Source organism: Ahaetulla prasina, chromosome 2 (genome assembly GCF_028640845.1).
Source record: "Ahaetulla prasina isolate Xishuangbanna chromosome 2, ASM2864084v1, whole genome shotgun sequence".
Classification (NCBI taxonomy): domain Eukaryota; kingdom Metazoa; phylum Chordata; class Lepidosauria; order Squamata; family Colubridae; genus Ahaetulla; species Ahaetulla prasina.
In genome coordinates, this window is record NC_080540.1 from 227,803,216 (window position 1) to 228,030,584 (window position 227,369).

At 39.3% G+C, this 227,369-nt stretch overlaps 1 protein-coding gene and 1 long non-coding RNA gene across 5 annotated transcripts; one reads left to right on the forward strand and one right to left on the reverse strand.

Moving 5' to 3' along the window:
• Window positions 1-5,402: 5,402 nt before the first annotated feature.
• On the reverse strand, window positions 5,403-12,987 carry LOC131193366 (uncharacterized). The gene is made up of 3 exons (XR_009153901.1): window positions 11,133-12,987; window positions 8,471-8,601; window positions 5,403-6,120 (listed from the first exon to the last, which is right to left on the reverse strand). It is a non-coding gene; the product is annotated as an uncharacterized LOC131193366 (long non-coding RNA).
• Window positions 12,988-17,945: 4,958 nt separating this feature from the next.
• On the forward strand, window positions 17,946-212,027 carry RFX3 (regulatory factor X3). 4 transcript variants are annotated; one of them, XM_058171261.1, is made up of 17 exons: window positions 17,946-18,522; window positions 127,432-127,556; window positions 139,977-140,074; window positions 143,684-143,942; window positions 154,574-154,648; window positions 172,196-172,383; window positions 176,259-176,378; window positions 184,118-184,239; window positions 187,128-187,240; window positions 188,681-188,796; window positions 189,225-189,379; window positions 202,024-202,121; window positions 203,371-203,520; window positions 205,115-205,323; window positions 206,567-206,720; window positions 208,611-208,653; window positions 210,097-212,027. In XM_058171261.1, exons 2-17 carry the CDS (start codon window positions 127,440-127,442, stop codon window positions 210,366-210,368), a joined length of 2,289 nt encoding a protein of 762 aa, XP_058027244.1. In that variant the 5' UTR covers window positions 17,946-18,522; window positions 127,432-127,439; the 3' UTR covers window positions 210,369-212,027. The 4 variants fall into 4 exon arrangements, with proteins under 4 accessions (XP_058027244.1, XP_058027246.1, XP_058027245.1 ...); XM_058171263.1 differs by having other exon boundaries at window positions 17,948-18,522; window positions 210,130-212,026; XM_058171262.1 differs by having other exon boundaries at window positions 17,948-18,522; window positions 172,196-172,377; window positions 210,097-212,026.
• Window positions 212,028-227,369: the final 15,342 nt, after the last annotated feature.

A 227,369-nucleotide genomic window follows, 5' to 3' on the forward strand; every position in this document is an offset into this window, starting at 1 on the left:
GGGACAAAGAGATGAAAATGTCTTGAGAATACAACAAGACATTTCTCAAGACATTTTCATCTCTTTGTCCCTTCATAGTAAGGTATATATAAGAAATGAGGTGCTTGACAGGGAACTTTGAAGACTAAATTTAATTTGAAGTCAGAACAACTTCAAAAAACAATAATTACACATTAATTAGTTTAAAGTTATAATTCTGGCTTCCACCCAAACTTTCCAATAAGACATAGTACCACCTGTTTTCAAAGTACAATTTTTCTAAAGAGCTAAATGTTCATGAGACTCGTTATCTTTTTTAGAACTTATACGTAAGAGCTTTTGTATAATATAAGACAAGGAGAGGAGGAAAAGAAAGAAAAAATGCAAGGAAATAAAAAGAGAAGTAAAGTTAGGAAATATGTAAATGATTTCTGATTTTCCTTTCAACAGATAATCATTAACTTATTGTTCCTCCTTCCTCTAAAATATTTTGCCAATCCCTCCACCCATTTATTAACTCAATATTTTTCTTAATCTTTAGATTCATAAACCATCTCTTCATTTTTTTCTTCTTTCAGCAAAAAGTCCATGTAATATTTCCAGTCTATCAAAAAACCCTACATACCGTCTGCCCTCAACAAAATATCTCTCAGGAAGATGGTGACTGAGAGTAGATGATGGATAAGATGGATATGGAAGTATTTCTCCGGAAATATAGCCTTGTCAAAAAATTTGCTCATTCTACATTAGCCCAATGTGGCCATCAAAGAGAGGAGAGACACATTGTATTGTTGCGTTTCCAAGGCCCCTTTCCAAATTTGGATATAATATAATTATATTATACCCCCATTTTCTTCTCTATAATATGTTCACTATCAGAATGCCCATTTATCTTTTTGTACGTCTGTATGTACAAACCCATGAATGTACATAATACATACATATATGTATATCATACATAAATAGCTGTATGTACAGCTATTTCATCATCTTACCTATCGCTGAATCCTACAAACCCATTTGGTTTAATTTGACTCAATATGATTATTGATACTTCACTTCTCTTAGCCCTCAGAAAACAATAGGCCACTGGCAAAACTTTCCCTGTCTCTTAAATATTCAAAAGATCAATGTTCACTCAAGCTATATCTGCTAGGGTCTGAAAGCTGGCAATCCAATATTATCTCATTATTTCTTCCACTCTAAAATGTTAATTGGAATCAAATGCTGAAGGTGTTATCTTTCCTATCGGAGGCCAGCATCCAAACAATAAGTAGAGATGGCAGATTGATATTTCTTACTGGGGGGTTTTCGTACTAAGAAAAGACAGGAAAAATTAAGGTGTTTTTTCCCAGAACAACAAGCCGCAAACAGGGATTTCAAACATTATATGGGTACATTGAGGTGAAAAAGAAAATGTATGAGACCTATAGAACTGATTAAGGCACAAACTAAAGATCTGTATCATTTATTATAATGAAAAAAAAATCAAGCTAATTTTTAGTTGGAAGATACAAAACTATTTCTATGTGTAAAATTGGAGTAGGCATTTTTTTTTTTGAAGAAAGTCCTGTGTCAGAGAGATTGGTTTTTTCCAAACTTTCAAATTACAATATGTGATTGCTCAGAAAATGAGATTATTTTCAGATACGATTATTTGTTTTTCATGTACATGGACGGGCAAATAACATAGGAGAACTGATAACATATCCACTTCATCCTAACCTGAGGCTGCATCCCCTGCCTGTTCAATGCATTTGAGTTCGATATCACATTATCTCTTTAAAAGAAGGTCTTGCTGGACAATTCAGTTATGTAAGTGGGGGGGGGAGGGAAAGCATTATACGGCCTCATTCTGAACTGATCACCTGGATAACAACAAAATCCTTTGGCATTTTAACAAGAATACCTTCGGTATGTTAAGCAGCATCTAAATGGCCAGCCACAAAATATTTACAGAAGTGTGCCTGACATTTCAAAATTCCTATTTTTAAGCAGGCATTTCTCAGGGTTTATACGTTTTGCTTTAATAAAAGGAGTCCTCGGAGAACCAAACAAGAACTTAAGTAGGTTCTAATTGTTCACTCTGTTCTGGCACAGTCATAAGGCATGGATTGTGCTGATCTTGAATTTTCAACAGGGTCAGGCTAAGGAAATCAACGGCTTCTGTCCGGCTTCTTTTTCCCTCTATCCAGGCATGTCTTACTAGCAGGGGAAAACAATTGCTTACCCTGTCCTGTCATGAGGTAGTGCAGGCCGCTACTTGAGATGGTATGTTTAGCCACTCAGTCAAGTTTCCGGACTAGTAGGTCCCAAGGTCAAAAATCCTCTCTGTCTTGTCAAGAGGACTATTTCCTTAAAAATAAGTGATAGGCCTATATCCAAAATAGCCAGGCTGGCAGATCCCAAGTAAAGAGAAAGGCCGTGGGAGCTAGAGGGCCCTGGAAGGAAATGGCAGTGCTGATAGTAAATATAGTTCTTTTGTTGCTGTTGTTGGGCTTTTAATCAATGAAAGCAGGGGGGAAAAACCATACTTGGTGGAAGTAGCAGAAAACCTGTAATGCATCCAGAGCCAGCAACGGGCAGCAGGCAGATCTTGGCTCTTCCTTCCAGTTTAACTCCACCTCCTGGGCAGCACTGGATTGGTGCTTGGGAGCCTTGCTTTTTTTGATACAAAATTCTAGAGCTATTTCAAAAATGCACTCTAACCATGTTTAAAGAATGCATCTGATGCCTTTTCAAATGTTCATTAAACTCATGTTTATAAGAAGCCTCTATGCGGCTGCAAAGTACTTGAGATGCTTCTGCAGAGGCCAGGTGCCCAGCAGCTCAGGCTAAAACGACTATGGAGAACAGTTACTGTCAACCAGAAGAGAGGGAACTCTCAAACTGTGATATCTCTCTTGGACAATTCCGCAGATACCTCCTTAGATGAGGAGGATGAGCCAATTCCTGGCACGTTAGGAACTGAGTTGATTGTTGGTTCTGAACAGCTGTCCAGAAGGGATTTGGCTGAGGCTCCAGCTGGGGAAAGTTTGCAGTGGTAGACAACCAGAGAAAAGGAGGAGGAATTGCCTTCTGCACCTGATCCAGGGCAGAGAAAAGGCATGAGCAGAGAAGGTCAGCCAGACTATTCGAGAGGAGACAGCCCCATCTATCTTGATGGGCTGCACCAGAAGCTGGCTATTTATCACAGCCGACGGATGGAGGTGTTTCTGGGAACATGTTTGTTTTCTAGCTGTGTGTCCGGTCGTCATGATTCCTGCTTCACTCTGGATTGACCCTTTGTTTGGAATTGAATTGTGCCTTGGGGACCTTGAACTTTTCTTGCCTTATGAGCACTCTTGGGTATGGATTTAAGATTTGCCTGGTGGATTTAAGTTTGTCTGGTAGAGTTATTTTGTTTAAGCAATTTTCTTGTGCAGTATTTGGCCATTGCTCTTGATCTATTTATGGCTGGACTTAATTGGGACATTTCTGAGTTTTGGTGAAGAAAATTGCTGGAAAATATTAATAAACTCACTAAATCAGAGTTACGTATGTGAACGAGTGAGTGGGGTAGCACACAAATATTCTTAAGTATCCAATGAAAGCTATGTAAATCCCTACCCTGATGGGGATCACACGAGTGGCCTAGATCACATGCACAGCTGAAATAGGGACATTCAAGTTCTTTAAAAATATTTATTCCTTTTGGGGATTTTATGAACTCTTGCATGTTTTTGTCTGGATGCTATTGATTCTAAGCAAGTATTCATATCCAGCCAGCAGCATCGTGCCTTTCATTAGTGACATCTTTTTTTATATGCATGTTTCATGAACAAATTACATACATTTCTATGAACAACTTTTGAGCCCAGAACTTCATTGCAAAATTTAGAAGTACACAATTGAAAGGGTAACTGTAATGCTTAAAAGTAGTTTTCTGGGAACAATTTAAGATGTTGGGTCTAACATTTCAAAGTTGGTGGACCCTTTACACAACGGCTGATCCTTTGGTTATGAATCTATCAAAAGCTCTGCAGAAAAGAGCTCTCTACAAGATGTTTTCCAAAGAGGTTTGCTAAATATGTGGAAGTCTTCGGCACTGCTTTAAGATATGAAATCTATTGTCTTGGGAAATGTATTTGGCTGGTGTTTCCTCCATATTTAGAAAAGCAATTAAGATGGATTTCTTCAATCTAGCCTTTGATTTAAGACAACTTCAGCATTTGTGTATGTATTTTAATTATGTTGATGTAAATGTAATGGTTTTCATGTTATTTTTGTTAGCCACTTTAGTCATTTTGCTTGCAAAAAGGCAGAATTGAAAACAGAAAAAAAAAAATCTCCCAACTATTATATTTTTTATAATAGTTAATCAGCATTATCCTTGGGTTAATACATTATCATCTATATTTGTTATTTTGGCTTTGATTGTTCCAAAGTCTAAACAGTTACCTTAACATTGTGACACTTTGTTATCTGACTAGCCTATATTGCTGTATTCATACATTTCTAATTTTTCATTGCCTAGCACGATACAAATGAAATTACTACTGCAAAGTTGCAGTATCAAGGTACCATTTCACTTTCAGTCTATAATCACACTTTAATTATTTGGTCTGAGATGAAAATTTATTTGGCATACAGTGAAAAGATAATAATAAGCTGGAATTAACTGTTTCGCTAAGTAAACTAATATCATTGTAGTTTTCTTAAGAAATGAAGTCTACAGATTTAATCAAATAGGCCAACATTAGATATTAAAATCTTTTGATTAAACCTTTTGCATTTTATCATAGAATATTACAATATCTGTCAGAAAAGGTTTTCTAATGTTGATTTTTATTATTACTATATTAAACATGAAAAAGAACGGTGTGTTTGCTTCAGCAAAACAGAGTAAAGCTAAGATAGCTCATGATGCTCAAAAATCCAGAGAAATGGACTAAAAAGTCAGAGGAGAGTCTGAAGCCGTTAACTTTCTGCAAATACTGTCTTAAACTCAATTTTTTTCCAGAATGAAAATGGGAGTTTCTCTTCCATCAGGCATTGCAGAGATATAGAATGGCTATCTTTAGAAAAAAGACAATACTGATGACCGGAGAAAAAACTGTAATCAAGATCAGAGATCAGTCATCTTCTTTTTACATTCTCTCAGTGATTTCTTCCATCAGGCACAAAAGTATTCTAGGTTTTAACAAAGTTTTCACTTATTTTTGCTTGAGTGCAGAAAATTGTTGCCTGTCCTGAAAGCAGAGAGATTATTTCAGTCTTGCCCCCGTTATCCTTGAATTCTATGTATTCAGCTTGAAGATCTATTGGTTTAATTAAGAAGAATATAGCTTTTTTTGAACAAACCAGGACAGAGAGCTGTACAGTTGTTCCAGCAGATGTGAGAATGTTTCCCTGCCAGACAAAACTGGAAGGTTGAGAAAAGATGAGGAAGGGATGGCATTATTCTGTTCTTCATCCCATTTGGTGAATGCCTCAAACAGGCATTCTGAGAAGACTAGTAGAATTCTTTATTGGCCATGTATAATTGGATACACAAGGAATTTGTCTTTGGTGTATATGCTCTCAATGGACAAATGAGAATAAAATACGTTCATCAAGAATAAAAAGATACAACACTTAGTGATAGTCAAGGTTACTAATAAGCTATCAAATCGTGCTAGGAAACAAATAAAAACAATATAAATTGAAAGATACAAGCAACATGGTTATAGTAATAAATGGGAAGAGATAGATACTAGTAAGGAAGAGAAGAATAATAGTAATACAGTCTTAATAAATTATTTGACAGTATTGTGGGAGTTAGTTGTTAAGCAGAGTGATGGCATTTGGGGAAAAACTGTCCTTGTGTCTAGTTGTTCTGATGTGCGTCGTTTTGAGGGTAGAAGTTGAAACAATTTACGTCCAGGATGTGAGGGGTCTGTAGATATTTTCACAGCCCCTTTTGACTTGCGCAGTATATAGGTCCTCAATGGAAGGCAGGTTGGTAGCAATTGTTTTTTCTGCAGTTCTAATGATCCTCTGAAGTCTGTGTCTGTTGTGTTGGGTTGCAGAACCAACTAAACAGTTATAGAGGTGCAGATGACAGACTCAGAAATTCGTCTGTAGAACTGGATCAGCAGCTCCCAGGGCAGTTTGAGCTTTCTGAGGTGGCACAGAAAGAACATTCTTTGTTGAGCTTTTTTGATGACATTTTTGATGTTAGGTGTCCATTTCAAGTCTAAAAACTTGAAGGACTCTACTGTTGATACCTTCTTCTGAATTCTATAAGTTAACTAATTATGTGAGTCTACATTCTATGTAAATATAACCCTTATCTAGAAACTCATGTCATTAAGTACTTTTTCTAATGCAGAAAATGGAAGCTCTTTCTGTTTCCTAATAGTGCCTTGGCAGATTCTGCAACTCTATGCAGCAGGAACTGGTCAACTAGCATCAACGATAAAGATACAGACAGTATGGTCTTGCATTAGTTGCTAGTAATAAATGATCTGTAGAAGACCGGAAGCCAAAGTGCATAGAGAAGTGTTGTAAAAATTTAAAATCATTGTACACAAGTTTATCTGTATACAAAACCTTCATAAAGGCCCAAGGCTCACTTTTGATTCAAGTGTTTACTCTAAATTGCCAAACTCAATATGGGAGATTTATTTAATTTTTTATTCTGCCTCTGTTAGTAAATCAAGATGGCACAAATATATACCACTTTTTCTTTCTCCCATTTTCCCCTCAACAGTAACCTTGTAAGGTGAGCTGGGCTGAGAGTGAGTGACTGGCCAAAAGTCGGTTTTCATGCCTAAGCCAGGACTAGAACTCACAGTCTCCTGATTTCTAGGCCAGCACCTTTAACTTCTAACCAGATTGGCTCCCATGCATGTCATGGAATCGCAAACCTGGAAGTGATCTCAGAGGTAATTGATTTATTACAGTTATTAATTGCATGTATTTTTGTGGATGCCGGCATCCCGGTACAGTCAGCTGAGTCCTCGGCTGACTGTTGGGGGCGAGTCATTGGCCCCGATGGAAGGGGTGCGCAACTTGGGCGTCCTCCTGGATGAACGGCTGTCTTTTGAAGATCATTTGACGGCCGTCTCCAGGAGAGCTTTCTACCAGGTTCGCCTGGTGCGCCAGTTGCGCCCCTTTCTAGACCGGGATGCCCTATGCACGGTCACTCACGCCCTCGTGACGTCTCGCCTGGATTACTGCAATGCTCTCTACATGGGGCTCCCCTTGAAGGGCATCCGGAGGCTGCAGTTAGTTCAGAATGCGGCTGCGCGGGTTATAGAGGGAGCCCCTCGTGGCTCCCGTATGACACCAATCCTGCGCAGACTGCACTGGCTACCTGTGGCCTTCCGGGTGCGCTTCAAGGTTTTGGTAACCACCTTCAAAGCGCTCCATGGCATCGGGCCGGGTTATTTACGGGACCGCCTACTGCTACCGAATACCTCTCACCGACCCGTGCGCTCTCACAGAGAGGGACTCCTCAGGGTGCCGTCAGCTAGGCAGTGTCGTCTGGCGACGCCCAGGGGAAGGGCCTTCTCTGTGGGGGCTCCCACCCTCTGGAACGAACTCCCCCCAGGACTTCGTCAAGTTCCGGACCTCCGAACCTTCCGTCGCGAGCTCAAGACACATTTATTCATCTGTGCAGGACTGGCTTAGATTTTAAATTTATAGGGGTTTTTAAATTGGTTTCTTAATATTCATATTTAGATCTTTTAATATTGGGCATTAGAATAAGTTTTTTAATGATTATCTTAATTTGTATATAAACATTTTTTATGTGCCTGTGAACCGCCCTGAGTCCTTCGGGAGATAGGGCGGTATACAAATTTGAATAATAAATAAATAAATAAATAAATAAATAAATAAATAAATAAATAAATAAATATCCTAGTACAATCCAACAGCAGTTCACATGATATAAAATACCGTACAGTAAAAAAGTAAAACATTCGGAGCATGGTTTTAAAAATACCAATACAATAACAATTAAAATTCCAAACCAACAGACACAATAGAATCAAAATAAAAATATGAAAAAAAGCTTATAGAAAGGAATGTTGCTGTGCATGACTTCAAAGTTCAAATGCTTTCTGAAATAGTTCCTTTTGTAACATCTTCCTGAAAACCAGTAAGGGAAGGAAAGGCTTGCTGGATATCCACTAAGAATTTTTTCCAGAGCTCTGGCACTACCATAGGAAAGCAACGCCGTCTGGCTTTAGCTCCCTTTACCTATGAGAAGAATGGAATTTCTCCTTAGGACAGGGGTCCCCAACCCTTGGTCTGTGGCAGCTGCATGCCAGAAACCGAGCTGAACAAACAAGCAAAGCCCAATCCACGGGATGCTGACAGCATGTGAAACCATGACTCCTCTAGTCCATGGAAAAACCTCTCTTCATGGAACCGGTTCCTGGTGCTCCAAAGATTGGGGGCCGCTGGCTTAGGAGACTTAGTTCAACTCCCCGCTGCATTTAATTAATGTAGCTGTACTTACGATTAATTTTTTCGGGTAGACGCATCCATTTTGGGGGATATATGCCTGGTGATCTCCCCACCTTCAAATGCTGTGCATGATTATTCCAGATGGAGATGTTGACTGGGATTGATGGGAATGGTGGTTCAATTCTGTAATGGTAACCAAGTGGGACAAAGTTGTTTCAACTCACCTGTTCCAATTTTATTATGATGCTTTATTGATATTGTTTTTTGTATTCAGTTTCGATCTTTTGACTGAATCTTAGGCTGCAGTATCACCACATTCCTGACAGAATATTTTTCCCCAGCTATGATAGACATGTTTAATAATTAACCTCAGTTAAATCTTTTGTCAGGAATGACTATTTTATATATAATCTTTTTCTCTCACATTAATTCCACTTGCCTTCAAATTCATAATCTTTTAAAGTGGTATTTCTTATGGGTGAAGGATGATATCATGTTTTAATGTACTGTATAGTCTATAATTGTGGTATCATATAATATAGCTATAAATACTGTAGGCATTCCAGCATTGCAAATCAATTATCTTGAGTGGAAACGTGTTATCTCACAGTTTCAGTAGCTAGTGTCTTTAATATTAATACTTCTGAGTAACATTTACTTCTGACATATTATTATTATTACTACTACTACTACTACTACTACTACTATTACTACTACTATTATAAATCAATAGTCCAATAGTCCTTTCCGTTGGTAAGGAAAATTACATTTCAAATTACAACCAATTCTGCAAAAATAACATATATTGCAGACTTTAGAACTTTTTGTGAAGTTCTTTTGATACTGCTAAAAATGGAATGTGCAAATTTAATTTGATTCATGCATCAGAGCTAAATATCTGCCATGGCATAACGTATTCCAAAAGTGTTTCCAGCATGAGGTCCCAAAATCTGATTATATCAGCAGCCTATTCAATCACAATTTTTCATTGTCAATTAACGGAACTGTGAATGTTAGGTTACTAATCTCAGTCTAATCTCAATACTAAATACTATTTTTTTTACTTATAGAGTATATCCTCACCAATCCCATGGGAAAATTTCCCCTTTAATGTAATTTACCATTATGTGACTCTGATCTGGTTACTTAATTCTTCTGTAGTCAAAGATTTCTAATTCATTACCTTTTCAAAAATAGTAGCTACTGTATATTATTCAAACCTGTGGTAGTCCAGAACTGAAGTTTTATTTAAGAATAAACCAAACATATTTAATATTTTCCACAATATATGACTTACCTTTATATAAACCAGTTCTTATAGGCGAGTCAAACCTGAAATCAACATTAGTACATAAATACTAATGTAGAACAAATTTATCTGTTGCAGATCTCTAAAGGCACAATGGCTCCTTTGTGCAATTTTTTTCCTAAATAATAATGTGATTTTTAATTCTAAAATGTTTGCAGATGTTTTCTTCAACTATTGTTGATTTTGTGCCTTCTCTCCTCTGTGCAGCCACACCCTAGCTCTGTGATGGCAAACTTATGCCATGCATGTCAAAACACCATGATGTTTTGAGTGACATGCCAGCATTCATCAACACCCAACAACTATTGTTAAAAGCATGCCCCGTTCTCTCGTGAATCACAGAGGCTGCGTTAGAATGGGACGTGCTCTCACGAGGCCTCCAGAGCCTCCAAAAATTGTGTGAAAACAGGACGTAATGTTTTCAGAGGCTGCCAAGGCCGCAGAAGAACATTCTGCAAGCTTCAACAATGGAGGTCTTGGGTGATCAGAAGCAGCCTCAGGTGGTCTGCAGAATCTGTCTACAGAAAGCGAACACTGCTTGAAGGTAAAAGGCACATGTCAGATTCTGGGGAGTGCTGAGCAGTGGAGAGCAATCAGCCCATTGCCCAAGATCTGGGCCTCTATTTCAGGCCTACCTTAGCACTGCTGCCAAGTGCTGTTGTTCAGGGTAGGCTAGATGTGTGCACGGGGGAGATAGAGAGAATTGTTTTTGTTTTGTCCAAGGAGTGTGTGATGTGATATGCCAGAAAAGTCATTAGGCATTTTCTGAATTTTTCAAGCAAAAAGGTTTGCCATCACTGCACTAGCTCCTCTGATCATTCACTTTTTGTCCTTCTCTTGGTCTGCTGACGGAACTAAAGCCCTAACTGACAAAGATTTCATCCAGGGTTTTCATGTACGCATTGAATACAAGAGCTCTTCGGCAATCTACAAAGGAGAGGCCTAGGGAGTGGCCTCTCGCTTCCAACAATCCTAAAAAGAGAAGGTTCGAGATAGGATAATGTAAACCTCATTTAATGAATATATCAAATTCTTAATTAATTGAAAACATTTTCTTCACATATTTTGTATATCTTTATCACAGTATTAATTAATTGTAAGTCACTGATTTTGCTTTAAGAATTGCAAATAATACTTAATGTCAAGTGCAAAATACAATGCTATTTGCAATTCTTACCAAAGCAAAATCAGTGTAGATTGTCTGGATCACGCTGGCCCATGGATTTATTTATTGAACAGTTTATACATGTTTACATTGATTTGTATTCATTTATTTAATGAATAGATTATACACATCTCCCTTTAGTGTGTTAACATTACCAGAACAGCTTAAATATTAGAAATTACACAATCATATTCAGATTAAATATACAGTAAAGTTAAATCATTACATAATAATAATAACCTTAAAATCTTCCAAAAGGTGATTGGAATTACGAAGTCTTTAACTGTTTCTAAAGAATCAATAGAACAAAAATAGTGATATGATAACAGAAAGGTTCTTAGCTTTCATATGCATTAGCCTAATAATTTTGACTAAGAGACATACTTGTATCAAAATGAGACACAAAGCTGCCCCCCCCGATTTAGCTGTAGTTCCTAGAGCCTTGCCACTGTTGTAAATATGACAAATATATGAAAAATGTTATATTATATGGAGAATTAACAGTATTAAGTAAAATTTAACTATGTTTAAAATACACAGTTTTGCATTTTGCCCATCTACTTCATGGTTCAGCTTACATTTTAGAGTGAGGTTATTGGAAGCAAAGGGAAAATTTAGATCTCAACCTGAGAAAAAGACCAGATTTGTGAAGAAAGGATGTTAGAACGATTTTTTAAAAAGGTGACAAAGGTGTTATTTTGGATTAAATGGGAAATAAATTCTATTTAAAGAAATTTGAAAATTATTTCTTCTAAAGTATTCCCCTGAAATATATTGCTGAAACAACATATCACTGATATGTAGCCATATTATAAAAGATGAAATGAAGTACATGATCAATCTAAAACTCTTTTGTATTATGCATTACAGGCTGTAAACTCAGCGTAGCATTTTTAGAAACAGAATATTTCAGTCTCTGATGGTTTATAGGAAATACTATGTTTAAAAGAGCATCAATTTCACTGGATTATGATAAGCAAAGCAAAATAAGCAAAGTCTTGTTTATTTATGTGTGTGTACATATGGGTTGGACACATCTAATTTCAAAAATTATACAAATTATTCCTTCTGACACCATTTAGTTCATATTCTTAGGAAGCTGTGCTCTCCTCTATTCCTCTACACCATCTCTCATGCTTTTAAATGAAGGCTTTAGTTAGATGGGATATTATTGGATAAAACCGTTGGTTTGGAGTTAATTATACAGGAAAACACAATTTGTGAACTGGGTGTAGATATTATAAAATCCAATATTTTGTTTCTGAACCTGATGGCACTTCACAAGAATTTAGATATATTTCGAAACAAATCACAATGGCTAAGTTCAAATATTATATTAAGCCAATAAATGTGTTTTTAGTGTGATGAACCATGTCTGTTCTACAATTTAAGATCTGATGTAAACATTGTATTTCTGATTTTTAATGTTCTATCTTTGCTGATATATTGATATGTTGACTCAACTACTTTACAGGATTCCATTTTAATTCTAAAAAATTCTAACATTTAAATTAAAAAGGATAAATGTCCTTATCTGCAATGGTAATGATATATTTAGAGGGGATATTAATCTGAAGAAATATATTTATCAGTATAATTTCTGGGGCATTCAAACCATTTTCCATTTTTGATTGTATTTGTGTATTTGTGAAATAAGGTACAAAGGGAAGGAGTGAGTTGGTACTTTATAAAAAGCAGAAAATTTAAAATTGACTGAGATATACTATAACTTCCAATCTCAGTATAACGGTACAGTTGATAGAATATATTTTAAACAATAGCAGAATATAAAATAATACTGATAGAAAATGCATCCACCGCAAACAATATATGGAAAACTTTCAGCTCTACTAAGCATGTTCAATGACAAGGTAGCAATTGTGGTCATATAGTCCAAACATTTTTGCAAATCCTCATTTCATGGACCTTGCTATGTTTGATCAAAATTATAGTCAACTTGTATGCACGTCTTGTATGTTTATATAAATTTTAAACCTATATTTTTTCAATTAATCTAATCTATTTAAAATAACATTAGCATTTCTGAGGTTTTCTATCTATGCTTTCAAAAGAATGAAAATATTTATAATTCACAACTAAGAATACTAGTGTTAAACTGGGATCTTGGCCTTAGACTACATTATTTGTATGCAAGACAGAGAGAAATCTATGCTTGTGACATCTGGATGTTAATCAGATTATGCAATTTCCTCCAAATTAAACATCTTTTATTTGACAAAACGTAAGTTTAAGTCTGTTTTATCTAAGAAAATGTTTGGGTTTTAACTATAGCTAGTAAATAATTATGAAATCATTAACCACATCTTTTATTTCACGTTAACTGAAACTCCCTGTTAAGAATTCATTATTGATTTCACATTTAAATTTAGAACCTTGTTTTATTTTTGTATGCTCTATTCAAACCCAAAAGTTCTCTATTATTAAAAGTTCTCTATAATTATTTCTAATCCAAGGAAATCACAAACATTTGCAGTTATGTTTTTGCTATGATAAACCATGCCATCTGGTTGAATTCCTAGTAACAATGTCAAGAAAAAAGTCTTATGTTAAAAGTCTGTACATATTTTGGGGGAAGGGGTATGGGCTGATGGACATTATCAGGAATGGTGAAGGAAGGGCTGTGGTTGACACATATGAATAAAAAGTTCAATTCCTAGTATCTACAAGTAATATTGGTACAGATTCCCATCTAAAATAGCAAAAGCACAATAATTAAGCTAGACATTCTGAGACAGATGAATAAATGAGCTGATGTCATAAGACAGTTTTTTGGCAATGTGAAACATAAGTTATTGGTTTTAAACATAGGCATTATTCAAACATGAAATGACTGTTCCAACAAAAATAGGGTATGCATTTAATTTTATATAATTTTGGCAGCTCAAGGTCATAGTCAGATGAATTCTGGATCTGATAAAGCAAAGAGGTTTTATCAGTTATGCTTCAACGATACAATAGAATATTATTTATTTATTTATTTATTTATTATTTACATTTCTATACCGCCCTTCTCTGAAGACTCAGGGTGGTTTACAGCCAAGTTAAAAAGACATATACAAAAATTAAAACACAATATTTGAAATTTAAAAATCTGAAACCGTAAGGCCGAATATTAAAATAACAAGAAATAAAACCACTCAATTAAAAATTACTCTTAGGCCAACCCTGCTCGTTGAAACAAAAAAGTCTTGAGCTCGCGCTTAAAGGCCCAGAGGTCGGAAAGAAGGCGTAGCCCCAGAGGCAGTTCGTTCCATAGGGTAGGTGCCCCAACAGAGAAGGCTCTTCCCCTTCATATACAATGAAGACAACCGTAATTCAGTTGGAAAGGAGCAGATAAATTAATGATAAGAGTTTGAGAATGTTTTAAAGTCTTTAGATCCTAATACGAGATAAAATATTAGCAAAAGTGATTACAGTTTCCTGAAGGGAACATCTGTGAGCCATGTAGAGTGCTGTCCCTATGCAGCTGGTGCTGATCTTCCTAGGCAGAAGTTCAGATTAGTTCCATTTAAGCTCTACTTCATGCAATACAGGCTGACTGATATTAATGCAGTTTTGGCAGAAAAAAGGGTCATTTTTTATTTTCTGCTGTAGGATTCTGCCTGTTATAACTAAAGGATCTCACTGTTGCCATCTGACTGTACAACCTATGTGGCATAACCTATGTATGCAATATATTGTCAGTGAAAGATTTTCAGATGGGGAAAAAAAACCATAGCTTTCCTCTCACTACATTGGTTTAAGATCTAATTATGATGAGAAATGCTGCATAATGTAATATTGAGATTGTTCCTACTAAATCCAAGATTGCATATTTTCAATAGAAGTGATTCTATGTGCTCTAGTGGGCTTATCTCTTCCATGTGAACAATAAAAAGGTAAAGGTAAAAGTGACCCCGGTCCAGTCATGTCCAACTCTAGGGGGTGGTGCTCATCTCCATTTCTTAGCTGAGGGAGCCAGCGTTTTCTGAGGATACTTTCGTTACCTTCCCACTAAAGTGGTACCTATTTATCTGCTTGCTTTTGCATGCTTTCAAATTGCTAGGTAGACAGGGACTGGGGCAAGTAACAGGAACTCACCCTGTCATGAGGCGCTTGCGTCTTGACATGCTCAGCGTCTTTAACTGCTGCACCACACCACAGTATTGTGAACAATACTGGATTTTATTCTAGAATGGAAAACAAAACTAAAAGCTACCACTATATTTATATCTCTCCACTTAGCTAAATTGAGGGTCTCAGGAGATTATTTTGATTTTTGCCTCAGACACCTATAAACATTGATACACCTGTTCCCTAACTTATTTTGCCAACCTTGTACAGCATTGTAAGTACTAGTTTTCCCAGTGCATGGCATAAAAATATTCTGTAAGTTTGTGCTCTGATAAGGTAGCAGTAGTCAACTTCCCAAACATTGGAACTGTAGTTCATTCCTCTGGCTATCTCAAAGGCAGCACAAAAAAGAAAGTTGTTGACATTACAGAAAGGTAGGAACTAATTTAAGACCCTTTTTCTTTTCTTTGCAGTTTTTAGTGGTGGCTACTAAGGAAAAGCTGATTATGAAAAATGCTCTAGCAGAGTTTTGCAAGGTTAGGGTTGGTAAAATTGGTGAAGAAGTACACTTAAAACATTTATTTTCTGAAGGTACTGTGGTACTGATTCCCTCCTGAATATTAACAGGGAGGGAGTCATCCTGATTTTTAGGACATGGAATAATTTCAGAGTATTGTAGGCTTGGAGCAGACCTTCTGTTTTGAATGAGATTAATTTTACATGGAGTAAATGTACTTAACATCTAGTCAAGCTCATGATAGACACAAAATAAATAAACAAATATCAAGCTAAGTTTACTAAAAAAGACAATGCTGGAAGTAAATGTAAGACATAGCCAGCTCCTCTGTCCCAAGAACTAACTGTGCCATCAGAAATCAGCTATTTCTAAAATCTGCTCTTTAAAAATGCTATTAATGCAGCAAAAGATCCAGACAGTTTGCATCCAAAGCTCAACAAAAAAGCAACACTCTGTGAAGTTCTACTGAATTTTTATTTGGCTGATCTGAAAACCTCTTATGCCCTAGAAAGAACAGCTTGTTCCCATCCTTAAGGCAACACCACAGGTCTTTGAACACTTAGTAAGTTCCCTTCCTTTCTTTACAAAATAATACAAAACCAATTCTTCCTAACATTTCACCACCACAGTATGACAACGTGCAGAGTTGTTCTTTGTTGGATTCTTTTTAATGTCTTCTGAAGTCAGATAACAAGAGCCAAATCCAGTCCAAATAACAGCATCCAAGCCAGGCAAAGGAGAGAAGATCCTCCTACAGCTATGCAAAAATTCACTTCATTTTTTGAATATCTATTTATACCATCATTTATGCTCAACCCTAACTTATTGTTATGCATACATACATAGCTCACACTTCTACTGTAAACATTCCTGGGAAAACAAAAAGAGAGTCAATACTATATTGGTTGTATTCTTTTATTTATTCTCCTCATCCGATCTACATCTTGCCTTTCACAGCATTCCCGTCTCCAAATCCAGCAATATGGATAAAATAGGATCGTCATTTGTATTTGTGATTCAAGTTGAGCGATAGGAGATAATAATTTTTTTAATTTCACACTAATGAACAGACGTCAAAACTGTGATTTTTGAAAAATAGCCTGAGGGGCAGTAGGTTTCTATATAATAAGCCAGAACCCCTTTCTTTCAGGGGAAGCTGAAGAGATCACTTTTTTTTTTGGCCTTCTCTTTGAAACACGGGCAAAGACAGCAACTGCCGAGATGGCAGGTGAATGCCAAATACCAGAAACTACAGGTATTCCTCAACCTACAACAGTTAATTTAGTGACTGTTCGAAGTTACAACACTGAAAAAAGTGACTTATGACCATTTTTCAGTCACCTCCATTGTAGCATCCCATGATCATGTAATCAAAATTCAGACACTTGGCAGCTGGTTCATACTTATGACTGTTGCTGTGTTCCAAGGTCATGTGATCGCCTTTTGCAAGGTGCCAGATTCACTTAACAACCGAGTTACTAACTTATCAACCGTGGCTAGGACAGTTGTAAAATGCGGCAAAACTCACTTAACAACTGAAATTTTTGTGCTCAATTGTGGTCGTAAGTCAAGGTCTACCTATACTGCCCTCTTTCTGGGCTGCTTTCCCGGGAAAGAGCTGCGCAGAAAACTATCAAGAAAAAGGGGGAGAGCAAGAAGAAAGCAGAAAGAAACAGTTCCTGCCTCCCACTGTGGGGGCCCAGCAAACCAAAGCTGGGCTACCGGCGTCGCCGAGAAATAGGGATCCCCCGCCTTATCCTGGTGCCTTTGCCTCATTAGTACCGGCGGAAGCTCGGGCGGCCTCCTCGCCGCGCATCTCACGGGGGGCATCTTCGCCCTGCAGCCACCCTGAGGGGAGGGCGCTGAGGGAGGGAAGGGCTGGCCGAGTGGTAACCCCTCCTCCTCGCCGCGAGCGCGGAGGCCCCGCCTCTTCCCTCAAGCACCCCCTCCCTCGCCTGGAAAAGGGCGGTTTGGCTTCTTCCCATCCCCCGCATTTCAGAACCGTACAGGAGACCTCCAGCCTCCTGGTTGCCGCACTTTCCCCGCGTAAGATGGCGGCGGCGGTGGCACTAGTCAACCCGAGCCATTTTAACGCCCCTAAAAGGGCGGAGGGGGGTGGAAGAGAGAGAACAGGGAGAAATCAGGCCCTGGGGCGTGAACGCTCTCCCCACGCGCCTTCTTCCAAGCGGCTCCGAAGTGCGAAAGCGGGCAAAGAAAGACCTTTTCCCTCCTCAAGTTAACCACCAGCTACACCTTTCAGCTCAAGCCGCTCTCCGCAGGCGGGATATTCGATTATCAGCGCGGCTTCGGTTCTCCCCCACCTCCCCGCCCGGAAATAATAAAAGGAACGTTGCCAGGCCTCCCCACCCCCACCCCCCTCCCTCCCAACACCACCACGCCGGAGCCGGGAATCGTAGCCCCGCCCCTTGGATGTCCTCCCGTTGAAAGGGAGTTGATTGCAGCGCGCGCTGAGGCGGCTGTGCCGAGCGAGCGTGTTGCTCTCGAAGCCGCGTGCAGTCCAACTGTTCCTCGGGAACACACGCGCTCCTCCTCCTCCTCCGCACGCAGATGTACTGAAGAAAACCCACATTAATTCCCCCCTCCCTTCTCTTTCTTTCTCTCTCCCCCCCCCATCCGCCGTGTAAGATTCATCCCCCAATTCCCTTCTTCAGCCCGCCGGGAGGGAGGGGGGAAGAGGACTTATCATTCATACTGAAAAGCCCCGCCTCTTCCGGGCCTGTGAGGCTGGGCCACCGCCTCCTCTCCTCCTCTCGCTCTCCCGTTCGCTCTCTCCCTTTTGTGAGTTATAGCAACCGTTGCCTTGTGAATCAAGCGCCATAGTCACCGTAGTCCTGGCGACTGTTACCCATCAACAACAACGGCTCCTTTCCTCCTTCACCACCATCACCACCTCCTCCTGCTGCTGCTGCTGCTCCTCCTCACCCCCAGCCTCACCCCCATCCTCATCATCACCCACAACAACAACCTCCAGCAGCAAGAGCAACACCATCACCACTACCACAGCCCTCCACAGCCCAGGTGAATATGATTGTAATGTGCAAACCCCCCCCCCTTTCCTTTTTTTTTTCCCCATCGAGAAACCGGCCTGGAGTTGCTCCATTGAGCTGAATCACTGAATGTGTGCAAAGCGGGGAAAACTGTAATGTGTCTTATGTGTGAGACTGTATGTGTGTGTGATTCCTCCCCCGGCCTGTTTTGTGCTTTCTTTATATATCCCCTCTTCCCCCTCCTTTCTTCTCTGATAGTGGCTGTAGTGAATTGGTGGAGTTGAAATGGGAAAGTGGGTATGGTTTGCACTGGGAGGGGGGCTAAGAATGGAAAGGAAATTGGATGCAAAGGGGGGGGGGAGCTCCCTATTGATCCCTATAAAGTGTCTGGAGAGGAGTGGGGGGTATTTTTTGTTTGTTTTAATGTGCCACATATTCTTATTTTTAGGGAGTTAATGGATGAAGGGGAAATAAGGTGGCTGTCCACGCTCTGGGTAGTCCCATGCTTTAACTTGGAATTGGGAATTTGATATATAAGATTTTGGGGTTTGGAACTTGTGTGTGGGCCTTGGACTCCCAACTGGGGATTGGGTAGACTTACCGTGCTTGTGAACTTTTCTTCTTCTTCTTTTGCTTCTTATCATCCTCACCCTACTTGCTTTTTAACCTTTTCAGTACTTTATTATGAGCAGGTTGTTTCCTACATATTGACATTAGCTTGATCATTCATGGGCAATTATCTTTGTGGTGCAGATCTTTCTCTTGTTCATTAAACACTGCAATACCACACAATGTTGATTTGAAAGACGTAAGAGAAATATGTGAGAAATTCATGAGATGTGATTTAATTCAAATTTAATGCATGTGTATAATTTCAATTTATTATGATTCTCCCTGGATTAAGTTTAGGGTAAAAGCTGCAAGTAACCTTTCTCATTTGAAAATTATGTTTATTTAGGATGTTTTGTATTGAAATGAAAAGATACAAGAAAGTGGTAGGAAAAATGTATCCAGATACCTTCTTAATTATTGTAGCTTTTACATATATTAATTACCCTTATATCTTTTTATTTTTCTTGAATGCTGAAATGGAAATTAAGTCGATCATAAAGAATTACAAATCTTGTGAATTGGAATATGTAAATGCTTAATCATCACTGTAGTTGCTAATTATGACTTGTAGGTTTGTACCAGGAGCATATGGTAATTGTTTGCTCTTCCTGGACAAAAGGTAATATTTCTTATACACCTCAGTGGGACAGGTTGTTGACATTCAGTTACTTTGCACCTGACCCCCTCTGCTCCAGGTTTTTAACATGGTATTGAAACATTTCTCAATTACTAATGCTGGTCATTGGAGTTCATATTATTTAGAATGCAACCCAAATGTCTTGCAGCTTACTTTTTTAAATTATTGTGATTTTGGAAGAGATTCTAGATTTCCTAATTACATTCTATTGATTTGACTACTACTTATAAAAGAAACTATTTTAACTGTAATTTTTTTTCACAGTTGTGAAATCTGTATTGAATAGAACGTTACTTGTAACAATGCCAACAAAAATATATTGATTTATCTGATAAAACAACCCCTGAAGAGTCTATCAGGGTATATTATTTCTTAAACTGTCGGTTGCAAAGGTGATTATTAAGATTTTGGGCTGTTTTCTGAAAGACATGTATTGTGTCATTTTAGTTCATGAACTTATTACGGTGTATATGTGTACCTATGTGCATTTACACACAAACACACATATATGAAAGGTATATTATGACATTTTGAAAACTACTGTAAAAACAGAAATGGATAGATTATTCTTTTATTAGGTATTAATATGTACATTGCAAATTATTTTATATACAAAGTACAAATTGATTGTTGCTTCTATTTATATTCTTATTACAGTAGTGGCAATTTTCTGCTTCCTTTTGTTGGCTGCATCCACCTGTTGTCTTACTTTAAACTAAAATTTGTAATTTATAAACTTAGAAAAAATAGTGTTTTTCTAGCTGTATAGTTTCTAATAGCTAAGATTACAATGCACCATAGACCCGAAGCCAGAATATGTCATTTAATATATTAATAAAGTATGACCATTGCGATATGGTGCAGACTTACAGAGCAAATAGTGAACCTTTTTCTGATCAACAACAGTTTGATCAACAACAAACTAATCAGTTTGTTATGGTTTTTTCTTTTGTATCTTAAAATGATAGATTCTTTTTCTTAGATACCATTTCTTTTTAAGCTTTCACAGAGCTACTTTGGTTAATATTAGTGTACATATTAAATTTCTTTGTAGAAAAGCTAACTTTAAAGGTATAACAATGAGCTATTTCCCTGGGTAAGAAAACAGATTATGCTCCGATACTAACCTTTGGTTCTTTGGGTAGTTCAGAAGGTAAATTTGTAAGTTTGTTGAGACAGGAATTCCATATCTTTTCTTATTTGACTTATTAAATAATATAAGAAAAGTATATTTCCTTTGTTGACATATCTCACTGAACCACAGAAGGATGTCAACTTAAAAATCACAAATGCTAATTAATCTAATATTTTCATGTTACATAAATGGACCCTTTTTCATATATATTTTATACATGGACCTCAGTCTTTGTTTATCATATTTCAACACCCAACTGGTATCTTTATTTAGCACTCTACCAGACAACTTGTGTTTGTGGTAGACAGCATCATTTCCACTAGCATCCATCATATCTGGAGAAGATGAAAAAGATTTGAATAGTTTACTCAATTGCTTTTCATTGCTATGCTGAAGATCAAGTGGATACAGTGGCTCATTTTATTTCAAGTCAATCAATCAACCCATCAGAATAGAGCTGGAAGAGACCTTGGAGTTTTTGAGTCCAGCCCCCTGCTCAAGCAGGAGACCCTATACTATTTCAGACAAGTGACTGTCCAGTCTTTCTTAAAACCCTACAGTGATGAAGCACCACAATTTCTGAAGGCAAACTGTTCCACTGGTTAATTGTCTTCACTGTTAAGAAGTTTCTTCTTAATTCCAGGATGCTGCCATGCCCTTAGTCCATGCTCTTGAGTTGGTAACTAGGTCTTACTTATTTGGAGATTTCTTGCTCTTTTTTATAAGTAACATATAATTTTTTTAAAAAATGATTATAACTGATGGCTAAGGGCTTAGTGGAGTAGGATACATATCCTTAATGCAAGGCATTGAAATTTAGGTATGCTATCTACGTAAGCCACATGTTCTTCTGGAAAAATATGGAAAATGTTTAAAAAGCAGAAAAAACTCTATGAGAGTTACCATACATCTCCAAATGGACCTTGAACTTAAGATAAAACTCAAAAACAATAGAAAAAATTCAATCCCAAAGAAACATTAAACATAAAAATATTATAAGAATTCCCCAAATGTCCAGCTTCCATACCTAATCAACTATCACTTTGATAACTTTGGTTGAGACTAATCCTGGAGATTTCTTTTTCCACCCCATCAATGTGTGCACATTCATGTGGATATGTTCATTGATCAGAGCTATTCCAAAAGGAGTACTAAAAATTAAAGTATTAATTGAAAGTATCCTTGCTAATTAAAAGTGATTATGTGTGAAATAATTGAAAAAGTAATGTAGGTATCATTCAAACCTGTTCCAGCAGAAACAGCAAAAAAGGGAGAAAGAAAAGAGAATGGAAATGAGGTAAATGGAAGCAATGCTGGAAAAAGAAAAAAGGGGAAAAGTACAGAAAGGGGATAAAATGTAACAGAAGTAGGATGGAGAAAAGAAGGATGGAAAAAGAAACTTTGGAAAGTTCAAAAGGTTAATGTATTGGGCTTAGCAAGTATAAAGCTTTGAATGCTTATTCTGAAATAAGTTACATTGAGTTTAATGGTGTGGTCTCTTATTCTGGAGCATAATGAAGGATTTCTGAGCCCCTAAATTTTGCTCTTTTGTTCAATCTTGCAGTGCTCTTTTGCATTTTTTCCAAACTGCAAACTTTTCCTCCCTGGATTTGAACTAAAGTAACTGTTATATTTGTCAGCCAGAAGAACAGAAATGTCTTCCAAAAAGTTTAGCAGTAGAACAGCACACTTCCAACATGTGAAAGTACAACTCATAGAAGAGACCTGCTCTTATTCTAGAAAGGACACGGAATAATAATAGATTGAGACTATACTGAATGTTAGGAAGTTTTTTTTCCTAACAATAAGAGCCATTTCATAGTAGAATAAATGATTTGGAGATGTGGTTTTCTCCTCTTCACTGAATGTGTAAGGCTCAACTCCATGACTTTGTTTTTGTTTTTTTAAATATACTGGGCATTGTTGGTTTGGGGATCTGGGTTTTTCTGGTGTCGTTCGTTGTTTTTATTATTTTCTAATATTCTTAATTACTGTTGCTGTGAGAGTTGTGGCTCATCAGATGGGAAGTGATCTTAAATAAATAAGCAAGCAAGCAAGCTTAGGTTTCTCATTCCTGTCAAATCATGAAGTCTTACAATATTCCCATTCATGGGAGGAGGAGGAGAAGAGAACATTGAACACTCCCTGCTTCTTGCTCTCTAGTGTAGTGTGAGTTGTTGTGGTTAAATTGTAGAGGAAAAGAAACAGCTGCTTTTGTTTTTGCTTCACTAAATGGAGGACTCTAGAAGAATATATACACCCTGTGTATAAAAGAGGCTCTCCACTGATTCTACATGTTATTCTACAATGCTTGCTGTCAATGGGCAAAAGCAATAGTGGTGGCTTCTCCCATTCTCCTGCCTCCATTACGGTCACTTGTATATGTTGCAGCTTAATGTTTCCATGTCCTGTTAATCCTCTCATTTTGGTTAATATAGGTTCCCATTCGACAAATGTAAGCTAACTTTCCCATTCAAAGCTTAATTAATGGGAGGGGAGGGATTCAACATTCTTGTAGCTAACACCAAATATATATGATCTGGATGTAAATTATGAACTGACAGCATGTTTCCAAGGAGGGCATTGCTCATAGAAATAGAAAATACTCCTGGGAAACTCATGCTGCTTTCACTTGAAACTGCTGTAAGAGTTCTCTGAATTGCATACCTACAATTGGCTGTGGAAATTGTGGAAAATAAAGAATTAAAATAGATGGTGTAAGAAGAATGCAGGATAAGGGATATGTGCGAGCGCGTTCATGTGTGTGTTAAAGGACTCCTCATTTACTTTAGATTACTTTGCATGAACTAATGTTGTTATTTAAGAACTCTAGCAAGGCATAACTTTTCAGGTTGCATTATTATTGATAAAAGGATATTTTAAATTGTGCTTGGATCATTTTCAAAAGGCAGTTAATCCATTTCTTAAATATCACAAAGAAAAAAAAATCTAGTTCCTAGGTATCTTCCTTCATTACTGAACTGTTTTCCTGGTATAAATCTAAGTCCAATCTTTCCCTTGTCATTTTTGTTGAACTCCCAAACTTGCAGCAAGCTAAAGATACTTTTGTGCACTTATATAAGGGAAGAACTTGATGGCATTAATGTAGAGTTCCTTATGTGTTTTCAATTCTTAGAATTCTCTGTTAAGAAAAGGACAATGACCATGACTGTAAACAAAAAAAATCTGTATAGTTAAAGAACAACAATCTTTAGCGGCACTGTCTGGGGTATAATGGCTATAGTGTTTATACTGAACTCTATACAGGTAGTTCTTGTTTAGCATCTGCCTTGTTTAGTGACTGCTCACAATTATAAAATTGATGAAAAGGTAACTTTATGACCAGTCCTTACATTTACAACCTTCTCAAGTTTGTAAAGCAAAAAAAAAAAGTAAGTAAGATCATAAGCATAGTTGTGGTTTTACTTAGTGACCACTTTGCTAAGTGACTGAGTTGCTGGTCCCCATTGTGGTAATTAAATGAGGACCACCCGTGGTAGATATTTGAATGCTTTTTAAGGGGTGAAGAATGTTTTGAATGGCATGGTATGTTGGTATGTAGTGTTTTGTCTTTATAGAAGGGAATCAGTATCATGCGCTGTATTGTACTACAACACTTTATTCTGTTTTCATAAATTCTGGGTTGCTTTTAAGGAGGTACACAGCAGAAATTTATTTGTAGGCAGAGTGGACTTTGGTGACAAAGACTATATTAGATTAAATTTGAGTATGTTATGAAATTTCTTCTGAGATATATTCTTTTTTCTTAAAGAATACTTTGCTTTGGTATCTTTTTAAATGTTCTTGTTTCTATATTTTGTATATTACCAATTATCAATCAGTCAATCATTTGTCAATACAATTGCCAGGTGTTGGGTGTGACTCAATTGCACGTAACTGTTCTTACACACTAACATTAGGCAGGCTACCCATTTTTAAAATATGTGTGAATTATGCAACTACAAAAAGTATGTCGAAGATTTTTCTTAAATTCATCTGGTTCACCTTATTAAAATTATGGATTTTTTTTTTTTTATTTATTTATTTATTTATTATTCAAATTTTTATACCACCCTATCTCCCGAAGGACTCAGGGCGGTTTACAGCCTTATAAAACATAGAAAACATAAGAATAAATACAAGTTAAAACAACATTTAAAAAACTTATTACATTAGGCCAAATTTAAAACTATTGTTAAAATAATACAAAACCCCATTTAAAACTAATTTTAAAACTAAACTCTAGGCCAGCCCCGCACAAATAAATAGATGTGTCTTAAGCTCGCGGCGGAAGGTTTGAAGGTCAGGAAGTTGGCACAGTCCTGGGGGGAGCTCGTTCCAGAGAAAGCCCTTCTCCTGGGTGTCGCCAGTTGGCACTGCCTGGCGGACGGCACCCTAAGGAGTCCCTCTCTGTGGGAGCGTACGGGTCGGTGGGAGGTAGTCAATGGCAGCAGGCGGTCCCGTAAATAACCCGGCCCTATGCCATGGAGCGCTTTAAAGATGGTAACCAAAACCTTGAAGCGCACCCGAGAGGCCACAGGTAGCCAGTGCAGTCTGCGCAGGAGAGGTGTCACATGGGAGCCACGAGGAGCTCCCTCTATTACCCACGCAGCTGCATTCTGAACCAACTGTTTGGTGTTGGAAGTGCTTCCAACTGAAGTGCTTCCATGACAAAAGGATTTGCCAGTGATATCACTGTTGCCCATGAGATGCCCACTTGGGGGCTCTTTTCATGTCCCCATGATGTTGCCTACTGAAGTGGTACCATTAATCTACTTGTGGTAGCCTGCTTTCAAATGGCTGGTTGGCAGGAGCTGGAACATGTGATGGGAGCTTACCCTACTCCATGACATTGATGGGTCTTGAATGTAAGCCTGACAATTGACAGCCCAGCACTCCAACCTTGTGACTGACAGAGCTCCTCAAAATTATGGATTGTAGGTATTGATACTGTTTTGATTAGATTTAAATAGATTTTTTGTACTAAAACGGATAAATAAAATTTAAATGAATTATTTTTGTAATAAAAATTAGAAAGAAATTCTTTAAAATTTAAAGAATCTAATCCTAAAAATGTATCACAGTAGTTAAATAGGATAGAAAATGCATATTGTTCCAGTGTAGCCTAATGTCAGTGATGTATTACAGACATTTTTAGAAATGCTGCTAAACTTGCTTTGTTTACATGCTCTATTTTATTTGGCCACTGTTAAGATTTTCTTCTTCTCCAGCATGTATTTAAATGCACACCTCTGTTTTGTCTAGAACTATCTTATACAACCTGTCACTTCTAAATGTATTGAAGCTAAAATTTCTGAACTATATGATCTCTATTTGATGGGTTAATTTGTTTTGTGTGGATTGAAAATTAAATGTTTTAAACCTGGGGATATTTTATGTAATGGTTTTTTTGTTTTAATTTTTATGCAGTGCCTAGAGCAACATTTATGAATGGGTGGCTATAGTAAATTGTTTAAATAAATACATTAAAGAAATAAACTTTGAAATTTGTACTGCAACACATCTAAAGGTTGCCAGGTTAGGGAAGATTGATGGACACAGAAAAATATGCTACGTTTCAGTTGTATGTAAATATATTCATACATGAATATGGAAGGAGATTTCTTATTTTTGTATCCTAAGTTAAAACACCTCATATGCTTTAAATTGCAAAACATCATTGTCTCAACAGTTTATATTAAACTTCAGATTATAAATCCTATGACTATTTAAGAGCAATTGTTTCTGCTATAATTACAAATTCCAAAATTTTAATTCTTTTGTTCAGTCACATGGGGAAAATAATATTATAATCTGTCAGAGTTCAACTTTGTGTATCGTCACTTGAATATAAAATGAACAACCCCCTCATCAGAAATGTAAATTCTAAACATTTTAGTCTTGAAAGAAAAGACAACTGACCTCTCACTAAGTTCAGTTCTAGTGTTTTCATTGTTAAATTAAAAAACAAAACTATATATGTATACCTTATTGCCCCTGAAGAATCTTGATGACAATGATTTTGACCTTTTCTCTAGTTTTGTAGTCAATCTAGTGGTCTTGATAATTTCTTTAATAATGAGAGAAATAAACATACAGTTTGCAAAACATTTTAAACTGACCAATTTTGAATTCAGAGCATCTCACTTTTAGGGCAAATGCCCAATTTCAATTGTGTTTTGAGTTTTAAAAGAACTCTTTCAGCCCTTTTTACAGTATTTACATCCAGTTTGTTAATTGAAACAGCTGAATTGGATGCTTCAGATTCAAAATGGATTGTTTCCAGTTCACTTTGCATATATCAAAAGCTGTGCATCAAAAGCAAAAGTATTTTGAGATTTGTGATATTGTTCATCTTTTAAATAATCTGACTTCGATAAATTTTAACTTTGCATCTTGTGCTTAAGTTGTAAACTGAGCCTGCTAAAAGCTATTAAACTTTACAAGTCAATTGCACACATATCCAGTGCCAGTTTACAAAATTTTAAATCTGATTGTCACAGCAGTTTAGTGAAGTTTAGTGAAAAAAAGCAAGCCACAATGAATAAATAAAGACCTCCCTGCCCAAAATATATGATGTGCCCTGATTAATTTAATTGTTTTTTCTAACTACATATTAAGAGGGCCAGTAATTAGAATCTGCAGAAAACTCTTCATGTAGTCAATGCAAAAGTACCACCCTTAGTACTAAAGAATTATAAAAATACAACATTGAGTTCTCTATATGCTTGAAAGAACAGAACAGCAATATTAATGTGTGGATTAGAACAAATGAAGAATCAGGGTATCTTTGTAAAAATGTAAAGAAGATTATCATTAATAAAAATCACATATTCCAATTTTAATTTTCTATTCCCAGTAAATAAAACTATTTCAGCAGTATATTTAAGAATAAATTTAGGATTGGAGAGAAGCTTTTACAGCAATCTATATTGGTATGAAACAAAACAGCACATTTCCCTCAAAAGGCCTTAAAAATGATGATTTAGAAGAAATTGTTCAGCATTTAAGTTGACAGATTGTGAGTGAATGTTGATACCACAGTGAACTAAAGCAAACTTTCATTTAAATGTCAGTGTATGTTTTTTAAAATTCAAGTTCCATGTCAAAGGAATTGAAGCTTATATTAAGAACCCCAAATGCATTTTTCAATTATCAATAGAACAATTAGTCTTGTTTAAACATAATGGGAGAAACTTACTGAAAACTGCATGTTTGCATTTAAGATGCATATTTTTCCAGCGTATACAGTCATTGATAGATGGCTTTATTTATAGCATTTAAGCAACAGAGTTATGAACAGTATTTGTACAAGTGTTCCCAGGTGCAGTTTAGCTCTATAGTTTGAAAATCAGGATTATGTGGAAAGACTCTAGTTTTCTTCAGCCTGTGAGGACAGATGGCTGCTTTAAACAGGTGTTACTTTTATTTCTTGTGTTGGGATTTCCAGTGGCTCACAAAAGGGCCATCCAAAGCATATGGCTTCTTCTATATTTTTCAGCAGCAAAACATAAGTTTATGTTTTGCTTTTCTTTATGTTCTTCTTTCCTCAGAACATTTTACTCCAAATTGAATATTTTACTAATCTGAAACCTCCTGGTACATTTTTATATATCTCTTCCTAATCCTTTTAGGAGGATTTTTTTTAATGAAAAGGATTGCTTTTTTTGGAGTGGGGATAGGGGAGAAGTTGTTTAACAGAGTTTCAATTTGTATAAATAAAAGTAATTAAAATAATCTGCTTTTAAAGTAACAGTTGCATCTCCCATTAACATTCATTTTTATATAAAATAATTATATTAAAGGCATGTTGCTCTAGGATTGGATTAATGTTAAAAAACTTTTAATATTCTAGATTTTACATAATTATTTTGGAATAAGAACATTATTTTTTTAAAAGTTTCTAAGATAGTAGTTAACGTTGGTTTTGTCACTACTGCTTTTTCAGTGATTAAAGTCCCATTATATTAGATATACTTCTGCATAACAGATAGCCAACTTGACACAGTTGTGAATCTGCAGGACTTATTTTTAGAATCAGCTGTTTCAATTTATTTTAAAAAATCTTGTAGTTTATAGTAATTTAGATGAGGCTGAAGAAAAATGACTAAATACATATTAAAGGAGTAAATTGTATTGGCTCCATATACCAGTATAACAAGCAGCTGGAAAATTGTAGCCTGTTTTTAAGTTGTCATTGATACTGCAGACTTTGCTTAGAGAAGACAGGCTAACATGAATGTGATAATATAATAACTAACTCTAGTTTGTAATAAGTACATGATTTCTTTGTCCTATAGTTTATATAACTCAGAAAACAAATAACTTTTGGACCTTTCTATATATATTTCTTATATTAAAATGTATTTCTTCAGGAAGATATTGAGTGGTTTGTTTAAATATTTTTATGGGAGAATTTCAGTTCACTTCTATATGAATTTATGCAATTTGTCTCATTTAAATGGGATATACTTCTAAGTACAGATATTCCTTGACTTATATTCACAATGTAGCATAGAATTTCAGTCAGAGGTTGTTGTGGTCATAAGTTGAGACGCCATGTGACCAGACTTGATTTCATGATCATTTTAAGTCACTGGTTGCTAAGCAAATCACATAATTGTTAAGTGAGCAATGTGATTGTTAAGCAAATCCAGCATATTCAAAGGTTTTTTTTGCCATTTTCTGTTGGAAAATTGTACAATTGCAAATTGTGGTCAGTTGGTTTTAGGATATTGTAATTAGTCATAAATGTGAGCCAGGTGCCAAGCACCTGCTAGCATCATATGATCTGCTGTGTGTATAGCAGCCATAGCTTTGAGGACTGGCTGTAAGTAGCTTTTTTGAGGTCCATAGTAACTTTGAACAGTTGCTAAGCTCCTGGTTATTAAGCAAGGTCTACCAGTAAAAATTGTGTAAGGTTGTAGCATTTATATTAGTTATAATTGTTTTATTATTTTAATTTATGCTTTAATTTTGATTGAGTGGTGGCATATTAGAATTGGTTCTTACATGAACCTTCATCTCTACTGCAATGTAATAATTGTGCTTTTGATTTCCCTATGAATTTATACATGACTATGCATTATATAATTCCCATGAAAGAGCTGATCGGATGCAAATTTTGCTTTTTTTCCTTTTCCAAAATTGATCAAATAGGTGATTATCTGGATTTTAAATCTCTGCCTAGAAATATGTCTCAGTAATTCTTCAATATTATAAATGTGCTTGAAATTATAGCAAAGTAGTCAGATCGTATTCTTCAGTCATGTCAGCTCTTGCATGGGGAATTATTTCACTGTACATCGTCATTTATAGGCAAAATCAAAAGCACGATTATTGTATTGTAATAGGAATGAAGGTTCATGTAAGAACCAATTTTAATATACTACCACTCATTAATCAAAATTAAACTTTCGTTACCTTCCCTTAATCATGATTATAAGCCAAGGCATAAATCAAAATGTAAGATGGAAATGCTATTATGATATAACTGAAATCCATTGTGCACTCATTCCATATACAATCAGCAAATGAGCAGCCAAGAAAATACCATAGCAATAGCAATAGCACTTACACTTATATACAGCTCCACAGTGCCTTATCGCACTCTGAGCGGTTTATAAATGTCAGCATAGTGCCCCCATCAATCTGGGTGCTCATTTTACTGACCTCAGAAAGATGGGAGGCTGAGTCAACCTTGAGCCCATCAGGATCGCACACCAGCAGGCTGTGGGCAGAGTTAGCCTGCAATATAGCATTTCTAACCAGCGTGCCACCGGGCCGCCATACTTTTCTCATATGAGTAATTCATTTTGGAAGACAAACAGCAGAGAATTGCAGGTTTTTAATTTCTCAGCAGCCCAACAAAATCATAATCTGCCTATTTTGACAGGAAAAAAGAAATGCTGGATTTCCATTCTAGTTATAATAGTCATTAGTTTGCTTATAAGACCAGCATAAAGTACCTATAAATGGTAGGTTAAAAAAAACTAAAAGATTCAAAACTTGCTATGGTAATGAAAAATTCCTCCAGAATCTAGAACAGAATGGAGCAGCCTGTGGGCTGAATTTAGCTTTGAATCCTGCTTAATTCATGCCACTGAATTTTTATGGTGCAGTTATGAAAAATTAATGGTATAGTTTCTTGCTTTTTTGAAGCAGAACAAAATAAACTATGATGTGGATCCTACAACAGACTTAATACTTGATTTAATCAACTGGAAGGAGGGCAGAAAATCCTGCCCCCAATCACTGTACATATTTATTCTCTTCTATTATTACAGAATTTCTAACCAGTCATTTAGAATAACAATTATACCAATGTATACAGTTTAAAAATACTAGGATTTCCCCCACAAAACAGTTAGTGGTAACTGCTCAGAAACAGGAAGCAAGATTCCAGCCAAGTAAATTTCAGGAATGGATTTTCTAGCTTTCTTATACTTTCTTCTTCAGAATTTTTTGGGGAAATACAGTCTGGCTGAACAGGCTCCTATGTCACTTCTATCTTCCAAGAATCCTTCTTTCAAGACAGTTAATAATTCTGTGATGGGTCTGTGGGGATTGGAAAGAGTCTCCTGAAGTACCGGTAATTTTATGATATGGGCTTCTCTAAGTAAGCTTCCTTCCTTTTCCTGGCCTCACCTACAAATGTCTTCCCCAATGAAATGTGACCTCCAGTTAGGAAAAACTGGTCTAAGTTGACTACGTAGCACATAAAATATTTGTATCCCTGTCCATGTGAAGGAGATAAAGAATGTCCCAAGATATATGATCCTATGTTCAATGTTTCTCTGTGTGGATCAGTTCCTTAATAAAAAAAAAGGGGGGGGGTGTTTCACAGCAAAACTAAGTTCTTTCCTCTGGTTTTGATGTATCAGGAAAATGGGCTGGAAAATATAGCAAATGCGCACACACATAAAAGCAGAATGTGATGGCAAATCAATATATATTTAAGTGATGGAGGATTGAGAGTATTTATTTACAGTGCTTATAATCTTCCCCTGAAGGATTCAGCAAACAACAACCCAGAACATAAAAATAATCAGAAAACCACTAATCAAAATGTCTAAGAAAAAGAAAAGGCCTTAAAAAAATGGCTTCAGTCAGATCATTTGGGGCCGAAGTTTCACTGAAAAAAAGAGTAGATTTTACTTGTCTGCATGTGGGGGTGACAAGTTTTTCAAGGGCAGGTGTGATCCTAGTATGGGAGTTTTGATGGAAAGGGCCTTTAGATACTTAAATAAGTAAAAATGAAGGAAGTTTACAGTAACAATCTAACTCAAGACTCCATTCCCAGGGGCTGGAAAGACACTTGAGGAAAGAGGTGCCCAGTCTACTCTACATATACCAGACCAAATATCCTGAGGAGATGTGCATTTTTGTCCTCCTGCTTGCAGAAGCTGCAGGGCTTCCTCTTTACATTGCCTGATGAAGATACTGACCAAGGGGATTTTGTACCTTAGGGATAAGCAGCATCAAGAAGGTCATTTAAACCATCATCTGTGCGCTAGTATGCCTTATCACTTAATTTTGTTAACCCCCTCTCCTGCCAAGAGCTGTTTATGCATTGTAGCAGCAGCTTGGCCTGCTTCGGGAATCTTACAGTACTATTAGGTAGCGACATAGTTTGCCTGGTGCTGCCAATAATCATAAGGACTATTGCACTATGCCTACAGAAATGTTCCCAGTATTGATTTGGAGCAGAGAATTTAAACTTTTTTCATCTCATGGCACAAATTTCATAAGTTGGACCCTCTGGGTTATGAAACTGAAATTCTGTGATATCACTGGTTACACGAGAAAGGTAGTCCATTCCTGGTGATGTCACAAGAGGTAGGTTTCTGATTGATGCAGTACACCTGTGGACATTTCACAGCACAGCAATACACTGCAGCACAGAGGTTGAAAGCTGCTGATTTACAGTTTCTTCCCCTGTTAACCCATGTCTTGCAATGGCTACAGCGGAAAACAAATATTCAAGATAAACCTGGAGGGCATATTTGCTAGGGTGTTCTCACTTCATAAGAGGGGTGTGGCCTGTTGATTTTTTCAATACTACCATTACCAGCTATGGAATGATATTTAGGAAGTGGCAATGTCTTCTAGTTTAAAGGTTGCTAACATAGGCAATTAGGTTGTCTGGGTTAGCAGTCAGCAATGATGGCAATCAAATTGTTTATAACCTGCCTGTATTTTATACAACTCAAAGAATATAGTGTACATCTGCCTCCTATTTTCTCCACAACAACCTGGGTGGAGCTAAAAATCACTCATAGTTCATTTCATGGGCCAGGGATAGGGGTTACTCCTCTGCCCTGGTCCTATTAGACCTCTCAGCGGCTTTTGATACCATCGACCATGGTATCCTGCTGCGCCGGTTGGAGGGGTTGGGAGTGAGAGGCACCGTTTATCGGTGGTTCTCCTCCTACCTCTCTGATCGGACGCAGACGGTGTTGACAGGGGGGCAGAGATCGACTCCAAGGTGCCTCATGTGTGGGGTGCCGCAGGGGTCGATTCTCTCACCCCTCCTGTTCAACATCTATATGAAGCCGCTGGGTGAGATCATCAGTGGCTTTGGGGTGAGATACCAACTGTACGCTGATGACACCCAGCTGTACTTTTCCACCCCGGGCCACCCCAGTGAAGCTGTCGAAGTGCTGTCCCGGTGTCTGGAAGCCGTACGGGTCTGGATGGGGAGGAACAGGCTCAAACTTAATCCCTCCAAGACGGAGTGGCTGTGGATGCCGGCACCTCGGTACAGTCAGCTGCAGATGCGGCTGTCTGTCGGGGGTGAATCATTGGCCCCGATGGAGAAGGTACGCAACTTGGGCGTGCTCCTGGATGGTCGGTTGTCCTTTGAAGACCATTTGGCGACCGTCTCCAGGAGAGCATTTTATCAGGTTCGCCTGATCCGCCAGTTGCGTCCCTTCCTGGACCGGGATGCCTTATGCACAGTCATTCATGCTCTCGTTACCTCTCGCCTGGACTACTGCAATGCTCTCTACATGGGGCTCCCCTTGAAGAGCACCCGGAGACTTCAGCTAGTTCAGAACGCTGCGCTGGTTATTGAGGGAGCGCCTCGAGCTCCCACATAACACCTATCCTGCGCAGACTGCACTGGCTACCTGTTGTTTTCTGGTGCGCTTCAAGGTATTGGTTACCACCTTTAAAGCGCCCATGGCTTAGGACCGGCTATCTACGGGACCGCCTACTGCCGGCTTCTATCTCCCATCGTCCGGTACGCTCCCACAGAGAGGGACTCCTCAGGGTGCCGTCAGCCAAACAGTGTCGACTGGCGGCCCCCAGGGGGAGGGCCTTCTCTGTGGGAGCTCGGACCCTGTGGAACGAACTTCCCCTCGGACTTCGACAATTACCTGACCTTAGGACCTTTCGCCGCGAACTTAAAACTTATTTATTTCGTATGGCTGGACTAGCCTGATTTTTATTTTTATTGGATGGGTTTTTAAAATTTTGTTATTTTACGGAGGAGTACGTTTTTTAACATTTTGGGCATTTAAATTAGTTTTTTAAGGGATGTTTTTAATTATTGTGTGTATTTATATTTTATCTGCCTGTTCACCGCCCTGAGTCCTTCGGGAGAATTAAAATATTATTATTATTATTATTATTATTATTATTATTATTATTATTATTATTATTATTATTATTATTATTATTATTTCAATTCACAGTCTCTTAGTTTCTAGTACAGTACCTTAATTATTACACTAGATTGCCTCTCACCATCTCCTTTTCTTCTACTGGGATAATTGGTCCCGAGCACCTAGTTTTGCTTTATCCATGAGGAACCTGATGGCACCATTGTTGTTTTAGGAAGAGGAGCAACATAGAAAAAAAACACTATCTCATTTTCTTGATTAGGAGATCTTGCCTGGACTCTGATGGAATCTCTCTTCCCATTAAATTAAGAATCTGATTTTAAAACTAAAACAGGAGTAAGGATAGTTCCTTGATGCAGGCAACCAGATATTCATCAGCAAAGCTTGAGGAGCATTAGGCACTCAAGTCACAATTGATCAATCACAGCACTCCTGGTCTTCTCTTCCAGCTTCAGGCCAGACTCTGAAAGGTCTTTCCAGGCCCTGAGCCATATGCTGCTTTTCCCTAGGACTGACTTCTTTCCTCTTCTAAATCTGTTATAAACTAATAGCAGCAAGGATGTAACTGTTCTCTGCTGTTCTATTGACACGGAAGAAAACATAATCATAAGATGCAAAAGAATAGGCTGATTGATCGTAGCACATAGAAGAACAGAACTTTAGAAACACTGAAAAACTCAAAACCACTGTGAGATATTGCGAGTCCTAAAACAATAATTCTAATTTTTTTCCTATTTTTTCTAATTTTTTTTCTATTTTTTTTTCAAGGTCAGAGGAGCCATTTCGAGCTTACATGTTTTGTACATCTCTTGAATCTGTCAGCAATAGCCAAGACTATTTATCAAGACACAAGCTCCACTGTTTTTATATGTGTGTAATAATGTCACATCTAGAATTGACAATGAAGATATTACATTGATACTTAGTTTCTGTCTTTTAAGATTGACTATTTATTTATTTAATTTATATGCCGTCCTTCTCACTACTAAAATGACTCTGTGCAGCTTACAACACAATAACAGTATGAACAACAAAGTTACCAGGAGGCAAGAATGCACAACAGACTAGCACCTTGATAGAGCAGCTATAAAGGCCTTGGAAAAGATAATCTAATGCTGTAATGTACAGTATCTGTACTATAAATATTAGAATCATATTGGCAATAGTTTTCCCTGTGATAGTCTCCAGGTAGTCCTCAATCGTACATTCGTTTAGTGACTGTTCAGAATTACAGCAGCACCAACATGACTTTTTTTCACACTTATGATCATTGTATTTTCCCTGTGGTCACATGATCAAACTTTGGATGCTTGGCAATTCGTATGTATTTATGATGGCTGCAGTGTGTCCTGGAGTCTTATGATCACCTTTTGTGACCTTCAGACCAAGTCAGTGGGGAAGCCAAGTTTTAAAACTATTACTAATTTAACAACTGCAATTATTCACTTAATAACTGTGGCAAGAAAGATTGTGAAATGGGGCAAAATTCATTAACAACTGTCTTGCTGAGCAACAGATATTTGGTGCTCAATTATGGCCATAGGTTGAGGACTACATCTATAGGAGTACTATGCAAAAAAAAAAGCAGGAAAAAATGTATTGACATTGTGAATGAGAGGTCCTTGGTGCCTTGGATCTTGATTGTTTTCTTGAAGAAGTTTCATTTTAAACTAGGTAACATCATCAGTGCTACTAGCTTGGTATTTGGTAATGAAATGTCTGCCGGAAAACACTGAAACTCAGAGAGCACCAAGGATCTCTCATTTCAACCCTGGGTTACAAATATTCTCTTCCATCAACATTTTTGAATATTGGTATTGTGGTAGACTTTTAAGAATACCTTGATAGCCAAGAAAATTAACAGATGGATAATCAAGCAAATCAACCCAGAATTTTTATTTAGGTACAAATGACCAGGCTCAAATTATTTGACTGTACTTTGGACATATTATACAAAGCTTTCTAGACAAGACTATAAGGCTGGAAAAGATGGAAGAAAAAGATAGAAAAGGACAACCAGCAGCAAAGTGGATGGACTCAGTTATAACGGCGATGAATAGATCAAGTTAGGGACCGATCATCATGGAGAAAATCTGTTTAAGTGATCTCTAAGAGTCAAGCCTGACTTGATGATAATCAGCAAGCAAGCAAGCAATTGTGATATCACATGCACAAAGAAAAAGACTGGTCCTTGTTGTGTAATCATTTCAATTTCAATAGTAATGAAAGCAACGAATTAGTGCAGAAGGTAGTGACAATTTTGACTTGTCTGGAATAACAGGTAGGCCTTTGCTTACTAGCTTGAATTATGACATAGTGACTGAAGTTACAACAAACCACCCAGGATCTACTTAAACCCAATTTTGAAATTCCAATGGTTCTCTCCCCCACCCATGGTCTATGTGATAGCATTTTGGGTCCTCTACTTACAGCTGTCTGCAGTGTCCCAGAGTCATTATGACTATAATTTTCAGCATTTTTTGCTGAAAATCAGCATTTACGTCTGGTTTCTGACAAAACAAAAAACAAAACATCCATGGTGACCCACTTAATGACTACCATGACCTAGGACTGGACTGTTGGGATCAATTACAGTCGTAAGAAGTAGAAGAAAAGACTTAGGCTTTCTTTCATCCATCAACAAAATAAGAATGTTTTTCCAGCATGAGAAACATGGGTGAGACCTATGTCTCTCTTTATAGCTTTTAATGAATTATTGAACACAAATATTTATTCAGGAAATTGAATAAAACACAATACAAAACTAATATTGTATTATATTAGTACTTATCTAATTATCTATTACATGTTAGCTAATTTATTAGAAAGAATTACTTAAAGCGATTGGATATACTATTATCAGTTGGATTTATTAATTTATGTCACATGTTTATTATTTTTATAAATAACTCAGTTCAAAATTTAATCATGCTTCCTTTGTGAGAAGGAAAGTTACTCTCAAAACTCCTGTAGTTATAGGGCTTAGCACATGCAAAAATACTATAAGAATAAAATTATATCCTTATCCTATCTCACAGATATAGTTTTGAAGATGGGCTTGATAGTTATAGGTTGATTAAGTAAGTTAAAAGCATCTTAAATTAAGTTTCATTATGGAAATGCAGATCTTGGATATATTTGAATTATTTTTTTCAAAAATACGTTTCTGTAGAATTTTATTATTCTCTTAGATATGCAGTACAATATGCTTTAGTTCAATATGGCAAATTGTAACCTGTTATACCCACTACACACTGCTCAATTAATTGATTCAGAATTGTGAACTGATAACTTTTGCCAAGTATTTTAGGAAACTGTACTTAAATTACTACTTAAAATATTAGTTTATTGTTTGTTTCATGTAAGTGGTTTTGAAACTGTTTTATATACTGCTATTACCTTGCTTTATTTCTGTTTTAATTTTCATTAAAAGCATAGCTGTTACTTGAGCCTTTTATTCCAAGATGAAACTATATACTGGCATGCATAGTGACTTAATTGAAATGTATATTTTATTTGTTTTTGATTCTAGCATTACATGCCAAGAAATTAATTACAGTAATTTTTAAGTTCCTATTGATTACAGTTTTTTTCCTTTTATATTCTTCTAATACAATTAATCTTTTAGTAAACCTGACTATTAAACCTTAATTAGTCATCCAACTAACTCAAATCTGGTTTGAGTATAACTCTGTAACAACTGCTTTACTTTTAAATTCTGGGAAATGTAGTCTTACTATTTGGAGGAGTTTAAAGTTTGGAAGGCTAGTTTAGCACACAGGTTTTCATTAAAATATTCATGAATCAGATATAGGTGCAACCTCAATGGCTTTCATTGTTAAATTAGGCACATAAATTGCCTATTTCTTTGTGTAATGTTTTGCTAGTTTCCTTATGCACCCATTCTTTCTGATGATTATTACTTTCCACATGTGGTTTTTAAATTGGGAGTCACACTCTTCACACCAAGAAACAATATTGTCCTGGATATTTTAGATATTATGTATGATTTTATGGTAGGAACTTAAATCTGACAAGACCTTTCAATAGTATGGCAACATTAATTTTTAATGTATGTTAATCAACTTGAGAGTTGATATTTAAGCCAGAAGGCTTTAAAAGGGAATAGTTTAGGTGTCAGTGTCTAATTGACACCATAGATGTCTAGATTAATCTGTCCAATACAGACATTCTAGGTGCCAGTTACAAATTAAAATTTTAATTGACTTATCAGTCCTCATTTCATTAAATTTGGTACGTCTTCCATTTTCTTTCCATTTTCATTGAAAATCTTACAGAGCTTTTTTATGCAAATGGGTTTACAGCAATGTTGTTAATGTATTAGTATCTATAATACCTAGACTGCATTTTAACTGCTTTCCTCTTTTTTCATGGAGGACTTTATTTAACTTAGTAATATTTTGAACCTCATTTTTTTTACTTTTGCTTGAATCAGCTTTAATCTTGACTGATTGCCTGTATTAAGTATTCTGCAGATTTCTTATATTGTGCCTTTTAAAAGGTGGAGTTGGAAAGACAGGCAGTTGCTGCCAGTGCTGTATGCCGCTTTCTTAATAGAAATAGTAGTGGGGGCAAAGAAATGGAAATAGATAGAACTGGAACTGTGAGAAAAGTTGTATATCTTAAGTATAGATCCTGCTTTCATTCTAGTGCTCAAAGCATTTTACAATAAAATGTAAAATATAAAATTCAAACATACTTCAACAAATAGCTGATTTAAATAAAAACTTCTTTGCCTAGTGGCAAAAAGACCAAAGAGCAGGAAGTAGCCTGGTTTCATTAGACGGAGAATTCCTGCTTCTGGATATAGCCATTGTGAAGACCATGTTCCTATTAAAAGCGAGAGTTTTATTGTGTTGTTGGGTTTGTTGCAAAATATTGTGTGATTGTGTGACTGTGGGATGCTGCAACCACTTATAAATGTGAGTTAATTGCCAAGCACACAAAATACACTCAAGTGACTGTGTGGGTGATGCGTCCGTCATAATTCCGAGAGTGGGTTATAAGTAATTTTTTAATAAGGCCATCGTAAAAATTAAGAACTACCTGTATTACTGTCCAACTTATGTTATGGCAGTTAGTATGTGATTTTTTCAGAATGTAGCAATTCATCTTGTCTGGACTAATAATAGGATGGAAAGTCAGTTTGTGTAGTGTGTAGCAGGGATGGGTTCCGATTTTTTTTACTAATGGTTCTGTGGGTGTGGCTTATTTGGTGGGCATGGCTTGGTGGGACTGCACTTTGCTGTGAGTGACATCAAGTTGGCCACGCCCACTCAGTCACATGACCAATGCTGCAGAGACAGGGCGATTTCTCCCGGGGGACAGCCAGATCTTTGCCGCTTCCTCTTTTCCTCAGAGGAGCTGCCTCCAAGTCCTTGCAAAGGGACACACACACACACACACACACAACACAACACAACAGACTCACACACAATGTAAAAGCAGCTGCACTTCACCCAAAATGGCCCCTGCAACAGTAGGAACCTCACACAGCCACAAAAAGCTCAAAAACCAACTTTCACACTTTACACACACACATTACAACTGACTTAAACACACACAAAATGCCACATACAGCTTTGTGATTTTGTGTGTTTGTGTAGTTGGAGTGAAACACTACAGAAACACACCAAATCTCAGAAAGCTGCACAAATATTTTATTTTATTATTTTATTTTATTTATATTTTTTAGATCAGGGGTCTCCAACCTTAGTAACTTTAAGGTTTGTGGACTTCAACTCCCAGAGTTCCTCAGCCAGCAAAGGCAGATTGAGTTGCTCACTGGGACATGGATTACAGGCAGGCAGATTCAGTTGCTATCTGATGCAACTGATTGCAGAAGCCGAAGGAAAGCGAGCCCGAAAGGAGCAGTAAATAATTAGGTAAGTGAGGAGGGGGGATTGGGTGGGCCAGAGGAAAAAAAGATTTTAAAAGGCTCCTCTGATGATCCCAGCTGAAGTTGCTTGATCGCAGCCCAGAATCTCTTAACTCAGCTGGGATTGCCAGAGGAGCCTTTTGTTTTAACCTTTTGTTTTAACAATCTCTTCGGCCGAAGAGGTTGTTAAAAAAAACTTTTAAAGGGTTCTGATGATCCCTGCTCAGCTGCGCGATCATCAGAGGTTTTTTTTTTACTTTTAAAAGGCTTTTTTTTGGCTGAATAAAAAATGCTTTTAAAAGTAAAAAAAACAAACCTCTGATGATCGGGGAACCGGTTCGGGGGTGTGGCCAGCCAGCCATTACTACTGGTTCTCCGAATGCCTGCAGATTTTTACTACTGGCTCTCCAGAATCGGAGTGAACCGGAGCGAACTGGGAACAACCCACCACTGGTATGTAGTGTAGTTATTAAGGTATGGGGCTTCAAACCAGGAGACTGAGTTCTACTTTTTCCTTAGGCACAAAGCCAATTGTGTGACCTTGGGACAGTCACTCTCTCACCCCTAAGAAGTAGGCAATGACAAACCACTTCTGAAAGACCTTGCCAATAAAACTGCAGCAACTAGTTCAAGCAGTCACCAGGAGTTAAAAATTAACTTGAAGGCACCAAAATGTAGGATGGAAGACTTCTGAAGAATTCCTGTATTGTAGGTTAGGCTGGGAAATAAAAAAAAAAAGAAATTCCAAGAGGATGTATTTCCATATTCTTGCCAAGAAAAGTATGAAGAGCTTGGCCACTCACAAGGATTCAACCCTGAATTGAAATATATTTTATTCTTTCAAATATCTTGCAGCAACACTTAGAAAAAACCAAACTATAGAACTGAATAAAGTTGAAGGCTAATCTGGCATTCCGAATTTAAAAGGAATTAATATTAGTAACTACTGTTAGTGCTTCATTTTTCAGCTTCAGGTGTTATATAATTGGAAAATCAGGTTCCTTCTTGTGGTGAACCAAACCTTAGAAAAGAAAAGAGACTTTGATGTAAAGATTGAAGAACTATTTGCAAAAAGCTTAATTAAGAGAAGATATAAGAAGTTTTGAAACAGATAAGGGGACAACTTTTTTCTTACTCTTTTTTAAAAATCATTTTTACTTTTGATGAAAATGTAGTTTTTTTTACCAATTCAGTTAAAGAGACCAGTTTGACATGGGAATGCTTGTTTCCTCTTGAAAAGTATATTTAGTTGGTGGAACATAACATAACAAAAGATAAGGTAAAGAACTAGAGTGTTTTAGTTGCCATGGAGATTTGATGCCTGTTTGGCTGAAGTTATTGAGTGCTATTAAAATGAACTGACACAAACAAGAAGATAATTTTTAAAAAGTCCCTTTTCCTCTTCAAGCCCTCATACTGTGCAGTAGGAATGGCACATATGCAATTTGGGGAAAGAAAGTTTTGAAGAGAACAAGGCTTGTGCTGTTCTCCAAGCTGGATGTCCCTTTCTGGTGAGACCTGGGCAAGACCAGATGATTTCCACTGGGATGTGGCTTGCAGAAGGAATGGGATGCCTGGATGCCCAGCTGGTAAGGGAAGCCATGTTGCAGAGGAAAAGAGAAAGATTCAAGGTAGTGAAGGTCATCAGGGCCATGGGCAGCTACAGCTGCTGCTGAGTGGTGCTGTGCAGAGTGATCTAGATGGGGAAGATAAGTGGGGGGAGCTGTAGTGTCACTGCAGTTATAAGAATAGGTGTACTGTCAAGTGCTTGGATTTTTAATCATATGATCAATGGGGCGCTTCAACAGCTGTAACTTTGGGCAGAACTAATATCTTCCTTTGTTCAACACAGCTGTAATTTTGAATGGATGCTGAACAAACGGTTTTCTGTCAAAAATTATCTGTATAACATTAATACCTAAAAAGATATAAGATTTGACTTCAAAAAGAAATTATACACCATTATCATTATTGAAGAATGACCACAAGTTATTTACAACAATTTTAGCGGAAAGAATGATTTTGCAAGAATTTATTCATGAGGATTGACATGGGTTTTTTTCCCCTAAAAGATATTTAAAGGATAATGTTAGAGCTGTCATGGATATTTTGAAATATTTGAAACAACATAATGAAAAGCAAGCTTTGATTTTTTTAGATGCAGAGAAGGTAATTTGAACTGATAATAATTTAACTTAATTTAATAATTTAACTTAATTTAATTTAATTATCAAACTTGATAATTTGAACTGGACTCTCTTATTTAAGATTTTGGAAGACGTGATCTATACATAAAACAACATGAGAGGATTGTAAGCATAAAGAATAAAATGAAGACATAGAAGTTAAGAGCTTTTGCAGCTGACTTGGTTCTGATTTTGGCAGGCCTTTTAAAGGGAATTGAACTTTTGATGAGTATATTAAAAGAATTTGGGGCAAGATTAATGAACAGAACACAAAGATATTATATAAAAAAACATGAAGATACAAGTTGAAAGAAGTAAGGAGTAAAATGAATTTTAAGATTGAGAAAAAGATAAAAAAATACTTGGGTATAATTATCATAAATATGAATCATTTTTCAAAATGACTATCTTAAAATATAGAATGAAGTTAAAGAAGATATGTCAGGACAGGATAAAATACAATTATCACTGTTGGATAGAATTTCTGTGATTAAGATGAATACAGTATCTAGAATGTTATTTTTGTTTCAGAGAATATCTATTTTGACAATTGATGTTATATATATGTGTGTGTCTATGTATGTATGTATGTGCGTATATATATGTGTGTGTGTGTGTGTATAAATATAAAATTTGGTGGGGGAAAAGCACAAGTAAATTATAAGGTATTATAAATTGTAAAAGAAGGAGGAGGATTGGGTCTGTCCGAATTGAAATTATACTTTGCTGCCTGCTGTATGGAAAGAGAGATTGTGTTAAGAAATAGATGACTCTTGGAATTAGAAGAACATAAGATTTGGGTGGCATGGACATCTCTGGTATGATGAAGCTAAGGTTAATGTAGATGTCCAAAATCATTATGTCAGGCAGTGTCATGCCGCTGTCGGAGCCTAAATCTGTGGAGGAAGATGGGCAGAAACTGGAGCCAACGGAGATTGAGGGGGCGGCTTTGTTGGCTTCGGAGGAAAATGGGGAGGAGCAGGTCCAGTCAGGCCAGGGTCCCACAGGATTGGGACGGCTTGTAGGTATGGAGGAAGAGGATCAGGATGACCAAGAGAGGCTAATCAGTGAACATGAGAGGTTGAGCTCAGGCGATGAGCATGGACCATCCCCTCCTGATCTTCAAGCACGGAGAGTGGAGAGAAGGTGAGAACAGTGCAGGCTGACCCTACTTGGGAAAGCGCCTTGCCCCTCTTCACAAGGCACACCTGGGGACTGAGACTTAAGGAGATGCTGTGGGGAGGGGCATTTGTTGGGAACAAACGCTGAATTCATGGAGTGTTGAATGCCAACGTTTAAACCTTCCTGGATTCCTTGCATTCTTTCTGGCTTTCTAGATTAATTGCCTTGCTCCTTTGCTTCCAGGACTCCTCAACTTGTCCTGCTGGATTGCTTGCTTTGCAGCCGTTGTACTCACCGCGTTGGGCTGAATTATTTGCAGCCAGGCTGCTGGAGGTATTTGTGTGTGTGTTTCATCACTTTGCTCTGGGACTTGCCAGAAATGTGGGAGCGTTTGGAGAAATTTGGAGCAATAAAGGGGCGATTTGAATTGCCAGCTGCCTGTGTTACCTTTGTGCCATGCCTGGGTCATTACAGCAGGCTATTCCTAGACTATGAAATAATTATAAATTTAGTTTATGCTTGAAAACATCTTTGTGATCTTCAGCACAAAAAGCATTTTTATAGATGAGAAACGTTAAGTACACATAAATGGTTAAATAATGTGAGGTACTAATATTTTCTCAAGGAGACTTGAGAAGATTTTGTCAATAGCTTTCTTATGTAGAACTACCACAAGGTAACAAATGGATAAAATAATTTATGGTTATAAACAATGTAAGAGTGAGTTTAAACAGAATTATGTACTAACGGTGAACATGTTATTGCTAAAATGTACCGTATGAATTTTTGTTGAAATGTAAGATAAAAGAAGAACAAGTGAGAAGAATGTATGATAAAATTGACCAATTTTTTTTGTTACAATATAGAAATGGATCAATGGGAAAATAAGTATTTGAAAGGTTTGAAATTTCTATTAAGTTCTAACCTGAAAGGAAATTTTTATGAAATGACGTATTGTTGGAGAAATTGTCTAGAATGTATAAAGACACTTCTGATCTTTGCTGGAAATGTGAACAGCATAAATTATCATAATTGGTGGAGGTGTAAAAAAACCAAAGAAATCTGGATATAAATACATTAATTCAGAAGATTTTAAAACTAAATTACAATTGAAACCAGAGGCTTTACTTTTGAGAATAATGGACTGGCACCTAGAAAAAAGTCATGGAACTTCATTTTTATATATGACAACTGCAACAGAGATCTTTGATTAGAAAAAACACAACATCTATATTATTGGCTGATTGAAATCTCCTTATAGACTTTATTCATGAAACAGAAAAAAATGCACTTAAGACTTGTTTTGATAATAAAAAAATGAATAGAAAAAAATGAGCGTTTTTAAAAAAATCATAGAATAAGAGATAACTTTGTAATCATACTTGTACTGTATTTCCCCGAAAATAAGACCCTGTCTGATATTTTTTTGAACCCTGAAATAAGCGCTTGGCCTTATTGCCATGCACTCAAAAGCCTGATTGGGCTTATTATCAGGGGATGTCTTATTTGGGGAGAAACGGTATTTGCTGCAAAGGAAATTGGAAGCTTCTATTTCTTTTAATCCTTTCTTTCTGCACTTTAGTTTTTCTTTTCTTTTCCTTCCTCTGTTCTCTTTACTTTGTATTAGTTTGAGTTCGGGTTTATGTTCTCATATATATTTATCTCAGGTTTCTGAATGTAAAGCTAACGTAAGCAATATGGCTTCCCTGCTCAGAATTAGGTCCAAGTGAAATGTGATGCTGGGCATGCTAAGATTGCTTACCTGTGCAGCGTTCCATGTGGCTGGTTTCTGTGGTTCAATCAGGCCCTCAACTGCTTTGCTTTTAGAGGTAAATTGCCAAGGGATGCTTTCATTGCATAAACGTACTAAAAGAAATAAGTAGATTAATGAACACTAAGGGCAATAGAGCTATGTATTAGAAATGAATGCTACATGCTAGAGATCTCAACAAGTTCATCTCTTAACACCTGAAAAATATTCTTCTCACAGATAAAATTTTATCTGCTGCAATGATGGAATCCTCCAGCATGTATATAATTTCCACAGGAAGAAGCACTTCTGGTTACTTTGTTAGAAAAGAAGGCAAGGCATCATATAAATGGATTTTTAGGTTTCTCCTGTATTTAAGATTTTAAAACTCTACAGCTAACATAATAGTTTTATTCCTGTGACAAACTAAACACGTAGGCCTAAGTTTCAGTCCTACTACATCCCTGGAATTTAAGCAAGAATATCTAGGACTGCAGTTGTGCATGTAACATAGTTGTTAATATTTATCCTCAATGCATTTCGTCCCATTTCCAAGGATATAAATTTGATTGGATTTTTATATGATATTATTGTTAATGTTATATGTTCAACACCTAAACTTGAATCTATATATTTCACTCGTATTCTGTCTTACTTTATTTATTCTTTATTTATTTATTCTTTATTTTATTATTAAATATTATTATTTATTTATTTATTATTTATTCTGTCTTTCTTTATGTTTCCATGGGGTTATTTCATTTTGCATGTACATATACAAATTCCTTCATTTACTCTAACACCTGCAATTGGAGCAATGTTTGCAGAAAAGAGGGACTGAAAAGTACCATGAAAGATCGGGGTCCACAACTCCCAGTCTGCAGCCTGTTGGGAACCAGGCAGTACAAGTGGCAGATGAGTGTGCGAGCCTGCAAAGCTCCATTTGTGCAAGCAATAGGCACACACACGAAACCATCCCCTCTTCCTTCCCGTCCGCAGAGCCGGAAAGATTGGGGACCACTGAGCTAGGTAACTGTTTGACATACCAAACTTTGAGTATGTTTGTAAAATTAGATTTGAGAAGTTCATTGTTTACCAAATAGTGAGATGTCATGGTAGGAGTATAAATGAAATAGATAACTTAATTTGTTTCAAACTTGGAACCAAGCACTGCAGTTGAACCATTATGTCAGAAACTGAGTTGATTGTACTTTTGGTAGGTGGAACAAAACTGATTAAATGTCCTATTTTCTGGGAATTTTAAATATTTTAAAATTTAAATATTTCTGAGTATTGGAAAATACTTAGGAGTGGTTGTGCTGACTGCAGAAAACAAGGGCTTCATTAAGATGTAACAGTAGAACAAAAGAATAAAGCAAAATATTATTTTGTCAGCTGTGTCATCAATATCAGCAGTTAAGTGCAATAGCGGCTGATCAGGAAAGCAAAATCAAAAACCAAAAAAGAGCTAGTGCTATACATACAAACCACCAGATAAAACGACTAGACTAAAAATATTTTTATGCTTTTTTCCATGTATCCTTAGCTCAACATCAACAGAACATGAACAAAATAAATATATAACTCACTAATAAACTTCATTATATAGCTTTAAAGTTAAATGCAAAACACAAAAACCGAAAGCTTGGAATGGGTCTGTGTTGTTGTCTGAAAGATGGGCAGTCAAACCTATGCAGATAGTTTTGCTTTGACTATCTAAATTGGGAACAGCAGTTCTTTTTCTAAGCAGCACAGTTGTTAAATGAGAGGTTGTATGTCCACGACTTGAGATTTTACTGCTGGTTTCTCCATTGACTGCTTGTTCGAAGCTGGCTGTGAGGTCATTGTGTGACTGTGGATGCTGCGATGGTCATAAATGCCTACTGATTGAAATGTGCCATGCTGAAGTGGTCATAAGTGCAAGGACTAGTTGCAAAGTTACTTTTTAAATTGCTTTTGTAACTTCAAACAATTGCTAATGAAGGCAATTGTTAAGTAAGGACTCCCTGTACTCATCAGTACTGCAGCAAGAATCCAGTCTATTCACAAGTCCCTCATAGCACATTTCATCCTATCTCAGCATCTAGCCAACTGCAGTCTAAAATCCAGTATGGCTTCTCAATCATTTATATACCCTACTACAGTTGCCCAGTCCTATCCCAGCAGATAACTCAGCAGTAGCCAATAGCTGAATAGGATTTTTTATTTAAAAAAAAATCCAGTGTTGAGTTGGAAGACAACGTTCCAATAAAATCACCTGGAAAAGCATTGGAATAGCTCTGCTCAAAATAATGCTGTTTTACTCCATTTTGAAATTGTACATTTGCCCTATGGGTGTTGTGCTTCAAAAAAGAAAGACTGACAATGATTGTCATGAGCTCCTAAAGCTTTGTACTTGAACTCTTTTGCACGCTGCTTCATTTTCTCAATTTTAATGGTTTTTTAAAATCAAAATAAATTTAAATGTCCTTGTATCAAAAAAAGGAGGAGGATTTAACGCTAAGGATTATGTTATGAAAGGAATTGTAAATTGCAATACAGCTAATTTTCACAATTTTTTATGGAGCAAAATTCTGAGCTGTAAACATGAATAAAATTGCTTTTGGGGAGGACAAAATATGTGAAATGGATGTTGCTTGAGAAAATACCTCAAGCAAACAAAATATCTCAATAAAATACAAATAAATTGTGTATTTGCCTTACCATTTTACTTAATTCTATCACTGCTGGGACATCGAGAACATTCCTATTAAATATTTTTGGAATGAAAAACACATTCTGCATTTAGCTGTTAGTGCAATTTAGTTAACTTTCTGACACCCAGGACAATTAGTACCTAACTGTCGCTTCTACTACATATAGCTTCAAAAGCTGAGTCTGCTTGTCATCTAGAAGAAGGCATGTTTTAGGACATTCAGTTCTTCTGGACATCTATTATAATAACACCAAGTAAGTAACAATGGGACAAATGAATTGCACCATTTCTACTTTGATGCCTGGATAGGCAGGAGGCTATGTCCCTTTCTATCCATTAATGATAGAAGAGTTGTATATGCCTAGTTTAGTATGGATTTTTCTCATACTGGGTAAGCAAATGTGTGATGGAGTGTTCCTTTCATTTTTAGTAGTCCCCCACAAATTGAAAGTATATGACTAAAATGTTTGCAGACTAAGCTAACAAAATGCAGTTTTGTATCTGGGTATTGTTCTCACAGGAAATACTTCAGCTACTCCATGTTTTTTATGGTTAGTTAATAGGTTATAAGTGTTATTTTCCTTTTTGATTATCAATCGGTAAACAATATTTAGTTTTTAATCCTTATTACTATAGCTTGAAGTGTTTTTTAAATGCTCCATTGCTTTCTTAAACTGAACTGAAACATCATGATAAACCATGGTTTAACGTACAATAATAAGAATATTATGTAGTAAATCTTGGGCTCTCTATTCATGCAATGAGAGAGTACACTCTTTCTCCAGAAAGTAGGGCCCGCAGTCAGGCATGGGTTAACTTCCTCTGATCCAATTGGACTGAGTCTGCAAGTTGAAAGGCTCCTCCTCTTGCTGTTGCCTCCCAGCTTTCAGACTGAGTTGGACAGACGTGCCTTTTTGAGCTGTCACAATTTCCTTACCTATCTCAGGATATTTTTATTCTGTCAGGTTTTGCTTTTACCAGGCTCCCTTGTAATCGGTTGAGCCATTTCTTCTATCAGTATGAAGGGCTTTGCCCGATACCTCTGAGGGCTGACTTGCAGCATTACATCTGGGGAGCTCCCAACTCTGTTGATTGAGCCTCCCCCTTTTCCTGTGTGGCGGGCGAGCAGTCCCAATTCCGCTGAAGACCCTGGCATGGGTGAGCATCGCAGAGGGCACCAGGATCCCAGTCAGTCCCTCTCGGCTCCCAGCAAGAACGGCGCCACTAGCCGGAGACCAAGAAAGACCGCCTCGCAGTGAATTCTCTGCCGGCACAGAGCAGGAGCAGCACTTTCAGGCTTACCTGATCACCAGCCTGACATGAGCATTTGGAGGCTTCTGACCCCACACCGCGAAGACGCAGTCTGCTGCTGCGCTCACGACCTAGCCTCCGCAGCGTCAGTCAGGAAGGAATGTCATGATCCTGCATTTTTCAGGCTGGTAAGACTGTTTTTTTGGGAGGCTGCGAGCATTTAATTTCATTGGAGTGGCAAATAGGCCCGTTAGATCACCTGCAGATCCCCTCTGTCCCAACTGGGTCATGGACTGTTTTCTGGGGTTGGCGTTCTACAGACCTTTAAGTCCAGGCCTGCCTTGTTTATTGCACCACCACGTGCATATTAGAGGCCTAACAAACTCTACTCCAGCACTCCCAAGATGGCCGCCTCTCCAGCCAAACCAGGCCGCAAGCGGTCAACACCAGCCTGGCCTCTGAACCCCAATGCTCCCATGTGGGGACAGGGGAACCCAGTGCATTACCCTTGATTAGGGGCACAGTAACCACCCATTCCCCTCAGGTTCCCACTAAATATCCCTCTAAGGCTGCTGAGAGAGAGGCCAGGAAAAGGCACCTGGCCATGAAAAGGGCCATTGAGAGGGCAGTTAGAGAACTTAGCAAGCACTCTAAGGTGGTATCAGAGGGGGCACAGCCTATTCCACCACCGCCCCTACCTCTACCCATGAGGCCTTGCAGGGTATCCAACAGCCTGTGCCCACTTAAGGCCTGTCTCCTGACATAGCTGTTTCTCGGCCTTCCCCAGGCTCCTGCAATGTTCTATTTACCCCTTTATCTGAGACTGGTCCATCCATGTCAGGGGGCTCACAGGCTGGACAGAGGCCCTCTTCAGCTACGGCAACATTTACTCCCACTGCAGCTGGCCTCAGGCAGCCTCATTCTGAGGAAATACTGGTTCCAGCCAACATGGAGGCTTTCATCGCTCAAGCTATCTAGCATAGTGTGACAGCATGCATGCCCCTGCAGGCTTCATCTTGGCCTTTGGGTCCTTCCCCCACCTGGGACTATCACGGGGAGCCCCAGCCTATAAGGAAAGCTGTTCCTTCTGAGGAGCTTGATTACTCATCTGCATCTTCTGACCATGATTCCCTGGTCAACAAAGATTCCCTGAGGGATCCTGACCTCTCTGAGGATGAGAACCTCCTTCCGGACCAGCCTTATGTAGCAAGGATCTAAATAATTTCAGGCCCCAATTATTTAGATCCTTGCTACATAAGGCCATAACTATTATTCGCCTGGGCACTGCCCAGCCAGTTCGTGAATCTCAGGTGGAAGGGGCTGACCTGGCTGTTCCTTTATTCTCGGAACCAGCCATTGAGGCAGAGGAAGTACCAGCCCCCAAGCTGTTCACGGATGTCATGCAGCGCCAGTGGGCTTCTCCAATATCGGGTCCCAACCCAAATTCCTTAGACAGATGTCTTTATAATTTGGGCCCTGACTTCACCAAATTACTGCAGGTTCCCCTTGTGGACCCTTCTGTAGTTGCTCTTTCGGCTCCTCTGGTTTTAACTGGACCACTGGAAGAGGTGCTTTGCCCCGAGGATAAGAAGGCGGAGCAATCACTGCTCGAAGTTCACTAGTCTGCAGCCTGGGCAGTTAAGGCCTCTACGGATGCTTCATTCTTTAATTGGGCAACACTCCTCTGGCTTAAACAGCTCCAAGAATGCTTGCCCTCATCTGACACCAGGTCGCAGCAAGACTTAAACAAGATGCTGCACGGGAATATTCAATGGATGCCACTTTAAACACCTCATGCTTTGGCGCCAAGGCTATTGGTTCCACCGTTTCCACCCACAGACTACTTTGGCTTCACCATTGGAACACAGATGCACACAACAAGGGGAGCTTTTCATCAGCCCCATATTCTGGAGGTAGTCTATTTGGTCAGTCCTTGGACCCCCTTCTTGTGGAAACCAGGGACAAAAGGAAAGTCCTCCCCAACTTGTCCCGTAGGCCTGAGGCTAGACCGCAACTTTACTTTTGGCCCTTTTGTGGGAATGACAGCATGTCGTGTCCCACTCCTCCTCTGACGGCCGGGTCGGGGAAGTCTGTATCAAGCGTGGCTACAAAGCCTCTGCAGCTTTGCCAAAGTTCTGTCAGAGTTCTCAGGGCAGGCAGGAGTCCAAGATGTGACTTCAACAATCCAAATTAGACTTTGCCTGACTCAAAGAATGCCAGAAAGCAGATCCTTTATATAGGCCATGGGGTGTGGCTCCATGAATCAGCACTTATCCAGGCCTGCCCCTCCCTTCGTTTTGCTGACGTCGCCTCTCCATTCTCCGGAAGCATGGATCCCTCCACCCTCCGGCTGCCGGCAATCCCAGCTCGTGACTGGCCTCATATTCCTCATGTTCAAATGCTGTGGGGGAAGGGTTTATCTGCTCGGTTTGTCCGGGCATGGTGCCAGGACTGGGGGCTGAAGGCATGCCAGGCCATTCGTCTTGCTTGATCTGTCCGGGCATGGTGCCAGGACTGGGGGCTGGAGGCATGTCAGGCTGTTCATCTTCATTATCCGTTTCTGGCTGAGGTAACAGGAGATTAGAGGGGCCCGGCTGCGGCGAGGGGGGCGAGCGAAGCACAACACAGCACCTTTTCAACTCAATGGTTTTACAAGCACTTCCCTTCCAGACAGAGTAGACCCCCAGATAGACAGGGGAACCAGGGACAGAGGGGACTTCCTAGAGATCCTTTCAGGGTGGCAGAGGCCACTCCTTTAGATGCCCCCATTGATTCCACCTCCTGTCCTCCCATTGGGGGTCATCTGGCATTCTTCGCCAGCCAATGGGAGGCTTCCACCTTGGATGCATGGGTCAGAGAGATAGTTTGGTTGGGCCTCTCCCTAGAATTCCTCTCCAAACCCCTGGACTTATTCATTCGCTGCCCCATATCAACTGACAGGTCCAGGCAATTCTTGATGGAACCAGCCATAAGGCACCTCCTTGAGATCCAGGCCATTCAGTCTGTTCCTCAAGAACAACAAGGTCACGGATTTTACTCACGCCTGTTTCTAGTTCAGAAGTCCTTGGGGAGGTTGGAGAGCAATTCTCTACCTCAAAGCCTTGAATCACCGTATCAGATACTAATTGTTCAAAATGCAATCTCTCCAGACCATCTTGGAGAGCATAAGGGAGGGGGACTTCCTCACGTCAGTAGATCTGATGGAAGCCTACCTCCATGTTTCCATCCATCCGGGTCACAGGAGGTATCTCAGATTCCGTCACTGGCAATCACATTATCAATATTGCGCCCTGCCGTTTGGTCTCTCTTCCGCCCCAGGATATTTACCAAACTGATGGCAGCCATTGCCAGTCACCTCAGGGAGCTACCAGTATGAATTCAGTTTTACTTGGATGATCTTCTCATCCAATCTGGCTTGGCAGATCTGGCAAGGCAAGATCTGAACATGACCCTTCAGGTTCTGGGAGATCATGGCTTCTTAATCAATACATCCAAGAGTCATCTTACACTCCCGACTCACATACAACATCTAGGGGCCATTATAAATACAGTCGAGGGCAGGATTTACCTATCCCAGGAATGCCGCTCCAGCCTCAAGGCCTTGGCACAGCAGGTAACAGCACAGGGCTCGGCCTCGTTGTTCCTACTTTCCCAACTCTTGGGAAAAATGGTCTCCTGCATAGGCATTGTGCCCTGGGTGCGCCTCCACTGCAGGGCTCTGCAGTGGTTCCTTCTTCCGTATCAACGCAAGGTCCAGAGCACTTCATCCGAAGGGTCACGATCCCAAGGTCCTTCACTTCCTGGAGTGGTGGCACTTGCAGGCTCTAACCCAGGGCAGGGAATTCTGGGAACCAGATTACCTCACTTTGACCAGATTACCTCACTTTGGGTGGAGAGCCCACATCGGCTGTCAGGTAGCTCAAGGCCAATGGACTCAATAGGACTTGAGTCACCCCATCAGTTGGTTGGAGCTTCGGACCATCCATCTGGCCCTCCAGGTGTTTCAGGACTTGGTCAGGGGTCGGGACATTCTGGTCCTCACCAACAACATAGCCAAGGCCCATGTAAACTGTCTTGGAGGAATTCACTCTTGGCACCACATGGAGGAGGCCGAGCTTCTGGGCCTCTGGGTGGAGACCCACCTGCGGTCCATAAGAGCCACACACATTTCAGGGGTGGCAAACACGCAGGTGGACTGGCTCAGCTGAGTCCCGATCGACCACGCAGAGTGGCGCCTGCATCCAGACCTATTCCAGGAGATTTTAGACCGCCTTGGACCACTGATGTGATTTGACCACCTTTTTGCCACCCAGACCAATCGACAGAATTCTTTGCCAGATATCCAGTTCCAGGGGCAGGGGTGGTCGATGCCCTATGCAGCCCCTGGCCGTCGGGCCTTCTCTATGCCTTCTCCCCCTTACCCTATTCCCAGGGTCATACAGAAACTCTTAGCGGAACGAGTGGAGCTCCTGCTATTGGCCCCCCAGTGGCCCATGCGGCCCTGGTTCGCGGACTTGCTGGCCCTGTCGGTGGCTCACCCGTGGTTGCTCTGTCAGATCAGGATTGCCCTCAGCCAGGCAGCGTTGGTCCACCCGGCTCCAACTAACCACCTGGCGCTTGAGCATCGCCTGCTGAGAGGGAACAACCTGTCCGCCAGAGTCATCACCATACAGGCATCACACCCGAATTCCACCTGCCGCATTTACGATGCCACTTGGCGATCCTTTGACGCCTGGTACTCCAGGCAGAACAAGAATCCCACAGAGGCATCCCCACTGCTGATCTTGGAGTTCCTGCAGGATGGCCTCGAGAGGGGATTAGTACCAGAACTCTTCGGAGACAGGTAAACGCTCTTTCTGCTGTCTTATTTTGTGGGTCCTTGGGTTCCCTCTCCAGACGTCCTCTTATTAGACAATTTCTCAAAGGGGCTTCTAAACTTTCCCTGCCCATGGTACATTGTTTTCCTACATGGGACCTCACTAAGGTGCTTAACGTCCTTACCCGGGGTCCCTTTGAGCCCCTGCGGGAGGTAAGCTTACGCTTCCTCTCCTATAAGGTGGCGTACCTGGTCGCTATAACTTTGGCATGCCATCAAGCCCAAGAGTTGGTCCTTCCCATCTTCTGCCCCAATCCTTCCCACCAGTTGGAACGTACGTGGCATACCCTGGACGTCCAGAGGGTGCTCCATATATACTTAAAGAGAACCTCCTCTCTCCGGAGGACAGAGGCTCTCTTCATGTCCTTCCAGCTGTCCACCCTGGGTCACCGGGTTCCATCGGACACACTGGGTTGTTGGCTTCTCGCTACAATCGCCAAAGCCTATGAGTCTCAAGCATTGTCTGTCCCTAGACACATCACGGCCCATTCGACCAGGAGCATAGCCACTTTGGTGGGTTTACATGGGGTTGGCTACACCGGACCAGTCAGGTCCCTTCCAATAGGACACATTGTTTTGGTATGTCCCATGCCTGACTGTAGATCCCTACTTTCTGGAGAATGGACATTGCCTTAATTGAACGTCTTTTCTCATAAAGGTAGGGACCCACAGTCAGCCCCGCCCTGGTTCCCCCCGGTTCCAGTCTTGGGGGAGGGGACTAAACTTGTCGTTACAACTCAGCACGTTGGTCTGCCGCTCATCCTCACCAGAAAGCTGGGAGGCAACAGCAAGAGGAGGAGACTTTCAACTTGCAGACTCAGTCCAATTGGATCAGAGGAGCTAACCCATGCCTGACTATGGGTCCCTACCTTTATGAGAAAAGACGTTCAGGTAAGAAAATGTCCATTCTGATCTATTTTTTTGTGATATTTCAAGTCCAATTTGTGAAATTATACTTGTTCAGATCTGGTTTCAGGAGTCTTAATTGTAAGTAATCTCCATCCTTTTGATTGTATAGTCTAGGTAGTCTGATTCTGCCTTCATGATTGATGTTTTTTTCTGAGCACCATAGTAGTAATATCTAAAATCAATTATACAAATCAGGATTTTGAAGCTGTTTTCACAAGCCATACTAAAATAGTTTAGACCCAGTAAAACTCAGAAATAATGAAAACAATAAAATGCAATTAGTAAATAGTATTAGAAAGGTACAAAACATAATGTGTTCACTATTTCAGTGCAGAGTAGATACATAGAAAAAAAGTATGGTTTACTTGTTAACTCCCCCCCAAAGATGACCTAGCCAGACTATGACATTGCACATAACGTTTATTCTTTTAGACTACTTTCTACTCATTTTCTCTATCTGCAGTGTGAGTTAAATGATAATTGTGAATCTAAATTAATGTAAATCCTTTTTGACAATTCCTGTTAAAATACTATTCAATGTATATTTCAAAATTTAAATGGTTTGTTAGTAATACAGTAGTGCAACTGTTTAAAGATCTGGGGTATAACTAAGTGAAATTTAAGGAAGATGGTAAAGGGTGTTTTTTATCCCATATCTTTGATGTATTTGTTCTAGAAATATGACTACATTTAAGATGATATTCTGATATATAATTATTAAGATTTAACTGAGCTTAATAGCGATACCTCTGAGTGAAGTTCCAATACCTGCAACAACACCTTCACAAGCAAAGAAATTAAGAATATAAGAATCAAGTTTTTTAAATATTTACTTGCTTTTATATTTGTGTTTTTATGTATTACAAAAACATTTGTTTATTTCAGAAGTAATTGGTACATGGATTAATTTTCCAAACCATGCTGCTGTCAAGTTCAAAAAATCAGTTGACATGACCAGAAAATTGTTAATGCATGAAATATATGCCAGAGCTAGCAGATAAAGGTTTAAGAGTATATCTGAGTAAAATTGGCTCTGATTTGAGAAACCAGGCAGTCATATGAATATTTCAATCTGTCAACAGTTTGAAAGAGTTATTAGGACTAATTGTACTGCTAACATACTTAGGGACTTTATGTGTTCATTTAATCACATGTGTATAGCTGCCTATCTTCCATAATGACTTTTGGCAGCATACATAATAAAACAATCAGAGTACATTAAAATAATTAAAGCAACCAAGTTTAATTAAAAGAGAGAAACAAAATGGCAGCAAAACATAGAAAGATTGTATTCCGTTGTCATATAGCCAGCTATAGGCTTCACTCTGTCACGGGATCCCCAAGCTGGTTGACAGATCCATGTTTTAAAGGCCCTATGGAAGGCCAATGGGGCTTGGGGCTAGCCTCACCGTGGGGAAATGTCCCACAAGGCAGAGGCCATGGCAGAAAAGACTTTCCTCTTAGGTACCACCTGATAAAACACCCTGGCCGATGGGACCTGCCACATGCCTCTCCTGCCAGACCTGATGGGGTAGAAATAACCAGGGAGAGGAGTGGTGGTCCCTGAAATACCTTGATCCCATGCCGTGTAGGACTTTAAATCAGCACCTTGAATTAGACACAAAGCAAATGGGCAACTATTGCAGCTGGTGCAGCAGAGGTGTAATATTATGCAGTTCTTGGATCACACATGAACTGCTCACACCCTGGCATTTTGCAACAGCTGATACCTCCTGATACTTTTCAAGGGTAGCTCCATGTAAAGCACATTACAGTAAACCATTTGGAACATAAGTAGGACATCCTGATCTGGGCCTCGGCACAACTGGCACATAAAATGAATTAGGGCTACCAAAGACTAATTTAAGTGGATTTCCCCATTTCTTTTCTAATTTGTTCTGCCTTGCATTTGAGAATTTTTTCTTCTCCTGACTTAATTTTATATCTTTTATTCCGTGTCCTTAACTGTGATCTTAGCTAAGCATTCGTATGTAGTAAAGTATTAATTTAAATATCTGCAGAGTCCAAGAGCTGAACATCCCAATAGTAGTAATCTGTGCAGTTGCTTGGGTTTTTTTTAGGGCTGTACATGAGGTTCCAGTTTTCAGACACCTGGCTAGCCTAATTAGTTTCAGTGATAGACATAAGCTCTGGTCACAGAAGGCATCACGTTCTAGTCTTGGTCTCAGTGATAAGATTTGCTTTAATGAGTTGCCAGTAAGTGCTATATGAGCATCCCTATTCACTGCAAAGCACGTTTTTCAGTTTGAATCCAGAACATTGCACAGCACTATTAAAAAGGTATCTGGAAAGCTGTGGTCCTGATATAGGCAATATTAAACTAATAAACCAGTGGCCTAGCTCAGTATAAAAATTTTAAAAACCCAGTACAGATGTTCCTTTATTATTTAACTATATTATATCAGACACAAATAACCAGAAGTAAATAACCAGGAACTCATTGAGTTCAAAGTATAGAAGAATTTATTATTGCCACACATGAATCTAGTCAACTAATGGTCAAAGCTAAATTGGTGCTAGATAAGGGTCAGCGGAGTTCAAGGAGGGCTGCACTTGGGTCTCTTGTGGGAACACAAGGACTCCAAACTGATGTCATGTTTAACCCTGCCTTCTAGCTTAGCTTGCTCTTCTACAATCGTTCTTTTTATTGAGAATTATTAAAACTGCTTTTGCCCAATTCAAGAGTAGCCTGGAAGATGCCATGTGGCTTGTAAAGTACTTCAAAATAAAGTTTGTGTGATACAAATACTAACCGAGTTGAATAGTTTAAATGAAATGATGTCTTAAATTTCAATCTTATCTTTATCAGAAATTCATTTTTCCCTTTTCTCTTTATTAGTGAAATAGAATATACTATAGGATATAAAATAGTAGCAATATAATTAAACTACTGAAAGTAGTATGTATTTTAGGTTAGTAAGTTGAACTGATGACTAGTAATAGACATTCATCAATAGTTTAAAGGAAGTGTCTTAATATACCAACAGGGAAGTAAATAGATAACAATTGAAAAATGCATAATGTTCTCTTGCTGTAAATGCTGAAAAGAATCTACAGTTCTCATTATGTGTTTGCATTTCTAAGGAGGGTAATGGAAAGAAACGTACAACAGAAGGATGTTTGTAATTAAGGACATGTAATAAAGAGAAATAGAAATAATTGTTGAAAGCGGTTGTAGTTGTACCTCAGTTGAAAGACCTTGGCACTTTGCAGCAAACAGGGCAAGTTGAGACTTGCATATGTCAATTGCCTTTAAATGTGTTACTGATGTTCAAGGAAGTCAAGTAGTAGAACATATGCTTAAAGAAAGGTTAAACAAAAATTAATGGTATAAAAACAGATGGGAAATATCGAGCTTGTGTTTTTGTGAAAAATATGGCAATTGATCCTAGTTGGAACTATTGATTCTTAAGCATAATTTATTGATCTATGATACATGTTTGTACTGTTTCTGAGCTTGATGAATGAACAATCTTTATTTGATTTGGATATAAGGCTGTTATGTTTTTTTCATTTCCATGAAATGAAGATGAATTCTAGAATTTGTGCTGTCTTTTAAAATCATTACTTTTGAATAGAGATTGTTTGGGTTCAGCCTGTCTACCCATAATAATAACAATGCCTGTCCAGGTCCTTGGGGAGGACTTGATAGGTGGATAAAAATGCCAGATCTAACCTAAACATCTGACTGTGTGTCCAACCATAATAAAAAAAGAAGAAGCTAAAATGTTCTGGTGCTCTAGAATTCAAATAGGTAAGCACTTGCCACAAAACACCTCAGACTTAATTGTTAAGAATGGCAAAAAAGTCTAGATAGGGACATTGCAATATTTGGAGATAGCAGAAGAAAAGAGAAAGAACTGGAGAAAATTGCAAAATATAAAAATAAGCTAATAGAAATAGAAGGGCTATGGCAAAACAAATCAAATAGTAATTGGCACCTTGAGTGTAATTCCTAAACATCTGGAGTACCACTTGAACAACATCGGCATTGACAAAATTTCTATCAGTCAACTGCAAAAGGCAGCTTTATTTGGAACAGCTTACATCCTGCAACAGTATCTTTAATGTTAATCATCAAACAACATTGTCAATTCTAGGTCCTTGGGAAGGACACGATAAGTGGATTTTATTTTATTTTATTTATTTATTTATTTGATTTTTATACCGCCCTTCTCCCGAAGGACTCAGGGCGGTGTACAGGCAAGATAAAACCAACAATACAAATATACAGGTTAAAATACCATTTAAAAAACTTATTTAAAATTAGCCTGAAATTAAAATTACCGTAAACTAAAAACCCCGTTTAAAAATTAATAAAATTTCACATTAAAAATCCAATTTAAGCCAGCCCCGCGCGAATAAAGAGATGTGTCTTCAGTTCGCGACGGAATGTCCGAAGGTCAGGTATTTGACGTAAACCCGGGGGAAGCTCGTTCCAGAGTGTGGGAGCCCCCACAGAGAAGGCCCTTCCCCTGGGGGCCGCCAGCCGACATTGTTTGGCGGACGGCACCCTGAGAAGTCCCTCTCTATGGGAGCGTACGGGTCGGTGGGAGGCATGTGGTAACAGCAGGCGGTCCCGTAAGTACCCAGGTCCTAAGCCATGGGCGCTTTAAAGGTCGTAACCAACACCTTAAAGTGCACTCGAAGGCCACAGGCAGCCAGTGCAGTCTGCGCGGGAGGCGGTGTTACATGGGAGCTACGTAGCTCCTCTATCACCAGCGCAGCTGCATTCTGGACTAACTGAAGCCTCCGAGTGCACTTCAAGGAGCCCCATGTAGAGAGCATTACAGTAATCCAAGCGAGAGGTAGCAGGCGCATGAGTGACTGTGCATAAGGCATCCCGATCAAGGAAGGCGCAACTGCGAACCAGGCGAACCTGGTGGAAGGCCCTCCTGGAGCGGCCGTCAAATGATCTTCAAGCGACAGCCGATCTCCCAGGAGGACACCTAAGTTGCGCACCCTATCCTTTGGGGCCAATAACTCGCCTCCGACAGCCAGCTGCGGCTGCAGCTGGCTGAATCGGGGTGCCGGCCTCCACAGCCACCCCGTCTTGGAGGATTAAGCTTGAGCCTGTTTCTCCCCATCCAGACCCGTCGGCTTCCAAACACGGGACAGCACTTCAACAACTTCATTGGGGTGGCCGGGGTGGAAAAATACAGCTGGGTGTCATCAGCGTACTGCTGGTATCTCACCCGAAACCACTGATGATCTCACCCACCGGCTTCATGTAGATGTTGAACGGCAGGGGCGAGAGAATCGACCCCGGAGGGACCCCACAAGTGAGGCACCCCGCGGTCGACCTCTGCCCCCCTGTCAACACCGTCTGCGTCCGGTCGGAGAGATAGGAGGAGAACCACCGATATACGGTGCCTCCCACTCCCAATCCCCCCAACCGGCGCAGCAAGATACCATGGTCGATGGTATCGAACGCCGCTGAGAGGTCTAATAGGACCAGGGCAGAGGAATAACCCCTGTCCCTGGCCCTCCAGAGATCATCCACCAATGCGACCAAAGCTGTCTCCGTGCTGTATCCGGGTCGGAAGCCGGACTGGAACGGGTCTAGATAGACATCTTCATCCAGGTATTGGGGTAGCTGTCGCGCCATGGCACTCTCTACAACCTTCGCAACAAAGCGAAGGTTGGAGACTGGACGATAATTACCCAAAATAGCTGGATCCAGGGAGGGCTTCTTAAGGAGGGGTCTCACCACCGCCTCTTTCAAGGCGGCAGGGAAAACCCCTTCCAACAAAGAAGCGTTGATAATGCTCTCGAGCCAGCCTCGTGTCACCGCCTGAGTGGCCAGAACCAGCCAGGAAGGACACGGTCCAGTAAACATGTCGTGCCGTGCAGCCTCCCCAACAACCTGTCGGCGTCCTCGGGAGCCACAGGGTCAAACTCATCCCAAATGGGCTCAACAAGGCGTGCCCCCTCTGCCTCGCTGGGATCATCCCAAATTCGGTCCAGACCGTCCCTCAGCTGAGCGATTTTATCGTATAGATAACCACTAAACTCCTCGGCTCGTCCCTGCAAAGGGTCATCCCGCACCTCCTGATGTAGGAGAGAGCGGGTCACCCAAAACAGGGCGGCCGGGCGGTTATCTGCCCGCGCAATGAGGGTGGGCGTAGCGCCTCGCTTCCTCATTGCCACTAGGTAGGTCCTAGAATAGGACCTAACTAGTGTCCGATCAGCTTCGGAGCGACTGGACCTCCAGGTGCTCTCCAGGCGTCTTCTCCGGCGTTTCATCTCCCTCAGCCCCTCGGAGAACCAAGGGGCCGGACGAGACCTCGGCCGGGTCAGAGGCCGCAAAGGCGCGACACGGTCCAAGGCCCCGGCCGCGGCCTGTTCCCAGGCCACGACCAGTTCCTCAGTCGTGCCGTGGGCCAGTTCCTCAGGGAATGGCCCAAGCTCCGTCAGGAACCTCTCGGGGTCCATCAGGCGCCTGGGACGGAACCACCGTATAGGTTCCGTCTCCCTGCGGTGGTGAATGGCGGTTCGGAAGTCTAGGCGAAGGAGAAAATGATCCGACCATGACATTGGTTCTGTTACTAAATCATCTAACACCAGATCATTTAACCACTGTCCAGAGATATAAATCAGATCCAGCGTGCCTCCCCCCGTGTGCGTAGGGCCATCATTTACTCGAATCAGGTCCAAGGCCGTCATGGAAGCCTGGAACTCCCGAGCTGCCGTCGATGACAAGCCAACTGATGGCAGGTTAAAATCCCCCATGACTATAAGTCTGGGGGTCTCAACCGCCACAGCAGCGAGTACCTCCAACAGCTCAGGCAGGGCTGTGGTCACGCAGCAAGGAGCCAGGTACGCGATCACCAAGCCCAACTGATTCCTATAGCCCCACCGCACATAGAGGGATTCACAGCCGGCAATCTGAGGAACAGTGGTCTCCCTCGGCTCTAGATCCTCCTTAATAACAACCCCCACCCCCCCACCCCTACCTTGGGCCTCGGCTGATGAAATGCTCGAAACCTGGAGGCACATCTCAACAAGGGGACCCCCTCTGGGCCCAACCAGGTTTCCGTAATGCCCATAAGGTCCGCGGACTCCCCTGAATAAGATCGCAGATCAGGGGCCTTATTAACCACGGACCGAGCATTACATAACATCAGCCGAAGATCCAAGCTCTGAGGATCATGGCCACCGAGGCAGGTAGGGACTGAGGGGCCGGAGCACGCGATCGCTCTCAAACATCGAACGCGTGCTCCCTCAACACGTCAGCCCCTCCCCGCCATATCTGCCTCTCCCACTTACCGTACAGATCGAACAACCTCTAAACCTGGGCGTCCTCCCTCTCTGCCTTCAGACAAGATGGAATAGTGTCGCGAACTAGCACAGGGCTGGATCCCTCCCCGACGGGTTCTCACCCCCACCCGTCAAATCCCTCCCCCCCTTAAAAAACCCTTATTTAAAAAACTATTTAAAAAACCCCACAACTTCTTCTTGGCCGCATGCCACCTCTCTGGGTCCCAAGACCCTTCGTTAAGGTAAGCCCTCGATAATTTGGAGGGCCATTCCTGCGAGGCGGGGGAACCTCGCAGTCGTAGTAGTTCGGCAAACGAGTATCTCATGGGGAATAGTCAATATACAGCGAAAGGATGTCCATCCCTGACCGGCGGAGATGTTCCGGTCGTACCAATAGATCGTCAGACCCGATATTAGTCATATTACTGGCCACTCAGGCGGTGATATTAGTCATAGTCCGTAGAAAATCCAAAGGGTCCAGAAACAACCAAGGGGCCGAAAATCCGGTCCCGATCTAATGACCTCCCTCTCGGAGGTTGGCATAATAGCCTTCCCTTGGTTGTTTCCTCGGCTACGAAGATGGAAAAAGTCAATAGCCGGGATAAAAAGTCTCCCTCGGGTTCCCGGCAACGTACCAATCACGGGACAAAAACCCGTGTGGTACGATAATCGGGACGACATTATGCCGCCAGTGCCGTCAGTGCCGTCCATACCGCCGTCCATACCACCACCAACCAGCCGCCAGATTTTACCGCTGGGCCCAATATGGCTCCAGCGCGCCTCTGTGCCGCTGTTGTAAGTGTCCAGGCCAAGCCACCTCTCAGTCGCCGATGGAAAAACAACCCAAAAAGATGTCGGCATTTATTGGCAGGCCTTGGCAGAAAGTCAGCAGTGGGGGGGAAGAACGATGTTCCGGGCCATGAAGGGAGGAAGGAAGGAAGGGGGAGGGGCAATAATCATGCCCGTGCAGGCCCCACTCCAGCCACCGATGTTACCTGCGGTCCAACACCCAGAACCCAGCATACCGCCGTCGATGTCGATGTCCTCCATCCTCCATCTATGTTTGGCACGCTCCCCAGCCGTTGATGACATCCGCGGCCGAAAACGGCCGCCAAACAGCTGAGTCAGGCCGGGCGTCTCCTCGCGCCCCCCCCAACATGGCCGCCGCCATCCGCTGCTGTTTAAGGACTTCGGCTCCGTACTCAGCAGCCGAGAGCTCAATGAGGTCCAAAGACCTCGCTCTCGGCTGCCGGGAAGATCACATAACCAGAGCCGGGGACCAAGCAGCCAGGCGGCCGGCAGAACGGCATTGCGGCCTGAGGACTCTCAGCCGCCGTCTCCACGAAGCTCAGAACGCCGCCATAACGCGCATGCGCAGAAGAAGAAGAAAGATAAGAATGACAAAACCAATTTAAGTATCTGGCTGACTGAGATCAACAATAACATATTAAACTTGTATGCTGCCTGACTTAATGTCTTGGACATCTTACAACAATTACAGAAATCACCATAAAATCAATAAAACATAAACATAAAGATGGCAGGTGTGATGAAATGAAAGATTTCCCTCTCCCTTGCTCAAGACCTCAAAGAAAAACCAGATCTTCACAGCTTTTCTAAATAACAGCATAGTGAAGGCCATCCAAATCTCAGGGGGACCTCAGAAAAAGAAGTCAGTTGAAAATAGATAAGAATATTTGAAAGTAGATGTGGTGAAACAATCATATAGTATATATTTGGACATGAAAAATTGCACTGAATTGCTAACCGTTCAGCATATATAGCTAACATATTCATGGCTCTTCCTTAGGGATATGTTTGCATTGTTAAACTGATCCCTTTGGATTAGTCTTTACTCTGAAATTTAAAAAAGTAATATGATAAACAATGGCATGATGAAATGCTAGTTGACTATTGCACCTTATTTGAGGTGAGCCTTTCTGCATGTACATAGGACACCTACTTTTTTAAAATATTGGACTTTCATATGAATGAATTTGATCTATTGAATAATTGCTTACAAAACTCTTAAGTTATGCACCATTTATTTATCATAATGAATTATACATTTTGTGGCAGAAATTGTTTGTTAAAATGAAATTTGGAAAGTATAGCATGTTGGCATTTTGGTTGCTAATAAGTTTAAATAGCTTAATTGAGTTGCCAGATTCCAAACTTGAAATCATCCTGCTGGCTTTTATGATCATAAGTCAATTATCTGGAGTTTTCGAGTAGCACTGCAACTCAGTGATGGGAATAATTTATTATCAAAATAATTCACTATCTAGAGGTATTATTATGTTTAGCTAACTGGAAAGAAAACAAGATGCCAAAAAAAAGAGAGAAGAAAATGGAGAAGAGGCTAGCCTAGTAAATGTGTTAGATGGGGAAAGGAAGATTTATTTTAAAGTGTTTCTTAAATAGATCAAATGTTTGAATTCCATAGATGACAGAAACTGCAAAGGATCTACACATCTTAAAAAAGATAAAATAGTTTTGACTGTTTCTCTCAGCAATCTTTGGAAGAGCCTCAGCACTAATTCCATATCTAGGAAGTCACAATTTGCTGATCTAGAGCAGTGGTCACCAACCGGTGGTCCACGGACCACTGGTGGTCTGTGAGAAAATTTTGGTGGTCCGCAGAGAAATCTTTCCATTGCTCTCGAGGAGCCCAGCTAAGGTTTCTTGTGCTGCTCGCGCTTCAGCACTTTGACTCCCAGAGACAGAATGGGGTCCTTCAGGCAATTAGCTTGGCCACCTGTTAGCAGAGAGAAGCAGCCGGAGTCATCCCCGGCTTTGCTGTCCATTGCAGATGCTAGATCGGCTCCCTGCAAACTCTCATCTTTCAAGGAGCACTCGTTGAAGCGGCATGGGAAACTTTGGCCGGGCTCCTCGAGAGGTGAGAGTTTGCAAGGGGCTGATCTAGCATCTGCAATGGACAGCAAAGCCAGGGTTGACTCCGCTTTCTTCTTTCTGCTGTAGTGCTTCCTGAACGCGGTTTACTGCTCTGAGCCCCAAGTGCCCCCTCATCAGTCCCCCGCAGCAGCTCCCCTCCAGCTGACAGGTCGATCCCAGCACCAGCTCTTATATGCCAAGCCGAGCCCTTTGTTTACTTCAAGCCATCCCCTATCAGGGGGACCCCCACAAAGCCCTTGCGCCCCTTCCCTTCTTCTGCCCCCAGCCACCTAGATGAGGTAAAAAAAAAAAACCACTGAGGGAAGGAGCGTCCCTGAAGCTGCCGGCATTGCTGCCACCCCCCTCCCTGCAGCTTAGAGCTCCAAGCAGAAGAGGTCCTCGGCTGTTACAAAGAAGTGGCAGCTCCAGGTATGCCACCCCCGCTTCGTTCTCTTTGAGAGCAGCTTTGCAAAGCTGCTCTCAAAGAGAATGAAGCAGGTGTGGTGCACTTGGAGCTGCCGCTTCTCGCAACAGCCGAGGACGGAAGAATTCACTCAGGAGCAACGCCGGCGAGGAAGGCGGTCAGATCCTGTTGTGACTCGTCCTCCTTCCTCTCCTCAGCTGGGCCCCTCCCATCTCCAACCGGGCCTTTTATCAGACTCCGAGTCTGATAATGAAGATGAACGGCCTGTCATGACTCCAGCCCCCGGCCCTGGCCCCGTGCCCAGAGAGGATTCAAGGAGTGAAAGGACAAGCCCGATAAACCTCACTCATACAGCGTGTGTTCCTTTGGCTCAGCCTTCAGAGCAGGAAGCCAGCCAGGTGGTGGAATTAACCAGGCCTACTCCCTCTGACTCCTCCCTTTCCCAGACGGTGACAACAGATCCAGCAAAAAACAATTTAGAGTGGGTGGACCCTCGCTTCTGGAGATCTGAGAGGCGACGCCAGCAGAAGGAAGGGTGGGGCAGGCCTGGATAAATGCTGAGTCATGGAGCCACACCCCACAGCCTATATAAAGGACCTGCTTTTGGCATTCCAACCTTGAGTCAAGCAAAGTCTTATCTAGTTTGCTGATATCAGACTCTTATCGCTGAAGTCACAACTTGGACTCCTGCCTGCCTTGATAAACCTCGAAGGAACTTGGCAAGCTGCAAAGGTTTCGTTGCCAAGTTTGTTACAGACTTCCTTGACTCGTTCGTCGGAGTGGGACACGACAGATCCTCTGCAAAGCTTGAGCTCTCTGGGATGGGTAAACAAGTGTGGGCAAGCGAAGGGGAGCAGACTCAGCCCCCCCTACGTGTTGCACCCCCCTCCCAGCCTTCGCCTGCGCCTCTGTGTCACCAGCATCTTCCAAAGTTGCCACCGCTGGAGCTGTGACAGGGTCTGGGGCAGCCCAGTAAGCTGGGCGCCTGAAAACGGCGCGGAGGTTTCCCGCAGTTCCTCAGCTCGTCTGGGCTGCAGCTGAGTCCTCTGCTCTGAGTCGGCGGATGGAGGCACCCCTCTCCAGTCAGATCTTTCCAGATTTGACTTGGAGGAAAGCGCAGCTCATGGCTGCTACATTTCGCTGTGCTGCATGAGCGAAGGGGAAGAAACAGCCAGTGGAGAGCACAGACCTGCTCCAGTCCACGTGTTCCCAAGGTCAGCGGCTGTTTCTCTACTTTGTTGCTTTTTATGGGAAACATTTGGCGCAGCACAGCGAAATTTTAACAGGCATGAGCTGTGCTTTCCTCTAAGCGCTGTGGGTGGCAGAGGGAAACAGGAGCTTTTCTCTGCACAGAGCTTTTCGGATGAGACTTTGAGGAAAACACGGCTCATGGCTGTTAAATTTCACTGTGCTGCACCAAACGCTTTCCCATAAAGAGCAACAAAGGAGAGAAACAGCCGCTGACCTGGAGAACACGTGGATTGGAGCAGGTCTGTGCTCTCCACTGGCTGTTTCTTCCTCTTTGCTCGTCCAGCACAGCGAAATGTAGCAGCCATGAGCTGCACTTTCCTCCAAGTCAAATCCAGAAAGATCTGGCTAAGGAAGGGTGCCTCTGTCCGCCAGCTCAGGGCAGAGAACTCAGCTGCAGCCCAGATGAGCCGAGGAACTGCAGGGAGCCTCACGTATGTTGCACCCCCCCCCAGCTTTTGCCCGTGCCTCCATGCTGCCAGCGTCTCCTGAAGTTGCCGCTGTTGGAGCGCAACAGAGACGGGGCAGCCCAGTAAGCTGGGTGCCCGAAAATGTTGCAGAGGCGCGGGCGAAGGCTGGGGAGGGTGCAACACACAGGAGGCTCCCCACAGTTCCTTGGCTTATCTGGGCTGCAGCTGAGCTGGCGGAGGCCATGCAGGGTATGGCTGGGAGCGTGCTAACTTTGCCCTCCCCAAGTGCCGGACTCTGTTGTTGCCATCACCCTTGGCCTGCCCGCTCCGGCTGCAACCATGGGGAAGGCCCATCAGAGGCAAAAAGTGGTGGGTTTTGGCCAGGAAGGGCAATGGAGGGAAAGCTGAGATGACCACTGCCACCTCCCTGCGTCCCGCCCTGGATATGGGGCCAGAGTGTCAAAAAAAATAGTGTTAAAAAGTCCCAATTGTGTTAGTGACGTCAAGTTGGCCACTCCCACTCAGTCATTCCCCCCCCCCGCCACACCCACAGAACTGGTAATAAAAAATTTTTAGAACCCACTCCTGGTTGGGTGGCTACGGCCGGGAAGAAATGGAAGAAGAGCAGCAGCAGTTCCAGGAGGAGGAGGAGGAGGAGGAAGATAGTAGGGTATCTTTGCCTGACTTTTCCGCACAAAGGCTTGTCTCCTGCCTGGATCTTCCCCCTTCTTTCCCTGCAGCTCTTTCTGGGGAAAAAAAAAGACCCTTCCTCTTTTTGTACCCAGCTGGCACTTTCCAAAGTTCACTTTTCCAGCATTAGCTGCTCAAATCCCCTTTGATTGTGATTTTTTAAAAATGTTATTTACATTGGCCATCCCTTTCTGACATCTCCCATTTTCTCATTGATTTCCCCCCCACCCAACCATTACTTTCTCAAGTCCTCCATTTGCTTCCAATCTGCTTTTTTTTTGCCTGTGTGATTAAAAAAAAAAGATTTAGAAACACCAGGCTTTAAAGACTTCTCTTTGTATTGGATTGATGGATAAATCCCAGGTACGAATATGCCTATGCATTTAATATGGGAATGAGTATAAATTCTTAAAAGAAACTTAGCATGAAGTGGGAGAACTGAGATTTGTTAGCTTTGCTTTCTTTGCTGCATTGCCTTGGTTATGTTGTGCAAAAAATAATAATGGTGCACCGGTTAAAGGGGGCTGAGCCTCCCCCCCCAGTGGTCCACAGGTTTTAAAATTATGAACTTGGTGGTCCCTGAGGTCCAAAAGGTTGGGGACCCCTGATCTAGAGAACTTCCTTTATCTTAATAATGTAATCAGTTACAGACTTGATCATCAATCACATTTTCTAGCCCCCACATTTTTGTTTGTTTTATCCCACACTTATTATTTTTATAAATAACTCAAGACAATGAACATACCTAGTATTCCTCCATCCTCCTATTCTCCCTTGTAGTGGAAGCAGCATCTAGGAATGGGTTGTTCTTGTCTGCTAGCCAATAGGACTGAGACTGTCAAAGCTGCGAGGACACACCTACAGCAACGGTCCCCAGCTTTTGTCTCAGTCCTAGCTGCAGACAGACGTGTTTTTGGATAGGTCAACCTATTTCTGGATACCTTTGTTATTTTCCTTTAATTGTATTTTCCTTGTGGCAGCTATATCACCACCGTGCAGCTGTGCCACCACCTGTTCCAGTGTGAAGTGCTTTTAGCACGAGCCTGCTGAAGGCCGCGTTGTGGCAAGTCAGGCCACTGTATGGTGGTCTCTGACTGGGCAGCCAGTTCGAGCTTGCTCGCAGAGCTGACCCTGAGCCTTTGCAACAGGCTCCATCGGATTCCGGCTCAGCGGAAAGCTTCATGCTCTGCTTCGTGCTGAAGGACGGGCAGGCTGTCAGATAAGCCTGAGCTGTCCAAACTACACCTGCCGCTGGACTTGCTGCAGAGTCCCTGTCCGATTGCAGGCACACTCATTTCGCCCCACCAGTGACCACCGCAGACCAAGGGGCACGATTCCCAAGCCACGGTACCCAAGCTTCCAACCGTGCTCGCTTGCGGACACGCTTGGAAGCTGCCAAAGCCACACAAGGCTACCTTTGGTGCTTTGTGGCTAATTTAAAAATGGCGGACACAGCTCCTGGCTTCAGTGGAGAAGCCGTTTTTCAAAAAACTACCTCTGGCTGTTAGGAGATGAGAGAGGCACCCAGGAAGGGAGCTGGCACAGTGGAGACCTCGGGATTGAGGTCTGCTAGCAGGAGGGCAGCGGCTAAGCTTTCTAACAGGTCTAGGAAAGCCGCAAAGCCCTCAAAAGCGGCTGAGAAAGATGCAGTAAGACGCCAGAGGGCGATTGAGTGGGAGATGGCCAAGACATTGGTGGGTGCAGGAACAGGTCTCTCTCAGAGCCACGCAGCACCCTCTTCCCACCATAATCCAGAGAGGATGTTGATTCTGCCTGAGGATTCTGACAGCTGGCACATTCAGTCCCTGTCACCAGATGGCGCTGCTGAGCAGTCTTTGGCAGGCAATGTGCCTAGCAACAGGGAAGCTCTGTATGGCTCCCTCCCAGATCCTTTTTCTGCCCTACAGCATGGCAACAGCCTCTTAGGCATAGATCCTTACCTGCAGAGGCGACCTTTACCCTGACTGCTGCTGGGATCCACTCTGGGGAGAGGCAGGATAGCCATATTCCGCCTGGAATAGAAACCTTAATTTCTTAAGCCATTGAGAGGAGCATAACAGCTAGATTGCAACGCAGCTACAGCCACAGGGCGGCTTCTCTCCGATCTGACTATTCGATGTCTGTTGATGTGCCCAGTAAGGGACAGGCTTCAGGGCAACTTTTGGACCCTCAGGAGTCTTATTCGCCAGTTTCACTCTAATTCCCAGGAGGACATGGATAGGGAGCTGGAGCTCTCAGAGGACGAGAGCTTATCCCCTGACCAGCCACCCTTTGTTGGCCTTTTCCATCCTCAATTGTTTTAAGTCCTTATTGTATAAAGCCTCCAGTACAGCACGCTTGGCAGGGCATCTGCCAGCTATAGACCTACCTCCTGACTCAGCGCAACCCAGGGGTTCCTTGTTCCCTGAACCCAAGGCTGAAGCTGAGGTGGTTCCTTCTCCACAGTTATTTGTGGATATTGTACATAGGCAGTGGGCTACCCCAGGGGCAGGAGCAAATCCTAGCTCCCTGAATAAGAGATTTTTCAACATGGCCCCGGACTTGTCACAGGCCCTTCAGGTGCTAGTGGTGGATGGGCCAATAGTGTCATTAATGACTCCTTCTGTCATAACAGACGCCCTAGAGGAGAACCTCTGGCTGGAGGACAGACACACTGAACAATCCCTAAAAAAGGCTCATCAGTCAGCAGCTTGGGCTGTGAAGGCCTCCACTGCAGGGTCCTTTTTCAACTGGGCCTTATTAATGTGGCTTAGGCAGTTACAGGACAAGATCCCCGTGACAAAAGTAAGGCCCATCAGGACTTGAATAAGTTGTCTGTCGCCCTTGAATTCTCAGCGGACGTGACCTTTGGAGCAGCAGTGTTTGCCTCAAAAGCTATCGCCTCAACTGTGGCTTCCAGGCATCTCCTATGGCTCCGCCAATGGCAGGTGGATGCCAAGCAAAAGTGGTGGGTGGCCTCTGCCCCATTCTTGGGGAAACAATTGTTTGGAAAATCGCTGGAGCCACTGCTCGTGGAGACGAAGAAAAAATGTAAGGTCCTTCCATCTCTTTCCTGACATGCAGATCCACGTCCTTCCCCATACTTCAGGCGCCAGTCTTTCCAGGGGCCTGACGAGGGGGTTGGTTCAGCTAGGTCTCAGCGCCCATTCCAGCCTAGGCAGGACCAACAACAGGATAGGGCAGGGAAATACAAGCAATTCCCACCCAGATGGCCGTTTTGAGGAGGAGGGAGCCGTCCTTTCTGGCGCCAATGATAATTGTCTCACGGACCCTCCCATTGGGGGAACACCTGACCAGTTTTGCCAGGAAATGGGAGGGCGTTACTACAGATGCATGGGTTCTGGAGACGGTCCATTCAGGCCTCTCCTTAGAATTCCTTTCTACACCCCAAGGTTTTTCATCTGTTGCAAAACTGAGGGTCTAGTGGGTGTGTCAGCAACCTGCAAGTCTGGAGTGCATGCGGCTCTTTGGGCCCTTTGTTGTAGCTCCCTGCCAAACCGGATCCCACCACTGGTTGGCCCCGTCCCTTGCCCTCCCCTTCCAGTCACTCCTCACCTGAGAAATTAAGGGTGACGGCGGCGGATGGATACTCGCACCATATCCCAGAGCGGGAATGAAGCGGCCCTATACTTGCCTCTTCTTCTGGCCCTTGGTGCTGCATGCACCTCGGTCGTTCGGGGAGATGTGCTACTTCCTCTCCGCCCGGAGACACTGGCCCAGCCTGGCTGCAGCTGACACCGGTGCTCTCGCCAGGGCTGGGCCAGTGTCTAGGGGCAGAGAGAAAGTCACGCGTCTCTCTGAGTGACCAAGGTGCGTGCAGCACCAACATGGCTGGAAGAAGAGACAAGTACAGGGCCTCTTCACTCCCACTCTGGATTATGGAGCAAGTCTCCATCTGCCGCCGTCGCCCTTAGCTTCTCAGGCAAGGAGTGCCTGGGAGGGTGAGGGTGAGGGGGACAGCCAGTGGTGGGTTCAGCTGGCAGGAAGCCACAGCAGGGGGATGAAAGAGTTTCATTTATCTGGAAACCTGAAATGACTCTTGATTTAAATCATATGGTAAAAAACACCCAAGGAAGAAGAACAGCATCAGCAAAAAAAAAACACCAAAAAAAAACCAGCCCAAAAACCCAACCCTTGCCTGTTTTTGGAAATGGTTCAAGAGGGAACACACACACACACACACGAAAGAGAGACAGAGGGAGAAAAAGATGAGAGAGAGAGAGAGAGAGAGAGAGAGAGAGAGAGAGAGAGAGAGAGAGAGAGAGAGAGAGAGAGAGAGAGAGAGAGAGAGAGAGAGAGAGAGAGAGAGAGAGAGAGAGAGAGAGAGAAAGAGAGAGAGAGAGAGAGAGAGAGAGAGAGAGAGAGAGAGAGAGAGAGAGAGAGAGAGAGAGAGAGAGAGAGAGAGAGAGAGAGAGAGAGAGAGAGAGAGAGAGAGAGAGAGAGAGAGAGAGAGAGAGAGAGAGAGAGAGAGAGAGAGAGAGAGAGAGAGAGAGAGACTTGATATTTTAATTCTAAATTTACGGGCTTCTTAGAATCAGTTTTTACTTGTTTTATATTGTATTTATATGTTTTTAATGCCTCTGAGTCCTTCGGGAGATAGGGCGGTATATAAATTTGAATAAATAAATCACATTTTCTAGCCCCCACATTTTTGTTTGTTTTATCCCACACTTATTATTTTTATAAATAACTCAAGACAATGAACATATCTAGTATTCCTCCATCCTCCTATTCTCCCTTGTAGTGGAAGCAGCATCTAGGAATGGGTTGTTCTTGTCTGCTAGCCAATAGGACTGAGACTGTCAAAGCTGCGAGGACACACCTACAGCAACGGTCCCCAGCTTTTGTCTCAGTCCTAGCTGCAGACAGACGTGTTTTTGGATAGGTCAACCTATTTCTGGATACCTTTGTTATTTTCCTTAATTGTATTTTCCTTGTGGCAGCTATATCACCACCGTGCAGCTGTGCCACCACCTGTTCCAGTGTGAAGTGCTTTTAGCACGAGCCTGCTGAAGGCCGCGTTGCGGCAAGTCAGGCCACTGTATGGTGGTCTCTGACTGGGCAGCCAGTTCGAGCTTGCTCGCAGAGCTGACCCTGAGCCTTTGCAACAGGCTCCATCGGATTCCGGCTTAGCGGGAAGCTTCATGCTCTGCTTCGTGCTGAAGGACGGGCAGGCTGTCAGATAAGCCTGAGCTGTCCAAACTACACCTGCCGCTGGACTTGCTGCAGAGTCCCTGTCTGATTGCAGGCACACTCATTTCGCCCCACCAGTGACCACCGCAGACCAAGGGGCACGATTCCCAAGCCACGGTACCCAAGCTTCCAACCGTGCTCGCTTGCGGACACGCTTGGAAGCTGCCAAAGCCACAGCAAGGCTACCTTTGGTGCTTTGTGGCTAATTTAAAAATGGCGGACACAGCTCCTGGCTTCAGTGGAGAAGCCGTTTTTCAAAAAACTACCTCTGGCTGTTAGGAGATGAGAGAGAGAGAGGAGAAAGAGATGAGAGAGAGAGGAAAGGGGAGAGAGAGAGATGAGAGAGAGATGAGAGAAAGAGGGAGAAAATGAAGATGAGAAAGAGATGGAGAAAGAGAGGATAAGAGAGATGAGAGGGAGGGAGAGAGATGAGAGAGAGAGACCTGTTTCCACAGAAAAGAAAACACCGGGAGCCACAAAACCTGAATAGGCGTCACTGGGGGCCGTCAAATGATCTTCTAGAGACAGCCGCTCATCCAGGAGGACACCTAAGTTGCGACCCTCTCCATCGGGGCCAATGACTCGCCACCGATGGTCAGCCAGATTTAGCTGACTGTACCGGGATGCCGCATCCACAGCCACTCTGTCTTGGCGGGATTGAGCTTGAGCCTGTTTCTCCCCATCCAGACCCGACGGCCTCCAGACACCGGGACAGCACTTGATAGCCGTTGGGGTGGTCCGTGTAGAAAAGTACAGCTGGGTGTCATCCGCATACAGCTGGTACTTCACACGAAACCACTGATGATCTCACCCAGCGGCTTCATGTAGATGTTAAACAGAAGGCGAGAGATCGACCCCGCGGCACCCCACAAGTGAGGCGCCCGGGCCGACCTCTGCCCCCTGTCAACACCGACTGCGACGGTCGGAGAGATAGGAGGAGAACCACCGATAAACGGTGCCTCCCACTCCCAATCCTCCAACCGCGCAGCAGGATACCATGGTCGATGGTATCGAAAGCCGCTGAGAGGTCTAATAGGACCAGGGCAGAGGAACAACCCTCATCCCTGGCCCTCCAGAGATCATCCACCAACGCGACCAAAGCCGTCTCCGTGCTGTAACCGGGTCGGAAACCGGACTGGAACGGGTCTAGATAGACAGTTTCATCCAGGTGCAAGGAAACTGATATGCCACCATATTTCTACAACCTTCGCCGCGAAGGTTGGAGACCGGACGATAATTACCTAAAACAGCCGGGTCCAGGAAGGCTTCTTGAGGAGGGCCTCACCACCGCCTCTTTCAAGGCGGCCGGAAGACACCTCCACCAAAGAAGCGATCGTAATCGCCTGAGCCAGCCTCGTTTCACCTCCTGAGTGGCCAGCACCAGCCAGGAGGGGCACGGGTCCAGCAAACACGTGGTGGCATTCAACCTACCCAACAACCTGTCCATGTCCTCGGGAGCCACAGGGTCAAACTCATCCCAAACAATGTCGCCAAGACCACCCTCGAGCATCTCACCCGCATCACCGCAATCTTGGTCCAAACCATCCCGGTTGAACGATTTTATCGTATAGATAACCGTTAAACTCCTCAGCACGTCCCTGCAATGGGTCATCCCGCTCCCCCTGATGTAGGAGGGAGCGAGTCACCCGAAACAGGGCGGCTGGGCGGTTATCTGCCGATGCAATGAGGGAGGAGGCGCCTCGCTTCCTCAATGCCACTAGGTAAGTCCTAGTATAGGACTTCACTAGTGTCCGATCAGCTTCGAACGGCTAGACCTCCAGGAACTCTCTAGGCGTCTTCTCCGGCGCTTCATCCCCTCAGCTCCTCGGAGAACCAAGGAGCCGGTTGGGACCTGCGCCGGGTCAGAGGCCGCAAAGGCACGACACGGTCTAAGGCCCCGCGCGGCCCGTTCCCAGGCCGCAACAAGTTCCTCAGCCGAGCCGTGAGCCAGACCCTCAGGAATGGCCCAAGCTCCGTCCGAACCCATCCGGGTCCATCAGGCGCCTGGGACGGAACCAAGCGTGTCGGCTCCGTCTCCCTGCGGTGGTGAATGGCGGTCAGAAAGTCCAGGCGAAGAGAGTGATCTGACCATGACAAAGGTTCAGTGACTATTTCCTTTAAGTCCAGATCTCTCAACCACTGACCAGAGAGAAAAATCAGGTCCAGAGTGCCTCCCCCAATGTGAGTAGGGCCATCAACTACTTGAGTCAGGTCCAAGGCCGTCATGGAAACCATGAACTCCCGAGCTGCTGTCGATGACGAGCCGGAAGATGGCAAGTTAAAATCCCCCATGACTAAAAGTCTGGGGGTCTCAACTGCCACTCCGGCAAGCACCTCCAGGAGCTCGGGCAGGGCAGCTGTCATGCAGCAAGGAGCCAGGTACGCGACCAGCAAGCCCATCTGACATCTATGGCCCCACTTCACAAAGAGGGATTCACACCCGGCAATCTGAGGTACAGTGGTCTCCCTCCTTCCATCTCTTTCCTGACATGTAGATCCACGTCCTTCCTCATACTTCAGGCGCCAGTCTTTCCAGGGGCCTGACGAGGAGGTTGGTTCAGCTAGGTCTCAGCGCCCATTCCAGCCTAGGCAGGACCAACAACAGGATAGGGCAGGGAAATACAAGCAATTCCCACCCAGATGGCCGTTTTGAGGAGGAGGGAGCCGTCCTTTCTGGCGCCAATGATAATTGTCTCACGGACCCTCCCATTGGGGGAACACCTGACCAGTTTTGCCAGGAAATGGGAGGGCGTTACTACAGATGCATGGGTTCTGGAGACAGTCCATTCAGGCCTCTCCTTAGAATTCCTTTCTACACCCCAAGGTTTTTCATCTGTTGCAAAACTGAGGGTCTAGTGGGTGTGTCAGCAACCTGCAGGTCTGGAGCGCATGCGGCTCTTTGGGCCCCTTGTTGTAGCTCCCTGCCAAACCGGATCCCACCACTGGTTGGCCCCGTCCCTTGCCCTCCCCTTCCAGTCACTCCTCACCTGAGAAATTAAGGGTGACGGCGGCGGATGGATACTCGCACCATATCCCAGAGCGGGAATGAAGCGGCCCTATACTTGCCTCTTCTTCTGGCCCTTGGTGCTGCATGCACCTCGGTCGTTTGGGGAGATGTGCTACTTCCTCTCTGCCCGGAGACACTGGCCCAGCCTGGCTGCAGCTGACACCGGTGCTCTCGCCAGGGCTGGGCCAGTGTCTAGGAGCAGAGAGAAAGTCACGCGTCTCTCTGAGTGACCAAGGTGCGTGCAGCACCAACATGGCTGGAAGAAGAGACAAGTACAGGGCCTCTTCACTCCCACTCTGGATTATGGAGCAAGTCTCCATCTGCCACTGTCGCCCTTAGCTTCTCAGGCAAGGAGTGCCTGGGAGGGTGAGGGTGAGGGGGACAGCCAGTGGTGGGTTCAGCTGGCAGGAAGCCACAGCAGGGGGATGAAAGAGTTTCATTTATCTGGAAACCTGAAATGACTCTTGATTTAAATCATATGGTAAAAAACACCCAAGGAAGAAGAACAGCATCAGCAAAAAAAAAACAGCCCAAAAACCCAACCCTTGCCTGTTTTTGGAAATGGTTCAAGAGGGAACACACATACACACACACGAAAGAGAGACAGAGACAGAGAGACAGAGGGAGAAAGAGAGAGATGAGAGATGAGAGAGAGAGATGAGAGAGACAGAGACAGGAGAAAGGGATGAGAGAGAAAGAGATGAGCGGGAGAGAGAGATGAGAGAAAGACAGATGAGAGGGAGAGAGGAATGAGAGAGAGAGAGGGAGAAAGAGATGAGAGAGAGAGGGAAAAGGGGGAGAGAGAGAGAGATGAGAGGGAGAGATGAGAGAGAAAGAGGGAGAAAAATGAAAGATGAGAAAGAGATGGAGAAAGAGAGGGATAAGAGAGATGAGAGGGAGTGGGAGAGAGATGAGAGAGAGAGAGACCTGTTTCCCACAGAAAAGAAAACACCGGGAGCCACAAAACCTGAATAGGCGTCACTGGGGGGTTGTCATGTGACTGGTTGGGAGTGATTGACATCGAGGTGGCCACACCCACTCAGGTTTTGTGGCTCCCGGTGTTTTCTGTGGGAAATTGGTCCAAATGGCTCGTTGAGTGTTTATGGTTGCAGATCCCTGGTCTGGTGAATCCTAGGCAGCAGCAGGAGAAGGTGAAAAAGGAAATTGCAAGGAGGAGGAAAAGGGACAACTTTTGGTGCACTGCATATTTATGTGACATGTCAGAAATCAACCCCCCACTGGACCACTGTTCATGCAGGGCAAAATCTGTACAGCATGTATTTTGTTCGAGTTGCAAATAAAACAGATTTACAAATAGCCTCTTGGAACATGATCTGTTTGTAAGTAAGGTAATGTCTGTATGTTTTTGAAGCTAATTCAAGGTTCTGGTTATTAGTTATGTAGCCCTTTTCAGATTCATTACCTTTAGTACTCTCTGGCTGAATCTGAATCTGTCTGTTGAACTTGCACCTACCAAGAAAGGAGAAACCAAGGGGAAAGAATCAGAAAATAGGTCCTCTCAGTGCAGGTTCCTTGCTGCAGAATATTTATTGATTTTTAATGCTTAGTATAGCATTAAATACATAAGATAGAAGAAAGTAATTGAATCTGGAAACTGGATAGATCAAGGGGGGAAAAGTGTATTTCAACAGAAAAATTTACAGATTAGAAGTTGGAAGAAAATCTTTAGGTTCAATAGATTTAAAATTAGTAAAAAAACCGCCAAAGGTTAATTGATGTTGCACATAATGAGCAAAAAAGGAATCTCCGTAATAACTCCATATGCCTGAAAGGCATAGGTCAAATGAGAGCCATAGAAGGAGATGATGTAAAAGATAATCAAGACTCAGTATGCTGGAGATGTGTATATTAATTTGTGAATATATTCAAGGTGTATTATTGTTCTGTATGTGCAGAAGACTTCATTCTCAGGCATATTCATCCTGGGATAACAAAGTGAGATCTTGAGAGTCTTGAACAATGGGGTTAGGTTTCAGAGTCCTGGAAAATGAGTAAAAATAATAAAAAATGCATGAGAGATATATGGAAATATAGCAGAGAATTGAGATTGCAGAGAAATTTGGTGGCTGGTAGTCACTTTATTGCCTGGTGTAGGAGTGAAATGACAGACTGCTTTAGAACAACATTTCCGAAACTAAGTATCTAGAAAATGGACTACTATGGCTAATGAAGTCAGTTCTGTGTTTATCACCCATGAATCTATGAATCTAAAATTGCAGATAATAAAGCCCTTTTGGGTATCATATTTTTTTTTAAAATTTGCATTTATATCCTGCCCTTCTCCGAAGACTCAGGGCGGCTTACATTGTGTTAAGCAATAGTCTTCATCCATTTGTATATTATATACAAAGTCAACTTTTATTGCCCCCAACAATCTGGGTCCTCATTTTACCTACCTTATAAAGGATGGAAGGCTGAGTCAACCTTGGGCCTGGTGGGACTTGAACCTGCAGTAATTGCAAGCAGCTGTGTAACAGACTGTCTTACCAGCCTGAGCCACCAGAGGCTATATATAAATACAGGGCTTTATTTTTGTTTTAGGGGTTCAAAAATTATTCTTTTAAATTGAAGATTTATAAAGTTTTTAAAATCAGTGAAATAAATTTTTTATAGGATCCTGTTAAGCCCCACATTACTGGGCAACATCATGGAAAAGAATGACAGATTTTTGTTAGATGTTCTTAATAAGCCCAGTATTAATGATAAAATCGGAATCTTCGAAACTGCATTAGGAGTTGTCAATCTTCATTTATTGGTGACTTTATTGAGGTGGAAATCTTGGATGGTTTGAATTGTTTTTTCCCAGGTTTCTTGTCAGTGGGACCTGCTTCTTGTTTTTGAGATTAGCAACCAATGGGCCTGGTTTCTGACTTTTGATAGTTTATGATTAATATTCTATTGCTATCCCAGCCTCTGCACAATGTCTCACAAATATTGCAATATTGCGCCGCGATGGCAGAGTGGTTAGAATGCAATACTGCAGGCTACTTCTGCTGACTGCCGGCTGACTGCAATTTGGCAGTTTGAATCTCACCAGGCTCATAGTTGACTCAGCCTTCCATCCTTCTGAGGTGGGTAAAATGAGGACCCAGATTGTTGGGGCAATATGCTGACTCTGTAAATGCTTAGAGAGGGCTGTAAAACACTGTAAAGTGGTATATAAATCGAAGTGCTATTGCTATTGTTATTCTGCCTACTTTGTGACATCAGGGATATTTTCTCCCTTTCTTGGAGTACAAGGTCACTTAAAGATCAAATGTTACCCTAAGTCCACAGCCCTCGGGAGAACACCTGATTAATGTACAAATGCACCTGTGGTTATTTTGTTGTGTGCTTGGTCACCATTTTACATTTTATGCTTATATATTGTCTGTTTATCATGTCTATGGTTTTCTTTGTTTTTTCTTCATTGTCATTTATTGTATTTTAATGCTGTACGCAGCCTAGAGTCGCACTGGTTTGAGTCGAATGGCCTTAGAAATCTCAAAATAAATTTTTTTTTTTAAAATTAAAAATGTTATATAATATCACATCTTGCTTGGTAGAGGGATTTTAGATAAACTGTGTTTTTTCAACATTGATTCTCCTTTCACTGTCCATTGGCTAAATAAACTAATATTTATTTCAATGTTTCCTCAAACTTTTTCATATTCATTGAGCATTTTCAAATTTCTGGTAAATGGCATGAAGAATAAGTACTACAGGTAATCCTTAGTTAATGACCACTCATTTAGTGTCCATTCAAAGTTCTGAGAGTGCCGAAAGAGTGATACTTATAACTGGTCTTTGAAGTTCGGGCCATCGCAGCACACCTGTAGTCCTGTGCTTGCAATCCGAAGACTTGGCAATTGGGTCACACTTTTAGTGGTTGCAGCTAGCCATGGTCACATGATCCCCACTTGCAACCTTCCCTGCTGACTTCCCACAAGCAAGGTCAATGAGGAAGCTGATAGGGAAGGTTGCAAGTCATTCCAGCAAGTTAGTTTTGCTCTGTTTTCTCCTGAAGACCCCTCTACTCATACTCGGGGATTTGTACTCTATAGTGTGTGTCTACCCCTTCTCCACACCTAGACTTCATAGCGCATATATGCAAACACTGTGCAACTGCAATTGCAAGGTGCTATAGGATCCCCTGCTCCACTCAGACACACTGCATAGAATTTATCTACCGACTAACCTACATACAAGCTGCCCTAAATTTGCAACTTCCTGCTGGGTTTCCCACTGACATTGTTGGAAGTCAGCAGGAAGTCGCAAATTGCAGTCATGTGAGGGTTTCATGTAATGACAGCAACGGATTTTGGGATTGCTGTCACTAAGCAATATGGTCCTGTGACAACATGTTTTACCACTGGATCACTTAGTAATAGAAATTCTAGTCCCAATCACTGTTTTTAAGCGAGGACTGCCTACAGTTACTAAATGTAAAATGTAATACCGTACACACACTACTAAAACTTATTTTAGAAACTACTATGCAGTAGTATAAAGCTTAAGTTTTATTAATCCTGTTTTGATCCATTTTAAAGGAAAAATGCCCAAATGTAATATATAAAAGAAAATAATTCCTGCTCCCTTTATTTTGGGGAAACAGTGAACACTGTTTAGAGCAGTGTTTTTCCAACTTGGCAACTTTAAGATTTGTGGACTTTAACTCCCAGAATTCCTCAGTCAGCATGCAGCAGGAAATTGTGGGAGTTGAAGTCCCAACATCTTAAAGTTGCCAGGTTAGAAAAACACTGGTCTAGAGTGAGTGACAAAAACTATTATTGCCTGAAATGAGGGGAAAATATGGATGCAGCTGATTTTGTCTGGCAAACCTGAGATCTACTAAACCAGGATCCATTTATTTTACTGCAACATGGATAAAAATGTACACCATCATTGTGGGATACTTTTTATCAGTTGAAACCCCATTTGCATTGGAACCCCATTCACCAGACAATATTTTGCTATAATTTGAATTGTAGATAAATTGAAATCTGAAAAAGTAAGGTCGTATAAAGGTTTTTTGGTCTTTGGAACTAACAAAAATATTGCAAAGGCCTCTATAGATACTGTAGTAACACAAATGGAACCATTTTGTTATTTCCAGTGCAAAGGACATTTCTTATATGACATCTCAGAATATATTTCCTGAAATAATTCTGAAGGCAAAGCACTATACCTAGTCATCTTTTATTGGGTAATATAAGAATAACGACGAGATAGTTAGCCAAAATATTTTATGACCCAGGTTCTGCTTCCATGGGCCAAGCTACTTCTCTCTGGAACACAATATCATTTAATTTTTCAGAAATGTATGTTTGTCATGATTGTTCCTCAAGATTCAAATGGACCTTTAACCAATAGTTTAACATCAGTTTCCATGTTCTAATTTCAATTCATCCTTGACCCTAATCTGAGAAGAGTTTCCTTCAGTCATGCATGCATTCATTTATTCATTTGCTTTAAATAGCACCTCTGGGTGCAGCAAATGTAGACTTCAGAAATCACCTCTAGAGAGTTTGTTCTTGCATAGAGATCTACCTGGCTCCCTATAATGCTTGGCAAAGTTTTTAGCATAGAAAATGTCAAGGCTGCCAATTCACGTCCTTACATTAAAAACAAGTCGCTTGAGGGCTGTTGCAGATCTTAATGTCATCTGGGAGACATTATGACAATGAATCCTCCAGCTTCCTTTGGGATGGAAAAACACTCCCAAGTATTTAAAGGTGTGGACTTATTCTCTTGGGTTCTCCTTTATACACCATATTTGTACTTTGGCCCGTTTTGCAAAAGCTTGACTTAACCCATCATTTATACTTCAAACAAATAAGAATTGCATGTGATGCTTCCCCCCGTCCCCGATACGAACATTGTAGTTCAGGCGGAAATCTGTATCCAGTTGGATGCATAGTTCTTGATTCAGCAAAATAATTGACATTCAAACCTACTTTTTCATAGTAGACTATAGTTGTTTGATTGAATTGATTACTCCAAAGTACTTATTTCCTTCATAGTTATCTAATCACTCAGTGATTAACAACATGTTGGTATGACATTTTGCATAGGACGTTTCTGGAAATCATCTGAAATAGATTTTTTAAAAAAATGTTTGCACAGGGTTTTTTTATATTTAAGAAGTTAATATAATCTTTAAACTAAACAATTTTTATAATAATAGGAGACCTTTTAATAAATATCAGAATGAGCAATTCGTAAGTGAGACGTTACCACGGCTCTTCTGCTATCAAATTAAATCTCTTTTGAGCAATAGAAGTATTAGAGATTCAACAAGGCCATATATCAATTTCAAGAATTTAATACTTCATTATTTAGTACAACCAAAAGGAACAATTTCCAAAATATTTAAGATACTACTGCAATCAGAAATAGGGGATCCACCCTATGGTTTAAAGTAGGGGTGTCAAACTCAATTTCATTGAGGGATGCATCAAGGAAGTGTTTGACCTCTGAAGAGGGAGGCAGGGGGGCATGGACAGCTCTACGTCACTCATCGAGACTCCATTTTCAGCTGCGATGGCCGCCTGCAGCCTGTGGGCCTTGAGTTTGGTATCCCTGGTTTAAAGGAAACTGATCTTAGTAATTCCATAAAGAAGATTAATTGGCAGACGTTATGGAATCTGGGCAGATTTATTTCAGCTTCAGAGCAAGAAATGCAATAGAAGATTATACATATTTTGGTATTTGATTCCAGTTAGGCTGGTATGTGTGTGGCAGGATCAGGGGTGAAATGCTCCCGGTTCGGACCGGATTGGCCAATCCAGTAGCGATGGCAGTGAGTGGGTCGGAGAACCGGTGGCAAAAATCCCTGGGCTCCCTGCCCATGCCCACCCAATGCCTGATCGCCCGCTTCCCCACTTGCCTCTTCTTAATTAAACAAAAAGGCTCTGATGATCCCAGCTGAGGCGTGTGATCGTCAGAGTCTTTTTTTAACTTTTAAAAGCATTTTTTACAATCTATTTGGTCGAATAGGTTGTAAAAAAATGCTTTTAAAAGTAAAAAAAAAACCCACACCACAGCTGATCACTTCCCTGCGCATTCTACTTACCCCTTGCCTCCTTTTGGTGTGCACTGTGCATGCGCAGCCAGCAAATCATTAGTAAACCAGATCAGATTTCACCACTGGGCAGGCTCCAATCTTGGTCGGTCACTGGAATCAGCGGTTTTGTTTTCCAAGCTTTCGGACTTGTGCTGGAGCCCATCTTCAGAGAATTGCTCTCCAGTGCTAGAGAGAAGTTCACTGAGAATGGGCTCCAACACGAGTTCAAAAACTTGAAAGATAAAACTTCTGGTCCCGATGACCGACCCTGATTGGATATTGCAAAATGATCCTGGTACACGTATAAACTTTATTCGTGTGGTGTGTGTGTGTGTGTGTGTGTGTGTGTGTGTGTGTGTGTGTGTGTGTAAATTATTCTTTCAAATGGTAGCGAGATTGACCAAAAGGATCTTTTTTTATTTATTGTGGTTATGGATAAAGTTACATTCTTCTAGCATAATATTTTGGGGAAGATAAGTGCCATCACTAATCAAGGAATTGAATACTCCCCACAGCTAGGCTTACTGCATTTATTTAAAGAACAAACCAAAAGCTGAAAAATAACTTGTTATATATTTATTAATGTTAACTGTCAAAATATTAATTGTGCAACAATGGAAAACTCAAGATAACATAACAACTGAGTTGTGGATTAATAAGGATTCTTCAATGGTTGCATTAAAAAAATTACAAAGTTAAATTAATAAGACGTTAGAATTAGCACAATTTTATTAAACTTGGTTAGATTTTATGATTTATTTCAATAGCAAAACACTATAATTCTTGTATATTTTATATATATGTCCAATTTCCATATGTGTTGTAGCAGTTGTGTCTTTAGTTCAGTAGATCTCTATTCTTTTAATGTTTTTCTCTATATGTATTTATGAAAATGTAGTTACTTGATTAAAACTAATACAAAATAACTAAAAAACAACAACAGAATATCAACTCGCAAAGCATCCCTGGCCTGGTCTCGAGTTGCCATAGGCAGGGGGGATGGGAAAACAAGTTTTGCAGCTGCAGCAAGGCAGCACGTCAGTCAAAACAGAAGTACATTCCAGCCATATCTCTGTCAAGGCCGTCTCCGTGGTTACCCACAGTGGCCGGAGGGGAGTGATCTCTACAACCCGCAAAATTGCTTCGTTGGAGAATGTGACTGATGACACACCTTGGCGGGAGGGGGGAAACAGGATCAGAGCTGGAAAGTAAATTAAGTGGGGTCAGAGTTGGCTTCACTTGGAACATGTCTACATGAGGCTCCTAATAAATAACTAGATTTCTTTTGAAGCTTGGCTCGAGGCTCATGATTTAATTAGGGCATCGGTCGGAACCCTGACACAGTACTTTTTTTGGATACTCAAATATTGTCATTATTTCTTCATGTCGTATTTATAGGTTCTTTTTAATGTCCAGTATTTAACATACTTTAGTTTCAGTTTGTCATTCATAGCCCAGGGCTCTAATCTGATCAGATCTGTTTATGAATTACCATCCTTGCAGTGTCTGCGATTTTTCCTATTTCTGAGTCTCCTGAAATTTTAATAAGTATTCTCCAAATCTTTATCTGAGTAATTAATGGAGATGTTGAACAGCATTGGACCTAAGACAGATCCCTGTGAACTGAAGCATTACTTTTTACTTCCTCCCAGCTTGACAGTGATCCTTTAATTAGCCCTCTTGGGCACTACAGCTTCTTAGCCAGCTGTGTGCCCATCTTATGATAACATTTTTAATTACTTTTCTCCAATGTACTTGTGGTACAATCATGTGGAATGATCAGAAGCTCTGATGAAATCAAAATGTATTTTAAATCTACCGTATTTCTGATTTCTTTCAAAGCCACCATTCTGAATTAGGTGAGAAATTGGTCTGAAATTTATTCTCCATAAATCCATGTGGAAAGCTTCTAATCAATATGTATGCTGTCAGTTTATTTTCTTTGATCTGATGGAATCTTTTCTTCTAGGCATTTTAAAAGACGATTTCTAATAAAGGGATATTATTGGAACTGGAGCCTTCTTCAGTCTAGGGTGGGTTTTTTTTGCCATTTGTTGATTTGTTTTCATGAAGAAGTAGTCCGATATTAATATATTTTTATGTTCCTGTTTTACTCTCTTCTGGTACTCTTTTTATTATATATTGAACAATATTTTTTTGCTCATTATTCTAAAAAGAAAGGCACTGAATCAGTTAGTTTAAGGTATTTTTATCTGCTGTCAGAATTGGCAAACCTGAATTAATAGATATTATTTTAGCTCAGTTATGGGCAATCTGACATCCACCCTTCCATTGTTTTGGATTTCATCTATTGAAATTCTTTGTTATTGGTCATTCTGGGTGAAGTAGTTCAGAACATTTGGAGGCACAACCCATTTGTCTTTGCTTCATACCTGGAGACTGGAAAATAGTGAAAAATAAAACACAAGTAGTTATAAACATGGAAAGAATAATACTATGAAATGGGAAAACCTGGGTAAGAAAACCCCAGAAAAATATTTAAACCTGCTTTTTTCCTCCTTTCCTCCCAATCCCTGTACTGAAAAAATCCCAAGATTTTTCCAATACAGGTGGTTGATTTACAATGGTAATTGGAACTGACAACTCTGCTGCTAAGTGGTGTGGTTGTAGAGCACGAGTCACATGACTGCATTAAGGTACAATGGCAGTTGCAGCAGTTCCAGTGGCTGTTGTTAAGTGAACCCCGAGTGCTTATTAGCCACAATGTCACATGATCATTATATGCGACCTCCTGCCAGCTTCCCCACTGACTTTGCTTGCCAGAAGCTGGACTAAAGGTTATCAATGACGATCACATGACTACAAGATACTGCAGTCAATATAAGTGCGAGCTACTGGTAGTTGCCAAGCACTGAAATCACAGTCACATGACCATAGGGCTGCTCTGATGGCCAGTATAAGGACTGGTCATACATCCTCTCATTTAATACTGTTGGAACCTCACATGGTCACTGATTCAGTGATTATTAAACAAGGACTACCTATTGGGTTTTTTTCCAATTGAACATTTGGAAGTGCTAACAGTAGTTGAAAATGACTTCAGTTAAATATTTTTTCCTTGGAAAAAGTAACACATTTTTGAAGACAATATTTTACTTATTCTGAAGGAGGATTAAGCAGAAAAAAAACCCAGTGACTCTATTAGGATATACTCAAGAAATCTAGGACACCCTTTCTCTTTAAAATTAAATTATTTGAGAAAAAACCTGGTCTTCCATTTTGGTAAATACAACTGAATGAAGATTTTTATAACACAATTTGTAGCATTAAAATCTAATGTATACTGTGTACATATGCAGTCTTGAGATATTTATACTTTAGTAATCAAAGATATTGCTACTTAATGTAGTGGCTATTTCCATTTTCTGTACAAATAATATAGAAAATTTGTTTTGTATAAAATTTGAAATTTAGTTTTGATTCCCCCCACCCTCTATTTCTTACATGGCAAAAATTACACTGACTTTTTCTGAGACTGTTCACTTTTACTTATACAGGTAGTCCCTCCAACTTATGACCACAATTGAGACAGGAACTTCCATTGCTAAAAGATGAACTGATTTTGTCCTTCATAGGAGAAACAGGATTATTTATGCATTAGGGGCCGCGGTGTGGCTCAGGCTGTAAGATAGCCTGTTATTAAACACAACTGCCTGCAATTACTGCAGGTTCTAGTCCCACCAGGCCCAAGGTTGACTCAGCCTTCCATCCTTTATAAGGTAGGTAAAATGAGGACCCAGATTGTTGGGGGGCAATAAGTTGACTTTGTATATAAATATACAAATAGAATGAGACTATATTGCCTTACACAATGTAAGCTGCCCTGAGTCTTCGGAGAAGGGCGGGATATAAATGTAAAAAAAAAAAATTGACCTTGGATTGGGAATGCTCTCCTCTTTCTTGCTGCTTCTAAGCATATTGTGCAGCTGAGAAGCTAATTTTATCAAGTCTTCAATATGTGCCAAGGATCTCAGAAGTAGTTGATCTTTCTAATCTAAAATTATAAGTGGTTGCTAAAATATATGAAACAACGTTTTTTCTCCCACCTTGTCCAAAATAGCAATAGCAATAGCACTTAGACTTATATACTGCTTCATAGTGCTTTTACAGCCCTCTCTAAGCGCTTTAAAGAGTCAGCATATTGCCCCCAGCAATCTGGGTCCTCATTTTACCCACCTCGGGAGGATGGAAGGCTGAGTCAATCTTGAGCCTGGTGAGATTTGAACTGTCAAACTGCAGCTAGCAGTCAGCTGAAGTAGCCTGCAATACTGCACTCTAACCACTGCACCATCTCGGCCCTTTTATAATCTAAATTTAACTCATGTGAGGTAAAAATGATATTTAGTCTAGTTTGGTAATAACTGAAGAATTGACAGTTTTTACAGTTGCTTTATAGAGCATAGCCACTTCTAAAAATTCTAATGCTCATGTGTGTTATATGCTTACATGTGTATGCACGTGAAAGTAATTTCAAGGCATACTGGAATTTATGTTTCAATATAGTCGTTTTTAAAGGTTTGGAACCCAGATATACACTTAACAAATCACAACAAGCATTTAAAGAAATAGAATTGCATTATTTAGAGTATATTCCATATTCCTCTTTCGGTCCTCATGGTGTGAAGTATACTGACTACGCACCGAGCACTTTAAGGATTGGACCATGCTGTTTAGAACTGTAGACAGAGGCCTACAGGTTTATTAATGCTTCTTGGTCTGAACGCACAACATACCCTTTTAGGTTGCACAGCAACTGATGCCTAGCAACGATAATAGATTGAATTTCCAAGAGTGACCATGCCAGATGCAATAATAAAGCAAGAGTACAAATTGTTGTCATGGTTTTCACAGTGAACTTGTCTGAATTCAGATTTTTTTCCCCTCATTTTCCCAAAACTAAATGCCTAGATAAGGCATTATATAATCCTTGCACCAGAATCCTGAAAAAGTCCCTAGGTAGTTTTTTTGCTTTATGTACAAGGCAACCAAACAAATGAAAGTTAAACTCTCAAGTATGCAAACCATGCAACTTCACAATGGATTCAAAAGCATGACATGTCAGGAATAATACAAAGTTGGATGTAAAAAGCTGTAGAGAAAGAAAGGGTAAAAGAATTATGGAAGTGCTATATATCAGTAGAACATAAGCCAGCAATTAACAGATTTGGAGAAAAGCTTCCTTAAATCAATCTGACATTTTAATCTATCCACAATTAGATCAGTTCTTTTTTGGGTTCAGTGTTTTCTGCACATTTCATTTCACTTTTTTTTTTAGAAGAGATCAACATTTGTACTTCACTAAGTCTTTTTTTTTTAAAGAGTTCTACTAAGAAGCACAAAAACCCCTCCAAGAATAATTGAAATCTCCAGGATTACATAATGAGGAGAGCTTGGTAGCTATTAATTGCACATTCTTCTGGAGACACTGGCTATGAATAAGTTGCCAGTGGCAGCTAGACAAATTTAGTTCAGTGTCAGAAGTCTGTCATACTGTTCTATCAACTATGCTGTGTGAAGAGTATATGTGTGTGGGTAGACTGCTGCTGAGGAGAAAGGATGGGAATGGTAAAAATGTTAGAAATTTGGATGTACCTGTCCATAATTTCAGTTTCTGACATAGAGTAGTTCTTCAGCTTAACTAGTTAAGTTTTTGAGAGCCACGGGGTGTAAACATTTGGACAACATTTGTTCAGCTTCTGTTCTTTAATTTTGGAAAAGAAAAAAAAATAAGAAAATGGTAGGTCTAAAGACTGGCAATTATAGTAAAGAACAGGTGTTGTTTGTATTATTTGTGTATAGGGCTCTCATATTAAAATGGCACAACTGTTATGATTAGTTGACAGTTGCCCTAGTGATATAAACATAAAAGCTTCATTTTATAATAATTTAAAGCACGTTCTTTTACTACAAATAAGTTAGGGAATTAAGTTAAGGAATCCAAACTGCCTGAGAACTTTTAATGAGAGGTGAATCAAGGTTTTAGCTCCTGTACTTAAGCCATACTTCTCTTTCCCTCTTTCTTTCTTTCTTTTTTTTTTTGGGTGGGGGTGGGGGTTAGCAGCTTATACTGTAGTGTAAAGAGAAACTTGGAATCAGTCTTGACACTTTGCATAAAGGTAATCAATTTCCAACTGTTGTCATGATATATTGCACTTATTATAGGTCAAAATGGGAACCAGGTTTTTAGTTCTAATTTATTCTAGTCTATTAAGGAAATACGAAAGCGCGGGCACCATCTTTTCATTTGTGACTTCTTGGTAGGAAGATCCAAATAATAAAAGTAAATGAATGGAATGAAGCTGTGTTTTACATTAGCCTATCAGTCAGATCTTTTTTGTTTGAGTTCCTGGTCTTCATAACACAAAACTGAGTATAATTAGGATAGTTACATATGGTATGCAAGAAGAGAAAGGAAGCTGAGTGGGTAATGGCAGAATGGTGTGAAAAGGAGAGGGGGTGCCCTTACTTTGTCAGGAACAGGCAGAGTCCCCCCCCACCCCCGGGATGGAGTTCTCCGGAAGCTGTAGGCTAGAGGAAGAGGAGTGCCCTTACTTTGCCAAGGAAAGCAAAGTCCTCCTCACAACGGAGCTGCCTGGTAGGCTAGAAGCAGCAGGTGCTGCAGCAGGTAGAGTCCGGTTAGGCCAAAGTGAACCCCACATCTGAAGGGGACATGGGAAACTATAGCTTGAGGGACAGAGCTGGATCCCCACTAGGTGATTTTGTTCGCAGCATAGGATGAGAGGCGAGTGCCCGTCCTAGCTGGTATGAAAAGAGATCGAGCAAAGGTAATATGTAAGGAATGGACTCAGATTAAGAACAGGACAGGGAGGCAAATTAGGCCAGAAGATGGTACTTTTGATTTTAAAACACTGAAATAAATCAGATCATATATAAGAACGTAGGGGTTTTAATTTGTTTGTTTGTTTGTTTCTCTCTTCCTTTCTGTCTTCCATGCAACCATGTGATATGTTTAAGATTTGTGCCTTCCCTAATTTAACTGAGATTTATGGTGGGAATGACCAGGGTGTGGAAACCTGACAGTTCTGTTTCTCCTCTCATTTTCACTCTGTGTGTGTGTGTGTGTGTGTGTGTGTGTGTGTGTGTGTGTGTGTGTAAGTAAGTCTTTGTGTTCTCTCAAGGTAAATGTAACTGTTAAATGTCTCTGATCCTTAGGAGAAAAAAAAATTGTTAGAAATAATGTTGAATTAAGCAATGGAAATGCCTTCACACTGTGACATAATACTGCAAAAAATTAGTTTAGGATAGACATTTTTTTCTTCCACTCATCTTGTCTGATTCTCTGAGACTGCCTCAACTAGTTGCTGCAGTTTTCTTGGCAAGGTTTTCCAGAAGTGGTTTGCATTCTTCTGACAGAAGAGTCTCAGGTTCAAGAAACCATATTATGTTGTAATATATGTTTCCTCATAACACTGCAGTGTTAAATAAACTGTATGTTGATTGACTGGAGCAGCTTAATCTCATTAATTCCACTTTTCAGTGTTGGCTTTATTTGTAAGTAGATAACAGAAGTTCCCTATTAAAATATTTCTGAATCAAAGGCTACATCTGCCAAAAGAGGAGAAAAGAAAAGTATAGCTAAAGAAGCAGCTGTTTCTCAGGTATAAATAGAATAGGTACATGGGACTTTTTTGATAAGAAATGAATCCTTATAGTAACTCTTTCTGTAATTATTAGTGTGATGTTAAATTAATAATTAATAATAATGTCCCTTCTCCCTTTTCCCTCCCACCACTTAAAAAGAAATCAGGATTTAAATTCCACATCTTATATACAGTTGATATAATAATTTAGTTACCATAGGTCAGGGGTGTCCAAACTTGGTCCCTTTAAGACTTGTGGACTTCAACTCCCAGAGTTCCTCAGCCAGCTTTGCTGGCTGAGGGACTCTGGGAGTTGAAGTCCACAAGTCTTAAAGGGACCAAGTTTGGACACCCCTGCCATAGGTATTCTGTTCAGTAATTTACTCTCTCTTCAGAAATGCTTATTAGAAATCAGGCCAACAGTTTAAAGAACTGTTTCTTACTTTATTTTGGGGAATGTAGATGCAGGGAAGAAGGAACAGGGATTATATATACTTATGTAAAACCTGGTTTCATTAATTTTAGTTAAAACGGCGGGACGATTCAGATGCAGTTATGGAGTGGTCATTTGTTGGAAGTTTCCTTAGGCTTACATATTTTTGGTTGACTTGCTTCTTGTATGGCCAACATATCAGTTCAATTCTGTTAATATATCTGGAGTATTATTTCTTTTCTAATTGTTTATCATTTGGCTATCTTAATATCATATTTTGGGCTATGTTTTAGACTCGTGATGGGAAACCTATGGCATGCGTACCACAGGTGGCACATGGAGCCCTCTCTGCAGGCACATGAACCATCGGCCAGTTCAGCACTGCCACACATGCACACGTGCCTTCCGCTGGCCAGCTGATTTTCGAGTCTTTGGCATGGGGATGGGGCGCATGTGGGAGATATGCGCGCATGTGTAGGGGCGGGAAGGAGTCTCGAGCACATGTGTGGGGGCAGGAGGGGGTTTTGTGTGCATGCAGGGGGTGGGGGTTAGGGCCCTGTGGCCCGTTTTTGGTCCCAGGAAGCTTCAGGGAGACTTGCCAGGCCCAAAACGGGACATGGGGGGGATCACGCATGCATGCATGGGAGTCACACGGGGGTAATGGACTTTTGTGGGGGGGAGGGGGAGCATGGGGGGTTGCACGCACATGGGGAGCATGGGCAGTTGCACGTGAATGCGCAGGGGGAGCATGGGGGTCATGCACGCATGCAGGGCCTGGTGTGCAAGGGGCATTGCATTATGGGTGTGGACATGCGCGCCCGCGACCCACACACGCTCCCCCCGCTTTTGGCACAAAGTGACAAAAAGGTTAGCCACCACTGTTTTAGACTATTTATTAAATGGAAAGGTTAGAAGGTTTCTTTCATGTTTAAATCTCCAAATAAAATTAGACATCATTACTTCCATAATTTTATTCACAGTACATATTTTTACTAAAAAGAACCACTTTATTCCAGTTCATTATTTGGAAATTAGAAGATTGGCCTTTTGTTTCTATGGGGAACAAAAGTTCACATAATGAAAAAGCATAAATTTGAAGTTCATTCAAGCTGGGGTCTCTGAGATCTTACATGATCAGAATAGTGTAACACAGTACTCCAATGTCAGGGTCTCTGGAGAATCCAAAGGCTTGCAGGTGACAGACTGACAGAATGGAAGTCAGGGCAAAGACATATTTGCATTCTTCCACCCTTATTCTAAGCTCTGGAATATAAATTTGTTTAAACCAGTTTCGGGATGTAGAAGGCCAAGGAAAGTTGTGATCTTTTTAAAACCATCTGTAGCTTCCTGTGGCATACATCTCTGTCCTCTTTTTGCCATAAACATTTTATTTGCCTCTTCACTTTTGTGAAGTGTACGGATTTGTACGCTGCATATAGGTTATGACATTATTTTTATACTTCAGGTCACAAGGCATGCCCTTGTGGTCCAGAGGACAGTATTGACTGCTATAAAGCCTACCTGCTAGCTGTACTTTGAAACATTCTCTAATAAAGAAATTAATCTGGTGCCAGAAAGAGCTCCCTTAATAGTGGCTGAAGTTGGCAGTAAAGGGGATTCTATTCATTGGATATCACTTTCTGAAACTGGGTCTGCCTTGCTGACTATAGAAGCAAAAGTGCCATCTATCCTGTACTATCTGGATGTCTAGTTTCAGTAGCTGGGGCATCTGTAGCTCCAGGGGCAATCAGAGTTCTCAAGAGAGGCTGTTGTGACTCGTGACTGATAGGTAATGTTGTGACACTTCAACATTATCTATCAGGAAGAATCTTACCAAAGGTTTTTTTTTTCTGAGGAGGTGCGATTCTCCCAGCCACACTGTCATTTATTTGGTATGACTACGCTATTGGTGAAATATGAAATCCGAAGAATACATTTTTCTCCAGAAGTAGAATAATTTTTAGATTTGAAGTTTTTGTGGAGACAAAAAACAAAACAAAAAACTTGATGCTGGTACATTCTTGTCACGTATGCTGGCTGGTGGAAAAATTAGCACAAGCATTCCAGCAGCTCCAAGAGCAAGCTTGTTTATAGCTATGGGTCTCAAGTAGCCTACCCATGAGCCATATAAGAGGGAAATGGAAAGGCAGAAAAAGGCACTATCTCTAAGATGTAATTACTGGAAGTGTTTATGGACAGCATTAAGCCATAACGTAGTTTGTTGTTGTTTAGCATCTAACTAAATCTAACTAATATGAATCTAACTAATATGGCTTACAAATCATGCCAAATAATATAATAAGCAATGGTTTGGTACAATATGTGAACATACCCAGAAAAGCCAATTAGTAAATGTGGACATTTAACAACAAGAATTAACAAACAGAGAATTTAATTATTTAATTGGGAATTATATTTATGGCACATTTAATTGTATACCTAGTACTACTTAAAAAAATAAAAAAAAAATGGAAAAATTATGAGCTATAAGAATCCAAAAATTAAAAGGAAAAAATATAAGCAGCCCTTAAAATGAAATAATTAAAGCATTTCTTATTATAGTCATTCTTTAGTATGTTTCAAAGTTTCTTCCTGAGATGTTTGGGATTCTGAGAAGCTATTTAGGTATTCCTGTTTGAGAATTAGCTTCCAGTTTTTAAGTTACAATGTAGAAAGAAAGAGAACATAAATAGTGTAAACTTGGCTGATGGTAGTTTAACTTGAAATATTTTAAAGTTGTGTATGCTAGAGAAAAAATATATATCAATGGTGGGATTCAGTCAGTTCGGGGCGGTTTGGGCAAACCAGTTGTTAAATTCTCCACCCACCCCTCCCCTCCCCTTCTGCCCCACCCCGCCCCTCCCACTCACTCCTTCTTGCACCTTCCCAGCCTTGGGCGATGCATAGAGTCATGCCTACAGCATAGGTGGTAAGCCTTCCTTTGCCAATCTTCGCTCCTTACCCAGCTGCCTCCCATGTGGCCACCCTTCACCTGGCCCGAGAAGGTAAGGCGGATGGTGGGGGCGGAGGCCCGCTGCACTCGTCCAAAGGGCTGTCGGAGGGGGGGAGATAATGTGAGGTTCAGCTGTCTTTCGGGCCTGGCTCTGGTGGGAGGCCCAAGAGAAAGTGCTTGGTCTGGGCACACACCGCCCCAGCGTGGTGCTCTCCCCGAAGGTCACTTGACCGCCACCCAGTGGGGAGCTGTCCCATCACAGGTTGGATGCGGGACCTGAGGTGGAGGGGAGGGTGAGTAGGTGGCAGCTGAGAGCCGGGCCCAAAAGGAGGCCAAGCCTTGCATGTTGTCCCTGAGGCAGCCCTTCAGCCAAACGGGCAAGTCCGGAGCAGGTCTCACTCCCACGGTATGCCACTTTCCGCATTTAATTTTGGAGCTGCCTGGGCAAACGCAGCCCGCCACATCCAGGCCTGGTGGCACACCCCTCCCCAACCGGTGATCCCTGCTGTCGCCACCGCATGAGCCAGCCAGCCTAGCCCGAGCCCACTGGGCACTCCTGGCCAGACCCCCGAGGACTGCGAGTGAAGGAACGATCGCCCTCTACAGCCGGCCCGAGCCCACCCACCCACCCGGTCAGGTTGTGGGAGTGCCTGGCCTCCCAGCCGCCCCCACCCTCTGGAATGTCAGCAGCAGCTCCCCTTGTCCCAGAAACACTATAAAGCCTCCGTGGCCTCATGTTGTGCTACCCGGCTGCCTTGGGAGCGAGGGGGAATAAAGATGCCATCCGACAGCCCAAAGCATTGCTTGCTTTGCTGTCCCGCTGCCGCCCTTGCAAGTTTCATTGCCTTTTCTCTTGCTGTGTGGCCCTTCCCATCTGCAGCATCTCCCTAAATGAGAAAGCTGGCTGCAAGACAAGGGGAGCCAAGAAAAGGCAGTGGAGGCAGGAGGGCAAAGCAAGCGAATGAATCTATGCCTGCCGGCTGTCTTCTTTGTTCCTCCTCACTCCTGAGGCAACCGTGGAAGGCAGCGGCGGTACATGTGGTTGCCTTTTCTCTTGCTGCACGATCTTTGAGACTGCGGCTCCCTGAAGGTAATGGGGCTCTGGTATCAAGAGGGTGGTGGCCGTCGAGCAAAAAAGAGGGTGGGAAAAAAATCTGAGGGGAAGGGGCAGGGCAACCGAGACCCTTGCTCTGTGTGCGCATTTCTCCTGAATATGCTGCCTCTAAAGTGGCGAGTTAAAAAAATGAGGTGAAGGGAGGAGAAAAGGTGATCTGTCAGGGCAAGTCAAGCAGCCTGGCTGTTTCAGACTTTATCCCTATTGTCGTGTCCCACTCCTCCGCTGACGGCCGGGTCAGGGAAATCCGAATCAGGCGTGCCTTTGCAGCTCTGCCAAAGTCCTAGCAAAGTCCTCAAGGCAGGCAGGAGACCAGAAAGTGACTTCAGCAAGATATGTTTAGACTTTGCCTGACTCAGAGACTGCCAGAAAGCAGATCCTTTATATAAGCCATGGGGTGTGGCTCCATGACTCAGCACTTATCCAGGCCTGCCCCTCCGTTCCTTCTGACGCCGCCGCCTATCAATTCTTCTGAAGCGAGGGTCACTCCAATTGGCAGCTGTTGGTAATTGACCTTCCTCAGGCTCACATGCTGTGGGGGAGGGGTCTAGTTGCTCCGTTTGCCTGGGCATGGAGCCAGAGCTGGGGGCTGGAGATACTTGCTCTTCTTCAGCCTGTCTGGGCATGGAGCCAGGGCTGGGGCCGGGAGATGCCCCCTCCTCAGCCTGTCTGGGCATGGAGCCAGGGCTGGGGCCGGGAGGCATGCTAGGACATTCTTCAGCGTTCGGAAGCAGATAAGCAGACCCCGGCTGTGGTGAGATTGGGCGAGACACAACACCTATGATACAGGCAATGCCATGCGCACATGCCAGCCCAGAAGGCGGGCAGGCCAGCTGGCTGTCAAGGAAATGGGGATAGGTTAAATGCTACAAAACAGGGGGGGGGAAAGCCGAACAAACACCTAGAACGTGGGCCTAGATCCCACCTGCTGCCGCTGCCGGATGAGTCCGTTTGAGCTGACCGTTCGGCTACTTTTGCTTCCCTCCATTAAAGCCAGTGCCTCGGGAAAGAGAAGAGAGAAAGTCTCAAGCCCCTCAGGCGCTGCGAGGGGAATGGCAAGCTCGTGGGGGGAGGGGGAAAGAAGAAGAGAGCAAGACCGCAACAAGGGGGGGGAGAGGAAGGGGTGGTTGTGATGTTGGCACTCAGGGCCGCGGCACAGCTTCAAACCCCTTCCTGTGGCAGGGAAGACGGCTCTCTCCTCTATCAGGCTTCCATGCATGCGTGCGCATACACACAAGAGAGGAGAGAGAGAGATGAGAAAGAAAGAGAGGGAGAAAGAAAAAGAGATGAGCGAGGAGATGAGAAAGAAAGAGAGCGGGAGAAAGAGGAGAGCGAAACAGAGATGACAAACAGAGAGGGAGAAAGAAAGAGAGAGAGAGAGATGAGTGAGAGGAGATGAGAGAGAAAAAGAGACAGAGAAAGAAAGATGAGAAAGAGAGAGAGAGGGAAAGAAAAAGAGAGACGAGAGAGAGAGGGAGAGAGAAAGAAAGATGAGAGAGAAAGAGATGAGAGAGAGATGAGAAAGAGAGAGAGGGAGAAAGATATGAATGAGATGAGATAACAGAAAGAGAGAGATGAAAGAGAGAGAGAGGGAGAAAAAGATAGATAGAGAGAGAGAGAGAGAGAGAAAGAGATGAGAGAGAGAGGAGAGAAAGAAAGATGAGAGAGAAAGAGATGAGAGAGAGATGAGAAAGAGAGAGGGAGAAAGATATGAATGAGATGAGATAACAGAAAGAGAGAGATGAAAGAGAGAAAGAGGGAGAAAAAGATAGATAGAGAGAGAGAGAGAGACACACACACACACACAGAGATACCTGTTTAAAAGAAAATACAAGGAAACACAAAACTGGGTAGGCATGGCTGGGTGTGTGTGTCATGTGACTGGGTGGGAGTGAGTGATGTAGAGTTGACCATGCCCACACAGTCACATGACCACCTAGCCATGCCCACAGAATAATTGTTAAATTATTTGAATCCCACTACTGATATAGATGTAGTTCCAATTTGCAGTTGTTGTATAGCTTCCAGTCTCTACTAGTTTAAGGTAGTACAAATGTACACTTCCTTAGCCTCAGTGGAATGATTATAGGTGTCAGTGACATAATGTGCATAAAGAGGAAGGATTATGAAGTATTTCTTCGGAAGTTAAAATTGGTGGTATAACTCTGACCTCAAATTTCTCTCTTGGGCTTGTTCAACTTCATTTCTTCAAGTTCTCATTCAGCTGCTGGATGTATCTTCTGCAGTTGCTAGAACCTTCTTTAATTTCTCATTTTCAGCTTCCCATTTGCCATGCAATTCCTTTATCTGCAACTTTATGATGTCACTCTTGACCACTCTGTTGCTTTCAGCAGGTTTCCTCACTCATCTTCCTTTTGTATCTGAAAGGCTTGAATTGCATTTCATTTGTACTAATCAGTGAACATAGATTGATGGTAGTAATTATCACAAACATCTGTAATTACAGGAATTGGGATATGTCAGATAACAAGACAAATAAAAAACAAAGATTTTTAAAAAATATTTTACTTCAATTATTTTTGTGTTTTAAAAATGCTAGTGTTTATAGCCATTTGAAAAACACAATGAAGGAAATAAGGTTAAGAATGTAGAAAGAACAAAGGATCTCTGGCAGTAATAGGAAAAATGAGCATATTCAGGATAAGTGGCATGTGCCAAAGTTGAGGATACAAAGTTGAAGATTAACTTCAAGTTTAAGGATCACAGAAGATGGGTTCTGGGGGATACCTAAGTCCTAATTTTTTTTTTAATAAAAAAGTTTTATTTTAACATTCATATCCAATAATATATTTAATGTCATATACAATTAATCGGACCTGCCCGGTCACCACCCCCTTCCTTTAACTCTCTTCCCTTCTCTACCTTCTTCTACTTTCCACAACCATTCTCCCCCTCTCTTATCTACATCCTCTCCTCCTTCCTCCCTACTCCTTTCTTCTCCGTCTTCTATCCCTCTTCCTTCCTTTCCTCTTCCTCCTCTTCTCTTTCCTACCTCCTTCTCTCTTCTACTTCCTTCTTTCCCATCATTCTGAAGTGGTAGCCAGGCAGCTCTGATCTTACATTAATTATACATCAATCATCTTTGTACATTAACTATCAATCATTTTCTACCCTCATCCCCCCTCCCCCTCCCTTCCCCTCCCTCCCCCCACCCCCCGGGACTTCCCAGAACCGAATACAGGGTATAAAACTAACAGCAAAAATTAAAATATAACACAAATCATAATCCATAGTCACTCCTTAAAACCTCAACTCCCCTTCCAGAAACAAAGAAAATACATTTCTTCCAATCCATTATATATCAGACCATTCCACTCCTAGAGTTCTCAGAAATTTCCGATTGAATTAGTGTTTGTTCTTGAATAAAGTACATAGTTTTTAATATCCAACCTTCATCAATCAATATCAAAACAACGTTCCATCTTCCAATATTCACCAAGGGTTCTTCTAAAATGTCTTTCTTCCTTAAGCAGTCTCTCAAGAATAGTTCATATTTCCAACTTAATTTCTTAAATTTTTCTATCCAACCTTCAAGGGTAAACAATAGTCCATCTTTTCACATCTTTGACATTTATATACATCAAATAATATTACAAATATCCAATATATCAATTGTAATAATTAAAATCTTCACTCTACCTTGCTTTATATCAAATAACATTATTAAAATTACACCTATAACTTATCCAAAATATATCTATTATAACAATTAAATTCTAATTAGCCATATAACAACATTACATCCATCTCTTAAATATAATATTTAATCCAAATTCCTAAATTTTACTATCTATCCTCCAAAGTTAAACAATATTCCATCTTCCTATTCCTTTATACCTGAAATATATCAAATAGTACCCCTAAAATTACACGTTTATATCCAAAATAAATCATTTACAAAAATTCACTATAATCATATATAATAGAATTAAACATTCTCCCTCCCCTTCTTCTGTCTTACACATTTTCCACCATCTATTCACCATTCAACTTAACATCTATTAATAAAGAATTTCCCAATCTTTAATACATTAGTATAGAAATCTCGTGCTTTACAAACTGTATTGAGAAAATACTTTCTTTCTTTATAATTCACTGTTAAACCAGCTGGAACCTCCCATCTAAAATATATCTGATGTTTCTTAAGCTCATCCACTAAAAGGCAAATTCTTTTCTTTCTTAACATTTTAGGAGGAATTTCCTTCATCATTATTATATCTTGTCCTAATCTTTGACATTTATATACATCAAATAATATTACAAATATCCAATATATCAATTGTAATAATTAAAATCTTCACTCTACCTTGCTTTATATCAAATAACATTATTAAAATTACACCTATAACTTATCCAAAATATATCTATTATAACAATTAAATTCTAATTAGCCATATAACAACATTACATCCATCTCTTAAATATAATATTTAATCCAAATTCCTAAATTTTACTATCTATCCTCCAAAGTTAAACAATATTCCATCTTCCTATTCCTTTATACCTGAAATATATCAAATAGTACCCCTAAAATTACACGTTTATATCCAAAATAAATCATTTACAAAAATTCACTATAATCATATATAATAGAATTAAACATTCTCCCTCCCCTTCTTCTGTCTTACACATTTTCCACCATCTATTCACCATTCAACTTAACATCTATTAATAAAGATGTTAAGAAAGAGAAAAGAATTTCCCAATCTTTAATACATTAGTGTAGAAATCTCGTGCTTTACAAACTGTATTGAAAAAATACTTTCTTCCTTTATAATTCACTTTTAAACCAGCTGGAACCTCCCATCTAAAATATATCTGATGTTTCTTAAGCTCATCCACTAAAAAGGAAATTCTTTTCTCTTTCTTAACATTTTAGGAGGAATTTCCTTCATCATTATTATAGCTTGTCCTAATATTTGAAATTTATTTTTATAAAATACTTGCAAAATTCCATACCTAATCTTCTTATTTGTAAAATAAATAACCACATCTCTCGGTAAACACTTCTGCCTTGCCAACCAAGAAAATTTAACACGATAAATTTTTTCAATATTAACTTCAAAATCTTCTGGTTCCACTCCCTCTATCTGAGCAAAGGCCTGAATAAAAATCTCTTTCAAATTTTCCTCTTTACATTCTCTTAAACCCCTTACCCTTATAGCATATTCCATTAATTTATATTGTAATATAACCCTTTCTTCATCTGCCTTATCTACCTTAACCTGAATATCATCTATTTTATTTTCTAAATTCAAATTAATTTGAACTTCATCTATTTTCCTTTGCAAATCTAAATTAATTTGGTTAAGTTCATCCAGTCTTTCTTCTGTCTGAATACTAGATAACAATAATGGGGTAATTGATTCCTTTAATTTTTTCATCTCCCTCCTCTGCTCTTCCACCATATCTTTAAAATCCAATATTTCTTTCTCCATTTCATTAAATTTTTGATCTATTTCTGAAAGATGAGCCACCATAAGCTCCTGTAAAAAATTCCTTAGACTTTCTTTAATATCTTCTTTCAATTTCCGTATCTGAAGTGAAGAAATTTCCAATATTTTAGAAGTGGTTAAATCTCTTTGCTTGAAGGCCATTTTTAAACTAAGTAATACCAAGAAGAAGAAAAAAAGAAAAAAAAAAAGAAAAAAAATTCAATAAGCTTTTCTTCTTAAACACTGTAAGAAAAAGATAATAAAAAAAGAGATTTAAAAAAAAATCCATTTTTAAAAAAAATATCTTGTTATATTCTTCTTAAAGGTTCCACGCCAGCAATTGTAATAAGCATTTCCTTAGCTTTCGCTTAGCTTAACTTTCACTTTCAATACACAAAACGCCATCTTTCATCATCTCCACTCTTGAATACGAATACCTTCTCTGTCAGGGAGTTAAAATCATCTTACAATCAAATGCCAGCACTCCTGTTTTCAGCTCTGTCCATGTTAACAATCCTCAGTAATCCATTTCAGTCATGGAGATGGACGCTGCGTTTTGTTCTGCCATTTGCAGAAGCGTTCTGGATTCTGGAGCTTTTTTCGAGCTATGGAAGGAGCGTTCCCAACAAACCACCAGAAATCTTCCTGGGGCTTTCCTTGGGGGCTCTACTTCAGCCCGAATGCTCACCTCCCCCTCTTTACCCGAGGGTAGAGATTTACAAGCTGCTGACAGCAGATTAACGCTGTCTAAACTGCTCTACAGAATCACACAGAACTGGCGGTCTAAAATAGCCCGCCATTAACGAAGCGGAGCCACCGCAAGCTCTTCCTAAGTCCCTAAGTTGAGGATACAAAGTTGAGGATTAATTTCAAGTTTAAGGATCACAGAAGATGGGTTCTGGGGGATACTTAAGTCCTAATTTTTTTAGGGCTTCAGATAAGATGCAAATCAGAGAGGCCCAAAGTAATATGATCTGTGTGGTTTGACAAAGGTAGCTTGAACAATGGGCATTTTCTGTATAATTTGTAGTCCTTTGAATATGAATTATTATCTGATCAGATCCATTTTCTCCAGGAAAGGCCAGGGATTCTATAGCAGATGAAGACACATCCATAAGCTCCTGTAAAAATTCCTTAGACTTTCTTTAATATCTTCTTTCAATTTCCGTATCTGAAGTGAAGAAATTTCCAATATTTTAGAAGTGGTTAAATCTCTTTGCTTGAAGGCCATTTTAAACTAAGTAATACCAAGAAGAAGAAAAAGAAAAAATTCAATAAGCTTTTCTTCTTAAAGGTTCCACGCCAGCAATTGTAATAAGCATTTCCTTAGCTTTCGCTTAGCTTAACTTTCACTTTCAATACACAAAACGCCATCTTTCATCATCTCCACTCTTGAATACGAATACCTTCTCTGTCAGGGAGTTAAAATCATCTTACAATCAAATGCCAGCACTCCTGTTTTCAGCTCTGTCCATGTTAACAATCCTCAGTAATCCATTTCAGTCATGGAGATGGACGCTGCGTTTTGTTCTGCCATTTGCAGAAGCGTTCTGGATTCTGGAGCTTTTTTCGAGCTATGGAAGGAGCGTTCCCAACAAACCACCAGAAATCTTCCTGGGCTTTCCTTGGGGGCTCTACTTCAGCCCGAATGCTCACCTCCCCCTCTTTACCCGAGGGTAGAGATTTACAAGCTGCTGACAGCAGATTAACGCTGTCTAAACTGCTCTACAGAATCACACAGAACTGGCGGTCTAAAATAGCCCGCCATTAACGAAGCGGAGCCACCGCAAGCTCTTCCTAAGTCCCTAAGTTGAGGATACAAAGTTGAGGATTAATTTCAAGTTTAAGGATCACAGAAGATGGGTTCTGGGGGATACTTAAGTCCTAATTTTTTTAGGGCTTCAGATAAGATGCAAATCAGAGAGGCCCAAAGTAATATGATCTGTGTGGTTTGACAAAGGTAGCTTGAACAATGGGCATTTTCTGTATAATTTGTAGTCCTTTGAATATGAATTATTATCTGATCAGATCCATTTTCTCCAGGAAAGGCCAGGGATTCTATAGCAGATGAAGACACATCCATAAGCTCCTGCTGTTGGAGAATCTAGAAGTATTGCCAAATCAAGGAATACATTCAAGCTGTAAGATGTAAAAATTTAAATGGAAGAAGTAACTCCATCTGTTTCCTCTATAGGTTCTATATCGACCATGGTATCCTGGTCGATACCGGTTGGAGGGTTTGGGAGTGGGAGGCACCGTTTATTGGTGGTTCTCCTCCTACCTCTCTGACCGGACGCAGACGGTGTTGACAGGGGGGCAGAGATTGACCCCGAGGCGCCTCGTGTGGGGTGCCGCAGGGATCGATTCTCTCGCCTCTCCTGTTCAACATCTATATGAAGCCGCTGGGCGAGATCATCAGTGGTTTTGGGGTGAGATACCAACTGTACGTTGATGATACACAGCTGTACTTTTCCACCCCAGGCCACTCCAACGAAGCTATCGAAGTACTGTCCTGGTGTCTGGAAGCCGTACGGGTCTGGATGGGGAGGAACAGGCTCAAGCTTAATCCCTCCAAGACGGAGTGGCTGTGGATGCCGGCACCCCGGTACAGTCAGCTGCAGCTGCGACTGACTGTTGGGGGCGAGTCATTGGCCCCAACGGAAAGGGTGCGCAACTTGGGCGTTCTCCTGGATGGGCGGTTGTCTTTCGAAGACCATTTGATGATCGTCTCCAGGAGAGCTTTTTATCAGGTTCACCTGATTCGCCAGTTGCGCCTCTTCCTGGATCGGGATGCCCTATGCACGGTCACTCATGCTCTCGTTACCTCTCGCTTGGACTATTGCAATGCTCTCTACATGGGGCTCCCCTTGAAGAGCACCCGGAGACTCCAGTTAGTCCAGAATGCAGCTGCGCGGGTGATAGAGGGAGCGGTTCGGAGCTCCCATGTAACACCCATCCTGCGCGGACTGCACTGGCTGCCTGTTGTCTTCCGGGTGCGCTTCAAGGCATTGGTGACTACCTTCAAAGCGCTCTATGACTTAGGACCAGGATATTTATGGGACCGTCTACTGCCATCTTCTATCTCCCAGCGACCGGTGCGTTCTCACAGAGAGGGACTCCTTAGGGTGCCATCAGCCAAGCAATGTCGACTGGCGGCTCCCAGGGGGAGGGCCTTCTCTGTAGGGGCTCCTACCCTGTGGAACGAACTTCCCCTTGGACTTTGTCAACTATCCGACCTTCGGACCTTTTGCCGCGAACTTGAAACCTATTTATTCCGTCTTGCTGGACTGGCTTGATTTTTAAAATTTTAATTTGCTTTTATGGGTTTTAAATTTTTGTAAATTTTATAGGGTGTTACTGTATTTTAAATTCGGCCAATTGAATAAGTTTTTTAAGGGTTGTTCTTAGTACTGTATGTGCTGTTCTTTTTGTATTTTATTTGGCTGTGCACCGCCCTGAGTCCTTCGGGAGAAGGGCGGTATACAAATTAAAATATTATTATTATTATATTATTATATTCAGTTTGTTCCATTTGATTCCATCTGAACAAAAAGTAAAACTGTCAAGGTGAAGTAATGAATTCTCATGTGGAACATTATGAACCAGGGAAATTAAATGAGCAAGGAAGACTAGTTCTCAGATTATATATAGCAGATCACTTTGTTAATTATAACCCTATCTCAGGCCTGTTATGTTTACACTATTATCACTGGATAGAAAGACAAAGAGCTAGATAAAGAATCATCTGGTTTAGCAATTAAAAAAAAGTAGGGAATTTAACTTCATATATTGTTCTACAGTCAGTTTCTAAAACTTCTGATTAAAACTGGACATTTTTATTTTATAGAGATGCCATCAGCAAGAAATACAAAGGCTAAAATAAAAATGAAGTGATGAAGATTAATATTATATATGCTGTTGGAGGTTTTAAGTCATAAACATGGCAAAGATAAGGACTGACTTGGGAAGAAGCAATCTGCTCTGCATTTCTGATAAAACCCTGAGCTTTAGTTAAACAGAGGAAGGAAGGTTTATTGAAAGAAGCAAGTATAAGGTCACTTGACAGATGCGAATGAAAGACAAGCTCATTTCCAAAATTCGGTGGTATTTCTCTAGAAGGATTCTGAATTATTCCTTACAAAGTAAAATGTCAGTCTGCAAAAATAAGAAATAAAATAAAATGTAAAAAAGAGCAGGGAATGCAGAGAGAGCAGGGGAGGTAAAAATAATAGGGTTGAGGTAAAGAATTATTCACGTATAATTTCCTACTTCTGAAGACATCCTCTGCAAAAATAGGTACTGTGCATGTTCTCGAGCTGGAGGAATTATGTTTGGGTTGAGTTGTTTGCTAGCTAATACTGAAAGCCATTGAATGGGTTGACGGGAAGACACTGTTTTTATGAACATTTTCCTCCATTGGTTATTGGCTGTTCCATTTTACTGTCAGTGCAAAAGCAAAAGAAAATTGAGACCTGCTTTTGCCTCCAAGTGACTAAAAAGAAGATTTTTTTTAAAAAAAGGCTTTGACATGTAGTTTATTGATGCTACTCCCGCCACTTAGCATATAGAAGTGCTGGGCATAGCTCTGGCTAAAGAACAAAGTCCTGAGGGAGAATAGATAAGATGCTAAGGAGGCCTACCATCACTTTCTACTTAATGCAAGCCACATAGATGAAGTAGATAATCTTCTCTGCATTAATTGCTAAGGAAGATCCAACAGCAAGAGGCTTGACTTATCTTTGCTGCTCTTCCTATTTCTAGTTTTTCTGCTTTACCGTGATGCCCTCCTTTTCTTACCTCCAGCCTCACTTGTCAAATTTAGTTTGGTTCTTCATACATTAAGTCTTCTGTACTGTTTTCAGGCATCCAGTTGAAGATGTATGCTCATAATACAGACTATGTATATGTATGACCAGATGCCAGAATGAAGGATCTTTTCACCAAAGTATGACACAGATTTATAAAATAATAAGTAATCTGGGGAAATTGCTTCTAATTTGAGTAGGGATTCTTGCAAATTCTTAGTCAAACCCACAAACGGTAGAGTATTATTATTCCAATAGATATATTCAGAAGTGGTGGGCTGTATGTCATCAGATTAGCATAGTCATTCAAAACAATTCATAGATTCATTTTATGCAACATATAAAAGGATAAAGAAATGCCCATTCTCTTATAGAAATAAATTGCTAGTATGCCCATCATGTAGCACAAGTCAGCCCAATAATTCTGTATATCTTAAGACAGAGGCTCCCAACTTTTTGGACATGAGGGACAGTTTCTGTGGAGAGAGGTTTTTTCTATGGACTGGAGCGAGCGTGGTTTCGTGTGCTGACTGCATCCTGTGAATGGGGCTTTGGTTGTTTATGTGACCTGTTTTTTGGCATGCCACAGATCAGTGCTGATCCATGGATTATGGGTTGGGCACCCCTTTTCCTAATACAAAGAAGAAAAGTACAATTTATCAATTATGAAATTAAGGGAATGCCAAGGAAACGGTAGAAGTGGATTGGTTTATGTTGACCAAGTGAAGCTTGTTGCTAGTGAAAATTGAGAGTTGTCTTGTTGGAGATACTGAAAGGCTTGGTGATTAGAAATCCATCAAAATAATTTACTTATAGGAGAACCAAAAGCCAATTTAGTCTGGGGACATTCATAGGGAATTAAAAGGATGTACCAACAATGCTTTACCTATGTGTAATCACCGAAGTCACCTATATATATGTTGGACAGCTATATAAATTAGTTCAATAAATTGTTTAATAAATAAAATGCTTTAATTTAAGCAGTTTTCCTAACTGATGCACCCTCCATATATATGGATTGCAAGAATTCTTAATGTTGGTATACTCTGGAAAACTGGGAGAGTTAAATGGGCATACAGTTTGGCTAAGAAACTAGGATACGAGGCCAATTTATTGGAGCAAGTTAATATGCAGAGCTATTTGCAACTGGGAAGAGACAATTGCTTCCACAAAACTGTTATTAGGGATTCAGATATAGCTAAACTAATTTTCTGGGATATGGTTAGGAAAATCATCGCAAACAGTAAGCACAACCTGGGTGGCAATTCTTAGGAAGATTTTGATTTGTTTTGATTTGCTTAACAAAATAGAGACTCTTGGAGACCAAAGAATACAGTTATTCTAATGCTACATTAAATTTAGTGACTTCATGAAAATGATAATATTTCAGGACTGGGTTGTTTTCCTAAAAGGATCCAAAATGATCAAATGGAAGTTTTTCTTAATGGGTTTACCAAATAACAGAACATTTGCAATAAGGTTGGAGTATTTGGAGGATTCCCTTTGGTTTCATAAGAAAAGCATGTCCTCTTTCTTAATCTCAATTGTTGATAGACGTGTATCTATATACTACTAAAAATCTTGTGTCTATAGCCTTTAACTGGATGAAATGGTGCATTATGAAGAAAAATGTTTTCAACCAAGACACTTCACATAGAAAAATCTGGGACCCATGACTCCCAAATTTGTAATTTGACAAATGTTATAAAATATTTTATGCCATAAATTTATCATAAAGCATTTTATGACCTAATGCAAAACATAATAAAATATTTACTCCTGATGTTTCATTGTGCTATACAGTTCAACATGGGCTACTTTCAAGGCACATATACCTCTGAATATATTCTGGAATGTTTTAATTTTTAAAAAAAATATAAGTTCTGCCATTGTTTAAAGCATTGAGGAATCTGGTAAGGCAATATCTCTAAAATGATGACTCAAGGGGTAATGGGTTGTCTAATACACAGTAACATTGATGGCCTTTATTTTCAAGCAGTTGTAGGCTGACTCTTTTGAAACAAAAATAAAACTTACCTACAATTAATCCTGCTTGATTGATTAAATTATTAAATTGAAACTGCTATAATCACATAAGTCTCCAAGCACTTAACCATATAAAACATAAAGACATAATAAAGGTATCAATAAGTAACATAAATTCAAATTATAATGTTTAAAGCACAACATTCACATAAGGGAGAACCAGCACACCTTTTTGTGGCACAACCAGACTTGACCCTTTGCCATTCACATCCTGATTGTTCATTCTGCTTCAGTGACTCACTGAAAATTCACTTTTAACCTTGCCAGGCCCAGATCATGACTTCCAAATGAGGAGAGTGTGAAATACTCTAACCTGAAAGGTTCCTGACCTTGAAATCGGGGCTTTTAAATATTCTGAGTTCACAATAGGACTTCTTCCTCTTTTGGTCTGTACTTAGAATAAACATAATTGCCTATTTTACATATCATTGTTTAGAATGATGAAGTTGAACTGTTCTGTATTGGTCCAAATATATTGGCTGCAGAGAATGACTTGAATGCTATATACTACCCATGGTCTACAGGTTTGAAACTCCCTGGTTAACAAAATCTACTTAATTGAAGGGGTGAAGAGCCATAATAGATTTTGCTCCAAGTGAAAGGGAGGATCAGGATTGCTTGAAGTAGTTGACCAACCAGCCACTAATGCTGCTGGAGTTGAAAGTTGTAGGACAAAGATTGATGTTATTTTTTTATGGGATAATTTGTTGAATTTGGTGCACATGCACATTCTTGGGGTGTTCTTTGCATGTCTATTTAATTGCAGTGTTTACTGTTTTACAGAGGTTAAGGCAGTATGTAGCCTTTTTTCCTCTGCTGTAATATTAATAATGTTATTCAGGCAAGAATTTTAAAAGTTCATTAAAAGGGAAACAATACAAGTACATTTTAAAGGTATTATTATTACCTTGGCTATTTTATCTGAAGGGTGAGTAGTAGGTAACAATCATCACGAACTATAATTCCACCTACTTTTATGGCCCTGGGGTGAGAAGTAAGAGATTAGGGCATAAGTAAGCCATTTCAAATTCTGTTATATCGGAATCCAGCAAATTCTCCACACACTGATTGTTTTCCATTTCATGAATGCCAGTTCTTGAGAGTCATTTTTTCATTTTTCTGTTCACTCCCAATACTTTTCTGCCCAGGTTCTCATAGAGGTTTTCATTTGTATTTATTTATTTATTTGATTTTTATCCCACATTTATTACTTTTATAAGGAGCTCAAGGCGGCGAATATAGTTAACATTGCTCTGCTCCCTCCCACCATTTCCCCCACAGCAATAACCCTCGAGCTGAGTTGGGTTGAGAGACAGAGCAACTGGCCCAAAGTCATTTTTCCCAATAGAGATGAAAATGGAAATATTTTTATAGAAAGCAAGCAAGATGACAAGAGTATTTTGAATTATATGGTTTCTACAAATATTGTGATATGCTGACAGCCATATATTTAATTATGGTGACATAAGGGAAATTTTATGAATGTCATAGAAGCGGAGGGACACAGAATATCTGCCTTTTATAACAGTGACAGGCTATAGTATGTCACTGCAAGTGTTGCAGCAAACATGCACCATCTGCTTTGCCTCCTCAGTAAAATCAGTTTACTAGGCAACAGGTACAAAAGGGCATATTATCGTGGAGCAGGAGACATTGCAGCTGATCATCGCTAACTGCTATAGTAGGGTAGTCCAGTCAAAATTCTTGGATTAGAAGTAAAATCTAATAAAGCAGTTTTCCTATCAGCTGGGATGTGTGTCAACATGGTCGTCTCTGACCCATATCCATAGTATGAATGGCATCAATTCTGTTCTTTGAAACTAGTGAGATTTATTTTAACTAGTGAGGTTTAATTAACTTATTTGATTATTGCTAATAAATATTTAGAATCATAAGAAATCATTAAAATTAAAATCATTAAAATAAATAAATAAATAAAATTAAAATCATTAAAAATATTAGTGTAAATAATACTAGGACAAGTTAGAGGCTTTAATCCTATGCATATGTGTGTTTCTCAGGAAACATGCTTAACTGAATTGTAAAGTAGTAGTCTGCATGCTTATACAAAAATATTTTTGTATAAGCATGTAAGTAGCCAACAGATACCTTTTTTATTTTCATTCTCTTCTAAATCTGTCTTTAAAAAAATAAAAGCTAATAACTTCTATTCACCAGGGTGCTCCTGCATCATTTCCCAACCCCCACTCTGGTAAGCACTTTGGGGCTTTGAAAAATAATATGTCTGCTATCTGAAAATGATTGTAGATGACGCTGTAGTAAGTGTACATGGTTGCACACTTCTGGTTTTAAGTGATTTTTACTATGATGCAGCTTATTCCAAATACTTCATTCTTTACAAATGGTGAAGCAAGAAGCATCATATTAAGGGTCAATCTTAGCCACAAAGAGTTTTGTTTATTTATTTGTGGCATTTGTTACCAGAACATTTTTGTGAGGTTTCATAAAAATGCAGATTGTTAAATATGTAACAGATAAGTTGCTCAAGAGAGCAGGGATATAAGCATATAAGTTTATAAGCATATAAACTTCCACAGTTTAAGCCTACTATTTTGGTCTTCTAATGGTCTCTTATTCAGGTTTGTTTTCTCAAATTGCTTTCTCCTCACATTTCTTGTACATACTCAGTAATTTCTCTTTCAGAATCATTTGTCATCTGACTTAGTACATATAAAACCTTCATACAAGCAGTCATAACTTGAAGACAATTGGGACTGGGATTGCTATTGCTAAAGCAATGTGGTTTTGTAAAGCACAATGTCACATGGGCATGGCTCAGTTATTGTAACCTAATACATACAGATCTTTAAGTGGGAAGCATTAGGAGTCCCACAGGGGGTTGCGAAGGTAGCACATATTGCACATAACTTGATGTGTATGAGCGCAGGAAGACTGGGCAAGGAGTGTGCAGGATGTGTGTAAACATAGGAACACCTGGGAAGGGGTGTGTGCAAGCACAGGAAGTCCCAGAAAGGAGGTTACAAGGTGCGTGCAAGTCCAGGAAGTCCTAGGACAGCGGGTACGTGGTGTTTGTGAGCATAGGAAGACCCTGGAAAGAGAGTTCATGGTATGTGCAAATGCAGGAAGATCCAGGAAAGAGCATGCAGGAAATGTGCTATTTGAAGAATGGCTCAAATGGCCTCAAGGAGGAAGGCTTGGCATAGCCAGCAGCTGTCTTTCATAGGACCAGGCTGGGGTCCCTCATCAGCAGTAAGAGGAAGTTGGTGAAGGTCAGCTGGATGTGGCAGGTCCTCACCAGAAGTACAGAATGATGATGATGGTGGCTGGAGGTTTGTGCCATGGGGCTGGGGCAGCTGGCGGCACTGAGGGGTTTGAGATGGCACTAGCCAATGGCAGCACTAGGTCTGAAGTAAAGTTCTGGGGAAAGGACATAGTGACCAGCTGAAGGCCCTGGTCCTCTTATTTCAGACCCACCACTGCCAAGAAATGCTACTGGGCAGGGCATCCAAAAGGTCAGAGATGGGGAAAAGATAGATGGGTGGAGAGAGTTGAAGCATCTCTTCAGTCGTAAATGGGTACGTAGGTGGGTAGCCATGCACCAGAATTTTGATGATGTGACCGCACGGATGTGGCAATGTCTTTAACTTTGACAAGCAGTTAAATTTATTAAACTCAACAGTAACTTTGAACTGTCACTGAATGAAAAATCATAAATCAAGGACTACCTGTTTTTTCTTACATTTGCCTCAAATCATCTTGCCCTCTCCTACTGCCTACTATATTTACTTATTAAGAGTTAAGCTGTGTTCTTTGTGGCGAGACACTTTAAAAAAAAAGTAAGTAATTGGAAAGCCAAATCTTCATTATCTTCCATATATCTCATTCCCATAACCTTTAACTGGGGAAAATGGTGCATTACCAGGAAACAACATTTGAACAAATTAACTAATTTACAGAACAGGTCCAAAATCTTGGATTTATGACTTCCACAGAATTCAAATTTGGCAATTTTTATAAAACATTTTATGATATAAAAATGATCATAAAACAGCTTATAACATAACACAAAAATGTCATAAAACATTTCCTGTGTTGATTTGACAGTGCCATACAGTTAAATATGGGCTACTTTCAATATAGATTCATCTCTGAATGTATCCCAGTTTTTCTAGTGCAGTGTGTGAAACATGTCATTGTTGAAGACACTGAGGTATCTGGTAAAGAAATATCACGTAGTGACCCAACAAGTCATGTCTTGAGTAATCACCATATAAAAACAAAACAAAGTAATATGTCAGTTGGATACTGAAGAGGGAAGTATCTATATGGACAATGCAACTGGTATGTACTGTCATATATGTGCTGTATTTATATACCATGTTGACTCAGGTTTATTTTACTGGATTAATCTAGATATGAAATCTGTATTAGCTAATCACATTGTCTGTGTTCACTTAACATTCTGAGCCATACAAGCATATCCTATTATGTGTGAACTCAGCTACAGTTTATAGAAACTGTTGCAGTGAAAAAGTATTCAATGTTGCCTAATATTTTTTATGGCTTAAAGTTAACAACTTGGCATGTGTTATAATTTTGATCTACTATTCTTCACACATACATTTTATTAATTCATTGTAAGTAATTCTATACCATCCCTCCCCAGTGACTTTATTTCTTTGCTCTGAAGTTAGTTCATGTTATCACCAAGGTTTGGGTGGCACTTCACACATGATATATAAATAACCAAGAAATATATGATATGGATAGAAAGTTTTGTAGTTTTCATTATTTGTTCACAAGATTAGCCAGCTGGGATCCATGTACAGAATGGTGGGTGTGTGGTATTTCTGGTATTATATCTGATGAGTGTATTAATCTGCATATATAAGTAGACTACAGAACCTAACACAAATGCTTGAGTTGTTCAACAAAACTGTACTCAAGTTTTGCTTAAATACTGTTAGTTTGTTTATTTTATTTATATTTCATCTTTATTTTTATAATTAACGTAAAGTGGTGAACAACATCTGTGAGTTGGGTGGGTTAGGCTGAGAGAAAGTGACTGGCCCAAAGTCATCCAATTAGCTTTCATACCTAAGACGGGACTAGAACTCACAATCTTCCAGTTTCTAACCCTGTGCCATTGTTTATTACATTATATTTCATAAACTACATGCATTGAATTAAGAGAAACATTAATTAAGAGAAAAAATATATAAAGCAGTTATTTATTGACTGTTCCTGAAAAATAGAAATTCTGAAATTGTTTCAAATTATTCATACTGGAAATTATGAAAAGTGCAAATGATATGTCTTCTGTTGACTTCTGATATTTTAATGATTTAATGTTGAATGCTTGTGTAGACAAGTTAAAACTGTTTTAAAAGGCATGTCACCCCTTTAAGGGTTTCAACAAACAATATATTCTTTGAAGGATACATTAATTTTGAAAATGTTTTTCAGAGTTATGGTCAATAGGACTGTCTGATACCCCATGTAGTTTTGCTAATTTTTCTGCTGCCTTTTTTCTGCCACCTGGTGGAAAGATTTATATTTTATTTTATGGTAGAATTTCACAACTTAAACACTGTAAAGAACTTTTGACCGATCTTCTCTTATTCAAACTATAAAGAAAGTAGAATAAAAATCTCCTACAAGTAAGTTTAACATTTACTGTTCCTATATTTCTCAAAAGGAAGCACTGACTAACAATGATAAAACTCATACAACAATTTCCAGTTAAATTAGAAGAGTAATTTTAAGGACTTTTTTCCTTTGATAAATTGTCTTAAAGTACAGTACTCTATGAGTCAAGATGAAATTCTGGGTATAGTAATATTAATGGCAAAAAGGATATAGATATGGTTTGCTTCTGTTTTTCAACTTCTTAATCTAGTCCATAGCTCTTAGTAATACTTGATCGTCTCCCACTCCAAAATTTACCAGGGATAACCTTGCACAATCCAGATAAGATCAGCCAGATGCTACTCAGGTAAATGTAAATAGCTCATATTATTTTAAAATTGAGTCAGTCTGTGGTTTGATTCAATATGACTATGCAGGCTATTCTTTGGGCCAGGAAAAATTCTGTTCTAATAATTCTGGCAATTCCCTTTTATTAGTATATTATTTAAGTCGTTATCAATGGAAAGTGCTGAGCAAAGTTCCTTTTACCTTTTTGTTTCTATCTAGAAACAATTTTTGCCTACAATGTTTTAAGCCTGTTGATCAGTTTTAAATCTAATCTAAAAGATGTTGATTCATTTAAAATTTGAACAGAATGAATATTATTTTATATTAAATGTTCAATACATATTAAGGGATTGATTAAGATGTATTAAAGGGATTACAGGTAGTCCGATTTACAGCAGTTCATTTAGTGACCATTTGAAATTAAAGTGGCATTGAAAAAAGTGACTGATGACTGTTTTTCACAGTTACAGCCCTTGCAGCATCCCCATGGTCACGTGATCAAAATTCAGTTGCTTAGCACCTAACTCATATTTATGACAGTTGCAGTACCTTGGGGTCATGTGATCAACTTCTGTGACCTTCTGACAAGCAAACTCAATGGGGAAACCAGATTTACTTAACAATTGTGTTACTAATTTAACAAATGCAGGACCTCTGGTGGCTCAGACTGGTAAGACAGTCTGTTATTACCAGAAGCTGCTTGCAATTACTGCAGGTTCAAGTCCCACCAGGCCCAAGGTTGACTCAGCCTTCCATCCTTTATAAGGTAGATAAAATGAGGACCCAGATTGTTGGGGGCAATAAGTTGACTTTGTATATAATATACAAATGGATGAAGACTATTGCTTGACATAGTGTAAGCCTCCCTGAGTCTTCGGAGAAGGGCGGGATATAAATGCAAATAAAATTTTTTTAAAAAAAATCAGTTAACAAATTTGTCATTTAGCAACAGAAATTTTGGACTCAATTGTGGTCGTAAATTGAAACTATCTATATTATGCCGTCTTCGACATGACTTGAGTTTAACTCATAGAATCATCTATTACAATGTCCTTCCTGTTAAAGACTACTTCAGTTTCAATTGCAACAATACACGAGCACACAATAAATTTAAGCTTAATGTTAATCGCTCCAATCTTGATTGCAGAAAATATGACTTCAGTAACAGAGTTGTTAATGCCTGGAATACACTACCTGACTCTGTGGTCTCTTCCCAAAATCCCAAAATCTTCAACCAAAAACTGTCTACTATTGACCTCACCTCCTAAGAGGTCTATAAGGGGCATACATAAGAGCACAAGAGTGCCTACCGTTCCTGTCCTATTGTTTCCTTTCTTTATATTCAATTAATTTAGTTTATTTATTTATTTATTTATTTATTTATTTATTTTGTCACAACAATATATGTAGGTATCATACAAAAAGATTATATAGCATATAAACACATATATGAGTAAATATTAGGAGGTATAAACATATATATATATAGGAAGAAGAAAAGAAAAACAATAGGACAGAAACGGTAGGCACGTTTGTGCGCTTATGCACACCCCTTATGGTCCTCTTAGGAATGGGGTGAGGTCAATATACTCATACTTATATATATACTTATATATTGTATAGTTATTTCATGCTTACACTCATATATACTGTGTGACAAAATAAATAAATATTATAAATAAATAAATATTATAAAATCCTTTGTGAAAAATTCTATCCTTTGTTTATTTTTCGAAGTACTATATACTGCAAAATGTTATGTCTGTATGCATTGGGAATTGACTATAGCAACTGATGTAAATTTCTATATTTTTCTGGAACTAAGCATTAAGGCATAAAATATAGTGTATCTGAGTTTTTCTTGCACACTATACAATAGAAGATGATGAAAAGTTGACACATTCTTGCTTTTAAAAGATTTCTAATTACATTGAGGGGTGTGTAGCCAATATAAGGGCAACTTGGAAATCTATTGCTACAGTGAATCTTCTACCTAATTTTAAAATGTTCTACATCTTATCAGCCTAGCAGTATGGCACATGGTTGACTTTGAAAAGCTAAGCAGAGCTAAACTTTGTTGGGAGACATTCACGAAATTGCAGGTCATGTAGGCTAAATGGGAAAATAATAATAAATAATTGAATAAAAATGCCACATTCAGTCTGAACTGATGATAATAATATCATCCATGAAGTCAATAGAATTGAGGTCAAATATACTTTGTCAATTAAATTCTCTAATAATGGTGATTGCTGTCTTTAGTAGCTTGGGGAATTGGGGTTTGTGGAAGGCTGGATGAAAAGAGGGATTCATAAAAAGAGTCTGTTGATTAACCGTTTAATTTTGAAAAAAGGAATAATACTAAAAGGACTTCCACAAAAGAAAGGTTATGTGACAATGGTTACCATCAGCTTGGATGTTTTCTGAAGGCTAAATCTTTCCCTCTTAAGAATAACTATTGCTCATATTGATTAAATAGAAATTCCATTTATCAAGGAAATATGCATCAGATTATGTGATACTGAGAACATGCAGAGCTAGTTCCGCTCACTTGCCAGCAATTCTGTGAAAACAGGTTTTGGCCTATAATAAGAATGGCACTATAGCCGGGTTCACTTGTTCAAGAGAAGAACTGTTTGCAGAAGAATGGTTACATTCAACCTCTATGCTCAAGATACTTTGTGGTCCATATTTATTTGCATTATAAAAAGTTTAAATTAAAGAACATAACCTTTTTGATCAGTTTGTCCATAGCATTCAAAAACAACAATTTGGTTGGATCTACATTTTGTATCAATGTTATAGATTATACTGACTTTCCAATGCAAAACAGAAGAAAGAAGCAGTGCAAACTGTTTAGTGTCTTACTCTATCCTTTAGAAATTTTGATATGTGTGGTTGACCAACTGGTCTTCTTAATTAGCTGTCTCTTCCAAATGAGAATTAATGGCATGCACATTTTAAAAAATAAATATGCCCTTTTCAGCATTTTCTAACGGCATAATATAGATACATTTTCAGTTCTACACTTCTTTAAAATTACTTAGCTTTAACTGCTTGCAGATCAGGAAATGGAAACGACAAGGAACACCTACAAAACCTTTTTGTGCTACAGATGAGAACATGATTGACAGTGAAACTTTCTTTCCCACATGGTAGCAATGCTGAGTTTTTAAAAGTGGTTTGGTAGTACATGAGCTTAAAGATATTTTTGTAATACTTGAATAAAGGTTACTGCTCGAACCTAAAGGGTGTGGGAAAAAATGTCATTTTTTTTGCCTGGGAAAAAAAAATTCTCCAGGTGGCACCACTCATGTGAATACACTTATCAGATGTAATCTCCAGCGGAGAGGCTGGAACATTTAAATAGCCATTACTTTGGAACACTTTACAAAATACCCCTGCAACCTTTGCTTAACATATCATACATGTTGGCATCTGTCTGGAGATAAGCAGAGCAGAAAGCTGAATGGTTTCATAACTGTTCCCATCAGTTGGAAACATGACATGACATAAAAGGTTTTGGCACTTTTCAATGAATGAAATAAAGAGAGTATCTGTAAGCTGTAATGGTATTATTAAAACAAATGCTGTTTTGTGAGTCATCCTATAAAGCTTTTTGGTACCAGAGGGGTAATAAAATAAAAATATATGTCATATGGTGAACAAGTAGTGTCATTAGTATTTTGTCTGCATAACTAGAGGAGGAAGAAGTTAAACTGTAGTCTTCCATAAATAGGGCTATATACCAATAGATGATTATATTTGTAGCTCAGGGTTGAACTGGTCCTTGGTGCTCTCTGACCTTATTTGTTTTCTTGTAGACGTTTCATTACCTAAAACTGTTAGAAAGGAATGGCGTTTGCTCTCTGTTTTTGTATTAGTGATTTGCCCCGTCAGTTTTGGTGGGAATGTTTCTTGGTGATTCCTTCATTAGGTAAACAGCTTAGTTGGGTAATTAAACATCTGCAAGAAAACAAACAAGCTCAGAGAGTACCAAGGACCCCACAGAAGGCTATGAGTCTTAATCTTCAGTTGATGAAAACTATATGTCCAAACAGAGATGCGAGTGAGAGAAATAGGCAAAACCTAGGCCCTTTGATATCTACAGCCAAAATGTTGTGGATTTCTATTATTCTTTATTTACTTTATTATTATTTAGCCTTCCTTGGTTTTGTCAGTTATATGTGACTGGCTCAAGATGGATCTGAAGTTGATTCCTTTGATCTCTAAATACTATTACATGGAATAGTCACAATCCTGCCATCAGAGTAGTGGAGAAATGCATTTCATATTTGAATGAAGAAGATAGCTACACAACAAATATAATAAGGAAGCAATTTTAGAATGGGTTGACTCCAGAGAAGTGAGGGTAAGTACAGCAAACTGAAGAACGCTCTGCAAAAGACCAAGAAACTGGTAAGTAGACCTGTTCCTTGGAACCTCTCTGGATAGGGGGAGGATGTGAGATTGGGTACAGTGCTCACACACCTGCTTCTCTTGAGGAGACTTCAAGACAGGAGGTTTGAGTGCTGGAAGACAACTGAGTTAGCCATCCTGCTCACAACCACAAAGAAGACTTTTAAAGATTCGCAAATCTCACTTTCTAATCACTTTTGGAATTTGCTCATTAACTACGTTTACATCAGACCATCAAACCTGAAAACGCTGGGTGAATTTGCTTTTAATCCTAAATCAAAGAAAAACTTAATCATAAGCTTAAGAACTTATACAATCTGAAACTAAACAAGATTTTGATTTTAGAAAGTTATAAATGGACTAAAGGTATTAAAATTGGAATGTTGACATTTTTCCAATAAGATTTTGAAATTAATTATAAAGAAAAATCAGCTTCTCTGGAAAATAGCTTCTGTTTTGGTTTTTAAAAACTGGACACTAGAGGGACTAACATTTTCAAATAGAGGATTTATAAACCTGCAAAATGTTGCAACGTGTTCTAGCAATTAAAATTCATGTAAGCTGCCTTGAGTCGCCATGTGCAAATAGGCGGCAATATAAATTTCCTAAAATAAAATTTAAAAAAAGGAAAATACTGAAGAAGTTGTTTGAAGAATGAAATCAGAAAACAGTAGCCAGCATGTCAATAATGTCAGTGTCCTTGTATATAGATAGCCTATGCCCAAAAGATGTTATTGAAGAAATGACAGGTGTAGAAGAAATTGTATCTGAGAAGATAGAGATAGTATTGAAAATGGTTTTACATTCTACACGCCAAGAAAATTGAGTTAGAAAAGAATATTTTGATGGATCTATCAAAGGAAATTGGCTGAGACTTTAAAATTTAAAAGAGAAATACAAATGACAAACTAAGAGAGTGACGTGGATCATTTTCTTCTATTGAATTTATAAATGTCTTGATGAACTCTGGTTTAAGTCTTAAAGAGATCTGTATGATGAGACAAAGAAGAAATTAAGAGAAATGAAAGCCTACAACAATATTTGAATACACTAAAGTGTAACAGAGACATAAAAGAAAGGAGTATAAAGTGGTTTATTTGATCAAAGTTTAAATGAGATATATTATCTCTGGCTACCCTCTATCTGGGCTGAAAAAATAATGTTTTGTGGATTTGTTTATAGAGATGGGGGATGGAATAAAGAAACAAATGCTTGTAACATTAGAGGAGATGAAGAGGCAGTAAATTTGTTTATATTTGTAATAAAAGTTGGAAGTCATCTCTTTATATATTTCTTTTTTCTTTCCTTATAATCTTCCTATTCTTCCTTTTCCGCTTTTGCTTTGGTGTTGCTTTTGCTTTATTTGTCTTCAGGAAGATTGGAAAATGATTGCTAAATATTTTTGCAGTCCTTTATTTGATGCTAATGTTACTTATCATGCAATTATATTTACAAGTACTAGATAACCACAGTGACTTTAGTTTTAGTTTTAGTTTTAGTATAATTACTATCCAGTTTGTGTTTGCCTCAGCATGCTATTAGTGGTTGCCTTAGACCATTTGAATTAAACATAAAATAACCACATCATCAGCACATGAAAAATAGATGTGGGATAACTTTCCCAACTTTCGGTTAGAGTGCAGAACCTTGTGTTAGTTAGAAGAAATGGGTTTGCTTGGACCCACAGTATTGCTTCATTGTTTTCCTCTTTTTTGTGTGTGTTTCATTCTCCATTGTTCTTATTTTCATGTAAGCCACTGTGAACAGTGATGGGATTCAAGTAATTTAACAACCAGTTCTCTGCCCTGATGATTTCTTCCAACAACCAGTCTGCCAAACTGCTCAGAAAGTTAACAATCGGTTCTCCCAAAGTGGTGCGAACTGGCTGATCCCACCACTGACTGAGAATCATTTTGAAGTCAGGTGGCCTCTAAATCAAAAAAGCGAACAGTGGAGGATGGAAATTATTTTATGGAATTAAATACCATGTTTCCCCAAAAATAAGACCTGGTCTTCTTCTTTTTTGCCTACAAAAGAGGCATTGGGGGGATGTCTTCCACTGTTTCATGTTGCCACGGCACCAACAGCCCCATACAGCAGGAGCTCATGTGGCTTCAGGAAAGGCCTCTGCAGCTGAGAAATGAGCTCCGGATTGATGCATGTGACATCGTCTCCCCCCAGCCTCCATTTCTCCCGCAGTCCATCCGGAACTCATTTCTTGGCTGCAGAGGCCTTTCCTGAAGGTCTCTGACAGTGAAATGGAGGCTGGGGGAATATTGGGCGCATGTGTAAAAATCAAGCTAGGGCTTATTTTTGGGTTTGGTCTTATTTTTGGGGAAACACGGTAGCAGCAAACCAAGAATGCTGCCTTATTTAATGCCTATTTGAATGGGGAGTGATCAGACAAGACCACTCCAAGAATAGCACGCTTAACGTACACATAGGTAGGTTGTGATTCATCATCAAAACTTCCATCTAGTATGGAACCTGTTGGATTTGCCCATTGCATTGAATCAAATGCTATCTTCAGATCAATTAATGTAACACAAAGAGCATCTCAAAGGCAAGTAAAATATTCCTCTATCACTTTGTGCAGGACTATGCATTGATCAAATGTTGAATTACTGGATTTAAATCTGACTTGCTCCATCGGAAGCACATACATTTGGGTCAGCCAGATTGTCTGGAATCCAAATTAAATTCCAAGGCACCACAGTTAAACAGGAAGAGAAATGCTTGGTTGTACAGTAATTATGCATGAATTAAAATAGTAAGACTTCCTTGGGCCTGGGTGCCTTCTTAGTACACAGTAGCCATATTGGGAATGAGATGTAGTCATCAAGCTCTAAGGTCTTATATTCCCAAGTCTCCTATAGAAAAATAATACTGTTAGTAATTCTATGAGGGATGGAGTTCCTTCTTAGAACACCAACCTGTTATATTGTAAGAGGCATGACATACTATCAGTATTTGACTTCTTTGAGAGCTTAAGGGAGCTTGACTGTGTATACCATTTTGCTAATGCTTTTAATATATTCATTCCTGCAGCTGTTGAGTGCTAGGATCTAGATAGTGTGTGAAATTAATGTACTGTATCTATTCAGTTATACTGCGAATATCCATTAGTTGAATTATTGGTAGAGGGTTTAAACCCCAAAGGATAACATCTGGATAACTGTGTCTAACATTAACTGTTTCATCCCAATAAGGTTGAAACTATTAATGTGGTGCCTTCCTGCTAACCATTTAGCAAAAATCCAAAAATACTGCACAAGAAGCCAGAAAGATATACATTATATGGTGACAGGAATATTTCATTTGCATTCAGTGATAATATATGATTAGCTAAAGTTGACAACCCATTTAATGCATGTTTCTTGACTAGTTTAGGTAATCCTTTTGGAGAGAAAATAACAAGCAGCTATTGGAAAAACTGAATTCCATGACATTAGCCATATGAGAAACAGAACAAATTTTTGTGATTGTCTCAAGTAGTAGCAATTTTCATACAGTGGTCAAAGAAATGTAGCCAAACATCAAACCACTATTTTTAAATAATTTAGATGTATTATTAGTCACCTCTAGACAATGTTGCAATACCTGCAACACTATTATAGTTCATAAAATACTAAAGATTACAAGGATTTTTTTTCAGTGCAGATCTAGTCTCTTCTTTTTACCATGATGAAATTCCCCAGTGTTTGTAAAGCTTTTTATTGTCAGTCTTCAGTATTAACTGGCTCACATTTTCTTCATAGAATAGAAATGTAGCACAAAGTATTAAATAATACGTGTAACATTCAGCATTGCACTGACACTTTGGGATTGCCTTTTGCTATATTCTTTTTCTATCATATCAGATTAGCTTCAGGTCCACCAATTATGGCAATATGTGACCCAACTGTAGTTCTCTATTATGCTTTGATCGTCTATAGCCGAAACTAAATGTTCTTACAATATTTTGGAAAATGATAGTAATTTGAAATTTTTTGTATACTACATTCACTTTTATAAATTAAGCTCCCTTGCTTCTATGTGACTAATCAAGTTATTTTAATTTTCAGCCAGACATGATTTTACTTTCTGTGGAGGAAAAAATAGTACATTTGAATAAAAATTACAGGCCTTTGTTTTTTGTACTGAATTAAAATCTGTATCATTATTTAAAGTAGATATTGAGATTTTACTACTTAGAGCGGCAGTCACGATAAAAATGCATGCTAAAACTAATTTATTATTAAGATGCTATGTTTGCAACATGTGGTTGATTATGCAGTGGATGCAGTAGATCCATTATCCAGTAAACCATTCTGGTACAGTATATAAAAAATAGAAGTCAAAAGGATTTCTACAGTACTTCTTGAGTTTATTAAATCATCTTGAAGGTGTTTTTCAAATAATGTATGTTTTTACCAAGATGAACATTGAAATACTTTTGTTTAATTTAAAGGAATGCTAATCTTGTCATGATCAGCAGTTAAGTTAATACAATATTATTTTCGTCTTGTGGAAGTTAATTTGGCGTCTTTCAAACTATGGTGTATTTATATTCCTTCATCTAGGGCTACTTCTGTAGCCCAGACAAACAACAGGTAGGGGGTGTCTAACATCTTACGGTAATTGGTCAGAATGCAAAGGTCTTTTGTCAGATAAGCAAAAGGGGCTGGTGAGGCTGGTGACACACCTGACAATTGCAATAGGCAAGGCTAGTCAGATTGAAATTCAACTTGTCTCTCTTGCAGTCACATACAGTTTATTAACATACAGACAGGGTGATTATTAAACAGCAGGGAAGATTATTTAGCCTTTCAGAATAGATTAATCTGACTCTCTTCATTGTGTGAACAAATATCTCTTAAAAGGAGTATTGTAAAGATACTAAATTAACAATTACTTCAAAGTATGTCATCAGCAAAATATTGGCTATGTTGTAGTTTAACTTAATGTTTCACATAGTACCAAAAAATACCCCTAAGAGGTAGGTCTTACATATAGACTTTTATATAAAGATAAAAGTTAGCTTGGGTGAAAGATTAAAAATTGTTTTCATAGATGGAGATAGATGGATATGAATTAACAAGTTAAGGTGTCATTCAGTTTTTGGAAATAGGTTAAAATTGTTTATATAAATTCAATCACTAATAATTTCTGAATCATGGGGTGTCTTAGTTATGATTCATTTCCTTTCTGGAACTATAAAAATATCTGTATTTATTGCTATTGTTTATATATACAAGTCTTGTGTTCCTTTCAAACACTTGTTTTTTATATATATTTTTCAATGATTTAGTATTTTAAGCTATGCTTACTTATACAGAGCTAGTGAATGCGAAATGTTTTGTTTCTGAGTGATCACGTACACAATTGCTCTATTATAGTATAGTTCTTAAATCCTAGCTATATTTTCATGAATTCCTTTTCACTGTGTCTGACTGTAACCATTTTGTCTCCCTCTCCACCTCCACCTCCACCTCCAATTCCTTTTGAATGGTTTAAAAGAGTCTCAAACAGAAATGCAAGCAGTACAGGGATTTGTATTATAAAGAATTTTTTTGCAAAGGAGCGCAAATATTAATATTAAAGGTTACAGTAGGGATAACAAACAAAACACAGACATACACTACCACCTTTCTTAACAAGAGTTCTTGTTTTCAAGCAGAATACAATTTGGACACAACGTATGCTACTGTATGAGGGAAAGAAAATAAGGAGTTACACACACACACACACACATCCATATGTGATGTGGCTGTGGAAAAATCTGGACAATATTATGTTATTTCTAGTGGATAACGAAGGAAGAAAAGCAATGAAAATTTGAATAGAAATATATATATATGTGTGCATTTTAAAGGAGTATGGAAGTAAAACACATACAATACTAAACTATTTACAGAAAAACAATCCAAATATATGATTTAATTTAGTTAAAGAAAAAGTTGAAGAAGGGAACATGGCTGCAGGACCCAAGCCAAGGCGATGAGAGGATACAGTATCTTTTGAAAAGCTCATAGGGACTTACTGGACAGAAGTGATATCAGACAAGAGCTGCCCTATATGGAAAATACAGGTGGCAAAATTCTGAAGAAAAGATTTAAAGTAAGGAGGATTTCATCTTATTTAAGTCATATTCCCATCTTTCCATCATTTAGGTCTCTGGGACGGGCCTTATGCTTTTTAGCAAGCTGTGTGGATCTAAGAAGCCAGCCAGCTTTTATTACTATTGTCTAGTTTGCTGGGTTTCACAAGTGGATCAAATTGTCCTTAAACAATGCACCAGTAGGGCAAAGAGCAAGCAATTCAGTGGTCGGTTACCCCCAGTTCGGACTGGTTCTTGTGAACCGGTAGTAAAACCGGGGGAGGCTCCGCCCACTGACCCCGATGTCATCAGGAAGCTTCTGCACATGCGCAGAAGCTTGTGCGCATGTGCAGAAGCAAGTGCATGCGTGCTATGTCACTGCAAACTGGTAGTAAAGGTAATAGAACTCACCCCTGAAGCAATTGCCAAAAAGTCCATCTAGAGGAGAGGTGACAAACTCAAGGCTGGTGGGCCTGCCCTGGAACCAGTGAAGGACTGGCCTGCAGTGCCTCTGCCAGCGAAAACAGAGGTCAGGAGGGCCACACATGGCCTCCCAGGCTCCATTTTCAGCTGTGACAGCCTCCTGCAGCCCTCTGCCAGTAAAAACGGAGTTTAGGAGGGCCGTGTGGCGCTCCTGGGCTCCGTTTTCACTAGCAGAGGTCTGCAGAAGGCTATCGCAGCCAAAAATGGGTCCTTGATGAGTGATGTCGAGCTGGCCACACCTACTCTGGCCACACAGCCCAAGGTCAAACACAACCCTGATGCGGCCCTCTATGAAATCGAGTTTGACACCCCTCATCTAGAGTAAATATGGGCAAAGCAATATGTAATATCTTAAATAGCAGCAGTTTCTGCCACACAGTTTTTCTTGGAGGCAATTCCCTTATGACAAGTAAAGTTGTCACAGAAAAGAATTTGTTGGATTTACCATTTTTCTTTAATGATAAAGAGAACAAGTAGTCCTCGAATTTTGACCACAATTGAGCCCAAAATTTCTGTGCCTAAGCGAGACCATTGTTAAGTGAGTTTTGCCCCATTTTATGACCTTTCTTGCCACAGCTGTGAATCACTACAGTTGTGAAATTACTAACACAGTTGTTCCGTGAATCTGGCTTCCCCATTAACTTTGCTTATCAGGGGATCACAAAAGATGATGATCACATGACTGGCACACTGCAACCATCATAAATATGAGTCACTTACTAAGCATCTGAATTTTGATCGTGTGACCATGGGAATTCTGCAACAGTGTGAAAAATAAGTCATTTTTTTCAGTGCTGTTGTAACTTTGGTCACTAAACACACTTTTGTAAGTTGAGGACTATCTGTTTTGATTCTGTTAGTCTTTCCATGTGGAACAAAGGAAAAATCCTCTCAGGAAACACAACCCTAAAACCAGTCCATAAATAGAATGACTAGATGTCCAAAAAGTCTTACGTGGCTCAGTGTTCTTCCCACAGGCTTCAGAGTTATGACAGTAACAGAAAACTAAGACTTGATCATTGATCCAACAGTTATTTTTTGATCATTGGAACAGTGGAACCAATTCCGTAGGATGAATTATTCTTCTTCAGGAGAAAAGACAAGAAAAGACAAGGCCTTTCTGGTTTTAGTTTTGTCTTCTCAGAAAAGGCCAGTGGTCTAACAGACTTCAAGGTGCAGAGTTGGCCTTTAAATAAAATGTCAAAAGTGAAGAAGAGCATTAGCAGAGGACAGATTCCAGAAGCTACCACTATGAGGAAGGAGGCATCCATGTTTTGTGTCCAGCTGGCTAAATAGGGAGCTTCTCGGGAGAGAGGGGGGAATAGACCCAAGATAACATACCAACCAGGCTACAGGAAGAAGGAAGCAAATAACATTGAATTTGAACAGGAAAATAATGAATGCACATTATTGATCTTCTGTTGATAATTTTAATTATCACTGGACACAGTCAAGCAGAAATTATCCAATCATAACTGTATGAAGAAGAAATTAAATAAAAATGAACAACAACAACAAAAAAATATCTGGATTTTTAAAAAACATATAATGCCGTTTGATGCAGGTTTTTAAAATAAATGAAGCACCCTGTGAATGGCTTATATGACAAATTTGTGACCAGCCAAATGCTACTGACACAATTCCCAGCAGCCCAATGATGGTTGCTGGAAGTTGTAATTCAGCAATATTCAAATGGCCACAATTTTGTCCATTTTTGTTCTGTGAGAAAAATAAAACCTCTTTTCAGTTGAGCAGCTGATTTCATGTGTTGGTATAGATCTTTGGCAACAGTTTCAAAGTGGTTTGTTGATTTACTTACTTACTTACTTACTGCCTTTATGACAGGTAGTACCTGTACAGGTAGTCCGCGACTTACAGCAGTTCGTTTAATGACTGTTCAAAGTTACAACAGCACTGAAAAAAGTGCTGTTGTAGTTATGACCATTATTCACACTTATGACCGTTGCATCAACCTCATAGTCACATGATTTACATTCTGATGCTTGGTTCATATTTATGACAATTGCAGTGTCCCGGGATCTTGTGATCACCGTTTGCGATTTTTTAACAAGCAAATTCAATGGGAAGGCCAGATTCACTTAACAACCGTACTACTAATTTAACAGCTGCAGTGATTCACTTAACAAATGTGGTAAGAAAAATGGTAAAATGGGGCAAAACTGAATAGATTTCTCACTTAGGAACATAAATTTTGGGGTCAATTATAGTAGTAAGTCAAGGTCTACTTGTAACTCTAGGCAGTGAATATAGCTAATGCTCCTTGCTCCTCCCAACAACAACCCTGTGAAGTGAGTTGGAGGTTACTCACCAGCTTTCATGCTCTGGAAGGACTGGAACTCACCATCTCCCGGCTTCTGGCCTGGTGCCTTAACCATTAGACCAAACTAGCTCTTTATCTTTATCTTTGCCTTCTTTTCCAGAAAGTATTTTGTTTGTTTCCTAAACTAGTTTACAAACTGACATTTTCTGATTATTTCCCACCAAAACAACAACGATCTTAGCCGGTTCCAATCCTGCTTAGCTTTTTTGGGATCAGTCAAGATTGGTAAGATAAGGGCAGTTTAAAGAGATTATATACTCATAATGAAACAAAACAAAACAAAATCATAATTTTAATGTGTATATTTACCTCTCATACAGCAACAAGAATGCAGACATCAGAGACTGGGTCGGATACAGGTTCGACGGTTACTTTGCAGACTTCCGTAGCTAGCCAAGCAGCTGTACCTACCCAGGTGGTACAGCAGTTACCAGTGCAACAACAGGTAGGTGCTGTGTTGTCTTTTTTTAAAAAAAAGAACTTTTCGGGCAGTGCCAATTCAATTTCCTATATATGTTTCTTAAAAAGGGTTCTGCTGTTTCAGTACTGCGGAGTTTAAATTACTTCATTATATATTATTCAGGAGAGCAGCTGTCCACCTTGTTCTTGATTCAGACTGCTTATCACTACAAGTCCAAAATGATTATCATATTTCTGCCAACATGTATGAAGCTACTCAGGTCTAAGAATACATTCATGATTTAGTTTAGAGTAATCCAGGATTTGTAGTCTAATGCTGTCCATATAGGTTCTCATTATGGCTCCCAAAATATTTTGTGCAACTTTTTGACAATTAGGGATTGCAATTAGTCATTTTCTTGGGGAAATTGGGGAAGATAATATGCACAATAGTTCTATAAGCCAGGAAGTTAGACATGATGATTCATATATGAAGAAAGTTATTTCTAAATGAAGAAATATTCTAATACAGCTTATGTTTTGGTTCTTTACTCCTGAGAGCTATCAGCATCTCTGAGTGGTTATAGGTGCATTTGGGTTAATGTCAGGGAAATGACATGGGAGAGATAGTTAAATGTATTCCTAAAATAAAACCCATCTTTGCTTTTCAGAGAAACTGGATGAGGCTATCAGGGAAAGGAAAGTCCTTTTAGAAATTTTAAGCATAGATTGCTTATGCCTGAAAAAAATAGACTATGAATTGTGCTTTTTGATAAGAACAACATTTAGAAATAAATACAAGGATGTACCAAAGAGATTGTTTTGTTCACAATTTAAACTGAAAGTCTGTTTGAGCACATATAATTACATAAGCTCAGTCATATATGTAATTATAAGTTTATCCAAAGCTAACAGTATATTCATGATTTCTGTGGTGATTAACGTAAGCATTTCAGATGAATTTCACCTATTACGTATATTTGCAATTTGACATGCCTTATTTAAAAGTGCTGCAATAAAAGCGTATTTCAGATGCTGTCTTTATAAATCTGAATGAATCTGACACTGGCTTGTCTTCTTTTAGAAATACATTTTATTGAAAAAAAAAGTAAAGTGCTTAATTACTCAAGATGGCTTTTGTTTTTGTAGTGGATGTGTTTATCTACTTTTGTTTTTGTTGACAAATATAATATATCAGCATGTATAAATTAATGCTCCATTTGTTCTTTTGAAACAACAGATTTTAGACTAACACATTCTTTGTTTTGGTATTCTTTTCTTCTGCAAATGGCAGTGAAAATAATGACTAATGAAACAGTATCTGAGAGGCTTTGTTTTTATTGTATTAACATATATTTTGCATTTTTCTGTTTGAATGAAAAAGAGTGCTGTGGTTGAACTGTTACTTCACTTTGATATCTCAGATGGGAATGGGGTATTAGTATGCGTAGGAAGAATGAATAACACCTGTTCCAGCTCTAGCGGGAATCATAGGCACTCTGTTTTGCTTAGGTGTAAACATGTTCTTCTTGTTAACTTACTTTTGAAGTAAGTGAGCTTCTCCCAATATTATACATACCTACTTCCAATTTCCTGATAATCTTCCTTTTTGCTTTTTTATTTCTATTTATGATTCTATTTGGTTATGTGACTAAAGTAACCTCACTAAGTGAGAGGAAAACATATTGTGAAGTGTTTGGGTTTTTTTGCTAGAAGTTGACTCTAAAACTTGGCTGAAAGTTTGCTGTTTTGTAGATTTGGAAATCATAGGAAGAAGAGAGTGCAAGCTTACAAAATTTTCCATTAGCAAAATGGTTTTTGAAATGCCCATTTTGAACACAGAATGTGAATTCTGTGTCTCTAATATTTTATCTGGCTTCTTGTAAACATTCAGGCATTTGACTTTAGAATAAGAGTCAGAGAATAGTATAAACATGATCACTACTGTTTTTCATTATCTTTGTCCCCAAACCATATGTCAAACGGCACATTTTTAGTCTCCCTTCTTCTTTTTTGTAAACATTGGGATATTCATGGTTAGGCTAAGCTATCTTCAGATTTCAAACATATCACTGAGGAATTGAGTGGTGTGCGTGTGTGAATGTGTGTGTTCGTTTGTGCACACATATATGTACTCACACATCTATTCAATACTACTTTCAACAAGTCTCTCAAATTGCAAGCTCATAGAAGCAAAGCCAGAAAATTGAGTATTGAGTTATTTGTTTGAAGGCTCACTTATTTAAGCTTTGTTTTTCTAGTGCAGGGATGTCAAACTCAATTTCATTGACGGCGACATTAGGGTTGTGTTTGACCTTGGGGGGGCACTGTGGGTGTGGCCAGGGTGGATGTGACCAACTCAACATCACTCGTGTCGGGGATGCCTGTGGTGGCCTGAGTGCTCTGCCAGCGAACACAGAGCTCGCGAGGGCCGCCCACACCCTTCCTGAGCTCCATTTTCTCTGGCAGAGGCATCATGGGCCGGTCCTTTCCTGTTTCCTGGGCAGCTCTGCGGGCCGGATCTAAGCACCCCGTGGTCCGGATCTGGCCACCAGGCCTTGAGTTTGACACCCTTGCTCTAGTGTATTTTGCATTTGTTTGTTGGTTTATTATTTTAAAAACATTTTGTCATAATTTCTTTCTGCTTAATTTTTGTTCCCATCATTCCTGTCTCATTTTAATTCCATGTCAGTTTTTCACATTTTGCTTTTAGGTGTTTTTTTTTCCCCAGAGTAATTTTCTATGCATTAAATCTACGCTTTCTCTCTTTTATTTCAAAATGTTTTCTTAAAAGAAAGAAGCCACTTTGTTCTTTTGGAATACCTTTTTGAAATCCTACTTTCCCTAAGGATTGTGAGGGCATGATTCATTGATCATTTCATTTGGCAGTTTCTGTTTCTGTGCTGCTTTTTCTTTCGTAAGTGCTTGCCATTAGTCTTTTTTCTCCTATTAATCATATATACTTGGACTTCACTTTTTTTTCTTTTGGATTTTATTCTTACATGCTTTTTAAAACTCTTTTTACATTCTTCTCATTCTTGTACATGCATTGATTCTTTTAGTTTCAAATGAACCAAGGAATCTCTTGGTTTCAGAATTTGCTCTGCTGTTCCATTTCAGTGTAAAGAATATATTCACAGTCTAATTCTGACAACATTTTACTAGTCTTTTAAATTTACTGTCCTCCACTCTTTGATATTGAAAATGCTGCACTGGCATCATGACTAATTATTTCCCATGAATCTATTTCATCTTACACTGTACAAGATAGTAACAGTAGTTGTAAATTCTGTGATTTGATTGTGACTTTGTGAAGAAGCACTTTTTGTCCATTTTGCTTTTTATTATTCAGCTTCCTTGAATTACTTCTTCTAATATTATGAGAAAAGGAAAAGAACCTATCTACTTTCTTTATCTGGGAAATTTTTATGAATCCTTATAATTTGCTTTCTCACTTGCCTTTTTTAAAGCTATGATAGTTAGCTTACAGGGATCCCCATTAGGCGACTACTATGATGGTTTTCATGATTTTTTTTTCTGATTTTAAATACTGTTTTTCGAAGGACAGTGATGCACAGCATTTCAGGTTGCAAATTTTTCTTTAGGTTTTTTTTCTTTGAATAGGATATTCATTTTACCTTGGATCAATTTGCTTACTGATACTCTCAAAGAACAAGTTATTTCAGTAGCAGTCAGAAATTACTTTTTTTAATGATTGATAAGTAGTGTTTCATATGATGTATTTTTATCTAGAAAGGATGTTAAGCTAATTAGTTATACATTGTTGGATCTCCTCTGAATTTCTTTTTAGAACTTGATCAGCTTTAGAGGCTGACCTTAGGACATGTTGCATATTCCTCTATTAAATCAGAAATTTCACCCTTGAGTTATTTTAAGAACTGTTGGGTAGATGCCATCTGGACTGAGCAATTTGTTAGTTTTCAATTTGTCAATTAGATTTAGAACTTTTCCTCTTGACATTAGTGTTTGTCTCACATCCTGTGATTTCCTGGTGATGTTAACTCAGTGGTCTTGCATATGCTGCAATGAAGGTATGTTCTCATTCAGCTATTTTACAATCGCCACAGTCTCCTTTAATACTCTTTTAATTACCTTGTCTTACAAAGGCCCAGCTACCTACCTTCCTAACTATTTCCCCTCCACCCTCTATCTTATCACCATTGTGCATTTGTGCTTGCATTTCTTTCATGTAAGTTTGTGCTCCTTTTCATATTCCTTGTTTGAGCAGGACTTTTATGTATTACTGCCCTTTTTTCACTTCCTTGACCTTGCTTCTTAATCATGGAGGTGACTTTTGAATTTGGTACTTTCTATTATTATGGGTTGAGTAACTCCCAAGCATTCTACAGAGATTTAATCCTCTTGAGTTTCCTTTTTATCACTTTCCTCATTTTTAACAAGTTTTCCAATGTGTGTGTCCCACACTTCATTGGCAGTTTTCCATTTATATACAAATGAGATTTTAAAACAGCGTGATTGGTGTCTGCAGTTGATTCACTCACACATCTCATGCTAGGTCATGGTCACCACTTCACGTGAGGTACAAATAATTTTATCACTCTTACAAACTGAAATCTGAAGACGTGGTTTATACCACTGGCAAATAACAGCTAGATTTGCTATCAGAGGGTGACATTTATTTGTGATGGAAATGTATTACAGGTAGTCCTTGACTTGAATACTACTTTTATTATATGTCTAATATACATAAGTTAGCAAGGCACTCTGTTCCTTTACAAAACGCAAAAAAGTTTAGAGTACAAATATTTATTCCCCCCTCCCCCAACTTTCCAGGTTACTGTCAATAACTAAGACAAACATACAAAATAAAGAAAATAATCACTATATCTTTTACCCTTTTGAAAACAAACTCTTTATGTAATAGTGGACCTGGGAACAAATTTAGACCAGAGCAGGATTGCAAACTCTGTACTTCAAGTCATATAATAATAAAGGAAATAATGTGTGATATTGAGGAGCCAGATTGTTGGGGGCAGTATGCTGACTCTGTAAACCTCTTAGAGAGGGCTGTAAAGCCCTGTGAAGCAGTAAATAAGTCTAAGTGCTATTGCTATATTCCCATTTCTCTGTTTGGAATATATCAAACCATTATTTGTTTACAGTATTTATAGGCAACTGCATGGTGCTGCACAGTAAGAAATTTATTTAAACGTTATTTGTTAAGAAATTTATATGGCTGCCCAGCTCATGTTGGGTAACTCTGGGGTGACTTACAAGAATAAAACCATAATACAAAAATTAATACCCACCCATCCTCTGGTGACAACAATCAGACAAGCCACTTGATTATATCGCTCTGGGGTCTCCAGGCCCATTGGCAGAATCACATCTTCAAAAGAGTGTTAAAGTGGTAAATCTTATTTCTGCAGGGATGTTGTTCCACAGGGAGAGAACTGATACAGAGAAGGCTGTTCTTCCTGGTCCCAGTAGATTAGGCCCACTCCTACTCCTGAGGCCCCTAACATTCCCTGTCTCCTTGCCAGTGGTGGGATTCAAATTTTTTAACAACCGGTTCTGTGGGCGCGGCTTATTTTGGGGTGTAGCTTGGTGGTCATGTGACTGGGTGGGCGTGGCTAGCTGCTCATGTGACTGGGTGGGCGAGCCTAGCTGCTCATGTGACCGCGTGGCCATGGCTATGGGCATAGAAATTACTCAGAGGGCTAAAAAAAGTCATTCCTGACCGGTCCTCGCACTTATGACCGTCCTCACATTTATGCCCATTGCAGCATTTTTAACAACCATGTCACTCATTTCACAACTGCTTCTCTTCACCATGGTTACAAGATAGGGCGCAAAATGTAAAATGTGAGGACAGTTGTAGGTGTGAGGACCGATCAAAAGTGTGAGGACAGGTCAAAAATAACTTTTTCAGCCCCCTGAGTAGTCCCTATGCACAAAATGCGGCAACAGGCATAAATGATGACCGGTCATAAGTGTGAGGACTGGTCAAAAGTGTGAGAACCTGTCAGAAATCACTTTTTTCAGCCGTCGGGGTACTCTCTATGCACTCCTTAATCTCTTTCTCGCTCCCTCTCTTTCTCTCCTTCATCTTTCTCCCCCCTATTTCTCTCAATTTTTCTCTCCTTAATCTCTCTTTCTCCCTCCTTCTCTTTCTCTCCATCTTTCTCCCCCCTTTTTCTTCTTCATCTTTCTCCCCTTCTCTCCTTCATCTCTCTTTCTCTCCTTCATCTTTCTCTCCATCTTTCTCTCCTTAATCTCTCTTTCTCCCTCCCTTTCTTTCTCTCCATCTTTCTCCCTTTTCTCTTCTTCATCTTTCTCCCCTTCTATCCTTCATCTCTCTTTCTCTCCATCTTTCTCTCCTTAATCTCTCCTTCTCCCTCCCTCTCTTTCTTTTCATCTTTCTCCCCCCCTTTCTCTTCTTCATCTTTCTCCCCCTTCTATCCTTCATCTCTCTTTCTATCCTTCATCATTTACTGCCTCCCACTTTTTCTCTATCACTCTTTCTCCAAATGGGGTAGGGTAGGCTGGCGCTGTGTGGGTGGGAGGTGGCCTCAGGACAGTTCTGCTGGGTGGGCGGCAGGCCGAGGTGATTGACACATGCTTCGCTGCCCACCCGATCCAAGCTCCTCGCTGGCCGTGCTTGAATCGGCTGGCCAGCGAGACACTTGGATGGAGGCAGGCTTCGGTCCGCAGCTGCGTGGCGCTTGGATCGGGTGGGCAGCGAGGTGCATGGATCGGGTAGGCAGCGGCCTGGCTGCTGCCCACCGATCCATGCACCTCGCTGCCCACCGATCAAGCGCCACGCCGCCGACTGAAACCTGCCTGCATTCAAGCCTCTTGCTAGTCAGCCGATTCAAGCTCCTCGCTGGCCATGTGGCCAGCGAGGCGCTTTAATCGCTGGCTAGAGAGACGCTTGGATGCAGACAGGCTTCGGTCAGCGGCTGCGTGGCGCTTGGATCGGGTGGGCAGCGAGGTGCATGGATCGGGTAGGCAGCGAGACACTTGGATGGTGGGCGGCCACGTGGCCAGTGAGGTGCTTGGATGGGGGTAGGTCACAGCCGGCAGCTGGGCGGGTGCAGGTCAACTACCTTTCCCAGTCCCGCTTCCCCAGGGGCAGCACTCGGCTGTACTTGCCTTCTGCTGCTGGAGCGGTCGGGGCAGTCCGAGGGGGGCAGTCCGAGATGGGGAACAGAGTGGTAGGCCGCAGCAAAAGTAGGAAAGGCTGGGCCACGAGCGAAAGGATAGTGATAGCTACAGCTATGCCTCAGTGTGTCATTAAGGCAAACTGTGCAACTCTGCAAGCAAGGCCAATAAATAGTGGTGGGGTGGGGCGATGGGTGGGCGAGCCAGCAATTTAAAAAATGCTTCGGTGTGCTCTGAGGCCAATAAATAGTGGTGGGGCGGGGCCGGGCTAGGAGCAGCTGAGCCAGACATTTAACAAACGGTTCGGTGTGCTCCCAGGGGGAGGAGAGTGTGAGCCAGCAATTTAACAAATGGTGCTGCGACGCCGGTAAGTAACGGTGGGGAGGGGAGGGGCAAGAGGCGGGACGAACCGGCAATTTAACAAACGGTTCCGCCAAACCACCTAGAACCGGCAGAATCCCACCATTGCTCCTTGCCCAGGTGCGTCAGGTATATATTACTGGGAAAAGACAGTCCTTCAAATAACCTTGATCCCAGATCATGTAGGCATATGAAGGTGACAAACATTACCTTGAATTGGACCCAGAAGCAAATTTGCCATCAATGCAGCTCCCGCAAGAGAGGTGAAACATATGCAAATCTAGGCTTGAACAAAATCACAAAATTTATTGTACAGAAATAAAACAATATAAAATTAAACCATAGCATTGTGCCCTCAAAAACAGTCGGTCTGGTTTTCAAGTCCCCCAAGTAATTTCTAAGATGGTAGAATGTTGGAATTCAGGCTGCCCAAAACTGAAGCCAAAGTCTGACTGAGCCAATGAGGCTTGGCTCAGATTTATTCTGGCACCAATTAAGTATTTGACAATTTTAAATTAATATTATACATAACATTTTGAAATCACAGCTGCCCAGTTCCTTAGCTGGTGTTGGCCTTCCCAAGAACTTAGAATGCTATACTTTACCATGTGACATATGTGGATCAAAACAGTGTGGCCTTTTGTAATTGACAGATAGAAATTTGGTCAATTGGTCCACCACAGTGGCTCCACCACTGGAACCATCACATCCAGTTTATGCCATAATCTTTAGATTTTGATTTTCAGATATTGATCTTTTCCACTTCTCTGCTGTCCTCTAGTATTACCACATCAATTATTCACACTATCTTTTTTGTCACCACCATTAAATCTGGCATATTATGAATCAAGTCTTTATTAGTTTGTATTTACAAATCCCACAGTAATTTAACAGCTCATTTTTTGACTACTTTTTCAACTCTTATGTTCCCACCAATTTTTTGTTACTGGTACATAATAATTTTTACAGATGTTCTAGTGAATGATTTTGGTGACTGTATTACGTTATTGTTTATATTCAGCTAGAGTGATCTTCTTTTATGAGCTGAATATTTCTTCTTTCCTCCCCCTCCCCCCCAGATGTTTACACTGGATTTGACTTTTTTTTTTTAACCTATCAAGTCTTTCCCAAGAACCTGGGTAGGCAGATGTTATTTGATGGTGTTAAAGATATCATCACACTCAAAGCAGCTATTACTATTGGTACTACCTTTTCTTTCTTTTGCCACAGTTTTATTTCTTTTTTGTATTTTTTTTAATTTTCTCTACTTCTCTACTATTTTGCAATTCTGCCAAGTCCACTATCTACTTTTTGTCTTTCTTATTGATATTATTTTTAAGTCTGGAGTGTGGCAGATTATGTGGCAGATGCAGTGGTGGGATTCAAGTAATTTAACAACCTCTGCCCTAATGATTTCTTCCAACCACCAGTTTGCCAAACTGCTCAGAAAATTAACAACCGGTTCTTCCGAAGTGGTGCGAACTGGCTGAATCCCACCACTGGGCAGATGTGTGTCTGTTTGAATTCTAAAGTTCCAGATTAAAATGTAGCTTCTTCATTTTCTCTTATTTTGACTATTTTATGATCCCACCAGCTTTCGCTTTGCAGACAAATAGTATTTCTTGCAGATCTGCCATTGTTGCTACTTTGTCATGCTGTTGTTTGTATTTAGTCTGGACAATATTCTCGCAACAACTAACTAGGTGGAGCGCTGTTTCTTCAGCTTTTTTGCAGAAATGGCATATGCTATCTGTTGTTGTTACTATTCTTATTCTTTTTATTACACATATATTATACTAGCTGAAAACCCGTGCTCTGCCACGAAACTATGTGATCAGGCTTAATAAATTGACACTTGAAAACTTCAGCTTGAAAATTAGTGAGTAGTTACAATCAGCCTCTCCTCTTCCCTTCTCTCCTTCAGCCTTGCCCCACAGAAGCCTATCCTATCCTATTCCTCTTCTCTCCCTCAGCCTTGCGGCACAGAAGCCTCCCCTATCCTATCCCTTGGTTGCTGCTGTGAACGTAAAACTGAAAGTGAAACTCCTCCTCTGCTTGTGTTTTGCATTTGGAACAGATTTCTTTTCAGGTGGGGAAGAAGGAGTAGAGCTCCTTAGCATCAGAGCATGTTAATAATAATATAGGAAATACTAATGCTCTGTGGTCATTTCGAGAAATCCTTTCTTAGTGAGCACCTAGAAGCCAAGAGGAACATATGTAGCAATTTTTAAGTTTGTAGGCTTTACGATTCTGGAGATTTTGTGATGATGCGTGAGTGGTATTTCGCTTTTATATATATAGATTCTTGGGACTTTTAGCTGAGTATTTCCTATCTCTAGGATTAGGTAATGCTAAAGTGGTAATTAAACACAGAGTGTGGAACATAGAATCACAGACTGATGAAAATGGAATTTCTAAGAAGTTTGAGTATCAGCCATCAGCCATTTCCAAAGCTCAGGCCTAGCAACTTCGCTCCATTTTGCTGATCATCCCAAATATTAATGAGCATTGTCCAGAACTCAATTTAATGCTCCACTATCAGCTGTTTTATAAGGCAAGTTTTGCAAGTTTCCAAGATAGGATTGAAATGAACACATCTATAGGCACTTCACTGTCAATTTTACCCTCATTCTCAGCCAGTTAAATATAGCCTCTATTTATTTATTTTTTATTTAAATTAATTTTACATTCAATCCCTCTTAGCTGACAAAGTCTAAGGGCACTTTTCTAGTTGCCAAACGTTGTCTCTTAGCAACAAAGATTATAACTCCATGGCACTGATTTGAACTAAGATACTTAAAATAAGAGCCAGGATGTCCACATTTAGATTGACTATTATATTGTGACTACTGTATATTTTATTTTTAACAACCAATATTTGTACTGTGTTCTGGTCTGGAATTGTAAGAAAATTTGATTTGCTTTGATTTGGCAACAATGAAAGACATCATAAAAAAATAGTAGTTTCAGAATAAATGCAGATTAAAACTAAGAATCCAAGGGAAAAAAATAACCCTTTTTTCCTGGCATTAAAGGAAAATCAACATAGTATTCAGATTGAGGCGGCACTGCAGAACATGAGCTCCACTATTGAAAAGAACTTCTTTCATATAGCCTACATGGAAAGACCTTCAGAATACAGCAATCACTATTACATTAGTTTTACTGTTTAATGGATGGTAGGGGTTTTTTTTTCTTTTAAATTCTGAGAAATAGTAGTAGTTTTTAACTTTGCAAGAAGAGAAGAAAGAACTAACAAAAGCTGAGAATAGTTGCAAAGCTTGATGTTGGCAAAAACAGCTATGGGCCAAGGCAGTGTACTTGATTGTGTGGGTAGGGACCTGCTGATCCATTCCAAAAAGGAAAACAGGCAAAGCCACATGAATTTTTCTATGACTATTCAGGTGCTCTTCCTCATTTTAATTTGAACCGTACATTAATTTGGAGAACAAAAAGAAAAGTGCTTTAGTTGTCTTTTATACTATCTCCTGCTTTATTTTCCCTCCAACTGCTTCTTTGCATGATAATCTCTCTTGAATTGTGATGTTCTTTCCAAGTACCAGAGGGGATTCTCATAAATTTTAAACCCCAAAGATTTGTGCTCTGTTCTAAAATGTGCTTTGTCATCGTTGAGAACAGTGCCTCCTATCTCATGTCTTGTGCGACGTTTCAAGATGCTTTTGTTAGTGAGAGATAAAAGCTAAACAATATACTATCAGTTTAGTTTTTCAAATGTACAACCCTGAACTTTTTATGTTGCATAATTAGTTTCCTAAATAAGTAAAGCTATGAAATTGCTTATATTATTTTTGTCCAATTGGGACAAATAAAGAAAAAATCCTAGATATGTTCAACTAATAAGAGAAGATAAAGTAGTAGGTTATGGTTTTTGAATTTGAAGATATTTGCAGGCAGTTTTTTTTTAAATCAATTTCGTGATTCATATATTGAAGTTTTTATATTGCAGTTCCTGATCAATCCAGAGAATGATTGTTTAGCATTTTCTTTTACATTTATGATTTGTTGGACACTGACCTGGCAAATAGAATAAAGTTAATCTCTGGCTCCAGGTAAAGTTGAAAAATATAATTATGATTAATTTTTTTTACTTCAGTGGTATATAAATCACATAGCAAACGATAAGGGAAATGTGATTCTCAAGAAAGGTGAAATATTACCAAGAGCCCTTTGGTAAATGTTTTAAAATACATTTGTGTCACTGCAGGGTGAGTAACAACATGTGGCATCATTATTCTGTCCAACAAGTTGGCTTGTTTCTTCCCACGGCGTCTGACACAACTGTGGCTGAGCTAGCCAAGAGTCTATTTGCCATGGATATTCCAGTAAAATTAATAATTTATGGGAACCAGAGCTACCTCAACAGCTGTGTGGATCCTAAATAAATAAATGGGTAGAGGTCCCACTCATTCTTCAAGCTAGAACTATCTGGTCAAACAGCGTAGTATGAGATGGCGCTAACAGCACAAACGACAGGTTCTGTGGGACTGTCTTTGGGCAATCTTGCCCAGGGAGATTGTTACCAAAAGGAGCATGCGAGACCCAGTGTTATAAACAACAGCTTGTGCAATTGAACACCTTAAAATAAAACTTAGTTTATAGTCACCATCAGTTTAAATGTGTTATTATTCCAACTTCTTGTAATAATGGAGACCTTCCAGCTGAAATTAAAACATGTGATTAATAACTTGGTAAATAATAGAGTCCCTTTATCCATTGAATGTGGAGCTCTGGAGGCAGTCCAAAAAGCAATGTGTACATTTGAAAGTAAATATATGCTGCCTGTGAGAAAAACAGCATCTTTGTTACTGGGTTGTAGATTTTTTGGTGCAAATTTGCTATGCAGTTTGATGATATCTCACTAGTCTTAAAACTGTACAGATGAGATATATAACTCTTCCCCCCCTCCCAAAGCTTGTCTTACTGTCTGTTTTACTTATAGGTTCAACAAGTACAAACTGTGCAACAAGTGCAACATGTATATCCAGCCCAGGTGCAGTATGTGGAGGGAAGTGACACAGTCTACACAAATGGAGCTATGTGAGTAAAACATCTGGGTGTCTATGGAAATAAAACATTTTCATCCCAATAACACAGAGAATTGAACATATTTTTTCTACAGTCTTCAACATTCTCTAGAAATCATATCATCTAAAATCAAAGCTTTTTATTTTCAAAAGTAAAAATGAAGTAATTCTTTACCAAAAGAAGAATATTAATTTTTTTAAATTACGCAATATATAATTTTCTGCATTTCATAAAGATATACAGATAGTCCTCAGCTTATGCAACTGTCATAAATATGAGCCAGTTGTCAGGCATCCAAAAGTAAATCTCATGACCATGGGGATGTTGTCACAATCATGTGTGAAAAATGGTCATAAGTCACATTTTTCAGTACCCTTATCACCTTAAATGGTCACTAGATGAATTGTTGCAAGTTGAGTACTATTGTAGGTACTTTAATTATAATAATTTTGATACCTCCAGTCTTGTTGCAACATTTGCATATTTAAATAGAATTGCTTCTGGAAAAGGGCATTAATAGCCTATGATTCAATAGAAAGTTTATATGCAAAAGGTCCAAGTTGCTGTGTTCAGCACAATTTCTGGTGACTAAATTTTACATAGTTTGTTTAAACTTTATTTTCAAATTAATTTGCCTAAATTATTACTTTGAGAAAAGTTGTTGACCGGAAAACTTGGAAAGATGCTGCCAATCACAGATGTCAGAGTTGAAGTGTAAGAAGTCTGATAATGCCCTTGATATGAGGCAGAATGTTTTTTGGAAGATTTAGGTAATTGTCAATTTTATAATATAATGCATTCTATAAAATGTAAGTTATAATTTGAATTATAAGCATATATGGTATGATGAAATAAACATAGTAAATGTTTGGGACATTGGTATCAATAGGCAATCCTTTTCACATTATGAAATGGTAATAGTCCTATGTGGAAAACTAGGATTTAATTAAACAATATTGTTAAGATCTTACGCAACTTGTAGCAGTGTATAGCAATGTGTCAATCTTCTTTACTGCATTTATATTTTTCTGTGTACACATTAATGTCAGGTTCATCTTATTAATATCTTTGCAATACATTTTATGAAATTGAGGCAGAGGAGAAGGGTGTAGAAGGGTATAGAAGAGTGATTATCTATGCTTTCCGGTGTAATTGTCCATAAGAAGGAGGGGGAAACTCTAGCTGTTGCTGAGCTATATCTTTTACCAGTCCCAGTAAGATTTGAGATTGCATTTCAGAAATATTTGATTCCTTTTTTCTTCTTCTTCTGAGCTATGAAATCATACCTGAAGTATAAATATTGCTAATTCTGAAAGATTTTCTTAGTTGTATTATATCCTTATTCTTCTGAAATTATACAGAATACAAAAAAGTTGATCAGTGTTTTCCCCATAATATGATTTCCTTAATCAGCTGTCTTTCATTAATAGCAGTCTTTGACTGCATTCTGTTATATCTTCTGTTGACAGCTTTCTCTGCTGTATTCTTAACCCTGGTACAAAAGAAACACAATTATTTTTAAATGTATAACTAGAAATTATGAATAGCATGGTATACAGAACAGTAGGACCTTCTGTCAAGTATGTGTAGCAATTAAGGTATTGGACTAATGGAGATCCAAGTTCAGGAACATCCTTAGACATAGAAACTCACAGGATGATTGTGGGACAATAATATTGACTCCGCTGAACATACTTCACAGGGCTTCTATAATGAGGATGAAGAGAGATCCCTTTGTAGGGTGATCCTTATGGCATCTTGGCCGTTGAGGTTTTTTTTAAAAAAAATCAGGATGGTTGATGTAGCCTCATGAACAAAGCTCAGGTCCTTTTATATGTGCTTCAACATTGCATATATAAAGGACAGCCCTTTATGCAGCCATTTCTGTAAATTTTGCCTTTTTTATAAAAAGCCCCCTTCAAAAAAGAAATATAATGCCCAGATTTCATTGCCAGAACAGTCCGTTGGAAAAATCCATAACATCTATTTACCAGTTAATGATTCTAATATTTATAAAGACTCATTTATTTTTTTAAAAAAATATGAGTGTGAATGAGAGAGAGAAAGAAAAAGAGTTTAATTTTATGAAAACTCTTGATTCAAAAGGAAAATTTGCCTCAATATATCATTAGCGGTTTTAAATTTATCAAAATGTATTAATATTATAAGATTGCATTATTCGCAAGCAGTATATTTAGAAGAATGTTTATATGTAACTGAAATCATATTTTAAATGATACGTTAGTTTGGTAGAGCGAAATTTAAAATAAATATAGAACCGAACAGATATTTAAATCAAGGTTCTTTCAGTTCAAATCAATTAGCAATTAACCTGTGTAGAATTAACGAGCATTTAGGTGGAGAATGCAAAAAAAGAGAGAGGCTTTTTTTGCTAGAATGAAATTTATCTGTAGAATAGTTTTTAAGCTAAATAGCAACTTGCAGACAAAGATCAGTATGCTGCAGATAAATGAGTCCTTCTGAATGATCATGAAAGAAAATTCAGGGTCGCATTCAACTCAGATACTTGCTGAGGCAAGATGAGATGGCAGGAATACTAATTTATAAAAGGCGACAGATCATTGTCGTGACATTTACATAGAACTTAAGAGAGTCAGCTGGGAATAAATCAGTGTGTGGGTGTGTGCCATGTGCATACCACCCTTGAAACTTCAGAAAATATAGCAGATTTACCCTTGCAGTGCCATATTGCTTAGCTGGGATAATTTCACTACCTGATTGTTCCAAAAGGTTTCTAGTCTTTCACAAACAAAATATGAACCATAGCCTTAGATAGCTAAATAGCCTTTGACTGTTCAGCTAAAGCTCAGGAAGAGCCATTGACTGTAAACAAGCCCAGCCTCCAAGAATTTAGTTTCTACTTGCTCAGTCCTCAATGTTGTGCACTGATCAGGAAGATTGGAAAAGGACTTTGTGCAGACTGCTACTTGCATTGAAGTCATGTTACTTATGATACATTGGATGATTAGATTGTGTTCATGTATTAACAAAGAATTTGCAATTTCAGCCTTATGGGAATAAAAGCTAGCTTTTCCAACTGCCTGGTAATATTTCATCACTTTTTCAGTGTTTGAAGTGCGGGACGAGAACTGGGGAGACTGACATTCAGTTCTACTCTCAGTGTCTATGGAGATTCTCAGTCATCCGGGTCATGATTGTCCCAAAGGTGCTTTTTCAAGAGGCAACTGTACTTTCTTGTTATTCTTTGAAGACGTTTCGCTTCTCATCCAAGAAGCTTCTTCAGCTCTGTCTTCAAAGACTAACAAGAAAATCCAGTTGTCTCTTGAAAAAGCACTTTTGGTTCTACTCTCAGTGAAATTTTAATGGATGACGTCAAGTTAGTCGTTCGTTGTGAGTCTACCTTTTGGTTTAGTTCCTGTAATGGATGAAAGGAAGAATTCTTTGTAAGCTACCTGAAACCTAGAGAAAAAGCAGGGTATGAATCTGAACAATAAATGAGATAAGATTTCAAAGTTCAATTGTACCCTAGTGAATGCTGTAAGATAATGCGTAATTTGGTTACAGCTTAAATGAAAATGTTGATGCCCTCCAATATAGAGAACACATAAGTAACCTTTTCTTTCATTTCTTTTACTTAAGACGAACAACAACGTATCCTTACACAGAAACTCAGATGTACAGCCAAAACACTGGGGGGAATTACTTTGATACCCAAGGAAGCTCTGCGCAGGTGACCACAGTAGTCTCTTCTCATAGTATGGTGGGCACTGGAGGCCTTCAGATGGGTGTCACAGGAGGACAGCTCATCAGCAGCACTGGAGGTACCTACCTGATTGGCAATTCAATGGAAAACTCTGGCCATTCTGTTACTCACACAACACGAGCATCCCCTGCTACAGTAAGTCATTCAGATTGTTATGTATGTTTATAGCTAGAGTTCTGTCCATTTTGTTTTTAATTGTATTTGTTCTCAGCCGAAGTAGGTTTGCTTAAGAAGATGCCATCCAATTATATAATTCCAACACAACAGAGTTCAGTGATATTTACACCAGATAATTTACCAACAATACACAGAAGAAATAATGGGCACTTTTACTATTATCCAGGTATATTAGACTCTCCTATTGCCCAGAAGTTTGTTTCTTTGTTTTTAAATAAAGATAGTTTCCACTTAAATTGTACATTTCCCCACTACATAAGTAGAACTGAAAAAATCTGCTGAGTAGAATTTTAGTATCAGAACTGGCTTCTTTTATGTCTGAATAGCAAGTTTTGCAAATGTACAGTAGAACCTTTGGTCACAAACACAACTGACTATGACCAAATCAGGTTCTGACCAGAAAAAAATCACTTTTTTCCCCCATGGCCAATTTCCCCTTCCACACCATTTTTTTTTTGTAAGCGCCAAATTTCCAAAATTAGGTTCGGGTCATGACCAAATTGGTTTGCGACCAAAGTTATGGAACAAATTATGGTTGTGACCAAAGGTTCTACTGTATGACAGAAATGACCAACTTTAACTTTTTGTTGTTAATTTCATGTTCTTTATAATAGCATGAAGAATGAAAAACAACTCCTGTCATCATAATTAAAGCAAATAGGCAATGAAGAAAGAAAGGTTAAACTACCACAAAAGGTGTATTATAGCACAAGAATAGAATCTGTAGTTGAAAGAAAATTCCCAATGTATTTATACATTTAATAAAAACTATATAAATACACTGGTAATTCTATAATTTTCAACATTACGAGGATTTTAGAAGCCAGACTTAGAAAAGCAGTTTTGAATATGAGGAAATTCTGAATATATTTTAGATGTTAAACTATTTATATACAACTGTGATTCCTAAATATTTGAAATTGGGTTAATCTTTAAAAATTGAAAAAATTGTTATTTAATAAACAATAACTTCAATTTTTAAAATTGTTTTATTGCTACATAATAGTGGCTTCATATGAATTTCATGCTAAACCATAGTATGGCATAATGACAAAGATGAGTTGTTGTTGTTGTTGTTGTTATTATTATTATTATTATTATTATTTAAATTTTTATACCGCCCTTCTCCCGAAGGACTCAGGGCGGTGTACAGCCAAAAGATAAAACACAAAATATATACAATTAAAACAGCAATTAAAAAATAGCAGATTATAAAAGGCTGATAATTAAAATTAAAATTTTAAATTTTAAAATTCACAAAACCCCAATTGAAATTCCACACTATTATGCCAGTCCCGCTTGAATAAATAGATGAGTTTTGAGCTCCCGACGAAAGGTCCGAAGATCAGGCACTTGACGTAGGCCAGGGGGAAGTTCGTTCCAGAGCGTCACTGCCCCCACAGAGAAGGCCCTACTCCTGGGGGCCGCCAGCCGACACTGTTTGGCGGACGGCACCCTGAGGAGTTATAGCTAAACCTGGAGAGTTCTTGAAACTTCTGGTTTAGATTAAGTGCATAATGTCATGTTGCCTCCACTATATAAATTACTGTTAATTTAATGATGGTTTGTATAAAATTACAATTTCAAATCCTGAATTGTGAAAGTAATTTATTTAAGTAAACAGTTATTAATATTAGTCACATTTCTTCATTTTAGAAGGTATGCAGAAGAAGCATTCCAAATCTTGTGTTATTTAGTATAAGTGAGTCCTGTATGTGTACATTTTCTTTCTATTCTTCAACAATAGGAGCTATAAAACCTTCAGCTTATAAAGTACACTTGTGTTTTTTTAAAAATTATCGATCTCTAGAATATAGTTATCAACTGGAGATGCTTTACATGGCACCCTATCTAATTGTTCCATGTACCATCTGTTTGGGAAATGAAAAAAGATAATTAAAAAATTGCAAAGCTTGAACAAGATAGAAATGTTCAAGCTGCTTGTGTGTTTTTAATATTATGACTAATAGATGTTAAAATAGCAAATGATTAAACAGTAGCTTGTAAATTCAAAATTCAGATTTATTTCTATATTGTGAATTAGTCATTATTTTGAACTGCATGTTAGCTCTGCTTTTATTCATTATAATTTTTGCATCAACAAAAACTTTTTTCTCTCTCATGAAATATGATGAGTCACATTATAGAATGAAATAAAGGAACTGTTTCAAGGCTGTAGTGCATTGCAACCTGATATGGAAGCTTACTCAGTGATGAGTTTTATATGGCATTACAAATAGAAAAGAAATCGGCCAAGTTCTTTTTTTAATCCCCATTTCATCAATTACTTGATGACTCCAACGTGGAGTGGATGATAGTATTTCTCTAATTTTCCTTTAAAAAAGAAATCCTAACATCAGATGTTTACCAGTCTACATAACAAAGCATAACAAGTGAAATGAGGAAATTAGATTTCGAAATGAACTTTATTGCTACCATGCTATTGAGAATCATATGGGAATTCTTTTTTTCAGAGGAAAACAAATAATGGATTTTATTTTCTGAGTCTTTTAGCATTGTTATTTTCCATTAGGTAGCATTAAAAATACAAAGAGTAGGGGTAATTCAGAGATGCTGTCCTGATTCAACAAAACTGGTTCAACTCAATTAGACAATTGAAGATTATTAGCAAAGTCCTCGTTTTCAAAATCTTTATTAGCTTACAGAAAAAGCTTCACTTTTTCGAATACCTGGGGTAATCATCATGATCCTAAATTTGAAATGGGGGACTAGACAAGATCACAATTATTCAGGGTTTCCTTTTAATCATTGGTTTCCTGGAGTGTGGATTAAATCCTTGATCAGAAACAGAAGGGTTAAACTGAGAATTTACTATATCAGAAAGAACTATATTAATATCTGTTGCAATTTCAACATAAATGTTTAGCAGATGAAGTTTTACTAAAAGCATTTTTCATGTGTGTATTGTGTTTCTGAAATATAGTCATGTGAAAAAGTAAGTACAAGTACTTTTTAACATAATGTGGACATATCCATACCTTATTTTCATTCAAGCATATAAAGATAAAGGGATGTAATTGAACAAAAACCGTATGAAAAATTGACTTTGCAATTATTTATTTTAAAAAATATATAAGAGATATATCATTTTCTTCTGTGGAGCCATTTTAAATTATCCCATGGCATCTCATTAGGTTTGAGTTGGCCATTCTAGGGCCTTTCATTCCCCCCTCCCCCAAAAGTCATCCCTCCCCCAAAGTCATGAATTTCCTGGAATGTTTGAAGTCATTGGCATACTACAAGGTCCATTTTTGTTTTAGCTTCTGTCTTCTGACAGCTGGTCTCATGTTATCTTCAAGCACGCTCTGATACAATGAGGAATTTGGATTCTATGATGGTGAGCTGCCCTGGCCTGAGATAGCAAAGTAGCCCAAACCACAAGAAGTCCTCCACTCTGCTTTACAATTCGTCTCAATCTGATGAAATATTGTCTTTCGTTTTTGCCAAACTGGTCTTTTGGTACAATGCCAAATAACTTCTTCATCTGTACAGCACATATTGTTACAGAAATTCTGGTCTTTGTCCAGGTGTCCCATGAACAAAATTTCAGCACTGATGATGTTACTTAGTTTGGGTAATGAAACATCTGCCAGAAAACAAGCAAGCTCAGAGAGCTTCACGAACCCCTCATTTCAACCCTGAGCTACAAATATTCTCCTTTACTGAGACTTCATTTTTGTCCTAATGTGCTTTCTGGCACACCCCTCCTGTGTAGAACTAATTTGTACAGTTTTGTCCTAATTGTAGATTCATGCACTTTCACATCAACAATGATGAGAGCTACCTTATAGTCACTTGATGAAATTGTGGGATCCATAGAGACTTCTTTCAGCATCTTATGTTCTGCTCTCAGGTTGAACTTGCTGGGATGGCATGGCTTAGGCAAGTTGACAGTTGTTTAAAAATCTTCCTTTGGATTTTTTGATAGTGGGATGTCCATTTGAATGGCAATCTTTTTAAAATCTCTTCCCAGTGTCTATAACCTTCTTTCTGAAGGCCTCAGAAAGCTCTTTTAATCTAGGCTATGGTGATATCATACAATTCAACAGGAAAGAGCAAATCTAATTAATCATCTGAGGTTTAAATAAGACACGTTCCTCCCAGATTCTATCTAACAATATGCCAAACATTGGAACCTGATGAATGTAGGGGTATTCTTACTTTTCCATATACAATATTTGCATTTATATTTATTTAAATTACACAATAGACTAAAAATGTAAATGGGACATGATATTTTTAATATTATAAGCCCTTAATCTATTAGTATTGTTGAAATTAAAGAACAAATATCTCTGTGTTGAAGTATGTTGAAAAAGTAAAAATATCAATGGGGTGTACTTACTTTTTCATATAACTGCATAATATGTAACATATAATGGAATAAGTCTATCAGCTGTTTAGTTAAATGTCTATGAAGATTCTCAGTCATCCAGGTCATGGTTGTCCCAAAGGTGCTTTTTCAAGAGGCAACTGGACTTTCTTGTTTTTCTTTGAAGATGTTTTGCTTCTCATACAAAAAGCATGACTTGGCAATGGATTTCTAACCACATAGGCAGCGGTCTCTGTGACCTGATCCAACTGTAGAGGCCAAGAATTGCATTCTGGATTTTAATGTGCAGTGCATATGCTCTACCATACAACTGCAGTCTCTTTCCATCTGAATTTTTGCTTTCTAGTACTGAAAGTGAAGGAGCCAATCCACAGTCCCAATTGAGATGATGGAGAACAACTCTGTTGTTGTTCTTAATTTATGTCATCATTTTTTCATTTCTTACAAGAAAAGATAATTTTGGGAGAAGAGAAGCCAAGTATTTATTCATATTCTAAAACCCTTCCCCCTGACTATTTCTGTGTAGTGTGTAGATTTGGAAAGGAAGTTTAGAACAAATGTTTTTCAAAGTTTAAGAGTATTAATTTCTTATTATTTTACTAGTACTGTACCTTAATCTGATTGTATTTTAGGTGTACTCTGATCTAAGTCCATTTCTTTTCATTCATTCATTCTTGAAGATTAACAATAATAAGACCAGGATTCTTCCTTTGTAATTGTGCTTGGGATTAGAAATAAATCTTTGTCATGTCACAATTTGGGGAAGGGGGAGAGAGGAAGCCAAGTGAAATGAATACTTTATTTTGACTTTCTTTTTCTTGATGAGAATAGTACAGGAAGGAAAATAATTTCAGTGGTAAACTGAAAAGTCTTAGATTTTTCAGGAATGCTGTGATTTTGAAGTTAGGTTTATGTCCCACTTTTCTAGTGAGAAACTTGAAAAGAATATTATACAATCACTTCCCTGTCTCTTCCCTGACATATACTATGTCATTTCCCCATTTCTTTATCTATAGCTAAGACTTTGTGGGCTTGCTTGGATCACATAGTTCCAAATGCAGAATGTAATACTAACTGTAGAAATCAGCTGAAATTGAGAAAGACTCAATTTTTTAAAAGGCTTGCTTATTTCTGGAAGTTGTAGATTGAAAATGCAGGAAGAGAGAAGAAATTCCAAGAATCCCTGCTTAAAGCTGGCAAAACGAAGGGGAATAGTTTAGATGAAGCCATTACTTGTCACCTGTCCACATAATCCAGGATTTTTCACATTACAGATAGTCCCTGACTTACGACCATACTTAAACCTAAATTTTCTGTTGTTAAGCAAGATTTGTTAAGTGATTTTTGTCCCATTTTATGATCTTTCTTGCCACAGTGAATCATAGCAATTGTTAAATTAGTAACACGAATGTTCAAGAATGTGGTTTCCTTATTGACTTTGCTGGTCAGAAAGTCCCTGGGACACTGCAACTGTCATATATACGTGCCAGTTGCTAAACGTCTGAATTTGGATCATGTGACCATGGGGATGCTGCAACAGTTGTAAGTGTGAAAAATGGTCATAAGTCACTTTTTTCAGTGCCAATATAACTTTGAATGATTTCTAAACAAATGGTTATAAGCAGGGGTGGGTTCCACTTACCTTTACTACCGGTTTGCGCAGATCGCCCATGATGACGTCGTGACCGGTGGGCGGAGCCTCCCACCGGTTTTACTACCGGTTCTATAGAACCAGACTGAACTGGGAGCAACCCACCACTGGTTATAAATCAAAGACTATCTACTTCACTAGTGTGAGAAAAATGCTTAGATATAAAAATTGCAGTTCCTTCCAATGATATGAGCTAACGTGTGACCTTTTTGAAGAATTGAATTTTGCAGTCTCTTTTGGCCTATTCATTTCCAACTTGGGAGTAGTTGGGTGGAGAGGCTTTTTTTAAAATGTCAAACATACCCCCTGCTACACACACACTTTCCAATTTCCATTTTGCTGGCCACACTGGCAGGCCATATGACAACACAAGATCTCTTTTTCATTCCCTCCTTCCCCTTTGTCCTCTATCACCACACTTTTCTGTCAGTCCTTTTCTCCCTTAAATCCGATTAACGTTCTTTCTACCCACCCTTAGAATATAACATAGCATCTTTTGTGAATATTTTAGAAAAAAAAATTCCACTTTCTGAAATCGATAATCATGAAGACACTCTGAAAAAATGGCTAAGAGACTGGCGTTCAGTGCTAGGAATTGAGGCATTAAAAAGTGGGTCATTCACTATTTATTTGCACAAACTTTTAATACATTGTTACCTAGAGTTTTTCCAAAAAGCCTAAGGCAGTAATCTAACTAGTGAATGGCAACTGCAGGAATATCTAATACTAGTATAACTGTCACATTTTACTTTGTTATATTCAAAGTGAAAATTTTAAATTAAAATAATTGTGGCTATGCTGTTATTTATTAAAGCTTTAATTTTGGAAATTACAAAAATAATGTATTCAACTAGAAAGAAACCTTGTGGGTATCTTGACACTGCTTAAATGTCAAGGATTCAGGTTTGATTGCATACATGTAAATTTACAGCCATGAATTTGGATAATTCTTCAACAAATTTCAACTGTCTACCTTGCTGAAAGCCTACCTACTCCTTCTGACATCATTTATAGGATTAGAATATGTGGATTTATGTAAGAATTTTTTTAAAATAATGTTTTTGATATATTGCTTTGTAATAAAATAATAAAATATAAATCACTAAGGCTACATATTATTATGAAATATAACAAACACATCAGAAAGTAAAATATAAATTCATGTAACTTATTTCCTCAAATAATTTTGATTATGATAGTAAAGTTTAATAGAAGCTATACTTAAAGAAAATAAAAATGAGTAGAAAAGTGCAGGAAGGAAGAAAGTAAAAATATGCTAAAGAAAGAGAAAATAAATATAAAGTTATTTCCAACATTTTTCACAACTATAAACAAATTTTGTCTTAATTTACCCTCTAAGGTTGCAAACATTTATCTCTTATACCCTTACCCTATCTGTTACCTATTAACAAATGCATAAAACGCCATCTTTTCAGTCTTTATGTCAGCAGAGTGCAAAAAGGGTACCCAGAAGTATCAATATATCTTGTTTTACTTGATCAAATGAACCAACTTTATATGTCTATTTGTTAATAGCCTGAATCTTTAATTCTTTTAAATATTGTTGTAGGCTTTGATTTCTCTTAATTTCTTTTTGTTCTATCTATGTGAGTTTTTGTAAATCCAATAGAAAAAAATTACCCAGGTCACTCTCTTGGTTTGTCCTTTGTATTTCCTCTTTAAATTTTAAAACCTCAGCCAGTTTCTTTTGTAAATCCATTGAAACATCCTTTTCTAAAGTATTCTCTTAGCCTGTCAATTTTAAATCCACTTTTGATAGCATCTCTATCTTGTCAGGCAAAATTTGTTCTAAGCTGTCATTTCTGTAACAACATCTCTTGGACATAGTCTGTCCATAGAAGCAGATATCTTTACTGACATTGTTGATTTTGTGGCTACTATTTTCTGCTTCCATTTTTCTATAGTGTCCTTCAATATTTTCATTGTTATAACATTTTGCAATATTCTACGGACTTGTAAATCTTTCCTCTATCTAAAGATATCCGTTTCCTCTAATGTCCATTTTTTGAAATAATGTAATTGCTTATCTTTATTTTGTCTTGCAAAAAAGCCAAAGCAGAATATATTTCCCATGAAAACTGTTATTTATAACTTAGTGCCAAAATTTTATTGTACAGGTTACAATATTCTGCACGTAGTTAACCAGCAATTTCTGAAAGACGTTAGAAAGTGAGATTTGCAAACCTAGTGTCATTTAAAAGTCTTCACTGTAGCTGCAAGCAAGATATTAATCCCGTCATCTCCGGGCACCCAACTTGCAGAAAACCACTGCTGTGCAGTCTCATCATGGGAAGCAGCTGTCCAGAATACCTATGGGTGATCTTTGTCCTTTCTTTATCTGGAGAAGTTCCAAGGAACCTCTCTATCACAGGTTTCTTGGTCCTTGTCATAGTTACTGGTTTTACTTTCAAAAAACTCTCTTCGATTTGCTGTACCTCTCCTGAAGGGTCACTTTCTCAGTGAACATTGGAAACTAAATGCTCCCAACTTGCATAGCAAGAAATTTTATAGGTATAAAGTATATTAGTATAAATTGGGAAAGGATACTGCCCGAAAACTATTGAAGGTATCTGTGTATTTGATTATATTACATTCATGCTATAGTTTCACATAGCACATTTAATTTACCATACCTTATTCAGCCAATTATACCCAACATTGCATTTTCATTCTTGATATTTTTAGTATGAGGCTTATGGACATACATAGTATACACACTCTTTGAAGTGTTTTAGGCAACAGGTCATATGTTTTATTTTGATAATGGGGGAAGGGGTACCTAGATTTTAGAAAAAAATAGAAAGTAATGAAATTTGCCCAGTCTACATGAAAATATAATGGAAATCAAATCTGCAGTGCATTATAGCAATTTCAGAATCTTACTGCCTTTTGGATACCTTATTAGACAACTAGTAATACTGTAAATAGGATTGCCACTGAAAGGGTCTAGCTGTGATTCAAAGAGCAACTGATTTTTATCTTTGAAACCCTAAAATGTCAGGAGCCACAATAACAAATATTCTGCTCCATTATGACACTGTAAATATGTTAGGATACTTATTGAATACCCCACACTCCACTGCTAGAAATAGAATGAATAACCATATTTTCCCCATCCTCCCAACTGATTTTAAGAAATTCTGTTTTGTGATTTTATCTCTCTCCCCCACCCCATTTCCATTTGTTTTTGTTTTAATATGGCCACCATATTTTGAGAAAACAGTTTTAAATGTTGATAGAATTTTGTATCGTTTTGTATTATTAATTACTTTGGAAACACTAAATTTTAGAGCTGATTACTACATATTAAAATACGGGATGTTTCTTCAACAATACATTATTAAAGTTTATCAATTCGATATATAAATCAGAAGTTCACTGGTAGAGCATATTTTCTCATGCATTAATATCCAAATGTTAACCCTTGACTTCTCCATTTTAAAAAATCTATTAAATTCAGAGTTTTCTATCCAGAAAGCAATGGTCTGATACCCAAAGCAATCTCTTTGGGGGAAAAAAAACATTCAATAAGATATTATTTTCTTTATTTTGTGGAATCCCATTCCTCAGTTATTAGTTAATTTTAGTATTGCTTTTTCTTTTACTGTGAATCAAGACAGAGCTTGATTCTTTAGACTTCTCTCTTAAAGACTTAAAAGAAAATGAGAATTTATTTTAATTTTAAATTTTAAATTAAATTTTACTTTATAATATGTTTGATATAAAAGAACCTTTATATTATGCTATATAGAAACCTTTTTTATTAAATGGACTTTAGATAAAATCATTCTATGTAAAAACATCATTATAAGGCTAGGATCCACATGTTCATATGTTTTGTTAATATGCTGTTTAATATGCTGTATTTAAAAGCGCAAAGTATATTTTTTTCCAGCTGACCAGTGGGGATTGTTAGTGGGAAGTTTTGTAGCAAAATATTATAGATTAAGATTTGAATTCATTTTTTTCTGATAAACTGCATTCATTCTAAGAAGGCTGGAATATTTTTCCCACTCAATAGCTAACAATGTAATGTTAATTAAAATTTCTTGTTTACTATTTTAAAAAATAATCACATGGGAAGAGGCGTAGAGTGCATATTGTCTGTCCAACAAGTGATTCTTATAGTTTATACTTGTGCATATTTAGTTAGCATGAGTCCTGCTGAGATCAAGTGTCTTAGAGATGAACGTTTGTAAGGCTGAAGTATTTCACATTCTCTGCATATCTATTTCTAGGTTTTTTATCTATTTATATGGGTTGCATACTATGCTCTCAATTCTCAGATGCTTGCATTGTGGATTAGCAAAAAATCATATCTTCCTCTCTTTTCCCTGAATTGGAAGTTGGGGGTAAAGGGGTTCTTTCTTAAGAATTTTGTAGACATAAAATCTGATACAAAATTTGCTAGCATAAACATTTGGCATTATGCCTGTGATCAATTAAAAATATCTGCTTTAACTAAGGTTTCTTTTTGAACTGGGGCAATCTATCAACATTTCTATAGTTATCTTTTATTACTATCTTGTCTTGAGCCCTTTTTTTAATGACATCTATTATCAGATTGAAATGGCGATTGAGACACTGCAAAAGTCTGATGGTCTGTCCACTCACAGAAGCTCTCTTCTCAACAGCCATGTAAGTTGCCTCTTCTTCATGTAAGCTAATCCTTTGCTTATTCTGCATGCTTTGCTTGTCTTCTAAATGCTTGTTTTGTTTTGTCACCCTCCCCCAGCTTCTGAATTTTCTTTCCACTTTTGAACTCTCATAGCAGCTTTTTTTTTTCTCATGCAAGATGTTAGTGCACCAAAATTGTTTGATTTCCCTGCTCTTAGAAGGCTGCTTTTAAGTTTCCTGAGTCACTAAAAGCAATTCAGAAGAAACAGTCAGAGCACACCTAGGTTAATACAATCTTCGTGTTATTGTCAAGCGTGATGGGAATTATATCGTCATTTGAGAAGGAGCAAAATCTCATAATTCTGATGAAATACAGTTTAAGTTACATGTAAGCAAAACCTTGTCCATTCAACTGTATTGTATTGTAGTAAGACAAGGAAATTGATAAATAGCTAATCAAATATTGGTTTAGTTTTGGCCCCATCCAATTTGACCTTCTGAATCCCCACATTTTAAAAAAAACTATATAAGTTACTTTTTAATTTGTTTACAGAAAAATGGAGAAAACAATTTCAGTATGAACAAATTTCTACCTTTTCAATATTTATGTGCCGTTTTCTAGGCTTATTTGAAAGGTGTTCTAGAGCAAGATATAAATGCTGCATGAAACAAGTATGCCTGTGTGAAACAACCAAGATTTGCTTTGATGGACTGAAGATTCTATCAAGGACTGATTCAGAGGTTGAATATTTCCAACGAATAATGTTGGAGAAGGTTCCTTCTAACCTTCTCTACCAGACCAGGTCAAAGTGCTTATAGGCTACATAGCTTCACAACTACATTCAGGATTCATTGAAATCAGTGTGGCAGACTTTCAATGCACCTATTAGGTGGCTTTACAGTATTTTTCAGGTTGTCTTGTTAACCAAATACCTGATAGAGGTGAACCAGCAGTGTCACCAGAACATTTGCCAGGACACTTGGTCATTGTATTCTGGAGGAGATTATCTTTCAGAATTGATGGGCAAATCTGGCCTGTGTGCTCAAGAAGACATGGTGGCCAAAAACTTGACCATTTAATGCTGGCGAGAAGTAAAATATCATTCTATTTGCTTGCGTGCTTTGCAATAGGCTAACTAGATAATTGGCAGCAGGCATAGTAGCACCTCAGTTCTACTAGTCAGTTCTGGGTTTGCTGAGTGGGAATTTTGACCCTGGTTGCTGGATTTTCTTCCACAGCCTCAGAGATTCCTCAATGCCACAGAGAATATTCATTTCAGCCTTTAAAAAAAAAAACTTGTGAATTCTGGGGAGAAAGGCTGTGAGAGGTATTCAGAAGAACACCAAATTCCTGCACTTTGGTATTAAGAAGAAAAGGATGTTTTCCTTTGGAAATCCTCTTTTGCAATGGGTGCATCACTCAAAGCTTCACTGAAGCAAAGCATTCCTTTGAGAATTCAACAGCCTTTCTATAAAGTATCATTTAAGGAGCAGTATAGTCATTTCTTTTGACAGACAGGCAGACAGTATATTTGACAAAATGATACCAAAAGCAATTTTGATTGGATCAAGATTGAGACAGTTTCACCCCAGGTCTAAATGTTAGGTTCCATCCACTGATCCTATTGAGCCTACACTAAGCTGGGCCAAATTTTAATAAATTAATTATATTAATATTTAATAAGTAACATATTAAGCTGACAATAACATTGCTTTGCTTTAACCTTCCTTCATGGAAAAATACAGCAAGAGATATGGTTGGTGCCCTGGAGCACTTGAATAATTTCAAATAGATGTTCTCAATTAGTTTGTGGCATTTTAGGCACACTTACTGTTTGCTTATTAAGCATTACACTGGAATATCAGTTGCCTTATTTTCTAGCCATGGCAAATTAGTGTAATAATTTATATTGTTTACATATGGAATCTATAACACTTCTCTATCTGAAAAACAAACCAATTTGTACAATATTTTTTAGTTATCTAAAGCAGGTAATTAGTAAATTATTCAGCCTTCACTGAATATTAATGTTGTATTATTATTATTATTATTATTATTATTATTATTATTATTATTATTATTATTATTATTATTATTATTATTATTATTATTATTTGCATTTATATCCCGCCCTTCTCCGAAGACTCAGGGCGGCTTACACTATGTTAGCAATAGTCTTCATCCTATTTGTATATTTATATACAAAGTCAACTTATTGCCCCCCCAACAATCTGGGTCCTCATTTTACCTACCTTATAAAGGATGGAAGGCTGAGTCAACCTTGGGCCTGGTGGGACTAGAACCTGCAGTAATTGCAAGCAGCTGCTATTAATAACAGACTGCATTAGCAGTCTGAGCCACAGAGGCCCCTATGTACAGGTAGTCCATGACTTACAACCACAACTGAGCCCAAAATTTCAGTTGCTAAGCAGGATAGTTGTTAAGTGAATTTAGTCCCATTACATGACATTTTGCCATAGTTGTTAAGTGAATCTGGCTTCCCCCATTGACTTTGCCTATTGAAGCTGGTTAAGAAGTTCACAGATCGGGATCACATGACTCCAGGACACTGCAACTGTCATAAATACAGGCAGTTGCCAAATGCCAGAATTTTGATCATGCGTCCATGGGGATGCTGCAACAGTCGTAAATGTGAAAATCGGTCACAAGTCATTTTTTCACTTTCATTGTAACTTCTAATGGCCACTGAATAGTTATAAGTCAAGGACTACCTGTTTTTATTTTTATTTTTTTTGTTTTTATTAGTAAAATTTCTTACTGAAAAACGGCATCATAAAACTGTGGTCCTGTGATTTTTGTTTGTAATTTAAACATACCGTATATACTCGAGTATAAGCCGAGTTTTTCGGCACGTTTTTTGTGCTGAAAAACGCCCCCTCGGCTTATACTCGAGTCTACCCTTGCAGAGCCGACCCAGGAGAGGTTTTTGCCCTCGAACAGCTGGGCGGCAGGGCGAGCCCAAATGCTGCCGGCATGTTTTGCCAGCTCGGCCGGCTCGTTTTGGCGGCGGCTGGCCTCCGGCGTTTTCTTCCGCCGCTTTTGATGGCGGCGGCGGTGGTCGGCGGAGGCGGAGGCGTTGTCACTCGCCTCCTCTTACTCGTCCTCCTCTTGCCCGCGGTGGGGGCGGAGGCGTTGTCACTCGCCCTCCTCTCGGCGAAATTGAGTGCGGCGGCGGGGTGGGGAGGCCGCGTGAAGTGCCGGCTGGGGAGCCCGGGATTGGCTCCTGACCCCCAGCCGGCACTCACGGCGGCCTCCGCCGCCGCACTCAATTTCGCCGGAGAGGAGGGCGGTGACAACGCCGCTGGCGAGTGACAAACAAATAGAGTTCTTCGCTTGGCGTTTGTCACCTCGCCCTCCTCTCCGGCCGAAATTGAGTGCGAGCGGCGGGGTGGGGAGGCCGCCGTGAAGTGCCGGCTGGGGAGCCGGGATTGGCTCCTGGACTCCCCAGCCGGCACTTCACGGCGCCTCCGCCGCTCGCACTCAATTTCGCCGGAGAGGAGGCGAGGTGACAACGCCGCTGGCGAGAGTGACAAACAAATAAATAGAGTTCTTCGCTTGGCGTTTGTCACTCGCCCTCCTCTCGCCCTCCTCTCGGCGAAATTGAGTGCGGCGGCGGGGTGGGGAGGCCGCCGTGAAGTGCCGGCTGGGGAGTCCAGGAGCCAATCCCGGCTCCCCAGCCGGCACTTCACGGCCTCCCCACCCCGCCGCTCGCACTCAATTTCGCCGGAGAGGAGGCGAGGTGACAACGCCGCTGGCGAGTGACAAACAAATAGAGTTCTTCGCTTGGCGTTTGTCACTCGCCCTCCTCTCGAAAGCCGAAATTGAGTGCGGCGGCGGGGTGGGGAGGCCGCCGTGAAGTGCCGGCTGGGGAGTCCAGGAGCCAATCCCGGCTCCCCAGCCGGCACTTCACGGCCTCCCCACCCCGCCGCCGCACTCAATTTCGCCGGAGAGGAGGCGAGGTGACAACGCCAAGGCGAAGAACTCATTTGTTTGTCACTCTCGCCCTCGGAGGCGGAGGCGTTGTCACTCGCCTCCTCTCGGCCGAAATTGAGTGCGGCGGCGGCGGGGTGGGGAGGCCGCCGTGAAGTGCCGGCTGGGGGCCGGGATTGGCTCCTGGACTCCCCAGCCGGCACTTCACGGCCTCCCCACCCCGCCGCACTCAATTTCGCCGGAGAGGAGGGCGAGGTGACAACGCCAAGGCGAAGAACTCTGTTGTTGTCACTCTCGCCCTCGGAGGCGGAGGCGTTGTCACCTCGCCTCCTCTCGGCGAAATTGAGTGCGAGCGGCGGGGTGGGGAGGCCGCGTGAAGTGCCGGCTGGGGAGCCCGGATTGGCTCCTGACCCCCAGCCGGCACTTCACGGCGCCTCCCCACCCCGCCGCACTCAATTTCGCCGGAGAGGAGGGCGAGTGACAACGCCAAGGCAGAAGAACTCTATTTGTTTGTCACTCGCCTCCTCTCGGCGAAATTGAGTGCGGCGGCGGGGTGGGGAGGCCGCGTGAAGTGCCGGCTGGGGAGTCCAGGAGCCAATCCCGGCTCCCCAGCCGCACTTCACGGCCTCCCCACCCCGCCGCACTCAATTTCGCCGGAGAGGAGGCGGTGACAACGCCTCCGCCCCCACCGCGGGCAAGAGGAGGCGAGCGGCGGGGTGAGGCCGCCGTGAAGTGCCGGCTGGGGAGCCCGGATTGGCTCCTGACCCCCAGCCGGCACTTCAATCCCGGCTCCCCAGCCGCACTTCACGGCCTCCCCACCCACCCACTCCCACTGCCGCCGCACTCAATTTCGCTGGAGAGGAGGGCGGTGACAACGCCAAGGCAGAAGAACTCTTTATTTGCTTGTCACTCTCGCCCTCCTCTTACTCGTCCTCCTCTCGCCCTCGGAGGCGGAGGCGTTGTCACTAATACATCCCAATAAAATGCAAAGGTTTCAAAGCATGTTTTGGAAAAGCAGCGAGGATGGGGAGAATGCTGCCTTGAATGTGAAAAAGCGTGGAAAACTCCAACTACAGTATAAAAAAAACATTTGCACTCAGTACTTTTTATTTTTATTTTTATTTTTTTTGTTTTTATTAGTAAAATTTCTTACTGAAAAACGGCATCATAAAACTGTGGTCCTGTGATTTTTGTTTGTAATTTAAACATACCGTATATACTCGAGTATAAGCCGAGTTTTTCGGCACGTTTTTTGTGCTGAAAAACGCCCCCTCGGCTTATACTCGAGTCTACCCTTGCAGCGCCCACCCAGGAGAGGGTTTTTGCCCTCGAACAGCTGGGCGGCAGGGCGAGCAAATGCTGCCGGCATGTTTTGCCAGCTCGGCCGGCTCGTTTTGGCGGCGGCTGGCCTCCGGCGTTTTCTTCCGCCGCTTTTGATGGCGGCGGCGGTGGGGGCGGAGGCGTTGTCACTCGCCCTCCTCTTACTCGTCCTCCTCTTGCCCGCGGTGGGGGCGGAGGCGTTGTCACCTCGCCCTCCTCTCGAAAGCCGAAATTGAGTGCGAGCGGCGGGGTGGGGAGGCCGCCGTGAAGTGCCGGCTGGGGAGCCCGGGATTGGCCCTGACCCCCAGCCGGCACTTCACGGCGCCTCCGCCGCCGCACTCAATTTCGGCTGGAGAGGAGGGCGAGGTGACAACGCCGCTGGCGAGTGACAAACAAATAGAGTTCTTCGCCTTGGCGTTTGTCACCTCGCCCTCCTCTCGAAAGCCGAAATTGAGTGCGAGCGGCGGGGTGGGGAGGCCGCCGTGAAGTGCCGGCTGGGGAGCCCGGATTGGCTCCTGGACTCCCCAGCCGGCACTTCACGGCGGCCTCCGCCGCCGCACTCAATTTCGCCGGAGAGGAGGCGGTGACAACGCCGCTGGCGAGTGACAAACAAATAAATAGAGTTCTTCGCCTTGGCGTTTGTCACTCGCCCTCCTCTCCAGCGAAATTGAGTGCGGCGGCGGGGTGGGGAGGCCGGCTGGGGAGTCCAGGAGCCAATCCCGGCTCCCCAGCCGGCACTTCACGCGGCCTCCCCACCCCGCCGCCGCACTCAATTTCGGCTGGAGAGGAGGGCGAGGTGACAACGCCGCTGGCGAGTGACAAACAACAGAGTTCTTCGCTTGGCGTTTGTCACTCGCCTCCTCTCGAAAGCCGAAATTGAGTGCGGCGGCGGGGTGGGGAGGCCGCGTGAAGTGCCGGCTGGGGAGTCCAGGAGCCAATCCCGGCTCCCCAGCCGGCACTTCACGGCGGCCTCCCCACCCCGCCGCCGCACTCAATTTCGCCGGAGAGGAGGGCGAGGTGACAACGCCAAGGGGCGAGAAGAACTCTATTTGTTTGTCACTCTCGCCCGCGGAGGCGGAGGCGTTGTCACCTCGCCTCCTCTCGGCGAAATTGAGTGCGGCGGCGGGGTGGGGAGGCCGCGTGAAGTGCCGGCTGGGGAGCCCGGATTGGCTCCTGACTCCCCAGCCGGCACTTCACGGCGGCCTCCCCGCCGCCGCACTCAATTTCGCCGGAGAGGAGGCGAGGTGACAACGCCAAGGGGCGAGAAGAACTCTATTTGTTTGTCACTCTCGCCCTCGGAGGCGGAGGCGTTGTCACTCGCCTCCTCTCGAAAGCCGAAATTGAGTGCGAGCGGCGGGGTGGGGAGGCCGCGTGAAGTGCCGGCTGGGGAGCCCGGATTGGCTCCTGACCCCCAGCCGGCACTTCACGGCGGCCTCCCCACCCCGCCGCCGCACTCAATTTCGCCGGAGAGGAGGGCGAGGTGACAACGCCAAGGGGCGAGAAGAACTCTATTTGTTTGTCACTCTCGCCTCGGAGGCGGAGGCGTTGTCACCCTCGCCTCCTCTCGGCGAAATTGAGTGCGGCGGCGGGGTGGGGAGGCCGCGTGAAGTGCCGGCTGGGGAGCCCGGATTGGCTCCTGACTCCCCAGCCGGCACTTCACGGCGGCCTCCCCGCCGCCGCACTCAATTTCGCCGGAGAGGAGGCGAGGTGACAAACGCCAAGGGGCGAGAAGAACTCTATTTGTTTGTCACTCTCGCCTCGGAGGCGGAGGCGTTGTCACTCGCCTCCTCTCGAAAGCCGAAATTGAGTGCGAGCGGCGGGGTGGGGAGGCCGCGTGAAGTGCCGGCTGGGGAGCCCGGATTGGCTCCTGACCCCCAGCCGGCACTTCACGGCGGCCTCCCCACCCCGCCGCCGCACTCAATTTCGGCTGGAGAGGAGGGCGAGGGTGACAAACGCCAAGGCGAGAAGAACTCTATTTGTTTGTCACTCGCCCTCCTCTCGCCCTCCTCTCCGGCGAAATTGAGTGCGAGCGGCGGGGTGGGGAGGCCGCCGTGAAGTGCCGGCTGGGGAGCCCGGATTGGCTCCTGACCCCCAGCCGGCACTTCACGGCGGCCTCCGCCGCCGCACTCAATTTCGGCTGGAGAGGAGGGCGAGGGTGACAACGCCTCCGCCCCCACCGCTGGCAAGAGGAGGACGAGTGAGAGGGGCGAAATGTCGAACGCCCCTCCGCCTCCGCCGACCACCGCCGCCGCCATCAAAAGCGGCGGAAGAAAACGCTGAGGCCAGCCGCCCCAAAACGAGCCGGCCGAGCTGGCAAAGCATGCCGGCAGCATTTGGGCTCGCCCTGCCGGCACTTCAATCCCGGCTCCCCAGCCGGCACTTCACGGCGGCCTCCCCACCCACCCACCCACCCACCCACTCCCACTGCCGCTCGCACTCAATTTCGCTGGAGAGGACGGCGAGTGTGTCAAACGCCAAGGCGAGAAGAACTCTTTTATTTGCTTGTCACTCGCCTCCTCTTACTCGTCCTCCTCTCGCCTCGGAGGGGCGGAGGGGCGTTGTCACGAATACATCCCAATAAAATGCAAAGGTTTCAAAGCATGTTTTGGAAAAGCAGCGAGGATGGGGAGAATGCTGCCTTGAATGTGAAAAGAAACGTGGAAAACTCCAACTACAGTATAAAAAAAACATTTGCACTCAGTACTTTTTATTTTATTTTATTTTTGCCAAGTTTTCCTAGGGTTTTTTTTCCCCTATGGAAATTGGGGAGGTGGGGAGAAAGAGGTGAAAAGAAAAGCCTCTTGGAAAGCGGAGAAATACGGCAAGAACAAACAATTTCTCCCCGCCTCCCGGCGCCGTCCTTCTCTCCCGCCAGTCACATGGTTCAGTTTTTTCCAGGCTAACTATACTTATGCTTTCACTTCCCGAGTGAACATTGTAAAGTAAACAGTGAGCAACAGTGAGCAAAATTACGGTAATCTCCTCTGCCAAATCTATTCCCAAACCCTCCCCCAACACCTCCGCCCACAAAGGCAAGAAATGAACGAATCCGAGAGGGGGCAGGAGGAGGAGGAGGAGGAGGAGATGGGGCATTGCAAGCTAGGGTGGGAAGAAGGAGGAGGAAGAAGAAGGGAGGCAAAAGAAACCGACCCTCGCGCAGATCAGCAAATTAGCTTTCCTTCTCCAAACCAATTTTTTTTAAAAAAAAAAACCCGTTCTACCCAGAGCAAATGGCAAATAAGCAGCCCGTTTTGAGTCTGATTATTGTTTCACGGTGGTTGCCCTCTCTGATCTCCTTGTACATGACAAGGCACCTCTAACCCAGCTCTTTGTGTTTGTTATTGGTAATTCTCCTCTCCCTTCTTCCATTGGAGTCCTCTCCCCTTTCTTTCCGAACGGGGCGGGCGATTTACCTTCTCTGCCTCTTTTTATTTTCCTGGAGGTGGAGGTGTATTCCTAAGGATGCCTTCAGTGCTGGGGAAGGAGCCGATCCATGGAGGGGAGGGGGGCGACGCTGCCGAGAAGCCGCTGCTTACAGAGAGCGAAAGAGCCAGGGAGACCTTGGCATAGGTGGGCGGCTGGTGTAAGGCAGGGCAGAACCTTCGACCCGCAAGGATCCCGGGAGGTGGGGGACGAAAGAGAGGCAGAGAAGGAGGGAGGGAGGGAAGGAAAAGAAAAGAAAAGGGGGAGTGAAAATAAGAGCAGTCCGAGCAATAAATAAATATTGCTGGGCTGCTTTCCAAAAATCCTCAGCACGGAACTAAAAGTTGCAAGTGTTTTGTGGGTTCAAACAGTCCCTTCCAGACTAACACGTTTCATTAAAAGATACAAAGTTTGGTAAACTGAAGCTCGCTCTGTCCAATGCAAAAAAATCATCATCATCATATAATAATAATAATAATAATAATAATAATAATAATAATAATAATAATAATAATAATAATAATAATAATAATTGTATACCGCCCTTCTCCCATATATTTGTAATATTAGCAGGAAGGGTTACAGCAAGGAAAATCAATACAACCCGTTCTAAGCCGAAAACACACTTATATAAAGAGACCTGAAAACGATTTGTATAGAAACAAATGTACGGTATTTGTCTCTTGTGATGATGTGTTGCAGGGTTGCCTTAAATTGCTGTGTGATAGTTACAGCATTTCCAGAAAACACAGACTGGAAAAGAAAAGAAAAGGAACGGTAGGAATGAAAATGGATGACTGTGTCATCCATATCATCAACCTTTGTGAAGTGTATTGGGAAGCAACTTTTAAAATAAGACCTTTTCTTGATCGTCTCCCTTATTAAAAGGGGCATTTGTCACTCGCCTCCTCTCGCCTCTTGGCGCTTGACACACTCGCCTCCTCTCACTCGCCCTCTTTTCGCCTTTGGAAAAGATAGCTTGCCGGTCCATGGGTCTCTTTGGACAGCTTTCTGGGGGTGATGGTTTCCTGATGGCAGTTGACGTCGTAATAATTTTTTTTTTCCTGTTAGGAATGGATCCCAGTACTTCTAATCCTGGACCATCAAAACAAAAACGCAGGTCATACGAAGCTGCTTTCAAACTTAAGGTTGTGTCAAGAGCAGAAGAAAGCAATAACAGTATTGCAAGTAGGGAATTTTGTGTTGACGAAAAACAAGTAAGGGAGTGGCGGAAAATGAAAGCTGACTTGGAAAAGCTTCCAAAGGCAAAAAAAGCTCGACGTGGTTTAACGAGTCCATTTGGGGCTCTAGAGACTGAATTGCATGAATGGGTTATGGAGTGTCGTCAAAATGGTTACTGTGTAACACGATGGGAATTCGCCACGTGTCTTCAAATGGCTAAAGAAGAAAAATTTAAAGTACCAGGCACTGAAAATTTGTTGCATCAGCAGGATGGTGTACCCGCTTCATGAATAGGTTTGGCCTATGTTTGCAAAGAACAAAGATTGCACAGAAGCTGCCAAAAGACCTTGATGAAAAAGTGATGTCATTCCATTCATTCATCATAAAACAAAGAAGGATCCATAACTATGACCTTCAAGATATTGGAAATATGGATGAAACGCCTATGACCTTTGATCTTCCAAGCAACAGAACTGTGGCAAGTTTGGGAGACAAAACATTTTACTAAGAACCACAGGAAATGAAAACCATTTCACAGTCGTTCTGTCATGTTTGGCTAATGGAACCAAGCTGAGGCCTGTTATTATTTTTAAAAGAAAGACCTTGCCTAAAAAGGTAAAATTCCCGCCACGAATTACAGTGCGTGCACATGTTAAAGGCTGGATGGATGAAGATGGAACAAAAAAATGGCTGGAAGAAATTTGGAGCAGACGACCAGGAGCAGCCTTAAAGAAAAACCATCACTGTTAGTTTGGGATATGTTCAGAGCCCACATATCTGATGACATAAAAAAATTGGCAAAGTCATCTCAAGTCACTTTGGCCGTTATTCCAGGTGGGCTTACATCTGTATTGCAGCCCCTAGATGTCAGTTTAAATAAACCTTTCAAGGACCGTGTGCGAAGGATGTGGCATGAATGGATGACATCTGGTCAAGCTCAACTGACAAAAGTTGGAAATCTGAGAAAGCCAGACATACAACTAATAGCACAGTGGGTTCGTGATGCATGGGAAGATATTCCAGAGGACATGGTGCAACGTGCCTTCAAGAAATGTGGCATTAGTAATGCTATGGATGGCAGTGAAGACAGCGCATTGTATGAGGGTGACAGCAGTGATGATGACGACTGTGAACTCAGTGATGATGACAACGTATATGCGGATAACATCACAGACGCTGAAGTAGCTGAAGCTCTGTTTGGACAAACAGATGATGAGGAGGAGAGTTTTGAGGGATTTTAGCTCTCGTTAGCTTGGTTGCTGTTACTTTTAAAGATACTGTATTTTTGATACCATATTCTTTTTGGGGACCCCCTTTTGCACTTTTATTGTTTTTCGTTCAAATAAATATTCATGTTATTTTACTTGGCTCTATCTTTATTTTTTACATTGACCAGTAGCTGCCTCATTTCCCACCCTCAGCTTATACTCGAGTCAATAGTTTTTCCCAGTTTTTGTGGTAAAATTAGGTACCTCGGCTTATATTCGGGTCGGCTTATACTCGAGTATATACGGTAATTTAAAAATAGAATATGCCCTGACTCAAGTTAGATGACTACAATAAATTAAGGGGGGGGGAAATTAATAGTATACTAGAATACATTTCAGACCTCTCCTCAGAGGAAGTGAGCCGAATGTGCTTCGGAGGGAGGCATGTTCTGTGATGCAAGGGCTACTATAGAAAAGGTCGGCCATCTCACAACATGTCTCTTGTGGGGAAGAGAGCTATCTTTTCTACATGAACTTGTTGCTGTGATACATATCTCACCCTGGAGCATTAGATTATAATTTAGAGAAGGCGAACACTAAATAGATAAACAGCAGCTGCACTGACTTGAGTTACATTTCATAAAACATTTTAGATTTAAATTGAATTTTTGTACTGTGCTATTCTGTTGTGTACATTTTCCTGAAAATTAAGATGAAAAACTAACATTCAGAACTGGTAGGGAAGTATCTTTTTTTATTATAAATATTTCACTTAATGTCAGCCTTTGTATAAAATAGCAGTTGCAGATTTGTTTTGGAACAGAATTCCGCAATAATGAATCATGCAGTTAATTCACAGTTTTGGAGTGTTGCCAATAGCAAAACCTTAAATGACATATTAAGACCATGTTATGTTTGTGTTAAGTTCCTAAAATTATTGTTAATAATTGCTCTTTTTGTGACTTTTTTTTAATTGATGTCCATGTCTTATTTGTGGAACCTGAATTAGAGTAGGCTACAACTGGGCAAGGAAATTCTGATTAGCTAATAGTAATCATAAACTAATTCTGCATCAACCTGTCAGTTATTTGTTTCGTGCTTGAGATTATTCAAATCCTATTTGCTCAGATATAACTTACCAAAGTAATATCATAACATGAGTTTTACTTTCAATGGCCTCCCAAGCAAGGGAAATTTTGAACCAGAGTCCTAGATATCAGTGCTCAACTTGACATGGAGTTATTGGCCAAAAATATATTTTTAAGTTGGTTGTCTAAGAACAGATTTGCAATTTGAAATATGCTTGTCAGAAGAGCCTATTCTAGAGCAAGATTTGTGTTGTTGGATTCCAGGACCAAATATGGATGCTTCCATCACTTGCTATATCATGAGAGTATATGCATATGTACTACCTAAGCCATTGAAAATATTGCTTGTATTTTGTTTGACTTCCCCTCCCTTAGGTTTTGATATTTATCATTCCCATTGGAAAGAACAGCCCACTGGGATCTGAATCCTAGATTGCCTTATTTCCTCCTAGGCTCTCATTATATATTGTAAGCAGAATTGCTGAGTTTATAATTAGGTCCACTGAACTATCGTAAGAACCCAATACATTGAATAAATGGGGGTACTCTCTAAGGGCAATGCTGACTATTGATATTACCACATATATTTTATCACTGCATTTTCTTTTATCTATTTTATCCCGGAATCAGATCATGTACTTTAATTTCATTTTTTTTTATATGGCCGTAAGACTAATCAATTAATAAACTGTTGCTATTGCTATTTCCTCAGACCTGTTGTGGACTCATGCACTTAGTATGATGTGACAGAACAGCTGTTTGTTAAATTCTTGTTGTGTTGTTGTTTCAAATGTGGAATTACATTAATTAATTACATTAATTGTTGCTACTTTAAAAATACTGTACTGCTTGTGATAGAACTTCTTGCTGTTTAATCTAGTGCAGAAGATCCTTTGTCAGTGAAATCTGTAAGCAACATTCTTAAGAAGATTCCTTGACTGTGCTGTGTCAGCCATATCTATGGCAAGTGACATTGATTTAGAATTAATTAAAGATGGATCATCTATCTGGGAATGTAGCTGTCTAGACTGGGAAATTAAGCAGGGGTACCTCTAGTTAATCTGTAAGTGAAGACCACCAATGAATAACAATAGCACTTAGACTTATATACCACTTCAGAGCATTTTACAGCCCACTCTAAGCAGTTGATAAAGTCAGCATGTTGTCAGCACCTTGGAAGGACGGAATGCTGAATCAACCTTGAGCCAGTGAGAATCAAACTGCCAAACTGTTGGCAATCAGCAGTCAGCAGATTTACCCTGCAATACTGCATTCTAACCATTGTACTACCACAGCTCTTAACTAGGATTGTAGGCTTGATTGAGAAAAGTCAGAAAAAATTCTAGAAGAAGCCAGTGGCAAACTTATTTCCATATCCTAGCCAGAAAATATATAGACAATTTTGCCAGGAAGGTACCAGAAAGTGGGAAAAGGCTTTATTTTTCATGATCCATCTAGAATGAAAAAAAGTGACATGCATAATTTATCTTTTGTCATTATTAATTCATTTTGGCACAAATAGGAAGAGCATACTTTAATCCATTCTGGTTAATTTTAATGAATTATGTGCATTAAGCGACGATATTCTTGATTTCTGGCTTGAGAGGTACATAATCAGTTCATTAGTGTATTTAATAAAAGACAACGGTTATGATTTCCCTTGCTCCATATCAGCATTCTTATAGCAATTAAAGATCAGATTCTAATCATTCATTCAGAGAATGAAAACATGAAATGGTCAGTCAGTGAATGTGAGAGACAAAAAAGACTGGCATTTAGTTGCAGAGGGAAAGATATGGAAAAGAGCTTGCTGAATTGTGATGTGAAGGTAAATAAATTTTCTTATCAACTGTAAGCTCAGTCAGTAATTGTCAACTTTTGGTAATAGATGCCCTTCCAAAATTACAATCAAAGTTTAGTTGGTATGCAGTATTGTCAAAGATTTGAGCTTGACTGTAGCATTGCTCATATTCCTAAAACTGTTAGTATTTTGAAAGATACCAATGAGATTGTTTATAATAATTTTAAGTAAGCAAACAAAATCACATGTTTGTATGATTTAGAGAGAGCAGTTGAGAAACTTAGAGGTTGTGTATCTCTGCTAAAGATGATCTGCAATAAGCAGGTTGACTATACAACAGCAAATAGCACCCATTATTCTGTTCCACTGACTTGATTAAAGTGATGCTTTTATAGCAGCATGGGGAAAAAGTGCACAGCATGTTAAGTCAGAAATGGAACTCCTTTCAACCCACCTTTCTAATTTTAACATGTGACTGTTTTCATTAGCTGTTTCCATCTCCTTGATCTTGAATACACTGATTTCCACATAAAGTTTTTATTATAATTATCAGAGATGCAGCAGAATTTTTACCAGACTGATCTACAAGTTGTCTTTGACTTATGATCACATTTGAAACAAAAATCTTCATTGAGTGAAATGGTCATTAAACAACATGTCACGTGACTGCTTTGCTCAACAAACATAATCCTGGCACTCCTGATTGAGGTCATTAAGCAACCTTGCAGGTCATTAAATGGGCTAAATCCAAAGTAAGGAGTGTAGGGTGCTGTCAGCATTCCAGAAAACCCCTCCTGCAGAAGAGACTCCGAAGCAAACATCTTTTGAAGTTCTTTTACTAGCATAGGTAAACCGGCACAGTTGGTTGAAATCCGAATCTGGGGATCCGGGCTTCTCCCTCAGTAATACAAACTCCAAAATCCCCACCCTCATGACCCCTCTGCCGATCACATGCTCCAATCTTCAACCGTCCCATGTCGAGACATCACTCCGACCACTCCTTCTTCAGATGTGAGCTCAGCCTAACCTTGACCGGCAGGAAAAATGTTGTTATGTCTAATAGCTCCTTGTACCACCACCCACTTCTCCTATTTTCCCACACAGAAGAAAGTGGCAGTGTGTGGAAGCCTTCGGCCTAGCATGGCTTCCAAAGCTGACAGGTGCCACATGAGGGGTAGGGGAGACCACTGAAAATTCTCCCTGCCGAAATCCATACAGGATTTTTCAGCCCCTAAATGGATACTGTCAGACGACACCCTGCACTCCTTTCCTTTTCACATTGCCTCTCCCTTCAGGAACCGGAAATCCTTCCTGCTGAAATCCAGTCCTCCCTCAGGATTTGAGCTCCGTTTCTGCACCCCACCAAAAGAGTTCAACTCCGTTCTATGTGGATGATGTCGTTGTGTGCATGACATCACATGATCACAGGTCTCTTGGTAACTGGTCATAAATGTGAACAGGTTGCCAAACACCCAGATCACAATCATGTAACCACAGGAATGGTGGTGCAACATTGTATGACAGCTGGAAGCGTTTAGGGGCTGTCATATGCCAAAGCCCATATGATGGGCTTTTCAAGGTCATTGTAATTCCTGACCATCATTAAACAAAATAAAAGCATTATTAATAGCACTTAATAATGGCCTCCGGTGGCTCAGCAGACTAAGTCTGTCTGTTATTAACACAGCTGCTTGCAATTACTGCAAGTTCAAGTCCCACCAGGCCCAAAGTTGACTCAGCCTTCCATCCTTTATAAGGTAGGTAAAATGAGGACCCAGATTGTTGGGGGCAATAAAAAGTTGACTTTGTATATAATATACAAATGGATGAAGACTATTGCCTAACACTGTGTAAGCTGCCCTGAGTCTTCAGAGAAGGGCGGGGTATAAATTCAGATTAAAAAAACAATTTAGACTTATGTACCGCTTCACAGTGCTTTACAATCCTCTCTAAGCGGTTTACAGAGTCTAGGATTACATGTACTTAATAGCCTGGATCATTTCACTGTAAGTATAATTCTACTGCCAATTGGATTTTTGTAGAGTTTTCAATATTTGCATTATTTTTTTCTCTAACAGCCAGGAATTTATGCATTAGTGACACTGTAGCAAGTGTCAAGATTGATAGGGAGAGACCCCTTACTTGCTTTGGGGAGTTTTGATGTTTACAGTTGTCTGCTGACTAGAGTGAATTAACATCTCTACTTCATCACTAAAGGCAATGCAAATTCTATTGCTTTATATACAGTAATTCACTTTTCTGAGGGACTTAGCACAGATGGGTGCTGCTTATACATCAGATTGCTTGGAGTTTATAATAAATTCATGGCTAATAATCAGTTTCCCCAGCTTTAATGTACAGTAAGTAGGAAATGTTTTTGAAGAATAAAAATAATCTTGTATAGCATCATCAGTATTAAAACCCAAGATTAGATATATATTATTTTTCCTCTGCTGCTACTTGGAATAGAGAAATGAATGTATTATTCCATGATGCTGCTGGCAAAGGAACTTTTAGAAATAACAACAGCAGCAGCAGCAACAATTAATACTACCTCTAACTTTCTGTTGCATCTGTGCATGATTTACTCAGATGTCACCTTTTTCTGGCTATGTTGCTACAAAATGTGTTATTTTTCCTTGTCTCTTTTGATAGTGTGATTAAATGATTCAGTCACACCCCAAACAGAGATGCATCAGAACCACCTGTTGTCAGCTGAATCTTTACAGTAACTCTGCAGAGTCAAGTGAAAGAGGGGGTGCTATTTGAAGACATGCCATTTTCACTTTCAAAGTTTTGGGAAATTTAGAGTTTTGCTTAATCAAGGAACCCTAACCCTTTCTGAGCATTTCCATTTCATTAAAACTATAACATAGCTAAAGAGAATTTTATTAAACAATATATTTTTTGCACGCTCATGATAAAGGTGGCCTATATTATATGTTATGGAATTGACTTTTTTGCTTTCTCCATTGATAAATGAACTCTGCCCCATGTATATCATAAGTATGTAAAATATACTGCTTAACATGCAATTATTAACATTAAACATAGACCTACCTTATTTCACATGTGAAATAAATAAAATCGTTGAGATTTTACAGGGCCAAATGAAATTTTCAGAGAAATTAAATACTTTTATCGCTTGTAAGGACAGATTTTGCACTTTAACAAAGCAAAATATAATTATTATTCCAGTAAAATTGTGCAATAACCTTAAACTTGCTAGTCCCATAATACATAGACTATATTCACTTCATAAATACCATTCCTTTTTGGCTTGTATAAACTATCTTCAGTATTGCTCACATTTTCTCAAGGGCTAACACTTTTTCTCTAAGTAAATATTATTTCACTTTAAATGAAATTGCAGCTATTTTGCTGAAGTATTTAGTGTTGTCTGGGGTCATTAGTGGATTCTGCTTTTTTCCCATTATCTGTAAAGTTATAATGAAGTAATACACCAAGCTTGAGAGAATTATTCTGGAGTTGGAAGAGGGGGCTAGTTCAGACAATAACTATTATTTAATCTCTTAATGATACCTCTTAATTGTTCTTTGAACTTGTCTTATTTTTTCCCCTAAATTGAAATAGCTTCAATGGCTTTTAGACAACTATGAAACAGCAGAAGGAGTGAGCCTTCCCAGAAGCACTCTCTACAACCATTACCTGAGACACTGTCAGGAGCATAAATTGGACCCTGTCAATGCTGCTTCTTTTGGAAAACTCATACGGTCAATTTTCATGGGCCTACGGACCAGAAGATTGGGAACCAGGTTGGTGTAAGAAAATCAAGGTTTGGGGTGTAAATATTACTTCATCTAAGAGCAACTGTAATGCATTGAGGCCAACATTAGCATGTAAAAAGAATCTCATTAAGTCAAGCCGAAGTCTTGATCAACAAGTCGCATAGCCTTTTCCCACTATAATTTGAGGAAGTAGTATTTATGGCATTGAGTCTGCAAGTGCACTTAGGGAATGTACGCTACATGCGTTTGTTTTTGGACAGACTTTCAAAAAATTTGGTGTAAAAAAAATTCTTGTGTAAAAATGTATTTCTCTTCAATTGTCCTGAATGTTATCACATAATGTTTTAGTGTGTAACTCAGACAAGTAATATGAGAAAGAGAGAAACATATTGTCCGCATTTTCTACCCTAAGCATACTTTCATTTCCCCTTTTAGGACCTTTTACTAAGCTATAAATACTATGGTCTTCCATAGTGTAATACTTTAGACATCTAATTATTTGGGGACTCTTTATGTACCTTTACCAGCTTTTCAACTATTTTATTTTGGAGACCTAGTGGCTCAAAATGTGCACAATATCCCCAAAGTGTTTGCACTATACAATAGATTCACTTATTGGAAATGTAACTTTCAGTTTCTTTTGTAGTGATTTGTGACTTTGAATTTATTGCTGCCTGGCAGAGTTTTTAAAAGTTGACTTAACTTTTCCCCATCACGCAAAGGGGGGATAATTACTGCTAGTTCAAAGCACATTAGTATGTTTTTGAGGTTTGGGTTTTATGCTCCAGTGTAGATCATGTTACATTTAATTACATTAAACTGCATCTGCTATTTTAAGTTTATTCAGCTACTTCAGTCTTTATGAATAATTTGATATAAACAAATTGCAATCTCATTACTTGCCCCTAACTCCAGTGGTCACAAACAGAAATCCTTGGAGAGCCACTTTGTACATGTCTTCCTTATAAAACTGGTCTATCCACACTTATTGATTCTTTTAATAATAATGTTCTACCAATACATAGAGAATAATTGTCTAATGACAGATAGTCCTAAATCTGCAACCACAATAGAGCCCAAAATTTATGTTGCTAAGTGAAACATTTGTTAAGTGAATTTTGCCCCATTTTACGATCTTTCTTGCCACAGTGTTAAAGTGATTCCCTGCAGTTGTTAAGTTAGTAACATGGTTATTAAGTGAAGCTGGCTTTCCCATGGACTTCTTTGTCAGAAGGCTGCAAAAGACAGTCACATGACCCTGGAACACTACAGTTGTCATAAATATATGCCAGTTGCCAAACCTCCCTGTGGGAATGCTGCAACAGTCATAAGTGTGAAAAACAGTCATAAGTCACATTTTTCAGTACCGATGTAACTTTGTAACAGTTCATAAACAAATGGTTGTAAATTGAGGACTACCTGTAATACACATATTTTCTGCTGGCCTGGATTAACTCCCCCCCCCCGCCCCCTGGCTGTGCAAGTTGATGTAGCCACATAAATAAGTTTTTTATGGCAAATTTATATAACAAATAAAAAGTCTTAAAGTTTATAAAATGGCATTCAACCTTTGCCTCCCTCCAAATGTTTCTGCATTTGTTAGTATTGGGTGTTGCCTTAACATGATTGTTTTAGTAGCTATGGAGGTCCAGGCCAGGTTCTAAGGCAAGACAGGAATCACACTATAATACGCTGCTTACCATTATCTAATTTTCTACTTTTGGAGTCTGAGTGCTAATTTTAGGGAGTCATTGCTTTTTGTTACATACTACTTATGTATCTTTCACTGTATACTATCCAGAACTAGGGATTAGTTTATTTTTCATTTGCCATTCAGGTCAATTCAGATGCAATAAGAACAACGAATTCATTTACATCCCAACTCAATTTCCTTTAAAAAAATGTTTGTCCTATAATTCTTTTCCATATACCTCATAAAGTATTTTTCCCACTTTTTTGGAATCCTTTTTGTTTTCATTTGAGTAAAACTCATGTTTAAAAGAAGTAATTTTTCTAAGAAATTCTCTGGCTATGCTACAAGTCATAGTCATACTAATATCTTGGATTGGGTAATGTCATCTTGATCTAACTATTCTTTTCAACTCTGCTTCTGTTAATGTGACTTTAAATAAACTTCAAGCATGATAGAAAGGCTCTATCTGCAAGTGTAGTATACAGAAATTGAATCATGGAAATATACTTGGGAACAGAAACACTGCAGGCATACAAAGACACATTTTCAAGACATGCCCAAGCTAGCGGTGATGGACTATCAGAACTGAAGAAGCTTCTTGGATAAGAAGCAAAATGTTTTCAAAGAAAAAAAATCCAGTTACCTTTTGGTAAAAAGTACCTTTGGGATAACCATGATCTGAATGATTAAGAATATCCATAGACAGTGACTGAGTAGGAAAGAGGCTATGGGGATAGGGCAGATAGATTAGAGAAAACATTGACCTTTTGTGTACCAGAGAGCATTGTATCAATTTATGGAGGGTAAATTATTTATTTGATTAAATTTATTTTGGTGCCATCTGACTCCAAATTGACTCTGGACAGCTTGCAGTACAAGAAAAACTGGATAAAATGTAATAGGATAAAGAAAAATACAACAGAATAAATAAACAAGATGGCAAATCCAGACAGCCAACATGCAGAATTATGCAGCATATTATGCACATCCAACAAGGGGTTACATAAGTTATTAATAACTACAAGTCATTCTGAGTGTCAGTTGTAACAGGACAGTAAGCAAGTTAAAAAATGTTGCCTACATCTAGGACAATAAATGAGAAAAATATTATCTTCAGATTCTGATTCAGCTTCTATACCAGTGATGGCGAACCTTTTTGGCACCGAGAGCTGAAAAGGTCATGTGGAAACGTCACACACGTGCGCACACGCTTGTTGCAGCCATTCTCTAGAAAAGCCGAACTTCCGGGTTCTAGCACGCATGCATGCCTGACGATCAGCTGGCCGACATGCATGCACAGGCCAGTTTTCAGCACTGCCATGCGCACAAATGGATCATGCTCCGGAAAAGCTGAACTGGGTTCTAGCGCACATGCACACCTGACAAGCAGCTGGCCAGTGCGCATGCACACCCTGGTTTTCGGCATTGCTGCATGCGCAAAGGACAACTGATCATCACGTGCCCATGCGCACCAGAAACCCAGAAGACAAACAGGCAAGGCCGTGCGTGCCGTGCGACATGGCTTCTTGTGCCACTTTGGGCATGCCTGCCATAGGTTCGTTGTCATGGTTCTATCCCATTCATATTCTATACCATTCAGGTTATGGTTTCTCTGTAGATAGTTCTTTGGCTGCTATGGAAACAGGATGCTAAACTTATCTAGTATTGCTTTTCTCGTGTTCTCTAAATCAGGGGTCTCCAACCTTGGCCACTTTAAGCCTGAAGGACTTCAACTCCCAGAATTCCCCAGCCAGCAAAGCAAAGCTGGCTGGGGAATTCTGGTTGTTGAAGTCATCCAGGCTTAAAGTGGCCACGGTTGGAGACCCCTACTCTAAATGTCCCTGTGAAAAGTGAACATGCTCAGTGGTCTCCAGAGACCATGGAGTACAGTTAGAGTATGCGAATGGCTTTATGAAATACAGGATTTCAGCATGGCCAGCTAGTTAGAATTCCAAATAGGTGCTTTATTTGGATGGCTATGAAAGGCAAGTGTGTTAGTAACCTAAATAAATCTCAGATGTGTGTTTGTGTGCTCTTATGGTATCTTCTGCTTGTTACCTTTTGTTTTGCTTAGAGGGGAGAGTTGGAATACCAGCCACTGCTCTGTGAACTGCCTCTTTGGAAGCAGCCTTAATGCTAACGTAGTTCAGGATCTGTGCTATTTCAGCAACGTCCCAGTGGTTGTCTATTGATTTTTGGTTGCTTTTTCCCAAAGGGGGAATTCCAAATATCATTACTATGGGATTCGTGTCAAGCCAGACTCTCCTCTTAATCGACTACAAGAGGACATGCAATATATGGCTATGAGACAACAACCCATGCAGCAGAAACAAAGGTAAAGTATTCTTAAAATAAATAGTTTGCATTTAGTAGATTTCAATGTTGGTAGGGAGAAGACATTGCGATGTCTGAATTATATGACAAACTGGTGGGACAGGACCAATAATCGTGGACTTTGATAAGTGGAATGTTTTTTATATGTACAGATAGTCCTTGCTTAACAACCTTAATTAAGCCTGGAATTTCCATCATTAAATGAAGCAATTGTTAAGCAAAATATTGTGACTGCACTGCTTAACAACTGCTGGTCCAGTGATCCCAGTTGCTATTGTTAGGCAAGAATCTTGTATTTCTCCTGCACTGCCACACTTGCCTCCACTTCAGTTCTCCCACCCACCTACTCTGTTTCCCCCAAAATAAGACATCCCCTGATAATAAGCCCAATCGGGCTTTTGAGCGCATGACAGCAAGGCCAAGGTTCAAGGTTCAGGGTTCAAAAAAATATAAGACGGGGTCTTATTTTTGGGGAAACATGGTATCTTCCCTCCTATCTCTGCCCTGTTGGCCGTCTTGCCCTGCCTACCGCTGCTGCTCCCAGCTAACTCTTGCCTTCTTCTTTCTGCTGCTGTTGACAAGACATGCTGAGGCAGCTGCTGAGCTTTTGCACCTAAATGGTTGTTAAGTGAGAGGACTACCTATACTGTAGCAATCAGAACTGGACATGGTATTCCTGGTGCAGTCTGACCAGTGGAGCAAAGAGTGGTACTATCACTTCCTGTGATTTCGACACAGTGCCTCTATTGATGCAGCCCAAAACTACATTGGTTTTATTGGCAGTAGTGCCACATTGCTGGCTCATGCTTAATCCAGGGCATTTGGATTCTTCTCAGAAGTATTACTGCCCTGTACCTATTCATCTAATTTTTCCTAAGTGCAGAACCTTACATTTCTCACCACTGAAATGAGCCTATCTTCAAGGTGTTAGCAATCCTTTCTCCCCAACTTTGTGTATTGTTGTAAAAAACAACAACTACATAGGTATGCCTGTGGAGTCCCTGAAAGACATGTTTAAATTGAAGGAGATGTTACTGCTTAGGGATTATGTGCCATGTTTGAAATTAATAATATTAATCTGACTATCCCTGGTTCTTGGAAAGGACTTGATAACTGGATAAAAATGCCAAATTCATAAATATCTGGTTGACTATGCAATTAACCACAATAACAACATATGATGCTATTTTTTCTATAAAAAGAATTTCTTAACATTCTCAGTATTTTATCTTAATGGAATCCTCTCAGCTTGGCAAAACCTTTCATGTGATTGTGGGGATTGAACGAGACTGTTTTTAAATCACTATATAGAAAGTATGCTACTCCGGGTTTAGGATAACAGTCTAACAAAAAAAAAAGTGATTGTTAATCAGAATGTATCTGTGCAACAGTTGCATGAAAAATAAGAATAGCCCTGTTGGTTCAGGTCAAAGTTCATCCGGTCCAGGATTCTATTTTGTCCTCAGATGCCTCTAGGGCACGGGTGTCAAACTGGTGGCCCATGGGTCAAATGCGTCACGTGCAGGCCACGCCCACCCTAGCTCCGCGAGTGGGAAAAACATTGCTAAACGTCATGTGACGGCAACATGACATGGCGAGTTTGACACCCATGCTCTAGGTTGATTGGAAGCAGGAGATGGAGATACATTTTTCTCTTGTTACTGTTTCCCTGCTAGAAATATTTCAGTTCTCCTTTCCACAAGAATTCCAGCGGCTATTTAAACCCTGTGTGAAAAAAGTACTTTTGATTGTTCTAAATCTTCTCCTCAGTTTCACTAGGTAACCTGGCCCCAAGTATTTCAAAAGAGGGGGGGGGAATATTATATCCCTTTGCTCCGTGCTATGCATAATTTTATACCCTCCAATCATATCCTTCTCGAGTTTTTTTCCTGCAAGCTAAAAAATTCCAAAACATTTATACTTTTCTCATAAGAAACAGCTCGATCGTTTTGATTGCTCTTTTGCATTTGTTTTATATCTTTTCCAGACACAGATTTTATTGTAGCTTTACATGAGCATCACAATGTTGTCAGTTCTACTTTCAATAGCTTTCCAAATGTTTTTGAGACTGGAATTTTGCCTTCTTCGTGGCTGCGACACTCTGAACTGACATTTGCATTGAGCTATCCAGTATGACGGCAAGATTCCACCCCCTCCTTGTTTAATTAAAATTCAGCTCAAATTGTACCAGTTTATACTTGAAGTCTTTGCTTCAGTGTGCATCACTTGAATTAGCACTGCTATTTGGTTAATTACTGATAGAGTTTAAAGAGGTCCTTCGGGGGCCTTTGCCATTCTGACCTCTGCAGATTTGGGTAGCTCATTGCATACTCCTATATCAAGATAATTTATAGACAAATTAAAAAGCCCCGACCCTAGTACAGATCTTTGACTGGGACTGAACTGTTGGCTGAGAAATTCTGCTGAATTGTTAATCACTTCATCCAGTGAGTTGAGTGCAATTGTAGGTATTCTTTCTCTCAAACTGGGCTTTAGAAGGGGAGGATATATTTTGCATATCCTAGTCAACCAGGAAAAATCACACAACCTCTCCCAGTTAGCCAAATAATCCTCTTAAATGTGTTTGTGCAATACAATCGTGACAATTTTGCATATAAAAGTCTTATTTCTGTTCGCATGTTCTGGCTATGAGCTCCCAATTATCCTCCTCTTTTTAAGGATGCTTTTTAATGCTGACTGGGACTCAGTGTTCCTAAGACTTTATTTTTTAAAACAGCTTATTATTTCAGTTTATTTGTTCTTTTTGGACCACCACTTTTTTGTTATAATTAAGTGGTGAATAGTCGAAAAGCTTCAGTCTATTCTGTGCTCTTTAAGGGGACCATTGACTGCAGTAGCTAGGTTAGTAAATATTTTGTGCTAGAACAAATTAGCCAAAATAGCAAACCCAGCTGCTCTGTACTGTTTTCATTTTCCATGCCTTCAGTTTAGCAGCACTGGAAAAAGAATTAACATTGACAAAGCATTAATTCAGTTTGGAAAAAGGGGCAGGCTCTTCTGTTATTTGTTGCAGTGTTGTCTGAAATCCTTTAGAAATAGTAATCTGTGATGTGTTTTAAAATTCACTGTTATAAGCAGTATCCTTTCAACCATATCTTTGAAGCCTCCTGACTTATTATTGCTCTGCTCTGCTCTGCTCAGTTAGTTTGTTTTTAAATAGAGGCTGTCCTTGAATTTAGATATTATTTTCAAGTTAATTAATTTTGTGCAAATTTAATTATATTTAGTTACTAGTTTCGATCAAAGCTACAATGGGATCATCATAATATAATGATATTGGCCCAAGTACTGTATTTGAGCCCAGTCCCATATCTGGCTCATCTACCTTCTTTAGTTTAACTATAGGCATTAACTATAGTGGATACTGGCCTCTACCACAGGAATTGCTTCTTCCAAGGGAGAATCTGCCCCTTCTGCCTTCTCCATGTTCGTTTGTTGTGGGCTTTGGTAAGAGGTCTGGTTTCTGCAGCCAGGATGTTGGCTATTTCCTATAAAGTCTGAGCTCTGCAAGGGCCAAACTCTGTTACTTTTGCAGTTTGGGTTTATCTCTTCATGGAATGCTTAATGAACTCCTTGAGTTTAAACCACATCCATTTGTGTGGTTGCTACCGTGGTTTCGATACCCCGCCTTTTTGTTCGATATCCCACCTCTGCCACTAATTTGTCATAGATTCTTTTTAAGTATACCCAACTCAAACACAAAAGAGCCAGCACAGTGCAGATCCCATTACATATACACTCATGCACACACTACTATAGGCAGTTCCCAATTTACAACCATTCATTTAATGACCAAAGTTACAATCGCTTTGAAAAAAGTGATTGTCATGGTCATGTAATCAACATTCAAACACTTGGCAACTGGTATGTATTTATGATGGTTGCAGTGTCCCCGAGTCATGTGATCACTTTTTGCCACCTTCTAACAAGCAAAATCAACAGGGAAACTGGATTCACTTAGCAATCATGTTAATAATTTAACTGTCGTGATTCACTTAACAACTGTGGCAAGAAGAGTCATAAAATGGGGCAGAAATTCATTTAACAACTGTCTTGCTTAGCAACAGAAATTTTGGGCTCAATTGTGAGTACACTACTTGTACTCACTATTCACCACTACTTTTCCCCATTGCTGCTACTCCTTCTCCACCTACTATTTATCAGTCCTCCTATTCCTTGGGAATACTGCTCCTTGGGAATTCTGCTACAGAAATTGCAGAATTGGCTGCTTTAATTCCACACACAAACACACCCTTTCTTCGCTCTCTTCCTCTCCCCCCACCAATTGTCCTCTTTTAAAATTACTCAGCTTTTATAGCCAATTTTGCTGTGCTGACTGGCTTAAAGAAACAGGAGGAAGGTAGCACAAATGCAGGGCATTTTCTGAGCAGCCTGCTTTTTCTCTCTTTTTTTCTCAACAAATTTGGATTTTGAAATAATTCATTTAACATGTTGATTTAATTGTCATGTAATAAACTTCTTTTCAAAGAATCTTTTAGAAGCAGCTAGGGACAGCTTGTAACATTTGCAGTAAAACATTTCTAGGAAGGTTGCCATTTTTCATGTTTAACAATAACCACAGACTTTTGTTAAACATAAAAAGGTATCTGATTAATCATCTATTTTATTTATTTATTTATTTATTCAAATTTATATACCGCCCTATCTCCCGAAGGACTCAGGGCGGTTCACAGGCAAATAAAACAACATATATATACAAATTAAGAAAACCATTAAGAAAACATATTCAGAAAGCCTAATTATTAAAAATAATATAGATATTAAAACCAATTAAAACCCCTATAAAATTTAAAAATTTAAAATTTAGAAAATTTAAAAAACTAGTCCAGTCCCGCGCAGATAAATAGGTGTGTTTTAAGCTCGCGACGGAAGCAACAGTAATAGCACTTAGACTTATATACTGCTTCACAGTGCTTTACAGCACTCTCTAAGTGGTTTACAGAGTCAGCATTGCCCCCAACAATCTGGATCTTCATTTTACCCACCTTGGGAGGATGGAAGGCTGAGTCAATCTTGAGCCTGGTGAGATTTGAACTGCCAAATTGCAGTCAGCTGGCAGTCAGCAGAAGTAGCCTGCAAGTCTACATTCTTACCACTGCGCCACCATGGCTCTTCAATGGTTCTCAATCTTTTCTTTACCACGCACTCCCTTTAAATACCTTTTGAGGCCATAGATCTTGGCCATAGTGCACCAAGACTTAATTCAAGATTCAAATGATCACATTTCTTCAAATCTTCACGGATCCCCTTTGTCAACATTGTGGGGTTCCAGGGGTTAAAACTTGAAGGTTTAAATTCAGGCTAAGTTAGTCATGGTTAAACTTTAGGGACTAGCAGCAATTTATATCTTTTTTCAGTATAAATGTGATGCCATAATGCATGTAAAAAAAGGATTAGGCTTGCATTGCACTACTGCTTCCATCACTCTTGTTTGAGTCCAGACTAGAAGGCCTCCAAGGCCCCTTCCAACTCTTGTTATTCTGTTCTGTATTGTTCCAATTAGATTTATGGAAAGAATGTGGATCATGTCCTGATTAACTCAAATGCAATTGTTTTCCGTGAATCAAGTATAAACATAAATAAACTTGAGTGAATTCAATACGTCAGGGAGAAAAGCTTATATGGACTGGGTAGACAAAAGTCACAGACTGAGACCTGAGTTAAGGATGTTTTAGACCACCATTTTGAATATATGACCAAGATGTGGCATGGTTATAGGAAGAGTAAAAGATGGTAAACAAGAAGTAAGAAAAAGTATGTTAGAGAAAATTGGTGATGGAGGGAGAGGACAATTCCATAGCTGTAATTTTTCAAATTTCAAAATGCTCACTAACTCAAAAGACATGGGAGTAATAATTCTAATCTACAACTCTACAGTACTAAAGGCTAGCATTTATTTGGTTGCAAAACTACTATAACACACTTTCTTAATTTTTCCTATAAATTATGGAATTGTTTTTATTGTGATAAACAAGTACAGTCTTAAAACAATTGTTACTTTTATTTGATATTGTTAAACTTACGATTTGAGTTACCAAACCAGAAAAGGCAACCTCTGGAAGAAATGAGTACAGTTTATGCTTTTGAGGTCAGGTTGAAGCTGCCATGAAATGACTATCATTTTAACTATTTATAGACAGATATAGAGACTGGATTATTGTCAACATAGCTACGATAGCTACTGTATTTAAAACAGCACTTATAGCAATGTATTGGTTTTGTTTCTGTGCTTTCTCAAACTCGCTTTAAAATATACTGGTTTCTTTCATTAAACTGTGAATTCATTTTATACCTATTAGATTTCTGCCTTTGTTGATATTTATTTGTTTGTTTGTTTGCCTGCCTTTGTACACTATTTACTTGGATTTTCCCACTACGTATGTCCACAAAACTATATTGTGATGTTGGTGAAAAGTGTTCCCTTGCAGGTTATAGAATAGCAAGATCAGGATCTTCTAAATAAGTGGGGGGGGGATGGGGGGCTGGAGAAGTCATTGCCAAAGAAACTGATTTCTCATTGGTCATTTAATCTGCTTTCCCACTTAAGGTAATTTCAGTGTTTCAGCTACCAAAGCTGCTTAAACAATTGGGTAAAGAAGCAAAATTAGGAATTTTATTTATGTGTTTATATTTCATGCTTTTACACTGCTCATCTTCTTTAAGGAATAGTGCAAAGGCCTACACCAGCTAAGAAGAAAGGAAAATATTTCCATTTCTACTACCACTACTTAAAAGTTGGAGGTTTAAAATATCAGTCTTCTGACATTGAAGAGGACCAATGTAGTCAAAACAAAACTATTTACTTCCTGTTTTTCCCCCTGTATATCACAATAGGTGCCCTTCCTTCCCAGAGGTAGACCAGAACAATTTAAGAAAGTATGTAAATACCATTATGCCTTTAAATGGGTAAAGGCTAAAGGAATAACTAGGAAATATAAAAGCTGAAACTTCAAATATATCTTATTTGCCTAGTAGCTGATTAACTCAAATGATTGGATCACCTGTATTTTGTCTCTCTAACTGAGAGGGAACTAAGGCTGTAGTTGCTGCCTCAAGAAGGAATGGAAGAAGTATAGGATTTTGCTGAACTTGGTTAGAACTCGATGGTTTCACATGGAATATAAAAAAAGGCCAACGGGCCACTCAACAAGCTTTCTTCCTGAGCTTCTTTCCTTAGCTATTTCTCTTCTTCAGACCATGTGGAAAATGAATTGACAACTGGGGAGAGAACCAAGTGTTTTTGGGGAACACACCGGTCTCAATCTGTGGATCTGCTCTACTATGTTAATTAAGAGAATCCACATAATGAAGGGTAGCAAGCTGTTCATTTTAAATAAATAGCTGGAAGATGCTGAAAATTGATATGTGCAGTTTGAACCCACACTGAAAAATTAAAGCTAATTCAATTCTGTAATTATCTAATAATCCATTTGCTTACTGTATAACATTAAAAGAATTCAAAGCTATCTCTAATCATCCAGTTTACATGCACGCTACATGAGGTACCTATAGAAAAGCAAATGCTGACATTTATGCTAAACAGCTGAAGAAAAGAGTTATGTTTTTACTACTTATTTCATGGAAGTCATCACAAACATTTCTGAAAGCAATATAAAGATATGTCATTTTTCTGGAGAAATATACCTATAGTAATCTTATAAATGCTATGTTGCCTATGTTGCCTTTAATATATTTTAGGTACAAACCTATGCAGAAAGTGGATGGAGTTTCAGATGGTTTTACAACAAGTGGTCAACAAACAGGCACATCTGTTGAACAAACTGTGATTGCTCAAAGTCAGCACCATCAACAATTTTTAGGTATGTGGAAAAAGAAACATGGTCATCTTTAGCTAAAAATACAGAACACGGGTGGGTTTTTTTTTTCAACAATCCATTGTAATTAATAGGATTATTTTAGATAATTTAATAGGATTGTTTCAACTTGATAACAAAACAGGTGTTGAATGTTTCATTAGGTTTGTAGGTCAAGTGTACTTTCTGACATCCTTTGTTGTTGTACTGAAGAATAAGACTGTTTTACTCCTCTGTTCTATGAGTGTACTCTCTGAAATATGTTACTTTAAAGCAAGGCTGGGAATTTCTAGATGTTGCTGAACTGTACTAGCATGTCTGATTACGCTGGCTGGAATGTAAAATCTATAGCTGTCAGGAGCAAAAGATCAGGTCCCGATATCTAATTAATCTGATTTATTGCTAAAAAACCTATGCACAGAAAGTTTCTCAAGTAATGGTTAGCACCTGTTTGGTGTTAGATAAGGGACAACACAAATCAAGAGAGGTTGGACTTAATTCAGTTGTGGCTATGTAAGGATTCTAGACTGAGCCCCCTTTTAACTCTGCTCCTAGGTTCTTTTCCTACAGTAGCTTAGCAACATCAGATGGTCCCAACTTGTTTGGTTAAAAAACCAAAACAAGGGGTAGATAGGATATATTCAGTGCTATTGCTAAAATATTGCCTTTGCACAAATATGTGCAACATGAACTACTTTAGAATTATTTGTTCTCTGAATCAGTTAATCTTAATCACTGATTGTTTGTGTGTACACTCGCACATATGTTTATACATATATACAATTATTGATCTATGTCAATAATACCACTTTCACATAACACCATCTTGAATATTCACGGCTATTGAGAGTTGTATTTTTTTTCAGTTGGACAATTCATAGTTTAAGAGTCAAATCTAACACATTAATAAAACGTAGAAGCAGCAGTGGGAAAGAGATAATTAAATGATGAATATCTTGGCTCAGCAAAAACTGGCATACAGAGAGATAAAGTAGTCCTGTCAGAAGATTCCAAACCTGAGAAGAGGGCAAATTAGGATGTACTGCCTGAGAAAACAAAATGCACCAGTACCGTATATGTGGTACCTTGCTCAATAGTAGTACCTGTGAGAGGGATCTTGGAGTCCTAGTGGATAACCATTTAGATATGAGCCAGCAGTGTGCAGCAGCTGTTAAAAAAGCCAAGACAGTTCTGGGCTGCATAAACAGAGGGATAGAATCAAGATCACGTGAAGTGTTAGTACCACTTTATAATGCTTTGATAAGGCCACACTTGGAATATTGCATCCAGTTTTGGTCGCCACAATGTAAAAAAGATGTTGAGACTCTAGAAAGAGTGCAGAGAAGAGCAACAAAGATGATTAGGGGACTGGAGGATAAAACATATGAAGAACGGTTGCAGGAACTGGGTATGTCTAGTTTAACAAAAAGAAGGACTAGGGGAGACATGATAGCTGTGTTCCAATATCTCAGGGGCTGCCACAAAGAAGAGGGAGTCGGGCTGTTCTCCAAAGCACCTGAGGGTAGAACAAGAAGCAATGGGTGGAAACTGATCAAAGAAAGAAGCAACTTAGAACTAAGGAGAAATTTCCTGACAGTTAGAACAATTAATAAGTGGAACGACTTGCCTTCAGAAGTTGTGAATGCTCCAACACTGGAAATTTTTAAGAAAATGTTGGATAACCATCTGACTGAGATGGTGTAGGGTTTCCTGCCTGGGCAGGGGGTTGGACTAGAAGGCCTCCAAGGTCCCTTCCAACTCTGATGTTATGTTATGTTATGTTAAAATTAAAGCTCCCTGTCTTTGAAGCTATATTTTCAAAAATTGATAATGTTTTCTTCAATGGCATTGAGTCTGACAAACTGGGCATGCCACAAATGTAATATTTTAGTGAATCTCTATTATTGCAGGCAATAACTGAAGAAATTCATCCTGGCTAGAGAGAATTTAGTTAAATATATGGGAATTCTACGAAATCAAGTCTGCTATTGAGTTTGGCCGAGGGCAACTGTTAAGATGCATTCAAATCAAATCCATTTATTTTGCAGTCATTAACTAAGGCAAATATGATAATAGGCATAAAGAAGAGACTAAAAGGATTACAATTGGTGACTTTTAAGACACTTTATTTCTGTATCTCAATTGAGAAGTAATTAAGCAAATGCAATTTTAGCTGTGAATTTTAGAATGCATTTCTCAGTTCAAGGGAAATAAAACTCTGCTTTGTTCTGTAATGATTAGACCTTATCTGAAGTGATGTACTCACTTTTAGCTTCACTTTTAAATAGATGTAAATACATTAGAATGGGGTAGATGAGGTCATTGAAAATAATCAATGATATATAAAACATAATTGTATGAGGAAAGATGGGGGAAATCGTATATGTTTATACTGGAGGAAAAAGGAATAGCATGAGACCACTGTTCATACACTTGGAAAACTGACATATACAATAGGCAGAAATGTCTTTTATAATTCCCAGTATTTTTGGACTAATTCCAATGGATTTAATTTAAAAGAGGTTAGACTGTAATAGAACATTAGGAGAAACATTTCCTTCTTTGGATATATTCTAAATAAATATATTCTGTATTTCCTGCTTCAAATCACACCCTTTCAAAATTTATTTTATTATTCCACTGAATGCAGCACATGTTCAACAGATTTGGTTATTTTGTTTAAAATATTTAATTTAGAATTATAGACTCTTGATTCAAACTGCAAACAAATTAAATTATACATCATCTTGCCAAATATTTCTGCTTTTGGTTTTGATTCCAACACATAGGCCTTTGGGGTATTTATTTCTTAATATTATTCATTGTTTTCTTAATTATATTACGATTGACACAGTCCACAATATATTTCTTCTATTGGGTTGTCATGGATACAGATGCATCTCGAGCACTTCCAGAGTTTGGAGAAGTTGAAATCTCTTCGCTGCCAGATGGTACTACTTTTGAGGATATTAAGTCTTTACAGAGTCTCTATCGAGAACACTGTGAGGTAAGGAGGACAGACTCTACAAAACAAGTCATTTTACCTTTGAGTACCTCTTATAAAATACAAAAATCCAATTGTCTCCATTCCTTCCTGTTTCTGTTTTCTGAAAATGTTGCTAAGTGAAATAATGCTTCACATAATATATATTGTATGTCTAAAACGCTGTGGGCGTAGCCAAAGAATAGAAAGCTGGTTTTGCTTTTTAAAGTCTTCTTTGCATTATGTTAAATTCTGCCATCATAAAGGTCAGTCAAGATTAAGCCGTGGCAAAATGGAAGACTCCAGATATAAAACAAAATCAATGTTGCAAACAAAATTGTCTCGAACTGAAAAATCTGAATAATTATATGATTATTGGATGAAGCAATTATTTTAATGGGCATTATTTAGAGAATAGTTGAGGAACCTGGCTTACATTCTAGAACAGGGGTCTCCAACCTTGGTCCCTTTAAGACTTGTGGACTTCAACTCCCAGAGTTCCTCAGCCAGCTTTGTTGGCTGAGGGACTCTGGAAGTTGAAGTCCACAAATCTTAAAGGGACCAAAGTTGGAGAACTCTGTTCTAGAATGTGGGGAGAGAGAAGCTCAATGCCATGAGCCCATCACCATAAGCCATGGTGGCGCAGAGGTTAGAATGCAATACTGCAGGCTACTTCTGCTGACTGCCAGCTGCAACTTGGCAGTTTGATTCTCACTGGCTCAAGGTTGACTCAGCCTTCCATCTTTCCAAGGTGGGTAAAATGAGAACCCTGATTGTTGGGGGCAACATGCTGACTGTAAACCGCTTAGAGAGGGCGGTAAAGCACTATGAAGTGGTATATAAGTCTAAGTGCTATTGCTATTGTTATTAGGACTTATTTTCACCTTTGCACATCAAGCACAGCTACTACCAGAGGATTGGGGAATGATCCAAAAGTCCTGGACAACATCAGGCTACTCACTTCTGTTGCAGAAGGTGATAGATTCAAGAATTACTTTGTACTTTTTGAGGAGAGCATCTTCTGCTGTCTAGAACGCCACTCAACTGTTAACAGGTGGACAGTGTCAACTTAGACATCCACATTGTCTCCTTTCTCAGTTGATAGTTATGGAACTCCTTTAAAATTACTACTTCTCTGACATTATTCAATTTATGTAGGTCAACCTTTCCACTGTCATTTGCTGTCTATATTTTTACTGAACTTTTGTATAAGGCAGGATATATTTTTTCTTCATATCAGACATTATTATAAGGATAATCCTTGTGAATGCCATGTAATAAGTCTGTTTATGAAAATGACCAATCGAATGACCCAACTACTGCATAATTGTGCAGTGCAAAAATTTTTTATTTGAAATGAGTCCCACTGAGCTTGCTGGCGTTTATTTCCTTATAAACTGCAGCCATGGTATTTATCATTAAATAAAGACAAAATGCAAACTGGTATTTGCTTTGGATTTTCAGGCAATATTGGATGTTGTAGTGAACCTTCAGTTTAGCCTAATAGAAAAATTGTGGCAGACTTTTTGGCGTTATTCTCCCTCAACCACAACTGATGGCACTACTATCACTGAGCCAAGGTTAGTATTTACCTTAGACCTTGGGTATTCGGTTTATAAATAAACAAAACAAAATCTACCTTTTACATCCAAAGGAATGCTGGCCTTTAAATTATTATAATAAAAAGTTTCATTTTATTATGAGGACTGCAGCATATAGTTGTATGCATATCATTTTATTTTCTGCAAATAGGACTGAGTTATTTTCTCATGGGATAATTCCAAATTCAAAGCCCATTCTTATCACTGCTGCATAAAACTGTGCACCTTGGTTAAAACTATGGAGGCCATGTATCAGCCATTACAGCACACCAATACCTCAGGGCAACTAAGTGTGTTTCAGACATCTCAAATGTTTTATTTGTAAAAGCTTTGAAATCCATTGTTCTTTTATAATCTTCATGTAAATGCATTTTCATTTATTCATTTAATACATTTGTTCACACCAGCAATCTGAGTGAAATAGAAAGTCGACTTCCGAAAGCAAAGCTGATAACTCTGTGCAAAAATGAGTCAATTCTGAAATGGATGTGTAACTGTGACCATGTGATGTACCAGGCTTTGGTGGAGATTCTCATTCCTGACGTCCTTAGACCTATTCCTAGTAAGTTGAATATAGATGACGTCTCGTAAGGATTTTTTTTTTCTACTGGTGATCTTTTGCCTACTGTACTTCCCAAGGAACCCGTTAGAAGTGATTTTCAAAGCTATAGAAATAGAGTGAGTATAATCATTTTTTATCTGGAGTGTAGAAAAATACACTATACAGTAATAAATGTTTGACAGCTCTTTTTAAACCTAGATTTCAACATCTAGCAGATACTATTTGAATTGTGGGGTTGGGGTTTTTTGGGTGTCATGAAGCAAATTCTTTGCTTTATGGAACAAAAGAAATATTCCTTGAACTTTTTTCCTGGTCTATGAAATAGATGTGAGGATTCAAATGGTTTTTTTATGTTAAATTTGTTTTATATTTTTCCAACTTCAACTGGGAAACCAGCTAGCCTATAGTGGTAAATCTCCAGCTGTGTAATGTTTCTGTAGTACTTTCTCACCAAAAGGAAGCTTTTCAGTATATTATTAGCAAATGATAAAACTATACTTTCTCTCCTTTCATGGTTATATCACAATCTGTATCAGTAGATTTACAGAAAAAGGTGTGACCCATCTAAATTCAGTATTTCAATCCATCCCAATCCTGCCACAGATGTAGTATTAACGTTTTCTTTCATCATTAATTTTGCAAGTTTCTCAATCTTTTAAAAATGCAGCATTGGTACAACATCTGCTTGCAAATATTATAGGCTAATTAGCCATCCATTGTTGGGAAAAAAAATCTTCTAAGAGGAGGGTTTCCTTTTCAGTGAGGCAATTATTTAGACCAATGCAGTGTAGTTTTGTTGCTCCATTCAGAAAGTTGATTTACTGTGGTTTTTAACAAAACACATTTCTATTATAAAACATTATCTAAGCACTATAATAAATATTGATTTTTCATCCCATTAATAGTAATAGACAATAGTTTTGAGAGGAAAAAAATCAATGTAATTGCACACGCATTGTGTTCTATGAACAGTTATTGTGTAATTCTGTTGGATGCACTTGTTTCTCCAAGGGATCTGTAACATATAAAGCATTTTTCTTTTGAAGCCAGTAGAAATGTTACTATGGTAATTGTTACAAACATTCAGAAAATGTGTATCCATCTTCGAAGGAGAGTATACCTCTTTCACTTATGAAAGAGACTGAATAACGCCTTGCTATTCATATTATTTTTCATATAATGTGAGTGTTCTTATGAAGCAGTCAGTCCATATGTCAATGATGTCTTCTGTATTGTCCTAAAATTGAAGAGTTGCTATAACCAAACACATGGAAATTCTGTTTGTTTTAACCCCTAAAAGCAACAGACAACATTATTTAACACTGGAAATCTAAATACCAACATTTGCTGTGGTCTAAAAATTAATTTGAATGACATCTATGAGGTTAAATGAATATTAACTGAAGCAGCAACAACCATTTGCAGATGATAGTTTTTCCTGGTTATTTACAATTAGTCAAGAATTGGATCTGTGTTTTCATTCTGCTCCATTAAAGATGTTTCCCCCCCATTCTGTTATTTGTTTGTTTTGTAATATATCAAGGAACTACCAATTGTTGAGCACCATGTTGTCCAAATTCAATTCAGTTTATTGGTGTACTCAGACTGCTGAATTTGAGGGCAAAAGAGGAAGCTTCGTTTCATTGACATCTTTAAGTCACCTTGTCGAGGTGACTTCATCTAGCAGCAGTTGAGACTTTGTAGAATCTACACCTTAAGCGCTATCGAATCCAGTGCAGTTCCTTTGTGTTATATTTTGAAATATAACTGCAGATATCAGTAAAATATTATATGACAGGACACCCCTCCCCCAATATTCAATGCACTAATATCCTGCATAGAGACTGAGAGAGAAAGAGAGAGGGAGGGAGGGAGGGAAGGAGGGGCAAGAGGGAGAGAGCTAAAGATGGGTTATAGCAGGGCTGTCAAACTCTTGGCCTGCAGGGCGGATGCATAACATGCTGGCCACGCCCAGGCCCAGTTTAGTGAAGTGGGGGGGGGAATCCTGATACGTCATGTGACGCCTGCTGTGACAATGTGAGTTTGACACCCCTGAATTATAGGGAACATGGTGTTTCTCCTAATTTTGTCCCCCAACATCAACTTATTAGGTTGGCTGTACTGAGAATGAATTCTGTGGACTACAGACTTGAAACTAGTTTTCCATAATCTTCATTATTGCTATATTGTTGGTGTTATGCAGCCCTAATTAGCCTATTATTAAGTCATCCAGATTTCATATCATAAAGTGATGCTCAAGATTATCATTACAGATCAAGAGAATGAATTTCAGACCAATGATTAAAATGGGGGCGGGGGGGAGAAGGGAAAATGTTACTGTCTCAGCCACTTTCCTAGTCATTGGTTTGTCAAACTCCAGTGCTATATTTCTCTTTGACTGTTCTCTTTTACTTAAATAATTAAGTAATCCCATTCAGTGATCTTTTCGGTCAGCACATAATTGGCATCTAGACAAAATGAGAAGAGAGAATAGCTGAATGAATATAGCAAACTTACAAGGGGAGCTAGAACTTTTGGAGGACTGCTTTCATAAAATGCACATATACAGAACACAAAACCAAATTAACCATGAAGTTCAAATGATGGTAGCTCTAATAAAATAATTGATCATATTCACTCAAGTGTAAAATGAATTAAGGTTGTTCTCCAAAAAGAGAAAAAGAAGAATGAGACAAAACATATCGTAAACCCGTATCATGGTCATCTTTCTTACTGCAGGTAGTCTGACTTCCAACCACTCTTTTAGTGACCTTTTGAAGTTACAATGGCACTGAAAAAAAGTGACTTATGACCATTTTCAGACACTTAGTAACTGGCATGTATTTATAATGATTGCAATGTCCCAGGGTCAATAGAGGACCTTTTGTGAATTTCTGACAAGCAGAGTCAATGGGAAAGCCAGATTCACTTAACAACTGTTTTACTAACTTAACAACTGCAGAAATTCACTTAACAACTGTGGCAAGAAAGGTTGTAAAATGAAGCAAAACTCACTTAACAACTGTCTTGCTTATCTGCAGAAATTTTAGGTTCAGTTGTGGTTTTAAGTAAAGGATTACCTGTATATCTGCTTGGTTGCCAGCTCTTGCTGAAACTAATCCTGAAGATTTTCTCCTCAGTAAATCAAAATACATTTCAAAAAAGATTAATGTCAGGATTAAAAATTCAGATGATGATGATAATGACATATGCATGGTGTATATGTTTGTCAAATTAATAAGTGCTAAGCTAATTGAGTAAAATAAGGAAACACTTATGACTTCTAATCCTACCACAGTTTGCTGCTAATGAAAGATCAGAGCATGCAACCCCAGCTTCTCTCCTTGCCTCCAGATGTGGAAAGTTACAATCTGCATTGAAGCAGAAAGAGGAGGAAACCACAATTCTCATTTCTGTCTCCCTGAGATTGCGAGCTCTATAAAAATGCATGGAGTTCCCCAGTTGAAGGGGCTCTTGGTAGTCAATTCCATTTGTTCTTCCCACTCTGTGGTGCAGAGGAGATAAGGGTGTCTTTTACAACTCTCTACTTCAGTCACTCACTTGCATTACAGGTAGTCCTCAATTTACAACCACAATATGACCACAACAGTTTCTGTTGCTAAGTCAGTGGTGGGTTGCTACTGGTTCACCCTGGTTTGGGTGAACCAGTGGCGGCAGCAGGTGGCTCTGCCCACACACTCAGACATCATCAAAAATGCTTTGTGCATGCGCAGAAGCGCTGCGCACGCCCAATAACAAACCAGTAGTGCCAGGATTTGAAACCCATTACTGTGCTAAGTGAGACATTTGTTAAGTGAATTTTGCCCCATTTTACTACCTTTTCTTACCACAGCTGTTAAGTGAATCACTGCAGCTGTTAATTTAGTAGCCCGGTTGTTAAGTGAATCTGGCTTCCCCATTGACTTTGCTTGTCAGAAGCTCTCAAAAGGTGATCCCATGACCCCTTGACTGCAACTGTCATAAATATGAACTAGTTGCCAAGCATCCAAATTTTGATCACATAACCATGGGGATGCTGCAATGGTTGTAAGTGTGAAAAACAGCCGTAAGTCACTTTTTAGCCACAGTCACTTTTTTCAGTTCCATTGTAATTTCGAACAGTCACTAAATGAACTGCACCTTCCCTGTCCCTTGCTTTCAGTAATATTTCTTTTGGCTTGCATATGTGAAATTCTCTTCTGCTTCAAAGATTATCGTATGGGGACAGTGGAATCTGTATTCCTCTCTGGTAAATATAGTAGTGAATAATTCAAACAGCAGGAATACTCTCTGATCTGATGTTGAAGTCTCATATGAGAGTTCCTCATAACAACAATCAGAATAATCTGCTAAAATTCTGACGGGTGATTTCATATTAATGTCTTCCCCTTTGGTAGTTGAAGTCCTGGTAGTAAACCATTAACTTCTTTTTAATAGTGGTCAATAATCTGGTCAAATAGTTGGTCAAAAAACTTAGAGTAGGGAAGACTAGCTTCAACACTCACCGCGCCCCACCCCACTCCCAAGAAAACATATCCCAATTGTTGTTCTAGTAAATGCCTAAAACAATCCTTGAGCAAATTTTAAGTAATATAGAATTTAACAGACTGACTTGAAGACTGTCCTTGAAGAACAAAAGGAGATGATATTACATGACTGAGGCAAGATATGAGGCGCTGGTTATTATCTTGCAATCCCTACATGGCAGAAGACCAGGCTCTAGAAAGAAATACTCAAAATAGAATTTACCTCCTTTCTGCTCCCTGAGATCATTTGAAGAAGTTCATTTAGAGTTGTAAGGGACTTCTCTTACAGCAAATCAGGTCAAGTCTTGCTATAGCTGTCCCAGCAGATCCCCGGAATGCACTTTCCTGTTAATGAAGGGGAGCCGTCTGTGGGTTGTTGTTGTTGGGTTTTTTTTGCTTTTTAAAAGGCCTTGAACAGAGCCTATCTTTTTCAGCGGGCTTAATTCTTACTTATTATAAATAATTTTAATTTTATTTAAAATTGATACTTGTGTGTGTGTCTGTGTGTCTGTGTCTGTGTCTGTGTCTGTGTGTGCGTTTGTGTCATTATTGACTCCTGGCAACTGCCTCGACTAGCCCCTGCAATTTCCTTGTCAAGGTTTCAGAAGTGTTTGCGATGGCCGCCTTCCTAGGGCTGAGAGAAAATACTGGCTCTAGGTCACCCAACTGGCTTCGTGCTTTAGGCAGAACTAGAACTCACAATCTCCCAGTAGTATTTAAAAAGAAAAATAGTATGAAAGGAGTTTTATTTAGGGTTATCATAACCTTGAAGCCATTTTAAGGTTCCAACTATAAATATGATTTTTTATAAAAATATTAAATGGAATGTTCAGTTCCTATCAAAAGGAACAACAGGATCATAGTCTCTTCAGTCATAATAATGTATCAGCAGTCATTTGTTAATGATACTCATTGGTGAAAGTGATAACTTAGTTATGCAAGATTCTTCTCATATTAAAACATTTCTTCTGAATGACACCAGAGGTTCAAACATTACATCAAGGACACAATTGGGTGTTCAAAGTTGGCTTAGATCAAGAGTAGGCAGTAAGTGCAAGCATGATGTACCTATTTGGGCTGGAATATCAGACCACAAGTACTTTGCTGAGATGTCTATAGGCACAGTTTTGAGTAGATCTCTATGCTTTTCAGAAGGTCTGGAAGAATTTTTGTCTACCCATTATTTAACAATAGGAACAATAAACGAGCCCCCTTTTCTGTATTAAACTGCAAAAATGAAAAACCTTTGGGGCAGCCAACAGAATTGCAGTATTATAAGCACTATTCCTTTCAGCATTTCAAAAATGTTTCCGAGCACAACATACTTCAATTCTACACCTCTGTCTTTTGTATCGGGGCCATTTAATGGATTCCAAGTTTTGGGGGTGGGATGGAGGAAGTTGGACCTGTGTTATATCTACCCATGCCTGCCATCAAGAATAATAGCTGCATTGGTTTGTGATATGTATTCAGATATAGGAAGCCCATGTTTTTATAGCAGAGGAAAGTCATTTTCTGTTTCTTTCCTTGTTTCTAAAATAGCAGTAATGACATCCAGGATAGTAGCAGAGAATCTATAGACAATAAACTATGGTGCAGTGCATCGGAACATGCTAGATATATTATTTTATGTCTGTCATCTTTATAATTGAGGGAGGAAGGAAAAAATTGGTAAGTTCTTGGGATAACTAAGATCAGTGACATGTGAGTTGGCAGGAGAGTTAGGATGATTGGAAGCCATTTTTTTCAGCAGGGGGTATTTGGGGAGGCAATTGGTGGCTGTATGGCATTTAGAATATTGGAATCAAAAGCTACTTAGTTGAATTTATGCTTTCTTTAAATGAATGAATGTGGCGTCTAGGAATCTGCTAGGGTAGAGAAAGTGTTGATTTTCATGCTTTTTCCTATCTTAAAGTGCACTTATGAAGTTGAAATTGCGCATTCAAGTCATTTTAACAGCATCAAGCCTTATTATTAAGGCCATCTTTATTTTGGTTTTGTTCTATTTCTCTTGCAAGCTTTCTCAAATAAAACTGAAGAATATTTGAGTGCTAAGAATTAAAGCCATATTGTGCACATCCTTTAAAAGGACTGGGGAAGGCATACAAAACATCCATTTTTGAACCATTGGAACAGTAATGTCTATTTCCAGACTCTTGCCATCTACCATCCGTGCAGAGACAGCCCAGCACACTTCAATTGCAGTTACTGCCACTCAGAAAAAGATGTGGCAGATGTGGAATGTGTTAATCAGTAAAAAATCAATGTTTCATAAACACTCCTTGTTTTCTGAAGATTCTTTTGTGAAGGATTTTTGCAGTCCAAAAAATAGTGTTGCGGTTTTCCTTTATTTCGTATGGCGTAATAGGAAACAGTATTAACCATTTTTTAAATTTTTGGTACTCCTGCTGCTTCTTCTTGCTGGGAGATCCTGCAGCCAGAATGTGTAGATTATTTAGCTGCGATAAAGTCACGTTGCTAGGGGTGCACCACAAGGAGGCTAATCTACATTGTACCTCAGTGTTGTGATCTTTTGATATTATATCAAGAGCACTGTTTGGTATACAGAATAACTGTACTTAGGGTTACCTCAAATTGGCAAATCGATTATACATTTCTGTTGCCTTTAAAATGATTTGGACTACAATTCCTATAATTTAAACATTGGCCATATTGTTTGAAGGCTTATGAGTTTGTAGCTTAAACATCTCACTATTCCTGTTCTAGACAAAATATTTGTCAATATTAGTAGACTCTTTTTTAGAAAAGCCTTGCTAGAAACAAAGTTGCTAGCGATGATGACTTTTAAATACACCAGAAACCTCTATAAGAGCTGATAGGGTGCTAGACAATAAAATATAGGAAAATTATAGAGTATCAAAATGAACATGGAGAAACCACAAATTTTAAACAATATATTCTGTAGGAGGTAGCCAGTCTAATACTAGCTTTTGAAAATCTGGGATATGATGGCAGTGCTGGTGAAACTATTAGAAAAATAAAAGACAGTAGAAAGCAATATTGTGGGAAAAAGTCATCTTTGTTAATGCGAGAACTGAATTCTGTTCTCTCATTTATTGCTAATGAAATTACGATTGCAAATGCTTTATCTAGCTAGCATCAGTCCACCTGTGCTGTACTAAATCACTCATTTCACAATGTTGCACTCCAGTGTAATTCGTTATTTTATTTTTTATGTATGACATTAATTTGCATGTTTTGATTAGGGTCAAAAATATACAATATTCAGTGACCAGGAAAAATTAAAACTCACATGTAGCTTCAGACTTCATCTCTCATAATTTAGCTGCTTCCACTAAACTGTACTTATTGTCCTGAAGGACTGTTATGTGGAACAGTGGCCGGAAGGGGAGGGCAAGCTGTTCCACAGAGCGGAAGTTACAACTCAGAAAACCTGTTCCCTGGCATCCTCTCTCTCGATTTCTCACAGGAAGAGAATCTTGGCTTAAGTAGAATGAATATAGAGTTACTACCTGCGTCAAACAGTCTTAGAGCTAATAAGGACCCGAATCATAAAGGGCTACATAGATTATAACCAGGATCTTGAACTAGATCTGGAAAGATATTGGAAATCGGTGTAAGGCTATTGTAAAAATGGCACTGTTCTACTGTACTGGCCAGGCAGTGGCTGCTGTGGTCCCCCTGCAGCCTGTGGAACTGGCAGCAGAGTCGGACAGTGAGGTAGCTGGGGAGGAACATGGGCCAGTCCTGGAGTCTGGGGAAGGCCCGGAAGAGGGCTCTGCGTCAGAGGCAGAGATGGGGCCAGGGCCATCTGGGAGTGATGCACAGACTCTGGAGCCCTCAGAGTCAAACAGGAGAGAGGCAGAGGAACAGGAGGCGCCTGTGCCTAATGCACACATGCGCAGAGCTGCCAAAAGGCAGGAGCAGCTAAAGCAAAAGGGACGACTCGGGAGTAAGGTCAGGAAATGATTGGCCCCTCCCATAGTACAATGTAAAGTGAAGTACACACTCCAAATACAAGGTGACATGAGTTATTGTTGCCATACCTCCTGATGCAGAAAGGGCCACAGTTGGCCCTTAGATTCAATTGGGCAAACACCATCTTGGCCACATTTTCCACCTGCAGTATTAGCAGGACCTGCAAGACTAAAATAGCCCTCAGACTGCAGATTATACTTTCAGGGTCAGTGCAATCCCATCCAGAGCTAAAGTTGGAAGGATTCTAGAACCTGAAGATTTCTGTACAAACAGTTGTTTCATCTTGTTTCTTTTCATATGGCTTATCTTTTTATTCAGTACCTGAACAAGGGAAGAAGGACAGAATGGGCTACACCACCACCATCATCCAAAAATTCTACCCTATTGGCTTTGTCCTGCCTGCTGAAGTCTAAAATCCACAGCTAACAAGAACTTTCCCTTTCCTACTCTTGTGTGGATTACATGTAGTCCTTGACTTACACCAGTTCATTTAGTGACGGTTCAAAGTTACACCAGCACTGAAAAAAGTGACTTGTAACCACTTACGACTGTTTTAACGTCCCATGGTCACGTGATCAAAATTCAAACGTTTGGCAACTGATTCATATTTTATGATGGTCTTGGAATCCCATGATCATCTTTGGAAACCTTCTGACAAGCAAAGTCAATAGAGAAGCCAGATTCACTTAACAACCATCTTACTAACTTAACCACTGCAATGATTCATTTAACAAATGTGGCAAGAAAAGTTGTAAAATGGGGCAAAACTCACTGAACAAATGTTTCCTTAGCAACATAAATTTGGAGCTCAATCGTGGTTGTTATTATCTCTGTATTATCTCTGTCTATCTGACAGAGATAGAGTCTATCTTTTTATCTATCTTCTTATCTTCATTTCTACCCCTTCCTATTGTTGTTGTTGTTGTTATTGTTGTTATTACTATTGTGGTGCTTTTTATGTACACTGAGAGCTTCAGCACAGGAGATAAATTCCTTGTGTTTAACACTTGGCTAAAAAAAGTATTCTATTTGATTCTGCTCTGCTCCGCTCTATTCCATTCTATTCTATTCATCTAAAGATGCCATATAAATTTAAAGGAATTTTGGAGATTGAAATAAAATTATTTGGATTTATTTGAAATGGGACTCCTCTGAAAGAGTTAATTATTAAAGTATTTTTTTGTGTGTTTTTAAAATAGTATTTTATGGGTCCTGACCTTGTTATCTTTTTATCTTCCCTGATCTTCTTTCTACCACTCTGCTATTTAACTTTAAAGTGGGAACATTTTTATATAAAACATTTTATTATTTTTGATACCCTTAAATAATGAGCAGCTGTTTTTTAACTTGTAGTTAATCCTAATAAAAATATTAAACAGCTGCTACTTCATTCTAATGTTATATTCCAGGGTAAGTAGTTTATTCTTTTAATCTCTAAATCTCTAGTCTAATCTAGCCATCCATTTAGCTAGTTTGGTTTAAAGGAAAATATATAACATTAATGTTGCAATTTATTATAGTTTAAAATCAAATGTCAATATGTCTCTGGAAATTGATAGGCTTTTAGCCTATCAAATATTCATGCTACTCTAAAGAATGGTTTCTATGGGCAATAACTATGGTCTTTGTTAGTATAAACAATATTAAACGTTTACTCTTCTTAATTTATATTATAGCTTTTATTTTTATCTTGTATCATTATAGGCCTTTCTGCAAAAGGCACCAAGACATGTAACAATGACGTTACAGAGATAATTGTCTGTGGTGCATATAGGAAATGTGGCTTTCACACTTTCTGTAATAAAGTCTTGAAAGTAGCCAGTTCATTTGTTCGTATGAGCCATTTCCCATGGCCAGATTTCTCTGGTACTTGTGAAAGCCATCTTGGGAGTCTTCCAGCTCTCCCCAGCAAGGAAAGGGAGAGTGGTGTTTCAGCTACAATGGAAAAGGATAGCCTTGGCCATTTATGGTAGGGGGGAAAAATCAGGAGGGATCTGGTAGCAGCCTTTTCAACAACAAAACAACAAAGGATAAGCTGCAACTCACAAAAGCTTGTTTTTAGTAAAAGTTGTTACTTGGAAAAAGTACCACTGGCTTCCTCCTGATTTCTGAATTATATCAGAATTGCAATATTTGCAATATTTGACGTTTAGGCAGCCATCCATGTTCTCTCCACTGGGCCATCAGAGAGAGTGAGTCCCCTTCTGCCCCATTTTTAAATGCATTTTTTATAGACTTGTCTTCTCCAAAACATGGTTATAAGTTTGTCTGTGTTTGTATGTCTGATACTGTTTTGACTATGTAAATAACCTAATTCCTTTGACTACATAAACCGTATAATTCATTTCTGTATGCTGGAAAGCAGTGGTGAGTTTTAATCGGTGAAACAACCAGTTCACTCCGCGCAAGCACGTTGCATTTTAGAACAGTTGAGGCACGGCAATCCGCTCTGCCGCGCCTATCAGCTGGGCTAAAAACAAATGAATATAGGTTGGTATAGTGCAGGGGCGGGCAAGAGGGCCCAGCCGACAGTCGGAGCGAACCGGTTCGCTCCCAGCTCACCATCACTGCTACCGGCTCGCCCGAACCAGGGCGAACTGTTAGAAACTCACCACTGCTGGAAAGGACCAAAGCAAGCTGTATCTGTTACAATTCTGATTAGCCTGCCATGTCTTCCCACAGAATACTCTATTCCTGGGTTTTTCTTTCATTTTGCCTCCTAACAGCCGTTGTGGCTATTAAATAGACAAGCCTCAATTGACTCTGATTTGGGGAACAAAGAAGCAAATGCTTTTTTTAAAAAAAAAATAAACACTGTATATCATACACTTCTGGAAATCTCAGGGTGTCCATAAATGTATAAATAAATGACCCTTTCAGATAGATGCGGGATAGAGTAAAGATTTGTCGTCTAAAGAAAAATACTGAAAGATCATATTAGTCATAAAATGTTACAATGTATCTACAACAACTTCTTGAACTGGGTTATAGAATGAAAATCATTCTTTTCTAAGAATAGTTAAACATTCAGTGACTCCTTAGTATTGCTTTTCATGCTTAAATTTTAAAACCAAATAATACATTTTAAGACACTGCATTGTAAAAACTGATGTTTACCAAACAAAATTTTTCCCTGTAATTGATCAAATTATGATGCATAATAGTGTGCATACACAATAAAATACATTTCTATAGGATAGTATGTAGAACACATCCAAATATGAACACATCCAAAACCTTTTCTTACCACAGAAATGGTTAAGAGTGAACAGTTTATTACTTTTAACTTCATAGCAGGACCAAATGCCTTGGTCATTTCAAATGCCTTGAAATAATATGTAGCCTAGAGTAAGATTGTTACATTTGTGTTGCTTTGTGTATTGTATATTGAAGAATTAACAAGTCACTGATCCTGATCTGGGATCTACATTTTACTGCAAAAATGACCCCATATTTTCAGGTTAATATTGGGTCCAATATGACAATATGACGCGATGGCTCAGGGGCTAGGATGTTGAGCTTGTCGATCGAAAGGTCGGCAGCTCGGCAGTTCGAATTCCTAGTGCTGCCGTGTAATGGGGTGAGCTCCTGTTACTTGTCCCAGTTTCTGCCAACCTAGCAGTTTCGAAAGCACATAAAAATGCAAGTAGAAAAAATATGGACCACCTTTGGTGGGAAGGTAACAGCGTTCTGTGTGCCTTTGGCGTTGAGTCATGCTGGCCACATGACCACGGAAACGTCTTCGGACAGCGCTGGCTCTTCGGCTTTGAAACGGAGATGAGCACTGCCACCTAGAGTCGGCAACGACTAGCATGTATGTGCAAGGGGAACCTTTACCTTTACTATGACAAAATACTCTTTTATACTAAGAATTTCTGAGTATTGTCCAAAGTTACACAGCATAGACACATGATTAGAATCTCAGTGAGAACAGTCGCTGCAGCCTTCAAGATTTGCTGTTCTATAGGTATGTTGTACTAGAATAGTGCTACTTATAATTATGTGGTATTTCTTTTCTGTGTTGATTAGTAACATGCATTAGCATTTGCTCTCTCCCTTTACAATTTAGTTGTAATATTCAAGGACATTGATCTGTCAATACATTCATGCCTTGGCTTTTTTTTTTTCATTTATTGTGTGCTTACTTTTCATGCATAGGTGCCTTGACCCAAGCCATTCGCAATTTTGCAAAAAGCCTTGAAGGTTGGCTTTCCAATGCCATGAACAATATTCCCCAGAGAATGATTCAAACCAAGGTAAGCTAAAGAGTTACTCTTGCTTTCAAAATCATTTGCAATAAAAAAGGTATTACAAACATTAACAATTCAACACTACCTCCTCTATTTTGTTTATAAAAAGACACTACAAAATTTTTTAAAAACTGCATAGAATCTGCTTTTGGTTTTATATTGCCAGTCTATACTGTTCTTTAAATTTTGCTGTAGAAAGTTCATTTACTCATACCTAAATCACTAGTTCTCAGCCTGTGGTCCATGTGAGGCCTCACCCAGATGGTTCATGAGAAAGAAATAATGTAATAATATAATTTTTCCACTAAATATTGTGTAATATATGAACTAGCATAATAAACATTAAAATACAGTAATACCTCCAGTTAGCAGACTGCTTTGAGAAAGGGGATTTTTAAAACTGTTCATGATGCCTGAATCTATCTATCTAACATAATTTGTATAATTTGCTATAAATTGTTCAGATGGATTTGCCAAACGAGATTTTTCCATTATTTGAGGGAGAAATTCAAACTGAGATTTTTGTCTCTTACATGTCAATATCTATGGAGATTCTCAGTCATCCAGATCATGGTGGTCCCCAAGGTGTTTTTTCAAAAGGCAACTGGACTTTGTTTTTTTCCTGAAGACATTTTGCTTCTCATCTAAGAAGCTTATTCAGTTCTTCTTCAGAAATGAAAAAGCTTCTTGGATGAGAAGCAAATATCTTCAAGAAAAAAAAAGTCCAGTTGCTCTTTGAAAAAGCACCATTGGGACTTAACACGTGAATGGAAAGTTTTACGATAGTTGCTCTTGTAATATTCTGTTTTTCTCTAATCAACCAAAGACTATGTGAAAAGGGGTATTTTAAATTACTTGCTCAAGTGGTGATCTAACTGGTAAAAGCTTTTGATGTTGCTGTAGTAGTCTTTGAGGAGAGATTTGCCTCTAACAAATATTTACTGAAGAATTCTAGATGGCATAAGTACCATATTCTTTAGATTCTTTATATTTCACAGCAAATAGGCACAATAGTCTGCTTCCTTTGTACACTTTTTCTACAATATTGTTTTTATTTAACTTGCATTATCAACGTTACTGTTATCATGTGCACACATCTCCAAAAGTCATATTCTCATCAGATTCCTTTATAAAACAATATTGGCATATTTGGGTAATATTTATTAATAAACCTGATTTATTTGTAAAAATTGCTAACCAGCACCAGCTTTTTAAGAGAATAGGAGTATCAGGTCTTTTTCTTTATTTTTCACAGGTTGCCGCTGTAAGTGCCTTTGCTCAGACTCTGCGAAGATACACATCTCTTAATCATCTGGCTCAGGCAGCCCGAGCTGTCTTGCAAAACACTTCTCAGATTAACCAGATGCTCAATGACCTCAACCGTGTTGATTTTGCCAATGTCCAGGTATGACATGACATGGATGCTTTGTTTGTAATTCTTTGGTCCAGTCATTAAGGCCTCAGGCTAGAAAGCAAGAGACTGGACTTCTAGCCCCTCCTTAGGCATGAAAACCAGCCAGGTAATTTTGGGCCAGTCATTACTCTCAGCCCCCACAAGGTGGTGGTTGTTGTTGTGGAGAAAAAAGGGGGAGAAAGGAGATATGTTTGCTGCCTTGAGTTATTTATAAACAATAATAAAAGTGGAGTAAAAAAAACCTAATATAAATTTTAAAAAGCCTCCTTGCATTTGAATTCCAGAGTTGCCAGGGAATGTTCAGTCTAGAGCAGGTGTGTCAAGCTCAAGGCCAGGGAACCGGATCCAGCCAATGGGATGCTTAGATCTGGCCCACGGGGTCACTCTGGAAACAGCGAAGGACCGGCCTGCAGTGCCTGTCCAGTGAAAACAGAATTTGGGAGGGCTGTGTGCAATTCTTCCAAGCTCCAGTTTTGCAGCCGAAAATGGAGCTTGGGGGCTTGTTTTCACTGGCAGAGCACTAGAGCTACCACACCCTGATACAAGTGACGTTGAGCTGGTCACACCCACCCCGACACACCACCCCAGCCCCCCAAGGTCAAATACAACCCTGATGTGGCCCTCAATGAAATCGAGTTTGACACTCCTGTGTTTGACACCCCAGGAAACCTGCCACAATAATCTTTTGTTTTTGCAAGAAAAGATTTCTGTAGCTCATTCTCCCCCCACCCCAAAAAAACCTACTCTGATTTTTACCTGTTGACTTGTAGACAAAAAAAGGTATTTCTTAACATCCATGCTAATATATCTGTGGCCGATATCTATCTATATCTGCCAAAGCTTTAGGAAAAAAAATGTTTAGCATCCCATTTTTTTAAATACAACCCATTCACTAAAACATTCCAATGTTCAGCAGTTCCATTTCTCCTCTTCTCCTCCTGCTGTTCCACCTTTGAAACCTTTTTCAATCCTTTCCAAATCAAAAATGTTGGAAAGACATTATGTGAAGGAGCTTGGAATTGGGTCTGCCAGCCGAATGACTCTATGAAAAGTAAACAAATTTAGATCAAGTTTTGTGTATAGAAAGAAGCGGCTGAAAAAAACATCAAATCTGAAAATGAATAAAATTGAGAATTAGGATCTGTTGAGAAAAGTGTTCCAGAAGAAAATCCATCCTTGCATCCCTATGAGATGGGTAGTTGAGCTCAGAATGCTGTTCACTGCTTTGTTCTAAGACAGGGATGGGCAATTTTAAGTCCTAAAGTCACCATAGTTGCCCACCTCTGTTCTAAGCCTTCCTTTTCTTTTCAAGTGACATCACCTCCAATGGAGGAGATACAACCTATCCAGAGTTTCCCATTACACAGATGAACACAAACATGCACAAGGGGAAAGCAATAACATGCAGAGTTATTTTATTATCCAGAAGAAAATTCAGATGTCCTCTATCCCTTGATTTATTCACTGGGTACTTATTCTTCCCTCTTTTTTGTTTTACTCATTGTTTTCCTTTCTAGGCACCTTAACTTAAATTTAAATCGGGCACTTGAAGCTTCTCTGTTAAACTTTTTTTGAATTGATACAGGAGCAGGCTTCCTGGGTGTGCCAGTGTGATGACAACATGGTACAACGGTTAGAAACAGATTTCAAGATGACTCTTCAGCAGCAGAGCACTCTGGAGCAGTGGGCTGCCTGGCTTGATAATGTAATGATGCAAGCACTGAAACCATATGAAGGAAGACCTAGTTTTCCTAAAGCAGCACGCCAATTTTTGTTAAAGTGGTCTTTCTACAGGTCAGTGCCCTGAGTAAAGCGGTTATATTTTGTCTCAGTCCAGTAGGCTGGTGCAGTGCTTTGAGTTCAAAGGCCAAAAGGTGCTTTGAAATGCATAGAAATGGACAAGTAGCACCTGTTTGCCCTTTCTTTAAACATTTCTTTTGTCAGCAGGTATGCGTTCCCGAGAAAAGATACAGCTGCTTTAAAGCATCGTAGAAATACAATGTGCTTTTGAATGTATACCAACCGGATCATAGCTCTCAGCCATGAGTGATCGTAGATGAGGCTGTACATCTTTGTTAATGTACCATATCGCTAATAAAAGAAATATTGAGTGAGGAGGGAAAGACGTGTCAATAAGCAGCAGTAGAGCTTGAATTTATGCATTCTTTCTTCCACTCCTTCCTTTTTTAATTAAACCTTAGTGGGACTATATTTTCATCCTGTTCTTTGCTTAAAGTAACCGTTTCTGTTGCCTCCAAAGTAAGAAGAAAGAAAGTAGGTGAAGACAACCCTAGAAGCCTGCTTCAGCCAGTTTCTAATATCCTAACTTCAGGGGCTACTGCCACCAACAGAAAACATTGAAGCATATTTTGAGTTTACAAATATGATTTGTTACGTTTTCATTTTTAGCTGATGTTGCTTACAAGCCGAATTTGTATTCTAAAGGGAAAGGAGAGAAACAGATGCAGTCCATCAACCAATAATAAGAATGCTAGTTAAGTCCAGCTGTATATGATGAGCCATTTATATAATAATTATTGAAGTGCTGTCTAAATTCATGCCTAAATAAGAGATAGACAATCAAGAGGTCATATGGGGCCCTTCACCTAGGACAAGGGTGGGCAACTATGGCAACCATGTTGGCTCAAGAATTCTGGGAGTTGAAGTCCACAGGTAGCACAGTTGCCATAGTTGCCCTCCCCTAGATTCATGTAGACCTTAGTCACATTTAGTTCCCATTTTGGGAAATTAGTTTATACTTCTGGCAAGAGTTATCTGAATCTTGAGACAGAGAAAAGAGGGAATTGGAAAAGAAAAAACTGACCCTGCCTACAATTTGCCTTAGTTTGGCCAGTCTTCAGCATGTAGTATAACACCCCTTTCTTTCCTGGCAAGAAAGCTAACTTTACTTTAAAAAACCGTTGTCCTCTCCTGGCTTAAATAATGTAATTGTTAGAATTATGTTGGATGTGTCAGAAATTTCTGGCATATTTATTGGATGATAATGTGTTTCATTTGTATTTTCATCTTGATATAGCTCAATGGTGATTCGAGATTTAACTCTGCGCAGTGCTGCTAGCTTTGGTTCTTTTCATCTGATCCGTCTGTTATATGATGAATATATGTTTTACTTAGTTGAACATCGGGTTGCTCAAGCCACAGGAGAGACACCTATTGCAGTCATGGGAGAGGTCAGTCTACAGTTGGAATCCTTTACCAGATAATTTAACATCAAAAAGGAGTAATTAACTCATTAAGTTATATTTAATTAAGTAAATGTGTTTTCTAGGAGGTAAATTTGTGGATCAGTTATAATTAAATTCCTTTCATCTAAGATTTAGATATAATGGATGTCATCAAGTCTCCGTTAAGCTGAATCTATACAAAGCTCATATAGAAATTCATTTTCTTTTGTTTATACCTTCTGATTATATTTATTCACACTTAATACTGGATCGAGTATTTTGCTGTTACCTTTCAGATCCTGTGTAAATTTCTAAAATCTTATGCTCATTTCTGAAATCTGTGGTCCTTCTTTTTAAATTATAACCTTCCAAATATTGCCAAATATTCAAACTTTTCTCTTTGTTTTTTTAACCAGCAGTTTGACACTCAAAGAGAGTAAACAAAATTAATTAAATCTAGAAATAGAAATAAATAACAAATAGTAATATTTTTATCCCTAGTAAGATTTTTTTCCTGTCACCCAATAGTTATTTTTTAATTGAAGATATTGATGATTAGGTGGTGCTTTTTTTTGTTACCTCACAAACTTGTTTCAAGAAAATTTGGAAAAAGGCAATGATTCCTTTTTGAAGCACAAAGTAATAATATATCTTATATATGAAGCATCAACACATTTGACTATGTTTAATATTCCACAGACATTAAGAATGTGCAAATATCCTTTCTTCATATCCTTTATTACTCTTCTTTCTGGATCAAAATGAAGAGTGTGCATTATGAAAATAAATTCAAAAGTAGGCAACAAGCATTATTTACTTTTATTCACAGTATTAGGGAATGCATCTAGGTTTTTTAGTATTTTGTTTACTATTTAACTTTCTGTCATTCCAAAATGAGGTATGTATTTACCTTTAGAATAGAAGGCTTTGTGGTACGTGTTGCACAGAATAGTTTCATGAGACTGAGCAGTAGAAACTCAAATAATTAGGAAAAATGATTTAGAGATGACCAAAGATGAGCCAAAGTCATCGATTACCAACTTCAGAATGCTCTGGTTCCATTCCTGTTAGTCTCTTTTTTAAACCAGAAGCTGGATATGCATTTCAGAAGAATCAAGCCTCTTTCAGATCTAGATTGCTTCTGTAAACCAGTGGTTTACAACCTACTTTAAGCCAGTGGTTACCAACCTATGGTCTGCAGATCCCTGGGGGGCCATGATGTTGTCACATGGGGTCCACAGAAGCTTGAAAAAATGTTAGCATTTAAATCTTGAGTTAAGTCTTGGTGGTCCGTGTCCATAAAAAGTATTTAAAGAGGGGGCCTGTGGTGAAGAAAAAGTTCTAAACCATTTTTAATTTGAACGATTCACTTCCAGAAATTGCTGAACCACCCTGGAAGGAATGGGACAACTCGTCGCAACCAACTCATCGCGGGACAATTCGCCATGGCCAACCTGTCGCAGGGCAATTTATTTAATTATTTAAAATAAATAAATAAATATATTTTATTGTTTGTCATTCACATTTCATTTTGTCCCTATTTTTGCATCCTTTCTTTAATGACTCTATCCCACCATTTCTTTGATATTAGTGTAACTCCTGTCCTGCAGCGAGTTGGCCGTGGTGAGTTGTCCCATGAGGAGTTGGCTGGGGCAAGTTGGCTCTGGCTAGTTGGCCGTGGTGAGGTGGCCCCGGAAAGTTGGATGCAGCGAATTGTCATGGACACCCCACCCACCCCAGAATGGCATAATCTGAAGGATGTTGTAATTGTTCCATTTGTGAATAAAAAATATTCACATTTCTTGGGAAACATGGTTATGATTAGATTTCACAAAGGATTTAACTGATACTGAAAATGCTAGTATAATGTGTTGCTATTTTGATTTTCTTCCACAGTTTGGTGATTTAAATGCTGCATCTCCTGGAAACATGGACAAAGGTTAGCATACGCATACTACACATCTTCAACTTGATTAGGAAATTTGTTTTCTTAACTTATTCACTCTCTTGTATTTCTACTTAATCTGAAAGCTTACTTTGAAGGTTGGGAGATCTTTTTAAAAAATCTAGTGAACTACAGCGATCACTATACTGTGTTTACCTGAAAATAAGACCCTGTCTTATATTTTTTTGAACCCTGAAATAAGTGTTTGGCCTTATTGCCATGTGCTCAAAAGCCCGACTGGGTTTATTATCAGGGGATGTCTTATTTTACGGGAAACACGTAGTTTCACTATGTTTTATTAAGTAAACTGCAATTGACAAGGGTCTCATATAACATATTGATCCACAGTCTAGTCACATTATGATTTGTATGATGTGTGAATCCAACCAGTAGGATTCTGAGGAAGAGCATCTCATATAAAGGTTCTTTCACTCAATGAAACATAGTATCCATTTAATTTATTGACAGCATGAACAAATTTCAACTGAATTTATTGTGATAGTGATAGTCGTCACTTAGCAACACTAGTTGGGACTGGAAACTCCATTGTTAGCAATGCGGTTTGAAGTGAAAAAAAGCCATGGGATCATACTGTTTATGGAGATTCTCAGTCATTCAGGTCATGGTTGTCCCAAAGGTACTTTTTTAAAAGTCAATCCGACTTTGTTTTTCCTTGAAGATGTTTTGCTTCTTATTCAAGATGCTTCTTCAGTTCTAAAGAAATGAACTGAAGACGCTTCAAGGAAAAATAAAGTCCAGTTGCCTTTTGAAAAAGCACCTTTGAGACATGTGTCCATATTACTTAGTGATGGTGGTCCTCATCTCATTGAGCAAGGACTTCACATGACCATGACTTCTGACTCCCTACCAGCTTTCCCATTAACTTTGCTTGCGGGGAGCCAGTACGGAAGGTTGAAAATTGCAATCTTGTGACCCTGGGAATGCTGTGCTGGCCATAAGTACAAGGTCCAACTGTAATTACCACTCGTTCAGTGCCATTGTATGTTGAGACACTTACTGAATGGTTGCTAAATGAGGACCACCTGTACAATATCGAACTTGTGCATTGATTCAAGTCCTAGTGATCCATTATGGAAGTAAGATAACAGTCTCCACTGAAATAGTTACAAAACATTGTAAAAAATTGGGCTCATAAGGATTCATTTCCACATAAGACGTGATTTCTGGTCACAGAAAGGGGATTACTTCCTTTACTTCCAGCCCCCATAGTAGAAATAAAGGTGGGCGCTTAAGATGCTTCCGGGGAATAAGCATTCATCTACAAATGCAAGGACTGACTAATTAATAAGGAGAAATTTGGAGCGCACATACATAATTTACCTAGAATTGGATTTGGACACAGAGACTATCCAGTTCAAGTAACTTGACACTTTGCTTGTTAAGCCTTTCTATCTCATTGTAACATGACTCTTTCAGATTGCAGGATTCATGGTGATTTTATTTGTGCAGATGAAGGCAGTGAAGTTGAAAGTGAAATAGATGAAGAGCTGGATGACTCTGGAGAGCCGCAAGCCAAGCGAGAGAAGACTGAAATTAGCCAGGCCTTTCAGGTGGGCTGCCTGCAGCCGGTACTCGAGACTGGAGTACAGCAGAACCTTTTGAACCCTCTTCACAATGAGCACATTGTCACAGCTACTCAAACGATCAGACAGTGTAGTGCGACTGGAAATACATATACTGCGGTCTAACAAATATTTAAAGTTCTTTTTTCAGATTGTATTAGCCCTCTTGATGTTGGGCATATCATAGGGGACGGAAGGGATGCAAAAAAAAAAATTTCTGAAAGTCGACTATTGTCAAATTTTATCTGTACTTTTGCTGGAGTTGTGAAATGGAATGGGTCTATGTATTTGGTCAGATTTGGGTGGGGGGGAAGGTAAATACAATCATTTTACACTGGCCGCTTAATATAAAAAAAATTTCTTATTCAAAAGTCAAGAAGCATTTTTGCGAAGATTAATGTTAATGTTTTTTGTCCTCTTTATAATTAAAAGTAATTTAATTTTTTCATAGTTTTTACAAAATATTTTAATGTTAACTGTTAGTCATGGTGATTTCGTATAAATAGGGTTTTTAATTAATTGCACTCTGAAATATCAAGAATTTTCCTCTTTGATTTACACTGGAGGCACGCTCGTTTGATAGCAGCTGCGTTAGAATTATTATTAAAAGGCAGCTTTCGTTGGAGAAAACTGGAAAATAACTATTTTGATACATTTCAGAGTGCTCAACAGATATATTGGAAGATTTATTATAATTCTAGAGAACATAGATTGTCTTCTTTCTCAGAGGAAGAGTGATTCTCACTGTTTGCAGGATAAATGAGAGCTCTGATAGCACATGGTAATGTGTACTTAATAAAGGTACAGATGACACCATTATGGACAATTCAAGCTTCCTTAAATCAGTTTCAAATTTTGGGATACTAGCTCCTCTCTCATAAGACTACTGATTTCAGGTACATTCTGCCCAAAAACTGACTCTGTGCAACCTCCATTCGTTTTAATTAGAGTTTTACAAGATTCGAATTAAGGCATCTTTGATTTCCAGTGAGAACGCGATCATCTCTGAACGAGTGGAGGTCATGTTACAGAAGCATTTGCTGGGTTCTGCACCTCATATACATATGGGACCACTACCCAGATGCTGTCTGCCCTTCAGTGGGGACGTTGGCTACTGAAGTTTTTTTTAAAAAGCATCTTGATTCCTTCTTTAAGTGTATGTGCTACTTATGCTGAACTGGACATGCAGGAAACCATTCCTTTCAGATGACTTTAATTCTATGTCCTTTTCCTCATGGTAGTTCAACCTGCTGCTCTTGTTAAAGATAGTTTATAGGATGCAAGGAATGTAGCAACCTGCATTGTAATTTTGCTCAGAAATAATTCCTGGTTCTTAAGTGGATTTCATTTTATATAAAATGTTTTAAAGGCAGTGAAACTGGCACATGTCACTTGTACTTATTTCCCAATTGCGTAGAATTTGAATAGGTGGCTAGATGGACCATTGCCATTTAAGAATGTACATCAGGGATCATTGTACCTCGGCTATTACATGGTGCCTTAAACAGAACTGAAGCTAAGATTTTCTTGTTAATAACTCTTACATTGATTCAACAAAGTGTGCCTGTCTTCTTTCTTTCTTCTTTCTCCCCCTCTTTCCTTCAGATTCCCTAAACAGTAAGGGCAGGTTACATACTTCAGATATCAAGATTTTTTTTTAAAGAAAATTAGATATACTATCCCTCTTAGAGTGACAGCCTTTTTCTTTCTTATTTATAGCTGAACTTCACTTTATTACTAATCAGATTTTCTGGGGTGGGGTGGGATTTGGGGAAAACGGTGGAAAACAAACTAGCTTTAACAGTGTCAAAGGTCAACAGAATAGATTAGCTAATTCCCAGACAAGAATTTATATACTTATATATAAATATATATGCATATATATATATTTCTAAACCCTTATCTACTTTTAATTTCAAAAAGTAACATAAGCAACGTTTTTAAAAAAGCAGCGTATAGTTTCAATAGTGCATATGGTGATGGGGGGGTCAGTCTGCTATTTTATTTAATGGTTCATTCATAGTATATGTTGTTTCCCTTTTATTCTCATGAAGCTGTTCTAGTTAGAATGCATTACACATTTTATTGGTTTAAAAGACATGTGAATTTCCTTAGTTTGACCAAAACAAACCAAAAATGAAGGAAAGCACAAAGAAGATTTACAGGTTTTATAGCAAGACCTATATAAAAAATATTAGTGTCTTGTTTATTGTTTGTTTGAAAGACAGTTTTCAAGATTTATCACCAAATGCTTGAACAGCAGGTGGAATTTTTGGTATATTTTTAGTACGCAGGTTGCATCCTTGATTTTACATATATCAAGAATACCTAAAGATTTATTACTTTTTTTTATTTGACTATTTCTACTTCAAAACTAAGCTTTAAGAATTGCTTAGAATTGCAAAATTGGGCCGAACTAGGTATTGTGCCTAGTAATTCCTGCCATTTGGTTAAACATTCTGATATATTTCATTATAATTTTGTTCTTTCTGCTATTGGAATATGTTCTTATTTTTCCCATCAAAATCCATCACACCTACACCCCTCACCAATTTTTTAAAAACTAAGCTGTGATAGTTCCTCCCTCTCATTGTGCATTATGAAATGTTTACACTTAAATACAGTAAAATTAAATGTAGAAACAAAGAAACACTTTTCAGCATCTTTTTTTGAGAGTTTATTAAAGTTCTATGTTAAATATGATTTATTTACTGGTACTATCCTTCCTGGATGACAAACTTGTGTTTTTGTATCACTGTCTTCTTTTGTCCTGAATACTGGATTTTGTTCATGCAGAAAAATGAAAATGATGCAAATTTACTTTTCTGAGAGAGACAGGGCTGTAAATTTTTATGATACATTTTCCAGATCACTCCCCTTTCAGTTGATCACTGTATTCAATGTGCCAAAAAGATTGATACTTATTGTTATCTAACATCATATCCTGGAATTCTGGTCTGCTGTGGACCATACAAATAATGAAACTTCACAACCTGTCAGTGTCCAGAATATATTCCGAAACGCTCCAATAAGTCAACAACCCGGATAACAAAAAACATTAGAAGAGCTCTGTTAATCAGGAATCAGAATAATCATTGTTTGTGTGCGTCTTTGTCCCCGAATAATTTTTTAAATATTTTTTTGTCTAGTAGGAATTATAAAACAAATGGCCAACTGACTTGCATTATCTTCAGAAGCTCTTCAGTATAAATCAGCTCACTTTAGATAGCATTCTGACACTGTACTACTTGTGCCTATATGTTATGTACATTTTTCAAAATGAAATGTATGAGGGCTGGGATTCAAATAATCCCATGCAAATGCCCTAGTGTGCAAATACCAGGGCTTCCCCAAATGTCTCTTCTTGTTGCAGCTTCTTTGTACTTGATATGCCATGCATACATTTTTCACTGAAAGTTCCATAAATGGTTTCACATTATGCCATGAATCCAGTATGATCTTAATAATCAAGGAGTATGTACTCATCAAAATAAAATATTGAGGAATAGCTTAATTGAAGCACTTTGGGGGACATTGCAAGAAAATGAACTAATAACATTTGAGAACAATTTGTCTTAAAAAGTTTTAAATGCTATTTTTTTAATTAATTAAGACTTTTTGGCTCTTGAACAAGTAATGCAGTGATCAATACTGATGATTTTATTGAAAATTCATATTCAGAAACAGGGCCCAGTTTTCATAATCTCTTCAGGAATGCAAAATCTTTGGTGCTGTCACCTTAATCTGTTTTTGTCCTGTCCTGCATTTTTTTTCTTTGTGCTTATTTTTTGTATTATAACATGTAATTATAACACTACATTAGAAATCATTTATCCATTAAAAAAAAATTCTACAGTACTGCTGTGCAATGTTACCACATTTGGTTCACAATGGATGATAGCAATTGAAACAGTACTGAGGATGTGTAAGTCTACATATAATTTCTTTAATTTAAAAACGAGGTATTCACAAACATTAGAAACACTTTTTTCAAATGATTTCTCAGCAAAATATTAAATCATTTCATAGATTTGACAGGCCAAATAACACTATGTAACACTTTGAGAACACTTAATGCTGATTTGTGAAAGCAGTGCCAGTTTCTGAAAACTGGGCCCTCATTCCTGCATTACAGGTCAGTCTCTGTGTATATGGTTTAAAGGAAAAGGAATTCTAGTATTGTTGCTAGGTTATTTGTTTAGTGACTAAAAAAAACTGGAACAGAAGCATAAATTCAGTGCTTAGTTCTAGTATTAGAGCATTCTTTTGATGGTAATGCCTTGAATTAACCCTTTGAGCATTGTAAGTAAATATAATTGATGTGAATCTGTAAGAGTCTTGAGATCATATGAGCACACAATGCCCACTCCCCAGAATATGAATATATATATATTGAAACCCAAGGATTTGCGTTTCACCCGGAGACCACTGACTACCTCCCCTTCCATAAAACAATAGAATTTTTTCCCCTGCATAATCTGAATGTAAATGTGAACTATCCTAGGCATTATCTATTAAGGATTCCTGTGTTTTGATTTTCTTGCAAACACTCAGCATTAAACACTTTGAGGTAGGCATCTGAGTTTAATTTATTCACTGCCATTTTACCAGGAATAGGGAACATATGATTCTTCACAGGTAGCTGAACTACAATATCTGACATCCCTCACCATTGGCTGAATGACCAATGCGTGGGAGCTGTTGGGCAGCAACATCTGGAACCCAAGGGATTTATTTCCCTATTATGTACTGCCTATAAAAGCAAGTATTTCAACCATTATAGGTTTTTTGATCCAAGATGTTGGCTTTGGAAACATTTCATAATGAAATGTTTGTTTAAAAAATTATTTCCAGGTAGTTGAGAAATCATTACTTAGTGTCAAAAGATGTAAATATAACCTGTATGTCAAAGACTTGAACTTTGGAGTTAAACCATTGATATCCACTACCATCCATTGGATGTTGCCAAGGACTGCAGTCTAAAGGACGTGTATGTATCCATAGTCACAAAATTGTCTGGACTTGGAAGTGTATTGAATACTCAATTGCAAAACTCTGCAACTGAAAGGCAAGTTGTATCTTGCCTTTCAAATGGCATGAGAACCTCTAGTACGCACACATGCAACTATGTTGAATCATACTTTTATTTTAGCACATTATACTGTACCACTTCCAAGTTTATTATTGAACATAGACAAGGGTATTTTTATGGAATTCCAGATTAAGACAGGGTTCTTAAATGTGTTTGGGTTAAAATAAGCCACAAATGATATAGCAGCAGATTTTTAAAACATATGATAAGAATTAGGCCTACATCAAACCATTTTCTAGATCAGATTTGGAGCCAACCAAGACAGACACTGCCTACAAATTATGTATGCTACCCCAAATCAGGCTGAACAAAACTTCTGGTTTTGCTGCCTGTCCAGGATTACTGCACTTGTGTAAATTCACAAGTACCAGCTCCTAGCTCACAGCTGTGCATTTGATTTGGTGGGTCTCCAGTTGTGTAAGTTTAGAATGCAGATGCTATAGTGCAGCATTCAAGTGCATTGATCCCAAGCAATTATCAGTAAACAATCCATGCTCCCATTATGTTTATTTTAAAGATACTGGACATTAGTTCAATGCAAAGACAAAAAACTAAAAAAGCAAGCCTTTCTTTTGTTTCAAGCTCTTCAAATTAATGTACAATGAAACATAAATGCAATACTCAAAGGGTTTATGAATTTATTCCTAATGATTTTCTGTAAATGCTTCTCAGTTTGCATGCATTTATCATTGCTGCTAGTGATTCTGTGTGCCAGTAGAACTAAGTTTACGTTACCAATTTTACTAAATAGTTAGAAGCCACTTTCAAAGTGACTACCTAGGGTCTTTTGGCAGAAATAACATACCTTGTTTTTAAAGAATTTTGGTCTACAATTTTATTTGCTTTTTTAGCTTTCTTTTACTTTTGTTTACTAAATTATGTTGAGATTAGAAGCCCTGAGTAATAATTGGTAAGGATGGTTCATTTAAATTAATAATTTTATCATAAAACCCACTAATCTACATGGTTGATTACAAACCTTGCATACCCCCATGGCCTCTTTCAACTTCTTTAAGAGCTGCTGCTGAGCAGCTTTGTATAAAAAAATATATATCTGGAGAAGATTATTACAAATTACAAAACAAAGTACTTTTGGGGTGCTCACTGTAGCTTTTTGAAGTCAAGGAAATGAATCAGTTCTAACTGTAATAGGGTCTGGATGAGGTAAATGATTGTGTGATTTGCCGTTCAATTGGCAGACCAGTGTGACTTGTAGGAATAAACTCTCTGGCAAATGTTAGTTTGCCTGATTAATCCACAGACCCAAATTGGACTGCATCTTTGCATAATTAGTGAATCCCCCTTTTATGATCAGGTTACCTAAAAAAAGAGCATCTGTATAGGTACTATTTAAATAGCAATTCCTCAATTTTTTTACCACAAAAAAGCCCCTGCATAGTCTATAATAGAGTAATATTATTATTAATAATAATAATAAAGCAGCAAAGAAAAATTGTTCTAGACCTTTAAATCAGGAAACTGAAATGCAGGTTTAATTTTGACTTTATAGGAAGGAGTATAATTACTGAAAGTGAAAGTTGCCTGTTTACAAAACTCCAGGTAGCTTGATAATTTTATATTTAGATCTAGATTGGAGTACACATCTGAAATTCAAACAACAGTATAAAAAATATTTTCAACTTTGAATATGAAAATTAAATTAATGAAAGCAGGCTTCTCCCTTAAACCTTAAAAAGTATAGATTCTTCATTAGAAATCTGATTATTTTTTTTTTAGAAAATTAACTAGTGAGGGTATAAAACTAAAAAAAAAAAACTTTTGTGTGCCTTTGTAAAAACCTGGAAAGTTTGTGCCTATTTAATTGGTTAATTTTAGTTCTTACCAATCAATAACCTTACTATCACTCAGGGCTCTCTTACTTTAATAGTTCTTTTTTTGTGTTTCTTTTATATTTACTTTCCTTCTTTTTTTTCCCTGGGTGGATTAATTGCCATCTTTTATTTTGTTAAGTGGAAGATTATCCTTTTCAGTCCCACAAGCACAGAAATGCAGGAAACACTAGTAGAACTTATTGGATCTTTTTATTTTTAAATTGACTGGATATATAATGTAAATGAGGTAAGCAACTTTTTTGTAGATTGTATGTGTGAGATAATGTAATGTTCTTTTCCAGTTTTTGGATTACAGTTGAATATACTTTTTAATTATTTAAAGAAAACATCTTTACAGAATAACGTGATGGGTTTTGTATAATGTATTGATTCTGTAAATACGTATTTCCTGATGTGATTTTTGTGAAAATGCTAAATCTTTTAGTATATCATGTCCTCTCAAAATTGGCAAGAGCTAAATAATAGTTTGTGGACAATTTGTATTGTGTACTGTACAATAACTGGGGAACTTTTATAATTATAAAAATATATATTAACTTTTAGTGTGTTGTTTAAACAAATGACTGGAACATACTAAAGATAGTAGGATTTTTCTGAATATTTCAGACTTGAACTCAGGCTAGCTTTCTTGTGTTTTTCAAAACAAAATTGTGTCTTGTCTTTTAAAATCAATAAATTTGTTTTCTTGTTACAAAAATATTTGAAATGTTTCCATTTTTAAACAATAGATTACAGAAGAAAGTGTAAGTCTCTGATATGGATAAGTGGTGTATTTTCTCACAGTTGTTTTCCAAGAAAAGAGCAGCTATTTTAAACTGAACAGCATGACATGATTTGCGCCAGTCCACATAAAGCATGCACAATATTTAAAAGTTTATTCTTTCCAAATTGAACATTTGCAAATCCAATTGCGTTTATACTTTGAAATATAGGGAGGTGTATTGCCTAAATCAATTCTCACACTCATTAATATGCCCTGGTTCAAGGAGCCAAAAGTAGAACAAGAAGTATTCTTTGAAGGAGAATCACTGTTCTTTTCTAAGAATAGTGCTGTCAACCTATGATATAGGTAGAACCCTTTTCACTGTTCCAGAAGGAGATATGATTAGGGAACAGGATTTATCTCTCTGATTCACATTATTGCATTTTGTGTGAAACTGTAGTATTATCATTGTAGATAAATGAAATAAGCCACCAAGAACTGGGCAATTAATTTCTGCAGGATTTGGAATGCCCCTTCTAAGGAGTCGTGGTGGCGCAATGATTAGAATGCAATACTGCAGATTACTTCTGCTGACTGCCGGCCGCCAGCAATTTGGCAGTTCGATTCTCACCAGCTCAAGATTTACTCAGCCTTCCATACTTCTGAGGTCGGTATAATGAGGACCTAGAGCTGTGATGGCTAACCTTTTTGGTGCCAAGTGCCCAAAGCGCGCATGTGAACCCTCAAAATGCATGCCTTCCCATGCATGCGGCCCACGCATGCGTGCACATCCCCCCTCATCCATTTTTGAGCTTCCAGATTGGTGCAGGAGGCCTTCCAGGCCCAAAATGAGGCACAAGTGGGCTGTGTGCAGCACGCCAGCGCCCTGTTTTGGCTTCCAGGTTGATGCAGGAGGCCTTCCAGGCCCAAAACATGATGTGGGGGGCGCACATGCATGCGCCTACCCTGCGTGGATGCACGTGCACATCCCCCGCATGCGTCCCTCCTCCTGCGCATGAGCAGCAGAGCACCAAAGACCAGCTGGCCAGCGGAAGGCACATGCGCATGCATGGTGGAGCTGGGCTGGGGTGACAGCTGGCGTGCCCACAGAGACACCTGCATGCCACCTGTGGCACGTGTGCCATAGGTTTGCCATCACAGACCTAGAGTGTTGGGGGCAATAGGCTGACTCTGTAAACTGCTTAGACCAGGGATGTATAAAGCACGGTGAAACGTATATACTGGTAAGTCTTAAGTGCTACATTCTAAATTACAGATTAAAATGAAAACAATAGCTTTTTGCTTTTAGTAAAGCAATTTAAAACTAATAAAATTAAAATTAATAAAATAATAGCTTGTATCTTCCAGAGGAGAACTGCTAATTCTCCGAAAAGCATTGGGTCCAACTAACTTATCACTAAACTCATTTAATTTGCTGCTTAGCACCATCTTTGAGTAACATATTTGGATGATTTTTTTTTCTTATGCTTTCCTTCCCTTTCCCTTTTTTTCTACTTTCCTTAACAGCCAACCAAAAATTGGCAAATTTGAAAGTTTAACATTTCTTTGTGATTTTTTGGGGTAGTTTTTTATCAGAATTACACTATTACATTGTTGGATTTATTCTGTGGCTTCCTGTAATTAATACTGTTAATTGCATGTATTTTCACACCCTAACACTTACAAAGATACATAAATATCACAAAAGTAATTAAGGGAAGCACTTGCTATGGATGGCTTGGTGATTATTTAAATGTGACTGGATTTAACTACATTCACTTTCAATGTTTTTTTTTAAGGTTAGTTACCTAACACTAAAATCTAAGTTAATAACAAACTCTTGGCAATTTAATTTTAGCTAAATATCTATTGATAGCCATGTTGGGGACTGGTTAAGGCACCATGCTAAAAACCAGGATGTCCATAAAACCTAGTTTCACCTTAAACATAAAGCCAGCGGTGTGATGTTGGGCCAATTACTCTCTCTCAGCCCTATGAAGGAGATAGTTTATTTATTTATTTATTTATTTGCATTTATATCCCGCCCTTCTCCGAAGACTCAGGGCGGCTTACACTATGATAGCAATAGTCTTCATTATATTTGTATATTTATATACAAAGTCAACTTATTGCCCCCAACAATTTGGGTCCCCATTTTACCTACATTATAAAGGATGGAAGGCTGAGTCAACCTTGGGCCTGGTGGGACTAGAACCTGCAATAATTGCAGGCAGCTGCTGTTAATAACAGACTGCATTAGCAGTCTGAGCCACAGAGGCCCCTAGTGGCAATTCACTTCTAAAATCTTGCCAAGAAAATGGCAGGGATTTGTCATAATAGCATCACTTCAATGTACATTTGCCTAAAAACTGAATCAGATTCTTTGTTCATGTTCATATGCACTCATTTTTCTTACTATTGGATTAGCAGCATTTAGTCAGCTTTGAATGATCTCTAAACAATAAGCAAGATTAAAGCAATTAGTATTTGGACTGGACATCATAAGGAAGTTCCAGAGCTCTAGATAAGACTGTGAGTGTGTGTGTGTGTGTGTGTGTGTGTGTGTGTATCAGTGGTGGGATTAATTTTTTTTTACTACCGGTTCTATGGGCGTGGCTTAGTGGGTTTGGCAGGGGAAGGATATTGTAAAATCTCCATTCCCACCCCACTCTAGGGGAAAGATACTGTAAAATCTCCATTCCCTCCCCATTCCAGGGGAAGGTTACTGCAAAATCCCCATTTCCTCCCAATCAGCTGGGACTGAGACGGCAGAGAATAGATGGGGGCAGGGCCAGTCAGAGGTGGTATTTACCGTTTCTCTGAACCACTCATAATTTCCACTACCAGTTTTCCAGAACTGGTCAGAACCTGCTGACTACCACCTCTGATGTATGTGTATGTGTATGTGTATGTGTATGTATGTATGTATGTATGTATGTATGTAGCAGAGGATTTGACTTGAAGACCTCCAAGGTCCCTTCCAACTCTGCTATTCTATTCTATTCTATTCTATTCTATTCTATTCTATTCTATTCTATTCCTCACTGGATTTGGATTGGGCTGCTAATGTATTCCAAATTCCACCTGCAAACATCCCACTGTATGTTAGAAGCAAGTTATGTGTACAGCAAATTATAGACTTATGCTTATGAATATAATTGTTTGCCCAGTTCAGAAATTCAGATAATCTCTTAAAAACACTGTAGATTTAAGACAGCATGCAGTGGGAGGAAAGATTCCATTATGGTTTAACCAAATATTTGATACAACCCAATATTTTATTTTGTCAATCTGAATAACATTAGAAAATTATTGGGAAGTGCCAGAATACTTTTCTCTTACCTCGAAGAATTATGGAAAAGGCAGTGCGGTTGTTAGCAAAATGTTAGAGTAATCATTTTCTTAGATATGTTTGCACCCTACTCATTAATTTGATTCTCAAATAAATATGGAGTAAATTTTGGCAGTTCTAGTGCTTATTTTATAAGAGTCCACAAATTTTGAAATAAAAAACTTAAAGATTTCTTGCATATTTTCTTAGCACCTGGTAGAATGAGGTTGTCCTCTCTCTTAAAATAAATAAGTAAAAGCTACTTATTGGAACAGAGCTACAAGCAAGAATAAAGTATCTATCGTATAAACATTCTCTTGCCTTTTACAGTGGGTGGGAAGCATGAGAAAATTGCATTTTCATTTTATCATATTGTCTAAGAAAGAACTTTTAAAACTTGAAAGCTTAAACTGTTTGGAGATTTAAAACTGGCCAAATAAAAATATTGGTTATCTGAACACAACTACTGGAACTTCACTAATTCCTTGTAATTCTAAATTGAGACAATTCAATGTTTTTATTATGGATTAGAAAAATAATGAATGAATATTGCCAACGTTTTGTGAAAATATGCACAGCAACATCATTATAATACATATTTTATTTGCCTAATTTAGAAGGCTGCCCAGCCCCAATCTGTAAGATGGCATACAACATCGAGAACAGTAAGAACTATAAAATGAAAGAAAGATGTGCTTCCAGAAGAGAAACATTTTGAATAGCATCTCAGATTTTAGAATGGTTCACCCTCCATCCTAACTCCTGGGGAGAACGCCAAATTTTCAAAAGTTTTTAAACCTAGGATGGAGGCCATAAGGCTCTATGGTGGGATGCTGTTCAGGGAACAATTACTGCAAAAACAAAAGTGCCAAAATCTAGGAAGATTTCACTATGTTAAGGTAAACCCTCATTTAGCAACCACAATTGGCAACCACAACTCAGTTGTGAAGTGGTCATTAAGCAAAACCACAACTGCACTTCCTATCTTACTTCAGCTTCCCTTTGCTTTAAAAACCTACAAAAGTTGTACAAGTTGAGGATTAGTTGCAAAATTACTTTTTTTAATCACTGTTGTAACTGCAAGTAGTCTCATTTAACAAGGACTATCCATTTGTTCAACAAGGACATAAAATAAAAGTTTGAATCCAGAATATTTCATATTCTGGATTTCATATTTCATAGGGCTAAGTACACTTTGAAAATGATTTGGAAGTACTTTGGACAACCCAAAAGCACAATATTTTTCATTAAACAGTTCAGTTTTTGAAAATGAACTTTTGCTAAAAGAAGCACAATGGCTGTATATAAGCATGCTTCATCCCTCTTTCTTATATGGAAATAAGAACTGGAGACTTTGGGAGAAAATCAAAAGTAAATTGAATGGAGTGAGAATCAGATGAGTAAGTATGTGTAATAAAATAAGAAGAGGTTGGATCAAGAATGAACATGGGTTGAATATGCAAGTGAGTGACCATGAAAGAAGGATACAAGAGATAGTCTGGTCAGAAAGAGTAAACGATCAAACCACAAAACTTAAAGGAAGAATGAATGGAATGAAGGGGAGAAGAAATTGTGGTTAAATGGAGCTGAAGAGATTGTGAATTGAACAAAGGCAGTGCATTAAAAGTGGTATATGGACAGAATGTTTAGGAAGAATAGAAAGCTATAGAGAGGTATAGTGAATAGTGTTGATATATTTCCTTTTCTTTTTCTTACCTCATGCCTCAATTTGGCTGAATTACTATTTCTCACTTATTTTCTGTACTTTGAATAACATGGTTTGCCCTAAAGGGAATAATATCCTGATGGGCATATATGAATGCTGCATTATGCAAGGAGACATTTCAGTTATCTCGCATACCGCAGTTTCTATTTGCTGCTTTCTTCCTACACTGCATCACGTACCCTCTAAATTTTAAGAATCACAATTTTGAAATACTTTTGTGATTATGGGAAATTGCATAGGAAGGGAATCTGTTATTCTGGCAAAAAACAAGTCCTGTATCTAGTATTGCCTATTTAATATAACTGAGTCAGCTATTACGTTCATTTACAAATATAAGTTACCTCTGTATTATAAATGCGATTTATTTAAATTTATATTCTGAAATGTCTAAAATGTGAGTGCCTTTTTGATTAAAACAATAATAAAGGCAGGATATAAACAAACAAATGACTAGAATCCAGAATAATTTATATAAAAACTATTTAACTACTAAGAAGAATTGTTTCAGCCTTTAATTTTTCCAGTATACTTAATGTTATTTTAATAATGCTGGTCCTATTAGAAAAAAATATTTATTAAACAATTCCAGAATTACCCGTAGTTTTTTCTTACTCTTATTTTTTGTAGCTGCTACCCGGTAGAAATGTCATTTTTAACCACACAGTGACACCTCCTGGGCAGTGATATTGCTATAAAAAAAGCAGAGAGAGGTTTACAATGAAAAAAAAAATGCTCGGAATCCATACATTTGAGAATAAAAACTGCTACTTCTCTCTCTCTCTCTCTCTCTCTCTCTCTCTCTCTCTCTCTCTCTCTGTCTCTCTCTCTCTGTCTCTCTCTCTCTCATCTATCTATCTGAAATGTCAAAAAATAAAAGGATACCTATGTTTGGAAGGAACCCAGAGACACTTCTATTATCGAAATAAACAGAGAAATTAATTAAATAATTCCTGATCTCTTTATCTTATGTTTTTGTTTTTCAAATTTGTTATATCCAGTCTTTTCCCCCAGGAGCAGTAGGTAACCAACATAGTAGGTCCTCACAACAACGGATCTGAGATGTTTGTGGTGGGTTTTTTTTTAAACTAATCTGTTGTTTCCTCCTAAATTGTATCCCACATGTTTGAACAGTCTCCACTGCTCTGGCCAAGCCATGAGGATTAGGAAAGAGAATCTCTGTCTAGTACCTAGGAAGTAGGTACCTCCTTAGCTGAAACTTTGATGACTGGGTGACTCAAAAAAATGCTGACATTTTTGGACATGAGATAGTATTTTTAAAAAGAATGAAGAATGACCTTGCCAAGCAGAAAGCATTTGTCCAAACATCCTCTCAGCTTGCCTATGTATGTTTTGGGGAATTATGGTTAGTTTTCAATTAACAATAATTGCGCTTCTGATTAACTTCAGTGATCACCACCGTGCAAAGCTTAGAACTCTTTACCCAGTACAAATACCCAGGAAATTATGACTTTTAAAAAATATACGGCTGTTATCTGACCAGTATGATTTAGTTTTCTTGAACATAGCCAAATTTTATTGCCTGTGAAATTAGGCACATTTTGACTGCTCATTCTTATTTTGTGTTTTTATTCTTATATTACTTTTAACATGTTTTATTTTTCAACTCTTTTTCAACACACTATTGAAGTGTGACTACAATAAACTATCTGTGTGCGGTAGGCTTGAGGGTCTTAATAAAATGGTGACAGGTTTGATGTAAGATAAATGCATTAGGTGAAACTGGCCAATCTATTCGGCAATTAAGGATCTGCGTTTGTTGACAATATCGTTATGAGCTCCAAGGAAATGCCAATCACTCACAAGATGTTAAACTATATTCTATAATGTATATTCTCACATATTCTAGAATATGACCATTTTGCTTAGGCTTTTTATTGTTTTGTAATTGTAATTTTAGTTTTGTATTAAATATATATTCTCCCTATGTCTGGTGGATTTACTTTGTATCCCAGCTGCCCTTAAAACTCTTTCTCTCCCCCTGCCTTTATAGAAAGAGCTGCCAAAATGTGAAAAAAATAACGGAGGCAGAATTAAAACCCATCAACCAGAAAAATTGCTGCTGATTCTTCCTGGTGGAAAAGCCTGACTTTTGTCTATTTCCCCTTTCTTCCATTTTGATAACAATGACCTTGAAAGAGATTAATTACAGGTGGAAGCACTTTCACTTCCTGGCCATTCTTGGGCAGTCCCTTTGTCTCCCAACAAAGGGAACAGTTTAGGGCTAGAATTTCCAACTTTGGCAACTTTAAGACCTGTGGACTTCAATTCTCAGAATGACCCAGCCAGCAAATTTTGGCTAAAGATAAGAAGAGATTCTTTTTTTTTTAGTAAAAAAGTTTTATTTCCATTTTCCAACAACCTATTCAATATACAGTCTCTTATTCAACATTAGTCATTAACTTTCATTTGTTACTTATTCGGACCTGCCCAGCTACCACTTCCTTCCTTAACAAACCTTTCCTCCTCCCTTCTCTACTTTCTTCTACTTTCTTCATCCTTCCTCTCCTTCGCTTTTCTACATCCTCTCCTCCTTCCCTACTCTTCTCTTCCACCCTTTCTAACCTCTCTTTCCCTTTCTTCTTCCTCTCCTTTCCCCTTTTCTACCTCTCTCTTTCCTACCTACTTTCTTCCTTCACTCTCCTCTCCTTTCCATTCCCTTCTGAAATGGCAGCTGAGCAGCCCCGATTTCATTTCAATTTATTTCTATTTCTTAATTACATATCTTCAATCATTCCTTTACATTGATCCTTCATCTTCCCGCCCCCCCCCCCTCCTTCCCTCCCCCCTCCCACCCCTCGAGACTTCCCAGAACAAAGTACAGGGTATAAGATTAACAATCATAAATTAAAATACAACATAAATCATAATCCATAGTCACTCCTCTCTCTAAGACCTTCCAGAAACAAAAAAGTACATTCTTCTTCCAGTCCATTATATATCAGTCCATTCCACTCCTAAAATCTTCAGAATCTTCCAATTAAATTAGTATTTCCAGTTCATCAATAAAATACATAGTTTTTAATATCCAATCTTCATCAATTAACACCAAATATATATCAATCCATTCCACTCCTGAAGTCTTCAGAATCTTATAGTTTTTAATATCCAATCTTCATCGATCAAGACCAAGACGATATTCCATCTTCCAGTATTCATCAGAAATTCTTTTATAATATACCTTTCTTCCTTAAACAGTCTCCCAAATATAATTCATATTTCCAGCTTAAATTCTTAATTTTTTATCCAATCTCCAAAAATAAACAATATTCTATCTTCTTATATCTTTAATATCACTTACATAAATCAAATAACATTGCTAATATTAATGTTTCTTCAACGCAGGCTTCGTGGACATTCCTTTGGGATCCTCTGCCCTGGGTTTCGTCAAACCGTCCCTGACAGCGTAAATGGGCTGTCAAACGGTTTGGAATTCTCTCCCCCGGGAGAAGGGGGAGAGAAGAGTGGTCAGGTCTGGGTAGAGCTCCCCGGGAGCCCCTGGAATTTAACCAGGGGATCGAAGGGTGAGAGCTCCCCTTTAGCCTGACGAAGCTCCATGCCCAGGGTGCTTCTGTTTATACAGAACGAGAAGCCGTGACCATCTCTGTGCCAAGATTTATTTTTAAAGAGAACTCAACACAGACAGAACAAAGTAGGAGGACTAGCAAGAATTTGCAAGTAATAAATCTTAACTTCAGCTCTTAAATAGCTTTCCTTTGAACTAACTTTCAACTTGAGTGGATTTAAAATGGCGTTTGCAATATACAAAGGAAAGTGAAACTATAAAAGGACAAAGGAAGAGAAGAACATAACAAGCTACTTTTTAAATGGAATGAATAAGAACTGTTAATGATTTTTTTTCTTTTTACCTTTTTCTTTATCACAATGTTTAAGAAGAAAAGTTTATTGAATTTTTTTTTCTCTTTTTGGTAGATTTTACAGTTTAAGAATGGCTCTTAAGCAAACAGAACTAACTACTAAAATCTTGGAAACTTCTTCACTTCAAATATGGAATTTTTTTTTTATAGGAACTTTTGGAGGCTTATCTTTTCTTAATAAGTTTTTAAACAAGAGATTTTTACACCAATATATTAAAGATTGGAAATTCTTTATTGTTAGAAGAAGAGATTCTTTTGAAGCTTCTTTCTTTGAATGAAGAAACTCTTTTACAGCTTCACAAAAGCTCCAGAAAAGCCTTTTCATTATTAAAACTCAGGCAAGGTGTTTCCAAGATACTAGGTCCTGCAAGGACCTCAGCAGTGGCTGTGAACCAAGGTCATTGAGGGGAGGAGCTAGTCAACACCCTAAAAACGCTGGACATACCTTTTAAAATCTATGCCATGTGTGTTGCATGTCCACCAAAAGCATCAGAGTGTCGATCACTCTTCTGTGCTTGCCGTTTTG

Excerpts from the sequence above, each read along its gene's own strand:
- RFX3 (XM_058171261.1), top strand. The coding sequence starts at position 127,440 with ATGCAGACATCAGAGACTGGGTCGGATACAGGTTCGACGGTTACTTTG. Across the intron at positions 143,943-154,573 it reads CACGAGCATCCCCTGCTACA|ATTGAAATGGCGATTGAGAC; the intron begins GTAAGTCATTCA and ends ATCTATTATCAG. Across the intron at positions 154,649-172,195 it reads GCTCTCTTCTCAACAGCCAT|CTTCAATGGCTTTTAGACAA; the intron begins GTAAGTTGCCTC and ends AAATTGAAATAG.